The sequence below is a fragment of the Phaethon aethereus genome, assembly GCF_964289735.1.
Source record: "Phaethon aethereus genome assembly, chromosome: 3".
NCBI classification, from domain to species: Eukaryota; Metazoa; Chordata; class Aves; order Phaethontiformes; family Phaethontidae; genus Phaethon; species Phaethon aethereus.
In genome coordinates, this window is record NC_138576.1 from 57,435,668 (window position 1) to 57,724,025 (window position 288,358).

A 288,358-nucleotide genomic window follows, 5' to 3' on the forward strand; every position below is an offset into this window, starting at 1 on the left:
AATGTACTTGTTTCATAGACATAGTGCAAAATTAGAGAGGTACCAAAAATCCCACAGATCAATGCTGAATTTGCACTTTATTATAAGAAATACAGCACATCCTCTCCAGAATTAGTGCTCGAGTACAAAATGATTTTTCTCAGAATTTGCACACCGTATCGGAGAACAGATCCAACAGAAAACTCACCTTCGAAAAGATGGCTTTTTTAACCTGGATCAGTTCTCTGAGAAGACCCACTGAAGGGCAGCGCAACTGGCTGATCCAACACCAGGGCAGGAGTTGTGTAGTGGGCAGAGTTGCTTCTTTTAGTAGCAATGCTGATTTCCGCCAGCCTAAGGTGTTCATTTAACCACAGCTTGGGTATGCAACTCCATAGTGACTTAAGTCAGGTTAGGTTGGTGCTGTTATGGTCCCGTGACATTTTCTTCTTTCCCTTAGGTGCAGCATCTTTCTTTTCTTTGGCATAGGATTTTTATTTACCCCATTGTGAGCTAGTTTGGGCAGTGAAAGGAGCAGAGAACTGTACATTTTCCTTTCTGATTTGATTTTCTGTTAAGTGAGTGTCGTGGTTTAACCCCAGCCAGCAACTAAGTCCCACACAGCTGCTCACTGACTCCCCTCACAGTGGGATAGGGAAGAGAATCGGAAGGGTGAAAGTGAAAAAAACTCGTGGGTTGAGAAAAAAACAGTTTAACAGGTAAAGCAAAAGCTGCGCACACAAGCAAAGCAAAACAAGGAATTCATTCACCACTTCCCATCGACAGGCAGGTGTTCAGCCATCTCCAGGAAAGCAGGGCTCCGTCATGCGTAATGGTTACTTGGGAAGACAAACACCATCACTCCTAATGTCCTCCCCTTCCTTCTTCCCCCAGCTTTATATGCTGACCATGACATCATATGGTATGGAATATCCCTTTGGTCAGTTGGGGTCAGCTGTCCTGGCTGTGTTCCCTCCCAGCTTCCCGTGCACCCCCAGCCTCCTCATTGGTGGGGTGGGGTGAGAAGCAGAGAAAGCCTTGACTCTGTGTAAGCACTGCTCAGCAGTAATGAAAACATCCCTGTGTTATCAACAGTGTTTTCAGCACAAATTCAAAACACAGCCCCATGCTAGCTACTGTGAAAAAAATTAACTCTGTCCCAGCCAAAATCAGCACCATGAGCCTTCCAGACTGACTCATCAAAAGGCCAATATAAACACAGTGGGCAACAGTATGAGCACAATGCAAAGCTGTGGGCAGGATTGCAGCATCTGACTTGTATTGTCTTAGATTACTTTGGAAGTAAAACTGTTTTTTGGTAGGCTTACCTAGGGTAAGTTGCTGCAGTCCTGTCTTCTCTTTCCTGGCTGCATGTTCCTTCACCTTCTTCCTATAGGCATTCATGTCCATTGGAATTGCATTGGTGCAGGGATCAGCCAAAAAATAACTATTGTTTTTTGTTAAGTATGATTATTTTTCAAATGGTCCAGCTCCCAAACCAGCTCCCTTTCTGGTCACATAAGCACCCAATTTAGGTTGGTCTAATCCGCCAAGGAACTGCATTTCAGAGTGATGTGGTTTATTTACCTAAAGATCTTCTCCATTGGATGAAAGGATATGGAAGTGAAAGCCAGAGATGAGAGCTCTGCGATGTGTAAATTGCTCTATTCCTCCTGCTGGGTGCTTTCTCTTCCCAGAGGCAGCGCTTGTGGGATTCTGACACATGTCCACTGAGCTAGAAAGATAACCCAGAAGAAGCATGTTCCTCAGTTGCCTACTGAAATGTATGTAAGAGGAGGACTAAAGTCTGTGCACAAGTTAACATTCACACCAAAACCTCCCAATGTTTTCCTGCCTTTCTGAGCTCTATCACCTCAGTCTGTCAGACATTAATGCTGTCAGCCACTGAGCAACGTGCCAGGAAAGGGAGAGCTTTTGTTGTCCTGGAAGGGAAGGTCCCCTGTGACAGCCAGGACCTTCTTACAGACTGCAGGCCTGGCTGTATTTCTGACTCTCTGTCTATAGGCAAAAACTAGATGCAGCCTTGAGCATACAAATGCTGACAGCTTTAAATAAGTCAGAGTTTTCTGAAAATCTATCTTGTGAGCAATGTGGCTTCTTGGTACTGGAAGGCCTTCTTTTAAAAAGTGCCAGCGGATATGCATAAACATGCTTATGCAAAATATCCATAAATAAATTGTATATACAGTAATTTAACTGTACATAAGCACAAAACAGAAAGAAAAGGAAAGGGGAAATTATGCCTCGTTATCTGTATTTCTGGTATAAAATAATGCTTCAAAGTGAATCTGATTATGTGTTTCTAAGAGAGTTGTGCATTTTGCTTGACAAGCACATAAGATATACTGGATTTTAAGAGAAAAAATTTTGTTTGTATTTACTCTCTCACACATACTGAAAACCAGCTTTCCCTAAGGCTGTTTTATATATAAATCCATTTTTATAAATAATTTCCATAGTTACTGTGGAAAAATTGCAAGATGTGGTAAGAATAATAAAAAAACCCCTGACATTTTCACAGGAAATACTGTAAAATAAAACTGCAGTTGCCTTTTAAGCTACCCAGTCTCACAGACTGTATTTAGAATGTAAAATAATACTGAAATTACAAACATGGGGGTTCCAGAATACATTTTTTTTTCAAAACAGCTTGCCTGGTGCAGGCCTGTGCTGTCCTTCTGTGGCTCTTCACAGCCAGTGATACCTGTGGTTAAACCCATTAATTTGTGTTGCAATGATGCTTTGATGAAGACCCTGGAGGCTTCAGACAGAACCAGCTCTTATTTTTTTCAAGGATCTTTAAGGAACTTTTCTCAGAAATCTCTGGCAATTCAGAAGAAAAGACATTGCATTTTGAATCTGCAGATCTGCAAGTGAGAACCTATTTTGTATATCCAGAATCTGCTATATGTGACAAATGTGGCATAAATCTGACATCTGTATATGTCTGTTCTGGTTTTGTCTGGGATAGAGTTAATTTTCTTCCTGACAGCTGGTATAATGCTGTGGTTTGGATTTGGGATGGAAATAATGTTGATAGCACACTAACGTTTTCAGGTGTTGCTGAGCAGTCAAGGACTGTCCAGCTTCCCAAGCTCTGGCCTGCCAGCGGGAAGGTGGGGGTGCATGGGGAGCTGGGAGGGGGCACAGCCAGGACAGCTGACCCCAACTGTCCAAAGGGATATTCCATACCATACGACATCGTGCTCAGTATATAAACTGGGGGAGTTGGCTTGGGAGGGGCCGCAGCTCAGGGACTAACTGGACATCAGCCAGTGGGTGATGAGCAATTGTGCTGTGCATTACTTGTTTTGTACATTCTTTTATCATCATTATTATATTTTTTTTTTTTCATGTCCTATTAAACTGTCTTTATCTCAAGCCATGATTTCTCTATTTTTCCCCCCCCAATTCTCTCCCCCATCCCTCTGCGGTAGGGGTAGGGTGAGCGAACTGCAGTGTAGTTGTTTCAGCTACCTGCCAGGTTAAACCACAGCAGTGTCCTATGTGTGTCAGGAAACCTTTTCTTTCATCAGTTCTAAAGTTGGTACTGCTCAACTGTTGTGTCAGAGATGTATGTGGTAAACGAGGTGACTGAGGGCCAATGAGTAAAGGGACATTGGCTAAGGACTGACACAGTAAGAGCAAGACTGTAGTTTTTAACACTGTTTCAGGTGTATTGTTATTTTTGAGGCATAAGTTTTTCCATTGCTGTTAATTCCAGTTAGTTAGGGTGCCCACTGCTTGAGTTCACGTTAATAGCTTAAGCTATTGGTCAGGGCAGTAGAAACATAGACACACATTCCCTTGTCCCACTGCTGCTGCTGGAGCAATATTCCCTAGCACAGGGACAGTGCAGATATCTGAAGATTCAGATCTCCCTACCAGATTTGCCAGAGGACATCTGTCAGAGCCCAAAGAGGTAACAGCTGCACGGGGCAGGGTGGAAAATTTTGAAAGAGAGTGAGTACTGATGAGGAGAAAGGACAACAGTTTTTATCTGCCTAGGGCAGCAAAAAACCTTGCATCAGCTCTGCTCAGTTTTAATACAGATTTTATTCTGGTTTTGTTTAGTTTTCACAGGCAATATTGTGATGTGTGTGGGTTGCATTATTCTTTGTGTTATTATTGCTCACCTAATTCAGTTTAGGGAAAGGCATTCTAAGCAGAATACATTTTAGAGTTATTTTTCAAAATGTGAAGCACATCAACCTAATGAATACCCTCTGGAAGAGTCCTGCACCCAGAAAGCCACATTGTGTCATGCACTGGCCCCTAGCAGTTTGAAGGCAGTATCTAGAGACATGGAAAAGGTCATTGCTGCTATAACACATACTGGAGGAGAGAATGAAAGACATAAAAAAACATGCCGCCATGAGAGACTGAGGGAAAGCTACATGCCTGAAGACTGCCAGGATTCAGTGTGAAGGTCTGATGAAAGTTATAATATGTGCTTTTCCTTCCCAAAAGAGCCTTGGGTATTTACTGAATAAGCTCAAGTCTGTAACCTGCAAAATGATAAAGGCTGTAAAACAAGACAGTGCAAGTTCAGCGTAGAGTCAGTAGTGTTAATGATTCTCAAGAAGCTGTACCATCCGGAGAGTACAAACAGTAATTTGTCGCTTCTCTAGAATTCCACCAATTTGTTCAACTGTACACATGCAGATGGAAATAAAATAGTTTTTTCTGTATGAGCCTTACAGATGTTATTCAAGACACAGATTGGGTTGTGCCTGGAATGAATATGCTATACCAAACAGTGATGACCTAAGACTAGATCATCTGCAAAGATGCCAGTGACACTTCAGAGCTGCTTGTTTCTCACTACCCACTCACTACAAGGCCTTTCTACAACAGCCTTGAGACTCTGATGCTGAGTAAGCTCTCCTTGCCTTTCCTCAGAGAGCTCATAAGGAAGCCACATTGCTAGTACTTCATGATCAAATATAAATCGTTTTCCTACTTTTTGTCTTGTCAGGGGTCAATGAGAGCTTGTTGCTCCCCATGGGAGGATGAGCTGGGACCCAAGGGTGACCCCAGTGCAGGTCATGCCCTCACTGGTGTGTGCGTCTGACCACGGTGGGCAGAGCCGCGGTTTGTAACAGGGTTCATGGACAGTCCCTATGGAAAGCGATGAACCAGGTCCAGGTACCATCCAGGGGCTTCCATCAGGAGCTAAAGCAGAGGAGTCTGGAGACAGGACCAGAGATAAGTCTGCGACATGGGTCCAAAGCTCATGCAAGGGGCAGTGCCAGCGGCAGGACTAGAAACAAGCTGTAACGTATGACCACAGGGTCCATCCAGGGGAGAGGCTGCCCACAGCATAGGTCCATGTGCATCCAGGAGGCAGGGCTAGAGACAGAGGTGGGAGATTGGCCCTGCTCCAGCACAGCACTGACAGCCCCCGGCTGAGCTGAAGTGGGGCTCCTGGGCCCATGGACAGGGGTGGGAGGAGGCCCCAGATGAGGCTGGTCAGTGCCATTGATGCCAATGGGTGCCTTCAGGGCCCTGACATTTCCAAGAGAAATTTTTTTGAATTGTTCTTCCCATCACTCCTAGAGAAAACAATGCTAAACCCCAATAAGGATTTCCAAAAAGCATGGCTACTCACTCACCCTCCTCCTGTTACAGAAGCAGTGCTCAAATGTTGGGTTGGCTGGGGAAGAGCCCTGGGTCAGGCATGGTCAGACAGAGCTCTTTTATGTCTCAGTTCCTGCTGGGCTCAATCCTCATGAGTGAAACTCAGGCAAGATACCAACAAGAAGTGTATTAAAAGCGGAAAGCTTATTTGGGAAGCAGCAACTCCAAAGTCCTGCTAGGTTTCTACCAGCATGCTTTCCTTTCATTTGGGGAACTAAAAAAAAAGTAAGCTGTTACACCAGTTGTCACATGGTCGCTGGGTTGCAGATTTAGTATGAAATCCTTACTCCACTAACTTCAGTAGTAACTTTGGGATTCAATGTTTTTTTCCATCTGTTATCTTATATGTAACATGATGTATTTGGTGCTGAGGAACCTACAAAGAAAACATGCGTAAGTGCTAAGAATAAGCCCACAGGTCTGTTTTTCTGCTGATGGATTTAAAGCCCTCAGTTATATGATTTCTGGAATCAAACTGGATTTTCAATGCACAACTTGCCTTTTGATAAAGCTTTGCACCATGGGTAAGGTGCATTACAATACAGCTCTTGTGATTTCCCAACCATTAAGAAAGAAAAGGAAATAAAAACTAAGGTAAGTTTAAGGAAAGGGATAAGTGTATACATAAGAGGCAAAGGTAGGAGCTGAGGTAGAAGGGAATGGAAGAGACAATAAACATGTTATCAAATAATCTACAGCAATTAACTTTGCTAATAATTTCCTATAATTAGTACCTAATGGTTTAGAAGAGAGTGGATACACCTCTTTAATCTGTATAGGCCTGTCTGAATATGAAAAAAAAGTTATTCAACAACACGGATGAGTAAAAGTTGTTGGCCTGCCTTTCAGTGATGCATGGGCCCAGGGTTCCCCTGGGTGAGAGGATAATAAAAATGATCCCCAAATTCCCCTCATGTGGGTTAAAATATGAGACCTGATCTGATCACTGTCTAGAACTACATTGTCTTGCTGCTCCTTGTTTCAGTGGTGGATTGAATGCTGTATCTCTACTACTGTAAGTTGTCTCAGAAAAGTATGGAAAGAAAGAGCCAGATGTTTAACTGATGAGACAAGCTTGTCCTCGTAGCCCAAGGCCATTAAACTATTTCAAGCTTCCTGGAAATACAGTCTAGAAAAGCACCGTTTAGGCTGTATCCTGGGGTGAATCTTTTCCTTGCTCTTCAAGATCACCTTTTCACTAATGTACCCACTAAGCTGCTGGGTTCAGATGCATTCAGATCATCCTTTGTTTTCTGGGCCCTGCCAGTGCTACTTGCAGCACACTCCCAACTTGGCGATTCCATTACAAGCCCATTTCTTGCTAGGGTGCATGCACTCTGTCACACCATCTGTTTCCTCTGTGAAGGCAGATGTGGATTACCTCCCCTTGGTCTACTCCCAGTGTGTAGGTGTTGAAGGCCAGTCTCCTGACTGGAAATTTTGCTGGCTTCATTTTGATGTTATCTGTCTCAATAACAGTGTCCTCAGTAGATGACCCCTGCTTATTTTGAATTAAATTAAGAGGCAAGGACATGTAAGTGTCCTGTTTTACCAGACTTCCGTCCTCCTGCTGCTAACTGCAGAGCTGAAGGGACTGCTAGAGGGCCTGACAGAAGGCAGGGAGAATCTACAGCCCATGCTCACTGTCATTTTTTGTGGGACTCTTTATGCAAGTGATTGGCACCTTCACTGGGGGATCTGTCGCCTCTCATCATCCACTGGTATTTGGATGTTTCTAAAAAATCCTGCATGTTTCTGTGAGCTATGTCACCCTCTAATTTAGTGAATGTGTACTCTTTTTTAAATATGGTTTTGTTTATTTCTAATATGTCAGTGCATGTTTTTTCATGTCTGTATATGGATCAAAGATTACCTGGGTGAGACTGCAGATATATTTGGGAGTTTGGTGCCATCTGCAGTTGAAATCTAATATTAATCACAGTTTACATGAGTTATTCTTCGTTCCCAGTGTCTTCAAAGACCTTCAAGTCTCATACAAGTGACAAGACATGCATTAATGACTATCATTCCGTCTGCCTACCAAGTTCCTGCTCTAGCAGAAGGGAGGGGAAGCATTTACATAAAATTCCTTAACTTCTTCTGGCCATACAGTTCATCAACAGTCCCCTCGCAGTCATCTCATGGGCTCTCCTTTTGGTCAATTTGTTCAGCTTCCAGTCCATAAACGCTCACAACATAATCCCGCTGTTTTAACTTTGAGCAGGAACTTTTCAGAAACTTTCCAGCCTTAACACAGAACTTTAGTGGTTTGGGAGTGAGCGCTGAACATTTTCTGAACTGGTCTATCTCCTTGTTTCATCTCTAAAAGAAAGTAGGATTCTCCTGGAGAAACTGGCGGCTCGTGGCTTAGACAGGTTTACTCTTCGCTGGGTGAGGAACTGGCTGGATGGCCGAGCCCAGAGAGTTGTGGTGAACGGCGTTAAATCTGGCTGGCGGCCGGTCACAAGCGGTGTTCCCCAGGGCTCGGTTCTGGGGCCGGTCTTGTTCAATATCTTTATAGATGATCTGGATGAGGGGATCGAGTGCTCCCTCAGTAAGTTTGCAGATGACACCAAGTTGGGTGGGAGTGTTGATCTGCTGGAGGGCAGGAGGGCTCTGCAGAGGGATCTGGACAGGCTGGATCGATGGGCTGAGGTCAACTGTATGAGGTTTAATAAGGCCAAGTGCCGGGTCCTGCACTTCGGCCACAACAACCCCATGCAACGCTACAGGCTTGGAGAGGAGTGGCTAGAGAGCAGCCCGGCGGAAAGGGACCTCGGGGTGCTAGTTGACAGCTGGCTGAACATGAGCCGGCAGTGTGCCCAGGTGGCCAAGAAGGCCAACAGCGTCCTGGCCTGTATCAGAACTAGTGTGGCCAGCAGGAGTAGGGAAATGATTGTGCCCCTGTACTTGGCACTGGTGAGGCCGCACCTTGAATCCTGTGTTCAGTTTTGGGCCCCTCACTACAAGAAGGATGTTGAGGTGCTGGAGCGTGTCCAGAGAAGGGCAATGAAGCTGGTGAGGGGTCTGGAGAACAAGTGTTATGAGGAGCGGCTGAGGGAACTGGGGTTGTTTAGTCTGGAGGGGGTCTCCCCTTAGGCTGAGGGGAGACCTTATCGCTCTCTACAACCACCTGAAAGGGGGTTGTGGCGACAAGGGTGTTGGTCTCTTCTCCCAAGTAACTAGCGATAGGACAAGAGGAAATCGCTTCAAGTTGCACCAGGGGAGGTTTAGATTGGTATTAGGAAAAATTTCTTCACTGAGAGAGTGGTCAGGCATTGGACCAGGCTGCCCAGGGAGGTGGTGGAGTTGCCATCTCTGGAAGTGTTCAAAAAACGTGTGGATGTGGCACTTCAGGACATGGTTTAGGGGACATGGTGGTGCTGGATTATGGTTGGACGTGATGATCTTGAAGGTCCTTTCCAACCTGGTGATTCTGTGATTCTGTGATTCTGTGACAGCTGGTAATGTAAGACAGCTCCCTCCATACTACTTTAGTGGGTTTTCTTATTGAGATATATGGTGGATCCTAGTACAGAACAGAAAGACATTAAAGCCTGCATGTATCAGGCTGGTGTAGAACAGAATAACAAAAGTAATTTTAGTAAGATTTACCTCTACAGTACTGTAATAATTCTAGGCGCCAAAATATACAGAAAAATCTAGATGCATCAAAAGATGTTTGGATAATTTACAAAAAAACCCAACAACCAAACCATTTAATATTTCTATATATTTTATGATTGTGTGGATAATGCATATAAAATAGTAGGAGAGAAATTAATGTAGTTCTTCACACATCCTGCAAATAAATACATAAATAAATAAATAATTACAAGGCACAAGGGAATTGAGTAGAGATGATTAAATTGTTGTGGCATGAACATTTTCTAAGTATGGCTGGATAGTTTTGTAATTTTTTTTTCAAATTATTCAAGCAACTTTACTGAGGTGTTATGGTGAGTAACTATTTTTGACTGTCTTCATAAGAAAGCAAAGTATTAGTTTTCATAACATTTAAAAGTCCTTCCTGCACAGTAAAGGAACTGCATCCCATTTCACAGATATTGGTTCTAATTCCTCCAATGCAGCACATTTACAAGCTAAAAATCCCTGTACTTATAAGGATCTAAGAAGACAATCTCTTTTGATTTTCCCGTCTCTGCAAGCCATAGCAAAATGAACGAGTATTGTAAGTCTGATCCTGAAGGACTGTAAATCACTGTTTCTTCACTGAAGCCAACGGAGAAGCACTGATTTGTAGAAACAGAAGATCTAGCCCTAGACTTTAAGTGTTTCATAAATACTCCACTCAAACTGAGAAACATGCATGATGATTCAAATAATAGTTTGCTTTCTGCATATTATAGTTTATGCTCTTTTGCCCAATTTGGAGTACTTAAAGTATCAACAAATATAATAAAAGTACAATATAACAGTGATCAGCATGAAGTGCATCAAATTACTATAGTTTAATCACCGAGTGAACTGCCAGCTTGTATTTGCAGTCATACAAAAGCAATGCCTTAATTTCTTCTGACAAATGGAGACTGTTACTTATGCAGATGGTGCATAGATGAAACATGAGTGGTTAAATTTTGCCAGCTTGTCTTTTTCCAAAGAGTGTTTAACACAGCAATCCTAAAGTTCACAGAATAAAACCTGTTTCTATGCTGAGATCAAGGTCAGAAATTGTAGGCACTGTCAATCCCATTTCAATGAATTGTCTATATGGTTGAGAATTTGTCATAAGGCATTTCAGGCAATCTGGGAGTGTTCCTGTTTGCTAAGGAAATGGACATCATCTTGTTTGCGTTTATTTTCTCCCCTTCCTGTTTATGGGAAGACTTCGCAGTCCTCAGATGTGCAGAAGTGTACAGGCTTCTTGTCAGCATCCAGGAATCATGGAGCTCAGGTTTTGGCCATTATCTACTCTGGGACCTTGAGCAAGTCACTTAACTTCTTTTTAGTGTTTAAATTTAGGTGTTAATTTTCACACTAGAAAGTCAGTAATACCTGGGTGGTAAGTGAATTACAAGGTTTAGTTGATGAAATTTTTCTGAGACTTTTGACTTAGTGTTCTTTAAAAGCTTTTATTATGTATTATGTGATTTGGCTACTGATGAGTATATTCAGAATTCATAAAAAACTGTAGCTATAAAAATTATCTTCTGTAAAACTATGCTAGTAAATTGAAGTTTTTATTGTAACACATTCAAATTGCACCTTGAAAAAAGGAGACTGCAAACCATTTTCCCCAGATTGCATTAGTAAAGAGTATAACCAAAACAAATACTGAAATAAACTTTAGTTTGCTTGTTTCTTAAATTATTGGTGTATTTCAGAATGCCCTGCATCAAACTGTCAAGAAAAATGTGAGGAAATACCTTACATTCTGTATTACAATTCTTAGTGACTAAAGCGGATGTCCTGTAGGACAAAATTTGAGTTACAAACTTTCTGAGAGATCATAAAGATTTAATTTGTAACTTGGTTCAAGGTGTTGCATCTGCCATAAGCCTAGCCTATATGTTTTACAAATTCAGCGTCATTTGGATCCAAGGTTCAGGTTTTGTCCATGTTCTCTGATTTTTGATTGATTGAGGGAAAATTCTTCCCTTAAGGAGAGCTCAGTGGCTTGTCTTTCATATAGGAAAAAGTACTTACAGGAAAACAGTCTTTCTGTTCAACACAGCAACATAAATTAGAAAGTCATCAGCTAAGATAGCGTTAGAGTGTGTTGTAGACCTGAGTGTTACAGGCAGAAAGTTTAACAGCAGCTTAAAACTAAAGCCTATCAGAATTTGTCTGGCACTATTTGCAACTTAAGATACTCCGTCTAGAAAATGGAAGGCTTTGCAGACTTTTGCCATGCCAGTTGAAGTGGTTTTTTTTGGCAAGCAATAGGTCACAGGACCTTCCCAAAGCTGATACTGGTCTTATGCTGGTGCTGGAAACTCTTTCTCCTGAGAATCCCTGGGCTGACCCCACTTGCCATTCTTCTGAAAAGCTGTCAATAAAGACTGCCACAGAAATCATGCAAAACTCTCCCTTTCTTTATGATCAGGTACAGTTGATAATGTTTGTACACATGCAAAGAGAGAGAAACAGGGAATAAAAGATCATCAGCTTATTTGAGAGAAAGGTAACTTTGCTCCCACTCCTTTAACACTATAGTACTTGACCAGGGAAAAGGAGGGAGGAGAGGAGGAAACTAAAAAAAACCTGCAGTGCCATCTAACTTGCAAGATTAGGAGGGAAAAGTAGTTTAAAGGAGCTGTTAAAACTGTCCCCATGGTCTCGGGAGAAAACATGTAAGTTCGAGTAAAGAGATGGAAGTTAAGAGCTGGGAAGAGCATTGGAGAAGTGATGGGTTTACTTCCATAGAGATATGCCAACAAGAATTACCATAATAATGTGAAGCTGTGGGTACTGATGATGCCATCAGGCCCGGATTGGGCACTGATGCGGTGATACCAGGATGTTCAGTCCATCTGTCCATCTGCTCCCTGGACAGGCAGTGGAAGCATCCACCCAAGCATTCCTGATGATGGGAGCAGGCCCAACCCTTACAGTATGATCAGCACAGGGTGTTTGGTTTATTATTCTGCTCCAGCTGGGGTAATCAAGTGCAGGGCTGCCTTTCAGGTACCCCCTGACAGCAGCAGGCACAATGATCAGCATGCCACATTATGCCTCTCCCTTTTCCCCGGCTTTGCTACCCTCCTATTCTTCCTTCTCCACCACAGTCTTCCTGAAAAAGCAACCTGCCCCTAATTACTTTTCCCACGGTTATCCTTGTTTTGCTGTATCTGTACCCAAACTTGGTATTCCTGATACCGTTACCTAGGTGTAAGGATCCGGAAGAGCCCAGACCTTTAGAGCTCGATACGATCACCCTGGTCGAGATTAAGACACAAGTGAGGTTATATATCGGTTGGGAAGGCTCTAAGCTTTATTGGTGAAGGGCGGGGGGGGCGGGTTGGAGGGGGTTGGGGAGAGAGAGAGATCGCACACGACGATCGCAAGGTGCCGTGGGTAGCACGTGCCTCTGTCCCCTCATACCACACGCGACTGGCGCCGGGTGCGGTGGCGGCGGGAAGCGATGTCTGAAACAGGAGATGGGTGAAAATGTGTGTTCCACGGGTGGTGTCTGAGACAGCGAGTCCGCAGAAGTCTGCCTTAGTCCACCACACTAGGTGATTTTGGCCTTTTATGGAAACATTGATAACAATAATAACCTATGTGGTGTTGGCTTTGCAAGATCATACTCCTCAAAATGCCCTCATTACGACCCTCCAGTTCTCTGTGAATTCCACCTGTAGCTCACATGTCTCCCCCATAGTCCCCTGCAGTGTCCTGCCATCCACAGCTGCACTCTCCACCATGTCTTGCACTGCTATAGCCACCTCCAGCCCTGTCTCACCGCTATCCCCTCAGTTTTCCGAGGCCTCGGCAGTGGCCCAGCCTCCTCCCAGCAGCCCTGCCAGCTCCATGGGCCTCGGACTCATTCTGGCTTGCCTGGCTGGTCATTGCTTCCTGCTTTCCGGGGTGGGTGGTGCAGCGAACAAGCCCTGGTGAGCTCAGGAGCCTGCCCAAGGCTTGTCCTGCGTGAGGAAGGAACCGACCTGGTCTGTCTCTCTGGGTGAAGAGACTTTGCTCATTTGTTCTACGGTGGTGGGTTTGATTGCAATTTAGTTCCATTTTGAGAGCTATGTGTTATGAATAAACTAATAACCTTGCAGCTGACATTATGAGACTCCCTACTTTTGATAATAGCTCAGGGCTGGCTGCTGAGGGTAAATGGGGCAGAGCCAGCTGAGGTAAAAGCTTTAGAAAGCTGAACAGCTGGCGATTACTGAGGTGACTGAGGAATAGAAAGCAGTAAATAAGGATGTTCAGATGAAACCTGTTCTTGCTGAAGAGGCAATTATGTTTTCTAGAGGGTATGCTAATTTGTCTATTGGGTTTTGCTTGGTTTGGTGGTAATTCACACACTATTTGAGAGCTGTGCATTAATGTGAAGATGGAGGCTTTGCAACTGAGGGTATCAGGAGGGGTTTTATTTTTGGCAATAGTTGTGGGGTCCACTAGGTAAAAAGAAGGGGCAGAGCTGAACTAGGTAAAAGGGATTAAACCTAAACTGTGAAATAATGCAGCCTGTTATGTGGACTGGCAGTTGTCCTAAAAGTTGCTGTAGCTGACTTGCTTTGAAGGAACAGTAAATAAAGAGAATGAGGGATGATAGAGTGGCACTGCGCAGTAGAAACAGGATAGCAATTAGAGGTGGTGTTAGTATGTGTGCTGGTTTTGGCTGTGATAGAGTTAATTTTTTTCACAGTAGCTAGCATGGGGCTGTGTTTTGGATTTGTGCTGAAAACACTGTTGATAACACAGGGATGTTTTCATTACTGCTGAGCAGTGCTTACACAGAGTCAAGGCTTTCTCTGCTTCTCACCCCACCCCACCAATGAGGAGGCTGGGGGTGCATGGGAAGCTGGGAGGGGACACAGCGGGACAGCTGACCCCAACTGACCAAAGGGATATGCCATACCATATGATGTCATGGTCAGCATATAAAGCTGGGGGAAGAAGGAAGGGGAGGACATTAGGAGTGATGGTGTTTGTCTTCCCAGGTAACTGTTACACATAACAGAGCCCTGCTTTCCTGGAGATGGCTGAACACCTGCCTGTCGATGGGAAGTGGTGAATGAATTCCTTGTTTTACTTTGCTTGTGTGCGCGGCTTTTGCTTTACCTGTTAAACTGGTTTTTTCTCAACCCATGAGTTTTCTCACTTTTACCCTTCCGATTCTCTTCCCTATCCCACTGTGAGGGGAGTCAGTGAGCAGCTGTGTGGGGCTTAGTTGCTGGCTGGGGTTAAACCACGACAGTATGGCACCAGAACAAAGGGAGCAGTTTGCCTCCGTTTTCAGTAAAGTAATGCAGTTATGTACAGTAATGCAGTTAGAATGCAGTTAAATGAAGCTAAAATAAAAATTTTCTATTAGAATATTTGGCAACTGAAGCTTATCTGATTTAAAAAGCTTAAATGAGATCCTATAATAATGGGAAAATAGCACATATGCTACTAAACAAAGAAAATATGATCTAGATTGCTACAGACCTGTTTAACTGTCAAAATATAGAAGCCTTTATACCCAACTTTGAAATAAGAATGTGTGGAGACTTGCAGATAACTGGAAAACAAGGTTAAATGTGATGTATTTTACTAACAGTAGATTGTGTCAGCGTGACATGGGGTTTTTCGTTGGTCCTTCATAGTTCAGCAAAGCACTTGATAGGATGCTATGGAGTAAATCATTACATGAGAAGACACAGATTAGTAGAAAAATATGGCACTGGTGGAAGGTAAAGTTAAGGTGGAACCAGACCCTTCACAGAGGTGCACGGCCATAGGATGAGAGGCATAGGACACACATTGCAACAAGAGAAATCCTAATTAAATGTTATCTGTGTATTTTTGCAATCATGGATTTTTGGTACTCTTAAAATATTTTCACGGATTCCAACTGGAGAGTGCTTCTCAAATTTGGGAAATACTGCTTATGTGTAGTAAGATTAGTTTATAGGCCAGAAACAAATAAGACGGGAGTTATAGCAGTGAAACAATTTTGTGTGTTGCTATGTAAAAAAAACTGGGGACAATAAATGTTTTGAAGGGGCTAAAATAATTGAATGAGGATGTATTAGCTGATTGCCACATGACTAGGCCACCAGTGCCATGGGAAAGGTAGATACAGTTGTAAGATGACTGATAGGCACTTCCTGTAGCCATTATTAGGAAAGATGAGTTCAAATGGGAATAACTTCCTCAGGAACTCACAAAGAGCTCATTTTCTTGAAAGGACTTGACTTATTTAGTTTAGGAAGATCAAACTGAAAACCAAAATATTTAACAATTTTAAGTACATCAGGGTGGTAAACATCATGATAGAAGAAAGCCTGTTTAAGATACAGGGTATGATGTTTGGACCAGAACAGATGGGTATAAAGTTAGTAAATGCTGAAGAAAGTTACAAACCATCACAGCATGAAAGCTCTGAAATAGCTTTACAGTAGGAGTAATAAGGCTTAAAAATTATCTAGGCCTTGGCTCATGCTTGATTTGCTGTTAAAATAAATTATTGGGTATGGCTGTGGGGACAGCAGAAGACAAGAGTTGATGACTTTGGAACATAAAACTGGAAAGGACATTGTCTTTCTAGAAATATAAGCAGAGCATTTTGATGAAAAGCTACAGTAAATCACTCTGATCCTTAAATGCCATTAATATTAAAGGGTTGTTATTTCTCCAAAGGATCTAGGACATCTTGAGCCACTTAAAAAAAGTAAGAGGTGTTTATTATCAAAGAGGCTTAGAGTCAAGAACTGTCTGCACCAGCATCCATACAGCTGTCATGACCTTCTACTGTGAGGAGTTGCATGGTAAATGGTTATGTTCTACTTGGCCTAAGGGGACGATACCTTCAGCTGAAAAATTGCTCTGGTTGCTGGTTTTGACAGATGGCAGACTGTATACAGAATCTCTTTATCTGAAGGACAGACTGCATCTGAACTAGACCTGTTTTAAGAGTTGACTCAGCCTTGTCCATTTAAAGCCGTTACAAAAGTCCCATCCTCCTAAGGAGATAGTGAGCCCTGTTATGTGTTTCGGCAACTAAGGAAAGCAGAAGCACTTTTGAACATGATGAAAAAATTGTCTGCATTTGGCTTGTTCTCATTTAGTCTAAGCTCTGGGCATCTATCAGAAATTATTCTGAATATCTAGTGCATTGAAAGTTTGTGTAAATTTAACTGCTCTGCAACTCTCATGTTCTCCTACACGTCTCTTGTTTGGAAGGATGACCTTCACATTTCCTGAAGGAAAATCTCAGTTCTGTATCTGAACACACAAAGAATTATTGTTTTGATATAAAATAAACTAAACCTATACCATGGCTGACTGAAACATGTAACTGTACTGGTTTTGAAGCAGCAATCTCATGGGTAGAAATGGAAAACCTTTTTTTTAATGGAAAATACTACAGTAATAGTCCTAAAATAATAGTTTACAATAGGTCTGCTCAAGAGTTTGTAGCCAGTGATGTGAAATACTGCATTTTCTTTTTTTATATATAAATACATATGTTATTTGTATGTGGTAGAACTGGAGCCATCTTTGAAAGAATCAAGTGTAAAATACAAATATGCACGAAGTGTTAATCTGACACTTTTGAAATGTCATCTGAATAAGAGTGTAATACAAGATTTTGGTACGGGATGTGGTGATGTCTTCAACAGGATTAAATTTTATTTATTTTCCTTTCAGAATAAATTATAAATGTCACAGTTCTGCACAGCTGAAAAGACTGAATTAATTAGCCTGTCACCTGAGAGCTTTCGCCCTTTCTGGAAGGGAATGAAGTGCTTTGAAAGAGCACTGGAAAGCACCCTCATCCTACTTGACCTTTCCAGAGATGCGGCAGACAGATCAATAGCAAAGTGACTGCAATGAGCTGGCACCTCGCAGAGAAGGTGTACTTCAGGAGTGTCAAAACAGGTTATAAAAACATGGAGGTCAACTGCTTTGTTTTATGAAGAGGCTCTCCTGTCTTATTGGTTAAGGCTGAGGTAACTTCCAACCATTTTTGTCTGTCCCTTGACCTTATTTTTTTTAAATTGTTTGTTGCTATCAAAATCAAACCCTTCTTCAGTCTAAAGCAATTGTGGTTTGAATTTATGATAGCTAATCTCAGGGGGTGAACAACCTGAGGCAGTTGAAAATGGCTCTCTGTGGTAGAAATTTTAAAGATAAACTGGGCTTTCTATAGCTGTTTTCCTCATCTTTTTTTGGCTCAATATCAAAGCTAAATAGCATCACAGTAGAAACCCCAAATGTGCCCTCACTCATGTTGCTAAGAATTGGTGATGACTATGAGCACATACAGAGTAGTTCATACACTGCTGCAAGGTTCGTGCTCTCTATGAGATATTGATGCAGTAGTTTGTTCCTGTGATCCTCGGCAGGTGTTTCCTTGTGGATAGAGGAGCGTGGAAGAGTACAGAGAGGGGAACTCATTGTGATTCAAAGTGTCTGCCCTAGATTCTTGGTTTGAGGGTGAATTCCACCAAATAAATCTCCTTTCTGAAGAGTGAAAATTATTTTGTGAATTCCACCAAATAATTTTTCTCTCACCTGTTACGCAACGTTTGTCTTTTAATGCTAAAGCTCAGTTGTGAGGAATGATGCAAAATAGCAAATGATATGTGGGTGGAGAGAGTGTTGCCTGAGACAGTGCTCCTGAATCCCTTCTGACAAGCTTTCATGTAGTATGGGTTTTTCAGTATTTGGTTATGGGGGAGAGGGAATCCTAATTTCAGAGCCTGCCCTGCCGCCTTCACTTGTTTTCTAACAAGCACATTTATATATAACTTTTTACTTTAATCTTTCGCTTATATCAGTAGGCTCTGAACTAACCAAGAAAAAAAGCATCAAGAGCTGTCTGGCAAAGTTAAGTAATTACATTGATGATAGCAGCCAAACCAGGTGTATTTCTCTTAATCACTCCCAAAAGAGGCATGAATACTAAAAATGAGTTAATAAGGGACCTTTGCAACGTTTATTGGGTTGTTGCTCAACGGCAGAAATACCTAACTTGTGGTCACCACCTTTCTAAAATTAAGTCTTCCAGCAGCTTAGAAGCATGTGTCTGCTGAACTGCTCTGTGTTCCTATGTATCTGAATGGCAGAAAAATGCGTGAACAGGATTCAGGAAACTGAGCCTATATGAGCAAATTGAATGGTGTCTGGATGTTAATTTATTAGAATGGTGTCTGGCTTCTTGGGTGGGTCAAAAAGTGCGCTCTCAGCACAGGCCAAGTACTGTTCCTAATGTGTAGTTTGAATGGGGTACAACTATTCTGGAGGGAAAGAGGTTTAATGCTATGGATGTGGCTGGTCTGTAACAGCTGCTGTCAGGGCCAGAGAATAGTCTCTGGCACTGTTTAGCTTTCTGTGTAGAGGTAGCCATCATCTCTGGTCAGAGCACCCTTCTAGAAAACAGGAGACAAGCTGAAGCTGATTGCGATAACAAACTTTCAGCTGTTTCCTAATATGTACAGTGATGAGGTCACTCGCAAGATGATGCTTTTCTGTGTTGAAATTAAATAATTAATGGAGAAGACGAAGAGAATGAATTCTTCCCCCCAACAGACTCTAACTGTAGCTTACAGTCAATGTAGAGTCACAGTCTTTTGTGCTCTTTCTGGCTCAATTAATCTTGATTTCTCTTTATTATACATTGAGTAGCTCAAGCAGGAATAATGGACTGGGTTTTTACAGCCATCCCCCTACATTGGTGATTAGGGCACTTGTGTGGAAGGTGAGAAACAAAGATTTATGTTTTATTCATATTTGTGCATCTAACTCCAACATATCGCCTTGAGGGGTAAAATGAAGGATGAAGTTGAGATTACTGGATGTTTAGGCCAAGATTATATTGATCAGTTTAAAAGTTCAATATTCTGTGATTTGATTTAGGACAGAAAGCTGATGTAGGAGGCCTACAGATAGACCCATGAGTTATTTGTGTAAGCAAGTACACTGTGAATGCTATTTGTTATGGCAAATCCCTCTTCAGGTGTGATGCTGCTAGGAGTTTTCAGTCTTGTCTGTTCAGAAATGGTGGTTGATGGCTACTGCCTTTCCAGATGTCAAATACTCAGAATAATATGGGTACCAAGGGAAAAAGTTTCCCTGCTTTGCTCCTTTTGTACACCCTCCTTGAGCATTTCATGTACAAAGCTGTGGTGGTGTGTTGCTGTGATTTTTCATCTATCTTATCTTCTGCTTTACCTTCTAAATAATCACTGTAACTTTGAAACCAGTTGAAGGAGGTTTTGTGGGTGCTGCTGTCTAGAAACTTGTCCAACTAATTCATTGTTGTGTTTTGTGTTGTGCTCTTGCCCTCTTTGTAGGATTGTTCTCGGGGTGAGGAGGACAGCGCTGAATGACTTTAATCTTCAATTTCTATCTCTCTTTAAAAAAAAAAAAAAAGATGAAAAGAGTTCCTAGAACTTGTGCCTGTCTTATCAGCCATTCTTTCTATTTAGAGACCTCTTTGGCTAGGACCTGTCTTTTTCTGAGACACTATTTGTTATTATCTCTTTTGCATTAAAATGGAATCTTTACAAAGGAGTTAAACTTGTTCCTGCTGTTCTTTCAGTGAAGATGATAGTCTTCTCTTCAATGATTTGTGGAAATGGTTCTGTGGAAACCAGAAAGGCTATTAGAGCCCCTAAAGTCCAAGTTATTGCCTGAAAGGGATCTTGGCAAAGAAAAGCACTTGGTCTTCAGTGTGGAGACCATTAACCTACTGCACAAAAGTTAAATACCCAAAAATTCTTGTTATAGAGGTTCTTACCTTGATCACACAAAACGGGAAATAGCCCAAACTGCTGTTTTAAGTGCAGAAACACTTGCAGTCCTCATTAAAATACAGAGTGAATAAGCAGTGATACTTCCTGACCTGCTAGAGAGGAAAACATTTTATTTTGATTTTTCTGTTGGAACTTGACACAGTGAAACATATGGTCCAACAAAATGTTAATAACTCCTCCAGGGTAAAATCTAACCAACCTAAGTCTACAAGTACTGCATGGGTACTGCACAGGTCAGTCACCTGTACTTTGCATGGATGCATTTTTAACAGCACCTTTTGTATGTGATGTTCCAGCTTAATTTTTGAACTAACCTGATTTTAATTAGTCTCGGGGACTGAGAACAAAGTCTTGGTAAACTGTCAGATTGTTGTTGGTATGCTAATGAGACTGGTGGGATTTGGCTCAAATAATCCAGCGTGTTCAGGAGCTGTTGTTGCACTGGTGACCTTTTGACCAAAAAAAGGAATATTCAACCTCGAGCTAGGTTCCTGGTAATGTGTGGTGGTTAAATGCTTAAGAGGGGATTGCTGGGCACCAATGGAGTCAGAGAAGCAAGGCATCAGGAAATGCCAAAGATAAATGGGTATCTAATTCCACATGTAACTCACAGTTGCAAACTCTTGCTTGGAAAGAAGATTGGCTTGTCTCTCTCAGAGCATGGCAAAAACAAACTGGGATTCATTGCAGTAAAATTGGCAATAATCAAAGCTTTCTCCAGTGGTATAGGAAACCTGCCAGAGGAATTGCCTAGATACTGTGAACTCTCACACCAGATGACTGCTCTGTCTTCTGGATTTATGAATTTGTATAAATAAAGTGACTCTGCCCCCCTTTTTTTTTTTTTTTTGTTGTATGGGGCTTTTTTTTGTTATGTCACATGTCAGGAATGTTCGACAACAGAATCAAACGATATGGCTCAGTCATATTGCTCAGTCCATATAAATGAAGAAAATGAGAGAATTGTACCGGAGAAACAGGGAGATGTCCATGCGATGTGAGAGACTAAAGTTTGTACCCCTGCTGTAGGGAGAAGCTCTGACCTCAGGTTCTTAGTATTGTATGTGAGTAAGCACAGGTTAGGCTGCATTGGAGGGAAAATACTGGAATACTAGAAAATCAAAACTGACACATGATGTCTCATGCACCAGCCTGAATTGCTGTCCCACATAGTCTTGCTGTTTGTTTTTTTTTCTGGTTGTGGGTGTTTTAGGTGCTACTTGTTATTCCCAGCTTGAGTCTGCCATGCCTATTTTCTCACACAAGTCCCTGCAGTGGCACTTCTCATGGAGCAGATAACGACTGTGAGAAAATGGAGGTCTTGGGAGATGCATGGAACAAGCTTTGTGGGCCTAGAAATGCCTTTCTTAATTTGCAAGCACCTTTTGCCATAAATAACTTGCCACAGACATATATTTAGGCACGGGACTTACACAAATGGATGGATAACTGTCCCACATGCTTGTTTACAAATGGTTAACAAAGCCAACAAAATGTTTAAATTGTATATACACCTTTTTTTTTCCCCAAGCTTATATACCTGAAGTGAATATCCAATACTAAGATAGCTCCAGCAATCCAATAGGTGGTTTTAGATTGACTCTTCTTAATCTGTCTTTTAGAATAGAGATCTGATTTTAAAAGCTGTTCTACAAATCAGTGTACTAAAAAAACCAGAAGAGTCTCCAAAGTATCTTTCTTGATCTTGTGTGTTCATGAACTGGACTTTAACAGCCTGCAGTGCCAGTTCTATTAAGCATTCAGTAACAAAGTAGGCAGCGCTTTCTATGCAAAAGCTGTTTTCCCAGACAGATAAATTACCAGGCTAAAGTCCAAGGACATTTATTACGACAATGAATTTAAAGTATTTCCTCTAAAAATGGTACATCTGTCCAAAGCAGTGAAACAGCTGGTTTCTTTTTTTGCAAATGTTCAGGGGCAAAATAAGTTGTGTATAACTGTAATATTATCTACATCTATTCTGGTTTGCTAATTTTTACACTGTTCCACAAGAAATTGCGGACAGTTCTTCAGCTTCATTTCAGCAGCATAAAAGAAAAATATTTAAGTACACTTTAGATATTTAACCTTTTTTGACGTCTAAAATGAAGCATCAGCTTGTGGGTAAAGCATTAGTCAGAGAATTGTTCATGTCTGTAGCATTCCTGTATTACTATGACAAATTAAACAGGTTAAACACTTTTTTCCGTTGGCTTTTCAGTAATATTGCTTCCTTTCTGTCTTCCCCGAGTAGGCTATAACTTGTTTGAGACAGAGACCATCTCTTACAGGGTCCATATAAGATACACTGATGCCAACTTTAGGCAGGAAACAACCTAGCCTGTTTCTGCTGCTGTTCCTGTTCTTGTATTTTTATAACTGCTCAGCGTTTAAGATTCCTTTAGGTAAAACCTTTTGAACATATGGGCATGGTGTAGACTGTTGGAATTCTGTTCCCTGTTAAGTGAGGAGTTGCTTTGTCCAAGCCTGGAGAGCATACCTGTGTAAACAGTGAAAAATTGTGCACTTTGCCCAAAAAATATTTGTTACCTTTTAAGGTCATAGTATCGGGTACCTAGCCTTTATTTCTTTTCCTGTTCTATTTCTCCTAGTTTTCCTCCTTAGTCAAGCAAACTTATATTAAAAATCAGATAAAAAATCCAACCAGACACTTGTTCCGAACTATTTGCATGACACTTACTGACGTGACAATGACATAGCTGCCTTTAGGATGCTATGTTTCATTTAAAGATCTTTTAAGTGAAGTGCAACAGTGATGTCTGTGAACCGGAGGTATTGTCCAATTTACAACAGTCCTAAGGTTTTTTTTTTCAGTCTTTCTATAAGAAGGGTATGATGTCAACTATGCCTTTCCACAGCACACTGCTTTTACTGAAGCCTGCCTACATTGATTTCCCTGCTAGTTTTGTCAGAAGAAAGAATCTTTAAGAGTATCAGCAGTTCTGATTTGCTTCTACCCATTTAAATTCAGAGGTCCTTCTGGGGTTTCCATAGGCTTAATGGGAAATACTATTACTCTGCTCTGATTCAGATTTGGAGTGTGAAACTCCACTTACACACTCCACACATTGCATTTTACAGCCATTGTCTTGATTACTGAGCTGCAATTGATTCACTAGACAGCAAATTGAAAAATTATCTCTAGGCTTCTCTGTAAAATTACCTCTGATAGCAGGTGCATTAGACAGTGCTTTAGTACTAACAGAAGGCTGTTGCCTTCTCTGCCAGCTAACTCTGACTGCTAGGAGAAAATTAAAGTCCAAATTTAGAAGTTGCAGCCACTGACATGTTCCCTCCAAACAATGGCAAAGTATGAGATGGAGGATTGCGGGGGGAGAGAAACACTCAGCTTACTACATTCAAGCAACTTGGGTGCTTAACTGGCCTTATAAATAATGGTGATAAAGAGCCCTAATGCCAAAGTTGGTTAGAAAGAGCAATATCCTTTTTGTTTTGGCAACTGTGGGTCGCACGTGTATCTCCTGTAGTGAACTGTTACTCACTCCTGTGCCTTTGTCATCTTCATGAGAAGTAAGAGGCATGCCATAAACTCAGGCAGCAGCTTTAGAGCAGAGGAAATAGGAAGTCTTTCACACAGTGTATGGTGAAGTTGGAGGCCTCATTGCTACAGATGTAGAAGCTGAAAGTACAAACAATTTTGCATGGATTTGCAGGGTTTTTTGTTTTTAATATTTTCATGGAAGACAGACGGTTGTGAACAGATATTTGGATCACAGAGAGAAATGTACTCAACTGTCATGATCAGGTCTGTGCAGATTTGTGAATAAAGATGTAATTGAATGAAAAATTGAAACAAGGCAAAATAAGCTAAAGTATAACAATACAAACTTTGCTAAGGAAGATGCCATCTGGAATTTCAGGAGGACTTTTGATGCTGAAAAGGACCAAAGCTGAGCTGGAGAAAATTAGATAGTGTGATAGAAAAATGATGTTGAGGTAGTAGTTGCAGGGTAGAATTTCTTTCAGTTCAGTCTCCACTAAGACCTTTTTGAGAACAGTGGAGCCTCAGGCATGCTTATGTTGAGAGCCAGAGGGGCATCAGTATAAAGCCAAGAGGCTCTCTTCATGCTGGTGGTGTACTTTGTGGTTTGATTTGGAAAACTGGTATATTTGCAAGGAGTAAAAGTAAAAGAGCAGTTCTGGGTCAGAGGGTTAGGAACATTCTTGTCTTCCAAGAGCTATGTTGAGGCTGCTGTTGAGCAACAAGAGGAGAAAAGCAATGTCTGCCTTCTTTCTTAGGGTCAATGAATAGAGGCTATTTTTATACAAGGGTGGATTTTTTCCTCGAGGAAAAAGGCTGTCATTGATGTAAGTTAAATTGTTGATTTTATTCTTCAGTAAATTTTATGTATCAGTGGGAATGCATGTGAATAGATGCATTACTCGCATCTCATGGGGTTTTCTAAGGACTGTGATTTCAAGGTCTCCAAGTGGAGTCACACCTATTACAGTTTCTACAGTGACCCTTTAGCCTCAGAAGTCCATGCATAGCTAGAATGTCTTCATTTAGATCTCACCTTTCCCTGTGTATGTGGGTGCATGCATGTGTGCACAAAACTGTCTACTGCTTGCTGAGCGTCTTACAGCTTGTGATAAAGCCATGAGCACCAGCAAATGTGACCTTCCTAAATGTAAGATGACGTTGTTTTAATCCCTCTGCTTGGCATGTCTGGGAGCTGTAACTGTGAAAGAGAGGAATGTCTGCTTTTCTGTCCTTCCCTTCCACAGAGCTTAGCAGCCCACTAATGGGAGGTTGGCATTAGCAATTGTGTAGTGACCCTTGGCCAATTTATGAACTCTTCCTTGCCCTGGCAAGGAGGGGCTGACCCATGCTCTTGTGTTCTCCTTGTACTCCTTCCATGCTTTCGGCTTTCTTTTCTTGCCAGACACTTTGACACCCTGGCTTGTTTTACACTTACAGCAACTTTCTGCTGAGAGCTTAATGAGTGCAAAAGGGCACTTATGACTTCCAAATATTGTAAGGCTTAATAGTGCCGTGGGGGAGACAATCTAAAAATGAACAGCAGAACATTGAAGGGTGATCAGGATGGTACAAAGCCATCTGGAAATAACTACGTGCCCTGGAATGACTTTGCCTCACCCTGAAGATCTAGCTTTCCCCCTCGCTTCCCCACTGTAGTTTGTAAAGCTCTGCCTTGGTGTTTCAAGTGTGCCTAAAGCTAGGCTTCACAAAGTGTTGGTGTATTGCTAGCACCGTGCAAAATCCTTCCCATGTAAGCTTGCTGCTGTAAGGTAGAATATTATTAATGCTTGGAGAAATAGTTGGCTTTCCCTGGACTCCAGCTCCTTTTAGCAGATTAAGGTCCATATTTTTCCCTTCCCATGGAAAAAGCACACAGAAGAGAAGGTCTTATTAGCATTTATCTTTGTTTTCAGCTTCATGTTCTGCTTTATGCTTTCCTTTCAGAGCAGACAGTAGCCCTCAAAAGCAACATTGGCAGTTCTTATGGACAGCTGAGATATTAACAGACTGAGGATGCTTTTGGGCTGTATGTTCTCTTCAGGTCTCCCATGTCACCAGCCACAGGGCTCTTTTCCTTGCTGTTACATAGCTAGGCTAGGAATGTGTGTGTTTGACTGAATTACTGCTCAGAGTTTATTAATCTAGTCTCTCTTGGCATAATCCTTGATTTCTTGGTGGAACCTGCCTAAACATGGGAGTGGAAGAGTTACTTGGCATTGAGTTGAAGGACTAAAGCCAGACACTCTAGTCAGAAAGGGGGAAGTTGTTTTGCCATTCTGCTCGATTATCAAGATATCATTCCTCTGCCTTTATGGTTGAGGGGCTGTGTTGGTTTTCAGTCCTCCAGCTACGTTAAGTGCTCCTCCCTCACTCACAAAGTGACAAATGTTCAGTTGAAGTGCTTCAAGAAGTCTAGTCTGGGAGAGGATTCTGTGGACAAAATAATCCTAGTTCTTCACTTCATAGAAAATACGCTGGGTCAGTCAGTGCCTGTCAGTGAGAAGATCCTGAGTCTCTCTTCACGCTGACAAGCCTTGCAAAACAGCGGTGCTTTGGGACATTTTGGGATGTGCAAAGGAAACCACATTTCTCCAGTTGTTTCAAACATGAGCAATACTGAATAAACATACCCTGAAATACAGAAAATGCATGTATGTAACAATGCTTACTTTTAGAAACAAATAAAGATTATCACTGCGCAAATGTGGGCTAGTAAGACAGACCTGGTGACCTTAAAAACCTAAACAAAATCATCAGAGCAGAAGTGGTCAGGTCCTTATGAATGCGGGGTCAGCTTTGGGTTTTGGTCCTTTCTTGACATGCTGAGTGCAGCTGCAGGTACACACAAGCCTGCACCACCGAGACTCTTCCTCCAAACCAAGACCTTTTACCATGGGCTTCCCAAATGGTCCCGTAACTACAGCGTCACAGATAGCACAGTGTGCTCAGCAAGGTTTAGTATGCTTGGGAAGCAAACCAAGCTGTCTCTTACGCTCTGATAACTCATCATCTGCTCGTATGATGTAGGTTTTAACCTTCATGGATTCTGAGACTGAAGAGAAGTTAATATTGCCCAGTATTAATTGCTGCTGTTTAGGAGGACTGAGGACAGAGGGTGGCAGCACAGCGCTGCCGGAGCTCACCCGCACAAATTGTAGAGCACCGAGTGGGTGTAAAACATTTCACACACAATTGCTTCTAATTAAATGTACTCTTTTTTTTTTTGTTTTATTGTGCTTCACAACAGGGCAAAAGTAAATTCTGTTTGCCTGGTGTGTTTCGGTATCTTTTAAACTGTATTTTGTTGTTTGACTTAAGCTTAGACAGTGAAGTTTAAAATCATGAGTCGTGTGCATAATGTATGTATGCAGAGACAAAACTTGCCTCCAAGACATCAGTCATTGATCTTTTACTTATTAAATACTATAAAATTGCTACTTATTCTGGCAACAACAACAGGCCATTTCTTAGCGTAAGGAAGAGTAAACAAGCGACTGTGGTGCTGAGGCTATAACCAGCTCTAGCTTGGGGAGAGGGTGAAGAATCTTTGGTACGAATCATAGCAGGGAGGAATGGACCATGACTGTAGAAGGAGACATGCTTTCAGGAGTACTAAAATACTTCATTTTGCATTTTCCCCCTGTGGAGAAACTGAGGTAACAACCTCCTTATTGTGCTGCTGGAACAGGTTGGAATTTTACAGTGCTGAATTCAGGACTAAAACTTGCAAAACCAACCCCAAAACCAAAACCCATCAGCCCCCAAGCCCTCTAAACCAAAACTGTATCTACATCCCCCATTGGAAAACTGGTACAATCTTCATCCTTCTCTCACATTCCCAAGAAAGTGAAATTGCTAGGCTGTTGGTAACATGCTATAAGGATGTGCCTATATTCAAAACATTATTCATGAACCCTCTTTGTTCTTTGAGGAAAACAGTAAGTAGGATTACTGAAGAATCATCCTGAGTTCTTAGTATTAATAAAAGGTTTCCTGAATGACTGTCAAAAATTACCTTTTTGAAAAGAAGCTAGCTGAGCATTGAAAGGAAGCCTTGCCCATTTCCTCCATTAGCAGGAAAAATCTTTGTCTCCCATGTTTTGAATGAGAGGTCAGCTTTTAGATGGCAGGACAAAGTTTCTGGGGCATATTACTTAAAGCTCCAAGTTTTGTATTATTGAAAATGGGTGATGTGAATATATTATATATATTGTTTATATTGTGATTATTTGTATTGTTGTAAATTTGTGACATGATTTGCACCTGTGTTGTGCATTAATGATGTAACTTGGAAATCCCTGTAAAGCTGACATAACAAACATAACTACCAAATGGTGTTTACTGGAACTCTCTAGAAGTAAAATATGATTTATTTATGACTTGTGTTTATAATAGGAGCTTCTTTGAAAGAGAAAAAAACATACACACAAACACTGGGCCACTTTTACAAATGCCTGTTTCCTCGCTCATTTTGTTTAGCACTTTAACAGCTGAATTAGATGAGATGTAATATTTTGCTTTTACATCAGCTGGTTTACTTAATTTTGTCTTGTGGTGCTTTTTTGGCTAATCAGAAAATGTATCCTAGTCTGTTTATTTGTGCAGATGAAATTATTTTACGTCTGATAATCCCAGGGGAGACTATTTCAGTTCTGAATTGTCTCTAGAAGGCTAAGTAGTTTAACTGGGAAACAGGATCAATGTTTATACCTGTTTCATACTGGTCATGCTTTTAGGTCAGAATAATGCAAAAGAATATTCCCGAGTGGAAGATGTAATATTCCGGAAACTTTTAAAGTGTTCTAGTTGTGGAATACTTATTCCCATGCTTAAACAGTAGATGAGCTTGGTAGACTAATTCCACTGAAGTCCAATATGACTCAGAAGAATGGAGAGAAAAGATTGCCTCTTCCAGTTGACTCTCTTCTATTTCTGATTTCAGTTACTCTTTAGAAGTTTTTTCTAGCTTCATCACTACTTTTTTCTTTCTCTTTTTTAGTGCCCTTTTTTCAGCAGTCTGAGTATAAAAAAACAGAGGAGAGCATCTTCCACCTAAACTCCTTTTAGATGGCAGCGCTCTACAACTTTTCATAAAGGCATTAAAAATCCTTGAAAGGACAAATGTCAGCTCTGAACAGGCTAGTTTACACTATTAAAAAAGAAAGTCGTATTAGACATGTCATGGTTTATGGGGACATGGTTTAGTGGGCATGGTGGTGTTGGATTAATGGTTGGACTTGATGATCTTGAAGGTCCTTTCCAACCTTAATGATTCTGTGATTCTGTGAAGTCAAGACCTGACTGATAGAAGTCACAGCACACGTACTCATTGGAGCTGTATTTTATATTTGCGAAAAGAATCTGAAATATTACTGAGACAGTCTTTCTAGTTACTCCTTTAAACAGCAATTTGATAATCTCCTGCAGCTGTGCTAACATCATTGCCAGAACTTTATGCAGTTTATTTCGCTGACATCACATTTCCTATTAAGTACACTCCAATCTTCACAAATCAGATGAGATGTTGAAAGAAATATTTGCAATGACCCGTTTTCTGCAAATGAAGTATTGTACCCCCTATGAATCATTGTTTTACAAAAGCTTTGCCTGCCAGAGGTTGGATGTGGGATGCGTGAAGTGTTTCTCCAAAATATGAATTGCAAACTGCATTTAATGACACACGCTTCCACTTCTGCAGGAGAGGGTTACATAAGCTAGGAAAGCACCTGATTTTTGGCAGATCTGCTTTGTAACAATTTGGTAGCAGTCACATCACCCTGACTTGAAAGGTGGGATTCTCCCACCTGGGGAAATGAATCTTGGTGATGGAAAGGGATGTAAAGGACACAGCCACAGTCTGCAGTGTGATGGCATTGGCTGGGGTTGGGCAGATAGGTGAATGCAAAAATTGTGCCCTTAGTTTCTGAAGAGCAAGAAATATGTTGAAGTAATTATTCCCAGTGGAGGCTGTAAAGAGGTTAGGTTAGACACAATGACTAATTCTAATTCCTTATTGTCTAATGACACCATTTAAAATAGCATTTCAGACTCGGGCCTCCCAGGTAACTGGGTTAGATCAGTAATCCTCTGCTCTGATAGAAACTCCTCTGTTTACTCCTCGGAGCCATGTCTTTTTGTGACGGACCAAACATAGACTTTCTGGATTTCCGTATAGCAATCTGACTATACGACTTTCCATTGTTGCTATAGGTATAGGCAAGATGTTTATTTGCGGGCAAGGTAGAATAGAGTTTTCAATATAAATATTTTGGTTGGGGGAGAAAAACAAAATCTTTGGAAATGTTTCAGGAAAGGAAGATCTTTTTGAGCAGCTGTATCAAAAGCTAGACAGAATAATTGCAGCATCCTAGCATATTGTCAGTAATGGCCTGATGGCTGCATCATTTTTTTTCTTACCAACCCTTTGAAATCTTCTTCCTTCAATTAGTGTCTGAAGGAAGATCAATAAAATAGTTTTCTCTTCCAAGAGTAAAGATGTGTCTAGACTTTACAATGCAGAAAGTAACAGTTTGGCCACAGCGGTGATGAAGTCTCCACTCTTAACTACTGTAATGTATATATAGGGCTCCCAACATGACTGAGTCTTCCTTATACAAGGTGCTTTTATCTACACAAAAAAGCAAGCTTTTCTCTTAAGTCACTTGCAAACAAACTAAAGAAGATTGGGAAAAGTGGTAATGTTGGGGAGAAATATTTTACTATCTCGAATCCCACGGTAAATGTTTATATTTGGAAGAGGGAAGTGCTTAAGACAAGCAAATGTATTTTTTTGCAGTTGTATTCTTGTACACTCACTCAGCCCTAAAATTCTGTGGAGTTAGTCAGTGAGGTTCTTAAAAACTTGAGCTCTCTCAAGCATTGTTCTGCTAATGTTTGCTATGGACAGTGAGCCCATGCCCATGACAGACATTATGTTCCAGCTTCCTCCCTCAGGTGTACTTGCTTGGCCATCAGTTAGATCTTGTTCTTCACTGCTCTGCAGGGAATGGCTGGCACACAGGATCAGGAAGACTAAAACTATGAAGAAGAGCTCAGGTGTTAGTGGTTCATCCCTCTCCAAAGGAAAACAAATAAATAGTGAAAGTACCTGGAGCACAGATGCAGGTGTCTTATTAGTAAATTACACAGGCGTGATGGCCTGGCCTGTGTTTGTTAAGTACTTACAAGATGAGTGGTGTCCCTCAAAACTGAATCCAGCTTTAAGGTGAGCATGCTTCATAGTAATCCTTGTTGGAAGAAATTGTGGATCTGCCTCCTCTAAACTTGAATGTAGTGTGAGGCTTGTAAAGTAACAAAGCTCTTTGCATGGGCAAAGTGACTTCTGTATTGCCTGTTGGCCTAAATATTCAGGTAAGCATCTGTTGATGAACTTCTTCCTCTCCTTCCTGCTCTTAATTAATTTCTTTTTGTCAAGTTTCTTTGTACAGGCAAAATTCAGCCAGGTCCTGCACACCATAGCTCGCTAGTAACAGACAGAAGCTAGCAGATGATGTTAGCAATGTGACCTCTATTCTTCTACCTTGGAGGTAAAACCAATGTCTTTAAGATCTGTAGTTTGCTGCCCAAGGTCACACATCAGTTATATGGCAGTGTGAAGGGTGGTATGTCTTCTGCTTGGAAAGGCAGCATGTTCCTTGGCAGGCTCCCCGGAGAGCTCATCCAGATTTGTATCTGTCATTGCTGTACTAATCACCTCGTGGTTAAAGCAGGTGTCTGACTTAGCCTAACTAGTGGGAAGTATTTCAGATCTCCTTATTCTTCTTTGTTTACCTTGTTTTTTTCAGCTTCATGGTGTAGATAACAGCAATACTGAGCACGCCAAATATTTGCTTGCATGAGTACATATCTTAATTAGCAAAGTTCTTTGGAAAAACTTTCTGTGGCAAATGCTCCAACAGCAAGAGGAATCCTTCATGCTATAAAAAGCCAGGAATTGCTTCCTTCAGTGTTTAGTCACCTCTCAGGATGGAGCCACTAATTTGTCCTCCTCCCCTTTTAATACACATATTATGTAAATAATCCTAACAACAAACTGTCTGGAGTATTTTATTGCTTAATTAATATGGTTTCAATATTATGAATAAATAAGATCGCATTCAGATTGTGAGTATAGTAAAGTTAAGGGGATATGATCCAAGAAGGAGTTTCAAATCCCTTTGCATCTGTTCCTCTATTTTGTTGAATTAATTTTATGCTCTAAATTAAATTATTCTTATGAATCTGTTTCCTCTGGTGTTCTGCCCTCCTCCCCCCATCTTTCCATCATCTGTCTGCTGAACACCTTTGCTGCTTTCTCGCATGGGGAAATAAAAGCCACTTGACAGCCCAGCTGGCTGAGCAGGTCTGTGCTGTTCCTCTCTGTCCCTTCTGGGACTGCTGAATCTGATGGGTTTGGAAAGCTTTGGACTGGCTGGTCTCTGTTTTCAGATGAGTGCAGGCTTTCCAACTGGCATTTGTTGTTACTTTGATCCATGTTTTAATTAAAAACTTGGGAATTCAAAGTCTACTGAACTGTAGTAGACTTACCAAAAGACCCTTCTCTTCCTCTTCTCGCTGCCCTAAAATAAAGCTCAAGCCCTAATACCTCCCAGGGCCTTGCTTAATTCTGTTTAGTGAAGGAGAAACAGTTGTTGAATATTTATCTCCTTTACACAGTTCTTACAAGGATTTTTCTAACTTTTGGCTACAGAAATGTTAATGTGACTAGAGTTTCCAAGTTACCAGAAAAGGAAAAAAAAAAAAAAAATCATAAAAAGGTCACAAGACAGGAAAACAGAATTCTTCTAGGCATATAAGATGCTTATTTAGTAATTGAGATTTCATTTTCATTTTGCTATATTGTAAACTCTCGGTGTAAGGAATTGTCCCCCTCGGGCTAGGAGAAGGACCTGGCACATTTTGGGCACTCCCACAAGGTGAAAATGACTGGGTTGCAGGTACAGATGCTAAAGAGATCTCTGTCCTCTCTTTGCTTTTAAGAAAAGAGTCTTTGCTCAAAGATTCTTCCTTCCAGACCCAAGCTCACACAGCACAACCAGGGCCCTGACCCCTGCTAAGTGCCTTCCTTGCTGCCTCCGAAATGCTGCACCTCCAACTGGGGTGCAGCTGCCTCCCCCCTCCTCCCTGGTGTCCCTCTTGCTGAGAGTAGTCAGCAGTGTTGGGATCTGAGTTACTCATGTCTGACTGCTTTTTTCCTAAAAGTTCCATATTCCTAACTGATTTACTACCACCACCATCTTTGATAGGATCAAAAGGGACCAGAGTGCTTCATCTCTGGAGAAAAACTTGGTTGAAATCAGCCTGGCAGGTTAGAAAGCCCTTAGAGAAGGACAAACGAACATTGGCAGATTAAAATGACCATTTAGAAACAGATTATAGCTGGAAATTTACTGTTTTTCCAGGAGCGTTGTCAGGCCATGGTCGTTTACATGCTACCATGTTTCATAGTGCATAGTGAAAGATGAAGACAAGTATCTCCTGGTATCCCTTTGGGTATATTTTTGCACCTTTTAATCTATTTAATGTTACTCTTACAATCTTGTGTTGCAGACTCCTGATTGCACCCGACCGCTTGTGGAGCAATCTGTATGGTGTGTGGCTTTTCCCCCTTCCCTCACAGGAATGCAGAGAGGATGCAGGAGGCATCCTGAGTCAGGTCCCTCATGTTGAGATGTGTGCTGTGGTTGTTACTTTATGGTGATTTGTCTTTGAGCCTGCCTTCTGAAACTGGGAATAATTTTCCCCATTTAAGGCATATTAGCCATAATCTCTGCACTTCTAATTTTTTTTTTTTTCTTTTACTACTTACACTATCTCTTCCCCCGCAGTAAAAGAAACAGCAACTTAATGCAAAGGAAATCATACCTGATTTATTCATGCTTGTATAAAAAGCATGTATTTCTTCACATACAGGTAAATAGAATTATGAAGACATGACTTTGTGAATAAAATTTTGAGAAATGAGAGAGTTCGCTAGTAACTCGTTTACTGTGACAGGAGATGAATAGAGGTAATTTAGTCTCATAAAAGTAAAATTGGCTCATGTCTTACATGGGGGTGGGAGGAAGAATATTGTTTAGCGGCTGGAAAGTGGAGTTGAGAATTGGCAGCTGTGCTGAGGGAGTTTGATGCCTGGCTCTGTAACCTTGGGTGAGTCATTTTGTGCGCCTGGTTTACATGCTCCCTTCTGTAAATACACTTCTAATTCTTGGCTAGTTTGTAGAGGGTTTTGTTCTCCCCATGTGAAGCACCAGGAAATAGGATTCTGGTGTACTGCTGTTCTATTGCCACGTTTGTATAAGAGTTTTTTGCCCTCTCTTTTCTTCTCCTGTGGCTGATATATTTGCTCCATAAGTGTATTTCAGTCTTCACATCTTTCCTGGGGACAGAGAGTGGAATGTAATCCTGAAAGAAAAGCAAATATCCTTTGGTTTTAAAGATGTATAATAGTAAGATAAAAAGATTAGGGCCTGTGGGACTAGGCATTATGAGACTCAGATGAAGTATATGCTCTTCTAAGGTACCTCCTTGGACAAATAAGCTGGACTGAAGGTACAAATGAAGTGTGCCTGAGAAGTTCTCTCCCAGGACTTGCCTATTAAAAACACAATGCAAAAAGGAGACTGAGTAAAACTATGCAAGAAGAAATTCCCCTTGTTACTAGTGAAAATGTTCTGAAAGTCCCCAAATTTAAAAGATGGTCAGGGCTACTCTGTGGTGTGGGCTGAAGAGTGGCTCCCTCTCAAGGTCTGAAGATGGCCTGAAATGAGAGAGACACACCTGGCAAGGACAAGATGGATGCTAAAAAATGCATGAAAAATGCTAAAGATTTTGCATAAATTAGCTTTGGAGCAATTTGTTCCCCCCACAGGGAAGGAGATGGACAACAGGTTTTGTTGTGGTATGTGTTTTATTTTTGAAGGTAGGGCAGAGAGAGAAGAGGAGGTTTGAGGTTAAGCTGGATTAGCTCTGACATGGCTTCTAGTTTTCAAAGGTTCCAGAGTGTGCTTTATAAAAATCTGTGGGACTATCAAAAATACATTGGTTCTACAGTGTGGGTAATGATTTTTATACTGGTGTGAATGGATTAAAAACACAAAAATGTCTATTTTCTACCTAACTAGGGTTTTATGAAAGCTAAACAATGAGACTGGCTTATTTCTACTGGCATTTTTTTTCATAAGTCTTTGCTATCAGTCTTTTTTGGAGCTGGGATATTATAGTATAAAATGGAGTTGCTAAACCTTACATTATCAGTAATTAATATAATTATTATGTTTCTGTTTTCATTTTTGTGGGCTTTCTGGCTCCTCTGAGTGGTGATGATGTGTAAGCTGCCCTTTCTTAATGAATTATTTACACATTATTGCTGGTAACTGGAGACAGTAAGATGACTTGTGCCTCTTTAAAATGTTCCCCTAAATTACTCTGAAGATGCTGTTGTGGCCATACTACCATGCACACCACTTCTGTGCTTTTAATCAGCTCATCATACTGCAAATCTGAATAATGTTGTTTACAACAGTTTGGGGCTCTTCACTAAACACTACAAACAGCTTTGGCCTGGGACTTGCTGAAGTCTACAGTGATCGCTCTAGCCTGAGTACTAATCCTTGCACTTTGCAGCCTGAGCTGTGATTTACCACCAGGATTTAAAAAGCCTATTCAAATTTAGGAAGCTGTACAAATGCTTGAGGTCTGGGTAGGCAGGAGTGAGCTGTACAACCTCAGGGAAATCTCCATCTCCCCTAACCTTTAAAAGGTCTGTGTGCACCTCTAGGAGATTTACTTGAAGAAAGTGTATAGATACCTACCTCCTGGCAAAAGGGGCAAACCCAGTGAGGGGTTCAAGTGGGCTGTGAATTGTATAAGGCTGAGCATAGAGCTGGGGTGATCAGTAAAAGGTGATGCTTATGTTGATGAGCAACCAACAACCCGTGACTGCCATCTCTACAACGGGGGGAAAAATTATCAACTTGTAGGTTCTATTTCTTTTGTTGTTTTAACACAGACTAAGATAAAAAGTGGATGTAACAAGTACTGCCCCTTAATATTTTCAACCTTTCCTGGCAGCTGGGTCCTTTCATGCTACGAGCGTCTGCTTGTACCGTGGCAAAGCACAGAGCCTGTGGACACACCAGGATGAGGGAGGGGAATTTTGGAGTCGTGAGAGGACAGGAGGCCAGTCTGCAATGCAGAGTCATATCAGGGTAATTATTTTATTTTTTTTTTCCTGGTTGTAGTTAGCAGGTCATATTTTCAATGATTGACTCTTATGTTAGGTTTCCAAAGTCGGTGCCCCCACGGCTGCAGAGTGGGTGTCCTCTAGCTGCCCTGCTTAGCATATCTGCTCTGCACACCTCAGCCCTGAAGAGGAGGAGATGTCTCTGAGACAGCAGTGCCATTTCACCATAATTCAATTCTTGGCCTGTCTGAAGATGACATTTTTGAAGTGCCCAGTTTGGGTGCATATGGGAGACACCCATTATCTCTGACTCTTTCTCCTCCTACATTCTGAAGCATCTCACCATTATCACAGTTTGCCTTGCCTGGTTTAGTGGCTTCTGCTTGTAAAAGTTACATCGTTGTCTCTTCAGCACCTTCCTTTCAACCCAATGCTTTCAGCAACTCATTTTGCCTTATTCTTTTTGCCATTGATCTCCCTATGCCCTTTTCTGGTCTGAATAATTGCCTGATGACTTACATTTATCTAATCTTCTATTGTAAAAATTTTCAGGAAGAGAATGTGTCTCTATAACTTGCTCTAACTTTATGGCATTATAGAGTATAAATGCTTGTTATTAATAATGCATCTCAAAATGGTCTCTTATCTGACAAGTGTACTTTTATTTTAATATATAATATTTATGGCATGCTTGTAAGTGTTCTGCAGCATATTTTATAAAGTTAATGGAGTCCCACAAAATGGGAACTCACTACCGTGTCTGGCTGTTAAATTTTTGCTGAGAAATGGAAAGAGGCTGCAGGATTTTGTATGCAACTTATGAAAGGTGGAGATTTGCCTTTATGTATTTTGGCAGCCAGTGTTGGGAGAGGGAGAGAAAAAGAGCCTGAGATGTGATATATTAAAACATCTGAGAATGATTGATAGAGAAAAGAAAGCTTCAAATTTTGTTGAAGCTATTCATGTTAAGACATGCATGCTTTAATTAAAGAAGTCAAACATCAGCTGAATTGAAGGCACTGATTTGTTTTCACTAGGTACAACATAGCTCTGAATGATAAGAAAATGGATAGATTGCTCCGAGAGAATAAATACAGACACAGTGTTTATTGTATAAAATAACCATATTTGAAAAATAGATCATCCATAAGATATTAAAAAAGAAGAGACATAGCACCTATACTGTCTTTTACTCAAGTGTTCCTTAGGCTGTATCTGCTTCATAAATCTCCATGTAAAATTCTATGAAATTGTTTTCTCTGAGTGAAAAATTGACTTGCACTAAAGTAAACAGGAGTTTTTCCATCAACTTAAATGAAGCTGGTTTTCTTGCTGTGTCAGTTATTTTTAGGAAGGAAAAATGCTCATCGATGCAAGAAATTTCCCCTAGTTAGTCCATGTTGGTGATAGTGTGGCTATGAAGACAGAAGATTTAGTGCCCCAAACAAGTTGTGAGTGTGAGCAGCCAATTATCTCTCTAGTCAGAAAATGTTCATACACTTCAGTGTGAGGCTGTTTCCTTCTCCTTTTTGCCTTGGAACAGAAAGAAATGAGAATTAGATACTGGGATCTCTGTTATAGTCTAGCAAATCCTACGACAGAAGTGGATAGTTACAAGGATTGCTTATATCTGTAAATATACCTTGGTATAAAACACTAGCAGAGTCTACATGTACTCTCACTTTTTCTTTTTTTTAATTGAGAAATGTTCAGGTTTTGGATTAAAGACAGACATGGACAATAGCATTTTACTGGAAAACTGTATTTAATTTCAGATCTAAGAAAACAAAAAATCAAAGAATACTTCATTGGTTATTTGGTCAGAGATAAGCATGAGACAAAACCAGCAAATTGAAAACCAGGACTATCTTTCTCTATACCTTCAATTGCCTGAAACTTAATTTGGTATTTCAGGGCTCTATATGTGGGTGCAACCCCAACTGACTTAAACTTACTTTCTCTAGAGCTCTCAGGGTGGAAATGGCTATGGTAGCAGCTGAGGGCCCTTGCAGAAACTGCGAGAGGCACTCTTCAATTGCTCTGCTCCGGTCTTGCTGCGAGGGCCTGGGGAGACCTCCCAGGTAATTGCTCATTATGTAGGTCCTGGCTTATCTATCCCCCTTGTTTGCATCTGTGGGTGTCAGGAGAAAGGTGATCAATAAGATGATAAAATCCCCTTTTCTGTCTCCATTCCACTGGACTGCAAAGGTGTGTTTTAATTAGTTTTCTATCTATCTGTATTCTTGCAAAGACACTCACAGTAGAAAGATGCTTCATGAGAAAAGGAGAAAATAACAAGTTTCTTTTTCTTTAGAGACTCTCAGGCTTTCCCATCATCTTTCTTTTAAGTTTCTGCTCTCTCAGGCTGCTAAGTCTCTTCCTCCTCTGCTTTTCGTTCTTTTGCTGGCGTGGGTTGCACTGGAGCTAAGTCACCAAAAGTAGTTTCCTGGGCCATCCGAGCAGTGGCTGTGCTGTGCTGTCAGAAACTGCCGCTCCTGCTTTTAGGGATTTTGCTTTTGTGCTTTTCTACGCTCCGAGACATGAGGAAGGGAGTTTGGCACTATAGAGAGGGGAGCACTCTGTTCCCAGCTTCCATGAGTGGTGGGTTAGTGCTCAGTCGGTGTTTTATCAGGAGTCCTTGGTGCAGTTAACTGCTAGTGAGGCAGGTTTTGTTTGCTCTTAGGCAAATCTTAGGATTTGTTCGTGCTCGCTTGTAGTCTGCGTGGTTACAAACACAGGGATCACGATGGTGAGAGTTGGGTTTACACTGTAACTAGGAGTGAAAAAAGCATGTTTGAAGCTACTTTTTGGCAATTTGCTGCTCAATGTTAAAATACTGAAACAAAATAAAGCAGCAAACTTTCTTGGGCTGCAGAGTTTCCAGAGGAATGACTGGAGTCCAGGCGGAGTCAAGCCGTTACGGTAACCTTGTTTCCCATGTGGTGCTGGCCCCGCTCAGCTCTGTAGCGTTTCTTGGTTGAGTTGCTGTGGGTGATACCTGGCTTTGTTGCAGCACTTCCAAAGTAAGTGCTGCAGTTGCTGGGTCCGTTCTGGTACATCAGTGGGAACCTCAGTGGGACTGAGAAGGTGTCTGTGAGGGGGGAGGAGAGCTCAGTGACGCTGTAGGATGGGTTTGGGGCTCTTTGCAACTTGGACCAGACACCTGACTGGAATCTTTTGCTGCCTGAGTGAGTACCTGAGCCTCTAGCTGTCTGGATGGCATTTGTGGTCAGCAGATGACAGTGGTGCTTAGAAGAAATTGTGTAACCAGAAGGTATGTTGAAATTGGTGCCTTTGCAAAGAACTGTGGCTTTTTTTGAAGGACTGGTGAGAGATGTGGTGGTCGGAGGCCATCTTGGGCTTAGCAACCACGACATGATAGAATTCTCAGTTGTGAGTGAAGTAAGGAGGGGGGTCAGCAAAACTGCTATCATGGACTTCCGGAGGACAGACTTTGGCCTGTTCAGGTCACTGGTTGAGAGGGTCCCTTGGGAGACAGTCCTGAAGGACAAAGGCATCCAGGAAGGCTGGGCAGCCTTCAAGAAGGAAATCTTAAAGGCACAGGAGCAGGTGGTCCCCATGTGCCGTAAGAAGAGCTGTCGGGGAAGGCGACCGGCCTGGCTGAACAGGGAGATTTTGCTGGGACTCAGGGAAAAGAGGAGAGTTTATCACCACTGGAAGAAGGGGCAGGCAACTCACGAAGAGTACAAGGATCTCGTTAGGTCAAGCAGGGATAAAATTAGAAGGCAAAAGCCCAGCTAGAGCTCAGTCTGGCTACAGTTGTAAAGGATAATAAAAAATGTTTTTACAAATACATTAACAACAAAAAGAGAGGCAAGGAGAATCTCCATCCCCTACTGGATATGGCGGGGAACATTGTCTCCAAGGATGAGGACAAGGCTGAGGTACTTAATGCCTTCTTTGCCTCAGTCTTTAATAGCCAGTCCAGGTATCCACAGGGTATTTAGCCCTCTGAGCTGGAAGATGGGGATGGAGAGCACAAGGTACTCCTCATAATCCAGGAGGAAGCAGTCAAGGACATGCTAAACCACCTGGACATCCACAAGTCTATGGGGCCTGATGAGATCCACCCGAGAGTACTGAGAGAGCTGGCAGAGGAGCTTGCCAAGCCGCTCTCCATCATTTATCAGCAGTCCTGGTTAACAGGGGAGGTCCCAGAAGACTGGAGGCTTGCCAATGTGACGCTCGTCTACAAGAAAGGCCAGAAGGAGGATCCGGGGAACTACAGGCCTGTCAGCCTGACCTCTGTGCCGGGGAAGATTATGGAGTGGTTGGTCTTGAGAGTGCTTGCAGGGCATCTGCAGGACAACCAAGGGATCAGGACCAGCCAGCATGGGTTCATGAAAGGCAGGTCCTGCTTGACCAACCTGATCTCCTTCTATGACCAGGTGACCCACCTAGTGGATGAGGGAAAGGCTGTGGACATTGTCTACCTGGACTTTAGTAAAGCCTTTGACAGCATCTCCCACAGCATTCTCCTGGAGATACTGGCAGCTCATGGCTTAGACAGGTTTACTCTTCGCTGGGTGAGGAACTGGCTGGATGGCCGAGCCCAGAGAGTTGTGGTGAACGGCGTTAAATCTGGCTGGCAGCCGGTCACAAGCGGTGTTCCCCAGGGCTCGGTTCTGGGGCCAGTCTTGTTCAATATCTTTATAGATGATCTGGATGAGGGGATCGAGTGCTCCCTCAGTGAGTTTGCAGACGACACCAAGTTGGGTGGGAGTGTTGATGTGCTGGAGGGTAGGAGGGCTCTGCAGAGGGATCTGGACAGGCTGGATCGATGGGCTGAGGTCAACTGTATGAGGTTTAATAAGGCCAAGTGCAGGGTCCTGCACTTGGGTCACAACAACCCCATGCAACGCTACAGGCTTGGGGAGGAGCGGCTGGAGAGCAGCCCGGCGGAAAGGGACCTGGGGGTGCTGGTTGACAGCTGGCTGAACATGAGCCGGCAGTGTGCCCAGGTGGCCAAGAAGGCCAACAGCATCCTTGCCTGTACCAGAACTAGTGTGGCCAGCAGGAGTAGGGAAGTGATTGTGCCCCTGTACTCGGCACTGGTGAGGCCGCACCTTGAATCCTGTGTTCGGTTTTGGGCCCCTCACTACAAGAAGGATGTTGAGGTGCTGGAGCGTGTCCAGAGAAGGGCAATGAAGCTGGCGAGGGGTCTGGAGCACAAGTCTTATGAGGAGCGGCTGAGGGAACTGGGATTGTTTAGTCTGGAGAAGAGGAGGCTGAGGGGAGACCTTATCGCTCTCTATGACTACCTGAAAGGGGGTTGTGGTGACAAGGGTGTTGGTCTCTTCTCCCAAGTAACTAGCGATAGGACAAGAGGAAATGGCCTCAAGTTGCGCCAGGGGAGGTTTAGATTGGATATTAGGAAAAATTTCTTCACTGAGAGGGTGGTCAAGCATTGGAACAGGCTGCCCAGGGAGGTGGTGGAGTCGCCATCTCTGGAAGTGTTCAAAAAACATGTGGATGTGGCACTTCAGGACATGGTTTAGGGGACATGGTGGCGCTGGATTAATGGTTGGACTTGATGATCTTGAAGGTCCTTTCCAACCTAGTGATTCTGTGATTTTCACAACTAGCAAATCTATGCCCCTAATTAGCTCTGCCCTCAGTTTTTCATGTAGCAGCAGGGAACGGAGGACTTTTCCTTGTGACTTGTGCTACATGTCTCAGTAGGTTTCAGTTCACTCTGGATAGAGTAGAAGCCGTTCATTGACTAGAAGGTGCCATAGCCTTAAATTCATCAGGGAAGGCTTGGAAGTGGTCAAAATCTCTCTTTGTTTTGTGATTCTGGGTTAAAACTCTGAGTTGTCAGAGTCAGCATTCATCTGGATTACAGGTAAGGAGCTGGGAGCAGATGCTTTTGGGGCACCACTGCTGATCAGCAGCTCTATTGCAGCATGCCCGAAGGTGGTGGTCTGCAGCAGCCAGCCACCGCTGTGCCATGCAGTTAGTGGCACGTAGGTGGGCAGCAGGACCATGGGGGTACCCACACTGAGGGACACTAGTTACGCATGGACAGGCAGCAAGGACACCGGTGGCAAACTCCTCCTTACACAGCGAAAGCATCAGGGACGATGCTGTTTCCTGAACGACAAAGAAGGAGCTCTGTGATGCTTGAGCTGGTGGTTTGAGTTTCTTCTCCCTCTGCCTTTCCAGGGAATAGCATAGTAAACATGTCCAGACATTAGACTCTTTTGGTGGTATTTTGAGCTGTTATGTTTTGCTTTCGCTGGGTTTCTCCTGTGATCTGGTGTTTGTCAGCTCCTGCCCAGAACAGCTCTGGGGTTTTGTGGTATTAATTCATTGCTGCTGCTCTTGTTAACTCTGGGTGGTGTCTTGGAGGACAGCTGAGAGAAATCCTGAAATTCTTGTGTAACTGTAGATTAGAAGGTGTTATATAAACTGTAATGATTGGAACTGCACATGAAAAATATGTGTTTTAGAGTAAGTCCTCTTTCTGCACACTTACGTACCATGGAAATGTAGTTCAAGATTTAAAGCAACATAAAGTCTTATAATGGTTTTTGTTTTAAACATGGAGCACACAGCTAGTTGTTACCGCTGGAAAGCTGAATGCAAATTTCCTAGGAAAAGCATTTGAAGTGCATACAAGAGGAGCTAGGGATTACATCAAACCCAGAAGCAAATGGAATACAAAGCAACAGTGGCTGAACAGCTGAAAGATAATAAAATTATAATAAATCCCCTTGTAAATACAGCATTTGGTATAGTTTTGCTCAGCCCTTACGTTGTCCCTCTCGCTATATAATTCCTTGTACTCTACTTTTGAAATAGAGCATTGTAATGTTTTTAAATTGCAAACTGTGAGACTGGTATGAAGCATATGGATACAGCTCTTCACAGTACATAGCAATGATTTTTCCCATGGGGCTGAATATACAACTGGACATAACGAATGTGAAAGCAGCAAGGTTATAAGCCTCCTCTTATTCTGAGTTTTTTGAAGCTAAGGGATTTAACATGCTAGGAGAAAGCCGGTTACTTGTAAGATTCAAGCAGCAGCAGAGGAGTGAGCTGTGAGAATGCACCTCTGTGAGAATGGCCTCCATCTTTGAGAGGAGTCGGGGGACCTGAGGTACTCAGATCTGAGGGAAGCAGAGGGCCCCCAGCAGGAAAAGTGCTGGATTGAGAAAACTAGAACTAAAGCGCAGAAATGTTTCATACCGACTGAGGTACCTTGAGAAGCAAGATAGAAAGTTGTTTGGGTAGGAAAGTGCTGGTTGTTAAAGTGTTTAACAGGTAGAAGTTAGCAGTAGGCTCCAGCTAGAGATAAAAGATCAATTATAACATCTGAACTGCTGAGTAAGAGCAGCAGGACCACGACTGTGAAATCTTACAGCAGTGCAAGGCGGCTGAAAAACTTTGATGTATTTTAATAAACAAACTAGCTGCAGTCAACCAGTGACAGAGCTGCCCACTGTGCAGGCACTCCCAAAGCCTTGTCCTTATCCTTAGCTTCTGGGCCATGTTGTGTTGGGGCAGCTGGATCTGGCAGCTTGGCGGCGGTGAGGCTGCCACAGCTCTGTGCCCTGGGTCCAGCCAGTAGCGGGGCTGAACATGTTTTCCCAGTAGGCACATGCACACACAGGCATATACAGAAGATACGGATGTATATGGTTAGTAACACAGATCAAGACAGATGTACTCAGCACTCATGCAAGTGCCTTATTCCTCTGTTTTACCATCCTTGGGAAATCACTTATATTCCTTGCTTTGCCCATCTTTGCCTCCTCTAAACATCGCATAAGTCTTGTGCAATGCCAAAATGCTCTTCCCCTGCGTACTCCTTGGCAATGTCCACCACCTGAAGAGGTGCTCTAGAGATTTGCTCCTGTTGACTCATCCTGATGGATGGACACCTGGGCACCAGGGTTGAGGATCTCCTGGGACAGGCTCTGTGTCCCTCACGTGGGTTCCCATCTGCCTGTGTGCCCCTGTGCTCCTCTGGAAGTGTGGAGATGGGCCTTTGACGGGCTGACTCCCATGGGTCTGGGTGTAGCTGGGACAGGGTATTACATGGTGCCTCAGTATGCCATTGCGCTCCTTTGAATACATGCTGATGAACTTTTCAAAATCATGTAACCTGCTATTACTGTAGCATTACTGTTTGCAGCATCAGAATCCTTTAACTATCCCCCCTGGCTGAAATAAATAACTTCGGGCTCTTCTGACATGTGGATTGCCAACCATAACATCTCTCTGAGCTTCTGGAGTACCAGCAAGTCCCTTTGTCATAGGGTGATGCTCCTTGGCAGATGAATCAATGGCCAGAATGAGACAGTATGATATAGTCACACTGACAATTTTATTTTTTTTCTAACTTAAGGTGCTCAAGGCTAATAGTAGCTCTGTGCTGCTCCGATGGTGTGAAAGCAATGCACAATTGAAGGGATGAAATATTAATAATGAGAGGCGTCAAATATCAGTATGGGAATGGTGAAAGGCAAACAACCTTCCACAAATCAGCCACAAAACATGCACAGCAAATTTGGAGAGCATGTGAAAGTTTTAGAGAGGGGCTTCCAAAAGGATGGGTGATTATGGTGATTTTAATTACAGACTGAGTGAGAGCTGGTGCAGATATAGAGGAGCAGATACCTGAGAAATGAGGGTCAAACTGCTTGCTGGCTTTTGAGGTACTGTTGAATGCTAACAGCCTGCTGGGCTCCAAGTGGATTCTGCAGCTGTGTGACTTGACTTGCTCCATCCACCACGTCGTGCATGTATGAATGCATAAAACCAGGAGAGAGCAAAACCCTGTGTTTTACCTTTTCTTGCAGTGTTCAGACAGGAACTCTCAGTGACTGGTTCCTGGGTTTGGCAGACTGCTTTTTAATGAATCTTCTTTTCTCCTGCATTTGAGATCAACCAGGACAGACTAATGCCAAGATTAAGGCAGATGAGATGAAGGGCTGTTTCCATAGCAGATGCTGTCATATGAGTGCTGCGTTAATCTTGTGATAGAGCAAGGTCATAGGGTAATACAGACGGCAGGGCAAATCCTGTTAAGTCTTGACTAATTGTCAACTCGGTCCTAGTTCCTTTTTCCAGTGCAGAAAACAAACCACACCAAGCATCCAATTGTGAGACCAAATTGGTTGAAATTCTAGCCCAGGCTTGTATTTGCATCTGTTGTGAGTAACGTGCTGCAATAAGGTTTGCATTAGTTCATGTTTAACTTGTTGAGTAGCAGTTTATGTGGTCCTGGAGCCAGCTACAGGAGGGGACTGCCTTCTTACAGCCCCAAGGATTGCAGTGTAGCTGCACACCCACATCTGTGCTGGAAAATGAGACACCACATCTGAGACATACCCCCAAAAATGATTTAAGCAGGTCTAATGAGTAATTAAGTGCTTTGACAGAAATTGGTATTACTAAGGCTGTTCTGTAAAATCACGGCAGTTTGTTTCACTATGATCTCTGGATGAGGCTTTCTACTAAACAGAGAAAACAAGGTTATCTGTGAGGTGTAGCTGTTATTTCAATATTTAGATGGGAGATCTTACCGACATGTCCTTCCGACAAAAAATGTAGTTACGGTTCCTATGACAACTGTTCCTCTCTCCTCTGGAGCATGGACTAAGGATAGCATTTCATTACATGATCATATAAGGCTGGGCACCATGACAGCCTTGTCATTTCCGCTCTGGTGTTTGCTCCTAAATGGCATTTAGCTGAAGTCTGCTTGTATTGTGCAGAACACGAATCGGAGTGACTGACCTTCACTGTGCTTACTGCCTGCCACCTCTGACTTCCCAGCTTCCTGCTTCTCATTAGTAAACTCACTTTCTAACAAAATATATTTGGTAGGATGAATTTTATTGACAAAAATTTCTAGGAATTTATTTCTGTGGTAGCAATTCTATACACTGACTAACATTAATTAACAGCAGTATCCTGACAAGTACACAGAGTACTAATCCATATCAGACCAATCTGCTGACAAAAATTCATGAGTATAGCACCCAAATCAGACTATGAAGCAGATTCCCATAGTTACTTCTGCAACACACTTAGGAAAAATTATAACAAGTTGAACAGATATATTAAAAGACTTTATTCACAATAGAGAAATTTTTACAAATATAAGTTCTTAAAAATTAAGCATCTTGATCTATTACATATTCCATAATTTCAGTTTATATAAAGATGAAAAGACTAAGTGGACTATGTACAAATCAAAAACAATTTAAATGCATGATAGAAATGGGTATGTATGATGAAGTCACCATAGAAACAGTGAGCCATTGGGCATTACAAAAATCTGTGTACAACCAACACGTATGTAATATTTATCTCACAAACAATCAAAACTTTTTTTTTTCCCCATGAAACAATGTGGGTGCTGTTTAAAGTGATTGACCTGTTAGGATTTAACATATGTAGATTTAAATGCATTATTATGCCACAAAGAAATAGGCAGTGTGTTTATGCAAAGATAATGCTCCCCCTCTCAACCCCCAAAGCAATTTCTTTTGCTCTTACAAATGACTGGGAACACAAAGTGACCATCACTAGCCACTTCCACGCAGCTAGTCAGTGAACGGGAAATAAAACGCATGTTATCTCAGCAATCTAACAAGCAGGGGTAAGTACTGGTTCACCTTTGGTGTTTTGGGGTTATTTAAAAAAAAAAAAAGGAAGAAAAATCAATATATTCTGTTTATGAAAAGGTTTTTTTTCTTACAGTTGGCAGATCTACACGTTGTACAATCTTCTCGTCTACTTACATTAGTTTACAAAAAGTACAGTATAGTGCAGTTTGTACATACAACCTGAATACCAATACCAGTCACATCAAACTTGTGCTCTTTCAAATAATCATAACTCCCAAACTAAAAAAAAAAAAAAAAAAAAAAAAAATTCATACTTAATGTCCGTATTACAAGGAAACAGTCACGATGCTTCTATTGAAGTACATAGGACCCAATGCATACAAGAGTTCTGCGTTTGTAGCCTGCTTTTTGAAACATGGAGAAGAGCTGCCTGGTTCTCCACTGTTTCTTTTCAGCTTGTTAAGTAAAGACAGGATCACTAGCCACACCTGGGGGAAGCATACTGTGGTTAAGAAAACCATGTGAAAAGAGGCTTACAAAAAACATTTCTCAAAGACTTTTTTTTTTTTTTCTGAGCTACTGTAGTTATTTAACTGAGGCCTCTAGCAGCACATGCACAACTGTGTGGTAGTCAGCAGCAGATGACCCAATAAAGATAACTGACAGAAGTAATTATTATTATTACTTTTTGATTAAGGAGGAAAGATAATTTGTTTTTAGTCCACATCTATAATTTCTCTGTGCTACTTGGGGTGGGAGGAAAGCTCCCTTATAAATACTGTTTCTGAAGAAATACAATGAAATATATAGTCCTCCAATGATACAAATTCTGGAGTATCAAAATCAGCAGGAGCTCTGCTTTTCAACAGAGGAGAGACAAGACTTCATCCTTGCTCGTTCGGTTTCAGAAAACAGTTACTCTGACATGAGGGAATCCGTATTTTTGAAAAGAAAATAATAATTTTTTAAGAAGGCAGTAAAGCAGAAAGTCTTGACTCCATGTGACAGTTCCATGCCAGCAGCCTTTATCTGAGGCAGATGCACATACACTTGTATCCATTCTCCCAGCTCTGGGTTGCCCAAGCTGAGCAGGGTACCCCTATTAACTTCCATGTACTGAATGCACAGCTCTGCCAGTCGTGTGATGGAAGGCTCGGCACCACTGATGATCCTCTTGCCTTGCCCCCGACATAAGTGTCTTTGGCATCTCATGTGGCACATGCCATCTTCTCTGTCCGCAGGGGAAGCAGCACGGCAGTGTTGTCTTTACACACTCCAGAGGGGCAAGTTTATTGGTCAGCCTCCAGCTGCTATATATAAAAATGTAATCCGTTATCCTTGCTCTTGGCTTCTACCTAAGGAAAAACTACATTGCACACCTCTATCAGTATAGAAAAAAATGTACTCTGTAATGCCTAAACAAATATGCTTCCTCAGCTGTGATTACCTATGCTGCACATGTGAGCTATCTAGCTATCTTACTAAATACCTTGAAAGAAGATTACTGTTCAGAACCACATTTGTTTTGCTGCAGTCAAAACAGTGAATGATGTGCTTTTTCAGAATGGGAAGCCAGATGTTATACCCCACTCAAAATATAGTAAAGTCATCCTGTCATTAAATGAAAACATAGGTAGCCTTAATAATCATGTAAACCACTCCAAACTACACTTAAGTCGAAACAGGAGTTAATCGTGCCCAATTTTTACCTTTTGGTGATACTACAAAGTAAAATGTTTTTGGCAAAGCTGTTACCTTTCTTAGTAAGCCAGGCCTCTAGTCTAGGGAAAAATTTTAAATGCACTGCATTTCTGTTGCTTAGAGAAGAAGGACTTTCAGAAAGTTTTACTTGTACACTGGATAATTTCCTCTGTGAATGATTATTTCTTTTAAGGAGACAAGTTTTCTTCAAGGCACCTGGACATACAATTTTATTCATGCAGATACATTAAATTGATTTGTGACAATGAACTATCAAGCCTGGTGTCAAGTCTGAACCTATCTGACTATTTGAGAAAATCCCAGAAAAACAAAGAAATTGTCTCTGGTATAATTCTCAGCTTCCAGGAAAACATCTTTGAGTATTTTTTTTTGTCTTTTTACCATCCAACCAAATGAAAGCTACTGGACTAAATATATAAAGAAGGTAAGACTCCCTTTCTTGATATGAAATGACTATCTTATTTTACTCTGTATTAGCCTGACTAGAGACATGAGAATAACACCACTTAGAAAAGGGAGGAAACAATTTATTCTATTACAATATTCTAATCAAAACCTGAAAAATTAAGGTCTGCTAACTAATGTGCTAAATTCATAAAAACTAGGTTTAGACTAACTTCAATGTATACTGCAGTTTCAGAGTTGTGTCTGCACGAGATGAAAATATTCCTATGTAGACTTCATTGACAATTAAATACATCAGATACTTTACCAAGTAATGATAGACCCGCATAAGAAGAGGCTGTCACAGTCACAAGATTTGTCTTGGATGACACACAAAACAAATTAACATAGAACACCCCCCCCAAAAAAAAAAACCAAAACAAAAAAAGCTCTTTATACTTAATTCAATATGGCTTTTTGCAACATGGCAAAATATTACAGCTTAAAGCAGACATCTCCTCACAGAGGAGAAAAGAATTTTGCAGTCAAATTAAAAGCATTACAGGAAACAAGTAACATGCAGACCCTCTCTGCTCTTTTTGGCCATGATGACACTGCAGCCTAACAAAATCTGGAGAGATGTCTTATTTCTCTTCTAAGTGGTTCAGCTGGACAAGTGGAATGAAGTTCTGTCATAATCAGTTGGGGTCCATTCATAAATATTTACCGTTAAAGAAAACAGACTGCAAAACACTTGATTTAAAAATTTAACTCAGGAATTTAAAATCAAAATCATGTGCCCAAGTCCTGGAAGGAAACATAAGGAATGAAACAAAGTATAACTTAATCTTCATCTATTTCTGGTTTTCTTCTTTATTCCCATCGTCTTTGTGAAGAACAGGGAGAGGATGAGCCTCTGTGTTGAAGACCCAGTGTTCGAATGGAAGAAGATCATCTTCAGAAAACAGCAAATACAAGTACCTGGCAAGGAAAAAAAGCAGGAAATGTGCCCACATCAGGGAATTGAAACTCCAATAGTTTTCAGGAAAACATAAATACCTGATTTCCTTAGATGAATGCATAAATGGAAACAGCTGACTAAACACAAAACACCAGTAAGTGCCAGCATCACAATGATTAGCACAAATGTTTGGGGCGACTCAACTCAGACTGGACTCAAGGGCAATAGCAACTGGAGACAAACAAATGAATGCCTTCATATTGATAGAGGACAAAGAAGTTTAGGCTATCAAGGTTCACTTCACTATCAGTTCACTTCACTTCCATTTCATCCTTGGTAATTTTAGTACATATTGTTTTGATAATATACAACCATTGTAATTTTTTTGCTCCTGAATGTCCATATATATCAAGGTGTAGGAATGAAAACACTGTAGTCCAATCCTGTCTTACTTCTGAGAACAACCTCTGGCTTAGGATTTTTAAAAAAGAAAACTAGCACTAAAGAAGGAGCTTGGACAGCTACTTACTAAGATAGGGTCCATTAAAACCATCAGTAAACAATAAACAAATCCAACATTTTATTTATTGTCCTGATACAAGGTAGTAGCTACTGTAGCATGATACATGATAAGCAGTTTGCTTAGAGATGAAAATCTGCTTAGCAAGTGAAATTTTATTTTTTCTCAATCATCATACTTCCCTGAAGGCTTTTCTTGGTCTAATTCTGATAGGCCAATTATAGTAGAGCCAGTGTGCTATCTCAAAAAAAAATGCCAGGATGTATATAAATGTATTTATGATATTTCATTTACTTGAGTATTACACTTTCTGTTGAAATGGCATGATTGCTTCTTTCTGGTCTTTGCAACTTTCTCTTGCATGGCAAAAAAAAAAAAAAAAGTGAAGAGACCAAGATAAAACTTCCTTTATTTCATTAAAAACTTAGGAGATGTTGATAGATAATGAAAGCTTTTGTTTTCTTTCTTAACAAGCCATGCAAGCTTACCATGCAAGTTGACAACTTTTTTCTCTTTCTGCAGTTTTAAAATTAAAAGTATGCAGTACAAACCTGGTAAGTCCTCTGTCTACTCAATTTGTTTCCGTAGTGTTGGCATATATCATTAGATCCTATCAAAGCTAGGGGATATAATTTCTCAACAAAGACTATCAAGTACCTTTAACAGAAGTAAAGATAATTTACAGACATCATAGAATTTATTTTATTGATATAGAAGGAAAAAAAAAAGAGAATTTGGCTTCTCATCACCTACGAAAAGCTCTACTATTTCAGTCAGATTTTGTTATGTGAATGTCAAGGGTACTAACAATAAATACGTCCCTGTAAAGATGATATATAGAACTACTTCATATTAATGAAAATCAACTTTCTTAACTTACTTGAGTGTCTCTGAAAGGAAGAAACTTTGCTGCACATCATCGTGGCTCTCATGATTGTTATAAACATCCCTAATGCCAGAATAGCCACCATCTATTCTGCAATGTTTTTCCAGTGCCTGAAGAGTGAGAGGAAAAAAAAAGACAGTGGGATTGACAAAATTAATCATCTGACAGTTTTTCTTTGTTTGACATTAAAACTAGCTGCAAAAAAATTATGACAATTTTTTTTATAAAGAGTTGAAAACTAGATAAAGCTCTGGATAGAAATCTCCTTTCTAATTTTACATTTAGGAAGAGAAGCAAAATGATAAATTAATAAAAGAAGTGAACGCAAACAGTTTTCAGAAGGAAAGATATTATATGGATTTTCACGTATTTTCTTTTTCCTCTTTTTAATAGGAATAACAATAGCCTCTCTATCACAGGCTTGTCTATACAGACTTCAGAGATCCTGTCAGATATACCTTTCTTGGTCATATTTTAGTGCTTAAAAATTATTGTGACAGAATTGAATGCCATGGTAAAGACCAGTCTTTTCCTTACCTCTTGTAAGTCGCTTCAAAAAAGCAAAGGCAACTCTCCCATTTTCTATGCAAGTTGTTTGGTTTCTCTTTGCAATTATTTCAAATTTCAATGATATTGGGCTGTGACTGAATTTCTTTTCTGCAGTAAGTATTATTTTTCTTTGATACCTTTCTGAAAAAGCTTTGTCTGTTACACAGGAGTAGATGGAAAGCTAGTATGTGGCTGGATTTAACACAACATATTTTAGATGTAAGAATAAGTTTTTCTTTAGCTGGTTTCCAAACTGTGTATTCAGTTAAAAGGTGTAAAACAGATGACTGATTCGTATTTTACAATAAAAAGGAGCACATGGACCACCTAAAAATATACAGGAATGTTCTATTGTACACCAGGCAATATTGAAGGAGAAAAATTATCAGATGAAGGGTGTATACAGAAGGACAAAAAACATGTACCTGGTGCTGGAAGTGTAGAATGTATATACAGTTATACTATTTAATAAACTTTGCTGCTTTTCTTTATTTTAGACAGGTGTTTGCATTAGAAATGTGATACCTATATGCCTATATATGAGAGATAATTTTAAAAAATATACTGCCATCAAATATCTTATTTGAATACTAGTTTTCTTATTGCTGCTCTTTGTTTAAAAATATTCATTCATCATTTTTCTTTATAATTGACCTATTTAACAAGGTCAAAAGTATTCTTAGCCTCTTCATTTTTCTTATTCTGTTTTATCATAACTCTCTGGTATGATGCAGTATAATAAAGGAGTGAAGAGAATCAAAGATGATTATATTTAAAACACAACTCATTATTCAAAGACAAATCCGGAAAATGATCTTTAGCTCTAAATAACTTCTCAGAATGAAAATGACAGTAAGCATGATGGATTAGTACATTTACTCAGGACCACACTACTATGAAACATGGTGCTTGCTGTGGAGACAGGTATTGGAGCAGCAACTTTGAGGTAGAAATGCCTGGAGCTTTATCAAAACCCTGATGGAAAGATGAAAGGTTCCAACCTCATCAGACAATAAGTTCCTCTGTTTCTGAAGTTATGACAAATATCACTGAAGTGATTACAGATGCTGCACTTCAATCCACATACAGCAAAAAGCTATGAAAAGGCAGCAGATCGGTCTAAAACAAGCAAACAAGCAGAATAAGCATTTTCCTGATGACAGATGGGACTAAAAGTCACTAATAATTACCAGGGTATCCATCACCTCCACCTGCTCTAAAGGCTGTTCAAGTTCTGTGTTTTGCTGTGAGTAGATATCCTAAACGTCCTTGTTTTTGTTGGAGTCCCTGTAGCTATTTGCATATATTTAGCTTGCATGTCAGGCTCTCCACAGTTTTCACTAGAGAGTAAGCTGCCTATTGTATATTTAAAAGGGATTTTTCTCCAGGAGAGATCCTTTAAAATATAACAGGCCTATTTGTCTTTTCTTATGTGTCTTTAGGTTCTTTAATTTTCCTGGACACTTTTACTAAGTGACAAATACACTTAAGTTTAAACAAGTAATTTCCCCTGACTGGTACTCCTTCCCTCTCGTCTACTTCAACCTGCAATGAATTCAAAATGCTGAATCTGTGTCTGGATTCTCAATGTCAAACACAAGATTATGTTTTCCAAGGTACAGCAGAAGGAGAACTTAAACTTGAAGGATAAGGCTATCTATCATTCAAGGAAACATCTGCATCCTAAACAGGGCGTGGTAAAATAAAAGCAAATTGCATTGGGGGTTTATGTGCTCTAACATGTAGTTAGAGTCTTCTTTATGAGTTCATTGTTGGGAGATGCCATATAGGTACCTGAACACACTGCTATGATGTAGACTAAGAAGTTAACTTGCACCATGTTAGCCATCTGGTGGTATCTACTTGATGCAAACGTGAAGCATCTTACCTCTCAAAGCTGCTTTCCACCTAACTAAAGGAACAGGACATTCATGTGTGGTATTAGTATGATAAAAAGGCTCTTGGCTGTCACCCTCCTTTAAGAGGGAATAATGGCCTTTTGTGCCCATGCTTGCAGTTTCAGAGTACAGTAATGTTCACATTGACAGTGGGGTAGTGGTGGATGGGAAGAAACAATCAAACAAACCACTTCCAGCCTAAATTCTTCTATGATTCTATATTGGATATGAGGAAAACTTTCTTCACCGGAAAGGTTGTCAAGCATTGGAACAGGCTGCCTGGGGAAGTGGTGGAGTCACCCCCCTGGAAGTATTTAAAAGATGTGTAGATGTGGTGCTTAGTGACATGGTTTAGTGGTGGATTTGGCAGTGCTGGGTTAATGGTTGGACTTGATGATCTTAAAGGTCTTTTCCAACCTAAATGATCCTATGATTCTAAATACATTTTAAATTAGCAGTTCTCAGAAAATGAGAGTGGCTAAGATCAGTTATGCTAGAGTGATAGAAAACATCAAGCAGAGTGAAAACTGGCTGACAGCCTCAAAGTATCATAAAGGGAAGAAACAAAGGAAGTGTTGTGAATTCAAAATATGTGCCGCATTTATATTGCAGAAGGGGAGACTTTCAAGGGCTAAGCTGATAAAACCTTTCTGACTTAGTAAGAGCAGATATTGCTGTTGGTCATAACTGCATTTTCTCCAACCGCTGAAGTACATACAGCATGATCTTGTACTCAAATTAAAGCAGCAAAGTAGGTTTCCAAAGAAAAAAATGGAGAGGCTAGAGCATGGTTTTTAGTCTATAAAAGTTAGAGAAAGACTCAATAGACTCGTTGGAGAGTTTAAAAGTCGTGACCTAGGACCAGCCTCCTTGTAGTAGAAAAGGGCACTAGGAAATAACCTAATGAGTTCTTATTGCTAGCGTCATGAGTTGAAAATGGACACGAAACACATGAAGGACAACTTTTTTGGGCAACAACAAATGGTCTGATTGTTCCCCCTTTTTTCTTCTTTCAATCTCAGTTTCCTCTTTGTGCAACAGGTGTTGGTAATTCAACCAACCACAGCCAGTGGTCAGGGACTTCCCCAAGAACAAAAAGGTGGAGTGACATGCTCTCTGGTGCAAGAGGGAGCAGAATTTATGAAATAGTTGTGTAAGCTATCATGACACATACTGGAACAAAAAAAAGTACAGTTTCAGGTGAAGCTGTATGGGCTACAAACATCAAGGAAGAAGCAGGAAAAAAACCTTGAAACCTACAACTGACTCTATAACTTCTGTGAAGTTGTAAGATTTGCTTTTGTGAAACACTCAGATGCACATTAGGGCAGTGGAGGATGGGTCTGTACAGAATGGGACCAGCTGCATCTCCTACACATGGGCTGTAATCCACTATGTTAGAGCCAGACAAGAGTAATCACAAGAATATTGAACAAGGAACACATGGGGAGTGCTAAGAAGGTAAATGAGTCTACAAACGTGAAATAAACACAAACAAACTGAAGAACAGGGTAAAGAATAATAATAAGGAAAACATTTCAATTGTTTATAACCATGTTATCAGTGTGGGCAGCAACAATGAGTCAGAAAAAAACATCTCCTGGAGAAGGAACACTTGGCCTTGCTGAAGCCTGGTGGGATGATTTCCATAAACAGCCATTGTAAATATTCCAGTTCTAATCTGCCTGGGAAGATTCCAGTACTAAAATGTGTGCCTATGGGTGGTGTTAACAAAGAAGAAAGTAAGGGAACAGCACTCGAAATTAGAGTTTTTTGGGTTTTTTTTTAAATTGCTTTAGAATCATTAACTTGGAAGCATATTGTTTCAGGGCCGATAGAGCCAACACCTGAGGGAGCCAAATAAAATGTCCTAAATAACTATAGTCTACCTAGCTGAATACAGTGTTGACTGCAGATATGGAATTTCTGTGAATATTCAAACAAGGAGTTAGAGAGTGGAAGTATAGTTAAAGCTAGCAGCTATTCTTTTATGGAAAGCAGCTTTTATCATAAATTTAATTCTACAAGACTATCTAATTGACAATCTTGAAATGCTCTTTTTTCACAACACTCAACAATATCTGCACAACATTTGAGAGATGTTCAGTATCTCACACAGGGAATACCGAATACAATTACAGATCTTAGTTGCTGTTGAGGGAGCCAGGTAACTGGCAGACGTCATGTTGCAGCCAGGTATATGGAGTCATAACCCAGTAACAACTCTCTGGTAGGGTCCCTCGGGGATGAGAAATTGCACGACACAAGTCTACACGTTCTTTCCTTAGTGTAGAGCAACATTCTACAACTAGCGGTGTAGGCCCATCCGAGAAAGTTATAATCGTACACTCCTAGAAACAAGAGGTGTTGGGCAAACTGACAAACACGATGTTTTTGAAATCCTGGAAAGCAATAACTCTGCAAAGGAGAGGTCACTGTGAACAAAATACTGCACAGAGTTTTGCTTTCTTTTTTTTTTAACTCTATTTTTCTTAAGTATACAGAGCAGCAAAAATAATGTTCTTCAGCTTCCTGTATCTCCTATAAGACCTCAGTCTGCTTAGAAATTCCAAGGTAAGAGTGAAAGAGATAATTCAGCAAGGGCAACATCAATGTGAGGAGAAAATAAGTGAACTCTGGAAGTATAATAAGGACCCACACCTGGAGGATGAAACATGGTAAATTCAAAGGCTCTCATCTCTAACAGTAAGCGTGATTAACCACTGAAATAGGGAAATTACAGATTTGGCAAGCCAATTTTAGCAGTATAGACTAGCTGCCCTCTTGGGAGGCTTGTGCTACAGAAACACAAATAGCTAGGTTCAGCATAACTGGTTGAAGCTCAAAGGCTAGTGGGACACAGAAATTTAAATCCAGAAGATTTAAATAACTTGCTGTTACCATTAATGGAGTTCAGTCCAGATGACTTAATGCTTTTTGAAAGTGACCCATTTTTCAAATGTCCAGTACTGTCTAGTACTTCATCTTGGCCTTCATCACCTTAATTAAAATCACGTTCATACAATTACTGTTGAAAATACACTTCATAAAACTTATTTCCACGTCCAAATTTGACACATTTGCACTTTCTATTCATATGCAGCAATACTCAACATCTTGAGCAGTACATCCACATATGACCCGGATCTGAGAAATATTTAAGGAGAAATCACAAGGTATTTTTCTAATATACAATACCAGCAGCGTTTGGTTTTGTCAGAATGATCTTAGTTCATCTATTTAGTAAATGAATCTCTGGAAATTTGAGTTGATATTACAGATTTTAAAAAAATATTTACTCTCTAACTGCTAAACAATATCCAGATCTCATTCAATAGCTCACTTAATGAGATGTTAGGATTTAATAAGAAAAAAGTCCAATAGAACATTACCTCTACAGCTTCCCATCCCCACTGCCTGTACTTTGGGTCATGAGTGAGTCGCCACATGTACATGTAGGTTTCTATGACTTCTGGTCGTAGGATGTAGTATTTTTCATTTTGTCTTGTAGCAATGGCTTCAACACCACCATCAAATCTGAAGGCTTCTGGTCCCAGTTTCATGCCTAACCAATATAAAAACACATGGTAAAATAAAGGCATTAAAAAAGGTTTCAGATTATGTAACCTACCAAATCAGCTATCCTTTCAACGTGGCACAAAGCCAGGTTACCCAAAAGGTAATTTCTGAAAGATACTGCAGCACCTCCTGGTTTTAATATTTTGTAAATAATTCAGAGTAGGAGAGAGCTGTTCTTCATCAATGCCTTAAACAGCAGCTCCAGTTTGAACAGTGACGTTAACGTTTGCATCCTGGAAGAATTCATATAACTAGCAACATGTGAAATTTTGCCTAAAAGACGAGGATATTTACTTTTCTATATCAAAGTGGAAAATACACTCTGGGACCTACAGTGCTGCCAGTGTTACTTGTATAAGAAGTTGAAAGATTCCAAAGAAATTTCCTGCATAGAAATCCACTTTCTTTATGCAATTCTATTGTTTGCAGCGTTGTACCAACAGAACCGAGAATAAAATAACTTTTTTGTGCATAAAACATGATTAACAGCTATATTGATGCATAAATGAACAGGCTCCCTCTCTTATTTGTATTTGGCTATACAGAAATTGCCGAAGTGGAAAAAAAAGCTGTCTTGTTATTTACTAGAGTGAGTAGGTACGATTCAGGTGCACAGAAATTATTTATGAAACAGAGCAGCCATTCTTAAAGTAACTCTCAGAGCAAAGCAGCGTTTGCTCAGAAAGGACAAAGGGTTCTCATCATCATCCAACTTTCATTCAGCATTACAGAAACATACCGATGGCTGTCTTCACGAAGTCAAACTGTGAAGCTAAACCCTACAATACAGTACTTACTTGTACGGTCATAGGATTCATGGCAAGTCCTAGCAATTTCAGCACCAAGCTCGATGTGGTGGCCCGTCTTGTCATTAGGTGCTCCATCTGCTCCAAGAGCAAACATGCCTCCAGCAAAACAAGTGAGATGTCCCATCTTGTGTTCAAGCAGTCCACCCTTCCACTCAGCAATGTATGTCAGCCCCCCGCTTGATTTGCGAATGAGGTGGGTCTCTATGGCCTGCAAAAGTACATGATTTCAAACCCTTTGGTACCATTTGGTAAAGTATCGAGGACAAAGACAAAGTTGTCGTGTATGCTGGTTGGTTTTTCTCACTATTGACTTTGCTTATAAAGTGAAATGGATAATAAGAGCTAGCATAACCTCGAAGTGCAGCCACACCAACACAGATTAGCATACATCAGTAATGGTGATTAATTTTGCTACAACTTTGAGCAATTTGCACAGTACATTTTATAAAAATATTGGAAAAACCTAAAAAATACAATTCCGTGTTATAATTCCTTATTCCTTTCTACTTTGAGCAATTTCAGGTAATTTCACTTTTAATGGTGATTAGCCATCACTTCAGCTTCCACACTTCCCATTGTAATTCTGACTTAAAGGATGTGGTTATTGATACAATTTCACGTCAATTATATGCAGACATAACTCATATTCAAAACACTTGACTCAGTGAGTGCACTGAATGATGTTAGGCCTAACATCTGAGTCTATATGGTGTTTGCAAAGTCCAATGAGTTTTTCTCCCCAGACTGAATTACTCTGTAGTTATCAATCAAGAATAGGGCCTGGAAAAAAAACTAAGCAAAATAAAAGCATTGCCATTAGCAATGTACAGTCACTGATTACAAAATCCAGGAAAACAACCTTATGAAAAGAACAGAATTAAAATAATAGAGGAGATGCAGAAGAGCACATTAATTAGAAGCCCACCCAGAAAGCAAGCTATTACTCTTTAAAGTGTAATGGAGAGGAGATGAACAACGCTATCATACATTCAGTTATCCAGCAGTATTCTGGTTTATTCTGTTGAAATCATAAGATCCAGAAACACTACTTGACATGCATTATACAAGAGAAAAAACATGAATAAAATATCAGTACAGAGAACTATTAACAAAAAAGCCAGGATTAAAAAAAAAGCCTTGTAACGAGAAGGTATTGATTGCAGTTATTTCTTCCCATTTAAACAGCTGTAAAGTTTGTTTTTATAAGCATGAAAAATCTTCTCTAAACTAGAAGCATCAGCAGAATAATTGTACAAGTTTTACTTACTAAGTAGTTGTTTTGTGCCAGGAATATCACATTGAAAACTACTCTTTGTTTCCCACCAATATTAGTGCAAAGCACTTAGTAAGGATGTTTTCTGCCCACCTTCAGACCCATCATTGGCTCAGAAAACTCCTTCCATTCTGTTCTTACCTCCTTGATTGTACGTTTTTAGCACTAGTACCTACTGAAAAGCATACCTAAATGTGAAAGCAGCAGTAAATAATGAAAAGTCCTGTACTTTAAACAAATCCTGCATAATTTAATCTATTAAAAGAGGAATTAAATATAAAAGGGGAAAGGTGGGAAAACAGTTTCCTTAAGCATCCAATCCACAGACCCCACTGTGGAAGATGAATTACAGAGGCTGAGTTGGTGTAGAGCTAATTGGTGGTCGTGTATTCCAAGTGCATACAAAAAAGCTTTTCTGTCAGGTTGGGAAACTGGTTGTGGAACACCTAGGTACTTTTTTAAAAAATAATGTCCTTTAAAACATGTCTTTTCCACTCACTTGGGTATAAATTATTTGAATTTATAATTGAACAATTCACAGAACAGAGTTCAAAGAACCTGCTACAAAATGTATTAACGCATAAACAGGCAAAGTTTATGAGACGACAGAAATAATTGGAAAACTTCCATAATCTTTCAGAGTGCTATTTACATTTTTATTAAACGTTTTATATTTGTAATAGAATGACTTATTGTTAAAAACACACCGCAATTTTGTGGGAAATAGCTTTCAGACTACTTACGCATTCTAAAAAATAAGCTACCTAAAACCAAGTTCAGAAGTGAAAAACTTTTAATTTAATTACATTTTATTAAATCTTTCAGCATGCTATGCCTATGTCACCAAATCAACAATTCTGGCAATAGTTGATGACTCTACTGGTCACTTAGCTGTTGAGTCAGAATTTATTTTAAAATATAAACAAATTTAAAGATAGATTGATGACTAAATTTACCTGTATTGCAATTTTATTGGGAAAGAATTAATAAAAGCCAAAATGTACCTGACAGAAATAAGAGTAATCATGCACCTTCAGAACTATAGTAACTAGACCAGAGTAGATTCTTGTAGTATGAAAATGGATTTTGCAATACGAGTAAGTCTTTCAGAGTATTTTTCCCCTCTTTTGGCTCAGGATTAAAGTTCAAGCTGAAAAAAGATGACTTCCACTTGGGAAATTTTAAAATTATTCTAAGAAACTGCTGTTAAGAAACTAACAAACTGATGTTAATTGATGCTAAGAATGTCACAAAATAAAAATATATTTCCAAATTAATTATTCATATTTAGTAAAGCAAATCATCTTGTTCTTATAAATGGGCCCTATTAAGAACTAGTACATATGCCTATTTAAAGTTTTTTTATTATGTAAGCGTCTTATGTAAAGTTATTTTTATTAGGTAATTATTTGATATATTAACGGCTCCCAGATTGCCTTGTCATACTTTGTACAACCATGGGGCCCTGGGTGCTAGATAATACCTATACCTATGTATAGACCCTTATTAACAGCATGCTAGGTAACTAATCATTTATACCTAGAAATGAAATCCAAATAACCTTCCACATGTACAAACAACCTTCAGAGGCCCTAAGCCCAAGGGTGCTGAACTTGCAAGTCCATCAGCACTCAACAAAGTCTTATTCTGGAAGACAGGAAAACAAATACTGTAACGTGGTGAAGGCTAAACTTTGTCTGAGTTTATATAAAGTTACGAAGTAATAACAGTTTGGAGAATTTACATGATCTAAGCAAACTGACCTCAACCGAACAGCTTTCGTAAAGCATGAAAAGGCAGTGGAGCGTCCCCTCCCAGAGGGCCAGTAGCTCTTTTTGTGCTACGGGGTCGTGCACCAGCAGAGCTCACAAAACCACTGCCAGGGAGCTTGCAGTGTGACTGTCAAAAGCTTCTACTAAGTCTAATAATTCTACTAAATCTAATTTCTTCATGGGCCATTTTCGGTCTGAGCTAGACAAACTGTTTTCGTCAGAAACAGGATTCCCTTCTCTCATGACTATTCATCTACACTCCTACTGACAACAGAGAGATTAGCTGCTTGCCCTGAAACAATGTTCACCAAAGGCTTGCTAATGAATTTGCAGTATCAAAGGTGCATGAAGTTTGGAATAATTCCAGCACAGCATAGAAGTTTCAGATTATAATGAACTTTTTAGGTATGTTCCTGTTGTTTCAGCAACTCAACATTTAAAAAAACAAGTTACCTTCGTAACAAATCAGCATATTTAGAAAATATAAAAAATTTAAATGCTTTTGATCGTAACCATGCATAAGTACAAGATATAAAAGAAAATCCCCAACTTTAATGATCGATGAATGCATTCACTGAAATTATGAATTCCTGTATCAGTAACAAGATTTGCAGCATTAAGACATGTGGTAAAACCTCTCTTTCCCCCACAAATCCCACCTCGCTATAGTTTAATGTCAGAATTTACTTTCAAATATTGTTAAAGCACTACTTCTATAATAGGAAAGTGTTTGTATAATGCATTAGTATAATAAAGTATTTTCAGAGTAAAGAATAAACAAAAATCAGTACTCTTTCAATTATCGATTCTGAATCTATACCCAAAGTACCAAAGCCTTCTATCATCCATCTATAGGAAAAAACCTGCTATTCAAATTTTTGTGGGTTTTTTTTTTTCCTTGTTATACTAAAATGGTATGCACTTCTGTGAGCAGCACATCAAAATATTTTTCAGTGAGAGTTTCACAAAGGTTGTAAGTGCCATCAGGCTGGACTGAACTTCCTGAAAGACACTTTTTAACGCATTTTTTAAATAAGCTTGAGGTCCAGAGCAGGATTAAATCACTAGCTGGAATACATGGGCAATTGTTTTAAGTATAAAAAAACTTGAATGTGAAGTTGGGAAAGTACTAGGATAAGGAAGAAATACTATCAGTTTAAATGAAAATATAATAAGGGTCTCTGAACTTGAGCAGTAGGATGAAAAAAGGCAGGGCTACAATCCCATAATGAAATGCTACTTGCTATCTGCAGTGCTGTGGGCACAGTTCTGGCAGGGAAATTGAGTTCCTAAAACAAGTTTTTATAAAAATAGGTAGTAAGGTAATGAAGATCCACCCAAGTGAAAAGCTCTGTTTGGTAGAATTAATTCTGAAATTCATACTTAGAATAAATTTACTTTTATTTTGATATAATGATCTACACACTTAAAAAAGGGACACGTTTGTTTGAATTGCAGCTCTATTACAGCCCGGTCCCCACCTACGAATAATTCCTTCCTGCACTACTTGCAGATCAAGTGGTTTCATATTTATCACTATAGAGATTATTATTTCATTTTACCTAAATGAACATTCTCAATATAAACTAAAATAAAATATCTGAAAATAATCAAAAAAGCTTTAAAAATGTGGTCTTTGATTACCTGAAAATACATTATTGATGGATAATTGTTTGAAGCTGGTACAGTTTTTCTTTTAAGTAAATGGAAATTTCATGTTGCTGTTTTCCAGAATGTATTTCTGCAATTCAAATAGCAATTTCTTTCCTTCTGTCAAGGTAAAGCAGAGAGACTGTGCAACATAAAAGGTTGCAAAGAAGAAGTGGCTGCAAATGTGTGTTCCCAAAGGGAGCAATAGCAGATGTTACCTGGGAGTGACCAAAAAAACCAAAAAACAAAAAGAAGGAAAACCAAAAAACAACAACAAAAAAACCCCAAAACAAACAAACAAAAAATTGAGACAACCTGACTTTAGCCTCTACTAGACAAAAAGGGGGAGGAAGGAAGGGAAACTAAAGGAAAATAAACATTTGCCAGATATTTAAAGAAATAAATTTACTACATATAAAGCTGATACGGCGTATGGTTTGTCACATACCTACAAGCTCTTACAGCCAGACTAACTTTTATGGCTGATACAGTTCCTGGCAAGTTGGGGGTTTTTTTGGTGCTTTTATGTGAGGTTCTGCTTACAGTCCTCACTGCAATAAAGCCTTTAGCTAAATTACTTTTTTTTTTCATCTTGTGGGAAATTATTGCTTCTACACAACAACTGTAAAAATGCTTGAGCACTCAATTAGAAACACTAACAGTCCCTTTTATGGTTTGAATTGTGACTGAAGAAGTGCACCTTGTATTACTCCTGGCATCTTTCTCATGAGTTTGCACGTTACAATTATGCCCTTACCTATCTGTCACATTGGAAGAACTGCAGTTAATGAGACATTAGGAATTGTTTAGGTTACAGGATTGCAAATTGCACACATGTGAAATCTCTGTTATTGACAGCCCAAAAGAGAAACTCTTCAGTTTTTCCCAACCTGATTTCCTCCCCCCCAGCCCCCGTCCTCTTTCTTAAGGCGATATATTTTGTGTTGTGTGCTTATCAGCCTGCTCCTTAGCCTTTACCTTATACTGCCACTCCTTACCCCTGAAAAATGAAGCAGAACCGGACCCTCCTAATAAATCACTCATTTCCCTCCTTTAAGCTTTTTGCACAGCTTTAATGCTGTCTTCACCACCCCCTTCTTCCATCCCTGACTTGGCTTTGTGATTGGGAAGTCCTTCGTTTACTCTTGGAGTTGTTGAGGATGTTGAACTGGATTGCTTACAGAGGAACATAAAGGATACCGAACTGAAGTCATCTCACTGTTCAAATGAGTTAAAAAAAAAAATCAACAAGCTTATTTTTAATAGAGGGTACTCTCTTGGTGGATTATGCTGACAAGTAAAAAAACTATTAACAGAGATGCCTACAGAGCACAGATGGAGGCTTCTCGGGAAAAATGTTCTGTACCTCAAAGGTGCTTAATTCAAAATGAGCCAGAAAAAAGTTAACTCTGCTAAAGGAGCAGGGATAACAAATTACAAACCTCGAACTGCAATGTAAAACTGTACTTCTACTTCCTCTAGCACTTAGGCATTTTACCTCTCCTTTTATAACAACTCTTTAATTATGATTAATGAATTTCAATGACTTTCAACGACTACTGCTATTTTAACAACAAAACCCAGGTGTTTCATTTCCCACCTCAAGATGTCACTGTGGCTGGAGATAAACTGTCTTGCAAGTCATAGTTACACATTTCTATACCTTAATAAATTTGAAACTTCAAAAATATGATCCTAGTTCTAAATTTCCAGGGTTTATAATGTTTGTTTTGGGGATAATTACAACTCTGCAGGCTTCTTTACAACAAAGCACTATAAATTTTCTCAGTCCAAACTTTTAATATATTTTTCTTCCCCTAGGAATCTTCTTCGTAAACAGCGTTTTGATGATTTCAAGCAACAGTGAGCATGAAAGAGAATTCTACCATGTGATATTTCCAATAATTCAAAGATGTATAATGTCAATTGCTTACTTATTTATTTCAGTATTTATAGAATGCACCAATATATTTTATTGCTTTGAAACAGCACACAGCAGGCAGGTCAGGATTATTGTGGTTTTGCATATTGTTTTTAAGCCAATCGCCTGTTTTCTTGACTTTAAGTTACTTCCCTCGTGTTTTCTCTGTGAGCTGATCTAACGCAACAGCTACTTTTCTTCAGCAATCTCCATAATTCATCAAATTTATCCTTTATCCAAAATTCCAATGAGTTTATTAAGAAAAGTTTAAGATCTGCGTTGTTCCATTATTACAGCTGTTTTGGAGACGGCAGAAGAACACTGCACTTCTATTTTTTAAATTTATATTTATTCCCTGATTGTGTTTTCTTAAATGTCATTCATACATGTTTTAAATATGTATTACAAGATGCATGAATCATGTGAAAGCATACTGTCAGAAAAACTAGGATGGAATACGAAATTCAAGCCCTTGTTGCAATTTATTTAAATACTTCTGCCAAAGAAAAGTGGCATCTTCTTACCCTGAGGTCCTCACTGCTTACTAAATTGTGCTTTGAAAATCAAAACCTAAATCTGAACACTGAAGAACTTTCATTTGTTTAAACACAATATATAAGAAACATTTGGAAAGTAGTAAGGCATTTACTGCTTTTGGACTTAAGATGTGTTATGCAGACAAGCTTACATGTGAGATGAAATCTGAATGCTTACAATGGAGATGCCTACATTTTTAAAATGGAAACACTGACAAACATTTAACTACTATGATACCTATCCATCTAATCACTAGGAAGACGATTAAGTTCTAGGGGAAAACTGATAATTTACTTTTGTCTGAAAATCTAATTATGTTTTTTTCCCCTCTTTATAGATTTATTAGTGTCTCTAAGAGCACCAATGCTCTTTCACTAAATGTACTTAATGCTGTCACCTACCTGAAGGCTAGATTTATTCATATTCTTAAAACAGTATTAATGGAATGGCATGAATCAAAGCAAGTCACTCTCAAAATGTTACATTATGTATTTTCTGAATGTTCTAGAATATCTATCCCTCCTGACAAGCTTTTTTGCTGTCAAAAAAAGGAAGCTAAAATAGCATGAGTAGTAAGGACATGGCTGTTCTGAGTGGACAATTTCTCTCACAGAATTTTTCTAGTTAAACTCCTTAAAGAGTTCTAACAACATTATAGCTTGCTGTTTCTCCTGACAGCCCATAAACAAGCAAACGTTTTAATAAGTACTTCGTATAATACAAAACATATGACATTGTGCAGTTATAAGTAAATTAACAATTTAAAAATCTGCAGAAGACTGTCTTTAGTCTTGGCTTTCTGCAAGCAGTTGTAGAGAGCCTCAAAACTCCTGTCAAGAGGGGAAATACAGTGAAGAGAATAAAAACATCTAGAGTCCTCTGGATGTTCTCACTGTTAAGCCCAATGAATCTTGTGTTCCTACATAATACAGCTATACTATCGCTACGTGCAGAACACCAGTGCAGCTGGGTGATATTTTAATGACAGCTGACAAAAAACATAGATAAACTGCCTGTTTATTAATTTTTACACATTTAAGTTACAGACACTACCCTTCTCCAAAATGTATACACTGGGAAGGCTAGGTCTGCTGCACCAACTGTTTCATCCCAAAGACCCGCTTGTCCAGGCAGACTTTTCCTATTATGTATTCTCTTGAATGCCAAGAAATGCTCAAGTATTGAATGTTCAATTCACTAATATACTTTTGGCTTTACCCAGTATGACAAACTATTCTAATTGAGTTGTTGCAGTTCTGTCATTGTCCACATCAGTTATGTTGTTTTTCAGATCATTGCAATCGCTAAGCAAACCACTTCAAGCAACTTAATGGAAACTGCAATCAGCACAGAGCAGCCACCAGACTGTCACCACAGTTAAACAGACCCTCATGAAAGTCTGGAGATGAAAAGGGCCTATCTGCCAATATCATGTTTTCAGTTTGCTAACACTTTGTTCTGTCCCTCATTTCAAGGAGAAAGGAGTCTACATGGCTTTATTTTATTTATCTGAAAGGCTGAAATCTCAACAGCTCGGAAAAATATTCACTACTTAATGCTGACCATCAAATACGTTAAAAAAAATCCCAAGCAAAATCAAAAACATAAAGGTTCCTTTGGCAGAGTACAAACTGAGTATATCAAGGCTAGTCTCAAAAGTTAGCAATATGCCAAAAACATATTATAAAAGATTAAAGAGTGACCCTATATATTTTCTTGTTTGAATACTCAGAATCCTGAGACCAAAAATTACTTTTTCCCCTTTCGATATCCACAAAAGGTTACTGCATTCCTTAATTGCACAACCCAGCCTAGCAGCAGGCTTTCAGGAATGCTGTTGAAATGACAGAATTGTTAAGGTTGGAAAAGATCTTTAAGATCATCAAACCCAACCATCAACCCAACACCACCATGCCCACTAAACCATGTCCTGAAGTGCCACGCCCACACGTTTTTTGAACACTTCCAGTGATGGCGACTCCACCACCTCCTTGGGCAGCTTGTTCCAATGTTTGACCACTCTTCCCGTGAAGAAATTTTTCCTAATATCCAATCTAAACCTCCCCTGGTGCAACTTGAGGCCATTTCCTCTCATCCTATTGCTGGTTACTTGGGAGAAGAGACCAACACCCTTGTCGCCACAACCCCCTTTCAGGTGGTTGTAGAGAGCGATAAGGTCTCCCCTCAGCCTCCTCTTCTCCAGACTGAACAACCCCAGTTCCCTCAGCCACTCCTCATAAGACTTGTGCTCCAGACCCCCCACCAGCTTTGTTGTCCTTCTCTGGACACGCTCCAGCACCTCAACATCCTTCTTGTAGTGAGGGGCCCAAAACTGAACACAGGATTCAAGATGCAGCCTCACCAGTGCTGACTACAGGGGCACAATCACCTCCCTACTCCTGCTGGCCACACTAGTTCTGATATAAGCTAGGATGCTGTTGGCCTTCTTGGCCACCTGGGCACACTGACGGCTCATGTTCAGCCAGCTGTCAACCAGCACCCCCAGGTCCTTTTCCTCCAGGCAGCTCTCCAGCCACTCCTCCCCAAGCCTGTAGCGGTGCATGGGGTTGTTGTGACACAAGTGCAGGACCTGGCACTTGGCCTTATTAAACCTCATACAGCTGACCTCAGCCCATCCATTCAGCCTGTCCAGATCCCTCTGCAGACCCTTCCTACCCTCCAGCAGATCAACACTCCCACCCAACTGGGTGTCATCTGCAAACTTACTGAGGGAGCACTCGATCCCCTCATCCAGATCATCGAGAAAGATATTGAACAAGACCAGGGCCAAAACCGAGCCCTGGGGAACACCGCTTGTGACCGGCCGCCAGCCGGATTTAACGCCATTCACCACAACTCTCTGGGCTCGGCCATCCAGCCAGTTCTTCACCCAGTGAAGAGTACGCCTGTCTAAGCCATGAGCCACCAGTTGCTCCAGGAGAATGCTGTGGGAGACGGTGTCAAAGGCTTTACTGAAGTCCAGATAGATGACATCCACAGCCTCTCTCATCCACTAAGCGCATCACCTTGTCATAGAAGGAGATCAGATTGGTCAAGTAAGACCTGCCTTTCATAAACCCTGTGACAGGACCTGATCACGCGGTTGTCCTGTACATGCCACGTGATGGCAATTCAAGATAATCTGCTCCATAAGCTTCCCCAGCACCAGGGTCAGGCTGACAGGCCTGTAGTTCCCCATATCCTCCTTCTGTCTCTTCTTGTAGATGAGCATCACATTTGCTAACCTCCAGTCAACTGGGACCTCCCTGGTTAGCCAGGACTGCTGATAAATGATGGAAAGTGGCTTGGCAAGTTCCTCCACCAGCTCTCACAGTACTCATAACTGGGTTAACTGAAAAGAGTGGGATGGTTCCTGACCTGGGTATTTGCAAAGACTGACAGATTATTCTATGGTCAGTTACATCCTCAGCATATGACTAAAATCTGAATACATGTTTGTTCTGTAACTAAATGTTTCATGCTGTCCACTGAAATGAGTTTACTCTTACTTCCTATATTATCCGAAACAGGACATTATATGCATTGCTTTTAAAAAGAGAAAAATAACTTACATTAAAAATACATTCACTTGTCTTTGTGAGCAAATTCTAGAGTTTATGAATCCCTCTGACAGCCTTATAAATACATTCATATTATGCCCTGGTATTCAGAACAAGACTATTGCTGTCCTTTTTCCCATTAGAAATAAACTTTGAATGGCATCAGCCAAATACACATCTTATTCATGGCAAGCAGGAAAAGTTTTTAAATCCAGTTTGACATCTTAGTTATTGCTTTTAACTTAAGCCATAAAACAATCTATAGATGCTACAAAAATTCTAATAGAAAGAACTCTTTGTTACAGAACAACGTAAGAAATAACCCCAAAGCTTTATCTAAATAAATTTCAGCTTTTCACAGTGAACTATAACTCACCATATATTTTCATTTGTGGTTTCTGGATAGCAGAAGATACTGAATGAGGCATCAGACCTTCACATCACTCTTTCAGAATTTTTTGGGTATGTGCTGGACCGAATGGCCAGGAATAATCACGCCATTCCCTTTGGCGTAGTCTTAAAAAGATTCTGAAAGCGCCAGGGGAAATTTATCTAAGAAAATACGAAGCAGACTCAGAATGCCCAAACCATGTAGGCTTAGTCATAAAGAGAGACTGCAGCTTGTGCAGACACTTAAATTAGCTTTAATTTAGATAAGTAAGGGATCGATAGCAATAAAGACAATATCAGGATGGATTTCAAAACAGGCTAGTTACTCTGGTGAAGAACGTAGCATCTCAATGGGGCCCAACCAGTCTGCAGTTTCTGTGAGACTGAAACTTCCCTGCTGGTTTCTGAACAAGCTACATTACAACATCAAGCTGTACCTCCACATGCTGCATGTACACTTCCAGCTTTGGCACAGATATACCTCAGTACAGAAAGCAGAGAACACGGAGACCGTTGCTCAGAAAATAGTAGAAATAGCTTTCAACCAACAGCACAGTGAAATCTAGCACGTATTTAGTGATTATTTGGCCCTCCCAAACACTGATATTCTGGACAGACATGATTCTTGGACTGCTTAAGAGCTATTATTACCAAAACTGTTAATAGGTACTTTAAATCTAGTTACATACAGCAGAGCTGTCACTGATATTGCTGCATTCAGTGATGCTGCTGACCAGGCAATTCAGCTCCCCCAGCTCAATCCCGAGCAGGGAGAGCCAGCCGTGTAGTGTGCTGGCCATCACCACTCCTGCTCCCCGCCAGGACCTCGGGACGCCTGCGACAACTTTCGTACCCGAGGAGGTTGTTACCCCAGTATGGCTAAGGTGTGAGTTTAAACAAAGCCGTGCTGCTGCACCCTGCACAGACACACCTCGGAGCACTCCTGGCCCTCTCCCCCAGTGACCAGCCACCAGCAGGTACCTCTCCACCCCGGCCACGCTGCCAGGCAGTTCAGTCTGGCTTAGCGGTGACCCAGGCATGCTGCCACGGTGCAGCTGACATGGGACAGCATGCATGCTTTTGTGGCGTAAGGCAAGAGAGACTTCCTGATGTACCTTGCTTCAGCTCTGCTTAAGTCGGGGCAAGGTGAACCTTCAGCTTTAGTAGGAGCAGCCCAGCACCGGCCTCTCTTGGACTCTGTTATGAGCCGGGATCAATGTGTTTCTGCTGTTCTCCAGCAGGACCAAAGGTAATGTGTTCATGGTCCCATCGACAATGGTGATTGCTGCACCACTTTTAAAATATTCTACCTGCAGCGGTTTCCAGAATAGCTGTACTAGCAAAAGCACATTTCTTATCGCATGCGACTATGCGTTAGCGCTTACCCTGTGTGAGTATTTAAAAGAAAAACCTGACGCTATAAAACCAGTGGAAGTAGAAGACTAGAAGCAGCTTTGACGTGCTTCAAAATGCCTTCCATGGTAAGATGAATTGATATAGTATTATCAGGCACTTTCTTCTCTCTTTTTGGCTGCCAGTCTAATGACTGAGCTATTATAATATTACTGTTCTTATATTATAGCCTTAAATGCACTCAAACCTTTTGCTCTGAAGCTGAAACCATGTTAGTGGTGAAAATGAAGCTGACGGCATCCAAATCTGCACTTACAAAATTAAAGGCAGGTCATGGCCAACAGTCGAGGGAGGTGATTCTGCCCCTCTGCTCCGCTCTGGTGAGACCCCACCTGCAGCCCTCAGCACAGGAAAGACATGGACCTGATGGAGCAGGTCCAGAGGAGGGCGACAACAATGATCAGAGGGATGGAACACCTCTGCTATGACGGAAGGCTGAGAGTAGGGGTTCTTCAGCCTGGAGAAGAGGAGGCTCTGGGGAGACCTTATTACAGCCTTCCAGTCCTTCAAGGGGGCTTGTGAGAAAGATGGGGACAGACTTTTTAGCAGGGCCTGTTGCGATAGGACAAGGGGTGATGGTTTTAAACTAAACGAGGGCAGATTTTGGCTAGATATAAGGAAGAAGTTTTTCACAATGAGGGTGGTGAAACGCTGGCACAGGTTGCCCAGAGAGGTGGTAGATGCCCTGTCCCTGGAAACGGACAAGGAAAAAGGACAAAAGGAATATGTTTTGGGAAGACCGAGGAAAAAAAATTGATTTTCTATCTGAGAGCTACTTGTAGATGCATTTTTTCTTGCATATTTTATACTTTTCTCCTCCTGTATCAAAGAACTGACTGTATTGCAGTTGGAAAAAAAAAACCAGCTATACTTCAAGACTCTCCCTTTTCCCACAGTATCTGTATTCCTTCAGCATTTATATTTGATGAAGTCCTTTTAAAAGAGAAACTAATTATTTTTAAAAAACACACAGTGGTGGCAAAGACATAAATCCTTCACATTGTCCCCAGAGCCTGTCTCTTTAGGAGTATTATAGATTAGATTATCATGGAAAGGAAGATTTAAATATCTTATTTACCTGAACAGCATCATAATACATTTTCTTGCCTTCTTCATCTGTCTTGTCTGACATCAGCCATGCCTTGAGCAAATATTCATAAAAGCTATCGCCAAGCCCTCCAATGGAGACGTGATCTAGAAGGGAAGAAAGGGATTGAACAGCAATTTCATCTTCAGCCTGGGCAATAAAATACAATTATAGTTTGAAACAGGGCATTTAATGATCTCTTCCTACAACAATCTTTAGTAAATGTAAGCCTAGAACCTCAGGAAAAACTTAACTGATATATACAGATAATTACTACTTTAATTGCTAACTTTTTGATCAAGGTAAAGCACCATAGTTATTTAACATCCACAACATGCCACAGGAGTTCATGGGAAAGAAACAACAATTTGTATGTTTAACGCCTAATTCATGTAGTCTATCCCATACAAAAATGCGTATCTAAATTGTTTTTAATTCTAGAAACAGGAAAGAAAGGAGAAACTGCTCTTTGATTTGATAAAGGCTTTCCCCTCTTAATGCACAGACATTGCTTTTATTTGCTCTTTTATTTACTAATGGCCCATTTAACTCACTGCATAAAAAAGGCCAAAATGTTTTAGCTCCTTACTGCAGAGTTGAATTTCAGGTTATTTTACAGTATTTCAAAATGCTGACCCATATGTTTAAAAATAATACTACATTATACTACAGAACATCTGGCTGCTCTCAGAACTCAGCAGTAGTTCTAGAAAGGAAAAAAAAAAGACTTTGCCACATCTACAGAGGATTATTGCTATCACACTGCTTTTTTTCCTGCCCTGCGCTGGCTGTGTGAAATGATCTGGTACTACTGATGCTGTGATTATTCAACTGCACATGTTTAGGACGTGACCCTGAGAACACTGACACCACCGGAGTCAGACCGGTCGACCTCAGTTGCACCAGTGATGCGAAGGTTGCTGGTGCTCTTAGCAGCTTGCACACGGTTGCACTCACTCGCTCTCCAAGAACCTAAAAGATTCTTGGCAAAATTTTAATGGGCTATCATATGATTTCAGCATAGATCTCCTAAAAGCAGAAAAAGTTTTTCTCTAAACTTCATTAAACTAAGAACACTAGCTAGAGGTCTTCTTAAGTTGGTGCTGCCTGGTAACATTAAGGGATTTGGCATTCGTTGAGCCTTCAGTGAAAGGATTTCAAAGTGCTTTACCAGGACTACTCTTTTATAACCATCAATTTTACGGTGTAGAAGGGGTCTGCTAATTCCACCCGAGACATCCAGGATGGAGATGTGGGTACATATATCATGCAGCAAGTCTGTGAGTCATACCATAAAATTCTGGGCAAGAGAAAAGCAGAAGACACATGGGGTAATTCAGGCTCGTAAAGCGAGATGCAGAAGGGTTAGCAATACAGAGCTCATGCTTCCCAACACCTAGCTCTGATCTTAGCTTCAAAGTTATGCCTTCTGTTGGTGGAATTCAAAAGAACACAGAGAATTTATTTTTAAACTCCTTCATATCTTCTCTTCATGGAATGCCTCCTTTCACATACTGAACAGGTTGCAAAGCCATGCAAATGTAGAAGATATACTTTTTTCCTATTCAAACTTTATTAACAGTCTCTTTTTCCTCCACTAGCCTGTGACATACAAAAAAATAATTTAGTTTTCCAAACGTATAGTGTCCCTTTCGCCTAACAAATACATTGTACCATCAAACCTGGGTTATAAATGGCTTTCTCCCCCCTCCTCTTTTGAATGAGACATATTAAATTTCTGGAAAGAATACACCATTTATTTAATTAAATGTTCATGATCTGAAAGGAAAAGATGCTTCTTAAAAAAAATGAGAACATTTTCTATGATCGAAAGCTGATCTTTGAACAGCAGCATTTAAATGACCTTTACGGTTTCCTAAATAAATTACCATAGAAACCTCTGACATTTGCAAACTAAATAGCACAAGCACAGTTTCATCAATAATAAGCCCCGTTATTATATACATTATTGCAGTAGACAAATCCAATTGATGCATGCTGCAGCAAATCACTGTCAGTTTACTGTCAAAATAACAAGGACTAAATGAATTTACAGGAACAATGGCAGTGATCCAGCAGTGTCCTTCACAGTTACAGCATTGCTAGAGAAGAAATGTTCAGAAACTATTCCCCCTGCTCCCCACGTGACGTTTGATAGATAATATAATTCTGTCTTGTATCAATTAGGGGTCTAGTATTTTTTTTTCCCCCTTGTTGTAATCAACTGAAACAGCCTAGAAAAGCAATCTCAAATAAAACATCTCTAAAGTCTTACATTCTGATCTTCTACTATGGGGAAAAAAAAAAAAAATCAGTGTCTGCGGATGGAGGCAACTGAATTGGAAGAGATACAAGAAGATCAAATTTGCCTCTGCTGCTTCAGCATGCAAGGGGCTGACCTGCATCAACACCTGTGTCCATCACTTGCACGTGCAGGAAGCTATTTCTTTGTCAATACTACATGCTGTTGGAAAGCAAAGCTGGTATAAACTGTAAGTTTCCCTGGGCACACCAACAAAAACTGGCATTTAATGTGAACGAGGAGTACATAAGACACAACTATATTAAAAACAGGGAAATGGCAAAGGCCATGAGGCAGAGTATTTGACTGATTTAAAATAAATAAGGGAGAACCACTAACAACGTCAGCACTAGAAAGACCTGCTCTCATGCAGCTCACCAAAAAACTCATTTTCTGTGGCTGACTGAACCTGAGGAAGGAGGTAACTGGACCTGGCTCACAGTTGCTGAAGTGGCCTTCTAACCAAACCCAGTGCCTACTGCTGTAAGATCAACACTTCCAGTGGGAGGTTTTCATGTTTTACAAAGCTGTGCTAAACCGACGTGGGTAACAAGCGGGCACACATCTCTCAGGCCTGGAAACGGGTGTCAGAGTTTATACCAGCATGCCAGCCGGAGTCAATGGTTATGCACGCTGAGCAGCCACAGGCCTTGTGGCACGGTGACCTGAAGGAAACCTCACAGCGTAGCGGACTAGAAGGCTTTCTAAAATGACAGGCATACTTTTACTTCATAAAGGGAAATGGCCTTTGCCTTGATGGGACGATACAACTGAGTAGCACAACCTTCTTGGACGTCTTTTTAATTCGGACTGAGACACAAAAGCATTCAAGTATCTATTTAATAAAACACTTGTTTTTTGTCTTTGTCAAAATTATCTATCCAGACTGTGGCCAGTCCCATAAAGACTCCAGAACCTCACGCCCACCTTAGCTGCATACTAGACAAACTACTGCATTCAAGAACTTCTCCGGTCCTATCCCTCTCTGGCATTGTATAACCAGCTCCAACATCAATAACCTACAGGACCATCTCGTCTGCCCGTGTCGTTTCTGACCAAGACAGCATATCTTGCTTGTTTCCTTTCAATAATTTAGGGAGGAAAAAATAAAGGAACAGAGTCACCTGAATGGGATGGCGGCAGACTGAACCTACGCAGGAAAAGTGGAAAGAGAAGAAACATGGTCTCTAGAATCATGTTCCTGCACATTGTGTTGGCTTTAACACGTTATGAAGACTGGAGAAAGCAATGTACAACAAGAAAAGGCTCAGTAATCAGGAAGGAGCTAAGCAGTTCAAGTATTTCAAGCATTTTATTATACTCTTTCCCGTCTAATTTTGGTGTCTCCAGTAATGGTTCCAAGGGGATTAATGCCGTGACACAGTTCTGTCTAGTTTGCTTCCTCAGTTGTTGGCATTAAACTTCAACAGAAGTCACAGCTGGTATTAACTGGAAAGATTTTTTATTTTTTTTTAAGTCTTCGTTGGAGCCACACCATTCTAAAAATATGGAATTTTATTTGAATGGTCCGATAATGTTTCCTTAAACAGCTACTTTGGAGAGTACTTTAGACTTTTGAATAAAAGACTTTTTAGTCTACAAATTTATTTCCAAAATCATACATATTCAGACATTTCCCCACTTGCAGAAGACATACTGAAAGATCAAAGAACATTAAAATACATCAAGTAGGATTATTATTTTTATATTTGTAGTACTTTTTACATTGTATAGAACCTCAGATATAATGTGAGTTTTTATACTTTATAAAAGTTCCTTATATATATACAAAAAACATGTTACAGTGATTGAAAGAAGTTAACAGCTGCAAACCGCACACCAATAGACAGGTCATAGTACCAAAGAAGTGATCTACTTACGCTGGCCCCATTGACCGCTGCTGGGATTCAGATAGTTGGGGTAAAGGCCTTCTGGTTTATCCAGTCGATTTAGAACTTTTCGAATATTCATTACCTATTGGAAGGGTACAAAACACTGAGTACTGATCCATTTCCCCCCCAAAATAAAAAACTGTCGGTACAAAAGTACTTTTTCATGACAAGTGCAAATGTATCTAAAACTAAAAAAAAAAAAAAAAAAAAAAAAAGTCTTATACAACACATATGCCTTAATACCTCCCTGCAATCATATTACTGTTAAAAAAGATCCTCTAAGCTGATACCATGACTTAAATGAGCTCCTCAAAACCTCTGGAGTTTCTTTGTGAAACCGCACAACTGAAGCTCCAAAGTTCAGGAGAGTTTCTCGCCCCTCCGCAGGACACTGACATTCACGGAGGCTCGTTGCCTTAACTAAGCTCAGCTACTTCAGCATTATATTCCTCCCATGCCCAAATCAGAAATGGTGTTGAGTACTAAGCTTGTCACCTAGTTCGGGTGCAGAAGGGAACGGCAAGGCAGTTTTGCCTGGGAAGGAGAGGACTGCTGGAACTGAGCTCCGTACAACCAGCTCGCCCGGCGGGAGCCCATGCAGCCCCGAGCGCTCTGCCGGTGCCGCTGAGGAGCTCGCTACGAATGAGAGGCCCGGGGAGACAATTACGGTCCAGATGCTCTGCAGCTGGAGTCATCCAGCAGCACAAGCCATTGCAGAGCACATGAAATAATTTACACTGAATTTTAGCACGCACAGAAAAAGCAAACGGTGCAACTCGGGAGAACGAAGATCCTGAGCACAGCAGACCAGAAATTGTAACAAAAAGGTACTAATAGCTTCACTGTACCACTCTGAATGCCTAGAGATCAAGTGAAGGAGCTGCTGAGAGAGAAGATAAATTAGCTTGCACCAAACCACAGAAGGGATTTCTTTTGCGGTACACAAACCGCCTTCTGCCTCTTGACGCTACATTGCCAGCAGCCGTGGCCCAAATGCAGACTGCAACGAGACCTAGACCTCACTTAATGAATTCTTCTATCAACACTTCCATGCAAAGCTTATTCCAGGGTTTCTTCTTGTTCTTTATCAGGCGTACCAGCCCTGGAACGGCTTGCCTCGGAGGGCTGTGGAATTGCAATCTCTGAAGGGTTTTAAGAGCAGCTTACATAAACAGATTTCCAGCATCTTGCAGCTCGGTGCCACTTTGGAAGAGAACCACAGGCTAGGATTTTTAACGTACGCACTTTCAGCACACTTAATTGTCTCCTAATAGAACAGATGTTACACATTACCATAAAAGTCAAAAGATAATTAAGTTACCTAGTAAGTTTGTTTCTGGCTGTTCCTGGGTGGTGCCACACAACCCGTCCCGCCAGTTCAGTTTTGTTTAAGAGAAACTCCGTCTTTAAATTCATCCCTAAATACATTCAAATTGCTTGTTTCACAAAATTTATTCCAGTGCTGACAACGGTATGGCAGCAAAGTCATTCAGTCCTTTAAGTTTGGTACAATGAGTACTCATTTGAGATTTGACCATTGCTTTTAAACTTACTGCTAAACGTTTGGAGTCTCATTATTAATTAGATTATTAGATTAGATAACACCAGTTTTAGCTAACATGGGGCAGTTGGAGTAAGAATGCAAAACCAAAACAAGAGGAAGTTTTAATTAGAAAAAAAAAAAAAGAAGATAAATGATAAAGTGTATTATAAAGAACAGGACTTAGTGACTACTTATGCACCAAAAAGCAAAGCAAAATTGCTTAGCTGGGAATTGGGAGAAGAAGAAGAGTTGCTTTCCATGGCTCACATAAGTAAAAAGTATCCAGAAGACAATGTTATCAAATTTTGGAAGACTTAGTAAGCACAACAAGTGTTCTGTCAATGGGTATTTTTTATGTTTGTTTTCTTCCCGCAAAGAAAGTTCAAAGCACATTTCTTAAAGGTCAGTGCAATGGAAGGGCTTTCTGACCTTACTGACAGTAGTCATATTATACAGCATTTTGAAGACTAAACTTGCTGAAATCACACAAGGTAGCCATGGAGCTTTACTTTCTACAGGTATCACATTTTATTTCCAAGACACCGTCAATTTTTGTTTTCACCACATTTAGGTGAAGTACTGAAGAAAGCTCTATGGTCTGATTGTTTAATGTGATACTAATTTAGAACATAAGCAGAAATGATATATTTTATGGGGCCAGGGAAGTTGGTACAAGAAGATGCGTTACAATGGTTTTGGAACAGATTTTTTACTTTATAATACAAAAACATGCCAAGGCCATTAGGGAAACATCTAGAAAATATCTACCTCCTGTAATAAATGCTTACAACAGGAAAATCCAAATTTCTCCACACATTGTCTCCCAACACATGATTTATCTTTTACAACACGATTTTGACTGAACAGTCTAACCTTTTCTGCAAAGACAGGGTTTCCAGAGAGATGGCTCAAGTGTACAAACTCCAGATGCAAAGTCCCAAATTCTGCCAAAATGCTGCTGCCACCAGAGGCCCATGGCCAATTTCGGCCGATTCCGCTAAGATGAGGGGAAGAGAAATACAGAAAATAAACATGAGCATCTATAAGGCAATGCTAATAAAATATAACAGGTAGTAGATATACTATTATCAAGAGAAGATAATTAATTTGAAATGCACTTAATATCTGTGTAAGAAACCATGCTTCGGCAGCCTTCCAGGACTTCAACACAGGACCTTGAATTACTTTGGTCCAGTCCCTGCTTGGGCTTGTGAAATCGCTTCTTGCAACAAGCCATGAGTCTTTTAGCTCATGAATAGCTCCATTACACATATCACCGTACCAGCGTTTTGCTGTATGATAACACATTTAAAGACATTACAAAAAACTATGAAAAAACTTTCTCATACTTCACCTGTTTCCCCTGTATTTAACACAACACTCTCCAATTCTAACTCTTCCTTCTACAGCGCAACTGCTTATTAACTTAAAATACTGCATATATACACCATAGGCTTTTAGCTAAAAGTACTACATGCAGTATATCCTTCTTAATACCTGAGAAATTAATAGAGTAGGATTTTTAGGCATTGTCTGTCTGGGTACTCTTACCAGGATGAGTAACTTCAGTTTTAATTAAGACCTAAAGATATTTCACAGCAAAATTAATCCCAGGTTTTGTGCTGAGAGTAGAGAAAAGCACATTTATTGCTAAATCCCCACTAGAAACTAATGCTGGTTGAGATTCAGGCCCAAAAGTCTGCTAAAGTTTCAATACAAAAAGGTGGTTTTATTCCCCTTGAAATTTCCAGCAACAATATTCAGAAAAACCCTTGAAATTAAAGAAGAACTAGCCAACTTTCCGCAGCATCTAGGTGAATAATGACTTCTTAGACCAGCATATTATTAGCGTGAATGTTAGATATAAATACACTTACTAGGTACTGGAATGTCTTCCTTATTTTCAAGTTGTAAATGGCAGTAAACAAACACACATATATAAATGAAAAATTAATTTTACTTTTACACATAGGCAGCTGCTACAGTCTTCAGTTAGCACTTGCACAACCATGAAAATTGGGTATTCCTCTTGAGTTAAAATGTGACTTATATTACCAAAAAACAAAACAAAGCAAAAAACCAAGAAGTCCCATCTTTAGTTCACCATGATGGAAGTCCTCAGTTACATTAAAATTTCTTCTTCAAAAGGTCAGGTATCTATAACTGAAGTTTAACTAATGTAACGAAATGACTCCATTAAACTAATTTCCCCACTAGCTATATTAATATATTATTTTGAGATTTCTGCCACATACACACAAAATAAAAGCAAATCGTCAAACTTTAAAAGCAGAGTAAAGGCTACAAACAAAGAGCACATTTGTGTTCTACTTAAATGTCATGTTTTTAAACCCTGCAACACCTTTGGCTGCCTGGCCTTGAGCTGAAGGCACCGCTGGAACTCACTCAAGTGCCGCCAAAAATAAACGCAGAATATTACCTACTGGCAGGTGGACTTATATTGTCCCATTTTTGAAGTACCACAGCATCTGTCAAATACTCCCCACAGGTATGCTAGAGATTTTCTTTTTCTCAGACCTTAAAACATTGAAGTGACTAAGCCTATCTGAGTGCTGAGTGGAGGGACAACTTGGTGGAGCAAAAGGAAAGAGATGAGATGAGGGTCCCCCGGCTGACCATAAAGGTGCAAGAGGCTGAGACACATGGAAATCCTCTGATGCAAATGATTGCCCAAAACTCCAAAGGAGAAAAAATGTTTCTAATCTTCACAGCTGCAGACAAAATCAATGACACAATGAAATCAGAGTACTGCAAAGATGCACACAATCCAACTTTTGATATTTGTACGACAGAAACAGAACACAAGTTTTATGGGATCTGAATATCTCATTTTAAGAGCAATCTTACACAGATTAGACTGCTTTTTACATTTGATGAAAACAAAATGAAGAGGAAAACCCACCTGGCTTACAAGCTGTCTGCACTTCAGTCTACCATGGGTCAGAATTTTTCCAAACGGTGACATAAAAGCGTCAAATATTACAGAAAATAAGGTCAAGGTCAGTACTGAGGACAACATGCCTCTCATCTACGTACTGAAAAGCTTACAACTACCGACTGGTTATTCACCCAAGAAACAGGCACCATCTCTGGGACACACTGGCCCAAGTCCTGCCTAACTGCTGACTTCCAGATGAAAATATTTTAGCTTGTTTCCAAATCACCCAGATTAAAAGAGATGACATAGGACACTACTGGTAAATAAAGCTTGCCAGAAAAAAAAAAAAAAACAAAACAACAACAAGTGAAGTATTTCAAGGTTTTGAAAAGTTACCGCGTTGTGGTGCAGCTGGCAAAAGCCCACTTTTTCTCTATTAAATTTCTCAATAAATCTCAAAGTGGAAACATTGAGCTGTTCCTTCAGCAAAGCATCAACCAAACATGCAGAAAACATAACAAAGTCCCTACTTGCACTCCACCACAACACCTGCTGATATCAACACAACCTGTCAGAACATTTTGATGTACTGCATTTTGTTAACCAGAAAAATTTCCAAGCATGACTATCGAGAGGTTTTCTGCATGCAGCAATGTATTTTATCATGAGTGGAAGATTCTTCTTGCTTAAGATGAGAACTGTAAACTTGCGTTTTTTACTCTTAATGCAAAAAAAGTAGAAAGAAACGTCTATGTTGCATCTAGGTACTATTTAACATAGCTTTCATTGCTTTCAGTTGGGACAGCTGGTTAGGAAAAAAAAAAGGCATCAGCATGTTTCTGGCAAATCTGCAAAATAACAAGGAGATCTGTTGGTTTAGTCTCAGATGGGTCCTCTAAGTCAAAACTGACAAGCTTGTTTCAACAAGTGGTAGAACCCAAGAATTGCAGTTCAGTGCCTTAACTATTTTTCATGCAACCTTCAGCTGTGGATGTCCGATATTCTCTCACACATGTCATCTCTGGAAACAACAAAACAGTTAAGTTTTCTGTATCCGCTTATACTATCTGGAGCAGTCACAGTATTACTTCTGGTTCCATTTAGCTCTATCCTTACTTAAGGCGATAGTCCAGTGTGCGTGGCTATGCAGACAGTCAGCCCCTGAAGGGAGCTCATTACTAGAGCCTGGGAGATCCTCAACAAAGCTCTCGGCATACAGCATGAGACAGATTTCATACTCTCTGATCCTTTTTGGTCAGGGAAAGTAGACTTTGGCTTTGGTTTAACAGTTTCTTGGCTTAAAGAAATGCAAACTGAAGAGGGTGCTCTTCTTCCACCCCACTCCCCAAAAAATATTCTGAAATATTGTACATTTTTTAACAGAACAGACCTTAATCAAGACAGAACCTGAACAGATGAAGGGATATAGTGAAACGGAAAAAGACTTATGTGTCAATGAGTATAAACAATAAGTACATTTATAAATGTGTGCTGATTTTGGCTGGTGTAGAGTTAATTTTCTTCACAGTACCTAGCATGGGAAACAGAAAACAGTGTTGATAAGATGGGGATGTTTCAGTTACTGCTGAGCAGTGCTTACACAGAGTCAAGGCCTTCTCTGCTCCTCGCACCGCCCTGCCAGTGAGCACGCTGGGGGTGCACAACAAGCTGGGAGGGGACAGAGCCGGGACAGCGGACCCCAGCTGATCAAAGGGATATTCCATACCGTATGACGTCATGCTCAGCAATAAAAGTAGGGGGAAGGCTGGCCGCGCAGGCTGCTGCTCAGGGACTGGTTGGGCATCAGTCAGTTGGTGGTGAGCAACCGTTTTCGTTTGCATCACTTGTCTCTCTTGGGTTTTATTGCTCTCTCTTCGTTATTTCCCCTTTCATGACAGTTTCTTCTTCTTCCTCTTCTTCATATTACCATTATTATTATATTTCAATTATTAAACTGTTCTTATCTCAACCCATGAGTTTTCTCGCTTTTACTCTTCCCCCATCCTGCTGGCGGGAGAGGGTGAGCGCGTGGCTATGTGGTGCTTAGTTGATGTCTGGGGTTAAACCAAGAAAAAATAACATGAATTGCCCTAGAAAATAACATGCAATAAATAAGCTCAGTAAATCTTAATAACCAGGCATAGTAAAACACTGATTACTGCTCATGCACGAGACAACACATCCAGGGCTCCCAAATCAGACATTTTTCAAGCTCTTCACCAATATTATTCTCAGTGTGGCCAAAAAATTCTCCAAAGTTAAAAAAGTCAATGCTAGGTACCTATTTACTCTTCAGCCATAGAGGCCATGCTGGGTACCTATTTACTCTTCAGTCACGAAGTTATGGGCTGTCTTTCTGAAGTCTCCAGATGCAAGCCTGGGGCTCTGCTGAGAGGTTTTATTTCTACTCCAAGCTTTAGCAAAACTATGTATAACGTTGCAAGCTCCTACAGTTTTTATTCCAAAGGCACCCATTACTTAGGTCAAGCAACTACAGCAGCAATCTGAACGTGAATGATCAGGGCATTTGGGGGATTTTCAAAAGGTGGCTTACGGCTCTGTTTGTGAGCTGCACAAACTTGTGCAACACAGATCACTCATCTCAACGAAAGCAAAGCACTGAAAACTTTTTCCAGCTTATTTTTACTCAGTTATTCTTCCAAAATGGTTTAATATCCCAAATGCCTTGTAAGCTGACAAATGCACTCTTCAGAAAGAGATGGATACATACCATCACTGGTAGGGAACAGCAAAGGGGGCCCAGGTATGACACTCACTCTTCCTATTAGCTGTGTTCCTTTATCTGGCTTTCTTTTTGTAATTTACTTGGACATTGTATTTTTCAATTTTCCTATGTTGATACTCACAGCAACCTGTACCAAATGTCAGTCAGTTACTGACATCAGAGACAGAAAAAAACCTCCTTCTACACTTCAGGAAGGAAGGAAGCAGCTACACTACTTAAACTTGTCTGAAGTCCCAGACTAATGCTAAAATAATTTCAGTTTACAGGGCACTATTTTAATGTATCTCAAAAAATTGTTTCTAAAGTCATATTGCTTATACTACTTAAAACCCATTTAAAATTCTGTAAAATATTAATAGAACTTCAGAAATTATTTCTATATTCTAACTAGTGTTATAACTAGTATTATGTAATTAAGTGAAATTTGAAGGGAAGCTCTGGATCAGAACAGTGTATTAAAGTAGGACCATCACTGGTTTATGAAATTTCCCATTTATTTTATAAACTTTGTTACTTAACACCAAGAGCCACAGTATATGAAATACAGTGTTTGTGATGCTGTTGTCATTCATTCTCAGGAAATATGAGCCTGATTGACCTGGGCTGCTGGTAACTCAACCCAGTATTTTTCCAGTAGAACACTGTTGGTCCTTCTGTACATAGGAACAGAAAGATCAATATCTCTTCTATAACGTATATAACGTACCAGGACAGGGAACCACAGAGGAAATACAAATATTTAAAGGTGTTTTTTTTAAATTACTGAAATTCAGAGCCACAACAATATTCACAAGATTTTTAAAAAATTACAGTACGTCACCAATATATATAAGGCAGCAGCTAATTTTCAACTGAAAGGAACAGCAAATCCTCTGAGAAACTACACAAATACTTCAAGGGGTCAAACACTTATCAAATCAAAATTCTTGCCATCAGTGAGCAGAACTGTTTCAGTCTCTGCAGACAAGTTTGTTTATTATCCCCCAACCTTTCCCCGAGGGTGCCAGGACAACTCCACAAGCGGGACACAGAGCAAGACTTCCGAATTTCAATATTTAATGCAAAATGCAAAGCCACAACCTAACAGTCAGTGTCCTTCTGCAGACTTAGTAAAATGGTGACAGGCCAGAATAAAAGAGACCCCGCAGCAACAATCTGAAGTGTCCAAGAGCTGCTGTCGTCAAAGGTTTTAGGATTAAATATGAAAATAATTCCCTGATTTTCCTAATGCTGATTTTTTTGCAAAAAAGCTACTCAAACGATGATGGTGGGTGAAAATGCAAAACGTTATGAGACGGAAGTGAGAACACGGCACTAGCAAGGGTCCATTTAAATTCACCAGAGCCATGAGACGTGAGCTGGGAGCATACAGATTGTGCCCGGCACTCCCAGAAGTGCTGAGGGGACAACGGAATCTGCCTGGGGAATACAGCGTGTGACTGGAGTTGGTTGGGCTGAATCCTGTTTTAACAGGAACCCGCACAAGCAGAGGGTCGCCCAGCTGGACCCTCAGCCCCCACCCTGCTCGCCTCGCTCTGCACCAACAGCCGCCTCTCCAAGAGGGAGAGGGACCTTCCCAAATGGAGGTCAAGAGAGAAGGCGGCGGGCAATGCAAAGGCCACATTCCAGCTTTTTTCTTCTTCTTCCCTCTCCCGGTTCCCCCAGGACACATTTCATGCTTCTTCAGGCTCAACCCCAAAGCGTATGTGCCTTATAAATAGAAATAAAGTAAAATTATTAGCTTTTTTTTTTTTTTTTTGGTGAAAGAAAACATCATGCATTGCTGGACAGGCCACATTTGCAATGACATTTTTATAAAATATTGCAAACTTTAAACTAAAAAAAACCCCAAACAAACAACAAAAAAACCCAAAACAAAACCAAACCTGAAAACCTTTCTGCAGTCTGTGACATGAAAAGGATACTTCAAAGTCCATGAATCTTCTATACCTCGCCAGGCAAAGCCATACAGATGGTGCCACTTATTGTGAATTAGTAAAATAAACAAGTTGACGCAATGGATTATGTCTAACATTTCTATCATAGATGAAATACACATTAATTATTATTTTCTCTGCCATATTTTAGTCCCGTGAGAAAAATCTCCAATGGCACGTATCATTTTGGCAAAATTGGTCATTATTTCTATGTATAACTTCTTTTTTATAATTTAAAAAAATCCCCAAAACCAAACAAATGTCTTCCCTTCATAAAAAAAACAGTATAACTACATAATGGCCAGTCACTGCATTTCAAATAAAGTATTTATATATTGCAAAAGCCTTCAGTCTATTTCTTATCTGCCATTACCAGTCTTTCATAACGATATTTTAAATTAATTAAGCCAACTAAGTCTCCTTAGAACAAATGAAAAGAGATCAGTAAAGGGTCAGGTTTTTATTTACATACCCAGTACCTATATTTCATTTTAAACAAAAAATATTTAAAAGGTTAAATTTCTGTAGAGCCATAGATGGCACAAAATACATCAAAATGCTAAATAAAACTTAATTACTTTCAGCATTTCCTAGACAAATGAATGAACTCAAACCCAAACAATGAACATGTTCTAAATATATTTTGTGACACATATCCCAACATAAAAATAAATGAATAATGGGAAAAAATATTTCATGGATGTTGGAGTTGCATATTGTTATCTCCTAGCTAAGGGAGTCACTATTGCAGCCACAAGGATGATCCTCAGAGGTCATATCTAGTTTCATGCATTATTTAGGATTGCCACCTCTGAAAATGCTTTCATAAGGATGATTTTTTTTATTTTGCCCTGAATGGATCCATTTGTCAATGTGTCACAAAAATAAATGAAGAGCGGCTGCTTCTCTTCCCAGAATCCAGCGCTGATCATTAGACACACATCCCTTGCTAACAACTTGCTAAGAGAGAAGCTAAATCCAATACCATACACCAAACCGGGGAAGTTAAAGGGTGATGTCCTGTTGATACTTTTCACAAGAGGTTCCCTTCAAACTCCTCTGCTGCATCTTTTTCCTTTTAGTATTGCAGCTAACTAACCATGCTAATAAAGTAGGGTTTATGATTTAATTCCTAAAGAAGCTGTGATGAAGAATGAAGTTATTTTTTTAGAGGTTCCTACTTTTGAAAGCAAATTAAAAAAAACAACCATGGAGCACAGAAGCAGTGCTTGCTAAAGTTTCAACTGCTGTATTTGATAAATTACATGCTCAAAAGATTTTAGGTTTTTTTGAAATTTCCTTCACGCCCTGCCATCAAGAGATCTTGGTGTTCACAGGCACTGAAATCGATGATTTATTTGTTAACACGTCAAAGATATTTAATGTGGGTTTGTTTTTCCCATACTTGGCAAATCATCTGTACCCCTATTTGACAGAAGAAAGACGGGAACACAGAAATCCCAGGTTTGCCTACACCACTGGTACTCAACTCTTCCACCCAAGTCTAGCGGCAGGAGCTGCCGGGACAGCACTCTGTGGGCAGAGCCAGATGGGGAAGCGGTGACAGGGCCACCACAGTCGCTGTGTATTTCTAGCCCCAGCAGCAAGCGTGAAACACCTTCCCGTCCAACTCCCAATAAACAGCAATTAACTTTTTGCAGGCCTGTGTGGTCCCCATCTCCCCCACAGAAGCCTCAGCCAAGGCAGACAGACTCTGGCTGGAGCTCTGACTTCTCCACAGTATCCCTTTTCCGAGAAAGGGAAATGATTATAATCCGGTTAAGCACCTCTCACACAATGTCTTGACAGCTGGGGACAGAGAAGAAGAAACTTAAATCAGCTAGCTAGCATGTGTGGTAGTTTTTGATGTCTGTTTTATTCCCCTTTGTTAGGAGACTCTTTCAGGCAAATGCTAACAGCTGGTTAGTTTTTCAGCTGTGGCAATGGATGTGTAACTATTGCCCTTGGCTAATCATTGCCCAGCTGGCAGCTTCCCGCTCAGCTGAGCTGCCCGCTCTGAAGACTGACTGACACCAGCAATTACCTGGTGAGGTGATTTCTAGGGATGCTGACTTAGCACGAGGAGGCAGACAGTGAATTAGTACCATCAGCGACTGCAGCACGAAGACTAACAAAAAAAGTGGTTACTCTATTTTAAGGTACAACGGGGAATAAAAAAAAATTCTGTTCTGTAACGTCAGGCAGAACATGAATGTTTTTTTACTGTAATGAAGAGGTATAGCCTCAAGAGCTATTAGTTTGAGAACATTAATTTTGTCTATTTGCCTAGTCATATGCAGCATCAGCATTAATATGTGCTGATCTCCTGGGCCTTTCAGTTCTGGCAGTACAGGAGATGTATCCATTTGTATTGGAGGCACATGCACGTCATCATCTGGCTGGAAATGACAGTAGGAAAAGTCAGATTACTGTGACTGACTGTTCACCACGTGAGAAACTACCAGCACAGCTCCAAAAAGATGCTAATAGGAAGCAGGTCTTAAAGCAAGATCTCTGAGTTTCTCTCTGAGGTTCATCAGGTCCCTCAAAGGCAATGCATGCGGCACACTTTCCAGTCCAAACATTACAGAGATGTCGCTTGTAAAGGGGCAGGAGAAAAGGAAACAGTCTCCTTGCTCCCCTTTTCAATTTTAGGAAGACAGGACCAGTCAGAATAGTTTTGTGGCTCCTGAAGATTAACAGCCAATTTAGAGACCCTACGGTATCTAGGCACATCAGTTGTACTGCCTGTGGTTAAATTTTTCAGGAACAAAAGTTGTACTACTCCCAACATCTTTGCATTTCACCTTTGTAAGGAAACCTATCCAGTGACCTTTAAAGCTGTCCTGGAATGGTCATTTCCTTACTCTACCGACAGGCAAAAGGTTAGAATGGAATGCCACCAAGTGGGCTGCTCCCCCCTCAAGGTGACCATCCAACAGGGAATTTCTCTTGCGACTGCACCGAACAGCAAGGGAGACTGAAGAGCTCTGCTGATGTAAAAGCGGGAAGGAAGCAGCAGGTGCATGAGGTATGAAATTTTCAGTATCAACCTGTGCTGTGGCCTTTGCCAGGACAGGTCCCCACCTCCCCGAAGGGTAAAGTCAGCACTGGAGGAGGCACTGGAGAAGTGTGCATATAAAAACATAGAGGAGGCTAAAGAGTTATTTCTGATCCATGTCCAAGTGCTAGTCCACGAAACCTCACTAAGCACTCTTCGCTCAGTAAAAAAAAAAAGAGGCCATTCAACATCACCATCAAACTCACTGTCATTGCAACATGATCAGCCCCTCTGTGTTGAAAACTACTTCCTCATGATTAGGTCAGAGTAATGATGGGTCCTGGGGAAATGCTGAAGTGAGCGGACACCAAAGTGAATGGAAACAGCAGCAGAGGGAGCAGAAGGAGCCAAGATGCAGGTGGAGACCAAAACGCCAGAAAGAACCAAGACAAAGAGATGGCACTCTCATCTGCATCTGGAGAGCAGCAGAGAATAAGGAAAGGCCGGTGAAAGTGCCTGTGGGAAGATCATGCTTTACTGTACACACTGAAGTCTGTCAGCTGCTGAGAATAAAAAATAAAACATCTCCTCCACAGGCTCCGAACACCACCAGACACCCTGGGATACTTCTTTCATGATCTGATACATGGGTTTTGAACATCTGGATCTAACAATAGTGTGGCTATTGGTGCTTAAAACAGTCAGAGTATCTTCTTCTCACCAGTCCATGCAGACTGTTGGGCTGCTTCATTTATGTCAAATTCCTGCAGCATTTCTCTGTGGAAAAATACTGCATTTCTTTAGGACTTTACTGGCAGGGTTTGTATGATCCTTTCCTTATGGCTGTCTGCCCTGTGACACTTTTCACGTTACTGGTGCTCTAAAGGGGCATCAAAGCTTGTGGAACTGGCACCCTGTGGGAAACCAACAGAGCAGTAAGCTCACACACACACCCCCACGTGGAGGAGTGTGAGACAGGGAGAGACAATTAGTAGCCAAGCAGTAGATGATTTGAAATGTCACCATGAGACATGTCAAGTGTTTAAAGGTAATTTTCAGTGTCACCATCTAAAACTGTACTTGCTACTGTAATAATTTCTGAGAAAAGTTATATGAGCACCGCACAGACCTACATGTCTCCCACAGCACACTAATGAATAAACTAAACAATTCATGTTTCTTATTACTTTATGCACTAAAGGTTTAATTAATCAATTTCCAAGGGCTAAAAAAGCAAGAGGGAATACAACACAACAGAGCAAGGCTAGAGGTAATAAGTATCAGCATAGACTACTTTTAATCAGGTCCCTGAAGAAAAGTGAAAATAACAGGAAATGAAAAGTCATGAATAGAAGGCTACAGTTCTGCCATCCATGTGATAAGTTAAACAGTGTAAAAGAAGAAAGTATTACAATGAAATTCCCTACAGTAGCAACTAGTATAACTCAGTGTTAGTGACAGTCTAAAAAAATTCCCAAAACCAAATCCAACCAAACAACCAAGTGAAAAGCCCCCCCACCTCCAAAAAAAAAAAAAAAAAATCCACAAACAAAGCAAGAAAAACTCCAAAACCTCCTGGTTCTGAGAAACTGATGGAAAACACCATAACAGATTCACTGAGAAGAAAAATAATTAAGAATTTTGGACGAGTCTATGAGAAACACCATTTATACATGTTCTCTTCTGCTCTGCCATGCCTTTTAATACTAAAAGATGAACTAACTTTAAGTCTAAAGCTGATTTCAGAGCTTGACGTTTCACATTCAGTAAGAGTGCTTGCTGCCTTAAACCACCATAGCCATGGCAATTGACATTCTTGATCTACTTTGCTTGGTACATCCCTCTATAAAACTCTTCTCCCAGTTTTAGATCACTTTTCCAGTATTCAACTTTTAGGTTATTTTTTTCTGCTAAGGATTTGCTATAAATCCACCCTCCACCCCGATTCATTCATTAACTTCCGTCTTCAGTGAGTTTCTATCCCACATCAAAATTCCTTTACTAATAACTGATATTCGAGCTCTGCTAAATTATTCTTGTGTCATATCAATTGCTTTGTCCAAGTGCAAGTAAACACCATTAACTTCTTTTGTCTGTAAAATAATTTGTTATAAGGATGAGTGTTGAGAAGTTTGCATTTGGAGGTGACTAGGTAACACAGAAACAGTGTGAAGAATTGGTGCTAGAACCCAGAACTTCCCCGTTTCTTTTCTTTTCCTGATGTGTTTGTTGGGTTTTTTGCTGCTGCTCTTTCTTCCTGGCCCCACAAGTCTCCTCTTGCTCTCCCAATTGACTTCCATGTTACTAGATATTCCTCCCTCTACTGTAAGTCACTTGAGATCAGCCTCAAGCGGAAAGCAGAAAGATGCATTTCTATGATGGAGATGCTGCAACAGCGGTCACCTCCAGTTCAGGTTAAGGACACTCACAGCCCAATCAAGAATACTAGCATACTGAAACACTGTGAAAACGGTGGCTTCTCTATCAGAAGAACAGGAGTCACATTTTCAAAGAAAACCACTACTGATCTGGACAGGACAAAATCCAAGTATTTGGTCTTTTCAGTCTGATGAGGACTTTTCAGAGTAGGTAAAGGTTTAAAGCATCAACGCAATGGATGGCAAGTGACAGCCTACCTGAAACTTCCCCGCCAATAATTCCCACATTCTCATTTCTCAACGCTAATTTTATAATACTCTAGATCATCCTAACCTCAATCTTAGTAATTTTAAATATTTCTGTAGCAGTTGTTTATCCAGATCTTATTTATTCCTTTTTTAAGGAATAAAATGGTTTTTTAATCTTTTATTTTTCTGAACTCAATTAGCTTTTATTAGCTTCTCATGTCAAGAAAATTTTTTAAGTGGATCCACAGTCGTTTAAGTTAAAAAAGTCTTTCAAAGCATTTAGTCACATTTATTGTGCTTGATATTGCACGTGGTACCATTAAATGTTTGAAGCGAGGATCAAAATCATTACACTACTGCACAGCTCCATTATTAAAAATAATTGTCTGACAAGTTGCAAGGGTCTGTTTTTGTAGCCACCATTCATTGCAAGGAGCCTACGCCAAAGGCTTTCTGATGGACAGTCAATTATTTCTCCTTTTAATACAGCTGTTGGATCAACAGTGGTTTCAGATACTGGACAGCCTGTCACGAGACTTGCAGCTGTGAGACTTGTCTGATACAACATTAACTTACAAATGCCACAAATCACACTTGCATATGCATTTACAGATCCATATATCAATCTAAGCATGTACAATACAGAGACACCACTGTTGTCGAGGGAAATCTCTCTCTTCAGTATCTGCTTTCACAGATGCTGTGACAGCTGTACGAGACACTACTGAAATGGCACTCTGGTTCACTGAAAGGGACGGCTTTTCCAGATAAAAAACCCCTGAAGTGGTCTTTTTCAGACTAGGGTTGCTAAAGACATAATCTGTTTTGACAAATGCTTTAAGAAAAGTATAAATGTCCCTTTTTCCCAGTCTGCCTCAATATTCTCATTCTTCTTTACCCACAGATTGCTGTGTCATATAAATCCCTTTGTTCTGGGATCAGATAAACATTTGTTTTTCTCAGTGCCAGTCAGTAAGGGCTTGATCCTTACTCCCAGCCAACAGAAGAACTCCTGGTGGCTTCAACAGACACTGATCAAGCATAAAAACCCTGTAACTACCATTAAATTATTGCAGAGACAATAAGTAATATGAATACAGGGAATCCCTGCAGCCTGACAGAAACACCAGTATCATTGTATAAATCCTTTCCATTAACACCATCTGGATTTGGGAACTGGTTCTCTTTCTGGAAATCAGTAATACAGTGTAAAACCAGACTGTTCTGGTTTCTTTTGCCAGCACATGACACATTTGTTTATGCACAGCTTTATCCTTCAATACCCATAACTATTCAAAAATAAAGATTAAAGTAAATTACTTTAAAGAAAAGAAGCACTCACATGCCATTTACAGACTCCTTTTTCCTCGCTTTATACACTTATAGAAGATACATATTATTCAGTGTAATCCAATCAATTTAATGGTAAAGAGCTATTCCTATTTTTCTCAAATGACACTGGTTTCAGGTACATCACCAGGTGTGTGGAAGATATCTATATTACTTATCAGTTTCTGATTCTGAATGTTATACTTGGGCTCCAAACATAATGCAATATGGTTTAATAAACATGAAATGTGATTTCACTGGATCAAATATTTATAAATTAATCAATCAAGTCCCTCATTGTGTGATCAAGGAAAATCAACCAATGGCTAAAATATTATCAAATTCATTAACTAAGATATGATTAAATAGGAGTATCTCCTACTGTCTAGCAGGCAGACAGAAAAAGAATCCCTACATAATCTAATATGCACCAGATTTTCACCTGAGGAAAATATCCCCATTACACTTTTCCTGGGGTAGAGTCTCTATTATCAGTTATTCAACTGCCTTCTGTAACATTCAGAAGTTCACCTTTAATCTACTTACTTCAAGCAACAAAACCTGAGCTGTTGCTCATCTTATAGATGAACTATTTGCAAGAAACCAATGATGCTGACTATCTCAGATAGCAAGCAAGGCACAGCACAATAAGCTTAATTCTTAGATATGCACTAAAAATTATGATCCAGGACAATCTGATTATACCATAAAGAGAAGGGAAAAAAAAAACCAACCCGAAAAACAAATACTAAAGTAAAATTAGGCAAAAGTTGTATTTTTAAAGAAAAAGTAATTTTGTTCCATAATCTTTTTGCAGCAATCCATGTTTTAAATTACAATACAATGATACTTTAAAGTAGTGAATATCCTGAAGAAGGAAAGGAGTTTTCCATTCAATTACCAAATAATTCAATAGAGTTGGAAAAGGCTGAAAGACCTATGCTACCTCGGCAGAGCAGAAAAATGAGAAGTACCAAACACTTCTTCTAAAAGTACTTCTTAAAAAAATAATCACAATCCATGCCCTAATACTCATGACCGCACTTAAGATATTCCTTGGAGGATTTAGTAAACCAGATTATCAGATAATAAAGGGGCTTGCATCAAGTAGTCAAATAAGCTTTTGTTAACAGTAATAGGATTTTAATCAATACAATGAAAATAAGATAATAAAGGATGAAGTGAAATCCGCATGAAAGGATTACTGTTTAAAATGACAGAACCATCAAAGGCTCAGAAAGAAAACACACTTCTGGACTCCTGGATGGTGACTCCACCACTTCCCTGGGCAGCCCGTTCCAATGCTTGACCACTCTCTCAATGAAGAAATTTTTACTAGTACCCAGTCTAAACCTCCCCTGGTGCAACCTGAGGCCATTTCCTCTCATCCTATCACTACTAAGTTGGGAGAAGAGACCAACACCCACCTCACCACAACCCCCTTTCAGGTAGTTGTAGAGAGCGATAAGGTCTCCCCTCAGCCTCCTCTTCTCCAGACTAAACAACCCCAGTTCCCTCAGCCGCTCCTCATAAGACTTGCGCTCCAGACCCCTCGCCAGCTTCATTGCCCTTCTCTGGACACGCTCCAGCACCTCAACATCCTTCTTGTAGTGAGGGACCCAAAACTGAACACAGGATTCAAGGTGCGGCCTCACCAGTGCCGAGTACAGGGGCACAATCACTTCCCTGCTCCTGCTGGCCACACTAGTTCTGATACAGGCCAGGACGTTGTTTTTGACCATTTTGAAAGATACTGTCAGTCAAAATAAGTATTTTTGCTGAAGTGCACAATTGTCTTTTGAGTACCGGAGAGACTTTGAACTCAAAAGCCAAAGTAAACTATTTTTATGTCTCTTAGGAGTAACTTAAAATAGAGTCTGTCTACTCTATCAAAATGATTTATTTGCTGACTCTTACTATATTACAAAATTGGGAGTATGAGAGCAACACTCTGGAATAAGTCAAAATGATCAGAGTAAAGACGGAAGCGGAGATGGCTCCCCTTTCCCACTCCCATCTCTTTCAGGCAGGCAGATTTCCAAAGGGTGTCCTCAAGGGCCAGCAACCAGAGTCCAAATTGTCTTTGATGTGTGAGTGAATGCAGGGAGGGAATATAAAAGGCCAGGCGCCCTTCTCCTCCCTAACGGGTGAGCATGAATAATGAACAACCTCTGCTATAGCTGCTATCTCTGTGGACAGCAACAGGTCTTTTTCTAATTCTCTGAAATACCTAAGACATGTTTATTTAATACATGACTGATTAATGACAAACCAATCTGGCTCACACACAAAAAGCTATACAATTACAAAGGATCATAAAACAAGAAGAGGAAAAAATAAACCGGTTATTTACTTCAAAGATGCTAAAGAGATATCAAAACACAGAGACTCCCATATCAAAGGATCAAGTACTGACAAGTTATAGAATAACACAAAAAAATACATAAAAGTGATGGTGATGCCATGGCTTTGTCCAATGTTTTCTCTTTTCTGTTGTACTTGAGTGAGGGAAGTAAGTGTAAGTGATGCTGAGTGTATACCAGAGCTGCTCTGAAAAGACAAGTATTTTGCTGACACAAAAAATGTGTACACAGAAGCATCCCAAAAAGCTTGGAGAAGCAGGCATGGGGAAGAAGGTTTTAGAAATGAGCAAGCTGTTAAGTGGAAATGCAAACAAAGCATGTCTCGGGTTATATGACGTGGCTTAAATGTGAACTGAGGAATGAAAGTGCTGAAGGGCGTATATTATTCACGCATGGAAAGGCCTTCCTTGACCAGCATCCAATACCAAACACCAACCACATTTCAAGAAAGACAGGCATACCTTTTAGAAGGCTTAGAGACGAGTAACATGAATTATCAGGAACGCATTGCCCCAGGGCTGAGGAGTGAGAGTGATCTTGTTAGTGGATAATAGATTAGACATGGCAATAGTCTTCTTCCAACATGTAAAAGGGGATAAATCTTCCACCAAAATAGTGAAGTGTTTAAGTTCCAGCATAGACATCAGAGAAAATAACACCTGCCCAAAAAACTCCCAATAGTGATGACAGAGAAGCACTCGAATCAGCTTCCTTGGAAAAGCATGGAATCGCTGTGTTGCAGGTCTTCAAGAAATGGTGAGACAAACATCCATCTGGGATAACTTAGGCACAGCTGAGGGGTTCAGTATTGGAACATATGGATTGATGAAATGACTTCTGTCTTAATTTCTGTGAAACCTCCCGAAACATCTGATAAAGCAATAGAAAGCTAAATCATATATTCTTGATGAATTAAGCTTGTTTAGAAGTAGTAATAAAAATTTTACAGCATCCCATTCCTGTGCATTATAGGAGGAGGGGGGAAGCCAGTAAAGGTCATAAAGTGTCCTTTTCTAATTTTTAAGGTATGCCTTATCAAAGCATCTGTGGTATGTCATTCAAAAGAACCAGTCTATCATGCAAAAATTGAACAGTTTAGACTTCATTAAGTGGAGAAAAAGAAGCAAGTTTGAACCACTGTCCAAAGTTTAGTTACTCAATAGCAAGCCTGTGAACTTGTACTGCTCATGAAAACCTTGGATGCTAGTAAACTTCAACCATACAACAGGCTGAATACTAAAATGATAGATTTAAGCCTTCAAAGACAGGTCCAAAAGGTATTAGCTGTTAAAACAATGCTGACTAAAACATAAGTTTTGTTAAGCAAAACTCAATTAATTTACAAAATTAATTCTGGGTACAAGATAGAGAAAATAGTTTATTTACTGCCTCAGTAGAATATCATGGCACGATGTGAAACAACATTGCTGAAAGACTGCACATTCTAAAGTCCATTAGAAAACTTTAATTTCAAAGGAATTAAAACCAAAATGAAACACTTCTAAAATCTTCTTTGCTCCAGTAGATTTCATTATCTAGAACGTATGTTGTATGACATGAAATGGACAACCTGAAAGGTCAGCCAGAAAGATTGTCAGATTTGCTGCACCAACCATAATTTGCTAGGCTATATTTAAAACACATGAGCCTCACCAAGGCTAAGTATTGAATCAAGACATTTACATTAATAGGCCTTTGACAGACTAATACTCAATTTTTTTATACTACACAGAAACCACACAACATGAGCACCATTACAAGATATATAGCATATGGATACCATTAAAGCTCAATTATAATGAATACTTGCTCATTTATTTCTCTAAGCACTACTGCAAGGAATGTAGCAGCAGTTTCACAAATGTCAGCTGGAAATAGTAGCCTTTCATTTAATTTGCTGAAAGATTGTTCCCTCCTATTAACTTCCTCGTAAAGATGTGTCAGTGTTGTAACAATAAAAATGTAATTTTAACATGAAGTTTAAACCAATGAAGGCAAATTTCTGGAACAAACTGCTTAGCTGGCTCACTAGCCTCTTTTTATTTCCTTCTCAATAGCTCTCAAACTACTCTACCATTGTACAAGTCTCATTTTGTCTCTACCCTCTGCCATCTGGATTCCTACAGTGACATCCATGTGTCTATGGCATTTACTGCTGGGATTTTATTCTGCTTGTTGGTGGGCAGCAGATTGTTTAATATAGAGCAAACCGACTATTCTGTTAAGTCTCTAAAAATTACATACAGTTATACTGTATTCTCTAAGCCAGGTCCACTCAGCTAGGTTATGGTGTACTACAGTGAGCAAGGTCTCCTCATCAAAAAGCCATAAACATGAGGTTGCTCATTTTTTAATGTGAGATTACAGTAAGAACATAGGAGAACACCACGTATTTTGGACGTTGGCTAGGTGCATCCTAGCCAACACAAAGACGACAGTCCACATCAGCTGCTGGATTAAGGAGTAAAAAGTCAGATTGCTTGTTTTCTGCAACACAAAGATATGCTTGTAAATTCCTACTCTTCTCTACCCTTCTACAAGTCAGCCTGTAATGAGATAAAGGTCAGTCAGAGCCGAACACAATCGCAGAAGTATTGCTCATTGGGTCATTCATTCTTAAGGTTGACTGGCCAGGCATTAGCTGTCTGCTATAGCCATTCCAAATTATATGGCAATATTAGAAAAGAAAAAAAAAGAAAAAGCAGAGATTCAGCCTACACAGAACCCAGTGATCACCCCAACACTGGCAGGCGCCGGTACCAAGAGGCACACTCACTTGAAATGCTCACCCAGCCGTAACATTGATACAATAATGCCATACAGTTAGTATGAATGCATACAGGATTTTTAGTAACAACTCACTGCAAAAAAGCATAGAGAAAATCCAGAACAATCTCAGCAGATACAGATTCTTTGGTAATCCTTATTTCTCATGATGGAAGAATTCAGCCTCTTCTTTTACAGTTCCTTTCTCAATATGAGTAACATGCTGGCCATCACAGCAGAAACCCAACGATACGACAGTGGATCAGCTTTCAAAGTTACATGCACATGCAACTGATCAGCAATCAGGAGATTAAAAAGAAAAAACTTAAAAGTTTTTCTTTAAAAAAAGAAGGGGAAAAAGGGCCATTAAAAGCCAGCCTATCTATCAAAACTGGACAGAAAGATTGAAGTGTTGCAGTTAACATTCCATATCTTTTAACAAGGAGAAACCACTGATAGCTACAAAAAGCCTTGAGGCATGCATATATATGACTAAATCTGCTTTTGGAGGATTTCTTGGACTGCACTACCCATGTCAGTTCTGCAACCATCCATTTTGTCAGCACAACTGAATGAATTAAACCCTGGATATCACTTAGGGTTATATTTTGTCTGACATACCTACAAACTAATTCTGTAATGTGTGCTCTTTGTCAGCTGTAGTATCTGGTAGTACACGAAAGCGTGTAATGCAAGTATAGCTGATCTAACTAAAAGTTACAGCATGACCAAACTGATTTACAGTACTGCAGTATCTAATCCACCACAGAATGACTTCAAAGAATACATAAGACACTTCAGAACATCTCTTTCTCCAAATAGCTGCATTTCATCACAGAATCACTAGGTTGGAAAGGACCTTCAAGATCATCAAGTCTAACCATTAACCCAACGCCACCGTGTCCCCTAAACCATGTCCTGAAGCACCACATCCACACATTTTTTGAATACCTCCAGAGATGGTGACTCCACCACCTCGCTGGGCAGCCTGTTCCAGTGCTTGACCACCCTCTTGGTGAAGAAATTTTTCCTAATATCCAATCTAAACTTCCCCTGGCGCAACTGGAGGCCGTTTCCTCTCGTCCTGATGTAACTATTCTTATTTTGCTGTGTGCAAACTGAGCTGTATTACTGTGAATGCTCATGAAAGTTGTTACATCAGTGAGTGCAAAGAAAACACTTTGCAAATTAGAAAATAAAACAATACAAAAACTTAAGATACTGAAGAAATAGTTTAAAGCAAACAAAAATAATGAAAATATTAATAGTTCACAACCATGTGCCTAAACAGAAACCAAAAAAAGCCGAATTTGCTATAGTGTTTCTTCATTTGATTTGTTGCAAAATTAATTGTTCAGTATGACTAACGCAATAAACTGCATTGTTGCCCATTTTTTATTTTGAAATACAAACTAATTTATTCAACGAAAATTTTTTAATGTAGAGAACGATATGGAATATTTCAGGATCCTAAAATCACTGATATGACACTAGCTGCAAAACACAATTAGAAGAAGGCATAAGATGGCGAACACCACCATGCATGTTGCTGTTTGTGTCTCCGAGAGTTTTTCATAAAGCAAACAGAACATGAGATCTGCCTGAATCTTATTCTCTACCACTAAAACAACAGAATTTCCTAGTAGGTCCTGTATAAAATTCCAAGGCCTTTATTTGATTAGAGCCTCAGTAACTCCCTTCCCTCACAATCCCTTACATACTTTATCATCATTATTGAATAACCAAATCTTTTCATTTTGGCTTAAAATCTTTCATTTGGGTGGTGCTCTGCTCATCTTGAGCTGGATCAAACAAAAGATGTAGAAGGCTTTGCTTTACTTTAGGTATCTAAGACCAGGTTTGTGATTGCCACATGTCGTGAGAACAAGTAGGTCAAAGGTGCTGAGAAAATACTCACTTTTGGGCATTTCTGTTTTTATCCATAAACTACAGCACAGCAGGTGGGGAAGACAGAGAAACACTTCAGAAGCTCACTCCTGAGCTGAACTGACCTGCTAATGAAGTCATACACATTGATTCCTTGATCTTAATTATTCACAAGCCCTTAAGCCATAACATACTCACCATACACCCATCAGTAAGATCAGACTGATTTAAACTCTATAGCTAATGCTTTTTTTCAAAGGAAGCAATAACCTAGGGAGCTAAAGCACATGTCCAAGAAGTGAAAGACCTTGGTTCAGTTCTCCTCCAGATGAGGAGATTCAAACCCATGCCTACTAAATTCCTGGGGAACGTCTTAAGTACTAGGTGAGAAGCTGTGCTGGCAAAGGCTGTCCATCTTTTCTCCTCTTGAAATTGTGTCATAAACCAACCAAAAGGACAGATTCACTGGGCTGAAAACTCCTGGCTTTTGGTCTCCCAGAAAACATTATCTAATGCTTTCCTAATGAACACTCAAACACCAACAAAAGCCCTAAAACAAGACAAGGAAACCCCCCAAAAGCAGGTTTTATTAACTGTTCACTGACAATGTAAGGATACGGAATAGTTTTGGACAGTTTTCAGAGTCCGATCTACATAGATGCTTTGTGCTTTTTCCGCTTCAATTGTTAAAAATAATACTACATATAAACTTATTGACAAGATTACAACACTTTGTTCACTAGTGTATTTTAGGAGATCAAATTTCATAGTAGCAAAACCATTCAGACTGCTTAAGAGCATTTTGTCTTAGCAATACCACTGCCAGGATCCTACTTCTAATTTTTGTTCAGTAGCATTTGATTTCCAATAGATGAGAGGCACTGAGCATGGGGTGATCCACAATAACCTTCATACCTCATAAAGAAGGCAAGAAGGGCACAAACACTCCCCCACTCAAGTCACTTTGCCTTGCTAATTCAATACATCTAGGTAATTTCTATTTTGCCTTTGTGCTTCTGAAAAACATTTATGGATGAGTTATGAAAAACACAAACTAATATGATCATTACAGTAATTGCATTGGTTAGGTTTATTAATTTGTCACAGTTATGTCAATAAGAGTCTTGGTAACACTGTTATATTACTTGATTAGTTTTGAAAGTGATTATCCTAAGAACTCTATTTAGAGAAGCCCTGAGAAGGACCCGGGGGTGTTGGCTGATGAAAAGCTGGACATGAGCTGGCAATGCGTGCTGGCAGCCTACAAGGCCAACCGTATCCTAGGCTGCACCCAAAGCAGTGTGGCCAGCAGGTCAAGGGAGGTGATCCTGCCCCTCCACTCCACTCTGGTGAGACCCCACCTGGAGTCCTGCGTCCAGCTCTGGAGCCCTCAGCACAGGAAAGACATGGACCCGTTGGAGCGGGTCCAGAGGAGGGCCACAAAAATGGTAAGAGGGATGGAACACCTCTCCTGTGAAGACAGGCTGAGAGAGTTGGGATTGCTCAGTCTGTAGAAGCGAAGGCTCTGGAGAGGCCTTCTTGCAGCCTTCCAGTACCTGAAGAGGGCCTACAAGAAAGCTGGAAAGGGGCTTCTTACAAGGGCATGTAGCGATAGAACAAGGGGTAATGGTTTTAAACTGAAAGAGGGTAGATTTAGATTAGATATGAGGAAGAAATTTTTCACAGTGAGGGTGGTGAGACACTGGAACAGGTTGTGCAGAGAAGCTGTGGATGTCCCAACCCTGGAAGTGTTCAAGGCCAGACTGGATGGGGCTTTGAGCAACCTGGTCTAGTGGAAGATGTCCCTGCTTCACTGCAGTGGGGTTGGAACTAGGTGATGTTTAAGGTGCCTTCCAACCCAAACCATTCTATGATTCTGTAACTGGAAGGTACATTAAATTTGTTTGTACACTACATGCACAGGGTACATTAAATTCTCAGTAGCATTTTAAGATTATTCAACATATGCAGGTCAATTACCACTAATCACTGTTTCACACAACTGCTTCATAAGAAACTTCAGTACAACACTGAAAAAGAATAAAAGAAGGTTCTAAAAAGCACAACTGAACTTCAGTTCACATTTTTATAGTAAAAGGCCGTATCTAACATCTAAATTGTTAAAAGCATTCTGAAATAGAAAATATTCTAAAACTTTGAGCGAAGATTAAAGAACAGTTGTCTACCTTAAAACAGATGATGATAATTTGTCAGGACTGCCAAATTACTGAATTGCACTAACTGCACTCCTGCCCAGCTGCACATTAATTACCAGATTAGAAAGTTATAATTAATTTTCTTAATATCACTACACTGCTTTTCTTCCTTGAGTTAATAAAAACAGATTGCAATCAATCTTTGTTAATTCATGCTGCAGAACAGAACTGCTGTAGCTATTTCCATATGCGAAAAGCACCACATGCGTAGTTCTTGGTGTAATACCCTGCCTAGAAGCTGTACCTTCTGACATTTTAATGAAGTGTTGTAATAAGGCAAATAAATTATAAATTATAATTTGACTTAATATAGTGAATAGAAAAACTACATAGGCTTAAAAATGAATTTTTAAAGAATCTTTTTAATGACAAAATTCAGAAGTGGATAGTATTTCAACATATTTTCAACTAGAAAAGAGGTTTTACTTGGAGTTGCCTTGTTGAAAGACTTCACTGCCGAGGCTTTTTAAATTTCTTCATCAGATGACTTTGTCATTAGAAACCATTAAAAATGCTCCATACCTGTCTGGCCTTCACAGAGCACAAATTGCACGAAATTTCAAGAACTAGCAAAGGAAAACAACTTTATAGAGGTACAGACTAAACTTTATCAGAGTTCTGATCAAGAGCATTCAGTTATAAACACTACAAGGATAATTAATGCAGCATTGAAGCAGCATACATTTTCCTGTGTTCATACCTGTATTAGTATCAAAAGGTGTTTTTATAAGATGGAAAGGATTATTCAACGGTTTTCATGAGAGAAAAGGAGAACTGGGTAAAATCAACGTGCCTTTCTTAATCTTCTATTTATGCCTGAAAGATGTTCTTTTTCTGCAGCTTCACTATTTCTTTCTTAAAAATTATTTCTTTTCTCTCCTTGGTTTCCCCCCTTTGCAAAAGATAGGAACATGTGTGGAAACATGACAATTATGACATCATGGCTTCCAAAGAGTGGTAATCTATTTTATTCTGACCTAATAGAAATCTTCATGTGGTCAGATTATATGTCAGAAAGGGAAGACTTAATATTCAATAGCAAAGAAGGCTGAAAATGTTTGGAGTTTGGGTTTGGTTTTTTTTAATGTTTCTAAGGTCTTTCAGGGGATGTTAAAAAACAAGTAATTCTATATGTGACAGAAACTGGAGATAAGAAAAGGGTTTTTTAAAGAATATATAGTCTTCAGCAGCAAAGCCAAGCACAACCTTTTTTTTAATTTATCCTTTCTCCCAAATTTCCCTAAAGCAGCCCAATTTGCCTTACACTATTAAATGTTATAAATATGTTATACATATACACACACATATATATGTAAAACATCTGTAAGTGTAAAGATACACATGCACACATAGACACCCCTGAATGTATACCAAAACATGCCTAAGAATAGCTTGATTACCACACCTTCCAGAATACTCAAGTACTTAAATACGTTCAAGACCTTAAGGAACAATGTATTACATGACAGTACAATAGGAGAAGGAGGATTTATGGATCAACCCTTCCATAAAGCATCTTATCTTAAGGTAGAACTCTAGCGTATTGGGTTCTCTCTAGCATATCCACATTTTGGGTACTGCAGAGAAGCAAATCAACTAGGCAATCTCAAAAAGAAGTCGGAGGGAGGGAGGGATGAGAGGGAAGGGAGGAGAGGGAGGGAAGGGCTGAAAAACAGTCAGCCATAAGTCTCAGAAGACATACGTGGGACAATACCCTGCACAGTTCCCAAACATTAATTTTCACAAGTTATGAAACTGAAACATCTGAAAAAAGACTCAGAGAAGCAGCCCATAGATCTGGAAAACATGATTCATCCAGGATTCAGATTCCTCTTATGGAAGATGTGGGGGCAAGGGCAGAATCAGTAGAAAAAACTTCCATCAGAGCTGAAATCACCACTGGTGTGCTTCTCCTCCAAAATAAAAATGGATTAGAAGAGGGCAGCAAGCATGGAAAAGGAGTAGGAGGGTTAGAAAATACAGAAATTGGAACAGGATCAAAGATGGATTGCAATAGTTCTCGATTTACAGAAAACATACAACTAAAAGGCACTGGATGATCCCAGAAGCTTGTAATAAAAACTTGCAATTTAGATTAAGGATTCAGATAAGGCCTGGATGCTGAAGACACTACGAGAAACGATGTAGCTGTTTTCCAACCAAAACCAGTGCCATGACATTGACTAACACTAAGATAACCAAAGTAACAAGCACAGAACTACCGGTACCTGTATTTAATGCTGAAATTATTATATAAAAACAAGGATGTGTTCTGTATTCAGCTGGGTGTATGAAGCTGGTTATAAACCTGAGAAAATCCAACTAATCATCAGCAGTTACGCAAGCAAGGAAGACAATAATCCTTCCATCATTTTAAGATTCCTGAAAAGAAAGGAAACTCCACAAGTCTCAACAAATGCTAAGAATAACTGAATAATTAACAAATAATAAACTTCAATTTCTTTAAAATCTAAAGATAAAAATCAATCTGCATGAATGTTCTCATTATTCTGATATAGCAGACTGATTTCTAGAGAAAAAGATAACCTATTTTATGCCATTATGCTAACACGTTAGACAGTCAAAGTATAGCGCTTGGTAGTTCTCAATCCTTATTATCCACCACATCATAAAGATGCTTAAACCAGACTAGGGGAAAAAAAACCCCAAACAAACAAACCAAACATGCCCCCCCCACACCAAAACAGACCACATACCTTTCCATTTTGAAATTTATTTTTAAGAATGACCTGCTCAATCGGAGAATTTAGCCAAGTAGAAGTATTAAAGTAATTCTGCTAAAATACACAAGCAAAACAGTTTGTAAGTGCCTCCTCTCCCCTTCTCATGGTCATTTAAAGAGTTCCCTAATTAGAAAGGAGAAAATGTGCACACATTGTATCAAATAGACAAAATTAATAACTCGTACGTGCCTTTACAATTTGTCAGTTAAAAAATTCTTAGTTGAAACAATTCTAACACAACTATCATTTTTAGATGACCTATTTCCCCAAGGTGACTTGAATTGTGGTGGAAGTGACTGAGAAGTGCCTGTGCTCATTTTATTTATTTAATGAAACCTGAAGTCTGTATCAGTTGATTTCCTTCCCTCTGAAGGAAGCCTCTTCCAACAGTCACGTTTTGTCTATTATAAATTATCATTTACTGGATACAGATTAAAATTAGGACATACACGATACAAGCAATTGAAAGGGAAATGATCTTTATCCAGTGCAAAGATTAATGTGCCTACACTCAGGTCTCAGAGTTCCCAGCACAGTCAATACCGTCAAGGAAGGGCCACTCAGCAGGCCAGAGACTGGGCATTTATTTCGGGGCAGGACAACCGCTCCTCCGGCTCCTTCGCAGTGCCTGGCTCCCTCATGACTAACGGGAGCTGGTTCCTGCTGCGCTGGTAAAACGTACGAACGTGTCTCGTGAACCGAGCCCCATCCTGCGCATCTGTACGTACAGCTCCAACTCTCAAATATGTTTGGCAATGCAGTTCTAAGGGTTCCCTTGCATGACCTCGGCAGTGGGAAAGTACGCCATACAAGTAACTCCTGATTATCTGGCAATATTGAGGTGAGAGCAGCCGTTATCCAGCTAAAGCAGGAACACAAGCAACACCAACATCTATATACTGATTTATAAAATCCTACTTTCAATAAATGCAATTTCAAAATCTGGCAGGCGATTACTTTGGGGAGCACGAGCAGTTTTAACTATCAGGAAGCAAACTGAGGATCTGATGCAACTTTCGCACACTCATCACCATCCACCCTATGTCACTGTGTTTCAACGAGGGCCTGGTTAATTTACAACCAGACTAGTAGAAAATTTCAAGTACCTGGTTGGTACTTGCCACCTGTTGGTACAGAACATGGGTGACCGGGATGAACTTCCTACTCCTGGATGCTTCTAGGGCAAAACACAGAACACTGCAACCTGCTTATCCCGACTCAAGTTCCCCCCAGCTTCCCAGCGCAGAAAACTTTCCTATCTTCTTTATAATCAACATGCAAAAAAAAGCCATTTCCCATTCTTTCTAAGCCATCGAGACAAAAATTTGTGATAGCTGGGGAAGGTTTTGATACTGTGAAGAAAGCGTCTGCTGTGGAGGGGGGCAAAACCCATGAAGTGAAGACTGAGGCCCTCCTGTAACCAGCTGGCTTCTGCGAGATTGTCTGGCGGAAGGTTTGTTTTGTTTTATAAAAGGACGCTACCTATTGTTATCACCACAGAGATCTATGAAGTGTTTGCAGTCATACGGTTTATGCCGAGGAATCGCATTACTAATACTGACACAGGGTTTTACAGACAAGCAGTATGATAATTACAAACTTGTAAGAACTTATACTCACATTACAGTGCACTAAGAAACTGGGGGGAAAGAGTGTTTGAACTTAGAATTTGGGACCAGAATCGCTTTTCTTTGGCTATAAAGAAAGCACTTGAACAGAGAGAGATATTCTGCAGTAGCAACAATAGGTCCCAAACCCTTCCTGTGTTATTGCCAGAGGGCAGCCTCCCACACAAATTCAGCATTACAACATCGAATTAAAGCGGCTGTTTGAATAATACAGCTTAACATTATGGGCTATCACCAAAATAATATTTTTCTTGGTTCTTCCCCCCCCAACAGATATGTTCCTTGAACTATCTCATGGAATTTTTCTAATATTTTTATGAAGAGATTTTTTGCATTTCTCAATGGCAAATCAGACACCACCACAAGTCAAAAATATCTATCCTGAAAACTGCACTCATGTGTACTGATACCTACAATCAGAAAATCCTAATTTTAATAACACTCTCAGACCATTTTTTTTTTATTTTATGTGTGACCCTGGAAGAATTATTTGTAGAAACTCAAAGGAAAAAAGGAAAGCTCTTTGTTCTTTTTAAATGAAATATAGTTCATTTGATTGTTGAATATAAAACACTAGTCATGCAATGCAGAACAGGTTACTCATTTCAAAAAAGGCAAAGACATGGCAAGTAATTTGCTTACTGTGATGTTCTAAAAGACTGAAATTGCTAATCAGATGGCATATAACATTGTGATATCAAAATGCCCCAAACACAAAACTATTTTTTCAAGTTTATTTTGCATCCAGTACTGACTCAAGAAATGTAAAGTTGTTTATGAATCATGCAATGAATCAGCCAATTAACCAGCACCCAAAATGGCAGTGCTGAAAAGATGCACCCTTTGCTGAAATCATCCTTGTCACTAGTTACTTATAAATTAGGATGGAATTCATTTCCTCAATTCAAAAAGTCGGTTCTTTCAATTATTTGCCTATGGTCTTCTTTAGTCAGTGGAAAGAGGCCTGTATCTCTAGAAGGCAAATCATTCTATCCCAAAACATACATTTAACACCAGACAAATAATTTTTAGATCGGTAAAGTTCAGCTAGAATTTGTCTCTTTGCATCCAGTGCTAATGCAAATACACACTGTGATCCAAGTGCCTGAAGGACAAAGTCTGGTTTCAGTTGGCCTCAATATCAAAATCCTTTATGTTACTATCACCACTTTAATTTATGACATCAGTGGAACATTTGCCAAAACCATACACACACAAAAGCTTTATTAAGCATGCAAACTAGACTACTGTCGTGGTTTAGCCCCAGCCGGCAACTACGCACCACGCAGCCGCTCGCTCACTCCCCCACGGTGGGATGGGGGAGAGAATCGGAAGAGTAAAAGTGAGGAAACTCATGGTTTGAGATAAAGACAGTTTAATAAGTAAAGCAAAAGCCGTGCACGCAAGCGAAGCAAAACAAGGAATTTGTTCACCACTCCCCATGGGCAGGCAGGTGTTCAGCCATCTCCAGGGAAGCAGGGCTCCGTCACGCGTAATGGTTTCTTGGGAAGACAGACGCCATAACTCCGAACGTCCCTCCACCCCTTCCTTCTTCTTTGTCCCAGCTTTATATACTGAGCATGACGTTATATGGTATGGAATATCTCTTTGGCCAGCCTGGGTCAGCTGTCCCAGCTGTGTCCCCTCCCAGCTTCCCGTGCACCCCCAGCCTGCTCGCTGCAGGCCAGTATGAGAAGCTGGACTGTCCTTGAGTACTTAGCAACAACTCAAAACATCAGCACCTTATCAACAGTTTCTCATCCCAAATCCAAAACATAGCCTCACGCTAGCTTCTATGAAGAAAATTAACTCTACCCTGGCTGAAACCAGGACAACTACTTTTAGCTTTTTCTTCTAAGGTAGTTTTGTTTCCTTCCTCTAAAATTATGCCCAAATTAGATAGAAGGGTTAATATTAAAGATTCCATCTAAGCACATCTTCTGCATGGTCCTACAATGACAATGAGTGCTTGCTGAGTCACTAGAACAAGTAAAATCATGAATCACTAATTCTTGTAAAGAAAGTGATATCATACAGTTGATGCTTAGGAAAATTTGCAAAATAATGCAACATTCATGTTTCACGCATTTCTGATAGCGTAAGTGAAGGAACTAAGCTGTCCAAAAACATTTACAGAATTTCTGTGTTTGGACACTTTCTTTACATTTTCAAACTTTCCCAGTGCTTTAAGATTCCTGTACAAATGATAAAGGAATATCCTCTTAAGTGCATTGATTATGCTGTTTTAGAAGTCGTCCCAGAACTCAAAGAGAACCATTCTGTTATACCCGAAGATTTACATCTTTTCTTAAGAATATTAGAGTTCTTCTAATGAGGTAGGACACCAAAGACATTTTGAAGGCCATCTATTCCTCAAGTGATTTAGGTACATGAGACCTTAAACATGTTTTGAAACGGAGTATTACTTTGAATCTTCAAAATATTTTCAAGAAGACCAACATTTGATACCTCAGTGGTTGGTTTATCAGCCACATTTCCTCCTAGGCAGAAGTTCCTGACAGGTAAGTTCCTTTAAATGCCCACAACCTAAAATATTGCCAGTACTCTGAAATATCAGAGTGTGTGCCCCAGAAGGGAACAAAACCTGTGCCTGTGTCACTGTGGCATTTTAACATAAAATCCCTTGCAAAAGCCACCAGGCTCTGTTGGGCAAACCAGGCTGGTGGGCGGGAGCCAACCTACTCTGTGTGACCGTCATGGAACAGGAATCCTAGCTGGTGATAAAACCTAAAGCATTCAAAATAAAAAATGATGGGCATATTTTTCCTTGTTTATTTCTTTTTTTCCAAGTAAAGCGAGCGAAAAAAGGTTGTTTTTGAAGCTGCACTGTGGGTGTATCTTCTTGTTCTGAATTCATGCAGTGGTTCCAAGGGCTCAGTAGCTCCAAGAAACTTTTGTCCAAACCTTAAACGCTTTGAGGCCTGGAAAGGCCTGTGGCATAATTTAAATATTCTGTACAAAATGTCATAATTTTAAAAAAACATAATTAAAAAAAAAAAAAGACGACCTTGCTTTCAAATCATGCTGACAACATCCCAATAGCATAAATATTGCAGTTTTGTCACTTCCATACTCAGTTAACTACAAATCAGTTAACTACTTTGTTCGAATAATTTAGCAAGCCCTCTGCTAACTCATTTCATAGAATATGTAATATTGAATTCTACTCAGGTCCACCGTTTATGTATAATCAATGCTGAAGCATAAAAGGCAAAAAATCGTATGCTGACATCCGACACAGTAAACATTTTATGTTTATGTCAAGTATATCTTATCACTCCCTGTGGTTTGATTTTAATACAAATTAATCAAATTTATTTCAAACGCATCCTTTTTGACTTCTGTTAACCTTCCCTGCTCTGACCCACTCCACCCACTCGTAGCTTTTCCACCTATACAGAACTTCCTGTGGTCCCTACATCCGTAAATGCTTACATTATTTACTTCTGTCACTGTGCCAGTGGAACAAGCACAGTATCCTCCTTAGCCACAACAACATTTGCAAACAGGCTGGACATCCAAAAAAACCATTTCCAGTTTGTTCTGTTTTCAGAAATAAAAATATTATTTAGGCCAGTCAAAAACTTTTTCATTAAGGTAAGGCGTAACTATTTTTCAAAGTTTCAGATGCACTTAAAGTTTATATGATACATTGATTCTTCATAAAAAGCCAGGCACCTTAATGTCTAACAGTATTGCTATGTAGTAGGACACAAGGAATAATAAATAACCTTAAAAACTATTCAACTGGTCAATGTATAGAGCACAAACATTTTATGGAAAATAGATTCTTTCATATAAAGAAAACCCAGAAGCTTCTGGGTTGCTTATTAGAAAGTAGTAATGTGGTCTTATTGGAAAGAATAGTGACTAAAAAAGATACAAGTCTGCTTTCAAAGGAGGAAAAAGTGACATAAGGAGACAATTTCCAACCAAAAGGGAAAAAATATTGTACAGGATCTTATACTCAGAAGTTTATTCCTGATTGATCCAACAGACTAACAACAATCCTGCTTCTTCTCTGTATTTCACAGCTGGGTGTCATCCCATAAACACAAGCCTCATACAGCTTCCTTTTTAATAGTTACAAGGCGTAAAAAATAAATAGACACATTAAAAATGTGACTTGATCCTGTGAACATGATGCAAGCTGGATATTTTTTAAGATTACTTAACTCAGTAAAAAAGTTATATCAGGTTTTTTTATTTCTCTAAATCTGAGAGGCATTTTACAGAAATACACAAGAAATCTGATTGCTCAGTTATAACTTGAAGTTTTTAGAGAGAAAGCAAAATGAAAATTTTAGCTTGTAGAAGCCAGATTGCCAAGGCTTACTGAGACGAAAAATAAAGGATCATGAACTAGTGGTATTTTAAGCTGTTCTAGTTGCTGTTTTAGAAGTACTGAAGATGAAATATCTAAACAAAGTATTTGGGTGAGGGAGGAAAATAAATAGGCAAGAAAGTACATAAATACAAAGTGGCTTTGCCAGCTTGTGCTCCTTATTCCCAAAAGAAGATTCAAACTTGTCTGTCAAGCCACCACTGCTTTATACACATTTCCCCCCCTGCAGCCTGTCTTTGTACCAACGTTTGTACCCCAGAATAGTCAACAAGTGCTACACAACACTGGTTACTCAAATAAGCAAGTGAGCTGTAAAAGGAATGTCAAATTTGGCAGTATAAGCAGAAGTGAAAAACAGATGCTGAAGATGAACTGAAGATACATAGCAGTATCAAGAACATCAGAAATACAGAAATGAAACTGAAACATTTAGAAAGAAAGAAAAGGAAATCCCAGTACAAACTATCAATCTAAGTACTTAAACTGTACTTGAGACAAAATTTCACAAGCAAACACACTCAAGAATTGACTAATAATTTTAGCTGAAGAATAGTACAGTGAATGTTTTAATATATTTGATAATTAGGGTTCCAGAAATAAGACAATAAGTGTCCCGTGGTCATTAAGTCATGAGGAAAGCAGCAGTATGAAGAAAAACGATGGAGAAGACAAAGTGTACAAGACTTCAGGTGTATGCCTTTGGTATGTAAGGACATGCTCAGACAAAAGCACATCTAGATGTTTACACACAGAGGCACCCAAGGAGAGAGGAAGTCTGGCTATGATGATACAGGACGAGCAGAGAAAACAAACTATTTTGTGAAGAACATTTGCAAAGTGAAACAAATATCCAGCTCATCTGTTTATCCAAAAATAGTAATTTAAAAATAACCACTGACACCCACAATCTATTGTGAGTGTCCTCCAATTTGAAGCACAAATCAAAATAAAATCAAATAAAATACTAATCAGAAATGAGGCATATTAGATCTGTAATATATGCAGGCTTCAGTGGCTTAGCATTTCCTAAGCCTGGATGACAGCATATTTGTTTACGCACAGTATTATGGAAGAGTCATCTATTGAAGGTCAAATCTAGACAGATGCACAAGGATTCAGAATGAAAAAAACAAGAACCTTGTATTTAATGTAACTTTTTCTGCCACAGCAAAGGAAGTTACCTTGGCAGAAATCCTCTTCCACTTTGGTGCAAGATAGGAAATTAATCCCTTTTGCATCACCATCTTGTAGTGTTTGTGGCTGACATTAGTAGTGCACCATGGCAGTTGTTGTGAGAAGTTAGGAACAAAACCATAAAGACCTACCACAGAATTTGAACTATTTGCAAAAAAACATTGATATATTTAGTAGATAAGCAGAGATTTAGATAAGGACTACATATAAGACAAATTTTTAGCCTAAATCCCTTGAATATATTTACGTATACTATGTAGAATAAGGTACTGTTGTACTGCAATTATGAACAGATGCTAGGGTTTCATACTCACGAGTTTTTCTAACAGCTTAAAAACAAACAGGAAACAAACCTCAAGCCATTGTGCTATTGAACTTGTGCAGAACTCACTAAAGTCTGCTGAGAAGAAAGCGTTAGCATGCATGCAAGTAACCAGTCAAAGCCCAAGGACCATCACCAGGCAGCAATTAATCAGCCGCTTCAACAAGGAGAAAGCTCAGGAGGCACTAAGTCCCTCCTGCTCCTGCACACAGATGTGCTTTTTGCCTCCTGCCTCACTTCTCTGTGAAAGGAAGGTGGAAGATAAGCCTGTCTGAACCGACATACTGGGGGTTTCTGTAGGACTGGCTCTGGGCAGTTTGCTGGGAAGCCTGAAGCAAACACAGCCAAGCAAGCAAGCAAGCGCGCCAGTGTACGTCCCACTCGGGAAAAGGCATACCCATAAACACAGCTCAAGCAGAAAGCAGGGGAAGATGCTGGCAAAAAAACCCACAACACAACACCAACGTATGCACATGTGAAATGCTCCTTGATTCACTTTCTTGTGACAGGTGGTGCTGGGGTTTATCTGCAGTATGAAGAAAGCTGATGTGTCCTTATGAATATACAAATATACCCCACAGGTGTAACTTCCAATATTCTTCCCCAGGCAGTGCAAAACAACATTTTCATTACCAGCAACAGTGCTAGCAGGTCTGAGGGGCAGACCAAGGAATTGCTGACAATTCAGCAACTGCTGACTCTAAGGTCTGGAGTCAGATACTGAAGGCCAGAGTGACATCAGGAGAGCGTGCATCTCCTACAGCAAACACGCAACTGCCTTCAAAGCACAACTGGCCAAAGCAAAACCACTCCTTGGGAGAGGGTGCAAAACAGCGAGTCAGTTGTGGCAGGTATTACTCTTCTTTCTTGATATGCTACTGAAGGACATGCTGATACTACTTTTGAGATCAGGTGAAAATAAGAGTACATAGTGGCTAGAAACCTTACCTTTTCAGAGTAGCACATGTCCTTTTGCTCCTACCCTACTTATAACAACACTAAAAACAATAGAGGACTTCAGGAAAAGCGATGAGCAACATACTAAGTGACAAAAAAGCTGCCTTGTTCACCTTACTTTGAGGTGAATACATATATTTCTATATGCATTCTTGTACGCACAATGTATACTTAAATTTCCTAACGTAAACTGTAGAACCAAGGATCTTACTTCAACTTTTACCTAGCTGAAAAGACAGAAACTGTGCAGCAGTTGTAATAGTTCTGTGGTGAAGATGTTTCTACATAACTTTTTTATACGTTCCAGTTGTTTTACCTCTTAATATTAAGCAACGCCCAAGGTATCCCAGTAGGAGTGTTGAAAGCAGGTAGCAATTTCTCTCCAAGCTCTACCGCCTTCTTTCGGAAAACCTGGAAGTTAAGAAGAAACAAAAAGTTGGAAAATGCATTGCTGCTCCCACTAAATTAATTTAGATAATACCGTTATTGAGCATATGGTACAAGTCATCGCAGCACAATGAGGCATCCCTGCTTTTTTAGAGTGACGTCAAAGGAATGAAGCAGCACAACTCGTTTTCCATGACACACTGTAACAGAAGAACTCACACAGCAAGGTCACCCGGTAACGATGCCCAGACGATCTGCGTCTGGCATGACCAGCATCAAGCCAGAGTCATCAGTGCAGCCAGACCCGCTCTGGTCCGCGCAAAGCTCCTCGCGTGCTCCCCGCCGTGCCTGCCCAGGCGTGCTGGGCTTGGGGAAGGGGGCCGCTAGCCAGGCATGCTGCTGGATCCAGGCTGGCTCGCAGGCAGCTCCCTGCCTCGAGCAGCACCTCCTCCCGGAGCAGCGGGGATGCAGCCGCAGAAACGCCGCCTTTGCTCTGCGCCAGGTTGGTGAACGGGGCTCAGCGTGCCCTGGGAACCCGGGCTGGATCGCCGTGTACCTGCCGTACTGTGAATGTGCTGCACAGGCAGTCTGCGGCAAAAACACACCCAACGACCCCAAAAAAAGAAAAACTGTGTTTTTGCAGCACCACAGTCTTCATGGACTCAGCTGGTTTTTACCCAGATGGTATCAATGCCACGATAAATAAAAAAAATTGGACTATTTCCCTACAGATAACCAAGACTTAAATGATCTTTAGCATCTAAAGAGTTTCAGCTTTCATCTTAAAAACAGGAAGTAGAAAACCCCAAATGCTTAACATATACCCACAAGAATGACAAACAATTTAACATCAGGAACTTTTATATCCAGAGTAAACCAGTGCCTAGTTAGAAAGCTACAACAAAGAGCAATTTTTCTCTCCTTCAACTGCCAGCTCAGCTCAGGTTATGTTAACCTGACTCTTTGAGCACCGGGTGCTCTAGTAAGAGAGTTTTTAATTAGAAGCAATATTGTTCCAACGTAAATATAGAAACCTCTTTAGTGATTTCAATATGTGGATGTTCAAGGCCTATTTGCTTGGAATTACACTGGGATCCTTGTGCAACACTGAAAGGGATTATCCCAAGTGTAGTAGCCAAAATAGCAAAGTCACCTTCATTGTTCTCTCTTTCTAATAATGACTCCCTTCAATTCATTTTTCCCCCTCAGACATATTTATGATGAATTTTTATTTATTTATGTATTAAAATTCAACTTGTACATCTGATGCATCTCACAGTGTAGCCAAGTACAGTACAGCAAATTTTCAGAGAAAGAAAAAAATGTATATATGATTATGTGAATACATAAATAAAGACATTTTCTGGTCAAAACCAGATAATGAAGAAATTTCTTTCCACAGAAATAAAAAAAAAAAAATTTACAAAATCCCACTTTCTAAAAGCCACTTTGAGCAAAGGTTTTTGTTACTGAAAAATACATGATCAGGAGAGAATATTAAGCTCTGGGATAATCACGTTTCCATAAAGAAACTCCAGACTACCCCACAGTCTCTTCATATGACACAGATCTCAAGATTTCTGTGGCAACTATCCAAAATTTAGAATTACAATACAAGATATTTTGAGAGAAGTTAAGTAATTTGAAGCCAAATTATCACTGGAGTCAGAAAACTCTTTTGAGTGGACTGCACATGAGCGCTGGGAGAAACTTGAAGCAAGGCAGCAGGGAAAGCAATTCGCTTGGAAATCCCTTCATAATCCATGTTACTTCTGACTTCCCAGTTTACTGATTGTGTGGAATCAGTTACGGATTTGTGATCTTGATCCAGCACATAATTTGGTCTCCCCAAGGGTTAAAACCTGAAGGGACACTCAGAAACAGTTGGTGCAGAACACGGTTACCTCTTAGTAGAGTTCCTTGAGAGGAGCATGGGACAGTGACCCCACCAGGAGCACACAAGCTTTCCCCTCGTTACTCGACGCAGCCACATTTTTTCACCTTGGTCTGTTGAACCCAAACCCATGCTTTGCTCTTTCAGCACAAGAGAGGCCTCCTCAGCCTTTCACAACATATGCTGCGATCGACTCCTCAGCTTAGCTTAGCATCTCTGCCCTGAAACACTGCAGTATTAACAGGAGGGCGGTTATGATGACCCTCCCAAGCAATGGGCACACAGGGACCCCGAATTCCTGTAGAAGCATCTGCTGCACAGCATAAAACCCTATCTTTTGCCATATGTAAAGGGGCTAGGTATTTTATTTTATGGAATCTGGTTAGAGGTGCCATACATACTCTTTTTAGAAGTATATTTAAGGACAAGAGTATATCTCCCTTTCAAAAAGCATATACGTGTTTAATCATAGCCGCGGCAGCAAGGCTCAGTAACTGCTGTACCTTGCAAGCCGTATTAATCCTTAATCGTTAAAAAGATTGCATGCAAGCTCAGAAAGAGGTCTGTTACAATAACTGCTTCTGGACAAAAATGTAACATTTTAGTACCCTAATTAAAGATTTGATGTACAGCGATAACACTTTGCTTTCAAATATTTCTACCAATACTCACATATTTTTTCAATTCTATCGTATTTCTGTTATAAATTAATAACCCGATTTCTTTCAAAATAAAATTGCCTACTTCATGGAAATGTCCAAAATAATGGTTATCAAAAAATAAGCACATCTGATACAAAGCAATAAGCAAATATCATTCCACATATGGATATGCAAGGAAAATATAATTCACTCCTGATAAGGACAGTGCTCTGAACACCAACATTAGAACACACAGTGAAGCCAGGAGGGTAGGAGGGCTCTGCAGAGGGATCTGGACAAGCTGGATCGATGGGCAGAGGCCAACTGTATGAGGTTTAATAAGGTCAAGTGCAGGGTCCTGCACTTCGGCCACAACAACCCCATGCAAAGCTACAGGCTTGGGGAGGAGCGGCTGGAGAGCAGCCCAGCGGAAAGGGACCTGGGGGTGCTGGTTGACAGCCGGCTGAACATGAGCCGGCAGTGTGCCCAGGTGGCCAAGAAGGCCAACAACATCTTGGCCTGTATCAGAACTAGAGTGGCCAGCAGGAGTAGGCAAGTGATTGTGCCCCTGTAGTCAGCACTGGTGAGGCCGCACCTTGAATCCTGTGTTCAGTTTTGGGCCCCTCACTACAAGAAGGATGTTGAGGTGCTGGAGCGTGTCCAGAGAAGGACAACGAAGCTGGTGAGGGGTCTGGAGCACAAGTCTTATGAGGAGCGGCTGAGGGAACTGGGGTTGTTCAGTCTGAAGAAGAGGAGGCTGAGGGGAGACCTTATCGCTCTCTACAACTACCTGAAAGGGGGTTGTGGCGACAAGGGTGTTGGTCTCTTCTCCCAAGTAACTAGTGATAGAATGAGAGGAAATGGCCTCAAGTTGCGCCAGGGGAGGTTTAGATCGGATATTAGGAAAAATTTCTTCACTGAGAGAGTGGTCAGGCATTGGAACAGGCTTCCCAGGAGGTGGTGGAGTTGCTATCTCTGGAAGTGTTCAAAAAACGTGTGGATGTGGCGCTTCGGGACATGGTTTAGGGGACATGGTGGCGCTGGATTAATGGTTGGACTTGATGATCTTGAAGGTCCTTTCCAACCTAGTGATTCTGTGATTCTGTGAATTCTAACTTCCTTCTTGTCCAGAATGCACCTCTTCCAATGTAGTAAACAATTTTCCTAGTAGGTAACTAGGAAAAGAGAATTGAAAAATTATTTTTACACCATCGTACAATTTTGTAACAAGTCTTGAGGTGAAGATGCTCTTCTTGTTTACAAGAGAATTTCAAGATGTTATTACTAATGCATGCTAGTGAGTTCCCTTCCCGTTCCCAAGTTGAAAAAGAAAGTCACCTCTGGACATCAACCATTTTTATCTCTAGGGTTAGTTTAACACAGCTGAACAACTGACTGCTAAATCACTATCTATTAGAGTAGAACAGTATGGGCAAGAATGACAAGAATACAGCAACATTCTGAATGACTGAACACAATAAATAGCAACCTCACATAAGCTCTTTCAGCAAGGCTAAAAGGTTGAAGATAAATACAGGAACCACTTTATTTTTCAATTTGCAGCTTTAACAGTTAAAAAGTAATAATAAGAAAAGTGAGTGTTGTAATTATTGCACATCATCCACAATGTTCACCATGTTTTTCTTTTGCAGAAACTTCCAACATTGGACAAGAAATACATATTGTATAGGGTTAGATTTTTTTTTTAATTATAAAAATAAATAAACAATAGAAACTTCTACTTAATATCTGTTGCTGATATGAACTTTGCCAAGCCCTAATTTCTCCCCACTATCACTCAGTGAAGTCATTTTTGGTAAGCAACAAGTGTGACAGCCGTTACGGAGATGCACACAGTAAAGGCAGAAATGACAGAGCACAAAAACTAGAGACATCGTATATTACAAAGAAAAAGATCTACAGTAAAATTTCCCATCCCAGTAGTTATCTTGAGAGGCTTGAGGACTTTTGCTGGACTCTCCTCGGGGACGCTCAGCCAGCAGTAACGAAGGCTTACCTACACGAAGAACTCCAACCGGATCAGACCTGGCAGAAGCTGTCACAGTCCCAGGCCTGCACCCACCCTTCACCCCACAATTAGTTCTCGTGGTTTAAATATTTACCTACAAGTCCAAAAGTCTACAAACCACTCCCCAAGACCTCCATGACTTGCTCCACTGCTCTACCATATCTAGACTGCATACTTTTTGAGCAAGAGGGACTGTGGAGTTATTTACCTGACATACCAGGTATCCCTTCATCAGGCGATGCAATGAGTAAGCCACACTATCATCAATCCCTTCTTTTAAATTGAGAATTCAGAGGAAGGGACTATGGTTACCTTTAAAAAGCAACCAAACCACTAAAAATTGCACTGGCATTTAACTCAGCTAGACACTATACTACCACAAAGAAAATTATTCCAAGTGAAGCACTGTGATTCAGGAAAGAAAACGATAATTGAAACCAGTCAGAAGTACATGATCAGTGCGTAATACTATAGCTATGTAGGATATTAAATGCTTTCTCGAGCATTTCTCTCCAACCTAATTTTTGCCAGAAGACAGATTTTGGATGTGAGATAATCCTTCTTTATTATTTTAATAATAATTCAAAGCATTATTAACTTTTTTTTAAAGGTTTATGTAAGATCTCTCAAACTGGTACGATACCGATTCTCACTGTGTGAAGGTCCTACGTGAGGACTCCTCCATAGAGTAAGTACACAGACTCCTTCACACTGCAGTCCTACTCATAATTAAAATTAGCAGTAAAGCAAATTAGATACTTACTGTAGTCATATAATACATTATACAGAAGATAGAGTTACTACATTTTCTACTGAGATATTTTATATATCTCTCTATATATATATAATATTCTGTTCATATTAGCAGGTTGTAAATTGTTAGTTAAAATAAGCTCAATGCTCAGTAAAGCAGCACCTTTGTTGCCCTTTGAGTTACCAATCTCAAGTGCCTTACAAACACAGAAGTCACTCCAAGCCATCACCATTACTCCAAGCCAGCAATTCTTTGAACAGCATTTGAGTAAGCGGTAATACGTAAACAAGAAATCCACCTCACTGCTGCACACACTCAGCTTTCCTATTAGCGTCTGGTCATTCCACTGGCAATGCACATACCAAACCAGGGAGCAAAACATTATTTTCTCACTCCATTAGATGTTCTTAATTATTTTTTAAATGCATATACACATATTTGGTCTTCATAATAGAGAACAAACTAACTTGGGAACCTCCCCTACCACACAACCACTGCACAAGCTGCTGGGAGGTATGCTTTTGCACAGCACCGTACCTATGCACATTGTGATTCCCAATTCCAAAAGTCATCCACTTTCTCAGGAACTGTAAGCTGCATCTTTCATCCTAGCAGGACTCCTAGCACTATTACTGAAAAACGTATGGAAAGTAACCACATTTACATATACAGTAAATCACTTCCATCAGCACTTTTCCTACAGTAATTGTTTTTCTAATAAAAATTTCCTTATTTCTCTCAAATGTGACCTTAATTCAGCGAGGCCCTCTTGCCTAGAAAAGCAGTTTGGGTGTGGGGGTTTTTTTGGTTCTGCTGATGCAAATGTAGAGGTTTTGGATGTGAATTAGGACACAAACTTTGGATGAAAAAGAATTTGTGAATGTAATGAACCAAGTTTTCCAAATACCCACTTAATTTAACCCAGATACATTCTCTACACAACCTTGTGGCATGCAACTATCAAAAGTGTGTTTTGTGATTATTTTTTTCCTGGCCTTAGAGAATAAGTTGGTTTCTTTATAAGAGATTATTAAGAAGTATTACATCCAGAACTGCATTGCTCATGTTAGAAGACCCAATCCCACAATCAATCAGATTTTGCAGACTCTTGTGTTCATTATCAAATCTTATTAGGGAAAATAGTGCTCCCGCAGAGAAATGAGGATCTGCCTGCAAAAATGCAACCGCTGGGCTAGAACCAGAGCTGTCATCTGGCGAGCACTGGCTTTCATTACAGTACGAGAAGGTTATCTCCTCTGGATAAACAAAGACGTTCCCTCTGGCTGGAATAACAAACCCCTTTGAAAATGTTAGATTAGCTCATCATAAATTTAATTGCTGTTGCTAATCAGGAAGAAAAGAAAACACAGGAAACAAAGAAATATCTTAGAATTGCATATGAAGCACAGCTAATTAAAAAAGAGCATAAGTTGGTACAATAATCGTAAATTAAAGAACAGCCAGAATTCTGCCTTAAAAAGTCCTACATACAAGATAAACCAGAATTTAAATTTTAACACTGAAGGAAACACTGCGATTTTTAAATTTTTTTTTCAATTGACAAAGACATTTTCTCCACATTTTAAATTCTGTCAAATTAAGCATTTTTCATTTTTGTTTTATATTTACAGACAGAAACTGACAAGCCACTAAGTAAGATTTATTGCTTTCTTTCCTGTGCCTGACTGCCTTTCCCAGTAGGGTATGGAACGAATATTTCAGTGCAAAAGCAGGAAACAAGAGCAGAAAAATGAACAGGGACAGGCCACTTTGTTGGTCTTCAGAACACTGAATAGAAATCCTTTCAGCGTTAACAAATGTTGATTTAGGTTTAAAGCGATCTGCTAACGAAAGAGAACTCAGAAGAACTTGTTCCAATTCCTTCTTCCCTGAAAGACAATCCAGGACTTTTTGCTATGTTTGCATTTTTTTCATTTTTACAAGGAAAGATCAGAAATGCTACAAAAATCATGGTGCGCCACCCGAAAAAACAGAACACTTGAAATAGCATAAGCTGAATTCTACTATCTCCAATACCAAGTGACACAACACTTTAGTTTCATATTATTTGAAACCATTTCCTACAACCTATTTTCAGTGTTCATGACACCTGGGTAAGCTACCCAGCTGCCGGCATTAATTCAGCAGCAATTATTGGGTTTACAATTACTGTCATCTTGAGACTAGCAGGTGGTTTTTTGAGTTTAATTTCAGTCAGTCCTCGCTTACTCCTGACTGAGCCAAGTCAGTTATGAATTATCTGTGCTACAAGGTGGGGAGACAGCTAGTAACGTTTCTGGAAACAAGCGTTGCAATGAGTCATGCCAGTGGGGTAACCAGTACCAGCAGAAGGAGCCCAATGGACTTCTTTTCGGACTTCACAGCTGTATCTGTATTTATTGTACGTCCGGATCCAGAAGTGCCAAGAGCACATTTTGAGCATTTTCCCCAGGAAGCAGTCTGTGTCCAAGAGCAACCTGCGAGCTCTGGGCCAGCCCTGGCGCTGCTGGGGCTGAGCAGAGCACAATGTGAAACGCCACACCAAAGTACGAGCCCACCTCCCTCCCAGGGCTGCACCCACCCCTCCTAACGGGGTACAGAAGGGGACAGCGTGTCAAAAACGAGCGGCTCCGCTTGAGGCTACACCTCCCGCGGTCAAAGACAAGCCAGAGCTAATCAGCACGACTGGCCGCGCTCACGCCCGAGCCAGCGTCATGCTCTTCAGCACCCTGAGTTTCAGGAAGGCTTTCTGGTTCCTAAGCACAGCGTCAGACCCCAAGCACCTCTGCCCGTCTGTGCTACTTTGCTCAGGGCTAATAAGCCTCTCTGCAGTCCCCAGACTGGCTCTCCGGCGCTGCACCAACCCGGAGCCGAGAAGCTTGGCTGGACGCGGGAAGTCTCCCTGCAGAGGCAAAGGGGTGCTTCTGCACTGAACACCCCGTACAGCATCGCGTGCTGCCTGTACTGCCCAGGCCAAGCCCACCAACACGGGCGTCCCAGGCGTAGTCAGCCTGGACACCGAAGAGCTGACTATGTGCTGGAAGTTTAAATTGGCACCAATTCTGTAAAAGTACCGTGAAGGACACAAAGCGTGCTTTAGCTCCTTTACAAAGCATAGTTTGTCACACCTACACATGAGAATATTGACTGGACAGAGCAGCATTTTATTTTATTGAGAATTTAAACAAGTCACCCCTTAGCAGAACGTTAATCTCGGGTTTCTCTCCCATGGGGATGTTGGCAGAGGGAGCACAAGTTAAGCTGTCACACAGCACAGCGCAGGGGCAACTCGGAGTTAAGGGAGATCAGAAACCTCAGGAAAAGGACTAAATTTAAAAAAAAACACACAAAAAAACTTAGTTTGGTAAATAATCTCAGCTGCTCCTGTCATTAAAATTCTCAAAGCAGCACTAATTTTCATACAAATCTCTCCCTCCCATATATAAACAATATGACAGCTGTATAAAGCAGGAGGAATGTTTAATTTAAAAATAATGACAATCTGCAGCCATTCCCACAATCCTGCTCAGTGTCTACCATCATGCAGTGCTAGGCTGGAACATGCTAAAAGGCAAATGATTTTCAGTGGAAAGAGCCTGGAAAATATAGATCTTGTAGTAAAAAAGGACTTTCTATCCCAGTCTCAGGCTGAAACAGACATAGGGTAGTAATCTCTCCAGACTGGAGAGATTCAGGCAGCTTGCGGTATCTGTAAGCAAGAACTCTTATCTCACCTGCAAACTGCTAGAGCAGTATGTGCCTTTTTCACAACTTGAGGAAATAACAAACACGGGTAAGCTTTTAGATTTGTACTGCCCTTTACAGAATACTCCAAGATGCTGGGCACCAGCTCATAGAAGCAAATCCACTTTAAAAAGATGCTTATTACGAAAATCAGATTACATTTTGGAAAAAAAAAATCCCTTCTTTTATTCAATTAGACTTTTTTGTTATGGTTTCACTGATGGCAAGAAAATTTGTTTTCTTTTCTAGCTGATTATTGTACCAAAGAAGTCATACAGTATCATGAAGAGTTCCCCCCTGTAGAAAAGACTGTAGAGAACTTAATCAAATGGAAGTAACTGGATTAGTGAGAGATTTCCAGATTTAATCCAAATGTTCATAGCAACAAGCACAAAACCCCTCAAGTTATCAGCCGTAGCTAACACATGTAATTACTTCAGTTGTTTTTTACTAAAGAATTTCTAAGTAGATATATTGTGTTTGAAAATCTTATTTTAGGAAGGCCAGTAATAAATGGTACAAACTGTCAGAAAGAAGGCAAGCCATAAAACAACAAAATATGTACAGTTATACATGTGACTTGCACTTTAAAATTGGAATGAAGGAAGGAATTGCTAAATAACTGCAGAATTAAAAGATCATAAAGGAAGAGTTTGTTCCCCTTATTTTTAGTTATTTCCTTTTGTGCTATTCATGTGTATTTAAGATTGCTTACAAAGACATAAACTCCAAGAACTATTTAACAGGAAGAACTTTTAGATCACAAGAGAAAAAGATACTACTAATTTACCAACTACTGTCAAGAAAGCATTAGTTTTTTCAAAGCTTATGTATACTTGCACAATTAAAAGCTTAGCTACAACCCTTTAGTACCTGGAAAGCTCATGACCTGACCATTTAATAACATCTCTGTTGTGATAATTCAAGAAAAAGTGGTGATGAATGTAATAAACAAACTTTAATGATTGCCTGTAATAAAAGGAATTATTAGGTATAAAAGCCTTTGGGAATTCCTCACCCCAAACTCAGGGCAGCCTTAATTTTTCAAAAGGTGCACTACCCAGCATGCACAATGAGTAATGAGTTGGGCTTGCTCCATATGTGCATATCAACTGCGCAATGGCAGCTGGCTCCCGAGGGCCAAAGCATGGGTTACTCACGCCTACAAAAGCTGCGCTCAAAGCTTAAGATTCTGAAATCCCACATCACCCCGGATAAATAAATTTTGAAACAGCTTAGTGTCAGTAAATCAGTGTCAAAGATTTGGGATGCCAGTCTTGCATCCTGCCAGCAATAGAAAGCCTGGAATCCCAGGTCTTCAGTCAAATAAAACGTGTCCTCCTAGCAAGGGCAGCTGGCAAGCTAGCAGGCATTACAGCTGTCAGCAGCCTATGACGGAGGACTGAGCCCACACCTAAGAGCTCGCAGAAGTTTTAAATCTCTGTTTTCACCCGATATGCACACAACTGGAACACTATATTAACCCACTATATATGTATTAACACTATGCTATGTCCTGCTCTGAACAACAAGCAGCACTGTAAGAGGCACCATACAACTGCACAACCGAAGGATGAACAGACATTAGAAAACATCATTAAAATGGATCATTGTTAAAAAGCTCCTTCCCAAGACACGCCCCCCCCCCCCCCAAGCCTGCAGAAGTCCAACATTCAAATGCTTGAATGCTGGTGAGAGATGCTGTCAGTCCTAGAAGCAACTCATATTCTAACACCAGGCAAGGATGTCAAGAGCACAAAATCTGTCACGTATTTTGTGCTCAGGTCGTCTACAGTTAAGGAAGATGATACATGTATTTAAAATATATTGGATGTAAGTAAATAGAAATTATTAAAAATATGGCATATACAATGGAAACTCATTATATTGTGAAGCAATACAGAAAACATCTGGATGTCAGCTTAGAGGTTTGTATTCTTCCTGATTAAGGAAACAGCTGCCGTAGTAAAATTACTCATATCCACCAGTAACGAAGAGTATCTTTTAGCACAATTCCTCCGTTAAGCCACAAGCATCTGCTTCCTAATTTTCTTTTTATTTAATCTTGTGTACCCAGCCCAAGTGCTGCCTCATTTTACATCTTGCAAGCTATCACAGCTAAACAAAGAATAGCACTTTGCATATGAAAGTCTCTTTTCAAGCAGGTGACCGTTGAGAGGTGATTTGCAACACCATCTGTGTGAAAGCAGGGGGTGGGGTGGAGGAGCCTAATAAACTTTTCATGGTGAATCAATAATTACATCCTTAATGTAGCATAAATTGCTAACAGAAGATGCATTCTTGGCCTTGTAAATTTGACTGTATCTTTTAATTCCGATATCATTAAGTGATTTAGAGTGATGCCTTCACTCTAAAGTACGCTCCTAGGCCATGGTGGCAGGCACAGAAAAGGCTAAAATCACTCTGCGTATATAAAGGATATTCTATTTGCTTTCTAATGTTAACAGCAAAAGGAGAGCTGTTTGTTTCAGCCAGTGTTACATGATACTTCTAAATATGCTCCAGCTGTTAATGGAAAGAGTTTTCATAGAATCATAGAATAGTTTGGGTTGGAAGGGACCTTTAAAGGCCATCTAGTCCAACCCCCCTGCAATGAGCAGGGACATCTTCAACTAGTTTTAAATGATGCTTATCAAATATACAAGTATAACAATGTGAACAGGATACCAAGTATGCCTACTTTAATTGTTCTTCTGCTTATTTTTTTCTAATGTCATTTACTCACTTTAATATTTTACTCCAACATCAGAATAATAGCTTAATAAAATGTCTCTCAACAGTTGGAATCAAAAGTGTTCTTGGACAAAATGGTCCGAGGCTCAGGATCTCCCATATTCTGCCATCTTCCTTGAATTGGCCACTAGCAAACAGATACCTGCAGTGCAAACCTGGTCAGCTTGCCGAGCCAATGGAAAAAAATAACTACTCTGTCTTTTTGCTCTGGTCTCCCTCAACAAGGCAGCCTTCCTGAATCACCACATAGTCTCAGTCTGACACCATCACAGGTATTTTAAGTCAGGTATTTATATCACTCAGAGGCCAGTCCTCAAATGGTTAAAATTTATACTGATAATGTCCTCAGACCAGGTAGCACAGAGCAGCTCTTCTCCAGCCAGTTCAGGGTTTGTTTCTTCTGGAGAGAATTGCTTCTGTTGCTGTAGAGCAATTGTTGTGGGTCTGCAGTGGTAGTGCCGTGGCCCTAAGAAAGGAAAGTTTTCCTTTTCCCTGTTGTTTTCATGCGAAGAGCTCCAGATGGCCAAGGACCCGTGTTTTCAAGAAGCTGTGAATGGAAGTTTGTAGAATAAACAGAATGGTTGAGATTGAAAAGGACCTCTGGAGGTCATTTGGTCCACCCCCCCCCCCCCGCTCAAGCAGGGCCACTGAGAGCCAGCTGCCTAGGAATGTATCCAGATGGCTTTTGAGTATCTTCAAGGAAGGAGACTCCACAACCTCTATGGGCAGCCTGTGCTGTGCTTGGTCACCCCCACAGTAAAAACGCGTTTCCTGATATTCAGAGAGAACCTCACATGTTTCAGTTTCTGCTGAAAGTTATATAGAAACGTGATACATATACTGTGGCATAGCATTAGGTTATATACAGGGCAGTGTATAGTTCTAAGAGACTTTTGCCCAAGCTATAGTTTCAGTAGACACTGGAACAAGCTATTTATCAAGAAGAGTCTCCTCTTGTAAGGTATTAGTGACTTGCTTTAGAAAGGAGCAAGCTGTAAACCAATAATAATAACAACAACAGTAAGAAGGACTAATAACTAGTGAACTACATGCAACACAGGTGACAAAAGGATTGGGGCAAGGCACAAAACAGGAATGAGAATCCAAACTGACAAGTTTGAATACCAAAGTTTTAAAAACAAGTTATGACATTGGGCACAGAATTAGACAGTTGCAGGCTTTACACAGTCTTCATTAAACACAAAAAGCTTAAGGAGACTCATTTGCATTAAAGTTTACTCTAGTGTCCTTCACCAGAGATCCTCTGTTCCTCTTCGTGCACGGGCAATTCCACTGACAATTGATTTGATGTGTTCATGGCTACAAGAAGAATAAAATTAAAACTACTCTTTTACAGTGTTTCTTCTACTCTTTAAACATATATCAAATAGAATGAGTACTTGCTGAAAATTAAATGTTGTGTATTAAGGCTTTCCCATGTTTAAACAGTAAAGCGCTTCTTTTAATCCTTATACTAGGATTGAAGCTGACACAAGCATTTCCAGATTTTGTGATCTCAGATACTGGAAACATCATAAATACCTTAAAAAGTAAAATGATCACAGGAACAAAGACAGTGCCAACTGTCACTCTGTTAGATTTACAGCATGGTTCACTTAGGAACAAGACATTTGATCATAAAACTCTCTCATTGATCTTTCCCTGCCACCAGCAGCTACAGACTACTTCTGTTTCACTTTTACATACATGGAAAAGGAACCAAGAGTTTTATCTGTTCCAGCCCTAATGTTCCATGGTTTCTCAGATTACAAGTAAATGTCGATAACTGGCACAACTGCTAACACTGTAGAAACTAATTCTTTCATTTGCTTTGGTAAACTCCATTGAAAACAACGGGATGGAGAAGGTGCCGTTTGGGTAAATTCAGCTTGGATTTGCAACTGTGTAAACAGCTTAGCTTGACTCCATGACAGGTGAGTATTGTGGCACTAGCAGGTCACTGGTGATGTATTCCTAACAAGTTATTTTTCAGGGGAGAGGAACATGTTAAAATTTAGCATACTCTGCAGGTTCCTTCCTCCACAAGACCTCTGACACACCATCTAGCCTAGCTGGCTTTCTGTATAAGTAAAGTAAGAAGAAAAAACTTCTTTTGTGTAGCAGGAAAAGAAGATGATGGTTTCTTAACTCATTGTTTGCTTTCTTATGTTTGAGATTTCTCTGAAAGACAATAGTCACTGAATTGTCTGATGAATAATGGGCACATCCAAAATGAGCCTAAATAAAGTGCTTGTGTATTTTCCTTAAATTAAATATAAGAAATGTGAAGTCTATTGTAGTTCTTTTTATGTAAGCCAAACAGGAGGCTTCAGGAGAAAAGAACTATGATTTAAGAAGCTGCTTTTATGTTGTAAGTTAAATCATCAGGCAGACTAATTCAATTCCTTTCTGCTTACTGTAAGGCTATTTCTCTTACTGGACAAGCCATAAAACTAAAGTGACTAAAATATAAGGAGGCAAGCAGACATTTCCAATTCTTCAGTCAGAAACAAGTGCTCTGACTGAAGAGCAGTGCTGCCAGCAAGTCATAAATTTATGAGCAATTCAACTGCTTCCCTGAATTCCCTGCAGTTAAAACTTTTTTTACAGTTAAACATCAAAATCATTCCTCTAATTAAACAGCCATAAATGTTCTCCCCAAAGATTAACATTATTTTTGAATGCAGTATATGTTTGGAGGAACTAATAGTTAGAACTATTCATAAAGATTTCAGGTATGCACATTAGCATATACAGGTATCATTACATTGCTTTCCATCCCCCCACCTGAAACAAGGACAAAGAAAAAAAAAGACATTACAGTCATGTAAGCTGCCTTATTTTTTACCAAAACTCACGACATGGCTTTAGCATTTTATGTTACTGTTTGACTGAACACTTCACATAGCCATTCCTAGAGAGAATACTTTGCAGGTTTCACATTATTTTTATATTTGATGGTATGTAAATCAAAACATTACAGTACCTTAACTGTAATTTCAAGCCAGAACTAGATATAAAAAAGTCTGAAAAGCATGATTTAGAAAAGAATAATCTTAAGCACCAGCTACACTCATTATGTCTATCACCAACTGCCATACTCTGTCACGGAAAAAAACGGTTGAGCAAGGAGTTCTTTGCGCTCTCTCAGTAAGTCTTTACTTTTGGCCTTGGGTCAGTTAATAACCATATTAACCTAACAGACAACCTTCAAGCAGATCAGAAAGGCTGATGGCATTTAACATCAGAATAAGTCTGCACAGACGTGCCGAGTACCATGCCCATAGTCTCCTGCAGCAGTGTGGCAACGTTTGCCCAGAGCATCTCAGCAGTTATTGATCTTGCTTGGAATCAGGAAGATTATTTGTTCTTCCCTCTAGAATATAAATGGAAATAAAAGCAACTCTGGACTGAGCACAGACTGACCGATGTTTGTAAGAGATACCCTGCAAGCAGCAAATGCTGATGAGAAGGTTTGAGTTATTCACTGGTTTTGCATGATAAAAGGAAAAAGACTGAAATTGGCTGTATGCTATGAATAGCGTTTTTAAGAACAAGTTGGGCAAAACAGCATCCTTCAAGAAATGACATTGTGAGCTGCTGACTTTGTTCTGCAGCTGTTGGTTTGAAGAAAAGAAAAAAGAGTTTTCAAAGAAAAATGGAAGAGAATGAAGTTCACGGCATACCCTTTTGACATGATTATCCCGAGGATCTACTGGACTGTAAAATTATCTAGTCATGCTTGCAAAAATTAAGGACAACTTGGCCCCCAAGGGACAACATGACTTTAAAGCACTAACTGGGATGATTCAACTTCCAAAAACAACTAGTGTGGTTACTTTGCTTAGCCTGCAAAAGCGAATGACTGCCTAAAGGGTGAAGAAACAAACCAGTTCTAGTTCTTTAGAATAACTAGTTACAGAGCCTTTTTGGTAGTTCGATGCATGTGAATCATAAGAAACAGCAGAACTGTCTCTTGATGCCAGAAGAAAGACTGCTTTCTGTTAATTGAAGGTTGAACTCTACTCCAGTAACACTGCTGCTGGAATGATCTTCCTTCTTTGCTTTCGAATTTTGTCAGTTTACATAAGGGTGGGTTTTTTGGATGTTAAAATAAGCTTTTGAGCCTTCAGGTAGCTGAATGACAGTAGTCCCCTAATACTGTACTGTCTTAATTAGCTACTATTTGAAGGAGTTATCAAGGTCAGGTGGGTTAATGTAAGCAATAAAAGGTGGTGTGAACAATATCAGAGCTGAACACATCAAACAAAGTCCAAGTTCTTCAGAAATTCTTACCAGCTCCTGACCTCTCATATCTTAGCTTTACTAGGAAATTAAACAGTAAGATAGCTGACCAGCTAACACTTGTGGGAATACAAAAGTATAATACTTGTTGACGAAAGACTAGCAATGTAAACAGTGAGCTAAGAAACTGCATCTGCTGTTTAAATACATCCTAAAGTATTTTTCCCTGAGGAAAGCAAGTAAGATTTATACGAAACACTGGCACTACATACTACTCCTATTTTTCACCTTTCAAACCTTCATGGAAGTGAGTTTGTTCATCCTCTTAGACTTTGGCTTAAGAAAAGTTTGCAGTTTGCCCATTTCTGTGCACTTAGCCCTATGCAAAATGAGCCCTTATATTCATTGATTTGAGGAAAATGAAGATTTGTCTTTCAAATGCTTCATGACAGCTCTGTTCAGGGGCAGTCACCTGCCAAAAAAACCAAATTCCCTTTGGCATCCGTTGTGCTGGAAGTGGCACAGGATTTTTCATGTGAATATCTTTTCCACTCTCCTTCTCAATCATTTGCACGTAGGGTGCAAATAAAGTCTGCATATGGCAGAGGCAAGTTTTTGGCACAGGAGAGATGGGAACTGTACTCATTTATCAACCACAACATTTATCAACATTACTCAACTGTTGCATTTTTACAAACAAATGGCACGCAAATAGCATGTGGATTCCTACAATTTCCAAAGGATCTGCTGAAAAGCTCCCTCTTTATCCTTCCTTTCAAATCTTGCAGATTTCTGTTGTTTAAAAAGCACAAGCAATAGATCCTGCCAAAAAAACAATACAGGCCAATTAGCACTCTCCATAAGCTGATCCCAAGAGTTCATGCTAACTTGAAGCCACGGAACCTTGTTTGTTTCAGATTTGATCTGCTGAGCAAGATGTAGTGCTAAATTCAAAGGAGATGAAAAGGATATCTGTTTCTTCTGCAGCAAAGATGCCATTATCTGTACCTATTGCTGGAGGCACAAAGGGAATGCAAGAACAGCAATGATGTCTGCTTCTGATTTCAGGTATTCAATTTTCTCAATGATTTTCAGTTAGCTTGAAGCAGCAGGACTTGTACAAGGCACAAAGTGGTGTTTTGTAACGAATCTCTAATCTGATCCTTCAAACAGCAAACTGGATGAGGAATTTTCCCAATTTCATCATAAACTTCCATTCACTTGATTTGTATTTAAAATACTTAGAATTAATTAATGCTTAATATTCTTTAATAGAAGTAATTTCAGTTTTTGCAAAAAGATACAAAAGTAGAAGGATCCTCTGCAAAAGTCAGATTTGGGAACCTTAGTAGTTGCCAACAGAACGAAAAATGCAGGAATCTTATACTGGATGGTTTATGCTTTTATCTTCTCTAAGCTAATAAGGAGAGGACACTATTGTCTACTTAACTCCCAACTTAATGAAAAATAACCTCTGGATCAGATTCAATCTATGGAAACAAAGCACAAAATAGAATCTTACATAAACTAACTAAGCATTGTGAAAGATTTAGATGAAGCAATGAAGAGTTACTCAACGCCCAGAGTAAAATGCAGGTACACACTATTTTCACCTGTACTTTCTTGGGGAAAAAAATACAGTACAGTGGTTCAGTAACATTTATTACTTACCACCTAACTGAACTTTTAAAATACATCCACAGAGAGAATATACTTTCTGAAATAATTTATACAGCACAGAATTAAAGGAGAGTAAATTAATACTGATCTATTCCCACTGTCAACACCGAAAGAGATATTTTTATGTTGCTTTCATTTGCAGAAATAAGTCAAATTCTCAGCTATAAAATTACACTTAAGGATTATTCTTTAGATATGAGTAGTATATTTGCAATAATCTCAACACTGCTTGCAAATGGCTCCACAGAACCCTGTATTTAACCATATGTTGTACATTTTCTATTAAATCTGCAGAACAAGATGATCCCACTAACATAATGCTGTATTATTGCATTTGGTGCTGCAAAATGACAGAACTGAGTACTAAGATAAATGAAAGAGACAAATGTCTTGGAGACTGAATTTCTTTGCAGATGCATGGTGACTCTGGACAGACTGTTGTTAGCGTATAATTTCTTCTGTACGATGTATTAACCCACATGCAAATAATTTTTCTTTTGGGTCGATCTAGAGCTGCTGCTCAAAAGGAAAGCACCCACACTAGTGTTTCTGGTAGACATGCCCTCTCCAACTGTTCTGTAGAACCACAATCAAGTGAAACTGCAGGAGCTGGTTGAGAGCCAAATCCTCAGAACAAACAAACCATCTCCCTCTCAGCTGCTTGAATTCTACTTAATAATATAGCTCATGAGCTCATGTCAAACACACCAGCTGTTACAATCTCAATCAGCTATTACTTAGCTCTCATTATCATCCATTCTCCTTTCTTCTAACAGTTTAGCAGCTTTAGCATCAGACTAAAGCTGTTGGTGACTAAAGCTAAAGTAGTCTGGAGGTGAGCAGGGATTTTTGTTAAAATTAAAGTAGTGAGCAATAAAGCTTTTTGGTTATTTCTAAAGTGAACGCATGAATGCAAAACATGTCAAATAAGTTTGCCATGGTACAAACCAAATTTTTTGTTGTTTTGAAAAAACTCTCAAACAAATGAACTCCTTTCAGTTATGCAAAAGGGAAACTACTAAAAGTGAAGAGTGTGGTTATGTCAGGTTGGATTCTAAACTCATGTTTCTCAGACCAAAATAAGGGCTCTGGCTCCTTGTTTCATAGTAGGTTTAGTAATGGCAGCTGCAGCAGGCTATCACCGTAGCTGCTCTGTCCCCCTGTTGTGGATATTCATGCTGATGGCAGGCATCTGAAAGAGAAACATACCCACTGCTGAACTCCAGCAGACAGCAATTCACTGAATTAATGTAAATTGCCACTATTTTCACTTTAAGTTAGTAACGTAGCCTGAAAGTCTTTATTATGAGGCACAAAAATTGTTGGTGATGGCAGCTGACTTGCATGCCCGCTGCGCAGGTGGCAGAGGCTCCGCAAGGCTTCAGGTACTTAGGGCTGAGTAAGAGTTCCCAGTCATGGTATCACTAACTCCAAAGCAAGAGTGGGAAGAGAAGGAAAACCAAGAAGTAAAATTGGAATTAAGTGCAAGACTGAAAATCAGCATCTTGGTTACCATTCTCTGAAGCTTCCTCAGCATTATGTGTGGGGCCAGCTTGAGAGGCAGAGTTGCACAGAGCAGCTGAGCAAGTAGCATTGGGAGAAAGGGGACAGAAGTATTGGGAACAAGGAAGCTTTTGGAGCATAGGGAACCTATCTAACAGAGATGGGTTTCATCAACAGTGACAGTGTAATCGCACTGCAGGACCTTAAGAGACAGAAATAGAAGACTGAAGGGCAGTCTGCTTGGAACAGCAGAACACTCTACATCAAAGAATATCTTAAGAGTCAAGGTTATCTCCAAAATGTGAATCCACAGAGACTCTGTAGTACATTTTGATGCAGCTAGCACAGAAAGAGGACAGTGTTAGATCTATTAAAGGTGGTGAAGAGACTGAAATACTAATGGAGATTACAGACTGTGATTGTGGGAAACAAAGGAGATTTTAAATCTTTCTCTGTCCCTGAGTAGGCTGTTAAGCGCTGCATCAGAGCGGATATAAACCATGCTTTTATACACTGCAATGACAGCTTCTTGCAGAAATTCTGAGTCTAGAAGAGAAAAAGTAGCTCTTGACTTAGTTTGACATATTACTGTCTAACAGGGACCACATGCTCCAATTCAACATGCTGTTACAAACAAGAAGTTCACTTTGGTAATGTTTAATTTTGGAAAGAGAATCACATAGAGCAGCTGAAATAAACTTAGAAAGGAACAGCCAAATGGGTAAAATGCTTGGAGATGATTTGGAGGATAAAAGATGAGGTTCAGATTCACAAGATTCTTAAATCAAAAGGCTCAAGATGACTTCTTTCTTCTTTTGATGCGACTGTAAAGAAGGTAATTAAAAGCAAAAGGTATATCAAGTCTGATTAAGGAATACAGAAACTGACGAAGTCTGACAAGTTAAACGAAAAACATTAAGTCAGGCTAAAAGTACTTTTTGAAGAACAAGTTTTTACAGTTAAAAAAGAAAAACAAAAAAAGAGAAACATGAGGCCTGCTTGAGAGCCAGGAGGAACAATTAAGAGATGTCTGTGTAAAAGAGCACACTACATGAAAAAAAAGTCATTGCAGAAAAGCTAAATTGTATTCTGTCTTGAAAAGCCTAGGCAGGTTCCCATGCAAGGAGATTCTTAAAAAGACAAGCCTAACGCACTGTCCCAGTATTGAAGCTGGAATAGGTGACCTCCTGAGGTCTCTCCCATGCTGAATGACTCCATGATTCTATGAAATATGGAAGTTAAAAAAAATCATAAATTGATAAAAATGAAACAAATCATCAAGATCACTTCAGAGCTCTACAGCAACTAAAACCTGACACCACTGAAGTACTTATGTATCACTTAAAGTGGCACCAGATGGATCGTAGGTGGCAAACAGGACCCAAATCTGAAAACTGGGCTGCAGAAAACTACAGGCAATTTCAGTCTTCGAGTTTCTACCAAAAGGAATTCTACTGCCAGTCTGTGAAGATGCTTAAGGAGGAGTTAAGTGGCATTCACACAGAAGTGATCAAGCTGATACAGTATGCCTGGAGTTTCAAAGAGCATTAGAAATCAAGCTTCCAAGATATAAAAGTCCTCTTGTTAATTAGTGTCAGGTTAAGTGAAAGGAAGCAGGAGATAAAACATGAGGCCAATTCTCACACTGGTGAGATAAGATCCTCAAGGCATCTCTACTGGAACTTACATTCCTGATTTGCAGAAATATGCCAATACCTTCGTATAGGTGACAAACTTCAATCTCCTACTATTCCAGGTTGCTAAATTATGAACTGTATTTTTTTCAATTTATGGAATTTAAATATTCTCTATGAAGGGTGACCTCTACAAGAGAGGGAGAGGCAGATAAGAATAGCTACAGCTAAATTCTGGAGAATGTCTTAGCAATGTTTTGTGGTCAGCCTGGCAAAGGCAGGTCTAGATCAATAGCATCTGCGTCATTATTTCATGTCTGCTCCTCATTAATAAGACAGCACTACCATCACTGATGGATGGTTGTTTTAAGTGGGCAATGATTAGGTCTGAAGTCTGACAGGAGGCCAAGATCATCAAGTGAGATTGAATAGTGGCACTGTAACTCCCATTCTAAATGAAGATATAAACTAATTAGGTGATATGTCATCACTTCCCCCCCCCTTCTTTTTTTCTTTTTCACTTCTAATTAACAGTTGGTAGAGAGTAATAGATGAAACTCAGAAAGTCAACATTTATCATAATGAAGAACGGCTTGTTGTGGGTTTTTTATTCCTTCATCCTGATCAGGATAAATTTGTGTTCCTTCAAACAGGACATACTGACAGAGTAAAAAAATAAAAATCTGTCACATTTCTGCTTCATGCCATGGAGAGAAATGGCAATATGAACATCATTATCAAATTTATTTTGTCTTTCTCCAGTGAAGGGAACTATCTTTAGGCCTAGAAAAAAGAAGGTTATATTATGCAGGAAGAACAGCTGCTGAATCCAAGATATTTTAACTCTGGGTGAAAAAAATAAATTACTCATCCCATTCAGAAAAATGGAAAAGCTTCAAAGGAATCTGGGAACTTACCAGCTGAATCTGAAACTCACATGCTCCTTACTCACTTCAGTCCATTTTGGATTTACTTTTTTGCTACTCATACAAACAGCAATTATTAAAAGTGTTTTTCTGCCTATTTCTGCCTATGCAACGTATTTCCTGACTGTGGAACCAACCTTTAAGTAAAACAGTCCCCTTATTACACAGCTTTAGCAATGCCTGTAAGAACCAGCTAGAGCTAGTCAGATCAGTATTTAGGCTTGTATATTCTCTACAAGCAGTGCTATACACTTACCATGACTTTCAGCACCAGTATCACAGTTATTCCCAACAGTGTAGATTACAGTGCTCGGAAATAATCTCCATGAATTCCAAGAAACATCTTAGCTGCTGTTAGAGGATACTGTGTTGTCCTCCTCCAAGAGTTAACAAACTATCTCCTTAGATAGTCATCTAAGTGGAAGTGTGCTTTAAGCAAGAGAAAAAAAAATATCTGAGTGTGAAGAACAGGGCATCTTGTTGCATGCAATACTCCCAACCTTTGGTGTACCAGAATTTTACATCAAACTAGTAAGTACAGCAAAGTAGTTGTAAAACAAATCTCTTCCCTACTAGACATCTTATTTTCCAGTACAAAACCAAAAAAGGCTGCATACCAAGTTGCTTTGAAGAGGCAATTCTTCTACTAATTCATACTAACGAATTCAGGTCTAATTTAAACAAAACAATGAGGGTCAAGAAAGTTTGCAAAAAAATCTGTCCTGTTCCTGTGGGTTAAACTTACCATATTACAGGCTCCTCCAGATGTTTTCATGCAAACAAACAAAATCAATAGTAGCAATGCTTTAAAGGAGCCACGTTTATTTTTAATAATCCCTTATAACCACTGACTCATGGAAAAATACCAGTGAAGCATTCACACACAGTATTAATATGAGGGACTTAAAAAAAAAAAACGCAGCAGTGCTTAAAAAGTCACTCATCCTGAAATCAAGGTTTCTGGTATTTGTAGCTCTTTTACAAATGAAGTTTGATATTTGACTGTAATTCTTTCTAGCTTGGGTTTAAATAACAATCAGAAAATACAAAAAAATGTGACTTAAAGTGTATGACACTCTCCTAGTACTTTTAGGTATTTCATATTAATTCTAGTAAGGCAGAAATTGTAGAAAGTTTAATAGAATGCATCTCTCAGCTCTAGTTGCAAGTCAGCACCACACAGTTATCAAGAGGCAAAGTATTAAATTTTTTCATTTTTACAATTATTCACAATGGTGCCTGATATCTAAATGAGCTGTTACGTGAGCAGGATGTTTTGGGAACTACTCAGTATGGCAGAATATTCTTTAATCATGATTAGTTAGACTTAAAAATGATTATGGAACATACAATGTGTTGCAGCTTTGGATCATTACCCATGGAAATGTAATTCAGAAGTGCAAACAATAATTATTTCTGTCATTCCTTTTACTGAAACATAGCTTACTTTAATTAGGATATTGATAAGTGAGCACAGCAAATATAAGATTTTTAAATAGTTAATCTGATAAAGAATTAAATGAGCTTTTAACTGTGAAGGCTTAATCCTCCAAACATCCAGCACGTAGGTTATTCCACCTCCTTAAGAATGCCCACTAAAATAACGGACTAATGGATGATTAAGGATGTATTTTCTGTGGTGGCAGCCAGCCTCTGGGGCCCTCAGTCCTTTCCACACCCGCCAGCAGCACCAGCGGACAGACCCACGCAACGTGGGAAACCTCACACCGCTGCACAGCTGCTCCGTCCTCGGAACAGCTGCATCCCGCTCTTCCCATAGGCAGCAGTCGGCTTCAGTGTCTTGGATTTAGGAGACAAATCGGGAAGTTTCCCCAAACCTGATAAAGGCAAAGCATGCTGAGCTGCACTCTCTAAGTCACCAGGACAACTGTTAGTTTAGGAACATCATTCTATCTCCGGCAGCAGATGCCCATCGAAGAGTATGAAAACCAGTGGCAAGCACGGACAGTGTTTTTCCCAGCCTGCAAGAGCTCAGGACCCTCCTAATAATACACACCACCTCTGCGTTTAGGAGCCCATTTTACTTTCATTAATGAGTCCATCCATTTCTTTGGTTTTAAATGTTTCCTCATTTCACTCGTAGAAGAGTTTTATTGAAACATGAGTGTTGGTATCAATCTGGTCCAAGAGATGGTGGTAAAACTGCCGCTCTAAAGATGAAGGAATGGTTGAGAAACAATGACTAGGTGTTATTTAGGAGAAACTATACGCACTGATTGAAAGTGAGACTGCACATTAACAGACACAAGATATAAATCATCAACATATATACAAAATCAACAGCACCGATGACAAATGGTTCAGGCATTTCTTGGCAGAGAACTGCTGCTTGATATAAAGGCTCATGTGCAGTCCTCTACCAGCTCGATGTCTGCCAAGAAGCCTCCTCTGCTCTTGTCAGAACTGGTTAATTAAAATGTAGCAATAGGTTATACTGGAAAAGTTCACTCCTGTTTGCAAGTAGATCTGCAGTGAAAGATACAACTATTTAATTGCAGAAGGAAAGGGGTCTCAATTCTGGACACCCTTAGACATGCTTATTTCTCGTCGCCAAGTTACTGTAGCGGGACAAGTGATTTCTTTCAAGAGTCGGAGATGAAACATTATTAAACAACATTTAGTAAAGATCAAGAAGCCAGTTACCAAGCACCTCTCAGATTTTTTGCATTGCTTCTAAATGTGAATTTGAAATGGGTCTAAATGCAATTTTTTCCCTAGAAAATTGTAAGACAGCTGAAATGCAAAAAAACTCTGTATATTTAAAAACATTAATGTCTTTTCAATACTACCTACCCTCAGGAGAGGATCATGGGAAGTAAAGAGGTAAGGCTACTTAAGACGTAAAAATGTCAGAGGAACACTGCCTCCTTATAACTGCTTTGTCAGGTACATGACCCAGTAGTACCTGCTAAGACAGCTTTAACATAATGCTAAAAGTTAACAAAAACCAACATGCACAACACAGAATTTAAGTTAAAGTGACAGGTTCAACACAGAGCTTTACCCAGTATTTGGGAAATTTACATATGAAAGAAAATTATACATCTTTAGGGTTTTGTGGAATTTCCCCCAGTAATTGCTTTGGATTTAATGAAATCCAGTGATAAATTCAATTTATGGTTAAAGAATATTAACTTGTGTTAATCCTACAATAAAATACTACTATAATCCAGAGTCAGGAACAAGAATTTAAACTAGTAAGATTAAAGACTTTGCAAGTGCCAAGCTAAAAATTTAAAATATCACAGTACTTGTGACTTACTATAGCCTTCTCCAAATATATTACAGAAATAATTGCATTAGTCAAAGCTCTTAGATGAAATTGCTTCTTCATCCTCTCCAGAAACCATGACAGGCAATAGAGATTAATGGGATACTAATGCTTTAAAGACATTTACATGTATAGGTTTACCAGTTATCTTTTCATTCTTAACATGTCTTTTCCATGTGAGTTGAAGCTTCAGGTGCAGAAAGGCCAATAGAAGTATAGTTTATAGGAGCTAAAGGATATGCTCAAAACCAATTTGTGAAGCAGGAATCTGATGCACCAAATTTACCACTACCACGGCATAGGAACTCCATAATTACCCACTCCAGCAGGAAAGCTAGTAAGAATGTACTAGTTATGGTTTCAACTCAGGAAAAAAAACCCCACAACCAGCATTTAACGCTTACGTGAACTAATAGCTTTAAGACTTACACAAAGCAACAATAACGGAAGCAAGAAAACCCATTGGACAGGACTCTGCTGTAAAAGCCATTTTCAAAGTTCTAAACAAATTTAATTTGCATAAATAAAATTATTAAAATAAAACTTAACTACTTATGTAGAGGATGATATTTCAGATAAACCATGTGGAAATATCTTACCTCTTCTCCTGAAAGATAGTAAGCTGAAAGTAGTCCGCCAACAAAACGAATGTTCACTTCAAATACTGAAATTTCAGCATTCTGTTAAAATAAACAAATGTAGTTTTATTCCCTGATACTTTTCTGGATGGTTTCGTCTTTTTTATATGCATGCAGGTATTAAGCTACAACAGCTGTAAATGGCAAAACACAGAAGATGTAGGGAAAGCTAACATAAGTGAACTTAAGAGCATTTTAAAGTATTTCCTCCTTTTCCTCACGTTAACAAAATATCCTCTCTATTATCCTCATCCAGTTTAACTTTTCATCTCTTCCACTTGGACATAAGGCATTCTGTAACGCACATATCTAAGTACTTCCTTGCAGATGATTCAGTGCTCACACACAAAAAGTGCTCCCAGATCACATGTTCCACGCTACCTCACCTCACACCACCTCTTCTCAGACACTGTATGAGAAGTTCTTGATCAGAATGTTGTACCAAGAGTCTTCCTACTTCAGTCTAAACGCAGGTTATTGTAAAATGGGAGGTAACATTAGAATGAGTCAACTACATGTTCATGACAAAAATGTTAGGAAGAAGATGATCTTTCACTATTACAATGACAGCCCTTCCCAAGGTGGCCTGGTCTTTACCAATGATAGAGACCAGGTTTGTTGTACTAAGCAGTATAGATCCAGCCATTATCTATCTCAAAACTCAAAGCATATTCTTCTCTGCCTTCTTCAAACCTAAATGAAGAATCCGAGTCTTATGATCTTGTTCTTCACCAAGTCAATTCCAATTTTAACCCAACACACAACATTCAATCCATTCAAGAGGTATTCAGCTGAAAAGTTGATCTACTGAAGTTTCTTAATTTTCACTTCTTTATGTAATACCAATTTTTTTATTTCTGTATTTCTGTAGAAAAACGGTACCCAGCAGTCAACCTTCTAAACTTTTGGGCACATAAATAAGGTGTTTGACTTTCGTGTGTTCTGGGCTGCTATTGCTCCTCTTGGAGCCATGGAATTTTCTTCCAAAGGGCTTGCAGGCTTTTCTCATTCAGCCAGTTTTTGTACTTTTCCAGTTTAAACAGTCGGATGTCAGTTTATGTAGGAGGGAAGAAGCTGATCCCTGTTTTCCATGGATTTTAAATTCTTTTTTTTATCCTCCAAAAATTGAGGATATAATTTCATTCACAGATTTGCTCTGATTAATATATAATTCATATAGTATATGTGTGTGTGCCTGTAAAATTTCTTTATACACATGAGCACAACTCAAAGGGGCAGACAAAGTAAAGCCATCACACACATCTGCCTATTGAAAACTCAGACCTGGCAATACGTGTTAACACTGCAAACTGAAAAAGTTATCTTGCTCTCTTGCTTGACCTGTTGTTTACAAACAGAGAAGGACTGGTGGGAGATGTGGTGGCTGGAGGCCGTCTTGGGCTTAGCAACCATGACATGATAGAATTCCCAATTGTGAGCGAAGTAAGGAGAGGGGTCAGTAAAACTGCTACCATGGACTTTCGGAGGACAGACTTTGGCCTGTTCAGGTCATTGGCTGAGAGAGTCCCTTGGGAGACAGTCCTGAAGGACAAAGGGGTCCAGGAAGGCTGGACAGTCTTCAAGAAGGAAATCTTAAAGGTGCAGGAGCAGGCAGTCCCCACGTGCTGTAAGAAGAGCTGGCGGGGAAGATGACCGGCCTGGCTGAACAGGGAGATTTTGCTGGGACTCAGGGAAAAGAGGAGAGTTTATCACCTCTGGAAGAAGGGGCAGGCAACTCACGAAGAGTACAAGGATCTCGTTAGGTCAAGCAGAGACAAAATTAGAAAGGCAAAAGCCCAGCTAGAGCTCAGTCTGGCCACAGTCGTTAAGGATAACAAAAAATACTTTTACAAACACATTAACAACAAAAAGAGAGGCAAGGAAAATCTCCATCCCTGCCTGGATATGGCGGGGAACATTGCCTCCAAGGATGAGGACAAGGCTAAGGTACTTAATGCCTTCTTTGCCTCAGTCTTTAATAGCCAGACCAGGTATCCACAGGGTATTCAGCCCCCTGAGCTGGAAAATGGGGATGGAGAGCACAGTAAACTCCCCATAATCCAGCATGAAACAGTTAAGGACCTGCTAAGCCACCTGGACACTCACAAGTCTATGGGGCCTGATGGGATCCACCCGAGAGTACTGAGAGAGCTGGCGGAGGAGCTTGTCAAGCCACTCTCCATCATTTATCAGCAGTCCTGGTTAACAGGGGAGGTCCCAGATCACTGGAGGCTTGCCAATGTGATGCCCATCTACAGGAAAGGCCAGAAGGAGGATCCGGGGAACTACAGGCCTGTCAGCCTGACCTCAGTACTGGGGAAGATCATGGAGTGGTTTGTCTTGAGAGTGCTTGCAGGGCATCTGCAGGACAACCAAGGGATCAGGCCCAGCCAGCATGGGTTCATGAAAGGCAGGTTGCTTGACCAACCTGATCTCCTTCTATGACCAGGTGACCCACCTAGTGGATGAGGGAAAGACTGTGGATGTTGTCTACCTGGACTTTAGTAAAGCCTTTGACAGCGTCTCCCACAGCATTCTCCTGGAGAAACTGGCAGCTCGTGGCTTAGACAGGTTTACTCTTTGCTGGGTAAAGAACTGGCTGGATGGTCAAGCCCAGAGAGTTGTGGTGAATGGTGTTAAATCCAGCTGATGGCCGGTCACAAGCGGTGTTCCCCAGGGCTCGGTTCTGGGGCCGGTCTTGTTCAATATCTTTATTGATGATCTGGATGAGGGAATCGAGTGCTCCCTCAGTAAGTTTGCAGATGACACCAAGCTGGGTGGGAGTGTTGATCTGCTGGAGGGTAGGAGGGCTCTGCAGAGGGATCTGGACAGGCTGAATCGATGGGCAGAGGTCAATTGTATGAGGTTTAATAAGGCCAAGTGCAGGGTCCTGCACTTGGGTCACAACAACCCCATGCAACGCTACAGGCTTGGGGAGGAGTGGCTGGAGAGCAGCCTGGCGGAAAGGGACCTGGGGGTGCTGGTTGACAGCCAGCTGAACATGAGCCGGCAGTGTGCCCAGGTGGCCAAGAAGGCCAACAGCATCCTGGCCTGTATCAGAACTAGTGTGGCCAGCAGGAGTAGGGAAGTGATTGTACCCCTGTACTCGGCACTGGTGAGGCCGCACCTCGAATAGTGTGTTCAGTTTTGGGCCCCTCACTACAAGGAGGACGTTGAGGAGCTTGAGCATGTCCAGAGAAGGGCAACGAAGCTGGTGAGGAGAACAAGTCTTACGAGGAGTGGCTGAGGGAACTGGGGTTGTTCAGTCTGGAGAAGAGGAGGCTGAGGGAAGACCTCATTGCTTTCTACAACTACCTGAAAGGGGGTTGTGGCGACATGGGTGTTGGTCTCTTCTCCCATGTAACTAGGGAGGAGAGATAGGATGAGAGGAAATGGCCTCAAGTTGCACCAAGGGAAGTTTAGGCTAGATATTAGGAAAAAATTTCTTTACTGAGAGAGTGGTCAGGCAGTGGAAGAGGCTGCCTAGGGAGATGGTGGAATCACCATGACTGGAAGTATTCAAAAAATATGTGGACATGGCACTTCAGGACACGGTTTAGTGGGCATGGTGGTTTTGGGTTGATGGTTGGGCTTGATGATCTTGAAGGTCTTTTCCAACCTTAGTGATTCTGTGATAAAATAAATTTGGAAAAATGGTAAGTGTACTAAACATCTGCAGTTTCTCCTCACTCCCTGCTTTCCCAATACTGGTCTATTCTTATGGTTTCTGAAAGAAACTACAAAGGAAAAAAAAAAGTATTCAGTCATTGTCTCACTGAATCCAGAAAGGATAATGAAGTAACTGGAAACAGGTATTCACTTCAGCTAGTGCCATTTCCATGCATTTCTTTTTATTATACCATGACATATGGTAAACCTGGGAAGAGGGATGTAAAAACATTTAAATCCTCTAGAAGTCTGAACTGACTAGACAATAAAGCTCTTTACCTGCTAAGCAAGCTACCTGTGTAAGAACTCTACATTAAAAAGTCTGCCTTAACTATATCCAATGCATAAAACAGCTTGTGGAGAACTGATCTTGACTTAAGAAAGGCTGACCTGATCTGACTGAAGAAAGGATGATTAAATGAGTGATAGGGGCAGCTTCTCTTCCCTGGAGCTAGCTGAAACTCCTATAAATAGTATTATACTTGAAAATCTGCTTCAGAATCTCAGGTTCTTTGCATTTCAATCCTGAGCCTCAGCACACGCCAAGAACTTTTCTTTGATGTGGGAAAGTTGAAGCTGTAAAGAGGGAGGTATTAGACAAGGAAATGAGTTAAACAGATAGCCTAGACACTTGTGTTTCCTGTAAGGAATGAATTAAATTACTTTTTGATTCTGAATTGCTTGAAGTAAATTTAGTGATATAGGAGCTGAATATTTGTCTCCAGAACCTTACATTTTGTCTTTCTGAATTTAATATGGTCACTTAACTCAGAAGCCATTGCTATCTTTCAAGGACTGCAAAGGCCCTTTAAGAAAAGCTTAGTGTGTATGCACTGACATCTGCTCCTGGAAATCAGTTATAGACAAAAAGACGACTTTAAAGTCATGTGAATAAAGATTTTACTGTCGAACCACAAAGATTAATTGCACCGTAATTCCGAACGTTTGCTGAAGTGCTGATCTTTCAGGACATTTCTTGAAGCTAACCATTGTTTTCATGTTATCAGATTTCCAATACTTCACTTGCACACATCTCAACCTTTGTTCAAAATCCTCATCTCATACAAGCCACTGAAGCAGACAATTAATGAAAGGGACAGACATTTCATTAATGGTAGATTTGAAAGCCGTATGCTTAATACATACTTATTCTTAGACTCATTATACCAGGCTAGTAGTATTCTTAGAAAGCACAGGAATTATAGCAATTTGCAAAACAGTTAAAGAAGTTTTATAATTTCATGTCAAAGAAACATTCATCTCTACATGGAAAGCTCGCGTGAAGAAGTAGTCTGTTAAGAAAAGTGAACCTGTACTAAAAGTAGCAGATTTCTGCTACACCATCTTTACCCTTCTTTCTGGTTTGATTTTTAAATTTTTTTCTATTACACATTTAAGATGCCACATCCTCATCATTACCCTCTTTTCATATTTTTAATCATCATCCACATACAGTTTGCACAAATAAGTCTGTATATTTCTACTCAGCAGTCAAATCCTAAGTAAGCAATGTTATTTTTTATTTTGCTCTCAGATCCAGATGTACACAAACACCTTACGATCCATTTAACAGTGCCAAAATATATAGGAAAAACCTTCATCTGCACTTCCCAAACTTTCTACGTCACCAGCTGAAGAGGCCAGGATTATTTTATTTTATTTTTTATTTCAAGTTTAGCGTTCTCTTTCAAACTATCACTGTATCATTACATAGCAGGTCTGAGAAGTAGCTGAATTAATTCCATTATGTCTAATAGAACCCCTGTAAAGAGAAGTGACCGGACATGCTTATTTTAAAATTACTAGGATGTTCCTTTTGTAAGGTCCCAAGTATCTAATAAGATGGCTCTGACGAACTGGATAGATATAATTTCTAATTTTACAGTCTTTTCGTTAGTACCCCAATTAGACTGCATGGCCATGTGCTGTGTATGATGACATCTGAAACACCTTTGTTAGCACATGTGTGCTAAGCTCTTATTGTTCCTGTGCAATATCATCTTGCTCTGGCTGCTATTTTGGAGGTCTCCCTTTTGTAAAGGATTATGAAAGTATGTAGATGCTTGGGAGAGTGATATGTATATTGGGAACAATGCATTTTTGTTTTACTTCCAGGACTTTTATGTTAATTGAAGTATGTGAGTAATTTGGTCTTTCATCTTACTTTTGATCAATAATTTTTCATTCACTATTTGATCTTCTGATAAGCGAATCATAAATGGGATTGTCCAAGTACTATACAAGATCCAGAGAAATTGTGACTGCTGCTCACTGTACTTAAAGAAACAGAAAACCAAGAGCAATATATGTATCCATTACGTGGTGCAAGAGTAAAACTGATAACTTTATGGAAATTCATCTGGTTTCCTTGATTAGCTTCAAAAGACAAAATTATTTCGACAAAGAGATGTAACACCCTTTACATTGCTGGCCAGACACATAACACCAAAGAGAACCTATTTACATATGGTGGAGACAGCTCTTTTTCAAACTCAGGCTGTGCAAATAAGCAAGTCTCCACAGTCAAAGGATGAAACAGCTGAGTGTTACCACATTTTGTCTTAACATGGAGAAATGCTAAAATAAGGGGGTTTTTAAGCAAGAGAAGAACCATATCTCAGAAACATTCAAGGAGCTACAGAACTTGAAAGGTTTAACTAGTAAACCTATTAAACTAACTCCTTTTAAAGAGGGGGAGGCTGACTATACTTTAGGAAGTACCATCTTCAAAAAGCAACAGATATTACCAAACGTGGCAGGGGGAGGGGAATAAAGTGCCAAGAGTTACATTAGCTAGTTTGTGTTACTCTGCATTTGTATTTTATTTGCAAACCTATGACAGGGCCAATCTGATCTCAGCTGCACCTCAGCACTTCACTTCCCTCACCCTTCCGTAAACCGAGGATTAATTCTACAACTGGCAAACTACTGAAATTTCAACCACCTGTGGTTGTGTTTAATGTTGAAAGCACTGTTCAGACAACACAACTACTGTCAGCTGGGCTCTCCTGAAGCCCTTCTGTTGGACTTCTCCAGCTTCCCAAAAATCAGCATTCACATCCTTCTGGATCATTTCCTTAATGCATCACTTTCCTGAAAGTCTTCCTCTCCACAAATTTGTAGACCAAGGCCAAAACAATTTTGTCTGCGTTTTCTCATCGGAAGTCACCCTTACTTATAAACACAACATATGAAATACAACACAGTTTTATTTATCTAGTACCAGCTTCCATCTGGCACTCATCAGCACTGGTACTTGCTCTGCCATTCATAATTCAGTTGGAGAAAATACTGTGTGCTCATTATATGGATGAATGTATTCACAATAATCAAGACACCTTAATTTATATTTGATACAGAGCTTACTCTCTTAGCTTTTATAAAGATCCAAATAAGGCTACAAATCCTACAAATAATTTGGTTCAGTCATCTTTATTGCACAGATTTTTTCCAAAACTTTCTCTCCTTCAGTTCTCTTGTATTTTCTCATCGAGAGGGCAATAAAACTTTAGTCACCTCATCTGCATTTCGACCTACTACTCCTATGTAAAAGGAACACAGTGATTCCTCCCACGCCCACATACTATACCAGTCCATCACAAACAGCCCATACCCTGCAGGTCAACAAGCTGTGCAAAAGAACACCAGGGATCCTACACGGAACAATGCTGAATAATATATATAATTGCACACTAAAAAATGGACACAAAGAGCCCACATTTCAAGTGAAATGAGAGGGACTTGTAATTATTCTCATTATTAAATAATAATATGCCCCTGTTGAAGCACAAAAGTTGGGAATGACAACACATCTTAGCATTTTCAAGCAGTGCAGGAAGTATGCTAAAGACACATAAAGTACTACAACAGCTCACCTTAAGCTACTGTAATTAAACAACATTTTAATTACCTGCAATTGTGGGGGAAAAGAAGTTTCATTCATATTCCACAAATGAAATTTAGTGGCAGCTTGCTAAAATCCTCAGCTCCCATAGACAAGGGAAACAATTTTTGCAACCTTTTATTGCCAAGTGTCAAAGCCTGGCTATTGCATAACGTGCTATTTAAACTTACTGAAGTCCCCATATGGCAAGATCTTAAAGAGGCATAAAAATAAAATGTTACTGAAGGCATCAACGAACTCTATCAACAAAAGAACTGCATTTAATAATAAATTTGCAGGATCTCCTTTTAACCCATCAAAATAATTTCTTATTCATAATCAAAACAAAATCAAGTCACTTTGAAGTCTGGCATTTAAAGTATACTAACAAGTTATGTGGCAAACTAGTAAACAAATAGTCCCACAAACTAAAGAACCATTTTTCAACTGTTAGCTTTCTTAAGCTTCCTCACAGACCCATTACACATTTACATGAAGTCCATTTACTCACACCTCCCACATGCCTCTTTTTTTTTTTATTATTTTTTTAACTTGAAAGCTATTCTGTTGTATATGACTATATTAGGAAACTTTCTGATTTTCTCACATAAAGATTAAAAAAACACCAAGAATAAAGCACCAAAAAACCATCTGCCTCCAAGGCAGAACATTAGGTTTTGGACTGTTAAATATAATTACAAGTCAATCGTAATACCTACAGTTTAAGAGTAGTAGGATTTAAATTTGTAAATGCTGAAATTTGAAATAAATAATCTGAATTCTAAAAGTCTGTTCTGTTACTGACTGCCATACCATAGATATATTTAGGCTAAAGATAAATGCTGGAAGCATTAATAATTAGATCCAACTAATATTTGCTATTCCGAGATCTTGGAAAAGGCCTATGTTAATCAATACATGGCAGTAGAGATAAACATAATTTCAAGTTTCTATACTTTTTGCACTCTTTTCTTGTTCCCAAAATAGTAGATATATTTCATCCAAAACTTCTACGTTGCATGATGCTGCACACAAAGCTTCTTTAAAAGATACTCAAATTTACAAAACTAAGTACAAAGAAGAAAATCAGAAGTGGTAAGTAAGCCTTCAAGCTTCGGAGTGGCTTACAAAATCACATACAGTGACTGACTGACCTCTGTAAAGAGTTTTGCTTGAGTGCTGGCAGGACACAAGACTGAAAGTATCCTTGCCGTCTTACTCATTCTCATCTCTTCATGCAGTTCCTCAACCCATTTAGCACCTATCTTCGAGAGCGAATAATGAAACGCTCTTCATACTTTCCCCACAGCACAACAGCAACTCTTTCCTAGGCTGATCCATCCTGTGCAGTTAACAAGGGAAGATATCTGTGATGAGACAGATAATGCACGATGAGTAAGTGCTCACACAAAATGTCAACTAAAGTCAACTAAATTATATCCACATAGACCTATTGCACAAGCAGCTGCCACTTTCATCTGACCGAGCAATCATAACTTCCTGCCATCCTTCTTTTTGATCAAAAATAGAGAGGGGTGAGGCAAAGCAGAATCTACTAATAACCAACAGGAAGGTTATTTTAGTTTGAATCCAAACTCACCTTTGAGATACCTTCTGGTAGAAGAAACCATTTTCCTTTTCTCCCAACAACCACATGGCTTCTTGCGCCATACCTTATTCCCATTCTGGTCCTACCTCACTACACCCATATCAGATGGCTGATCAGTGGGCCAGGACATGAATTCAAGTGCTGTCGCACATACCATTTAATTGTTGGCACCCTCCAGTATGGTTTGGGGCCCTGTTGCTCCAGACAACATCCAGGCATGCTTTAGGACACCATGTAGGCCAAGGACTGTTCCCAGTATGCAGTATGGGCAAGACTGTCCTTTTGCTGGGAAGGAGTTTAGCAGGGCTGAAGAAGAGGGGGATGGATAATCTCTCAACCTAAAGAAGTTGGGGTGCATCTGGGTGTAGAAGTGAAGCACAATCAATTCCAATACTTAACAACCCCCAACCCTTAACTGCCATGCCAAGTGGCTCAGCTCCTGCACCCCTACTCCCCGTCTCCTGACCCCTTCATCTGCCTCATTAAGATCCCTCTTCTAGTCTCTCTGCCCAAGTATGGATTCACTGTGGGTCACCCTTTGCACTGCAGCTTTCTCCTCCCCGGCGTGAAGCAGAATTGGGTGGTGGTACAGAAACTCTTTCAGAAAGCTATGAATGCTCTGTGTGTGTGCAGGTTCTAAAGCAAATAAAGAAAACAAAAAACCAGAGAAGCACGCAGCAGTGTGTAGTTGTAGCTTGGAAACAGCCAAGCTCCCTAGTGATCCCGTGAAAGAGGCCCCTTTTTATTCCACTGCAACGTGTTGATATACAACTCAGCCCAGCGCAACCTTGGGCAGGGCCATGCACGAGCACTGTGGAAAGGGTGTGCAGGCAGCAGCACGCGTGGGGCGGTCAGACCAAACCCTCAGCTATATTAACTGAAGAGCAAAGATACACCCCCACGGAGATGAAATGATTTAATGGAAAAGAGAGCACACATCCATGATGCAAAGACCATGGATTTAGCCACTGCAAATGTCAACTCTTTCCAAATGTATGAGTATGTCTAAATCTCTTAAAATATTGACGGAATCAGGAAATGCAACTTAATTCCTGAAGAACTATTCAGTTTGGCTGAAACTTCAGCAAGGTATCAAATACAAGGAATTTCAGCAGTTAAGAGAGAAAAAAACTCCAAGCATTGCAATATGGATATCTCTGTTATAAAATCACAGGGCTACCAGCTCCAGCTATAATAAAAATAGCCTAAGTGTGTTACACTCTAAAAGAGGAAGCTTCCAAACACGACCATTCACAAGCTTACCAAAATTCACAAGTTTGCTGAGAAAGGTGGCATTTACTTATCCAGAATTTTCCTTCAATATCAAAAGTTTGCTTTCTTCAGAAAGGTAAACAAGTAACCCTAACAACAAATTCATTGAATTAAGGGACTGAAGTCTAACATGTGAAGAAATTATGCCATTTCCCATTAAGTCATCTTTATTCCATAAATCCTTCTGTGTGGATAAACTAGTGCCTACTTTGCAAAATGACCTTTGGAAACTTTTGTGATCAGGTGATGAAAATGATTTAGTACTGGCCAAATTGTTTAACACGTACAACAAGTATCTAATGTATCACAAACTTACAAACGAGGAAAACTTGCTTTATCCAGCTGCACTGACATAGAATGTAAAGATAAAAGATTCTGCTACAGAATATAGTCACAGTTATTTTTGTAGAGAACACCTGAAAGAAAATTTAGGCTTTAAAAAGCACAGTTCTAGGATCAAATGGAATGAAAAGCTAATCCTATTTATACAAAAAAAGGCCAAACATGCTTCCCCAAAAGCTGATTAAGCAGTCACTGCCGAGGAAATGACCAGAAACAAACACAAACATGTTTTCTGCTACTCACAAGAAATAACACTTAAGGATATGTCAGGGTGTCAGTTATTAAAAACTAAATCACTTTCATAGGAGAAAGGTTTCTAGAAGAGGAGCAAGTTAAGAGTGTACAAAATATTAACAAAGAAAACGTTAAGTAATGCCTGAAACATGATAAATGCTTAAGCACAGAAGAGAGGGCCCTGCTGTTCTTTGTGTTACGTAACTTCCAATTTTAAACTATAAGATACAAATGCAAAGCAGCATTTGAAACTAGAACTTGTATTTAAAGTGGGAAGCTAAACAAGAGTACAAGTTGAGTAGCTTCAAACAATTCAGCCATTAAACAAACTGACATCAATTATTAAATTTGAAGTTGCAGTTATTTATTTTCGTTTCCTCGTTCCACTTTGGGAAAATTCATCTACTCACTACCGATGCCAATGTAAAATTCAATTCTATATGACTATGAAGTATTATGAAAATAATTTTGTGAGGTGCTGAACTCAAAGCAGTTATTTACAGCAATATCAGGAACTAGGTAATACTGATATGCATCAGGAATAACACGTGTAAAGTAGTTTCGGTAAAACTGCTGGATTGCTGCATTGACTAACTAACGCAATACAAAATTTTAGCCATTTTGAAAGACTGCATAGCTTTTAAGCATTACTGAGAAACAATAAGTGCTACATAATTTTTAAAAGTACATAAATTAACAAGAGGAGCTGAAACTGTAGGCAATACCATCTAGAAGTAGAAGTTTCCAGTACAAAATACAGCAAGATTTATGTAAAACCGACGATTACAGTGTTATTAATATAAATCACTCTACAGCACTTTATGATATTCCTCTAAGTGGAGCTCAGCTCTTCCTTTAAAGTGAGTTTGCTAATTTCTATGATGTTTTGTTAAGATAAAGATGTAGTTAGAATGTCACTCAGACATCCGACACTACTCAGAAGCACAGTTTAAAATCCTGTATTTACATTATTAATGTAAACATAAATGCACACTAAATTGCTGCTTATATAAACTATATAGTAGCCACTCTTATTAACTCCTCCTTCTTAAAATGATAATTCTCAAGCATGTAAAAAAAGCCAATTAATCCTGACTTTTGCATATGATATTAGAAAGAGTACTTTGTTTTCAGAAAGTGTTTCTACTATTACACGTGTCAACTACAAGTGCTTTTAAGTGCTCAGTGTACCATGCCTACAATGCCTTCCTACTTTACTACACCAATCAGCAGAAGTACTCCATTAGCTCTCTGTACCCAGCAATTACAATAAATACTCTGGCCCACCAAAAAAAAAAAAAAAAAAAAAAAAAAGACCAAAACCAGGGCTTCTTGATTTAAAGTTTTACAGAGGGGTTCTTGCCTATCAGGGCCTTTCTAGAATAAAAACTTTAATAATGAACTTTGCTCTCAGCTGCTTATTTACCAGTTAATAGGATGATTTGTACATGCAGTTATGATGACCTGGTGCCTCATAAGACTAAAACAGCTCAGTTTGTGCCAACAGTTCAGACGAAATCATGGGATTCAACTTTACTAGAATACATAAAGGAACTTAAATGGTACGTGTGGTGCATAGCTTTATGTGCAAGTCTAATTTGTGGAAGATTCACAAATCAAAAAGGTAAAGTGTTTACATAACTAAAAAAGTAATGCTTGAGGTGTCCCAATTCTTCTACCTTAAAGAGCTGAAAAGTTTGTTGTTTCCTTTACAATGCTAAATACTCTATTCCTTTTTCTTTTCTTCAGTCCAGCTCATGGCCTCCTATCTACCTAAATCTCCCAAACTGAAAAACTGCGTATAAGCAGAGCAACAAGTTTATTATTTTTCTGCTTACTGCCTTGTTTTATCTATCAGTGATCTAAATTCTGTAGCCTTGTGTCATGCTTGCAGTATTAGAACCCAGTCCTCAACTGGCCCTTGGAGACTAAACAGAGCATTGAATGTTAATCAGCAACGCTACTTACCACATTGAAATCTAAGTTTTTTTCAACCCACTCCTTGGCTTCCTTGAATTCCTCTTTCATTTCCATGATGTATAGCGTATCAAGGGCATCCACTATTGTTGCTCCTTGAATGTTACCTGAAATACATGAAGAGCCAGTGATTTACTTTCCAACAGAAGGTTTTTCAGTTAGATTTAATTAATTTAAATTAATTCTAATTTCAAAATACAATTTCAATTAATCCAATTAAAAATTGGGCATACAAGTATTCAAGTGGGCAACTAGTAATCCACAGCCTTAACTTTGATTCCCACGCCACAACACAACATCGTAATATTTAAGTATTTCTTCCACTAATGAAGTTTTGAAGAGTAGTTCTGATGCACTACATTTTCAGTCATGATTTTGCATTTTTAAACACTGATGGAACAGTTCACTGTAAAATGTAATTCATAAAAGACAATCTCAATAAATTGAGAAATTAGTGTTTCTTCCAGTTTGGAGTGACAAAAATCAGTTGCTTTTTTTTTGTTTTACACTTAATAATATACATAAAGCTTTAAGAAGCTGGTAAATACTGATCATATTTCAGTTAAGAAAGCCCTTTAAGAAGTACCCTCTCTGAAAAAACAGTTTTTATGATACTGTGCATCACCATGTAACCTGCATTGGGTTTGCATTGGGGGAGCACAGGCAAACTTGCATACGTGAATTTCTCAGCCCAGGAGAGACTGCCAGGCATTGGTTTTCAGATCAAGTTCTGGTTGTTTGCAAAAGTGGCATCCTTCTATCTCTGTTATGGAGACGGATAAGAGTCAGCCTTCCCTTCATGTTACAAGATGAAATATCATCAGTATGTTCACTTTGGCATGGATTAAATGTTCACGATCCTATGCTAGAATGTTAATGTGCAGGGTAGGGGAGAAAATAAGGCAACGCAAATGGCTTTCCCATGCTTCCTTCAAATTTACAATGATCTTTTCAAAACACCATTTTTGTCTAGGGGGAGTTTTGATTTTTATTTACTAAATAGTGTCAAAAATGCAATTTTGGCCACTTTGCTCAATTTTACATTTATGAACTTGGCTCCAGCAATCTTCATTATGAATGGAAACTACTGTTAAGATATACTTTAGAGAAGACCCTAGATACAGAAGTAAACGCTTAGAATTGCAAAATATTTTAGGTTGCAAGCAACAGAGGAAGTCATTAGGTCCAATCTCTCTCTCCCCCAGCAGGGCTAATGACTCAGGTGGACAGTTGACTATTTATTCAGGAATTGATTACACTGGGCTAATAACAAGACAGTAGCTACAACTAACTTTACAGAACTTGATTATCATCTTGCCTCTGAAACACCTGATGGAAAAGTAAACTTAGTTTTATAGACTTATCAAGGATCAGAATTGAATTGTTCATATTTAAGTAGAAAATCAACTATTTCAGTCAACTCTTGTGTTTGCTACCATCAAGGTTTTCTGCTTCCTCATGAGATGGAGAAGTGATTGGAGACCTCCACACAGCAGGATTGAAATCACTTTCTTAACTTAAGCTTCCAGGTAGAAAATAATTTTCCATTTGTATCATCTTAAACAAAATAAAACTTGATATTATTATAACAGTTATTTGGTGCATTTAACAGAACCAGATGTTCTCTCTGTTTTAGCAGCTAATTGTTTATACCATGTTGGAACATCCCTTTCCTACTCTGAAGGAAGTAATCTATATGTTTTCCGACAGATATTCCACTAACAAGACTGCAGCATACCTTGGTAAAAAGGACATCACATCTTCCCCAAGTTTACTTGGAGCTTGGTTCCCTCCTCTCATATTAAAGGAAAAGCGTTCCTTTAAACTTTGCTAACTAACTTTCCTAAGCTCATGAGAAAGTGAGAAGCGATTGTGGAAAACTGATGGAGGACATGTGCTCAAGAACGCTACTGCAAAGGCTCTGGAGATGTTTAGTAACTCTGTTCAACAAAAGCAGCTCCTGGTGAACTTTTACGTATGAGCTCCTCTTACGGAAAAATCATCTATAACCTGATTAGCTTGAGTGGATTGTGATAGGCTCACCGTGCAATGACATTCTTTGTGATAAACCTCTTGTAATACAACTAACGCCACGACTAAACAGTTGAGCTTTCAATTTTAAGGATTAGTGCTTGAGCTGCAACTCACTACTGAGAAGAAAAAGAAGAGAATTCAACTTTATTGAGAGATTGCCCTTGGAGTCACACACTTCCTGTGATTTATTTTTTTTATTCCTGTATCTGGCCTATATGGCCTGCTTAGAGCATAGACCTCTTCCTGCAGGCAGACAGAAGAAAATGCAAGAATCTCAAGTACATCTTTACGTTATTTGAAAAAAACTTTTTTCACTATCTGAAGGCTCCAGAAAACAGAATAAAGCAACTAATGTGACAATTAAATAGTCATGTTTGTCTTGAACAATTATACTTCAAAAGTCTTGATAAAAGATAAAGGAACACAGAATGCATTTTTAAAGTGTCAGCTTAGAGGCCAGAATTACGACTTGTGAACAATTGCAGTTTACACTAAGTTAGCCAACAGGATAATCCAAATTTAAGGGTGCTAATGAAATTGTGTAGCTGAACAGATCATTTATAATCGGTCAGACAAATAAGGGGAGGGGAAAAAAAAAAAAGCAATGCAAAGACATTAAATAAACATTTCTTGTTATGGAATAAGAGCAAATATTTCACAAGCCTATATATGCTATGCTTCTCAAAGCACACCACATAAATTATTAAATACAGTTATCATTGACATTAGTTTCTACACAACATTCCCAAGGAATTACACAGCAGTCATGGTCTATAAGAGGCAAAGATTACTGCTAGGCAATTACAATACACACTCCTATGACACAGAATATTTGGACAGGAGTACTTTTCATTATACAGCTAAGGTACCGCTATAAATTTGATTACAGTGAGCGCTGGCTTACAAAAAGTGCCAGCAAACTATGGTAGAAACACAGTAGAGTGTCATAGTTGCCCTGGGCAGAAGATATCACAAGCAATACTCAGAGCAAATTCATACACCTCAGGTAATAACAGATATATTTTGCAGATAGTTCAAAAAACAGTATACTCAAGATAGAGAAAATGGACTTGGAATTCATAAAACAGAAACTTGAAGTGAGTAATTTTGATGATAAAAGAGATAACCAGATGTACAAGCCTACCAAAGTGAAACACTACTAGCTTCTACCAAAACCTCCAGACCAAGCACTCATATATGCTCATTTTACCTCTGTTAAACCTGCTTCTGTTTTTTTCTCTCCTATTTATTAACAGTATCATTTATTCCATGTAAGCGTTTAATAGAGAACACAAAAAATAGTCTAATAGCCATCATTTTAGAATAGTGCGATAGAAAGCACAGAGCAGTCTAGATCACCCCTGGGTAGTACACAGTGGGTCCATTTAAGCAGCATGCTTTTTAATATCTAACAATGCAAAGGTATGTGCACACAAATAAGAAAAGGAGATTACATCAGAGAACAGAGTAGCACGGGGAGGGGGGGGAAGCGGGCAGAGCAGAATAAAAAAAATGATCAGAGAATGAATAATTTTTTATGAGTTCCTAGGGTGTCACTGCAGGCAGAACTGCCATGGATGACAAGCTTATTAGCACAGCTCTGTGGCTAAGCTTATGTGGCCATATGGTTTAAAAACCACAACTGGCTTACAGCCAAGCTGTTTGGAGAGTGGGCCAAAAGAAGCTTTTATTTGTCTAGCCCAGGCTTTTAGACCTGGTTTATATTTTTGCCAAGAGGCTGAAATAGAAGACAGCCAGAGTTCGCAGAATCAATGCACCTTGGCGTACTTAGTAGTTTGTTTACAACTTTCTTCCCATCCCTTGCGTAGCTTAGGGGTTTGGTTCTCCAGAACATCCACATTCCTAGCCATCAAATATATTTGGAGATATACACACACACATATGCATACCTAGATACGAAACAGACAAAGTTGCGATCTGCAAGCATATCATACAGAACATTACACCGAGAAACGTTTCAGACGTGTCATAATGCACCGTCTGTAACAGGATGGAAGCCAGGCCCCTTACTCTTCTCCAATTCAACTGCCTTTCTTTTTCTGATTCTGTGTCATATTCTGACTGGCAGGAAACTGTGGCAAAGCATATGACAAAAATGGAAGGTAAGGAAAGATGAACTATAAAGTGGCCTCAGGTCATGCTATATATATCAGCTCCTTCACCTATAACTCTTCACTATCCAACAAGTGTCATAAATTAGAATACCTTGTTCTTGCATGACTGCAGAAAACGAGTAGAATGCTGTTTTTTCTTCCAGAAAAAGTTACGGTTTTGTGTTTGATATGAAGTATAAAAATTAATATAGGCCGTTCATATTTGTAATTTTTTAATGTGATGGAAATTCAGCACTTACAAATAATAACAGATATCCCTTCCAAAAAAAGTGCAAATGTTCAAAAATAGGTTTCCTCTATTATTGTCAGAAAAACTGCTTTTTAGGGCTACTTTGTACTACTGTGGAAAAGAAAAAGAAAATTTTATACATAGTTGTGCTTGAATTGCACTCAGCCCCACCCTGATCTTAGACTCCTCATTGTTTTCAGCCAGTGAGGCAAACTTGTCTTGTCACCTTCCAGTTATTGTAAGTTGAAGAAGCTCAGTCAAAGCAGATTTATTCTATGAAATCTTCCTCTAGTTTGTAATTTGAGACTCAAAATTACAGCCAAAAATACAGAAATATAATCTGTCACAATTTTTTCCTCAATCTGGCCATTAAGAACAGTTCAGTTTTCTTAACATGGGGAATAAGACCAGATACTTTGTAACATTAAATATGTAAATTAAAAAAAAAAAAATCAAGCATCCAATTTTTTAGCTCTATATGCATTGCACAGTAATAACTCTGAACTACATTATTTCAACATATTCAAGAATACATATAGCTTTGACAAAATTCATGTTTTGATTAGAGCTGTAGGTTTCTCAGAGCATTGTTTCAAAAGCTGACTCAGATTTTAAAACACTGTTTTCCTTTATTTAAAGTTCACTGAAAAGGTTCCTATCCAATATCATTAGCAATTTAAGGTGTCAAGAGTGATTAATTATTAAAGCGTGCTATGCCAAAACATGAAACTCTTACTCAAGTACTGGCAAACCCCCAGCAACACTAACATTTTTAATTTTAGTCACTAATACCAGCTGGTAAGAGTGGGAAAAGAAACAATACTTTCAATTTTTTACAGATCTAACTTTTCATATGTGTAACCTGAAACAATGCTGTGATATTTCTAGAATAATCTTCCGATCTCTAGTATTCCGTATATCTGTGCGTTTTGGAGCCAGCCCTGGTGTCTTTGTATTTAATAGAGCTTGACAAATTTTTCCTTCGTTGCTTGTCTCTTTGCTTTCCATGGAAGCCTCTGGCATCCACCACACTTCTGGCACCCACGCAGCTCAGCTACATGTTTCATTACGAACCCTATTCTTTTGTTTGTTTGAACATGTTGCCTTCTGATTTGGTACTTCCAGCCCTTACAAAGGGTATTGTTCCCCACATGGAACAATAAATCCTTATTCACCCCAACTATGCCACTTTTTATGGGCCTCCATATATTATACTGAAAATTTTTCAACCTTTACTACTTCTTTTGAATTCAAGTCTGCCAGTTCTGAGCATTAACTTAGAATCGTTTCTCCCATGCCACTATGTGTCAGTTTAAATTTAGGTATGTTAGACCCCATTTGCTATTTTAAAGAGCAATTATCATCTGTTGGGGAATCCTTCTGGGTTCACGGAACTGCTTGCAGTTTGCCATTGCTGTAGCCACCTCGAGTAACTCATTAGCACTGCCAAACTGTCACTCTGGTCACTTGATTTTCCAGCGCTAAGTAATTGAGAGCATGGTCTCAGCAGTAATAGATCCATGCAAGAAGTCAGTAATAACCCCCAAAAATGATTTTTGGAAATCTAAAAGGACAATAAACTTCCTTGTCTTCGTACCAGCCAACTTTGAAAAAACAACAGTTGTGCAGCATGAACTCCTCTCACAAATGCTGTGCTGAGTCATTCATCCACATATCTGACAATGTTATTCTTCAGACAAGTTTCTATTAATTTAGTTGGCTTACTTCCAAAATTAAGACCACATACTGAAATCTGAAATTCCAAGGAATCCAGCAGCAACAGTGAAGAGAAACAAGGGGAGCAGGAGGGGAAATGTTGAAGCTTTTCATTTTAAATTAACATATTGTTTAAATACATGTACAGTTAATTTTCTAGAGCTATATTGACAAGCTTACAGTTTTAAAATATACATTGGTGTACACTACAAGACAGTTTGAATATGATTTTTGGCAGGCTTTAAAAATCTTCATACAACTCAATACTCCGTACAAGAAACCACAAAAATCAGTTCAAAGTGGGAGGAACGGGATCTTGCTAAATTATAGTGCTTTGGCTTTGCAGATTGTGAGTATTTATTAAATGCCTCCCTTTTCCCCTCCAGAAAACGTCCTTTTTCACTTGCAGAGCCTAATTACACTATGCCCACAAGTTACAATATTATTAAACTTGCAATACTGCACATGAAACACAGTTACCAATAATTAAAAAAGCCCTTTAGTAGCACTCACTTAAGTGCAAAAAACACTTCTAGAAAGAGCTCTCCACCAGCGCAGCAATGCCCATTAGTTTTAAAATCAGTACAGAAGGCTTGGAGAGGAACAGCTGCTGGGTTGGGGGGCGGGGGGTGGTGCTGGTGGTGAGGTGCTGTGAAAAAAATTGACAAAATTGTGCTTTTGCTACTTTCTTCCACACTATGAGGTTAGATGGATAAAGGTCTATTTTAGCAAACATTGTTAACAGTAATCAGAAACTTTAAAGCTCAAGTATTGCAAGTTAACAGCACTTACTCATGGCCTACTTTCTCCCAGGTATGGGCACAGAACAATTAGTACTCACAGCAAAAGTCATACCACCATAGGAAACATACTTTGTTTTGTTGATGCACAGGTATGGTGCAAACATTGTTTAGCTATTGCAATTTATTTGATTAGACTATAAATAGTTGTACATTTCATGAAATTAAACTAGTAAGAATAACTACAGAGACAACAACCGATGACTTTCCACTTCTGCTTTTTCAAATAGTTATTGTAACTGAATTCTTTGCAGTTGGAGTAAACTATTAAAAACCCACAATAATGTTTGCTACTTGCCAAGACAACACAGTAAAAGCTAAAGCAGCAAATAAAAAGAACTAAAAACATTACATGGATGTGCTGAAAAGACTTTGCAATGGTCAAAGGCAAGTATGCGGCTTTGGCTTGAATGAGAAATATTTCTGTTTACATATGTTTCAGTCTTTCTCTAAAAGATAATTATTTTTAGTGTGCACATGTGAGAGGAAGCATCTTCTGCTTATAACATGAATATGTATGCAGTCTACCAGTCTAAAGACTCCCTCAACCTACCATATAGACCCTCCACATACGCTGTTCACAGAACAACAGCAAGATCAAGGCAGGTCCTTGTCTTCAAAAGTTAGTTTCGTGCCCGGGTTTAGGACAAATAATATATAAGTTCAAAGCTCACCAAGAAGTCCTCCGCTACAGAAGAGCTCCACTACTCTTAATTTGTACAAGGTGCCAAAGCAGGATGCTTTTACTTCCCTGAGGTCAGAACCACCAGTCCTCACCATCCTTTCTCCCACTGTCATCCCACTGGCCGTATTCCTCTTCCCCTAGCCTAATAATAGAGTCAGTATAGTTGCCAAATTCATGATGGCATTGCCTAATAGTCACACCTATGTGTAATTACACTTCTTAAAAGTCCATGTTATTTTTGTGTTTCAGAGAAACACGATGGTTGTGTCTTGCCTTCAAGACGTAACTGTCATAATAATCTATCTACAAAAAGCCTTATCGTGCTAGCAAGGACTGAAGCATTTATACTTCAAAAATTAAGCTTAGAAGCAGTATCATTTTGTGCTGGTTTCAGCACAAAATTTTCTTCCAATAGCTGGTATACTGCTGTGTTTTGGATTTAGTATGAGAACAATGTTAATAACACACTGATGTTTTTAGCTGTTGCTAGAGTAGTAGCAGTGCTTATACTAAGTCAAGGACATTTCAGCTCCCCACACTCTGCCACTGGGGAGGTGCACAGGAAGCTGGGAGGGGGCACGGCCAGGACAGCTGGCCCAGACTCGCCAAAGAGATATTCCATACCACGTAACGTCATGCCCAGTATATAAACTAGAGTTGGCTGGTGGCAGGAATCGCTGCTTTGATCGACAGGCTATCAATGACCAGGTGGTGAGCAACGGTTGCATTGCACATCACTTATTTTTGTCTATTCCATTATTATTATTCCCTCTTTCTTTGCTGCCCTATTAAACTGTTTTTATCTCAACCTGTGAGGTTTTTTTTTTCTCCAGTCCTCTCCCCCATCCCACCTGGGGAGGGAGGGGTGAGCAGGCAACTGCGTGATGCTTAGTTGCCAGCTAGGGCTAAACCACAACACATTTAAAAACAACTCTCCCCTTCTGTGTCAGGAGAGCTATACTGTCTGCAACCTATACAATGTTAAGCACCAGTGAGCCATAGCACTGGAACCTGCTGTTCCCCACAGTGAGGTACTTAAAGTCTCTATCCCATAACAGACACTTGCAATATATGCAAAGTACCATAATGGCACCAATTAATTCATAGAAGGGGAAGTGTTCAAAATCAAACAGCTGGCTAATGAAATATGCTATAACTTACTGCTATTAAGACAATCAGAAACTTGTATTTTTGACAAATCGAGACCTGGAAGCAAGAAGAAAAGATTATCATGGGAAACCGTAGATAGTTATGATGGATGACAGTGAACTGAAGGTCTGTCTGGATTTCTGAAGGTTGTGAGGAGATTCATGGGACACAGAGCTAGAGGTTACCTATTCTCCACTAATTTCATTCACAATTACCTGAAAAGTAGTCAACCATTTGCAATCAATGTTTGTTTTTTGTTTGTTTTTTGTTTGTTTTTTTTTTAAATAAGAACCAGAAATAAAGAAGATAAGGAAACTTCTTTGTCCTTTCATGAGGAAAATAGGATCAACTATTTGACTTCTCCTCCCAAAAGGCAAAACCAGATCACCCTTTTATTCCTCTATGAAAAAGAAGGCATTTGTTGAATTCAAACATCAGATCTAGTGATTTGAGGACACTATTACAGAAACAAGGATTTGTTTCTAAAAAACAAAAGGAGATTATGGATTCAGGAAAGGGTAGCTTATGAGACAGAACTGCTTGCAGATATGCTGCTCTTTAGTATTCTGTAAAGCAACTCATCAGAAAGAGACCCAATACTTATTTTGATTTGCCACCAAGATCAATAATAGTGAAGACATTTCTAAGGAAATCACCGCAGCAATAAGATCTTATACTTGATGACCATGATGAGAAAGTGATCTGCATTTAGACTGACTCTGGCAGTTTTATTTTCAAATTCAACAGTTGTCCTGTATCACACTGAATAGTGCCTGCAGTTACTTATGCAACATCCACAGAACTCCTGCTTCAGGATTTCACAAGTCAGTACATCTACTGCTTTTTCTGTGAATCCATGCAATATCATTAAGAGCTCAAGCCTCGTAATTTTTTATACCACTTCTGATTCCAATGAAACTAGATTAAGCATTTTAATTTTCAAAATGTCATGTGCCATTTTGTTGTCCTCCAAGAAAACAACAAAAATGGGATTGCATTAAACAGTTCTTCAAATCTGATATTAAATTGCACAATTATCAGTCATCTGAATTAATAAAAAAAATTTGGTTTTCGAGAAAAGAGATGAAAACAGAAACCCAAATTAATCCTGAAGTTCACCCAAACTACCTTGGTTTCAAGCACCCAATTCATGTTTAAAGTCCAATAACTAACTATATAATAATTATCTAGTAACATTTTTAATGTTACCTTGGGTAGACAAGAAATGCAGCAAGATCAACGTAGATGTTTTATTTTCAAAATCATTTTTGTATTCACAACTGCTGTCTCTTAGCAACTTCCAAATATAGTTGAGGATTTGATAAGTGCTCTATTTAGGCTGTTTTGGGAACTGTTTCCACTTCAAACTATCTTTTCCAAACATTGAACAAAATAAGTTCCTGTTAAAATCAAAATAATGTATTGATTTTGTCTCAGCTATAGAAATCAGTTAAATTTTCAGCTTTCTGTTTGGAAAACAGAAGCTATTTGAATACAAAGATTGCTGTCAAACAGTTTAATTCTTCATTTTTCGGCAAAACTGAAGGTGACGACAGTTCACAGGACTGCTCTTCAGTCAGTATTCATCCAGCCCTATGTCCCGCTTGGACGTTGAAAAAGTCTTGCCTCACTACACTAGATTTCTGCAGTGTGCCTCTCCTACTAGAACTTTTTGCCCCGTATTTGTTCTATACTGATAACAACCTGGGCATTATTTAAGCATCTCCTGTGCAACATTTAGAGGTGCAAACAATGGTTACATCCATGAAGGAGAAAGCCTGAAAAGGGAGCATGACTGGTACAGATTAACAAGTTTTTTTAAGGAATGGAAATAAATTCCTGAGCACTGTAGACAGCTTCAGCTACCTTCATGACTGCAGAGAGTATCTTTTGTTCCTTGTACAGGATTTTTCCCCCCCCTTACGGTTTTTGTTTCCTGCTTATCGAATGAGGCATCAATGAGTTCAAAAAGTTTAAGGCAGGGCAGTATTTAATGCAACAAAACTACATCTTTATTATGAAGCAATGACATGCTTAATTTATTCTCATTCAGCAAGGAATCTACAAAAGCCATAGAAACCATCACCTTAATTTACTGTTATTTTCTATACATAAAATAAGCAAGAAATACCACACTACATGACAGAGGGTTATCACCTATAAGCCTTTCAGCTGATTTACTGTTTTATGCTAACGTCACTAAGCACAAAAATACACTCTACTTACCAAATAAATTGCTTGAATGTCCTTGTTTAGATATGGGTTTCAGTTCATTTAATCCCCATGCGTAACGCTTATAATTATCCCAGGCATGTTTCATCATCTGTAGGGAAACGAAAGCAGGATTATAATGTTGATTTAGCAAGAAGCCACAGCAAATACCAACTTGAGAACATTCTCAATATTAAACATATTTAATTCGATGCTTAATTAAATTCATGCTGTATGCATTAGAACTATGAAACACTCAATACAGAAATAAGAGTGGCCATAACTGTGTTCCAGGTGGTAGTGGTATGGTTACTCTAAGAAACATGTTACATTTCTAATGAATATATTGCATTTTTTATACAACAATATTTCATGTCATGTCAATTCCATGTCTGTCCATTCCGTCTCTACTGCTACCCACACACCTATGATCAAGACATACTAAAAAATAATTAATTTTTAGGAAGGGAATTTATTATATATTAATTCAAAGAATATTTTCTTTCCCCTAAGCATACATCTCTGAAACTGAGTGGAGTAAACTTTTTTTTACAAGTTTTTTTCGCCCTAGAATGGGAATTTTTAAGGTGAAAATTAAGCTTACAGTAGTTTTCAGATTCTGGCAGAGACTGCTTTGCATAAAACTAGCTGGTTCAAGCTCACTATGGATAACAGAAGAAAGCTAAAGTGGGCAGGCAGAACACCTAGGAGAGGTTTTGAGGTTATGATGATATAATCTTCTGTGACTGTAAATGCTACTGTATGCATCTGTAGCTACTTTCACATGTCATTTTGCATAAATAGCTGAGAACTTTTACAACTAAACGTATCACTACAAAAATGTATTTTGCATAAAGAGGTGCACCATGACTAAATTCTGCTTTGGGAAACTACCTGAGGAAACCCAGCACAGCAGCTCTGTGGTAAGAGCAGAGGACATCCACATAAGAAGCCGGGGCAGCGGATTGACTCAAGGACACCTCACACTCTTCTACCACCGCGATCAGCCAGACCTAGCCCAAACTGCGCTTTTTGGAGGTGGCCCAGGTACACAGCCAGGAGCCCACTTGTCTCTCCCCAAGCACGCAGTGAGGACAACGCACACAGCTCTCAGGCCTGGAGAAAGACCACTGCCACTCCAGCAGGTCCAACACCTCCCTTTACCAACCACCACCTTCAAAGCCTGCTCAGGAAGAGTACTTCCTTAAGGGCCACCACAAGCAGCCTGACTTTACATGTCAGAAGGAAAGATTTTGCCTCCACGTTGTCCCTCCTCCCCTCTTCCACAAGGCAGAGCAGCGCTGGGAATGCCAGAGGTCATCTTCTATACAAAAAGTGACATTTTCAGACCTTTTCAAAGATATTGCTTCAGGCTGCCAGCTGACAACACCGCTCTGCCCTTGCTTTCAAACCTCTTCTTGAGGCCATGTGTGTCAAGCATAATTCTGTTAAATAACAGTTATAATCCTAAATTTAAAAGCAACAGCCTTGGGACACACTGATAATAGTAATCCTGCATTTCCTTCCTTCCTCTTTCCTTTGCTCAAATCACATAGAAAAACTATGTCAATTAAAAATCTGCATTAAGCCAGACTATAGCAAATGACAACAGATTTTCCAGAGTATTGCTACACTTGTGAGAATAAATGTTTCTTTGCTATTTATGAAAGGATAAATAGGCATCTACCCTGCAGGAAAATTCAGGTATGTCAGTTTACTCTAGAGTTCTTACAGGTCCAGCTTTACAAATGCAAAAATTGGCATCTGCATTTAATACATGAACATTTTCAACCAGAAGGTTAGCCTGGTGTCAGATCTCAGCTGAAAGGCAGCGACTAAGAGACTCTGTGGAAATGGTCTCAGGATGGCACGGATATGCCGGATGGCAGGAGCAGTGTCCCTTGCTCGCTTCATTGCAAAATGGTTTAGGAGCTCCCCAAGGACAGGGCATTTTGTCCCAACGCAGAACTTGCAATAGGCAGCCAAGTGGTAGACTTTATGTCTACGGGGCGTTCCCAATCACTGGCTACAGGGATCAAGATCATATGAAAGTGATCATTTGGCCACAGCATATTTTCTAATTTACCAATTGAAGTCTTCCGGTAATTTTGCATATTATACAAGAAAGATTTATTCTGCCCTGTCATCATGTGCCAGACCTGCAAGCTCAGCTTTAGATATTAACATACAAATTCTCAAAGATTTCAGCAGGCTGCACTGAACCTGACATTTTCTATGCTTCGTTAAAGCTTATTTTCTCATAAAATCACAGCATAATCTCTTGATTTGTTTAATATTAATCTAGGAACACAACACAGAAGAGGTCTTTTTTTTTTTTTAAACTAAACTTGTAATTAAGTGGTCTGAATCAAAGTGCCTAAAGATGCTGTATTATAACAAAATTACAGTTGCTTAAGCCAGCACTGCTTTAGTCCTTCCCTTTTCACCTCCCTTTTCTCCTAGCACATCCCTGCTCCTTCTCTTGCAAGAGAGATGAAGTGCTCATCTATCCCCACACAAAGTTAGTTCAGGAAACAGGAACTTTTACAAGTGGAATTTTTTTTTTGCAGATCATTTTTAGCCTGTCTCATTCTCCAAGTCAGATTGCCATGAGTATCAGAGTTACCATGCGGGAAAGGCAGGAACAGCTCCAGACCCAGTTCAGTTTAGCCCAAATAGTCACAAAGCGCATGATGCTACAAGATGTCCCACGGGTACTCAGTTGCCTTTAATTTTTCCAACTGATTGACTTTTTGATCATATTGCATTTTAAATGCATGCGTGAGTTCCTAACAAAAACCACTCCGATTACCCTGTTGTTAGTCAACCCTGAGATAGTAAGACAGGAAGCTAACCCACACAGTAGACACTACTTTCTAAGAATATTTATTATTGCATGCTAATGAACAACTGGTTGGTTTTGTTCCAAAATGTCCTCACATTATGCTGAGTCTAACTACTCAGGTACATTTGTCTAATTGCTTCTTAGGAAATAATGCGTAAATACAAAAAGCCAAGCAGACAAAAACAGTAATTTGAAAAAAACTCCAAAACTTTAAGAAATATTTCCATGGGAAAAAACCCCACCAGAGTCTACTGAGCAAGAGATCCAATCCATCTCTTTTGTCTAATCAAAGTGTTAATTTAGAACTCTTCCGGAAAGTCTAGATTTAGATAAAAACGTCAAGCTTAGTAAGTTTCCTCCTAAGAAAATGCGCCTTTAGAACATCCTTGCTTTAGACATTTGAAAGTTTATGGACATAACACTGAAAGCAAAATGCAATTCCAAAAGCAGCTGATGAGCCCTCTAGTGTTTCAAAAGGACAGGAGTTATTCCAACTAAACATAAACCTGAATTTATCAAAAAGTTACTAGGACTCAGTGTTACTGTACTTACTGGGCAAATAGCACATAGATATAGTAGCCTAAAAAAACTACCTTAATCAACACTGCCTGCTGGACAAGTGAGTTTGGGTTTCTAACCTAGCAAGAAGTCACAATTTCTGTAATTCAATACATCAGAAATACTCTAAATGCTTTTCACCCTGTGGAAATTTTAAAACTGTATTATGTTTCCCACTAAACAAATTTCCTATTTATTAATAGCTTTATTTTCTACATAAGAATGAAAAAGTTCTAAAATATTGACTTGGAATTTTAATAGAACCAACCCACTGATAATTATTCTTTGCTTAGGCAAAACTAGCACTGGTAGTTCAGGAATGCATTTTAACAGTTCTTTTGAGAAATCCATCTGTCTTTGCAGTCTTCACCTTTCTGTTTGGATGAGAAATTCCCAAATCTGTATCTCTGGATTTTTGTAATCCACACAGGCCCTTTTGATCACATCTCTGACTACTTGTACAAGTATTATTGATCACTTAAAGTCTAAATAAAGATCACAGTTACCGAGAACTTCTGTATTTCAACAGAATATTATAGATCTTGTTAAAAAGAGAAATTCCTAATGATGAAGAGTCTAACAGTTTTTGACCAGAGGATTCCAGATACTCCTCTACAGTGTAACTAATAAAATTATTTCACCCGAGTGCGTTCAAATAATTCCTTATTAGTCCTCCAGGATGTCATAGGCAGAGTTACATTTGCACAGACGTATTCCTCAGTCCTTCTAGTTTTACTAAGATATGTTCATTGAGCCTCAAACTCTAGAAGAGCCTGACAGCTCACTGGGAAGCACCGTGTCTACATTAGCAAAGTCCATTTCTGATGGAGCTCTACCTCAGGTCACTCACAATCAGAAGAGGCAGCCGAAGGCTTGACTAGCTAGCACTGTTTCACTAGTAAGCTGGCTGCTTTTACATCTTCAGAAAAAATTGGGGCACTGTTTTTGACTTATGATGTCAGAAAATGCCAAAATACTAAGCTACCCTTGTTGAAGAATAACTAAGTGTGCTATTGTAATTGATATCAGCAAAGTCATTTAGAAGAAAAAGGTGAAGGTCCGGCATAGTCCACAAAAGGACCTGTGCATTTCTTTCTTTAACTCTAAAGGAATAATTTTGAAATACATAATTTTAAAAACTTTGTCAACCCACTGAACACTAAAAAAAGTAAAGTAAAATTAAAAAAAAAAAAAATCAGATTTGTTCTCCAGAAGCAGAAACAAAGACCTTTTCTACAGCTATAATGCTGGCCAATCAAAAGATGATGATAACACACTCCCATTTGTTGGTATTTTAGTTACTGCCATCTTCCAAAGCATTCTAACACACTGTCTACAGAAGACACATAAGCCACTCAAAGTGTGCAAAATATAGTTCTATTCAAACAGGAGTTACCCAAGAGTTCAGGCACAAAATGTTGCCAGAAAACAAGAGTGACGCTGAATCAGCACAGTAATAGTGGTATTTAGATGCAAACTACTGCAGTATCACGTGGAGTGAAAATAATAAGAACTTAATAAGGTTTATTTTTAGCAGTTACATACAAGCTGGGGAAATGTCAAAGAGGACATCAGGAAAAGAATTCAAGCACCTTCTATAACCAGGGTATTAAGGGAAAAAAAATTCATTGTATGAAATAGTACCATTGTGACCTTCAACAGAGCCATTTAAACCATGCCAAGACAAGGGAAGAAGGCAGAAGACTAACGACTGGAAGCCCAAGAAATTAAGATACAAGTTAAAAAACAAAAATCAAAACCAAAACTCTGAAGAAAACATAACAGTTTGCATGTCTAATCTCTACTAAACTCTTACCGCTAGAATAATCTTCTCTTTCTCAGTTTACACTGAACTTTTTACACATTTAAGTTATTTTCACTTTTTAAACTTCTCCTTACCAGAACTACATGTTCACCCAGTCTAGTCTCCCCAAATCTTCTCTTCTCTCTGCTGCTGTAACTAACATTCTTCCACAGTATCAGCACGGGAAATGAAGAAACTCCCTAGAATCAGTAAGAAACCTCTATACACATTCCACTTAAATGTTCCTCCTGTACAAACCAGCTTGCATGGTTGATGACTGTACTGGGTCTGGGCAGGATGGAGTTCACACCCTTCACAGCAGCCCATACGGTGTTTTGAATTTGTCGCTGAAATAACGTTGATAACACAGCGATGTTTGGCTATTGCTGAAAGTGCTTGTACAACATCAAGGCTTGCTCTTTTTCCAACTCCTGCCCCTTTCCCACTCCCCCCAACAAGTAAGATGGGGAGGTGGCCAAGAGGTTGGGAGGGGACACAGCTGGGACAGCAGAATATTCCCTACCATGTAACATCATGTTCAGCAATAAAAAGTGGGGCAGAGGAGGAAGGAGAGGTTTTCCAAGGTGGCTGTTGTGCAGAGACTGAGCATCAGTCTGTTGGTGGGAAGCGGTGAGTGATTGTCTTCATATCACTTGTCCCTGCCCCCTCCCTCCTTCACCTAATAAATGGTCTTTATCTACCTAAACCCAACAGTTTTCTCGCTTTCATTCTTCCTGTTCTCTCCTGCAGACCACTCAACAGCTGTGTGGGTGCTTGGCTGCTGGCCCAGGTGAACTCACCACAATGTCTCATAGTATCTCCAGTGAGGGAAGTTTGTGACCACAACACAACCACTAGCTGGTTTCTTTGCTCTGATGACAATATTACATTAACCATTAGCAAAAACTCAAGTTTTAGAAAGCCTTACTTTCTTACTTTCCATTCCCATTGTTAACCAACAACTGAATCTAAACGAGACTCGGTGAATCAGAATCACAGAAGGGTTGAGGTTAGAAGCGACTCTGGAGATCATCTTGCTCAATCCCCATTGAAAGACCTATTCTCAACTGTTTTCACAGTCCTCAAGTACCAGCCAAATTGCAGTACAGCTGAAAAACTTCTCAATCATTCCCGAAATCTGTTATTAGGAAATGTAACAGTACTTTTGAAGGTACTGTCACCAATCAGGACTTGTCTGTGAAAAACTGTATGATCTCCTTCAGCTGCTTCACTATCAGTTTTCATAAAATCATGCTGCATATGTAAGAGCTCTGTTTAACATGCTCTTATGGAATCTACCGATTATCACAGTGAGTAATTTTTGGAAATACACAGCCAGTCTTTTTTATTTTGGTTATTAAAAACATTACATTTGTGTTTCATCATCTTCATAATGGTATTTAGTGTAATACTGCACTTCTAAAGAAATGCAAGTTATTAACTGAGTTTATGTATTTTGTCTTGAATAATTTGCATCTTGGAAACATGACACAATAGGTGAATTTTTCTCTAGATCTCAAGCCATAACACTTTTTTCCTAGGATTAGGAAGCACAACTACATTGTTAAATCATTTGACCATATCCTTTGTTTCAGAGCATGGCCTTTGTTACTTTTGTCATTATTCACTATTATTGCTTTGCTTGTACTTCAAACGCTTTACTTCAATCTCTTCTTGCAGCTCTGCATGTAATCGTAACACATTTTGATATCTTTTCCATATGGAAGTATTTTGATCACTAACAACTGCCTTGAATTGCCTTAAAAAATTAAATTGGATTTTTAAATAAATTTTTATTGGTATTCTCAGCTTTTTACGCTGTTCATACTTGTTCTATAGTGGAAATAATAGGTAAAGATGTAGGGTATTCTAGTGCAGTTACTTCTTCGCTAATTAGTTCATAACTTTATCTAAGCAGACACACAGATATAATTAAGAGTGACATGTCTGGTTTTGTTTTTTTTCCAGTTACACTGTGTACTGTTAATGATGACAACATTAGCTTTAAGCAACTTTTCATAAAACAAAACTTGAAGTTAACTTCTTGACTGACGATCAAGGTTGACTCACTAGGAAACTAGATAAAACTGGTTTATATTCAGATCAGGTTTTCTATAGGTAGAACTGTGTCTGGAGTTTGGTTTCAAATTTAAAATTAGCAATTATAGCCAACACAATTTTACCCCAAGCTCTTCATTCTTCATTACTATTTCTTATTCCAGAAACAAAGCTGAACTGCTCCCCCCTCAAATATCCAAAGAAGGTTCACCTCATTGGATACCGTTTACTTTTTTCCTTCAGTCTGACATAAAAAGATACAAATGACAACCTACTCCCTTTCTCTACTGGCAACAGAAATTTGTTTTTCTCCTTCAAGACATGTAAAATAAATCCTGTCAGTATGAACCTTCAGACATGTATATAACCACTTCTTATCTGTCAGCAGGAATATTATTGCAAATCGGGAGCTTGACAGATTTCTGGTGTTTATAACCTCATTTCCTAATGGCATCATCCCGAGTTAAAAGCAAGCTACACACTGTCAATATTTGTTTAACAGTCACTGCCAAAGTGCCACGATCTCTAATTTAGCAGGTGAATGACAGCCATGCTCCGAAGCCCACGCAGGCTGGAGGAGTTCCGGCCAGTGCTTCCTGATGGGACTTCCACTTAGCCAAGTAAACCCCCGAGGGAGACTTTTGTATTAGTTAACGGTCCAGTAACAAGGATTCCCAGTTGCTGTTTTCCACTAAGCAGCTGCTAGAGATTTTGGGAACATTTAGGCACTCGCCATTTAGCTCACGGCTTTCTTTTGCACTGTGATAGGAAGGAAGAACCCTTGTTCGTCCCAAAGCGCTACCCGCAGCATGGGGCATGCCGCACACCAAGTGGGGGACATGCCTACAACTCTTAAAATGACAATAGAGCTAAGGTAGCAAAACTGATTTACAGGATTCTCCATTAAAATTAAACATGCACATCACATCATGAAATATTTTATATGGTTCTGTATCTAATGCTCTGTATTAAAGGGGTATGCGAGCAAACTCCTGTTACTCCTCAGCATTTCAGGATGCTACAAATAATTCATTTCTTACCCACAGCAACAAATTAAAAGCAAAAATCTGATATCTGCATATAAAAAAGGAGGAAAATAAAAACATTACGGACTATTCTGAGGATTAATTCATCATTTGTATTGCAAAGCACTTCAAAATCCTCAAACGGAAAGCCTGACAGAAATGCTAAGTATTATTCCCACATGTGCTACATTAAGTTACAGATCAGCTTCTATTCTTATATTTTCTACTCCTCACAGTAGCTTGTAAGGCTCTTTAGTAGTGTATTAAACTATCCAACTAATATTCATCATATGCTGTTCTGGGCATCATTTGTTAACCAGGGACAGATGCTGCACGATGCTTCATTCTGTTACACATTTTAAAAGGCATAGATTATCCTATTAATTCTGTAATAAGAATTCTAATTAAAAGGTAACTAAAGAGAAGAAAAAATTTGCAGGTCAGGTATTTCCTACACTTATTCTATTACGGCCTTTTTTTTTAAATGCACAAGCACACAGGAAAAATAAGACTATTTTGTGTAAAAAATAATTAATAGGAACAGGAGCCCTGTTGCTTTGATATGTCTGCATCAAAAAAAAAAAAGGGAGCTCATTTGAAAATGATTGTACAACATACCAAATTACTCAATGATAACAAGCTACGTTTTACTCATTTGTCAGGCATATCCCTTTGCTGAACAGTATAGCACTTCTGAAAGTACAAATTCACTTAAAAACTAGAGATATCAGAATACTTTACAGTTAGTTGCTAATGAAAGCTGGGCCATAGTGCTTTAACTATTGCACAGTTCATTTTAGTCAAAGTCACAGGGTGATAAGGCAGAGAAACTTGAAGGAAGACCAGAGTTCACCTCCATACTCCAGATACTGCCTTGTACTGAATGTATCTACAGTTTGCTTCTTACCTGGTCAATCCAACGCCACAGATATGAGAAAAACATACTATTTGGTGCAGCACAGAAGCATTCTAGATAAGAGAGATCCTTCCCTTGGTTAAACAAAAACGAGGAAGGCAAGAGCAATGCATGACCCTCCCCACAAAGAACACTGTCTTTGCACTTTACGAAGCCAAAGGTCTGGCTGATTGCAGCCAAATGAAATTATCAATTTCAGGGAAAGAGAAATAGCACGGTTCAAAAATCTTGCCCACTCAGTATTGTCTTTTCTTTTCCTGCTCTACTTAGGACTTGCTACAGTTTCCAAGAACTCACGAGCTGAACAGTGTGAACAGCTAGGCTCCTGCAACTGCACGGCTCAATCGTGCTTTTGTTCTCTATTTTTCCTACTGCTCTTTAAACAGTTATTTGATAAGGTTTGCTTCTAATTAGATTATAAATTATTCATGGCACGGACTGTATCTCCTACCTGTTTGTTGGCTACCCGGCACTACTTTGCCATGCTGCTACTGAAGTTCCCCATCTCAGCAGGGGTAATGCAAATAAAAAATAAGCACAGTGCTATGCATTACAACACATTCAGATGAAGTGATTAACATCCAGGCAATTCACATTGTTGTTTCAGAGCACAATTAAAAACCAGAAAAAGGAAGTAAGGTGCATTTAAAGAACCTGTTCATTTTTCTTTCCCACATTTTGTACTCGCAATCTCCCCTCCCATGCTTGTAAGTTTTACTCTTCCACTAACTTTTCACTCTTCCGCTAACTTTTGTCCACCCCATTATATGGAAAGTGCCAGTATATCCAGGCCTAATCCAGGATGCCTTTCAAAACAAAACCCCCCAAAACCACAACAACCCACCAAAAGTTTCTCCCTTTTGCAGAATAAGTCTACATTCATCCCACAATCTTTCTTCCCTACCAGGGCACCCGTCAGAAACTGGGAGGGACAAGAAAATATCCTTGCTAGTAAGAAGTTTTAGTTGTGACAGGCATGCCAGACTGGCACTGAAAGGCAAAATTTCAGATGTATTTTCTATAATTTCTTTAATTGTATTTTCTTTTATATAATTGCATTGTTTTGAGGCAATTATTTTAAAACATTTTCCTCATAGTATTTTTTTTTTCTTAAGGAAAAAAATTAGTGAGCCATACATTATATAGTAGATTAGGGACTATCACCAACTTAGTTACATAGCTAATAACAGCAAGTAAAAACACAGACCACTTACAAAAACTATTAGGTATTAATGAATGAGAAACTTACTTAGCTTGACATTGTCACTGAATTCACAAAGCGCAGGACACTGAGCTTTCCAAAATACTAGGTGCTGGCAATAAATACTTTCCTGATCCTCAGCCCATCCGCTTTTGACAAGAGGCCAGGCCAGACCCAACCAGGCCATATCAAATCCTTACCCATGTGCCACTAGTTGTCAGCTGTTAGTATTTTTCTCCTCTTCCCCTGCACCAAATGAGTTCTTCCTTTCCCCTGCCCTCTCCAGCATCCAGTTGAAAAAGCTGCAGTACTCCACTGCTAAAGCTCATTGTTGTGGCCATGGTGAAACTGCATTTTCAGAAGTCAGAAACCCTGTTCACTGAAAAGTATTTATGCAGTTGCTGCGTGGATCGAGGGCTAAGTCTGCATCATTACCGCTCCCCTCAGAGAAGTATCTTCAGCCTATATAGCCTAGAATTAGAGCAAAAGGACAGGACTGTTTCCCAGCAGCTGAAAACCAGGTACACAGAGGTCAAAAGCAGATGATACTAATTTATGACTTTTTTTTTTTTTCCTTCACCTTTTAACACCTTTATCAGTGGCCCGGAGAATGTGATGCAGTGCACTCTTACCAAGGTGCAGGTGACACCAAGTTGGGATGGGGAAGGGAAATCCCATCTGAGAGTCAGGGCTGCCATTCACAGAGGCCAGGACAGGCTGGAGGAACAGGCCAACGGGAACTTCATGAAATTCAGTGGGGACAAACGCAAAGTCCCCAACCCTCGGTGACAGTACAGGCTGGGGAGCAGCTCTGCGGGGAAGGCGCTGGGGCTCTGGTGCAGAGCTGTGCACCTGCCAGCAGCGCCCGGCCGGCGGGACCACGGCCTGTCCATCGAGGGATGGGGTTATCCCCCTGTTCTCAGCGCTCAGGAGACCACATCTAGATAGTGTGTCCAGTTCTGGGCCCCCCAGTACAGGAAAGCTATCAATGAACTGGTGTGAGTCCAGCAGGGGCGGCCCAAGCTGGCCATGGCTGGAGCAGTTGCCCTGTCAGGAGAGGCTGAGGGATGGGGCTGGCTCAGCCTGGGGAGAGATGGCTCCGGGGGGCCGGCAGCAGCCCCCAGTACCTGCAGGGAGGTGGTGGAGGAGAGGGGGCCAGAGAGACAAGGGGCACGGGCTGGGCCAGGCAAGAGGGGCTGAGACAGGACCTGTGGAAAAGGCTTTTTCCCTGGGGCAGCGAGGCAGAGGCACCGGCTGCCCAGGGAGGCTGCGCCAGCTCCATCCGGGGGTTTCCAGCCCCGAGGGGACTCAGCCCTGAGCCGCCCGGGCTGACCTCGGCGCTGAGCCTGCTGCCGCATGGCCGGGCCGGGGACCCCCTTGGACCTCCAGACCCGAGTTACCCTGCAATCCCCTTAAATTCAGTATGGATTGCACATATTTACCTAAATTTTAGAGAGCAAGTAAATTGACCTGCTTCTCCCCATAGACAACAAGAACACAACGCAAATTCCAGCCCAAGATTGTGGCTATTTAAAATATTCTAGTTGAGAATTATGAGTTGCTGAAAGGTTTTTCCTAGCCTTTAGAAATGTTTTGAGGTATTTCCTATATTGAATAAACTACTTCAGCTATACAAAACACTGCCAGCTCATTTCTGAACAGGACACTAAGAGCTATCTTCTTACAGCCTTAGTATAGAAAGATTCAAGAATGACAGTTAAGATAATCAGACCCTGACGAAACATGGTGAAGATCCAGTGTCATGTACAAATTCGTGATTTCTGCCCATTTCACATTTACATTAACTTATCTTGGCCAGGACTGATCAAACAGCTTACCCAGGGCCACATTTGATTTCAGAAGAAAATTATTTTAAGAAAGATTTATTTCTGCAGCCCTCAAACTACCTGCAGGAAACATGGGCTGTATTGGAGCAACTTTTCTGAGGTGAAAATTTGTTGTTGTAAATTAGGCGTCACATCTCTGTACAAACAGTGAAAGAACCACCACAACAGAAAACACGCATCAGTTATTTTCCTTCAGCAGTTTCATCACAGCATTCAAAATTGACATCATAAACCTAAACATTACTATTCTTTGTGCAGCATTTGTTTTCCTCTTGAAACATTTATGTGATTACCTGGCCTGTGGATCCTGACACACCCAGTGCTAGTAAAGTTCCCAAAACACATGACACGGACCTTACAACAACCTGCAAAAAAGTAGTAAGACCCTTACCCTCATACACAACAGATGAAACGTACCTACTGATATCTATAATTTCCTTCATTCAAGCTGGAGTTAAGGATGACAGCTTGGAAATGACACCTTTATACTGAGAAGTATATATATGCCGTGAATCCTTTTGTGGAGGGAGGCAATTTAAAAACAACCTTAAAGACCTATACAAATCTGCTTTTATGTACTAGAAGTAATTTAACCCTTAGGTAGCATCTCTTCCAGTGCTATAAATAACATATTAATGCTTTACACAATATTTTTCGTATACATTCAAATGCTCCTCAGCAAGAAGCCTTTATAAATGAGATAGCAAATTGTAGTACTGTTAATATTTCAGCAGCTGTACATGGATTTGAGAAGAGCTGTCACAGGCTTATGGAGAATGTCTGTGCTCATGCTGTCATGACAGGCAGAAGAAATCAGATGCTCAGTTATACAAGGAAATTAATTGAAAACCATAAAACTGATATGCAATTAAAACAGCCAAGATGAATACTACTGGTCTGTTCCAATCACCTCCTGGCAGTAGAGAACACAGAAGAAATAGAAAGATTTCAATTAAGAGGCATGGAGATATTTTCCTCAATGGAAAGGCCGAAAAATTAGCTCTACTTATTTGGAAATGGACAAAAAGAGGACAAGATAAAAGTAAAGATATACAGAAAGTAAGGGCTCCTCCTGAACATCTTTGTACAATGAGAAAAGGAGAAAATTAAACACAAATGCTTGTTTTGTTACTGAAAAGGCAAACACTCAGGAATCATTGCCAGAAGATACAGACAGTGACAACTTAATGGGATACAGAAGGATTTGAGAAAGCGGATGGTCATATTGGCCCAAATTTCATACTGCACTTCCTAAACTGTTAATAAAAAGTGCTTCAAATGCCTTATAGCTTTCACAGCACAAATGGAGCATAATTCCAGTTTGTACTATCTGTAACACAGCTAATGGCATGATGACTTTCATGCAGTGTAGTATTATCAGGAGGTGACACCTTCCACCCCACCCACCCAGCAGAGACTTCCCACAACAGGCAAAGATTTTAGCTTTGCACTGCCATCTAAACTTACCAGTTTCTCAGCATATATGGTGCCTCACACAAATACATAAAGCATCATAAAAAAATATAGAAGATTGGCTGCTTGTTCATAACACAATGCAGTCAAACAACTAACCAAAATTTCTAAGCAGGAATGGGGAAACCAGCTATAGAGTTAACAGACCTGCAAGCCTGGAGAAAGGAAAGACTGAGGATGGGACTTGTTTTCTAGCGTACACTACTCCTTTCTTTTTATTCTCTTGCTTTTTTTCAGGTGGGTATGTAAAAGCACGCACGTTTCCCAGGTCAGCTCTGTTGATTCCTCACTTTACTTGAAGTTCCTCAAAGAAGATCAATCAAAGTATTTATTGTACTTAAAATGACAATACAGAAGAGACAAAGTCTTTGCTCTCCCTCAAACTGTTTTGGATAGTTCAGCCTGAACTATCCAAATAATGTAGGAAGTTTGCTGCAGCTGTTTCTAAGAAATACTTCAACGATAAGCACAACTGTGTGGCAAAAGTGAAAACAAAACATCCAAATCATCATAATAATTTCAAAAAAATAATACCTACGTCAAGTCACTGAGTTACAAAGTATCTGGTTGAATAGAGCTGGTGGAGAAGTTCCCTGTTGAAAATCCAACTGTCCATGTTTAAAATCCAGCTCTCCCTCACCCCACTAAAACCAACCAACCAAACAAAAACCCAAAACCCCATCAACTTCACTTGCTGTGGATAGAGAGCCAAATTTGACAAGTCCCTTCCAGGCAGGCTGATGGGTGGGAAGCAGAGCAGACAGGGACTGAGCTTTCCCAGCGGCCTGCTTGACAAGACCTGTCAATTTTCATTTCTGGTTTACTGGCTGCCCATGAGCAAATTTTGTAAATTCTGAAGATTCTATTTTTGGATGAAACATTTTTGGAAAATAAATAAGTTGTTCTTTCATCTCACATTTCTTCCCTAAATCTCAAATTTTTCCACAAGAAATGTTCTCTACCCAGCTCTGGGCTTGATCCCTTTTCCAAGTCTACCCTTTTCTAGCTACCAAGTCCCCTAATCTCCAATGCAAACAGATGTGGTTATCCCAATGTAAAGACCTTAGGAAATCCCCAGACACATAAACACTGAGGTATATGTAAACTATATTATTCTGCAATCTTTCCTGGGGCACAGACACAAAGTATGACAGACTACAAGACTTTCCATAGATCAGGGTAGCATGTGAACGGCACGCCCAGGCTTGTGGTGCCTCTAACAAGATAACACCACTGCCAAGCGCGAGATGCTACAGATAACAGAGGAGGAGTAGCGTACGTGCAGATGGCTCACCCTGTGCTGTGGCACTGCTAAGAAGACAGCAACACCAGAAAGGGCAGGCAGGCACTAGTGATAACAGAAGGGGAGTGCTAGCTTAACAGAACCTACCAGTCAACAGAACGGAGGTCAGTGGGGAAAGGGAAACAGGGTTGAGATGTTTAATTGGGAAGCGATGAGGATGGTAAATGGAAAGAACTTGGAAAAGAAAAAACGGAGAAGGGAATACAAGGGGAAACAAATCAGGTTTGAGGGCATATTGTCAACCCATCTCGGAACAGGACAGTAAATCTGTTGATGTTCTAGCCATACCTGCATCCAACTTACGCAGCAAGGGGGAACCTAGGTGCTCTCCCTCCTGCCAGTGAGGGAACAGCTAGAGGGGACCTCCTGACGTCCTAATAACATACAGTATGGAACAGACCTTTCACCATGCTTATAGCTCATTAACTGAGCATTTGGGTAATACTAATGTAATTCTATTTAAGACAGGTAGGAATTTTGTTTGTGCCATTCTGAAATAATTCCAGCTTCTACTCTCAGGGCTTTTTTTTGGTGGTTGTTCTTCTCTCAAAAATAGATTCCGCTCAGTACAAGCCAGGCAACAACCATTCCAGTTCTCAGAAGATCCCCAACACAAAAAATGACTGCTAGAGGAGAGTCTAAAAGGTGTATCTACCACAGCTTCCTATCCCTCACAGAAGTTTAGGAACAGGACAAGCAAGCAGAAATGCTTCTTAGGAGTAATACAAGTGTTCAGAGCTTGAGAGTTGGGAACTTTCAGAGCCAGATGTGATGCCTGTATGATTAATAATCCCAGCAGAGTTTTCTTTCATTAAATTACTCAACTGTTTTCTGTTTAATTATTTAAATTCACAACATCCTGCAGAAAGGGCTCTGCCATTCTACAACATAATGTGGAAAGAACAGGTTTGTTCTGATTTTGTCACCTAGTGGTTTAATTTGATGTGCCGTATATTCAACAAACAGGAATATTTCTCAGAATAGACTTAAATAACACCACTAAATACACCATGAAAGATTATGTATTATTACCTCTTTCTCCCAATTATATTACTTTCTTGAAAACATTGAATCCATTTAATCTTAAAATTTTTAAACAAAGTATGCTTTTATTATGTATTTTGGTAATGATCATTGTAGTGGAGAATAGACCGACTGTCAGAGATACGTAACTTAGCTTCCTTCTAATTATCTATTATTCTTCCTTCTAATTATCTATTATTTGTGTATTATAAGGAGCTAAAGTACTTTAAATATGCCTGCATTCTAAAATGGGGAAGCAGTTCTGATCTTCTCTGAAATGCTTCATAAGATCCATCCATAAAAACCATACATAAAATAGGCACGTGTTATCATAGCATCCAGCTTCTACACCATGTTCATCAGGAGCACCCTTTTACCCATACTGACATGCAGGTTTTAGCTGCCTATGAGCCCACTGTCTCCATACACTTACTGATTTCGGAATCAAATTACAGAAATTACAGAAATCCAGAGCTTTTAGCTTTTCAGAATTCAGATATAACATTTAGCATGTTAAACTAACACGCCTTAGAGATGACAGTTTAGGACAACCGAGGTTACAGTCCTTCCCAGGATATTACATTTCTCCAGAACTACACAAAGCTCCCTTTTTGAGCACAAAAGTCGAGCATACAAGCTATTTAAACAGCTTCTTACAGTCTTCTAAAAACTGCAATATATTTCATTCCTAGAACTTGTGCTTTCGTAATATCTCCCTTCCAAAATGAAAGGGGAAGAAATAGTTGTTATTACAAAATTACATTTTCACAAAAATGTGAAATGTTTCATCAAAGAATTTGAGAGAGACATTTCATTCCTTCTGAATGCTCCACTGCTGCTGTGCTTGAGATTAACACAGAAAAACTACGTCGGTTTCTCATTGCAAGTTTTCCATCCTGTAACGACCACTTGAAAAGAAAACCAACACAAAACCCCCTCCTGACACATTTTGAAGTCTGTCTTGTCTGCCCACTTTCACAAAATGCTGAATTACATTTTCCACATGCACAGGAGATGATTGACCACACACAGAGAGCTCACCTGCATGTCATGACTTGGATCCCTAATAGTAATTTTTTTTGTTTCTTTCTTTGTTTTAAAACCAGGACACTTTGGAGCGTCCTGGCACCACTTGTTTACAGTAGAACACGATGTATCCTAGTCATTTCCTGTTAAGCATCAAAAGCAAGACCCATCACCCTCTGCAAGCAGTGACTTAGGTCTGCCAAGCTCGTGGCATATTTCAAGACTCTCTTTCTTTGACTGTCAAGGCTTACAAAGGCAACCTGGAGACCTCTGTTCTGGCATATCAACAATTTTAACAATTTTTTAACAATTTAACAATTCTTTCTTGACTTGGAGCATGTTCTTAGGAGCTACTTTAGAATACATTAAAATACCTTATTGCTCTTAATTTTTAGCAATGCAGCATTGCCTGGACATATCTACAGATACACCATTTTGGAGAAGTAAAAGAAAGTATTTTTCTTTAAAAGGCATGGTATTAATTCAGAACCCAAGCAACCTACAGTCCACTATAGACAGACAGTAGGAGACTTAATTCAAGAATCCACTGACTTTCACTTCTACCTTTTTCATACACTGACCTGATGAATGTTTCATGAAATAGCAAATCTGTATGTATCTGAAATATGAGCTGAGGAGTAGTACAAAGAAATGTATGTAAAAATGAAAATTTGACTCTATACTATTAAGGTGCTATTCTCTAAGAGGGAAGTGGAACTTGTTCTAACAAGTAAATTATCTTCTAAAATAGCAGTCAAAACACAGGATGCTTTGTGGCCAGGAGATTTAGACTTGACAGAATTAGCTTGTCACTTAAATAAAAAGCTACTGGTCTGAAGCAACATTAAAAAAAAAAAAAAATCAGTTCTGAGAGATCTGTTAAGTAAAAGTTAAGCCTATCGCTAGGTGGAAATTTTTCATTAAGTTATGGGCGAGCAGCACACCTAAGGATGAGAAGATACACTTTATAGCTACAACAACAGAACTCTATACCTGGAAACTAAACAGTGTGCCCCACACTAGTATACTACCAGTGGTTTTATTGCCATGGTAACAGCTCTTAAGAGTAATGGCGAGTCCCGAAAAAGATTTACATGTAGTTACAACCGCGCCAGGTTAAGCCTATTCACAAACTTTTAGCTGGCATGGTTAATTGAGAGTTAAAAATTTACCCGCACTAGATAAGGAAGACAATGAAGTGCTGATGTGGATATTGAAGGGGAAATCCTATTGTGCCATCTGTCAGTCATAAAAACAAACAAGCCAACTCTACCGCTGCCCTACCCAGCTGAACACAAGAGACTCATTTCCTCACATTCTACTTGTACCCATTAATAGCCTACATTCTTTGAAGGCTGTCATTTCTTTGAGGAGGAATCAGCCTTGAGTCTAGTCCTTTTACATGTACTAGCGTAGTAGCTTTGACAAAAGCTACTAGGCAGCGTGTTCATCTGCTACTGACTCTGAAATAGGTCACTAACCACGGCTCCAGCTCAGTCAAAGTGGACCCCTCCAGAAGTCTCACACCGCTCAGAGCCCACAGCTTTTCATGCCCCATCCAAGAGCAGCGAGATGTGGCAGGAAAGCCTTTGGGCTGTGCGACGCAGGAGAGAAGGCTTTGCTCTGGTGCGTGGTGCTACTGGAGCTGGTCTCATACCAGGGCCTGTGGCCAACGACTGAAAGCCAAACAGTAGGTCTGTTGTGGGTCCCACAAACACATCAGTGTCATTAAAATACGCAGCAGCCCAGATTTTCAGTTTCTCTAGTTGACTCCAAGCCTACCTGACATATGATGCTATTGCTTACTTGCTAATAGGTAATTACTAGAAGCCACAGCAAGAAACTATCAATTTAAAATACCGCACAAGTATTTTACATTTTTTAAGGAAGTTTTAAAGTCAGCATCAAACATACACACCTAGTTCTAAAAGTCAATAATGCCTGCTGGTACAAGCTAGTGCTGTAATCAGACTGCAAACTAAACCCAAGGGAGTGTCAGGCAGAATGGAAAAAGAAGGGTCTGCAAGAGAGGCAACACATCAGAAATACACCTGCATTTGAAGTTTCCTGACAGTATTAAATAAACTCAAATTCAAAATTTACAGTCATCCAAAACACATGCCCTGAAAAACTTGTTTAATATTTGCAGTCTGGTGTTTTTTTCATTGATTTTAAGAGAAGTTGCTTACTGCTTTCTTTCTCTAGAAGAAAATGGCAGTCCCTGTGGGGTAGCATTTGCCTTGTTTGAAGCTGACAGATACAGCCATAAAGAACAGAAGAACTTATCGACTGCAATGCCCAAATTTTTATCTGTTTCCATGCTCAGTATTGAAGAAGGTATATTAGAATGCTTTAAGAAAGCATTGGGAGAAGCCAGTTTCATGCCATCATGTCACAAGTATCCTTAAAAGGCAGACTATGGGAGATCTGGAGGGATCTGCTGGTGATCCTGTATGTGTACACTAATATTCTTCTTGGGAGCTAACTACCGTAATCAATTTGTTCACACACGGTATGGTTTTTACAGATTCACTCCAAGTGAATTATAGTTAGGTTAGTCTTGCTTTTGTCCAAGTTATAAAGCAAATAAAGGAATATATATTCATCATATGGCCAAAGCTTCAAGAAAAAGTACAAATATTCCACAATCCACATTCTTTTCCAGATACATCTGGCCCCTGAAGTCCAAAAGGCTTGGCACCAAGTCCCTTCTATGATCAACACCAGCACATGCACTGTGCCTTCAGGGAAGAGGACTTTTACAGTGGCAAGGTCTGTGCCAAAAAAACACTGGGGTTTTGGTGAATTTGCCCCGAGCTCTGATCTGGCAGGGTCAAGGATGGTTAGGTTTTTAAGCATACTGCCAAAGCCCAAGGGAGAAAAAAGGAACACAGGTTTGTGCTGATCTGGGGAAAGTGCTTGATGGTATAGATCTTAAAAGGTTATGAAAACATAAAAATTATTTGGTTTTCCTTACAATACATATTTTCAGTATCATATCTAGCAAAATGAAAATTTTGCTACAAAAAACCCAAAATATTTTTAAATTCACCCAGAGGTATTACTGAGGTCATAACTACTTCAGTAACATTAACCATATCACAAAAGCTGGAGAGCAAGAATGAAACTGAGTAATGTCCCAAAGTGAGAGGGATTAACTATGTGGATTAACAGTACAAATTAATTGTTATCAAATTCCTTGTATAAAAAGCTGATCAAGAGCTGCTGATTAGGATTTTCAGTAAGCTATAAAATAGTGAATAAAATTTATTTTTAAACATGTTGTGACTTGCATGCAAATACTGTTCTTACCCAGAGGTCTGTATGTAATTAGTAATAGCCAAAATGAGGGCCTTTCCCACGTTTCAGTCTCATATACAAACCCTATATGAAACTGTGAAACATTCATGCTAATTACAGTAACAGCAAATACAAATAAAAAGCGTGCTACAACCCTATCTTTACCATGTTTAAAAAGATGGTAAAAATTACAGTTTGGCTCTACTACTTTGGCAATAATTCCATATATTAAGGTATGAGCTTTTCCTTTAGTCTTGTTTCATTAACACACATATGTATTTATATATACATACACATACACAAAGCTTCCTCCACTTCGCTCCAGACACTTTTTAATACACTAATTTCTTGGATAAAATGTGGCACATCCATGTTCCCAGTTATTAATTTTCAAATGACAGACGAGAAAGTTTTCCTTCACATACTTTCATTGTTCCTTATTCTGTTATAAAACCCACAAAGTTTCTCTCCTCCTTCTATACAACATCTTTGGGAAATTTAGTCAAGTCCTTCACTATTTTAAGTATATAACAGAAGTTGAAATTTGAGTGAGGTTTTCTTGGGGGGAGGGCATGGTGATGGTAGAAAAGATAACACGTAACAAATTCCCAGTTGTTTTGATTACAGCATGCACAATGCCACTCAGGATGTTTCCTATAAACGGTATATTTGAAACTGGATATGAAAGCACAGCAGGAACATCCAAGAGAAATTATGAGTAAGTTATTTTCCTTCTGATTATAGCACATTCACAGCCTGCAGAAGTTCCCCACATAACGCAGGACTAACAGCAACACGAAGTTACAGAGTACAAGAGAATCATTATTGGCGAAGCTGCAGTAAAACCAGCCACAAAGTTCTTAGGGAAATGTTTCTCCACATGGACGTAAGGTAGGGCTGGTGTGTTTCCACTAGGTGTGTTTGACATTGAGGTAGTAGATCACGTCCTCATTTATTTGCACTGCAGTGTTCACATGAACAAAAAGGACTTTTAAAGCTGGTTTTGAGAATTTGGCATCAGCCACTGGTCTTGCTCCTTCCTCAGAAAATAAAACACACACATTTTTCAAACAGTGGCCTGAGTCTGAAGTAGAAAAGACTCCTTATGACAAATAAAGAATAAAATAGGCATCACAAAAATACTGTGTTCAAACAAAAGGGAAGAAAAACCTCCACAAAATCCCCCCACCACAGAACATAGTAATGGGTACTTAGCACACCAGGAAGCTATTACAAAGTCACCCTGAAATGAACACATTTAACACCTTGTAGTGCACTGTGTTTAAAATAACTTTGTAATAGTTGTGTCCTTCTAGGTTGTTATGATCAAGACTACGGCTAACAAAAAAAAAAAAATTTTTTTTTCAGTTCCAAGCACACATAAATCAGAAGACTGTTCATCTAAAGTTTCTTTTCACGTGCAAGAGACCCAAGTGGTATGACTTCAATAGCTTAGACTATGGATCTGCTTTGCATCGGAAATGCTGAACTTTTACTGTAAGTCACAGATCAAAAATGTAAAATCAGATGCGCTGGTCACACTTTGGATTGCTAAACAGGATTCAAAATAACTTACTTTCTTGATGAAATAAAACCTCCATACACAGACACAGTAAAAAATTTTGAGGAAAAAAAAGTCTAATGAAAATTAAAACAAGCTTGACTCCTTTCCAAAACTTGGAGGACCTTTCCTCAAACTTATTCAGCTCCTACCGAAAGTACTCACGCAGGTTTTACAGCTACCTTTTCACACTTCCGCTTTAAGGGCCAAATAAAACCTATGGGTGACCACTGTTCCCATAACAAAGGATCATAAATTTTGGGCAAAAAGAAGGTTATATAGTCCCTGCTATAGCTGGAAGGATCTTTGCTTCTCACATGACAAAATCAGGCGTGTCAAATTGAAGGGATGCTGGAAACCTACCCTTTTAGAAGTGACTAGCAAGTTTAGACACTGAGCGTGAGTCAGTATAAAGAAAGACTTCATTTTCAAAACCAAGCTTCTGTAAAGCTAGACCTCTTTGTGATGTCAAAAGTGACAGAAAATCAAATGCTGAAGAGTTGGGCTCTCATGAATTGGTAGTGCAGTGCAATAGTACAACCCCACTGTAAAAATATTTACAGTGCCTGCTGTAAACCACATAAGTCACACAAAACAGATGGAAACTTAATTAAAAAACACAAGTTTGTAAACTAGTGATTAGACCCTTAAGATAAAAATCAAACAGAACTGTGCTTTAAATCTAGTTCAACAGTATCCATTTCAATCACAATACAAACTCTGAACTTACCAACTTTGAAATGAAACTATATTAACTTTCACGTCCTTAGTTTCATGTTTGCAATATATAAACATCAGATGATTGATATTTTGATCAGAGGTATGCAGAGGAAAGTTGCTTCAAAACAGCACATGATTCTTTGATGGCATGTCTCCCGCCCCGCAGCAGTATGCTAGTAGCCCATTTACACCCACAAAAGTGGCAATAGCTGGAACCAAGAGCTTTGTTTCCCATCAATAGCTTGTATTTCAAAAATACAAATAGGAGTTCCCTATATTAACCATATCCATCTGTCCAGTAAACATTTCCTCATTTTTAAAAATTTCGAAGTATCTGCTGAGCTAACATGCAGTTGCCTGCTGAACTTCCCTAATGAAAGCAAGAGAGGCAGGACAAATGCAAATTAGCCAGAAAAGGCTACATGCCATTTTCCTCCACCACTCCACCTCCCATAATAAAATCTCACTTCAAAACAATTAATGCATGAACAAGAAATGGCTAAACCCCAAGCCTATTTAAATGCTAGACAGGAGAGTTTAAGATCCTGACGGAATTGAGAAAGACAAGTAATAAAGACCCCAGACTTCAGGGGAACAAGCTCAGTTTGTTCAGGGACCTGATTCTCAGGATCCCATGGGAGAGTTCCCCATAGGGCAAAGGTGCTCAGGAGACCCTGTTGGTCTTCAAGCATGAGAACAGACCATGGCAGGAGACCAGGGTGGCTGCATGTTGAGCACCCAGCTGAGCCCAAGCCCCTGGGGAAGCTCATGGAGCAGGGGCCAGGCAGGGGCTACCCCACGGCAGTACAGAAGCACTTCCCAGGCACAAGGGGAGAGAAGGCCAAAGCTCAGCTGGAAGCTGCCATGGGACAGGAGGGGCAAAAGAAGGACCAAACAGAACAGGGACCTGCTGCTCAACAGCTTGAAAAAAACAGTGGCAAAGGACAGGAAAAGGCTTAAGCACTCTGGTCTTTTTTGCTTTAGTCTTTACGAGCCAGGCATACTCATGGGGCTTAGTGGCAAGGTCCTGAGGAAAGGTGTCACGTAAATGAAGACAAAGTTAGGTTTGGAGTATTTAAGCAAAATGCACATACACATGCCCATGGGACCAGATGAGATGCTTCTGACGGTGCTGAGGGAGTTGGCTGATGTCATTGCAAGGCCTCTCTAGATCACCTTTGAAAGGCCATAGTAACTAAGGGAGGTCGCTGGTAACTGAGGAAAACCACAAGAAGGAAGATCCAGAGAACTACAGGCCAGTCAACCTTATTGCAAATCCTGGGAAGAAAATGGAGCAAATCCTCCTTGAATCTATTTCCAGAAACATGAAGGACAGAAACGCCTTTGCGAACAGCAAGCATAATTTCCCAAAGGCAAAATGTGCTCAACCAACCCAGTTACTTATTACAACAAAGCCACTGGCTCTGTGGATGAGGACAGGGCAGACATCATTTACCTTGACTTTAGCATGCTTTGTGATGCAGTTCCCCTTAGCATTATGGCAGCCAAACAGACAGGGACTAGATGGCTGGTCAACAAGGTTGATGAAAAAAGAGGCTGCACTGGCAAGCTCAAGTCAGCAGTAAACAGGCCAAAGTCTAACAAGCAGCTAGCTATGAGTGACATTTCTCTGCAGTTAATCTGAGCAACAGAGCAGAACACACCCTCACCAACTTCATAGGTAACACCAAACTCCAGCAATCAAGAAACTGGAAAGTAGGGGTCCCACCTGAAGGACCTCAAGAAGCTGGAGCAGTGAGCTGACAAGCCTCCTGAAGCCCAATAAAAGCAAATGCAAAACTCTTATACCTATTGTAGAATAATCCCATGCCACAGTACATGTCAGGAACTCAGAGGCTAGAAAACCACTTTGCAACAAATGTCCTGGCCGTGCTGGTGAACAACCTGTTGAACACAAGTAAGCAAGGCATCCTTGCAGTGATGAAGGCTAACTGTATAGAGGGCTGCATTAGCAGGAAGCAATTAACACTTTCTATGTGACATTCCTGTTGCCTCAAATGGGAGCCCTGTTCTTGGTACAAATAGAGACTTTTAAAAAAAAAAAAAAAAAGAGAGAGAGAGAACACGACATACGAGAAGAGATAGATGGAGTTGTGTGTATTCAGACTAGGGAAGAGAACGCTTCTCTTAATGACTTAGTGGATGCCCACAGAGAAAAGGTAGCCAGGCTCTTCTCAGAGGTGCACAATGAAAGGAAAAAAGGCAGCGGTCAGAAGCTGCAGCAAGAGAAATTCTAACTAGATACAATAATAATTTCAAAACCCCTACAATAAGTATCTTCAGACACTGGAATACGTTTGTCCAGAGGGGCTGCATGATCTCCATCCGCAAAGACCTTACACACTTGAGTGGATGAGACTGAGCAACCTGATTTAATTTTGAAGTCAACCCTGCTCTAACCAGGAGACCAGGCCTCCAGAGGTCCAGTGGTGAGTCTGAATCTCTCTCCTTCTCAACAACAAAATCATATGGTAAGCCAAAGGTTGGGAGAAAGAACAAATAGGACTACAGTGTGCATAAATGCAGACCAACCATGTCTCCATAACACTTTCAGATGATCAGGCTGCATAGGAAAAATGTTTCCATGAAGCCTGAAAACTTTCTCAGAGAGCATCTACTTTCTGCAAAGTTTATATTTATATAACAACAAAATAACTTGGAAAAAAATTATTATTGAAATACAGGGATTCCATCGCTCCATCCTGATGTTCTGGATTTTGCTTGCAACATATGCATAATTATCTTTTCAATTTAGATGGCTACTTGTAAAAAAAAACAAAAATCAAACAACTATGCCTTTTACTTTTTTCCAAGGTGTTTATTCTGATCAGAGCTTGCCCCCAAACTACATCTTCAGTTACAGACAACAAAACGTATAATTTACCAACTGGACAATATATATTCGACTCATGTAAAACTTGTATATGGAGAGAGATACAAATACATCTGTCTCAATATATGAATGCAGTGAAATTTTTTTTTTTTTTTTAAGAAATCGCATGAAGAGACTTATAGGCTTTTCTTCAGAAAGGTCATTTTTTGAAATGCCCTTCTTAATCTGTGATGTCACTTCAGCCCTTGACAAGATCACACACATTTCTAAGAAAAGTCAGTTCAGGTTCAGTGCCATTCTTACTCTGGAGCTTTACAGAGTAAGACAAAAATATCAGTCAACTTGCAGTTTGTCTTTACATAGCATAGTTTTTCCCATGGTGATTCTTCAGACAATCTCACCAGAACAAAGAAGTATGCAGCTTTGAAGTATTATGACTTTTTAAATATGTAATGTGTATAACTCTTCTACTCTCTAAATGGTAATTAGGTTCTCGGGGGTAGGGGGGGGAGCAGAAATCTATCGCTGAAGATGATTAGCCTCTGTTTCTCTTCTTTAAGCTTTAGCTGAAAGATTCTAATATTACTATCTACGTCCAACACAAAATTTAAAGTGCAATTCTCAAAATCACAGGTGGGTGGAGAACTATAACCACAGTAACAAGCAGCAGATTTCCCTACAGACAGCACGTTATGGGCAAAGCTTTATCATCAGTATCACCATTCAGTGCACCAACAGATGTCAGTGCTCAAAGGCAGCGAGAAAACTGACAGTGGAGTCAGAGACTGGGTCTGCATCTGCATGTGTGTATCAGTGAATACTAAAATTAATATCTCCTTAAGCACTACACTTTGAAAGCAAAATGGTTTTTAGCTTGGTATTCTTTTACACGAGCTACTTGCTATTTCCTTGGAAGAAAGCAGTCCCTCAACAAAAGAAATTTCAAAAGGCACAGAGATGTTTATTATGCAGTGGACTAAGCGAAAGAAAAATATGCAGATACTTTAGAAAAATAGCCTCACAGTGGTCTGAATACTAATTAAAGAAGCAAGCCACACTGATCTAATGCAATTTTATTGCAATGTTTTGAAAGCACATACCGACTTTGAATAAATAAGTGGAACAGAGGGTTTATGTTGCCAAGCAATAAGATCACCCCTACACAAGTCAGACGATGTAAAATTCTGGAAAAAAGTATCAGACATTCTTTCCCTTCTACTTTATTCACATAAACAATACACAGTACTGCATCTAACCTAAACGCCAGCAATATATATCTTCACAAGAAGTGCAAAGCTGCATGTTTTTAGATTAAAATTGCAACTTCTGTTTCTGCCCAGCATCAGAGAAAAAAGTTGATTCTTTTGAAATAATTTGAGACGTGCACAGGAAGTCTTGTAACAGCCAGATGTTCCACAGTCATCAGCTCATCCATTGCACAGCATCATTTTGGTCCTCTGCTCAATATTGCCTACTGTCTCTTCTGATCTTCATGTCTTTCCTTACCTTATTAGAGATTCGCATTTTAAGAAAAAGAAAGAGCCAAGTTTCTTAGTCGCCAGACTTCCATTCAGTTGCTTTATTCCTAAGACAATTTAAAAGCCAAGGTACATATAGTTTCCAAGAGGGAGTGGGAGGACAAATGAAAAGCAGATTTTACACTTGTAGTTACCTTTGCATAAGACTCTGCATATCTCAGTGTTCCCACAAGGGCTGTGGATGTTTAACTTTAACAGTTATAAGAATGTAACAGCAGGTTATGTGCTCATCCAATCTGTTTGAAAAGCTTTTAAAATTAGAGGCATCAGAATGAGCAATACCTGTATCTTCATAAACACCAGCTATAAAATCCAATCAGCTTACTGCAGAGAGTTACAGCAAATCGTCATATTATTTCATACAAGCATTTCTTGGTTACAACAGAGTTTAAACTGAAGATTTCGAGATGCCAGAAAGGCAAACCACGAGTTTTATTACCCTACTTGCCTTCCTTCAAGACAGCACTGGACCACAGCATTTGATTTCAAGTATTGCTCAAAAAGCTTACAGCTAGTGACCTAAACATAGAACCAGGGAGTCTCAGGTTTAACCTTGCCCTGTAACAAACAGCGTGATTAGCATCAGTTCGGCAGCAAACCACAGCTGCCCATGTGCAGCCATCAACCAGGCCCCAAAACCCAGGCTTAAACGGACCCTAGTGAGCTGACATGCCCGGGCTAGAGACCTGCAGCGTGGGTAGGAGTGAAGAACCGCCTTCACCCAGCACACAGCAACAGCCCCGGCTTTACTGGGGGATAAAACAAATGGGAGCCAAGTAGTCAAGCTCTGCTCTTTGCCGTCGCACTGCGCGATCTTGCGCGCGTCACTAGACCCCTCTCGCCCCCGGAAAACCAAACTGCTTTCTCGCAACGGTAAAGTCTTCTGGACTCGGCAAGGCTGCCAAGCACTGCGATACAACAGCGACTTAACCACAATCCTGTAAAAGGTTTTATTTAATCTGGTTCGGGCAAGCATGTGCTTTATTACTCACCAATTACGTTTTCATGACAGGCTAGCGGAGCCGATTATAAAAAGTAATGGAAAACAGAAAAACAGAGATGCTTCTTAGAAGTGTGCACACATTCTTTATATTGCATGCTTTAAAAACAAGCAAAAAAAAAAACCACTAAACAAATTTTGTGGATAAAGGAGATTTACATACAAAAGAAGGAACCAGTATACCGTGTATCTGGTACATTGCCCATATTGCTTAATTCATAGGCCCACCTAAACAATTATTTTCTTCATTTGTAAAGTGACAGTTCTAGAAATAACTTAGAAATAGACCACAAAATTCTTCAAAACTGAATGTCTAAAGCATCCTTTATACAGGGATACATCTGAAGAGTTGAGTTTATTACCAGAAAAGCAGACAACCAGGGCGTTTCATCATCTCTGTATCATCTCAGGCAGCAGTTTATTGCCAGAGAAGCGCTGCACCGTTAGACAGCAGCAAACACTGAATCAAAGCCCCTTTCCTGAAGTACTAGGCTCTTATTCCACCAAATATGTTAGGAAGACAAATTTATTAATTGTAAATAAAGGAACAACTTGTTAAGATACCCTATTTGAGATGAGAACTGCAGAAATTTACACTTACGCTGGCTCCCCAAGCTAGAAAAATAACCCACCCAAACCAACATAAAGTTAACACACTGAACAATTCTTACGGCAGCATTTTTTTAGATAGTGTTCAGAAAAAGTATGTCCAGCCAACAGTCACACAAGCGCTTCTGTAATGATGTTAATTACCTTCCACAAGAAGTGCTGTCTCCTGTCTGTCCATGATTTGCTTTTCATAGTCCTGTGCTTTCATTAACATTCAAAGAAGCTATCAAAGCCTGGCTGTCTACCACTCTTATTTTCCCCCTGAATGAGATAAGACATTTTTTGGCCTTAACAGTAGATTTCAATAAACAGGTGGAATTTTTCTGCTTCAGTTTGCCCACAGAACTATAGCCTTAAGCAACAGTACTCACCAACACTATAATTTACTCTATTTCTTTATATTAAATGGCTGCCATAGGCTGCTATACTAAGATTAAATACAAAATCATCACCACGAGAACATAACTTTTACCAAAAACAGAAGACATTCCATTTTCAGCTATACCTCAGGCATTTACATCACCTTATTTAGCTTTTTTCATGAAAAGAGTCCTGTGTGTCTGGAATTTGGGTTTTGCCTTTACATAAAATGCGCACATGGATTTTCAGTTGAGGAATTAATCATGTGCTTGATTTTTTTGTGAAAGCCAGATGGTTTCCACTGAACGCCTTTCCATTTTCCCCACAATTCTGAGGATTAGTTACATAGGACATTCAATTAGTTTTGGTAAATTTACCTGTTGAGAACGTAGACCAAGTCGGAATGTAAGAAAATTAAATATTCTTCTTAGCTCACAGAAAACAGGTGTAAGGCTGAAAAAAACATGAACTAGCAGTGGGAACACATCCTATTTCAGTCAAATATGCCCACAGCCACACACTGAGACATCCCTCCATCTCACGACCAATGTTCAAATCAGACAAGCATTTGCCTGCATGGCAGAAAGTCATTTGACTGAGAAGAGGCTGCCAGGTTCTCAAAAAGAGGCAGCTGAAGCAACTCGCCTGAAACAATGTCCTCCCCCTAAAGATCTTAAGGGCTTGCAGCAGAAGGAACATTCATTTGCCAAAGGCATACCCTATTTCATGTCTTGCAGACAAAATATGCCTCGGTCCCATTCTTTTCCACTTTGGTCTCCTTTCAAATGCACTGGCTTAGCAGGAGTCCACTGCTTCCACTGTGCTCAGACCTCTACTAAGCCATTTTAGCTCCCTACCCCACCAGGCCACAAACCCAGCAAAAGCAGGGGTAGGTTTCTGTCTGGTTGGCATGTTGAACTGCCTCTGCATAGGGTCTGGCAAGAATCATACTCTTAGTATCTCAGAGGAAGCTTCTCTGGTGGTTGGACTAGATGACTTTTAAAAGAAGTGCCTTCCAACCCAAGCTATTCTATGTTTCTCTGCACCTTGTAGTGCCATTATCCCTAAACAAGCAATTTAATGTACTCTTTTGTGACATTTTAGATGCCATAAGACAACCCCTGCCACCTCCAGCTGCCACTTCACAAGAGCACAAGTCCCCCAACAAAGTCAGGGGGAATGGCTGTAAGTTCTGTAAGGATATCTTTAACTTAGGGGTGTAAGGTACCTACCTATCCACTGTATTCAATTCCCCTGTATCTAAGTACTTAATTCACCTCCTTAGCATCTTTTATAAAACCATTATCAAAAAAAAGCCCCACCCCATCCCCCCAAAAAACCAAACCACCACTATTTATCAGGAAGGAAAGCACTGCAACACACTCAAAAAGAACTACAGGTACAAAAATACTGAAGATTATAGGTAGGTAAATAAGGCTTTGGGTCAAAGAAAAAGCCAAGATTCATTTTAAACTCCTTTGACAGACTGAATGACAGCTACTAGATGTCAGCATTAAGGTCACAAAGTACTTTAAGAAAACTTCTTTCAAAATGCATTGCATCATCAGCATGTTGCCAGGAATCACCACATCGCTTACGCATTACATGTCAGTTCCTTTCCTTTCACTGTATCTTGTTCTTAAAGAAATGTACCGTCAGGGAAGGTAGTTTTTTCTGTTTGAAAACCAGACCATTCAATAGTTCCACAGCTGCATTTTAACTCTTTCCCTCCCCCTCCTATGAAGGCCCTCACAACCTTTCTCCCAGTAAAAGCACTCTGAATTTTGGTCTACAGGAACTGGGGCTTCAGTAATTCCTGCCACTGTGTTTCTTTTCCCCTTTTCTGTTCTGAGAAAAAGAGGTTGGCAGGTAACGGTCTCCTGAAGCGTGGCACTTCAGCCTGCTACAGAGGCTTATTATAGTAGATTGAACCTTTGCTCTGCAAATGTCACATTGCAGAGATTCAATTTTAATGGAGAAGCTAAGCCAGAAGATCAGATAATGGCTCCTAAAACAAGACTACTGAAAGAGGTTTTGTACCTCTCTCATCCACATAGTACTCTTCCCTCACTGCAGCCAGCGCTAGCACCAAGTCAACCCTTCCATTAAGGCCTTTAACTCACAAACTTGGCAGAAAACTACCCAGGTTTTTTTCTCTGGCAGTTTTCTGCTGGTTTAGTGAGCTGAAGCAGCTTATGGAGGCCTACAGTGGAATTAACGCAAAGTAGACAGTAAGAGAAGGCAGTCAAAAGCAGTAAGATGAGACTTCCCCTCTTCTTTTGACAGCAAAAAGTATTAGTGAGCTTACCTTGTCTCATAAAAAAGTCACCAAAAGCAAACAAATCTCCCCCCAACCTGGCACTGGACACCCCAGAGCAGCAGCACCAGGACACTAGGCAGTAGGAAAGCAAGCAGGAAGGCACAGGGCGCCGACTACCCTTCAGTGGGTCCTATACTTATACACCACCTACACTTTTGCCATCACTCCTCCTTGTTACTGGACTGTTCTGATTATGCCCAAGTGCTATGTCAAGCACACAGATCTCCAATCAGCGCTTTATTTCCGTGCTCACAAGCTGTCTTTCCTCCCAGTACTTCTGAACTTCCCTGCAACATTACTGAGAGTTCGTGCTTAACCTAATGACTTCCAACTCAACTGTATGAAAGTCACCATAGAAAACAATTAAACAAACAAAATGAATGCTGAGGACTCAGGAAGCTCCAGAATTCACACTGCCAATGCAACCTCAATTCAGTTCTTTATAGACAGCCAGCATGAAGTCATCTTCAGCTGCAGAGTCTGTTTTGCTGACTTGTGACCATTGCCCTGTTGAGCTCAAAGGACTAGTGCTCATCAATGACTGTAGAATCAGTGAATAAAATTCTCCTCTCCCGGACTTCTGCTAGATGACTGCAGCAGTTGAGAGCTGTGCAAGTATTTTTGAGCACTGCATGATCATGCTCTTCAGACATCAATTCCAGTTTACCAAAGAGGCTTTTATCCTGAAAACATGTCCAAACAGCTCCAAACAATAATGTGTACAGTTTCCAAGCTAGCTACCTTGTACAAGAGCAGCACAGCTGCATTTGTATGGTGCTCCACCAACACCAATAGCTTGCTGTTCAGTAGGATTAATTAGCCTGGGCAGAGCACTGCACTAATGTGATTATATTGCTTCTAGTACCTGAGCTAGCTCATTCATCGTTTTCTATTCCTTTCCTCTGAAATAAAAAGGGTTCAGTTTTTGCTGTTTTCTTAACACCTAAATAATTCAATCACTCCCCACCCCCCACCCCAAGAGAAGAGGAATGAGTCTTGGATAAGATTCAAAGTCAGATTTCCCTAATTGAAACAGTACATCTCCTGCCTCTGTAGCCTGTCCCCACTATTACCATCCTCTTCTAATCACTTTTGTTCATATCAAGCTGCCACCTTTTCCAAACTGCCTACATACCTGCAAGTCTTCCTTGGACATCAGAAATAATGATGTCCAGCCACAACCAACAGCAACAAGAGCAGATTTTTTTTTTTCTTTACAGATGGAGAACAGATATCACAGGAGGTACTTGCTCAGAAGAGAGGCCATCTCTCAAATCAATGAGTGGAAGAGCAGGAATACAAAACAGAGCCTCCTCATTCACAGTGGGGCTCCTATCAGGACACTGAAACAGAGACCAGTGCGAGGTGCACCAGGTACTCAGACTCTGCCCCAAGCCATGGAGATGCCAGAGCATCAATAGACCTGCCCAAAGAACTCAAGTACTGACAAAATACAAGCGCACTGGTACGCTCAAAAGCCGCTGTGCCTCTCTGCTCAAGCCTTCCTGAAGCATCCAGAATGAGGAAGAGGCTCAGAGCAGGCAACATTAAGTCAGCCAGTAAAAAACTTCATCAGCCACAAGCAACTGACAGCGGTTTGACAACAGGAAGTACCGGGCAAGCCCCACGGCCGGCAGCACTGCCAGAGCCTCGTTCTTTTGAGTTTGCCTGTAACATCATCAGAAGAGAAAGAGAGGAATATCACAGCACCCGTTAGTATCTCTAGCCTTTGATCCACGCGCCTTACCCGTACGGGCACACCCGCGCACAGGCAGACCCTGCGGGTGTAACACAGTGACAGCAACACGATCTCCACTTCTCCATGTTTCCACAAGTCTTTTACTTGTTTGATAAGCTTCTAGCGACTTATTTGTCTAGTTACTTATCATAACTATGTTGCTTTTGATACTAAATAAAGTTCAAGAATCTTTATATTCCCACCTTTTTTATAAAAGTTTCACTTTTCTTTTTTTAAAAAAAAACAAAAAAGTATGCCATAGAAAAAAATTGTTAAAATTTCCCTGTGTGGCAGGTTGACCCTCGACTGGTGCCTACCAAAGCCACTCTGTCACTCCCCTCCTAAGCTGGACAGGGGAGAGAAAATGTACTGAAAGGCTTGTGGGTTGAGATAAGGACAGGGAGAGATCACTCACCAGTTACCATCTACCATCACGGGCAAAACAGGCTCAACCTGGGGAATATTAATTTATTGCCAGTCAAATCAGAGTAGGATAATGAGAAATAAAACCAAATCTTAAACACACCTTCCCCGCACCCCTCCCTTCTTCCCGGGCTCAACTTTACTCCTGATTTCTCTACCTCCTCTCCCCAAACAGCACAGGTAGTCGGGGAATGGGGGTTCGTGGTCAGTTCACCACACACTGTCTCTGCCGCTCCTTCCTCCTCAGGGGGAGGACTCCTCACACTCTTCCCTCAGACTCCAGCATGGGGTCCCTCCCATGGCAGACAGTCCTCCATGAACTTCTCCAACGTGAGTCCTTCCCACAGGTTGCAGCTCTTTACGAACTGCCCCAGCCTGGGTCCCCCCACAGGTGCCGTCCTTCAGGAACAGACTGCTCCAGTCTGGGTCCCCCGTGGGGTCACAAGTCCTGCCAGAAACCCTGCTCCAGCCTGGGCTCCTCTCCCCACGGGGCCACAGGTCCTGCCAGAAGCCTGCTCCAGCGTGGGTTTCCCACGGGGTCACAGCCTCCTTTGGGCATCCCCCTGCTCCGGCATGGGGTCCTGCCCGGGCTGCAGGTGGAGATCTGCTCCAGCGTGGAGCTCCATGGCTGCAGGGACACAGCCGGCCTCACCGTGGTCTTCCCCAGGGGCTGCCGGGGAACCTCTGCTCCGGCGCCTGGAGCCCCTCCTGCTTCGCTGACCTGGGGTCTGCAGAGCTGGTCCTCTCACATGTTCTCACTCCTCTCTCTGCTGCTGTTTCCCCAGCAGGTTTCTCCCCTTCTTAACTCTGCTCCCCAGAGGCGCTGCCACCGTTGCTGATGGGCTCGGCCTTGGCCAGCGGTGGGTCCGACTTGTAGCCGGCGTTGGACACAGGGAAAGCTTCTAGCAGCTTCTCACAGAAGCCACCCCTGCAGCCCCTCAATACTAAAACCTTGTCATGCAAGCTACACTATAACAAAACTGTGTTAAGAAATGCTGTAAAAATCATGGCATTTTATTGTTTTGTGATCACAAACCATATTAATACTGGCTAGACTGCTAAACACTTACTTCAAACTTGAAATTTAAAACAGTAAATGAACAAAACATCTCTAAGCTCTCTCCTCCCTCAGCTTTATATCAGCATGTTGATGATACAGAGCTCTTCCAGGACAGAAATGCAGAGAACAACCTTATTTCTTGGCATTCTTTTAAGTAGCCCACTTCCTTCTGACAGAAATATCCACGGCAACAGCTTCAAATTTTGAGTTCTAGGTATACTACATACATCATACAATGTAGACTCAAACTCCAGGCTCAAAAGGGTATGAAAGCAGACTCTACGTTTGCAGCTCCAGCATGCAATGACCAGGCACAACGAGAAGAGCTTTAAGCGATAATCCCAGTTTCTGCACATGTACACTGTAGTATAAAAGTTCACACTCTTAAAAGTTACAGTTTAAAAGTATTTCTAAAAAGACTGCAGAGTGGAATTCCAGCTTGGCAGTAAAGTATCAACGTAAAAAATGTGGGTAAGAGCTTGCAAAGACAGAGAGAGAAAAAAGCAACATAAAGGCCAACACGTGAAACAATACGAAGCAAGTTAACACAGAATAGGAAACACTGTTTTACAGTTAGGGGGAAAAAAAAAGGAAGCATTCTTTAAAAAAGAAAAATAAAACCAGTCAGGGTACTGCAAAACTGCAAGAACAATTGAGTAAACATCATGTTACAGTCACCTACAGAATCAGGAGGAAAGGAAACTCCCAGAAACGACGATAGTGTTGAGGAATTATACTGAGATACGAAGGAAAAATAAAGATCTGGAAACTAAGTACAGTCTTTCTATCATCTCCTATTCTTACATGACCAAAAGTCTTTTGGGGAGTTATTGCGTTGTCGGTGGCTCCTGTGTAGAAGTGGAGGAGAAAGAAGAGTGATGGAATGGAAACGGAAGAAGAAAAATTGAAGAGATACTGGGGTACATATGTATGTACATATATACACAGGCATACAAATATATGCACACATACACACATGTACCTACATATAATAAAAGAATGTAGACTAGCTGGCACAGAGCAGGCCCAGCAAAAAGCAGTATACTTAAGTTTTATCTTCTTCCTCACGCTTATTTACTTGTTGCAGTCTTCTATACTACAGAATCATGTACATCTGGTCTGGAACCTCATTACTTCTAAATACTTCTACACAGCAATTCAAGATAATTGGGAGAAGAGTTTGCTGGTATTTGTAATTGTTCTGTATGCCTCAGGGAGGCTGTGTGACTAAACCAGAAGAGAACACAGTCTCTGCGCACCCAAGATGCAGTCTGTATCATGCACTCTTGAGAGTTTCTCCCCTCAAAATACCTTTGCATTGGTATTTACTGCTTATGACTGCTGAACAATTTGTAAAAATAGTTAAACTGATGCAAGGACTGCAGAGCACAGAACACAACTTGAGATCTGTGAGAGCTTATTATCTGGTATTCCGTGTGATGTCAGGGCTCACTTCTCAGACCGCTCTGTACAAACACACAATAAAAATATATCAAGTCCAAATAAGGCTTACGGTGTTTCGCAAACAGAGAAATGCTCAGTAGTTACAGTCTCACTCCCATCTCATTTCCATCACCACAGAACTGGAAGCAAACACTACTATTTAATTCATAAACCCTCATCTCTAAAAGCAGCTGAAATTGTCAGTTCGATAAATAAACCGGGCAGTAATGAGGGGAAGTTGAACTGTATTATCAAGGAAATTCTTCTTTTGTCAGAGGACCCTGTCAAGTGCTGCTCATGACAGTCTTACCTACACACCGTTTGGAGAATTTCTGTACGGAAGGACTTTAAAACGGTACCTGACCCGACCACGCCTCACGATCGAACAAGGCAGTCCAGGGAATTTGTCAAAACACATTACAACTGGGATGCCTTACGGCTACAACTCACAGTGACTGCATTTTGCCAAATACCCTCAACTCTTCAGAGAGCCGACAGCACGGAACAGCGAACCGCGCGAACCCGACACAGATCGCGACATCCCCGAAGCGCCGCAGAACACGCGCACCTCACACCTGGGGACGCGGCTGCTCCGCCCGCGCGGGGTAACTCCCCCGCTGCCACCGCGGCGGTGGCCACCGCACCCCGGGGAGACGCTCGCCGCTCGCCCGGCCGAGGCCCGGATGCCCAGAGCCTGCCGCCACTCACCTCCCCGCCTTTTGGGTGTAACAGCTGCGGGAGACCAGTAACTTCGAGGGGGTGCGACACAGCCGGCGCGGAGCTGCTGACCCGGCGCTGCCAGCGCCGGGTCCGCGGCCAGCGCTCGCTCCGCGGCCGCGCAGGGAGGCGGAACGCACCGCGGGCAGCGAGGGCGACACCGCGGGCGACGACGCCGACCTGTACGGCGGCTGCGTCCGGGCGAGGGCCGGCCAGAAAGACCCCCTGCCGCAGAGAGGAGCGGGCAGGAGGGCTCGGGGCTCTCCCCCACCCCGCCGCCAGCCCCGGCAGCGACCTGTTGCCCGGCGCGGGGGTGCCGAGGCGCGTCCCCGGGAGCGGGAACGGGATCGGGCGCCTCCACTCACCTCTTTGATTTTCTCCCTCCTCTGCCGGACGGCGGGGTCGGCGGGCTCCTGCCCCACGGCGCCGACGGGCTGGCGGAAGAGGCGGTGGGGCAGCCCGGGGGCGCCGGCCTCCTTCCTGCCGCGGGCGTCCTGCAGAAGTTTCTCCTTGTCCTGGCGGATGTCCCTGCGGATCTCCTCGGGCAGCTTCTGCAGCGTCTCCTTGGCCTCCCGCAGAGCCCGCTCGTGGTCCTCGCGGATCCGGTCCAGGCTGCCCGCCCCGCCCGCCGCCGCCACCGCCCCCGCACCGCCCCCGGGCTGCGGCGGGGCGCGGGGCTGCCCGCCGGGCGGCGGCGGCGGCGGCTGCAGGGCGGCCGAGTGGAAGAAGACGCCGCTGAGGAGCTTGGAAGAGTCGGGGAGGAAGAAGATGGCCCCGAAGCAGAGGGTGATGAAGGCGCTGAACACCAGCAGCAGCACGAACTTCTCCGTCAGCCGGAACGCGCCGGGGCCCGCCGCCTTCCTGCCCCCGCCGCCTGCGCCGCCGCCCGCGGGGCCGCCCAGCGCCCCCGGCCCCGCCGCGCTACCGAAGAGCGGCAGCAGGCTGGCGGCGGGCATGGCCCCCTCGCCGCCTCCGCAGCAGCGCAGCGCGCCGCGCCGCCGCCGCGCAGGGACCGCACGGCACCGGACGGCTCGGCTCGGCTCCGCCGCCCCCTACGCCGCCGCGGCGGCAGAAAGTTTCCTCGGGCGGACGCGGCAACTTTTCCCTTCCCCGCGGCCGCGCTCCCGCCGCTCCCCCGCCGGCAGCGCTCGGCGTCTGGCGGGGCGGGCGCTGTCAGCTCCAGCCCATGCTGCCGGGCCGCCGCCGCGGGTGCCGCTCCCCGCTCCGCCCGCGCGGAACTGCCGGGCGGCCGGGGGCGGGGCGGGGCCGCCGCCGGTCCAATGGCGGGGGGGCGGGGCGCAGGCGGGGCGGGGCGGGGCGCGAGCGCCGCTCCCCTGCCGCGCAGCCGGAGCCGACGGGTCCCGGGGGTCAGCCCTGGGGAGGGCGGCCCAGGCGCCGCCGGCCGCGGCGGTGCCCTCCGGGGCGGGGCGGGGGGGAGGGGAGGGAAGGGGAGAGGAGGGGAGAGGGGAGGGGAAAAGAAGAGGGACGCGGCGGCGGCGGTGCCTGCCCGGCCGGGACAGCGGGTGCGGCCCCTTCGTCCTCCCCGGCGGCGGCGTCCCGAGGCGGGCGCGCGGCACCGGCACGGGCCGGCAGGCAGGCACGCGCGCACGCACCCACCCAGGTGCACGCTTGTGCGCGCATACACACACACACACGCACGCACGCACGCACGCACGCATGCCCCCCCCCTCGATGCGCGTGCACGCATAGGCACACACGCACGCACAGCGACAGGAGTGCAGGCAGCGGCGCGCGCGGGTGCTTGCACGCTCAGGGGCACGCGTGCACACGCGTGTGCCCACGCTCCCGCGCGTGCACAGCTTAGGGGCAAGGCGGGGGGAGGCAGCAGCACCACAGCTACCCAGGTGGGCGGGGCCGGGGGTAAATCCCTGCCCCCTGTGCCCGGAGGAGCCCCATCCTTTGGAAGAAAAACAGGGGTTTAATTTTATTTTCTTTTCCTGCGGGTAAAAGGTACATCTTTTGCGAGGGAGGAGGGGGAATATACCCATGTGAGGGTAAAAAATTCGACTTTTCGTCTACGCTAGTGCAAATGAAAAACCAACGTGTCGGCGCAAAGAAACTTGGTCGTGTGCGATGGCTGATCAAACCGCTGCATCGAGCTCCCCGAGCTTTCCGTGAGAGGAAAAGTTTTAAAAAAAAAAAGCAAACCGAAAACGCAGCGACCTATTATTTTGCTGGTGTTACAGAGCAATGCTGTAAACGGTGGGGATGTGAGGAGCAGGGAAACAGAATGAAATGCTGGGTCACTTTAACTGGAAAAGAGAATCCAGCCAACACTCAGAGGTTTATCTCCAACTTTTTTGGAGCATAGGTAGAACCCACCTAGACTTTCGCAGCGGGTTCAGCACCGTGAACTCAAACCTTTCCTCCAGAATCTCACCCACGGAGTCAGAAAGAAAGCGGTGGGATATGTTTTTCCCAGAACTTATAATGCTGAGGTTGGTTTCTTTGTGTATTTGCATGACTTTATTTTGCAAGGGAAAAAGAAAAAAAAAAACCAAAAAGACAAAACGATAGAGGGAAGTCTGTGCTTCCAAGAAGGGCAGGGACAAGGCATTGCATAAGTTGTAAAGCCGCGATTTTGAAAATGGGCTTGGCATGGGGCTAATCCTGCTCCCAGTGGAATTAAGGGGAGTTTTGCCATTGACTTAATAGGAATAAAGTAAGGCTGCTGCCCGGTGCTTTTCTAAATCCCATTCTTTAGAAGTTAGAATATGTAACAGATTAATTAAAAACAGGTTTAGAGAAGACAGTTACATAGAAATGTTGGACTGAGTCCTGCAAAACTCCCATAAGTATATAAGCAAATGCTTCTGTAGAATTTCAGGATTATATGTGAAACTGAAGGATCAGGGGCCCAATTTTGCATCCAGTGAAATCAGTAATTTCCTTTAGTTTTTATTCTGATTTTCCTCAAAATCCTATTTTTTCCTGAGTTGCATTTCCCCACATTTAGATGTGAAACTATTCCTTAAACTAAACAATAAGCACTCTGATTCTGACACACATTTCCCAGAAATGTGTAACGTAGCCTGATAGCTGTGCCAAGATAAAACTGTTCAGGATTGAAGAATTCAGACTGCTTGGAAAAGGAGATATGAATCTATGCTGCTTTTTTCTTTTTTTTTTTTTTCTTCCCCCAAAGCAACATTTAAGGTAGCAAATACGGAGTTTAGCTATTGGAAGACAGCTTACTAATGAAAAGGCTTCCTAAATGGTGAAATACCACGCTCAGCTTCAGCAAGCCTATTCTGCTTCAACCGCTGTGTATGTGGGCGTATAATATTTTTCACAGATTACCCTCAAAACTCATCATTACTTATGTGATAATATTTGGAGGCAGAATTTATTGCTGGAAGAAGTGCCTTTTTTCAATATTCTGAAGTAATTCCTTAGGTTGCCATGTTTCTACAGCACTTCACGAAAGGTTGCAAGAGTTGAAAATACCATCACACGGGGTTCTGCTCCTGTGTCTCCTAAACTGAAGCCCTCTGAGCTCGCCAGCCTCGTGCCTTCTTTTGGTGTCCATCCTAAATGCTTGGGGTTAAATGTCAGTCCAGGCCAGGGGTTTCACTGCCACCCTCACCGCTGTCTTTGGGACAACCTGCTCATTTCCTGAGCATGTGGGAAGCGACAACCAGCGTTTTCTGTGAGAAAACAGAAGTTGTTAAACTCTCTAGCCTCTGTGATGAGACGATCGTTCCAAGGACAATGATAATCTAGGCCCTAAAATGGGACTCCTCCTCTGAACGGGACCCTAAATTTTGTGTGCAGAGCTTCCCTGCTGTTAACATCTACTGCCACAAACAGTTACCAGCAAAGTCATGTGGGAACTATTTAGTGGGACTATTGATGCATGTAAAGTTGCTGGCGTACAGAGCTGTTCACAACATGAGGGCAATGGAGACCGAAAGACAAAAAAAATCTGCCTCAACCCAAAATCACTATACAGGTCCCTTTTTCTTTCGTCAATAATTTACTTTAGGCACAATACAGAACTGTACAAGGTATTCCAAAGAACATGAAAATACAGGGAATACCTCAGAAAAAAAATACCTCAATCCAAATAGTAGAACCAAGGGCTGTACATTCTGAGTTTCAGCTGGCCGTGTCCAACAGGCAACGCAACTGTAAAGTTAGAACACACTGACAGGTACTGAAGTAGTGTCAAAAAATCCAAATAAAGCATGAACAAACGAAGCCTGGCGATTGCAGTAAGCTAGTGACAGCAGTGGAAAGCCCACCCGCCTGCACCAGGGCTCGCACTGGAAGAGCCTCTTTCGATAGAGCTTTGTCAGCATATCCATCCAGTGGAAACATTGAGCGGGCTGACGCTTTGGGGTTTGTTTTGTTTTGTTTTGTTTTGTTTGGGGTTTTTTTTTTGCTAATTGAGCCGCATTACTTCCTGGATGACATCAGCTGAATGGGAAAAAAACAAGTCTTCAGGCAGTTGTTTTGCTACTCTGGGTAAGGCTGGGCCAAATCCAGTTTGGTTGTACTGACAAAACACTGGACTGCATCCCTCCCGTGGAGGGAAATGCCTCTTCTGTGGGTTCAGCTGCAGGATCAGGAATCATTTTCCAGCCATCATGTGCAGGTCAGGCATTTACAGAAAGGTGGAACTGATACGTGAGAGGGAGATTTGCGTAACCAAGGGACAAGGCACTTTTCTATAATAAGTGTTCTGAAGGGGCAAATTTGCTGCATATAGACTGGAAGGCCTGGAAAAAAAGTAACTCTACTGTTTCTTTTTTTTTTTTAATCATCTACACCTAATTTGTGATGGTTCTAGCCTTAGATCTTGCTTAGTGACAGGGAATTAGGCTGCATGGTCTAAAAGATACATGTAACAGATAAGGAGAGTATTAACAAGTTGGCCTATTTTTAGGCACATTCAGCTGAAGCAGAGATACTGATGCATCTTTTTTGGATAGTGAGTTTGTAACAGTACCACTCCCTTACGAGGGGTTCCCAGTGTTACGTTCTGCTTAAGACTACTGTAAAAAATTACTTGATGGCTTCCTTTTGAAATGCAATACTTTTGCCCAGCTCTTCAGAGATACTTTTAACAGGCTTGCCTTTGGCAATGTGATTCACAAACCCAAGTCAGGCATGCAGCTCTTCGTAGCGTAAGTAGCGTGATATAGAATTAGGGTTCCCAGAGCTCACCAGCTGGATTCGTAACACCCGGTGTGCTGTTTGGAAGGAGGCTTCAGCCATTTGAGGAGCAGATGTGTATGAAATGCTCTCTGTCTCTCTGATTTTGGCACTTGGCTGCAGTTCTGAGTTCAGCGTGTGAGGAAAGTGTGATTCACAGCCACAAAAACTTTGCTCGATCTTCAGTGCTTTGAGAATAAGGGATTGCCTCATGCTTTTCTTTAAGAGCTCAGAAGAGAGGTGTTGAACACTTATTTAGGAGTCCTGTGGTTAGAGCAGTTGCTCAGGAAGTTGGAGATCTGTGTTCAACACATTTTGTAGTCTCAGGGGGTTAAAATTATCCTCTTTTGCCTTACAGTAATATCCTGGAGAACATGTACACTCCCCACCACCTTTCATTCTGAACTAGTGCTATGACTCAGAGATGAGTGCAGGGCTCTGAGGGCAAAGAGGAGAAAAGTTTTCTGTAAGGAGTGTTGCTCAACAACCCTGAAGTGAGAACACTCGTCTCCCAGAGAAGCCTACAGCCTAAGAGCTAGGGCACTGATCTGAGAGATGGGAAACACCAGTTTATTCCCTTCCCAGTGAGAGAGGTGTTGAAGATTGGTCTCCTATCTGAGGATGAAGAGCAGAAGAAAGAAAATTAAATTCTATGACAGACTTTCTCAAACATTTCCTCTAGTTAAACACTCGAGAGGAATGTGGCTAATATCCAAACTTTGTAAGTACTGTAGCAATATAGCAGGCATATGGAGCTATACACTCACAGAACTTCTTACTCCACTCCTTCAACTCTTTTCTGGCATGGCCCCTCAATGCTACAAAAGGTCTCTTTTCTACCAGTATCTTTAGAATTATCCTTCATAACGCCTTCTATCCCCACCTGAGGGAGGGGATCACTCATTTCTCAAAATAAAGGCTCTGTAGTGCATGCAGCTTTCAGTGGTTTTTGGGAGGGTTCACTGAATGTATCCAGCTAAACATCCAGCTAAGAGCAGAAAAGCTCTGCCCTTCCTTTCTCCTCCAAGATTTCAGAAGGTGCAGAAGATGAACTGCAAGAAATGCTGCCTGAAGAAAATATTTGACTCTCATTCTATAAAAACATGAAAGATTAAAAGCATTTTCTTCAACATCACAAGAAGTCTGAGTCTAGAATTTGAACTCTGACCACTTGCAGGACTGTGTTCAGTATTAGCATGAAGCTATCACACTCAACTCCAGATGGCATCTTTGAGAATATCTCACTTAAGTTACTCCTTGCTTTTCATCTTTTTTTTATTACTTCTGTTATAGACCTTTTGCAGTCCCTCAGAGCAAGCAAACAAGACCATGGTGTTATGTGTACAAGGGAGAGACAGGAAAATAAAGGAAAGAAAAAGAGCTACAAACTTTTGTCCTTCTTTCCAGAAAAGTTTATCAATGCTCACATCCTTGAAGACAATTTTAGCTACTGAGCTAAAAAATGGAAGTTAACGTTTATGGTATTTCACCATTTAAGATTCAGATAGACTCAATAATTATTTCATATAATTATTATCATAGCAATTAAGGATGAAGTTGTTTTGAGAGGTCACATGAGATTCCATGTAGACTTTAGATCTTTAAGAGATTATTAGAAGTCATAACAGGTTTCTTTATTCTCTTCCCTTGTCCCTCAGAATTAGAGACCTTCTTTACGTAGAGGTTGATACGTTCTTTCGCTTCCAGTCTCCCGTTTCTGTATGCGCAAACCCCAGCAAAGGTAGAAGGCCACAAGATATGGCATATATTTAAGCGACAAAGCTCGGTGGATTGTGAGTGACTGAAAACAAATTTACTACTGTGCTTTCCTTTAGTCTTAATTATCTCCAATGGCACTAAAATATCTTGCGGCAGCACTATGACTGTAGCAACTGCTTTCTCCCAGCAGCGCTTTCTTGGCTGTCATTAAGTTTATATACCACATTTACAGGTATGAACTTAGAGTTCGTTCTGATTAAATCAAGACAAGGAGGCAAAGTTTTGTGAGAGGATCCTTGGAAAACAGACTTCAAGGTGTCATCATTTCCCTGAACCAATAGGGAGAAGTGTTGGCAGAAAACAAGTAAGGGCCATTGGCATTGGGTTTTGCAGTCATTTAACAGCTGCTGGGGGATGGGAATAGACGATGGGAATAACTGGACATCTTGGTTACAAACCAGAGCTGGCTCTTGTAGTACACAGGTCCAAGAAAAAGAGGTTAGAGTGGAGATTACTAACCTGATAACCCTGCTAGGGAAGAAAAGTGTATCATAATAGATGATTGAATGTATCAAGAGATCTTAAAAACAAAGGACACCGTGAATTATTAATTCATTTCTTTATACTAGGACTGCTTGATTTGCACAAGATTTTAATTTCATATTTAATGGCTCCTTGGCTATTTCATAAAAAACAAAGCTGAAAATGTTCCCGACCTTTTATCACCCCAGCCACATGTGATGCCACGTGGATTGTGTAAATTGCCTTCATGTAGCAGTTGAAGTGGTGTCCTCATGCCTCTCTCTTCCCAATGGTTATTTCCCTAACTAGATGAGTTAATTCTGCTTGACAACACATTTTAATAGAACAAGTACAGACATGGCTTACAGACTGTACCCTGATTGACTGAGACGTTACTCCAACTTTATTTTTGAGTCTATTTTAAAGCCGCTTTTTCTTTCTGTAGGTCTTCCACAGCGTTGGGTTTATAAGCAGCAGATGTTATGTATTTAGTTATTTTCTTAGTTAATCTTTCCTATTGAAAACATTCCACTATTTACTGGCTCTGTCATCTGGAAAAAAGGGGTGCACCTTTTTCCAGTGGTTCTAATTAGGACCGCTACAGGTTTTCTCTTCACAGACTTTTGTTCAAAATTGTTGTGGCTGGTTTCATCAGTCCTTGACGGCCACTCTTACCCCAAGCCACAGAAGCCTTTTGGTGATGGAGAGTTAATCTTTTTAATTTTCCTGTCTGCCATGTGTGTTCTGACTCATCTTGGTTCTGATGCACCTTGACATGTAGTGATAATGTGTCAGATATGTCCAGCTACCACCTGACAGGCCATGTGAAATTTTTTTTTTTGTAAAATCACTCCCAGAGTAGTGGCTCTCAGCTGTGTAACGCTAGCTGATGTGTGTGTGCGCGCAGCGCACATGTGTCTGCTCAGATCTTACGCAGCTGTGAATTGTTTGTCTTCTCTAAATCAAATCTAGGAGTTTCAGCCTCAGTTCAAATTTGATCTTTTATCCTATTGAAACTCCCTTGTTTGATTTACTGCTTGGGCTAAATGATGCAGAAAAAATTGGAGCTGATCTGACCTTTGCTCTTGCTGTTTGGCTAAACCAGAATCTTATTGAAAACCTAGACAAGAAAAATGGCTTTGCCATTTTTTGTCTGTATAACGGTGAGCCTTAGTTTCCTTAGCTGTAAAATAAGAGCTAACCCATTTCACAGTGAGACCTAATGTATGGAGTTTGCTTTGATATCTACACCACTGGCAATCTATCCCAGGCCAGTTGTGGTTCGTTTCACTTTTTTGGCTGTCTTCCTGAAACACAGGACTCCTTTCCCCTCCACATATGTCCAATTGTCCCTGAGTCTTCTGCTTTATTGACAGCTGTATTGCTTCAATGTCATCTGATGCTCTGGTCCATTGCTGCAACCCTGGGCTTGCAGTGTGTGACACTTTCCTGAATTCAAGGCATCTCTGAGTGCTTTATGTCCCCCGAAAGCACCAGCCAGCATGGGATCCCAGACTCAAGAATGACAAGAGTGAATCAGCAGCAAGCAGCTTTTGGACAGGCAGATTTCTGTTTAAGATGAGACTCAGAAAAACATCCAAGGCTGAAAAGGGAATTGAGTCAGAAGGAAATGTTTCTTAGGGAAACCCTCCGGACTCAAAGAAGATGCTGAAGACTGAAGAATGTATTTTTCACTTTTGGACTGATATTTGTGACAGGGACGTTTTCATGCATGGAGAGTATTGTCTTGAGAAAAGGGTAAATATCTGTATGTAAATCAAATCTACAAAGCAGGGTACAAGTGGGAGAAGGTCCTTTAAACTTTTTATAGCTTCATGCCTCTTTGTATGTTTCTCTAGTTCTCTTTTATACAGTCTGTTCTTTTAATGTCCTTGTCAGCAGGGACAAAGATTCCTTTGTCTTGAATAAACCTACAAGGCAGTTGGAAATGTGGAAAGTGAAGAGTTAGTTTTTGTAACAGTGGCTGAACATCAATATATTTAGATAATATATCTACTGTAACAGGTAATATCTGGTATTTTCTCAAGTTAACCAGTAACTGACTACATTTGAAAAATATTCATGGTCTGTTCCTTATTTTGGCTCATGGTTGGCATCAGCTATTTTGCTCAAACAAAAAAAAATTGGCATGTCTTTCCCCTCATGTATTTGAATCAACAGATGAGAAATGGCAAAATAAGTTAATTGTTAACATATGTACATGAACACAGAGGACAAATTCCAAACAGAGCAGAATGAGGCATCTGGGTAAGGTTGTCATGCTCCTAGAATCACCCATTGAATATAGGTTTACCTTGTTGCTCCACCTTTTTCCCCCAAAGGTTAGAGCAGAGGCAGTTTCCTTTCATGGGCAGACACCTTATTGTTTGATCTATATTAGGAAGACATTGATTTGCAAACTGCTCTGAAACAGATTTTTTAAATTAGGATTTTATTTTCTTTATCAGTAAGGGGTGTTTCCTCATAGACAACTAAGTTTACCACATAACATTTAAGCAGCTGCAAGTAATTCATTCTTCTCTCTAGTAGGAGTGGAAGAAAGAATAAATCCATCCTACCTAACAGACAGGGAAAAGTCATGTTTCTCTAACTGTTTGGGCTGGCATGACCTATCCCATGCCTTCTGCAAGAGCTAGAAGGTACTGCTTTTGAAAAAAACAGATGGGGCTGTCTTTAAAGATCTTTATCAGAAATGGTTTGGTGTCATGTTGTCTTTTAACTACAACCTCGCCATCCCTCTTCAAAGAATGATTTTCTGTCTTGTGTTGCCTCATGTTTACTCCTCTGTTTCATTTCATAGTGCAATTTGATAGTGCAGAACTCAGGTGGCCTGAAAAATTAATAGTCAAGTGTTTGCCTCGGAATGTTAGTGGAAAACCGCTTATGTAACACTACCAAAAGGTAACATCTTATTTGCCAAAGTTATATCAGAATGTTTGAAAAAATTGCAAAGAGTTCTGAATATAGTGGAAAGAATCTTGAGAAATGACTTTCTGACCAACACTGTGCTGCTTCATTCTATTTCTCAAAGGGTTGTTGCACTGAAGAAGCCTTGTGCTGACTTGTCCTCTCACTAGTCCTGTCCTATTAACAGTACTACTGGGGCTATGGAGAGGCCTCCACAAGGCATTTCAGGGATCACACCTTTACCACCAAAGTCTTTTTGCACCTCTGGCTGTTAACTCCATCACTGACGTGTTTGTGCCACATGTAGCCATACTGTGGTCTTGTAGAAAGTCGATAGCTTCATTTAAGCCGTTGCCCATCAGCATCTCCTAGCAAAAGTGGGAGATTAGGAATATGGACTGGTGCCAGACTTTCAGGCTACAGACTTACCTACAGTGTGTGCCTATATCCAGTTGTCCTGAAGAACCAACCAACGAACCAACCAACTGGCACTGTTCCATCCTTTTGTAGCCTGCACAGAAGACGACTTCCCCCGCCCAGCCTGCAGCTGTCTCTGTTGGCATATCCTGCAAGAGTCATTGGTCCAGTAGTTCTCTTCCATGATGAGAAACCAGAGGCCTGACCCAGAATAATTCAAGACTGACAACACAAATATGGATGTTTTGTCTGTGGAATATGGACCATCTGGTACATGGACTGCTGGAAGGATGATGGTAGAGAGCAGCTCTTAGGGCTATATGTGTGTGGAAGAAAAAGTAGGGAATAGAAGGCAAGCATTTGGGAACAAAAATCTGTCCCTGAGGTACTGTGTCAGGAAACCAGATATTGTCACGAGACATTATTTATTGCCAGATAGAGTCACAACCCATAGTTATTGTCCAGGACAAAGTATCTTCATAGCTGTCTCTTGCACTAGCCAGAGGCAAGAAGGAGACCTTAAAACAGCTATCCCTCACCTCCTCTACGCACCAGCATTTCTTATCTTTACTGACATGTGATAATCCAGACATTGACCAGGGTGGTGCACAGTGACCAGGGGAAATACAGACATGGCACAAGCCTTTCAAAATTATGGGTAAGGTCTTTCTTAGAGACAGTTTTTTTACTGTTGCTGCTGTCAGATACTGCCTAATTCCCTTCTATTTTAGTCAATTGGATTACTTAGTGTGATGTGGAAATAAACTATGTAATGGAGTATTATCTGTGTGCTCTGAAGCATCGACCAACAAACTCTGCACAGGAGCAGTGCTGATCTCTGCAGCTGAATCTGTTTATAAGCGTGGCTTGGAGGTTAAGCCACCAGGGCAGCAGCGTCGCTACCATGCTCGTCTGTGAAGCGGCTCGTGAATGGTTAATGCAATGAAGTAAATACTAAGATGAATGCCTAAATACCTAAGTAAAGCAGACATAATATTAAGAACTAGGAAATGTGAATGGGTTGCTTTAGGTTAATGCATCATCCTAAAATGAGTTACTCAACTGTCCTTCCCAAAACAGGATGGGTGGATATGGAAAGTGGATCCATAAATAGAAGTTGCTGAGTTGCGTCCTGTGTCAGGCCTGTTTAGTGCTCCTTGTCTTTTGCTTTCCTTCAATTTTTAGCTGTGGAGATTTGATCTGAGCTGCCCGTCATTGAGATGGAGAACTAGACGGGGTACCAAAGAGAGTCTAGGCATTTGGGATTACGGGAAGTAACTAGCTTTAGAATTAAAAAATACCAGCCAGATATTTTTATAATAGTAGTAAAATAATAGAGGAATAAACTTTAAAAAATTACAAAGATAAATTTCACTTCAAGGGCCATTACTAACCCAGTCAAATTAAATTTCCAATGTTTAGCATGCCATTGCCTGGGTTTTTTCCTTTACTCTAGGTTAGATTGATACTAGTGAAAGGCTCATGAGGTGGCAACTGGCCAGTACTAAAATTTTTCTCTCATACTATCTGTACAAACCTGACAGAGACAATATGTCCTGCCTAAATGTTTCCCACAGGAACAAAACAGAGGTAGTAGGAAAGAACATAGTTCCCTGACTGAACTGTTTGCTCAGTAAGGTATCACTAAAGAGACTTGAATGAGTTTTGGTTCAATTTAAGCTTTTTCTTAAAACAGCTTTGTAGGATTAAATAAACAAGCCTTGTACAACCATAGGTAAAGTAGGCCAGATTGCCTTGTTGCCAAGTAGGGTACTGGCCCTTCATAAGGTGTCCTTTTCACTCACTTTTTTTCCTTTCTTCTCCCACATATCCAACAATAAAGCAATAAACTGCAAAAATTGATTTTCATTTGGGGTTTTTTTTGCTTTTAATGAAAAAATGAATAAAGGATTCAAGTAATTTATCTTGCAGTATACATAAATCTATTAGTTATAGAGTTATAACTTATCACTAAAAACTCCACTGTGGACTTCATTCAAAGGCATAAAACTGAAACGAATGGAAATCAAATATGCTTGCATTTTTTTTTTTAAGTGCAGAACTCGGATGTTTACAAACATAAATCTAATCCTGTAATCATTTATAGTCAGGTTGATTGTAGTCATCAAAAGGGATCTTGAGGTCAGGCTGTAGTGCTCTGTAGACTGATAAGATGTGTCTCAGTTTCACTCGGTCTCAGGTACTGAGTCAGAGGGGTCTGGCTTTGTTTGGACCTTGATGAAGATGAATTTCCAGGATGTAGCGCAATACAGGACTGCAATAATGTTGTTAAGTGAAGAAACACACCAAGACAAGGAAAATTTATGCTTGACTCTTTCTTGAGTAGTTCTTAACCAAGTCCTGATCTGTGATCCCACTAAATCTCCAGCTTCTTCCTTGTGCCCAGGTATGGGTAGTCAAGGACACTGCTCCCTTCTTTCTTTTACCTCACCCTAATTGTTCTCCTTGTTAGACTAAAATACACTAAAAGGCTACTGAGAAACTTCAGCCAATGTGGGATGCAGTCAAATCTAGGTATTAGAAAGTATTCTACAGTACTCCGTGATCTAAAATAGATTCTAGTTATTTTTAAATGAAATATAAAGTGGTGGTATAGACCCATTGATTCTTTAAATGGTCTGAATCTTGGTGTCTTAGAAAAATATGTCTCCTAAGGTGATATTACTAATTTTTAATATGGACATTAAAATCAGTTGATGCTTCTTTCCTTCTGTTGCAGTTTCTTCTTGTTCTTGCCTATAACTTAGGAGGTCAAGACACTAAAGAGTCCTATACATGTATGTTAAAAAACATTTTGTCAACATAAATTGTTACTAATAAACATTACAAAAAAAGCCTACAAAGCAAGATAAATTGTAGGTAGTCAAGCTTTCTCTTTCCTGTTCTGGCTGCTTGTAAACAAAGACAAAGAAATGGGAAAGGATACACTCTGGAGGAAGGTTACCCTTAGTCTAGCAAGGGCCATTTCTGTGGACTCCTCTGTAGCCAGTGGAGAAAGATAAACCCTTTCGGATGTGATAAAGTACAGCTGCTTTGGGCTTTTGTTCTGAATCTCTTCTGGAAGAGATGATCTCTTTCCATCAGCAACAGAGAAAACTGGAGCTTGTAGAGTAATGCCTGTGATAATCACCCAGGAGCAGCAGACAGACACCAGAGGTTTCTTCCAGAGGTCTAGGAAAGCTCTGGAGATTTTAGGTTTTGAATCAGATGGGGAAGCAGTCAAGTGAGTGAGCTGGTATATAATATCAAGAGAAAGACCACTCTTGCCTGACAACAGTATGTGCCAGTAGCTCTGTATCCTTGCTCATAAAGCATGAACTATTAGCGAAAACAGGCTTTTCTCTCTTATCCTCTCACAAGCACTGAGTAAAACATTGTCTTGTATGCAGTTTCCAGTTGCTGCATTAATGAAAAGTAACTGAATTGCACTCTGACAGGTTCCTGTCACAGAGCTGGTTCAGAAGCTGTGGTGAGATGCACTGAGCTGCCATTCATTATCTGTTCTTGACTGAAGTGCTGATAGTTGATCTTTTTCTTCCCGCAAGGATATACATCTATCCCTTATTGGGGATGAATCCTATAGTCCTGACCATCCTTTGCCTTTCACCTTTGCAAGGATTTTTTACCCTGTGCAGAGGTAATAGAGTATCCATAATTGAGTATGGCAGTGCCCACGCACTCTGGGATGTTCACACTAGGTGCTGGAAGCCTGGGCAGTTACGCTTTTTTAAAACTGATGTAAGAAAGAGTAGAGTCAGTCGCCTGATACTTTGGATGTTTTCCTTTCCCCTCGAGCCACTGCTTGCTATATTACCCTGACAAAATAATTTCTCTCTTATAAAAGCCTTCTCCATGTAAAGCCTCTCCTGTGCCATGACTCAGGCAAACAGAAGCATTGCACGTGGGGAAGTTCCTTCCTTATGGATCACAGTGAGAACCGTGGTAATTCAATGCAGTCAAAGAGAAAAACTTCCCAGCTTACTCACATACAATATTGTTGTAGTTTTCGCATTAGTGTGGGGAAAAATAGTGATGTGTTGTGGCTGGTGTCAACGCGAGCGTTTTTGCTTTCAAACCAGCGGATTCGCAATCAAAGGACTCCGTCCGTCCTTGGGCTTCCTTTAAAGCTACCTTTAAACACACTCTTCTTGCTGCTTCAGGAAGCTGTCATTAAACAGCAGTAACCTTTTATTACTGAATTTAGCTGGATTTGAATGGGTGACCTAGAGATTAAAATTTCAGACTCTGTTACTAATTAACAGAGTCATTTGAATCCCTGATGGATGTATTGTTTAGTACCCAGACTTAGGTCTTTTCTTCTTTTATTTCACAAAGGTGATTTTCACATGTCTTTTGTGATTTGAAAGCTACCATTTATTGCAGAGCAAATTTAGTCTGCTTATTCATCACTTTGCCATGATAAGCACTGGTCGTCTTGGCTCTGATTCCTGAAAACCTTCAGTCACGTTCTTCTTTTTAAACACAGAGCATGTTCCTAAAGGCTGCGCCGAGGCAGGAACTTACCAGGCTAAGCTCTGCCTCCCAAGTTTTCCCTTGGGGAAGTGCTGTATGCTGGTTTTGCATTGGGTGGCAAAAGATAGAATAGATACTAGTAAAATGTGTCTTTGCTTATTTGTAATTATAACATTATATTATATTATAATAATTCATGTAATTATAATTATATGAAACACAAAGCATAATTTTCAGTTGAAGAAATTCTTTTTCTAGCACGATATACTCAAACCAGGAAACTGCTAGTTGTGAGAATATCTGATGCTATTTTATTGAAAATCAGTGAAGAACTAAAGAGGTTTGGGCTGAAAATTGAATTTAAAAGTAAACAAGCCCACCTATAATAGTATAATAAATAAGCTCAGGCATCTCAATGCCAGTGGCCTAAGAATTAGAAAACACTGTTTGGAAGTTAAAAGTAGATTATTAGAACTATGCAGTTTCTTTTTATTTATATCAACAGTGACTGAATGAACCAGACAGCTGAATCTCTGAGGACTGAATTGTAATCCCATGCAAACATTTCATTGACAAACTTCAGCACAATTGCACTCTTTAACAAAATCTTTATTTTACAGTGTAATATTTATTTTCTTATATGATAATGCATGCAATGTTTGTCAAGCAATGTTTTTTAAAAGATGATTTAAAAATAAGACTTTTAAAACTCAGAAATTCTTTAGGAATAAATGTCAGGCCTTGTGTGAAGTTTCTAGGTACCATATTAATGAAAAGTAACTGAATTTCATCCTGGCAGGTTTTAACTGGAAGACAGCTTTGCAGAGCTGATTCTACGGCTGAGGTGATGCACCGGGAACAAAACCTAAGGGCAATTTCAGTGTCAGTTTTTAAACTTGTCAGTAATCGGTCAACCCGTTTTTCACTTTGCATGATAGGTTTGTGGGAGGAAAACAGAGTTTTTTAGAAAGGCTTTCGATGGGTGTTTTACTTTAAGACTCCAACAGCTCAGCCTTCCATTTGTTTTAATTTACCGTTCGTTACATTACCGTGCTGAATGTATAAGGACGCTTCTTTTTATCAAAGTATTCTAGTAGGACTTAGGTCACAGCTTTCAGCTAAGGAAAGCCATTTAAGTTAGATCTTTTACAGTTTACATATCTGCAGTTACAGGCAACAGATTTTTCACTGTCAGGCTTAATGTAGCCTGAACAATATCACAGTCTCACAGAGGTTAAAAAAAGCTTTACCTCACAATTCATTGTTTATTTTTCCTTGCTATCCTAAATAACTGTGAAACATGTGGAAAGAGCAAGCCCATGTACCACCCGGGCTCTCCTCCCAGCTCACTGATCCAAGTGTGAGCTGCCGGGACACGATACTTGTGCGCACACTTCACCCCTCTTTGCTGTGGTTTAGTTTCCAGGGAAATCACTGCTCTAACATATCTGCATTATTAGGGAAATAAAGCTATGGAGCACAGAGCAAAGACCTCTGCCATGCTATACAGGTAGATCCAGGACGGATCATTGCATCATTAAGGTGTCATTTACATATCCAAGTAAAGATCCGGGAGAAAATAAACTGACACAAACAGAAACAGAAGATTTGAGCATCTTTCACAGCAGTGGGGCTTACATGGCCCAAGTGAATAGGATTTGGGGTTGAAATGCATGGGAAGGAGCAAGGTCTAAGTTTGGGGATTTTCTGTTCAACTGTATCAAACTCTTGTATTTCTGCTTTCCAGGAAGGAGCGCACAGAGGCAGCTGCGTCTTTGATGCAATGCCAGCCCAGAAGCAGCACCACTACCAGAGCTATTATCTGTATCTTTAACGACATATATATCTGTATATAGAGATGCGTAGTTTAAGTACAACCTTGCAGTAAACAAGTCCTGTCTGAGCCAAGTAATTTTTTTTTAAGAATTTCGGAGTGGACTCGTGAGAGTTGTTCAGCTGTTCTGTGACAATGTAATTAAAAGCAGAGCATTGTTTAGGGCAAATGAGACCGACTTCATGAATAACTTATACTCTACAAGAGCTGACTTTGTGTCAGCATATATAGAATAGCCAGAAAATAGTGGGATGGATGTCTCATTTGCACAGTTTAAAACCAGTAGGCATTCATTTTTTTTTCACATGGGTTCCTTATCTGGAAAAAAGTTGTTTGGCCAGATGGCTAAAAAAGAGATACTTCAAAGAAGAAACAAGATGGCACCAGAAGGGAAATGAGAAGGCTTGTGCTGATCTAGAAGCAGTAAAGTGGAATTGTTTTCTGCCTTTCACACAGGTGAAATAGAGGTCTGCATTCATATATTTCTAGAAAAGGAATAAGCAAAAGTGTTTCTCTGAATGTCTCATGAGAGTTCCTCTTTTTATTAGTCAAAACCTTTTATCTGAGACCACAATTCCAGGCCTGTCTAAAGATTTTTTTGCCTATATTTCATAGATTTTGTTTACTGTGTTGCTACTATACAAAACCCCTCAGTAGTAGCACAACTCCCCTCGAGTCAGAAAACACGGATTTATGAAAAAAACCCCACATTTCTTATTTTCCTAACTTGTTTTGAATGCATTTTTTATTTTCTATGAAAGCAAAATCTGTTGCTGGGTTAATTTTTCAACCTTTCAGATCTGCCATAAATATAAAGGTAAAAGTCTGAGAGAACAATGGGAGATGGCAGAATGACTTTATATCCTTTTTTGGAATGAGACAGAAGTTGAATATATAGCATTTATTAACAAACTTGAGTGAGATTATATAATGTCCTCTGGATTTTCAATCTACATGTTAACCCAAACTTCAGAATAACTTAAGAGAGATTTTAATTCAGAGCAGCTTTCTTTCATGTTAGGAATGGGGCATGAAGGGACACAATCTGGAGAACCTTGTAGGTGCTACGCCTGTATACAGTGTTGGCACGTTCTCTACAATGCAGTCATGTCCCTTGCTCCTGAGCTTTAAGGTTTTGATATAAGACTGTCTTAATAATTTAGACTACAAAGCAACTATGTTTTACTTTTGCAGGTTGAAGGGGCACTATGCCTTTTTGCTGTAAAAAACCCATATGCTTGTAGCTTTTAGCATGATGTGACTCTACTTTCCAATAAATGCTTTCTTTCCAGCAGCACCAGCGGGAAGAACAGAATCCCCTTTCCTAAACTGTTAGAATAATTTTTTTATTATAGCTACAGATCAGAAAATGAGGCAGAAGGCCACATCTTAACTCCTATCTGCCCACAGGTCAGCAACAGCGTTAGTAAATGCATTTGTCAGCACACTATAGCACAGCTACCCCATCATGTCGGGAGGCTGCTTCCTCTCTCTATGCCCGCCTTATCACGCACCTGATGGCGGGATAGACAGTATGGAGCACCTCGTGGTTCACCCTACGGCACCTCAGTGCCTGCAGGCAGCGGGGTGGCTTAGTCTGTGTGCTGGCAGGCTGCAGGAGGAAACAGAAGGGTGTGACAGGAGCAAGTCCCTACCGCCCAAGTGACCAGAGGCAGGCAAAGCCCTATGTCTTTTGCTCCTGCAGCCACCTCCTCATCGAAAGGCTGATGCAGAAGTTGGCTACAGACCACCTGATTTCCACCGCCAGGATGGCATTCCCCTTCTTCTCTCATCCTGACAGCAAAGCAGGACCAGGGCTGTGACGAGAAGGTCTTTTCTCTCTGTGTAACGGGAATTTTTCTGCATCTTTAGCAGATAGCTGGGTTAGTGACAGGGTAAAAATGACAAATTACAAGGATAACACAGGGACACTAGTCTTAATAAGAAATTGCAGAGATCACCTATAATTTTTACTGAGCAAAACACATGCTATTTTATCACTTTCCAGTAATGGATCAAACTAATCTCAGTTTCTTTTTGGGAGAGAGAGACTTAGATGAAATGGTATTTGGGTGGAGGTGCGTTTAATAACATTTTATGGCATATTATTTTTTACAATAAGCATAAAACTTGTTATTTTTGCTTCTCTACCATAAGAAAAATGATGTTCTGTTTGAACACTGTAAGGCCACAGTTGTGGCATGGCATTTTTACCTCTGTTGGTCTGCATTTTCAAAGCAGGGGTGAGATGAGGGAAGCAGACAAGTAGAGGTGAGCGGACAATGTACCGTTTGAGCACTTGGGAAGTCACAGCTGAAGTTAGAGGGTAAAACCTCACCCAAATCTTTCATAATAATATTGTGCCCTGCTGACAGGATTAGCTCTCTCTTCATTCCCCCATGCAGATCACCTTCACCCTGCTGCACTCTGAGTCCATCAGTCCAAGGAGAAGAGGTGGTGATTCAGGGCTATGTGTCTCTCTGAGATGAGTGTTGCCCCTTTCTGGGATAGGGGGGATAAAGGGATGGAGCACATCTGCTCACCCCTGGGGTCCGCACATATGCTCCTGACCCTGCTGATCAGTTTGTGCCCGCGTGCCCGCAGCATTGCTCAGAAGCCGAGTCAGTTTATGTATGTCAGGTCAGCTTTGGGTCTCTGTTTTTTGCTGTTGTCTTCCCATGCCCTCAAGGTGCACGCTTGGAGTTTTCTGGTCTGTCTGGTCGTGTGATCAGGCAGTAGATAGCAAGGTGCAGTGCTGTACTCCGAGGATGTAACTGGTGTTTTTTGCAAACCTCTTCCCAAAGCTGTAGCGAGAACCGGGTCTGAGCCCTGGGCAAGGTGGCCACAGGTTGGGCTGCTGGGAGCTGCGGCGTGGCATTGAACACAATGTAGGGGTGAAGTCAGGAACCCTCCAAGCAAAGTGCGGTGGGATGGAGGAGCCTGAGCAGGGATGTGTGGAGGCAGATGATTTGCAGCTGGAGGCGAGAGCAGTTGTGGAAATGTGATGACACAGAGGCAGGAGTGCGGAGGTGACTAGTGCGAGGGCCAGGAGTGATCACAAGCATTCCCTTGTTGTAACAGGTCTTGCACCATGGTCACCTTGGCTGTGCAGCACTCTGTGTAAGCTAGCTCAGGTCTGCCCTATACGGCTCCACGATATGGCTGGATCACTGTCTGATGAGGACATAGATGTATGAAAGCAGGGTGTAGTGCAGGGAAAACCTGCAGCTGAAAGGAGGCGAGTGTGCAGCTAGGAGAAAGCCAAAATATGTCTCTGTTCCCATTGATCTCTGAAGTTGTCCTCAGACACTTTTAGATTAAAGAACTGAAAATTACTTGGCATATAACCCATGGAGGCACCAAACTTGACAGAATTAGGAATTGCATGTTCCAAGGATGACGTGTCCTTGAACAGGTTTTGGGAAGCATTACATACACAAGTGCCATCCCTAAGCATCATTCATGCATGCCTGCTTGTTCGACTGTCAGAGCACTAAGACAAATATGTTGTTGTGGTCAGTGCAAGCGAACACTGACACTCAATTTCCAACTGAGTTCTTCCATACCACTTTTAAAGCAGAACATACTGTTGATTGAGTGTAGCGGCACGTTGCACAGATACACATTTTTTTCCACAGATTTCACCTTGAGAATCCAGTAAGAGAAACAACAAGTAATTTACCAAACCCTCACCAGTCTCTCCAGCTTTTAAACACTGAAAAATTTTTACAGACAACATTAACTTTGTTTAAATAAAGCTGGTATTCTATGATTTCATGAAACCATTTCCCCTATCTCTGTCACACTTAGAAACATAGAATCATAGAATAATTTGGGTTGGAAGGGGCCTTCTAAGGCTGTCTAGTCCAACCCCCCTGCAGTGAGCAGGGACATCTTCAACTAGATCAGGTTGCTCAGAGTCCCGTCCAACCTGACGTGGAACGTTTCCAGGGATGGGGCATCTACCACCTCTCTGGGCAACCTCTGCCGGTGTTTCACCACCCTCATAATGAAGAATGTCTTCCTTATATCTAGTCTAATGTTTTCAGTTTGATGGTCCAATAAACTTAGTTTATTCTTGTTAGGAAAGAGTTTATGTTAACACTGGTGGCTTATTAACCAGTTGTCAAAAGTGTAATGTTTGAGTTATTTAGGGAGACATCTGTTTAGGGAGGCTGTGTAAACTTTCTTGAATTAAAAGATTGCCCACACAAGGAAATACATAGAGAACAATTTAGGCTGCACCTTTAAAAATTTAATAGCTATTTTGCCTGGATACCCTTTGTGGACATTCAACCCTATTTGTAGGAAAGGCCAATAGAAAATTGGAGCAGGCCATCAGCTTTCTGCTGCAGGATATCTTACTTCACTAGATTTATGGAAAATTCTTAGCAATATGTGGCAAGGTTGTAAAGCTGACATCACAGGATGTTGGATTTTTTGTATATATATCAGCTGTTGCTTTATTCTGGTCAGTCTGGAAAATTCTGTGGGCTCGGTTCACAAAGTGCCTACGCTGGTGTCCATCACCAGGAGAGCGCCTGGCAGCAGCTGCTTCATCTTTGGGTGCATTGTAGCACAGGGCAAGTACTCTGCACACTGTGTTAAAGCCACAAGATGGGCCAGCAGAGCCTTACAACTGGGAGGTGTTGAGTCAAGCCTTCCAGACACAATGATTTACTATATCTATCATCAGCAAGCACAAGTTTCGACACACCTGCTGTAAAAAAATCACTGACAAGGGCATTAATGCCAACTTGTTTATGCTTCTTGCTCTTCCTTGAGCGTATCAGCCTTTAGTAGGAATTAAATTTTTTCAGTTTCCATCCCTCATGCCAGTGGATGTGAGTTACAGCACTGTAATTTAAAATAGCAAACACATAGTATGCAGTCTAAAATAATGAGAAATCTAGAACAACTGTATGGGCAGATGGTTTTATAGCCCAGCATTCAAAAGAAGATATAATGCCAATCAGTCTTGAATTAAAAGAGGCTGGGATCCTTTGAACTCATCCAACTATTGGGCAGTCCTCATTACAAACAACGAGCTCTGTAGCTTTGCCAAAGTATTAATATCTTTCTTCAGAACGGGTGAAATTAAATGAACACAGAGATCTTATGAGTTTTGAAGAGAACTATTTCCACAAAACCATACAGCAAGAACTGATGCTAAGAGGATGACTAGATCTGTTGTGACAACTGAAAATACATGTGACTGCATCATTTAGAGGTGTTAGACTAATTTTGCTTTAGACGGACCTTTGTTCAATAGAATAATTGTAGAATGAAGTGTAGCATCTGATTAGTTCCAAGAGAATTAACTTTTTCATTATCATTTCAAAAGAGTGACCAGCCAGCAGTGTTTCTCCTGTCCTTAACAGGATACCAGGAGCTGGGAAGCAACAAGCAGTTAGAAATCAGAAATCGTCCCCTGAGTTTCTAATGAGCCTTAGCTTTTCAGTTATGCAGAGGACAGTTATTGCATTTTTTTACCCTCAGTGGAGTGTAGGTAAGTCATAACATTAAAGAACTTGTATCTTTTTCTGCATTATTCTGCCAGATCTGAGCTCTTGATTTGCAATACCATAGCCATCAGGCCTTTGGCTGAAGACTGAGGGAAACTGGTGCTTAAAACATACCTTCCCCAGGACAGATTGACTTGCTTATGTAATTGATTATTTGTCAGAATTTAATTCTTGTTCTGTTTTTGTGATAACACTGAGGTAGTGACAAAAGTGTGGTCTAGGTGTTAAAGTGCCGGATCCTGCTTGGGCAGCGTGGGTTTCTTTCTCAGTTCTGCTCCAGATTTCCCATATTGAATTGTGCAAGTCAATTAATCAGTCTGTGCTTTACTTCTTTGTCTAAGAAACCTGGATGGTAAGCAGCCCCTGGCTTGTAGTTCTTGCCCAGGAGAATACCTGGGAATTTTGGATCGTCTAAAAGGTGTGGCCAAACAGAAAAAATGGAGGTGAAGTGACCCACTAAGCTCCTTTAATTCTACTAAACTGGAAAACAGGAAAAGGCAAATGGTGAAAGGCGGTAATCAGAGGTATTTTTTTAAATGACAGGCAGAAATATTTTTACACTCCTAGTACATTTCATTTCCTTTTCTATTGTTGCATATAACCTAACTTTTCTCAAATGACTCCGTATTGCTTTTTAATTAGCCTTTTCAAATTGTTCAGCTTTTTTAGGCATTGTTCTAATGAAATCTTTGAGAAGAAATGAGCAAGGAGAAGAAAAGTTCTGTCCTCTGCCTATTTACAGTACTATCTGTTCACTCCTCCTAGTGTATTTCTCATGCTAAACATGTTTTATTTGACCTTGAAAAACTAAATTAAAAAGTCTTCATTGACAGAAAATATCGGTTTATTGTCAATATGGGCAACAATCAATGAATACAGCTTCTCTCCCCAGTAACAATTTGCAATCTTGCACAAATGTCACACATCACTACTAGCCTTGGCAACGCCTGGGCTCTTGGTAAGGTAGGTCAGCGCATGATCACGAGGGGCAATATAGTCTCAAATGGTTGAATTCCTTCCAGAGCTCTTAAATTGCATTAGAAATGTAGCAACATTTTTTCCTAAACATGTTTTCCTCTCAGGATTTCTGTTCCACTGGATGTATTCCTACTGCCTTACGGCCTGATCTGTAGTCCACTGGGAGCTAGACTTGGTGGGAGTTTTCCATTGATTTCATTATTTACTTTGTTTCACTTCGCATTATTGACTCATATTCACTTCAATTCAGACCCTTAGGCTAAACACTTCTAAAATGTGAAACTCCTTTTGTTAGGAACTCCTCATTTTCAATGGAGAGAAGATTTCTGAGACCAGAAATATTAATGTGGACCTGAATCAAGGGAAAACAACAATCTATACATTCCTGCTTATTGGGCACATTTTATACCTCCCAGAAAAGACATATGAACCCAGATTTACATTTTTATTTAGCCATTGTTTAATTTAATCTCTCCATCCTTCACTAAGTTAAGCACAGAAGCTTTCCTCATGTTTTACTCCTATTTGAGCCTTCCCTCCCCTGTTTCTCCTCAATCTCTGTAGCAAGTTAAACATTGGCATCTGCTGCTCTAGGAAATATTTTGTGGTTTTCCTAGTATCTGCAGGTGGTTGCTCTTGGCTGCGTCTCACAGCCCTACTGCTTCCATGTTTCTCTGGTAGAAAGATATACAAGTAATAGCATACAGAAGTAGCATGGCTTGGAGAAAGAAATACCTGTTTGGGAGTTCAAGCTTCCCAGATATAGCTCCCCAGATATTTTACCTCCCATGAAAGTTTTTGAGATTTCTTCTTCTTTCCTGGTTTATACTGAGAGGAAAATGAGACTTTTTTGTGTTCATTTTGTTTATTTATTTATTTGGAGTGAAGGCACTAGCAGTGAGTAGTAACTGAGTATTTGGGGCATTCACACCGGATACTGAAAACCCTAATAATCTACTTTAGCCCAGGGACAAGACCCTTTCCCACCCACATCTGATACAAGTACAGAACTGCTTGGCCATTCTGGAGCAGAGCTCTCTTGTATTTCTGAATTTGGCAACTCCCCCCTGACCCATGGGAGACACTGGGAGGTCTTTCCCGATGTGTTTCTACAACAATTATGCAGTTTTGATTATTCAAGATTTTATCCTTTGTTTTCCCCCACTCAGGTCTCTGAATTTGGTTTCTGCCTCTAATACTGCTTTATTCTGTGTCTATGGACTGTTGCTTGATTCGTTTCTGTCTCTGCTGCCCAACTGCCTATAAAACAGGGGTAAGACATCCTCCCTGGGATGCTTTACAATGGTTGTAATAGACGCATTTTGATGTAAACATGTAATTAGATGGAAGAATGCTAAATATTACTCAAATGCAGTGTACAGCTATAGGTATGTTAACAGGTTCTGGGCTGAATTTAATTCCATTTTTAAAAAGCGTGTATTTATTGCTTTTCATGAGTTTGCTTTCTATAGTGGAGTAAAGATGGTAAAACTACATTGTATATGATACAGAGCGGGGGAGAGAGAGAGACTGATCCACGTATGTGTTTGTGTGTATGTTAAACTTTTGATGGTTTCTTGCAGGGTTGTTTGAGCAGTTGGGTTTTACGCAATCATTTGCATTTATTTCCCGGATGGCATACTATGAAGCTGTTATCACATAAGGTCTGAATATTCCTGCAGTTTATAACTCCAGGTATTAAATTTTGGTTGATTTTTCTCACTGTGCTTGCAATGCAGCTTACCGATGTTCGTGTCATTTACTCATAGTTACAAAATTACACGTGACTTTAAGGTGTGATTTTTAAGGCAGGGTTGTGTAAAGAGTAAACCATAACAAAGCCTGTGTGAATTACAATGCATCTCTGCATGAGGCATTTCTCTGTTCACAGGGTTTTGTTGCATTTGGAGGCTTTGTGTTGTACTTCGCACTAAGAGCAGAGAGGAAGTTAAGGCTGTTTCTGACTGCTGTGTGATCGAACATCAGTGAAGCTTTTACCAGATGAACCATTAATACTTTGTTTTTACAGTTCCATTTCCTGAGAGAGAAAACGTTTTTGTTTCAGGAGTCTGTGCATCATCTGTGATATCACACCTAACGAGGTTGGCCAGATGCCCAGATGATACTGTGGAGCACCTTCCCTCTGATGCTGGACCACTGGAGTCAGCAGGAGCTTTGCCTTTGGAGAAAGGTAGGCATGGAGGTGGCAGCAAGCGCAGACTGAGCTCCACTGCTCCTCGGACTGTGCCTTCTGGGCAAAGCACTCCGGGGTGTAGCTTTGCAACAGGTGAAGGGAACCGAGATGACGGGATATTACCAGGTTTCCCCTGGCCTTACTCACTGCATCGGGGATGTCAGCCGAGCTGCTTGTGGAGGTCTTGGGACAACTCGCACGTTATGTATCACCCCATGCGTGCATGTATGTTCATGTTGGTGGTTTAAGCTGGCCGGCGGCCAAAGGCACCCAAAGATCTGGTGCACAGTAGCATACCACAGAGCACACTGCCTTTAGGCTGTGGTTTTCCCAAGGATGACAGTGAGCTCAGAATGAGATGCTAATGACACCGTGGCTGTAGCTACTCATCGTGCAGTCTGATGGCTCATCTCCTTCCCACAATGCTTCTGAGCTTCTCATGAGCCGTGTATTGATGAAAAAAGGTTTAATCCATGTTCCCACCTAGAGGCATTGTGCAAAGACAGTTCTGGTAATGCAATGAATTTCTTCCTCTGGTAGACCCAGGTGGGTATTGGCGGACAGGTTTGACCATACAGCTGGCCGGTTTGGACACACTGTTATGTGCTATGTTTTCAGTAAGATACTGCAGTTTGGTTGGTCCCAGAGGTACCGTGAATTACAGAGTTCAGTTCTGCTCGGCAAACTAAAGGTGGCCAATGGTATGGATTACAAATTCCATAGAAATTCCATAATGAAATATGTTGAACTTTTTGTCTCTTTTTGATAACCTTACAGTCCGCACGCCCTTTTCACACTGTGTTTTTTTGCTGACCCATCTCCTTTCAGCATCCCCTTTTGGCCTCTCAGATGCTTAGGCCAGGGGAAAGTGAGTAATAAATACAGCAAAGCTCTTTAGTATTGTAAAGATGTGAAACTCTTTCCATGTTCTCATGGGGACATCATACTTCATAAGTCATAAAAAATTCCTGCGGTTAGTTCAGGTACTTAGGAGTTTACCTTGTTCCCATTAAAAGTCAAAGGCATGTCTTTAACACCTCCAGTGATTTTAACAGAGGCAGCTTCAAAACTAAGTAAAATACTGTATCATTTCAAAATTTGAGAGTATCTGGTTCTGATTATGAAAGGTTAATAACATTTTAAATTGGAACTACAAAATATTAATCGTGCTTCCTTCTTAAGTCAAATGTACTTTATGTCTGTTTCTATGGCGATGATAATTCATACACAGGGAACGGTAACAGGCTCAAACAGACTGGATCCTGCAGTGGGCTGAGCAACTCCTGGAAGGACTGAGGGTCCTCAGCTCCTGGCAGCAATAGAGAGGAACATCTCAAAGGAAAACTGCTGCATTCTGCAGGGTCAGGTCTTGCAACTTTTGCCAGTTAGGAGTAGAGTCTGTACAGTACTGATTAATCCCATTAAAAGCAACCAGATGTGACTCCGCGGCAAGTGGCAGCACCAAATGTAAAACATCAATCCTGTGAGGTACAACAGAGTCTCAGTTCCTACTGGAGTTTGCACGGTTAGTGCTTGTCAGCTTAGATGCTTACCCATATGACACCCAAATTCCTACTCAAAGCACCGCTAAATGATCCCCACAAAAGCACTCCAGTGCTGGTGGCAGAGAAGTGAAAATGAGCAGGATAGGAAATACAGCTAAAGTGCCATTCAGAAGCCAGAGAGGAGAAGTGGGTTTTACTTCTGTTTTCAAACAATGGGTAAGTGAAGTGAAGATACTTCATTAATTCATTCTCTTCCCCATTCCCTCCCTTCTCTTGCCCCTTCTTCTAGCCATGGCTAGGATTTGTTTGCAATCAAGTATGAACTCATCTTTTAATTAAAAAAAAAATTAAAAATCAAATTTGAAATATTATTTCTATTATTATTCCTATTTCAAATAGGAAATGCTATTTCCTATTTGAGTGGATCCAGGAAGTTTGGGAGGACATATATACAAACTCACCCCAAATATTTTTATAAGCACTTTATATACATACCTGCTAGGAGCTCATTTCTTCTTCCTCAGAAAAAGGAGGTTGGATAGCAGGTGTCCAGAGGACCTCATCTTAGGACTATTTTTACTTCAATTGTCTGTTAAATGAAACTGTGAGGTTTTTAATATGTCAATGATAACTGTGTATATGCTATTGAAATTTAATTTATATATGTCATATTTTTGACAAATCACATTGTTATACATGTCTTTCAGACATAAATGGACCAAGGGTCCAATTTAATCAAAAGCGAAATTTGATTTATTTAAGAAATTACTGCACAGAAAATCATTCATCTGAGATTTTAATCCTTCTGTGGCTGGAGGGTCCTCCCCATTCCCTGCAAAGAGAAGCCTTGCACCCCAGGCCTACCCTCCAAACTGGTGTGAACACGACTTAGCTTTTTTAGGCCAAAGATGAGACTCTTTATACGGGTCTGTTGATGTGACAGTGTAGAATATGTAGCCAGAGGTGCAATTTTATAAAATTGTATTTTTCTCCTGTGCTTCTGCTATAGAGTAGAAGTAGTAGGAAGTGGCTCTATTATTCACGACGGCATTTTAAACTTCATTCACCAAAAGAACGTAATAGAGTAAATGGAAATATTAAGAAAGCATCTATTATGTATTAAAATGAAAAAGACTCATGCTGTTCTAAATTTTGGTATAAAAATGCATGTGTAAAGAAGTGTGAAGGTTGGGAAGGATGTTTTTTTCTTAAACAGACATTTGCCATCTTAGTGAAAAGCAGAACAGGCATTTCAAAGCATTTAAGCAGAGTGTTTATCATGGACACTGAAACAAAAGCCTGCTGAATTCGAAATTATAAACCCAGTCAGGAACTGACTGTCGGACTGTGCCTTTTTAACTCTCCTTCAAGAGATACAATATGCCTTTGTGACGATCAGTGTCTCGGAGAAAAACACGACATAAGCAGTTCTGTAAGGTTCTTGCAGAGGAAAAAAACCCACACTGTTAAAACCACTTAAATGTGATTGATAACATTTTTGTTATCTGGGACCCTGCACCACCTCTACTACCCAGTTGTACAGAACTACTCAGCGGTGGTTTTGCAGTTGCCTTGAGCCTATGGTTTCCTGATGGAAAGATCCAGAAGAGAAGCCCGTGCCTCCACGCGTGGTGGGAAGCCAGGGCTGAGGGTCGGTGGGGCTGGCAATAGTTGAGCGACGGCATTATTCTGCCCAGCGGCAGGCAGAGGAGACAGCGGCACACCGATTTGCTGGGTCCTTCCAAGCCTCTAAACTCCATATGTAATTAAGGAGACCTTTCATATTTAATAGTATTTATTTTGTGTGTCAGATAACACTTGTTAAAAGTCATCAGCTTTTCATTACCAAGATCATTAATACTATTGGTGATACTGTGACTTGAATAGCTCTTCACTTGTTTGTCACAGCTGCAAATTGACTTTCTAATGACTGATTCAGTTGTAAATTTGCCTTTTCAAGAACAAACCCAGAAGTATCAGACTTGTTGTGTACCTCGGATTCCTTTATTGACACTTACTTTTGATGTAAAGCAACGTTAAGCTAGTGATTTTAGCGGGAAACTCTCTTCTGGAAGGTCATATTTTTGAACAGGTAGCATGCTGCCTGGTGGAGCAGCTTTTATTGTGCATCCAGATTTTGCTGATTTTCCCATCTGTTCCCCCTGCTGTGATAGGACACCTGGCAAAAGGACCAGATCCTGTTTTTTCCTGTGTGTGCACACTTTGGCCTGCTAACCTTTGCATTGCTACTGCTGTGTGTGATGGAAAGGACAAAATTGTGCTGGTCTGGCAGGCACAAAACCCGTCTGCTCTGTGCTTTCACTTTTTCTTGCAGATTGAGCCAACAAGGTACTGGGAGGCATCAGGCTGGACTCTGCTGCTCTCTCAGAGCACAAGGGCAGGTTAAGGAGTTTGCTTATTTCTTTACATCTTCACATACAACAAGCCCTCAATATGAATTTGATCTTGCACAAACCTTTAGATGGAGAGGTAATCTTAGATTTAAGGCCAAAAGAAGGCCAGTAGGTCATTCATTTTCACCTCTTATGAAAGTCAAGGTACGAGTTTCTTCCAGTTCTTTAGTCAGGCTCAGATCTTTGATTAATGCATAACTTCCAGAGGACATCAAGGAATTGAGAGCATAATGTTTTCCTTTTATTTTTTTGCCATTAGTCATGACCTTAATGACGTTTATTTTTTCTGCTGCAAATATTGCTCTACAGTTTCTGGACTTGAGAGACCACCTCTGCACTGAGAGACTGATTCAGTCACTATTCTTATGTGTGCCAAGTAAGTAAGTGCAATGTTCCCATTACCTGCCAGTGTAGACAGATATGGCTCAAAGAAATACTTTGATTTGCATGTCTAGTCCGTCAGACTTCTTATATTGCTTACACTTAGATTGTGAATTACTTGTGATAGGCCTGTTTAGGCTTTGTTTAACAACAACAAAAAAAATTAACAGGAAATTCAGAACCTCTGTTCTGACACAAGCAGTTAAAGGTGTGTTTGCAATGAGTGCCCAGGCTGGAAGGAGGGGGCAGGGGAATTGCCACCTGACGCATGACCATGAAGAATAAAGTGTTATGAGGAGTCTCTGGTTGGTGCAGATAAGCCAGTGTATTGTAGATGCAAAGAGTGTATCTTCAATTTGGCTATACTAGATGACAGTTAATGACAGTACTGAACCTGCTTTAATTGTTGGTGTGTTGTCAGCAGGCACAAGGTTATATACTGGCAGAAGACTACATTTGAGGGGGAGGGTCAAATCAGAAAAAAGCAGAACATCACCAAAGCAGCACTGTAATCAGAAGGTGATTGTTAGAGGTAAAATAAGTTTGGATCTTCAGCCCATTTCCTTGGCATCAGTGAACTGGAGCTGAAACTTCCCAGCGGCATCCTTGCTCAAGGTGAGACCCAAGCCAAAAAGATCAGCCAGGCTTGCAGCTAAATCTGGTACTTAGCGCTGTAGTCCTGACCCAATAAAACTGTCAGGACCAGACTTAAATTTATGGACCTCTGCCTGGGCATGGGTGGAGGTGGGAGGGGGCTGTGAGCTTTGACTACCTCAGTGTTTGCTGTGGTTGTGTTGGTGCTCCCATCATTTTCACCTTGCAGAGGGTATCTAGGAAGGGAGGGGCTTGAGGGAGCCTTTCCCCTAGCACATCAAGAGCAAGTCAGTTTGGTGGAAAGCCCTGGGGAATAAGGTCTGTTAGTTTGCTCACCAAGAGGGCTGGGTGTTTGGTTTATGCAGCTGTAATCTTGGTAGTACAGAAGAAATTTCTTGCTCCCTTTGTTGCCAAGACATAGCCTAACTTATTCACAAAAACCCTCTCCATTCAAAGGACTTTGCATTCAAAGCCAGACAAACATCATTTGGACATTAATTGCACCGGATGATCAGGTAAACTGTGAATTTACAGAGTTGCTGGATTATTTCATTTGGTTTTGTGTTTAAACCAATCTCTGTGGGGAACTCTGGTATACTTCATACATCCCTTCTTCATATATTTGATGATGAAGTTAGATATTAACAGAGTTCCACGAAGATCTGTGTACAGGTTCTATATAGGGAGGTGGAACTATAAGAATCCCCTGAGGATATAATACTTGAGAGTAAGCTGTCAGTGCAATCCAGAGTGATTTGACAGACATGGCCTGCATGAGAACTGAGTGTTCAGCATTGGGAAATGGAGGTGCATTAGTGGGTTTTCAGTCAAGGGTCACCTTGAGTGGGAAGGTTACCTGCTTTGTTGGGTCACATTAAAAGAATCACAGGAGTTACTAATCACTGAGGTAACTGGCCCACAGAAAATGATAAATCAATATGAAAACCATGGCCTTTGCAGTGGGAGCAGAAAATGTTCCCTTTTACAGGCAGCAATTACTCCGTATGGAGAAAGAGAGTGCTGTGTTTCCATGTGAAAATACAAATAAAATGTGGAAAAGTTACATGACCCTGGTAATTTTCTCTTGCAAAACAACAAATGATTTCCTTAGCATCAAATAGTGAACATGTAAATAGTTCATAATCAGAAAATTGCTTTAATAATACCAGTCATTTTAGACAGAATGAAATAAAATACCTCTGAGAGTGACAAATCAACCTGTTACAACCTTCCTTCTAGTGATGCCAGTGGCTTTTTGCAAGAGAGACGGCAACAGACATCCATGGCAATGATAAAACAGCACAAACAGAATGGCAACTGAAAAGAAAAAGATGCAATGCCATAGCAAATGTTTTCTACTACTATCGTTTGCCTTCATGGGTGGAAATAAGAAAAACACTTGTACAAACTCAGTTAGTTTTATCATTACAGGGAAAAGGACTGTTACCCTCTAGGGTACATATGTACTTGTGCACAGTCAACACATGGATCGTCATATGCACTTGTGTAAAATTGACTTCTGGAAAAAAAAAAAAAAGAATTGCTGGAAGTACCACACATATTATTGAAATATTAACAGAGTCCCATGTAATCCCACTACTGAGGGTGTAGAGTGGGATTCATCTCCAGAGTAAGATACCTAACTAAAGATGTCAACATATGAACTTGGTGGATAAAAAAACGTACATGTAGGTGTCTTAACCTGGAGACAAGTCATAGAATCACAGAGTCATAGAATCATAGAATCATTTAGGTTGGAAAGGACCTTTAAGATCATCCAGTCCAACCGTTAACCTAGCGCTGCCAAGTCCACCACTAAGCCATGTCCCTAAGCACCTCATCCACATGTCTTTTAAATACCTCCAGGGATGGTGACTCTACCACCTCCATGGGCAGCCTGTTCCAATGCTTGACAACCCCTGCGGTGAAGAAATTTTTCTTGTTCGCATCACATTATCCCAGATACCAAAGCCTCCTCTTAGAAATCTGCTATGTCTGCCTCGTTCCCTCTGCCTTCCACCCTGCATACTAATTTAACTTTGTGTGACCAGAGTAAGAAAAACAGCAGGGAAAAAAGGGAAGATATGCAAGGGCATTTCTGTTGGGATAGCTCATACACCTAATGCTGGAGGGAAAGCAAAACACACTATCTCTTGCTGAAGTAGGAAAAATCAATAAATCCTTTGGTTTCTGTAGGATGGCCTCACTTCCCCATTTGGAAGAAAGGAAACTCACCTTCGACTGCCTCGAACAGCTCTCTGAGGGTAATATATCCTCTGTGCTCTTCTCTTTTTGAGGGATGAAGTCTCAGGGCTGGTGGCAGGAGGCCTCGAGAGATCCCACTGCTTGACCAGGCCTCTGCGTGGGCAGGGTCCCTGGCCTCAGCCATGCTCTGGGGCTTGCCCCTCCTCAAAGCAAGGCATCACCTGGGCAAGTGGCAGGGTCTTGCTGCTCCTGCTGAGTTTTTGAGTTAGGGTTTTTCATTTTCACTTGTAACCCAGCTTTTGCTCAACTGGTGCCTTTCCTCTTTCCTGCTGGGAGCATACTGGTTTTAGTGACTGTGCAAAGAGCAACGCACTAGTTCATGTCTTCTACAAATTGCTAGAGGACATTACAGTTTCTTCTTTTCCACAATTTTCCATATTGCAGCATACATGGAATGGTACATCCCTTTGCACATATGCACAGATGATCATAATCTCTCTTGCATGATCAGATGATTTTGCTCACCATTTTTAATGTCAAATTTACTCTTCCTGCTTCAAAACCTCCCTGTTTTACAGATCCATGCCTCTCTTCCCCTTGTGCTCTTTTCCTCTTTCTCTCTACCCATTTTTTTTCCTGTTCGTAAGAGTCTGTCCACATGTACAAACTGACCAACATGAGCGTATAGTAAACCAAGCTATTCTGGAATAACTTCCTGCATGAAAAGCCTTCCAGAGAGTATTACAGAATAATTGTTCGTTTCCCAAAGCTACACACTACGTCCTCAAATCCTAAAGAATATTCTTGGGCCAGATTCTCATCGATTCGTCTCCAATTTGATGACAGGAAACCCAGAAATGTCTCTGTTGGATGACATGCATTGCTTAACCTGATGTAAATCTTGCGCAACACTGTAAAAAATGAGTTCCCTGTTTCTTTCTGTCAAAAGGATCATCCCAATTATTTCAGATTTTTTCTACTCCTGGTCTGAAGGTATTGATTTCTATCTCTTCTCACTATCATTTAATTTTGTCATTAAAAATGTAACAGCCTTCATAAATTTGGAAATGTTTATTCTCTCATAAAAATAACTGTATTATAAAGGCTACAACTCAGTGAAAACAATAACATTTTGTTATACTATCACAACTACATCCTTAAACGATGATAAATTGACTTGGAATTAGCATAATAATTCTAGAAAAGAAAAAAGAATTTATAAAATTAATGCGAAAAATGTTTACGTTTAGCGTAAAGCGCGAAATAGATCGAGGGCAAAACTGGAAAATGTTTGTCATGTGTTAAACAGTAGGAGATAAAGTAATGACTGGAAAATCCAGGGTATGTTAATACAATGAATGACTGTTGGCTGAAATCTTAACACTATGTGAAGGATTAATGGAAACCATCCTAGCATGCCAAGAACATATTAAACACACCACTTTTCCATTAGGATGATTTGGATCCATGCGATACAGGCATTTGATTAAGGAGTATTTTCTTGTACGCAGCAAAAGGCAGGCAGACCGAGGCACGCAGCGTCCCTTCAGAAGCCGTCGCACTTCTCCTCCTCGGTGCTCTTTCCCGTGTGATCCGTGCTGCCCTGCTGGGATCGCTCTGTGAAGTTCCTTCGGTACCGTCCCTCAGGGGATGCACCTGGAGCCACCACAAAGGAGGACACGTCTCTCTAGTGACTGAGACTGTGCACCGGTTTCAGGGCCCGTCCCTGCATCTCCACCAGCTTTCATTGCAGCGACACAAATCAGGGTTTCGCTCTAACATCTGCAAATCTGAGAACCTGGGGCTCCTCGGGGCCGCTTCCCACCCCTCCAGTGAAGCCGCCTGCACGCTGGCCGACTGCCAGCACGGTCCCCAGGCAGCCCACCGCGCCCCAGCAAGCCAGGCATCTGCTGCCGGCGCCCGCGGGGGAGTGGCTGGGGGACCCCTTCTGCTGGAGCAGGACACTCCTGTGCTGGGAGTCGGTCCCTCGGGAGCTGTGGAGGAAGGTCTGAGGGAGCAACAGGGCAGCTCAGGTAGGGAAATTGCATCCATCCTCAGCTTGGAGAGCAAGACAGGCCTTTCCACTGTGAGGAACCTCAGGTGTCCCAGACACGGGAAGTGGGAAGGGAAAAAGGAACCAGGAAGATAGGAGAGTGGGGGTGAAGTGTGAAATATCAGGGCAGAGTGTGAGAGGAAGGAAAGGGAGAGGACTGGTGAGACAGAAATGGGAAAGAAGCGGGGAGGATAAGCATAAAGCAAAGGAGAATGGGAATAGACGGTCTTCACTGATCCCCGTGTTCCTGCCAAAGGGATGGGGATGGTCCCCCTTGTGAAGGGATCCCTCATCTTCCATCAGCTCCCTGCCACGTGGCTTTTCCTCTTCTTTTCTTCCAGCCCGTTTCCTAAATGTAGCCTACTTTTTCTCTTATAAAATCCATCATTCTCCTCATCACTATTAGCATTATCAGCAATACCTCTTTTGACTAAGGTGACGCTTAGCAGCCATACACAGGTTGAGGTCTCCTGTGGTAAAAGTTGTCCTCTGACACCTGCCCGAGGCAGAAAGGCAGCTGAGGAGGAGGGGAGGAGGGGGAGCGAGCAGAAGAGGGTGAGGAAAGCAGAAAGACGACTAATGCGGTGTGAGGAGATGGAAACACCAGGTGTCTTATTTTTTTGCCAAGCTAACTCAACTTTTCAGGTGCGACTCTTTCGGAGCGTTATCCTGTGAGTGACATGGGTGCTTGACCAACCGCTCAGAAACTGCCACCATGTGGAGGCCAACATGAGGCTGGTCCTGCAGGTGCCCCCGCCTGCCCTGCTCCTGCATCCGCCCCGCGAGGCAAAGTGCACCCCTCCTGGGGTGGGGGGCACGTCTCCTTCCAGGCCTCTTTCCTCATTGAGTTGCCTACAGAGCTTGCTAGCAAAGACATCCGTTGCAAGGAAAAGATTTGGGTTCTTCATCTTAGTAAAAATGATAAAAAAATAAACGAAGAACCCCTGTTTTCAGACCGGTTGCTGATGTTCACCTGCATTGCACCGCTCTGAAACAAAGAGCAGGTGTGCTGCTTACTGCATGCCCATCTGGAAACAGGGGCTGTGTGCTTTGCCCAGGCAATCCTGTAGAGGAAACTCAAAGATTAAAGGTTTTTTAATGTTTATTTTCTTTTTGTATTACTTTGCTGCTCTTTTAAGTCAAATGACTTTGCAGCTTAGATTTGGGTGCACACTGTGGGCTAGTTGGTTGCCACTGCTTTAATCTAAGCACTAGCTGGAATTTTCTGAAACAGCCAACTTTATGATACAGTTAAATATGGTTTTTTTCTAGGCATCGTGAATGTTGCCAAATAAGGGAATATTTTACAAATGAGTTTGGGTAGAATAGGAGATATATTTATTGCAATGTTCTTTCTGTAATAAAATGTAAATAGAAATTATAGCTAGGCTGCATTTGAAATCATTTTGGGACTCCACTGTTATCTTGACAAGCAAAGATTTGTATATATCTTTTTTCTTCATGGTGGTGAAACTTACATATATCAATCACAGCCCACTGAGAGCAAGACAAAGGCCTTATTTGGGATCAGAAAATTAAATTTGTTAGTTGGCTGTAGTTTGTTTTATATGGGATATTATTGGAAAATTGGAAAATCTTCATTTTTCAAAATTGTGTCTGAGTTTCAGCAATTCCCATCTGAAAATTTGGGGGGAAAAACCCCCAGATCCAGCAGAGGTGATTCAACGTTCCTGACGCTTGACTTGCTGCCTCGGAAATTATGCAGATTTACAACAGGGGGAAGCCACAGTCGTTCCTGGCTCCGTCTCCTCAGCCCACTCTTCTAGAGCTTCTCTCCCCTCCTGTTGGGTGGCTCAGCTGTTTGCTTGGCTTCCACAGCTTGTAGCCTGTTGTGCTGAGGCAATGTGAAACGAGTACCAGCTGACCTTGGTACGTGGTACGTAACCTCCACACGAACACGAGTGTCTCTGTCACCTGTACAGTGGAGGAAGTGGGGGGGAGCAGGGAGCTGGAGGTGGGAACCACGATCGCCATCCCAGGGTAGACAGTCCTCGTTTGTCGATTGGAGCCCTGAATCCCAGGTAGCTGGCACAGCTACGGATCTGCCTCAGGCAGCTCTAACCCAGATGAAAAATGGTATTTAGAGGTTTTTGTCCTTGAAATTTAGTCAGCACTAGATGATAAGGGTTTATTGATTGCTATTATAATAAGGACAGAACAGCTACATGAAATGTAAGAAATGAAAACGTGACAGTGCCTGGGGAGGAGGAATCTCCGTGGCAGAAGGCAGGGTATGCTTGCCCTGGTGAGTGCCTCTTAGTAGCATCCATAAGCCATTTCAGTAGAGAGCAGGCTGGAAGCGGACGCTTGCTGCAGCCGAAGGGGGTGAGTGCTCCTCATACCTGCCCCGGGACTGCTCCTCCCAGAGTCTCCCGGCAGTGGGAGCTCTGCCCCCCGCTCCCCGTGTGGGTTTGCACTTACTAGGCATGATTTAGTGGGGTACAGAACTGAGTCAGATTTAATTTGAGCGTTTACTGCCAAACCTGAACCAATTTTTAAGCCAACTGTACAGCACTGATTTAACAAGAAATGGAAACCGTTCAAAGCTCTGTGAATTTGGCAGAAATTAACAATTTTGGCTGAGTGTTACTGTGGGGTTTGGACTAATTCAAACCTAAAGCTCACAGTGAAATTCAGGAGGCTTGAATCCATGCCAAGGGAAAGGTTTGCATAGATCTCTGCAAATTGGAAGTGTCAAGGTTTCAGCAGCTCTGCTTGATAAGTGAGTAAGAGAGATTTCCCTCCCCGCATCTCTCCTGGAATCCAGAATGAATGTGCCATGGCAACATACTATACCTGAAAATGTATCTTCATTAAGCAGCTTTATTTGAATGGGTTGTTAATGACACAAACAATAGCAATTATAAGTATTGATATTATATTGACAGGCTGTGAAATGGTTTGGTGATTCATTCTCCTAAATTAGCTATTTTCTGCTATACACTCTGAATACTGCTATTGCTGATAGCAAAACAAAAATAACTTAAGAAAAAAAAAAGAACTATTTGGGTAAACTATATTTGGGGCAAACATTTGTGTAAGGATTGGAGCTGGGTATTTTACTCCTTGCAAATATGTTATAGCTAAAGCTGGTCTTCTTTCCTGTTTATGATTTGTGCATTAATTTCTGTGCAAGTATTTATTTGTTGTAATTAGTTGCCAAATTAGTTGAATATGTTAGGTACAACGGTCGTTTGCAATTTCTCACAATGAATATTTATGATGTGCAAAAGTTTCTATCATATGGTATTGGGTCTGGCCTTTAATAAGGTAACTGAGACAAACTAAGTAGAGGGAAAAAACAACACAACAAAAAACAAAATTTAGAAGTGCAAAACGAATACTGTTCACACACTGATAGTCATGCGTACAGAGAGCTGTAGGTATTTGTGTGTAAAGCACTAACCTTCCAAACATTCAAGTCTACCAAGAATTATTTCCAGGATTTTTTTTTTTTTGTGAAAATGGTACCATAGGTAGCATGAGTCACTTATAAAAATTGTTTAAATTATGAATACATGAACACAAATATAAAATCTGAGTTATCCAGGCTTGCATTGAAGAATTAGAGCTTTGGGTTTTCACACCAATACTGAAAGGTCAACATTTAAAAAAAATGAGATTTCGGAACCTAACAGTAGACTCCCATTTTTTTAAATTAAGATTTCCACTTCATCTGCAAAGAACTTTATTCTGTAGCTATTAATGTGTACCTCTGGAAAAATACTAGCTCATGTAAGAGAGGATATGGGAAAGAGAATTTATCTTCAGTGAGATTAATGGAGTACAACTCAGTACCATTTTATTGGTCTGTAACCCAGATTTTAACACCTGATCCATGCAATAGTCACAAATAGCTGGCTGCCTTACGTTACATCAGAGTAATTTGTGGTACTGTTTTAATATTTATTGCATGCATGTAATGTTTATTACCACAGTCCTATCTCTCCCTTTCTTATTATGTTCGGTGTGCTTACCTGCAATGTTTCAGCATAGCTGGTGAGCACCCCGTAAGCCGTGGGGCACTGTGGCAGGACACCAGGTAGAGCCACGTCCTCTGATTCTGACCCGAGCCTCACACCTGCACATTAGTCTCAGTTACACTTCACAGGCATTAATAACCACAATTTAAATAGCTTAAAACTGAGTAATGAGCTCACCTGAGCGCCTTTGTAAGAATCTTTATCAATCATTAGAGAAATAGTCAAAAAAATGAAAAATGAGCATGCCAGAAGCTATGTAATAAACCCTGTAAGACTAGATATTAGAAAGATTAAGCTGCTCTCTCACTACAGCAATATATATCTATAATGAGATGCAGTTGCTTCTTACAAATGTGCCACGGATTAATTAGTTTCAGAATACTGCAGCTTGGTCACAGTACCTTAAAGGCTCTTGAAAAACATTATCCACAACAGGGAAGCAAAGTGCATATACAGGAGAGACGCTGAGAAAAACAAATAAACTTGACTCTTCGCATCATTGTGTTCTGGGGACACAACTTCTCTTTAAGAACTTTTCATTCAAAAATCCTGATAGGTCACTGCAGACATGGCCTTCACCTGTAACTTTTGAATTTGAATAAGTTAAGGACAATCAAGTCGGCAGAATACATATTTCTCAAAAAATATGTGCAGTCTCTGAAGAACCTGGAGTAAATATTGTTTTCATTTCTCCCTCTCCTGTTTTATGTATAACATTTTAAGTGGTTCCAATGTTTTAAACCAGATGTGCTGGGCCAGAATTATTCAACTGTTGCACAACTTAAGTTAACGAGAACATGTGCTGTGTGTGCCTGCATAAGTAAGTGCTATGCTGTGCCAACACTTTCTCTTTTCTGTTTGTGTATTTTCTTCAATCCATCTCCCTCAGGAAAACAGAATTTCATGGGACTGTGTATAAAACACACAACAAAAAACCCCACAAAAACCAACAAACCATGCATGATACATTATTGTGTGAAGTGAAGACATGGTGGTGTAATATAAAGAATTTATCAACATGAGATGCCTGCATTACTCAAGAGAAGTAAAAGCCAAAGCTGAATTACATAGGTCATCCCAATCAGTACCAAACGAAACTTATGCAGAGACGGTCCTTTGTTGCATAATACACAAAACTTGTATATTCATTATACTTTATATTCATTATTGAGACTTTTGGTTTTACTTGTACATAAAGGTAAATATTTTATTTATAATAAAGTTTATCTCTAGATGCAACCTGAAATTATTTTTAGATTGGCATAAACAATGGTATAGATACAAACAAATCACATGTCATGATATGGGAGAACCAGAACATTGGAATTCAAAGCCAAAAGAGCCAGAATAATTCACTGGGAGTGAGGTGGAAGGATGATGCCTAGTAGAACCACTAGTTTTTTTGATCATTAGATATCTGTATATCTCAGAAATTTGTAACCAATCCAGAATTGAATGATTCTGTCCTGTGAGACATGTGTTCTTCGTGTTGAAGAAGGAAGTATTTCATTGTCAGATAATTTTTTAATTAACTTTTAATGTAGCTGTTTTAACATACTCAGTGCTTTTGTTCTGAAATGATTAACAAAGAGTTCAGGCACAAAGTGAAATTATCTACTGGCTGTCACTGCTATGCATGCTTACATTATTGTTCAAAGTCTAATTTTTGTAGACAATCCAGAGTAGCTACAAGCTCATTTTCCTTTTCCTTCAACTGTGGTATTTATTGACCTATAAATTACCCCTATAATTTTGTTTCTTTGGTTGTTCTATTGTGACAGCACCTTTTGGTTACAATAATCTCACTAATAGCTGACAGTAATGTGTACTGTGCACATGTGAACCCAAGGCAAAAGTATGACTTGCATCAGAAGTGATGACATATCAAATCCTGGTAAAATCAGTGGAGATAATTACATATACTTTTCCTCATAAAGCTTTCTCAATACTTCTCTGGGATGGATTAAGACGTGGATTACTTGCTTCACCCTTGCCAAAGAGTTGCAATAAGAGAGATGCCAATGGCTGTGGGGGTCCGGTGACTGCTCCAGAATCTAGGTAGTGGGATACCACCTTAACTGTATTCATGCAAATGCACATAGCCAGGGAAACAAGCAGGAGGATCTTGAGCACCATGTGCTGTCACAAACCTACAATGTTGTTGGAATAGCTGAGATGTAGTGGGACAATTTGCACAACTGGAGGGCACTTGTTAATGGATTGTACTTTGCCTGGAGGCTGGTAACAAATGGGGTGCTGCAGGGGTCTGTCCTGGGACCTGTCCCATGTAGTATCTTTATCGGTGATCTGGAGATGATGGACTGCACTCTCATCAAGTCTGCAGGTGACAGCAAATGGGAGGATCAGCTGATGAGCTCGAGGACAGGGCTGCCATTCACAGGGACTAAGACAGGCTGGAGGAAGAGGCCAACAGAAGCTTTATGAAATTCAGTGGGAACAAATGCATAGTCGATAACACCTGGAAATAGGTTGCCCTGCAAGCAGAGGCTGAGGGACCAGGCCTGGTTTGGCCTCAGGGAGAGACAGCTCGGGGGGAATAACAGCAGCCCCACAGTACCTGTGGGGAGGTGGTTGAGAAGAGGGAGTGTTGTGGTTTAACCCCAGCTGGCAACTAAACACCACAAAGCTGCTCGCTCACTCCCCCCACCCTGGTGGGATGGGGGAGAGAATCAGAAGGGTAAAAATAAGAAATCTCGTTGGTTGAGGTAAAGACAGTTTAATAAGTAAAGCAAAAGCCGTGCCTGCAAGCAAAACCAAACAAGGAATTCAATCACCACTTCCTATCGGCAGGCGGGTGCTCAGCCATCTCCAGGGAAGCAGGGCTCCATCACACCTAAGAGGTTACTTGTGAAGAAAAACGCCATCATTCTGAATGTTCCACCTTCCTTCTTCTTCACCCAGCTTTATATACTGAGCATGATGTCATATGGTATCGAAAAATCCTTTGGTCAGCTGTCCTGGCTGTGTCCCCTCAGAACTTCTTGTGGACTCCCACCTTCTCACTGGCAGGACAGCATGAGAAGCTGAACAGTCCTTTACTTCTCAGCAACAACTGAAAACGTCAGTGTGCTATCAATATTATTTTCATCCCAAATCCAAATCACAGCACTATACCAGCTATCAGGAAAAAAATTAACTCTATTCCAGCTGAAAACAGGACAGGGAGCTAGACAGATAAGTGGCATTATTCTGCAACAAGCAAGAGGGGTTCAGATGGGATATGAGGAAAAGGCTTTTCCCCATTCAGTCAGCGGGGCAACCCGCCCAACCAGTCCAAGTTATCCCATGTTAATTGACTGAGCACTGGCATAGGTGGCCCAGAGAAGTTGTGGAGCCTCCATTCTTGGAGATACACAAAAGCTGTCTGGACATGGATCTGGGCAGCCTGCTCTAGGTAAACCTGCTTTAGCAAGGGTTTGGACCAGATGACCTCCAGAAGTCCCTTCCAATCTCAACTATTCAGTGATTCTCTGATCCTATGATCTTATCTAGGGATGTAATTGTAGGAAAAAATGTCATATTAGAGAGGCTTTTATTCTGTGTGTTCTAGATTCTCTAACATAGCCAGTCCTTGAGAGTGTAAATTTATCTTCTTCCAAAAAATTTCAAAATTTGTTCCCAAGTAATTATATTGCTAGACTAGAATTGGCGTTTTCCACCTCTTATTATGTGCATGATGAAACCACAATCCTGTCAGCTCTTGCTTTGTAATCACAAATAATATGTTGCTGACTGCACTCCTCTTGGATGACCTAAATATTTCAGCTCTGTTCTGCCAGTTACTGTATGTACTTTCAGGTCTAGACTCAGTAAGTTCTCTGAACATTAGAGCCAGGGCCATGGCACACTCATATCTTAGTTGTCTTGGAGCTTGCAACACAGCATTGCTGAAGGACCCACTCCTCAGTTCCCACTAGTTGGACAGTCACTCAGTTAACCACGAAACCTAGTGTAGGATACGTAACACTCCACATGCATACTTATATGCATACATATGCACCACTTATAATTAGTCAGTGGTAATGTTATTTTACACTTTATAAGCACTTTAGCAATCTACTTATGTCTGATGTTAAAATACACTTGATCCTAGCAGCAGATCTTCCAATTGATTTCAGCTGTCAAATCTGAAATCATCGTTAAATCTCTGGGTTTGAAACTTGTCAGCTGTTTGTTGTTCGGTGTTCTTCCCTATTGATATTTCTGTGTTTCAGTGAATGCTCTTGTCACAGATTGAGAGCTCAATAAAATATAATGCCCCATAAGAATACAGATTATATGAAAACAAAATTTATTCCATGAGCCCAAAGGGACAATTTGCTTTTCATCTCTTCCGTCTCTCTCAAAATATAGAGCTAGAAATAAATGGTATGTAAAGGAGACCAGAGCAAAACGAAGAGTTAAAAGTTTGCAATTTATTAACTGAAGCATGAAAGTACAGAAAATAGGCAGGGACTCAAGTTAGTTGGGAAAGAAGTCTCAACCTATTGCATTAGAACATGGTTTGCATTAGTCTAATGAGTTTTCTACCAAATGAGGCGTGAAACATACTGCCAGAATATAAAGTCAGTAAAATACCCAAATTACTGTATAATGTCATTATATGTTTTATCTTATTGGGGACTGGTACAGAATACATTATCTTTAAATTTACACAATCTTCAAAACAAAAAAAAAATGCTTTTTTATTAATGTGCCATTCAGATAAGTTGCTAATTAAAAGAGATCAAAACCTACTGAAATCCATGAGAAAAATATACATCTACAACATTTGTAAGAACACATGAAAAGAATTGTTCAGTAAAGATGTCAGTTCTGTGTTCTATTTACAGACCTTGTTTAGTCAGACCTATAGAAAAAAACACAAAAAAGTAGGAAATACAACATCTCACCAAAAAATTTTCTCTAAAATTGTTCCAAATAATTAAGGATTGCAATATCATTGATTTATTGTTAGCACATATCAAATAATATGCAGAGAATTGCTTCAAAAGTGAATCTTGATTTTTTAGAATGCTGTTTTGTAAATATTTAAAGAGGGAGGACTGCTTTCCTTAGTAAGGAATTGTGCTAAGTTGCAAGTGGTATTTTTGCGTGACTAAAGGAGTTGGTTGATTAAAATTAAAAAAAAAAAAGGAAAAATCATCTTGACTTGTTTGTTCAGGGTTTTATTTCTGTTTCTGTCCCTGACCTCTTTGCAACTGTAAGACAATTGGATGCTTTTGAAATTAATGTAATTTCTATTACATCTCATGAAGCTGGAATTTGTTTGCTCCAATCTCCTCAGACACACGAGTAGATTGTCTGCTCAAGTATTCTCCCTTTGACTACTTCTGAATTCCGTTTTTCAGTGGTTTCATTACAAACTAGACCCAGAAGCTTCCTAGAATTGACTACAGGTCACTGTATTGCCTCAATTACTGCAATGTGATGGATTAAATCTTCATTTATCCTAAATGCCAATAGGCAGTTCTGAATCTTTCCTATGGTCAAACATCGCTTTAAGCACAGGCAGAGCTCTGCCTGTGCTGTCTGGGCGGGTTCACTCTTTTGTGTCCTTTTGGTGTTATCTGTTGTTAAAACAGTTGTGTTTCCTCTCAATGTACTCTTTAATGGACGACTGTCCATCAACCTCCTCAACATCCCTTTATCTGCCCGATGGAACACTGACATTTACAGACTCGGCATTCGTTTTTAACATGTCCCAGGTGTTTTCCTTCTAGATACCTTTGGAAACAGAGTGTTGTTGAACTATGTGGCCAGCAATAACATTCATTAAAAATTAATTTCATACTTGCCTGGTATTTTCCTGATTTATGTGCTTCTGAAGGCATTTCAATGCCTTCTTGTGCACGGGTAGATTTCCAGGCTTCACACCAGTATGTTAAATTTGAAGTAGGATTGAAGGCCTGTAGTTTGGCCTTAACAATTAATAAAGTTTTTCCCTTCTGGTTAAAAAAACATCCTGTCACTTTCAAAGCATGTAATCTGATTTCTTCTGTTATATGGGTTTGTCTTAATGGAGCACTTTATCTTATTATGTTGGAGTGGAAGAGCTGGGCAAGGCCTAGGGTCTCTCTTCCATGTGAGGGGACTTCAGAGAGCAAGGGAGCTGCCCTCTTCTGGGTCGCAAGGATAGAGGAGGCTTCTTTGGGTTAAACTCTTAGGGGGCCTGGCAAAGAGCCCACTCAGGGAAAGAGGAGAGGGGAAAATGTCTCCTCATGAATCTTTGTGAACCTTTTAAATTAAATGTTGTCCTAACTTTAACCCTATCTTTTTTTTTTTGGCCACAGCTTGCAAATCAGCTCCTCTGTTACTGGGAAAAGCAATGTCTTTCTTTAAAAAGTAATTCTTTTAATGTGCAGTCAAGGTAGGCAGTGCCAGTGTTGTGTCTGCACCCTGCGTACAAGCTTGTTCTAACGATGCTAAACAGAAATGCACCCTTCTATGATACCATTTTAAAAAATGATCGAGTCTGCATTTTCTTTAACTACACAAATTGCACCTTAACATAAAATCCTGACGACGGTAATTGTTGTTATTGTCACGCTAATTTACTTTAAGATGGTCCAGAGTCAATCGCAGCATAGGCTGCCAAATATTTTTTAAAATCATTGACATTTGTGGCATGTGGTTTTTGCTATTGGACATTCTCTCTTGTATTTTTAGAGCAAAAATGAGATTGACACATCATCTTTTGGGTCTAAATCCAGCCTGCTCTTCTCTTAGGTTTGCCTCAATTACTTCCTTTGTTCTATTCATGAACTCACTGCAGAAAGCTTTGTTTGTCGCTGAAAAGAGAGTTATACTTCACCAGACACAGGCATCTCTTCACACATGTTTCCTCGGTCGTCTTTTTCTGTCTTCCCTCACATAAATTGTGGTCTCCTCTAAAGTCAGAGTTTCTCTCTTCTCTGACCTTCTGGAGATGATACAGATGTCCATGCAATACACAAAGGATCAATCTGGCTCTGGGGAAAACCACACTGGAAAATGTAAGCAACTTCTCAGATACTTTGGTGCAGGAAGGAGCATCTGTAGGGGTGAGCCAGCGCTTCCCGAGCACAAAGACACCCATGCCCCATCGGTTTTGATCTCAGACTTTCCATAAAAGCCCCTTACAACTAAGCATATTTTGAAGAATATTGTCAGCGCTACAGTTCACTGAACTTTCAGTTCTGATGATGCCATCATAGCTGACTTGATATGTAACACTGGAGATTCATAATTTTCTGGTTTAGTTTGGTTTGGGTTTTTTTTGAGACATAGCTAAAAGCAACTGATTGTTTCCCAGTGTGAATAGCATCTCTGCTTTGGAAATCCTCAAGAAGCATCATGTCACAGCATCTCAGCTCCTTGGGTATGTGCTATTTTTATTTGTGAATTCCTGTTGTTCACTGAACCTAAAGAGTTCTGAAATTTGATCTGTCTGGTTCTTCCATCACCTGTACTGCAGCCATTTTTTCCAAGACACAGAAAGATGTTTTCATGATTTATTTTATATTTTTGCAAAACTCCTTGACTCAGAGCCTCCCCAGAGCCTTCTCCAGCTTTTGTCATTCTTATTGGGACAAAGTGAATTGATTTTACATGCAATATACAAGGGCGGTGACTTGCCCTGTTCCTTTTACTGAAGTCTTATGATGCTCATGTCTCAACCCTGGACTCTGCCTGTGCAAACACAGAGTCTTTCAGACAGAAGTCTTCTCTGTGCTGGAGAAGAGGCCAGGCAACAAATTCTGGGCTCATTGGACCTTGTGCACATGGGGAAAATGGCTCAAAAAGTTGTCCATGTTGGGTAATGGGGATTAAATCTCTTGTCCTACAACTTCTTCCTTCTGTACTCCCCCCAGGGAGATACAAAAAGAGACAGCCTGCTGTTTACCAGAAGCCACGTTCCTCAGGTAAAAGGGTTTGGACTGGTGAAAGGAGGTATCCCCTCACTCAGCCAAGTGGTGGGGAATCGTCTCCATGCGTTTAAGAACACTGTCCTGTGTGAAGCCTCCTTAGCTCTCTGTGTTGCAGTACGACTTTCTCTTCCACTAGCCAAAATTCTAAAGGGACTGCTCCAGATAGGCCCTTCTACAGCTTTTTCTTCCCTCAGAAGTAGCTCAAAAACAATTTAGGAGGGAGTTAGTCCATTTGTCTTTTGAATTCTGACAGCTATTAAAATGTGGGATGCAAAATGAAAACTCTATTAGTGTCCTTTGTCCATCCAATAAAAAATATTTCCAGTTGCGTGAAGATTATTTTTTGGAAATTAGCTCCTCCAGCAGAAGTCCTTTCATTTTTGTATGCAGGTGCCTTAGATGGTAGATAAGGCTGGCACACTTTTCTTGCAAAAATGTTCAAGATTAGTTAAGCTCGTCCTGGTGCAGGTTAATGGATTTCAAATATAAAGCAACAAATTTAAAAAGCCTTCAGGCTTTTTCTGCACTATGGTTTAGAATCAAACTTATTTTTCACAAAAGCTTAATTTTAAAAGATAACTTTCTTTTTTTCTATTCAGCAAAACGTAAACTGCACTAGGTAATAACAATAATTGCATGTGAAAAAATACTTCTTCATTTGGCACTGTTTAGCACATTCTAATGAATTGTGGTAATAAAGGCATCTTTCTTGTGCTTTATAGTATATGAAAATATGCCTTGAAGGGACAATACAAAGGGATACAAAGCTGGTTGCAAGCAGTATCTTCTGTAAACATTTTTAAGGTAATTACATAGTAAACCATAATGAACACCAATCAAAAAGACAGATACTATGTTTTTCCTCTTAGGTAACATTAAGACATGTTTAGCTTCTAAGTAACTATAAGCATTTTAAAGGTAATATTTTTTATTGGTGGAAGGTTGAAGTTGATCAGCTAATGGTACGGAGCTCTCCTCCTCTAAAGGATTAAAATTAATCATAAGTCAAATTTTGTAGCTAACAGTTAATGGGAACACAGAAGGTTGTAATATTTTTTGCTCCCCTGATGTATATTGTAGTGGGAACTGGTAATTGGTGGGGAGCAGTACACATGACCTAGAGGACAACATTTGTCTCTGCAGGATGAAAGGGCATTAAAAGGGACGGGATGCCATCCAGAGGGATCTGGACAAGCTCAAGGAATGGGCCCATGTGAACCTCATGAGGTTCAACGAGGCCAAATGCAGGGTCCTGCACACGGCTTGGGGCAGCCCCCAGTATCAATACAGGCTGGGGGATGAAGGGATCAAGAGCAGCCCTGCCGAGAAGGACTTGGGGTACTGGGGAATGAAAAGCTGGATATGAGCCGACAGTGTGTGCTTGCAAAATGAAAGTTAAGTGTATCCTGGGCTGTGTCCAAAGCAGCGTGACCAGCAGGTCAAGGGAGGTGATTCTGCCTCTCTACCCTGCTCTGGTGAGACCCCACCTGGAATCCTGCATCCAGGTCTGGAGCCCTCAGCACAGCAAAGACATGGACCTGTTGGAGCAGGTCCAGAGGAGGGCCACAAAAATGATCAGCGGGATGGAACACCTCTCCTATGAGGACAAGCTGAGACAGTTGGGGTGGTTCAGCCTGGAGTAGATAAGGCTCCAGGGAGACCTTATTGCAGCCTTCCAGTACTTCAAGGGGACTTGTGAGAAACATGGGGACAGACTCTGCCCCTCTACTCCACTCTGGTGAGACCTCACCTGGAGTCCTGCATTCAGCTCTGGGCCCCCCAACATAAAAAAGACATGGACCTGTTGGAGGGGGACCAGAGGAGGGCCACGAAGATGATCAGAAGGCTGGAGCACCTCTCCTGTGAGGACAAGGTGAGAGAGTAGGGGTTGTTCAGCCTGGAGGAGTGAAGGCTCCAAGGAGACCTTATAGCAGCCTTCCAATACTTAAAGGAGGCTTGTAAGAAAGCTGGAAAGGGACTTTTAACAAGGGCTTATAGTGATAGGACAAGGGGTAATGGCTTCAAACTGAAGGAGGGTAAATTTAGATTAGATATAACAAAAAAATTCTTCACAATGAGGATGGTGAGGCACTGGAACAGGTTGGCCAGAGAATTTGTGGATGCCCCATCCCTGGAAACATTCAAGGTCAGGTTGGACAGGGCTTTGAGCAACCTGGTCAAGTGGAAGGTGTCCCAGGGATCTTTAAGGTCCCTTCCAATCCAAACAGTTCTATGATTCTATGATTCTATGATTCTAAAAGCATAATTGGAGAGGAGAAGCAAATGGAAGGGGGCAGAATCTCACTCTATATCTATGCTGTTATTTTACCAGCAGATACTATTCCATGGAGTACTGAAATACATCTGGAGTAAAAAATGTGGGAATATACAGTTGTTTGCATATAAAGTTCTGTGCATTGCACAGTTTAAAAATTACTGCAAGTATTCTGAGTGTCTTGATGTTACTTCCAGTGTTTTTAACAGTGTAAGGACTTTTTAAAGGCACTTACAATCCCAGAGTATGCTCAGCGGATATGTATGTTCATAATACATCTTTGGTAGGATATTGCTCAGTGAACTAAATAGAATAATGTTTTCCTCTTCCAAATGAGAAAACAGAAATATGGAAATTGCCTTAGGGGATCAGACCATCAGTCCAGTATTTTGTCGAGGAGCTGTCAGTGTTCGCTGATTAAATACCTAATCCTCTCTCCACCACCAACGATGAAACAAAACCTCAAAGAAAAACTTGACTATGCATACATATTTGTATAGTACCATTACATATACATTGACTTGAAATACGTGTAATATTGGCATTATATTCATGGCACTGTCAGGAAATCCCACACAGGAGTTAACAGAGCATCTTTTGGGGGATGATTAGATTCAGTGGTGACACAGAAGGAAGGAACTGAGCAGTGGTGGATGTTGAAGGTGCTCCCCCAGCTGTGGAGTGGGATGTGTGCCCTGTAGGAGAGGTAGGAGCAAGGAGTGTGAGATATGCAGCCTGCATTACTCTCAAATTACTCCTCTATTATGATTGATTTGTTTTGAAGAAATGTATTGGGAAGCTGTTCTGAGGAATAATGCATGCATAGTGACCATTGGCTCATTATCCCTCATTTAACAGTGGGCTTCAAACCAATGAAGACTTATGAAAATGCAAGCTATTTTGAATTAGGATGTGAAATCTGCACTACAGGGACATTACTCATCTTTACAGAAGTTCCTGGCAACTCTGAGGTATATTCCTATATATTAATAAACTATCAAAGAAGTAGAACTGAATGAACAACACACTTTCCTGGCTTTGAACATTTAATCTTTTTCTTTTCTCAAGGTCATTTCCATTACTGACATTTTAGTTTAATGCAAAATTGACTGTGTCCCACCAAAAATTCTATACTTTGTAATTAAATCACCAGCAGGCACAGTGGTGGTTGGGTATATTTGGCAAGGAATATTGATGCGGATTTCTTGCTGCAACAACATACATGTGTATAAAGTTCAGCAACATGAGTTCTTTGTCTCTGAACATTGTACAATCAATATTCTATTACTGCAGCACAAGCTCTGCTGCATTGTAGCTAAATTAGTAAGACTCAAGAATGCAACGATAGAAATAATTCTAATTTCTATATATAAAATGCACGTAAGCTGTTTTTTTTAGCTGGAACAGCTCTGTTCCAGTACCTGTTGCTTCAGGTACTATTTATGCAATTTCATTAGGCAGGAATTTGGGAAGTTTTAATTTATTTTCCTTGAGATTTTCTTCAGGAGTAATTTCAAAGAAGCATCATATTCTTCTTGTTGATTTTGTTCAAATCTTTTCTGTTTGTTTTGCTTTGTGTGATGAAGATGTCTACAGCATCAGGAGGTCCATTTTACAGGTTTTGCTACAGACCAAAACTCTTTTATGGTAAAAAACCAAACAAACCCAAACCAAGAGGTTTGGGGGTGAGAAGGATGAGCTGCTCCTCAAGAGCAAAGGGAAGGGTACAAAACTGTTACAACGCTGATTATTTAGGCAACAGGCACTGATGTATGTCACCCCCACAGATAAGCCAGGACAAGCTTTCTATAAATTCAACATAGGAGCAGAGTGATGAAGGTAGCAACTTCTTTCCTCATTTCTTTCCTTGCCTGAAACGACCTCCACTGCTGCCATTGCTGCTGCTGCTGGGATGGTGCAAGGTGGGCAGCACAGGTTCCCCTGGTGCCCTGCTCCCTTCCCTGCCTCCTGCTTCCAAGAGGGGCCATGCCAGCCCCTGCCCAGCACCCCCAGAGAGGTGCAACAGGGACCCATCCAAAAAGCTGGGGGTGAAGATTGAGGGGCTGCACAGTGGGAGCAGGAGGGAAGCTCCTGAGGGGGGAAGAAGATGAAGAGTCGTTTGGGCATGACTGGATTTTGGAGGCTGGGTGAAACGTAGGTGATGCTGGGGCTCAGTCCCTCCTGGGGAAGGAAGAGGGGGATTTTCTGGGGTAGGGTGGGAAGTGGGGGAAGCAGAGTAAGAAAGAGAAAGCTGCAGCCATCTGGGACTTCCCAGAACTTTCACGACCTCTTTTGTCCAGAGTCTCTAAAATCTCTTATCCACCCAACTCATTCTGCCACTATTGTTGAATTGAATTTTGAATTTATTTCATCATTTTCTATAGAGGATGGGAGTCAAAGCTGTCCACACAGCCTACAAATCCTGATTTTACTCTGCTTGCTTTAACCACCTCATCTGTGCAGGTATTTCATTGGTGTCTTTGAACAGATGCGGGGCTGCTCTGCTTTGCTCCCTCCTCCCTCCCAAATCCATAGACAAAATACAAGAAAAGTGGGGGTTTTTTTAAGGAAATCAGGATATATATGCCCATCTCTTTGTTTCAAAGTGTCAAAGCACTACACCATAGGTTCAGTATTCGAGTGTGTTTCCCTTCTAAAACCAGAACTCACAGAGAGAGGAGAAGAAGGATCGTTTCACTGTGTGCGCGCCATTTAGAGGACCGCACTCAGCGCTCATCACTGCCCTCCTAACGCCAGGAAAATATTGGTGAAGGCAGTGCTGCTGCTGCAAGTTAAAGCTGTTCTGGAGAGTTTCACTGATGACAGAACTCATAAGTGGTAAGGCTGAGAGGAGCTTGAAAGGCCACGGAGTCCCATTGCCTGCCCAAAGGTGGGATCAGCCATAGCTGTACAGTCCCCAACTTATGCTTAAAGCCTCCGATGGGAAGATATGATAAGGTCCTTCCTCATGCTGTACTTGTGCTTTACTGTACTTACCATGGCTTAACAGAAGCATTCGTCTATGCTGATAATTGATACATGCACTTATAGATCTTATTTGCCTTTAGTTTATACATGCTATTTGCCTTTTTTTGTGACTTTGTGACACTGTTGACCCAAGTTCAGATGGTAATTCATAATGCCAAATCCTTTTCTCCATGGTGACTGCTGAAGCGTTTATTGTACACTCTGTATTTATGTAGTGGATTATTCCTACTTAAGCACAGACCTTTATTTATTTGTCCTGACTGCTGTGCATCTTTTTTCTTCCTGACCATTTTTCGTAACTGGTGAGAGGCTTTAGATTAGAATTCTAATCCTGTCCTCTGGTGTGTTTGCAACCCTTCCTGCAGCACACCTAGTATGTATTCCTTCATCCAAACCATAGGTGCAAGCATTAAGTTGTGCAACCAAAGACCCAGGGCAGACCCCTAAGGAATCCAGTAGATGCACCTCTTCGGTATGGCAGTTCACCTTCTAATCCACGCTTGCTTATGAGTGTCATGTGAGGCAGTGTCAAAAGCAGTACTAAAATCAAAATATTTCAAAGGTAGTGCTTCTCCCCTGTCTGTGAGAACCACTATTCTGTCACAGGAATAGAGGAGATTATTTGATTTGTCCTTGACTGCTATTTATCTCATTGTTGTTTTCTAGGGGCTTACACACTGATTATTTCCTTCATTTTTTTTTCTAAGAAAGAAGAATGTCAGCATTGCATTTGCCTTATTTCCTGGAATATCTCTCCATTCTCTGCGAGCTCTCAGTGACAACTGCTAATGGTTCTGAGGTTGTTCATGTTCTTTTCACACATGAGAGTGAAATTCATTAGGCCCAACTGATGCGAAAACAGCTAATTTATCAAAGTATTTTCTAGTCTGTTCTTCTCCTGCTGTATCTAAGTTCTTACTCCTTTCTCACTGGTGCTAGTTATACTAACTGCTTGACATGAGAGTGGCATTTTTTTCTTTCTTGGCAACACTGGACCATAAGTGCCTACTTACCACAGAGCAGGAAAACTTTCCCTGGACTTCCATTTCAATATGCTTGTTTTCTCTTGCTTGTGATTGATACCTCATTTTGGACCTTGGTCTTTGCACTTTTTTCCTTTTGTCTGCATATGCTCTTTCAAACTCCTCTGTATCAGTTCTGACTAATTTACAGTTTAGATGTGATTTGATTTTAAGGTCATTAAAGGACTGATCATTTACCCACCTGCCCTTGTTGGGTTTATTTTGTTTTCTGCAGCGAAATTATTTCCTTTTCTTTAAGGAACTTTAGATTTATTGGATCTTAGCTATCTGTTCTCAGACTTTCTTAAAATTTGCCTTTTTCAAGTCTGTTGTCCTTAATTAGCTGGACAGTTCTGCATATCTATTATTTTGTACATGCTATCACCCAACTTGCATTTGAAATGCAAGGTGATATCTATTGCTCTTTCTCCCTGTATGCTTCTCCTGTAGAAGCTACACTTAGAGTCACAGAATCATAGCATAATAGCATCACAGAATCATAGAATCATAGGATCATAGGATAGTTTGGGTTGGAAGGGACATTTTAAGGTCATCTAGTCCAACCCCCCTGCAGTGAGCAGGGACATCTTCAACTAGATCAGGTTGCTCAGAGCCCCGTCCAACCTGACCTTGTATGTTTCCAGGGATGGGGCATCTACCACCTCTCTGGGCAACCTGTGCCAGTGTTTCACCACCCTCACTGTGAAAAATTTCTTCCTTATATCTAGTCGAAATCTGCCCTCTTTCAGTTTAAAACCATTACCCCTTCTCCTATGGCAACAGGCCCTGCTAAAAGGTCTGTCCCCATCTTTCTTAGAAGCCCCCTTGAAATACTGGAAGGCTGCAATAAGGTGTCCCTGGAGCCTTCTCTTCTCCAGGCTGAACCACCCCAACTCTCTTGTCCTCAGAGGAGAGGTGTTCCATCCCTCTGATCATTTTTGTGGCCCTTGTCTGACCTGCCCCAACAGGTCCATGTCTTTCCTGTTGTGATTTAACCCCAGCCAGCAACTAAGCACCACAGTTGGTTGCTCAGGCCCCCTTCCATGGGATGGGGGAAAGAATCAGGAGGGTAAAAGTAAGAAAACTCATGGGTTGAGATAAAGACAGTTTAATAACTAAAGCAAAAGACGTGCACACAAGCAAAGCAAAACAAGGAATTCATTCACCACTTCCCACGGGCAGGCAGGTGTTCAGCCATCTCCAGGGAAGCAGGGCTCCGTCATGCGTAATGGTTACTTGGGAAGACAAACACTGTAACTCTGGATGTCCCACCTTCTTCCCCCAGCTTTTTTTACTACTGAGCATGGCATCATATGGTATGGAATAACCCTTTGGTCAGCTGGGGTCAGCTGTCCTGGCTGTGTCCCCTACCAACTTCCCGTGCACCCCCAGCTGACTTCCTTGCAGGCCAGCACAAGAGGCTGGACAGTCCTTGACTGCTCAGCAACAACTGAAAACATCAGTGTGCTATCAACATTATTTTCATCCCAAATCCAAACCACAGCACTATACCAGCTGTCAGGAAGAAAATTAACTCAATCCCAACTGCAACCAGGACACCTGCGCTGAGGGCTCCAGAGCTGGATGCAGGACTCCAGGTGGGGTCTCACCAGAGTGGAGTAGAGAGGCAGAATCGCCTCCCACAACCTTTTGGCCACGCTTCTTTGAGTGCAGTCCATGATACACTTGGCCTCCTGGGCCGCGAGCGCACACTGTTGGCTCATGTCCAGGTTTTCATTCACCAGTACCCCCAAATGCTTCTCTGCAGGGCTGTTTTCAATCACTTGTCCATGCTTATGTTCTAGCCAAGTGAACTAGTTCACTAGGTCTTTTATAGCAATTAAATCAGAAGTGTAATCACTTTAAGACTTCCTTCTCCTGCATTTTCACTACATTTCTTGTATTACTGTACGGACATCAAAACTCATTCTTTGTAGCTTCTTTATGAACAAGCCTATTCCCTAAATCATAAGTCCTTCCCCTGATTGTTTTATGAAGTACTTGTTCATAGGTGGTGTTGCAGGTGTGAAGTCCTTTATTTTTGCCTCCTTTTCTTTGGAAAGGAGCATGGCACAGTGTTTCTATACTCCTCACAAATGTGAATCCTAGAGCCTTTTTCCTAATGAAAGGTGAGATTTCCATGAAATGACATGACCAAAGCCCTAAGAAACCTGCTACCCTGGTGAGAACTGCATTGAACTCATGGTTGTCAGTGGCTCTCTGAGGCTGTAATGAGAGTACCTTTGTACTTACCCACAAATATCAAAAACCAAAACATAGATTGCTAAAGGATCCTAAAAATAGTGAACATGATTTTAAAATCCTGAGATTCTGCTGTCTAGCAGCACATAATTACTAATAGTTAAAGAGGTAGGAGAGGTATTAAAAGTTTTGTTAGCCCTCGTTTGATGTCATCTATTTAAGTAAGTTAATTTCATCCCTCCTGTGCTCATGCTGCAGATAATGCCTTTCTACCATACCATAATTTATTTATTTTTATTGATTCACTCACTTCACAGAAATACTGGGTGAGAGAAAAACACCTATTTGCAATCTAATCAAGCAAACAAATGTAATTACAGCTGTCTGGTGTTTTCTTACTTGCAGTTGTCTTTTCTGTCTTTGCCTTCATTGTTTTCTTGTTAATCATAAATTGCTAATCATAAATTCAGGAAAGTGAACTTTAGCTGGAACCTCCTCTCCCCAACACATGCTAGACTAAATGCTTAAAACAAATAAATTATAACAACAGGAAGATCAAGACCAAAAACCCCCATAATTTTTAGCTGGAGATGGTCTTTATGTTATATGTCTGCACTATCTGCCACAGGGCACAGGCACTGGTTGATCTGGAAGGGCCACTACAGTGAAGTTTTTTGTTTTACATAGGTTTCAAACAGCTATCACTGAGCAGGCTGGTAGTTTTTCAAAATACTTTCCAGGGACACTATGGTCACTTCTAACACATTTAATGAAACAGGACAAGGACTGTTCTCTGCCCCTTACAGTGTGGTTCTTCTCGCCACATCTAACCTCCCTTCTGCCCCAAGATGAATTTATTGTGTTCAAAGTATCTATGTAGACTAGTCCCAAGCATGTACCATCCTCCAAATCATGCCTGTGTATTACCTAGGAGATTACTGACTGGCATGAGACAAAGCTGTGCCAGAGGCACTCAAATAGTTAAACAAAACAGACATATGGGCTAGGAAACTATTTCTATACCCACTGCTTTTTTGCATATACAAATCCAGGAAAATGTATCTCATCAAGATGCTGTTATTCAGTGACATCCTTGATGAATGGGAAAGCTACTTTCATTGTTACAAATGAAAACTTAATTTTATATAACTTCTAAAGCTCCGGTTTTCCAAAAGTTTTACGTAACACATAATTGAAAGACAATAATTTTCCTAGAGGGGTGAAAAATTTAATGACAAGTTGCTATTTTTTTAATAAAATTCAACAGTAACAACTGTGTATTTCATCACAGTGGACAAATAAGTGTTCAAAGAACAACCTAGGTTTAGAACAACGGCTGATATCAAAAAAGAAATGGAGAGAGATGTCAGCTTTTTCCCAGGCCATGTTTTAAACAAGAACAGACAAAACGCTAAAAAATATGTTCTTCTGTTTATGCAGGACAGTGAAACAAAAATGACCTATTAGATTTTGCATTTCCATCTCCTTAACCTGAGTGATTTAACTTTCAGATTAGGGGTAAAATAAGTTTATGTGTAGAATTAAACGAACAGAAATGGTATTTTTCTGGATTTTTAAAAAAATTATTTAAAACTTCATATTTTTAGCTTGAAAAAAATTATGGTTTTGCCATGATACCCCTGAGAAGGAAAATTTTTTGTTGCAAGAGGTCCTGGGAGATACAGATCAAAGCTATGTATTACCTGGTGCAGCATTCTGTTCTCAGTAGTTGTTTTCATTATGTGGGACTTTGTCTAAAGTTTAACAATATTGGTGGAAATGAGTGCAAGCCTGAAATGAAGCACCAGCTATTAGAACAACTTCTTCCCCTGCTTTCACTCTTTCTCTTGTGGTATATCAAGCCAACCCATTTGTGTAGGTCAAAAACGTTCTCTCCTGTTTTGTCCTGCTCAACCTTTTTCTCCTGTCAAAATGACATGGGCCCTGCCTTGTTTTGTTAGCGGTTCGCCTTGATCGTCGGCGCTCCTGCGTCCGCCTGGATGTGAATACCTGTGTACACTGTGCTGCACTGTCTGTGTACTTAAAGAAGAAAACTCACACTGTGGTGTCATTTTTCCAATGGCATATTCTCCTTCGACTGTGACTGGGAATCTCATTTTTGTCACCTGTGTATGCCTGGGGGCGTTATGAATTACGATTGCTGGTTGCTAAGAGTAAAGCTATGTGATGGGGCTTGAGCCAGCCTGAAGGTTCAGTGATGCCTCCAGGGCAGTTTGACTTCTTCACTCTCTGTCCCATTTTCCTACCTTTTACCTACAGTTCTTTGCTTTGCGATCCTGACCTCTCTGTTGAGCTGGCTCTGAGCTTCCTCTGATCTTTCTCCCAAGCCAATGCAAACTTGCTCCACTAGTAGAAAATCAATCTAGTGAAAATAAACATTTTTTCTTCTGTGTTAGTGAGTTGGTTCCTGCTTGTTCAGATGTGCTCTAGAGGTAGGATGGTGAGGGCAGGAAAGATGATGGGGGCAGGAATGTGTGTTTGTATGGGGACTTGGACTTCCTTTCTGATCACAACAAATGTTAAATGGGCTCATCTGCATCATGTAACCCCAAACTCAGAACTGACTCAGACACATGCACAATTTACTTAAGGGTAAGGCATTACAGTGCATCAGCTGAATGGCAGTAAGGTGCAATAAACTCAGCCATGGATGAGACCTTTGTACTAGCTCCAGTTATTTGAATAATAAACCTCTGATAAATTCAACACTTGAACTTTGGTCAAATTCTCTTGTTCAGTAGGTTATTTGGAGTTGTAGCCTTTGGTCAGCAGAAAAATCAATGGATGAATTCCAGTCTAGGTAATTTGGCTAACAACTTTGTGCTTTAACTTAGATGCCCCTCATGCTTGGACAGATAAAATTCGCCACTGGAGACATTAGCCTCTTTACATTGATTAGAGAAAGAACTATGACCTTTACATCTAGAGCACTGAAGGAAGTGCAAACTAGGTGCCTAAGGCTGGGTGATTGGAGCTTACTCACTGAGCACTCAAATAAAGATAGTTCACAGAAACAGAGAAAGGCTGAGGTTGGAAGGCACCTCTGGAGATTGCTTAGTCCAAAATTGCTGCTCAGGGCAGGGTCACCTAGAGCAGGTCAGGATTGTGTCCAGTCAGGGTTTGAATATCGCCAAGGATGTTGACTCTACAGCCTCTCTGGGTAATCTGTTCCAATGATGAATGACTCTTACAATTAGGAAGATTTTTCTTATTTTTAAATGGGCTTTCTTGTATTTCAGTGTGTGCCCATTGACTCATGTACTTTTACTGGGCATCACTGAGAAAAGAAAACAGGCTTTGTTTTCTTTACTCCTCCTGATCAGGTATTTATACATCTCATTCATAAGATCCCCCCGAGCTTTCTCTTCTCGAGGCTAAACAGTCCAAGCTCTTTCAGCCTCTCCTTGTATGACAAATGATCCAGTTGTCTAGTGACCTTTGTTGTCCTTCAGTGGACTTGCTCCAGCATGTCCATGTCTCTCTTATACTGGGGAGCCCAGAACTGGACCCAGCACTCCGGATGTGTCTCACAAGTGCTGAGTAGAGGGAAGGATCACCTCCCTCAACCAGCTGGTGATGTTCTTCCTCTTGCAGCCCGCGAGAATGTTGGCTGCCTTTGCTGTAAGGGCACTTTGCTAGCTCATGTTCAGCCTATTGTGTACCAGGACCCCAAGGTCCTTTTCTGCAAAGCTGCTTTCCAGCCAATTGGTCCCCAGCATGTACTGGTTCACAGGGTCCAGCAAAGCCCCTTTTCTGTGTCAGGAAGTTATCATCAATGCACTCCAGAAATCTCCTGGATTGCTTGCTTTCTGCTGTACTGTCCCTCCAGCAGATGTTGGTGTGGTTCAAGTCCCTCACAAGGACAAGGGCCTGTGAATGTGAGACTTCTTCCAACAGCGTGAAGGCCTCATCTACTACTTCTTTATGATCAGGTTGTCTGTACCACAACATCAATAACTTAGTTTAGATAATAATTTAAAAACAGGTAATTTCATTGTAGTATGGAATCATTCCCTTGCTAATCATAAAAAAAATTGTAAAAGAAAAACTGAAGAATGAAATATGAGTGGCACAACTGGGTAAGAGGCTCCTAAGAAACCACCTGATTTAAGTGCAATTTTTTTGCTATATATCATTATAATATATCCTTAGTATATCTTAACTACATTGTTGATTAATAACTTAAAAGAAAACTTTCCAGGGCAAGGAACAAATCTTCTTTTGTGTTTTGCATGGAAATTGTATTGCTGCTGTAAACAATTAACAACTGTTAAGTTAGCGCAGCAAAAATGACTGAATCTGTAGAGTAATTCTGTGTAAACTCTACTCATCCTTGAATTTTTTCTCATTTAAATATTCTGTGTATGTAAGATAGTCTAGAGAGGACAATGCGAATACATACGTCATGCATAAACAGTGTGATGTAATAGAAATGAAAGGCAGGGAACTAGGATAAAAACCATCACATCTGATAAAATATGGTAAGCAATATAACACAGGACAATAGAATTAGGATGATGAAATACTGTACTAGGAAGGTAAAACGATTTGATAGGTGGGATGTGGTTAATGAGGCAAGGCTTTATAATTGCAAAACTGAAATATTAGGATAGGACAATGGGTAGAAGGAAGTAGGACAGCAGTGACTGAGAAATCCTAGCAGTAAAGTTTTCAATTCTTCACTGTGGCACTAATAATCCTTGATAGAATTTGCTTTGAGATTCACACAGATTGGAAAACTTTAGCTCTAATTGCTTGATTTCTGTGGCTTTCTTTTCTTTTACTCTCCAGAACAGTGACATTCTGTCAAACAGGGAGCTCGGTGCCGTGACGGATTGGCTGGGGCAGAACTAACTGCAGTGGTTTAAGACATCACTGTGGCCAAGACCTCCACTCCGCCGTGAGCTGTGCCTTGCCCATCTGAGGTGTGGGAGCACCAGATGTAGGTAAAAGCAGTCGGTCTATGGCTGGCTAGAGGTCTGGCTGTCTCCACACCCTGCTCTTGGCAGTGGCCAAGCGCCGGGATGGATATGTGATGGCACCTGGCCGTCGCTGTGCACAAGCCAGCAGGGACAAGTTTGCACTGGCATGTCAGGCTCAGCTGCAGCCAGGAGGGAAGGTCTTGGGCTCCTTCGTGGGAAGGGATGTGCTGAGGAGGGGAAGGAAGCACAATGGAAGATGTTATTTTGTTTAAAACACATGAGCTTTAGTTTAAAACTAATGAGAGATTCAAAACAAGCCTCCCTGAGGAAAGCAGAACATGAAAGGAGATATTACTGCAAATGAAATAGCACGAGTGACATCCTGTCACTGCAAAGTCAGTGACAAATGGCCATCTCCTTACTTATAAAATCTATAAAGAGCACATATTAGTGTGTGGCTAACAACTTGGTTCTGAGAACATGCAGGGGAAAGCTTTTAAGTACCTCATTTCTTCCATATAATTCAAGGACACTGGTTTTCTTAGGTGTGTAAATGTTTGTGGGATTGAAGCCTGGCAGTTTATTGTATGGGATATGTGTTAAATTGGTAGAACTGGACTTACATTAATCTCTGTTATGGAAGTGTAGGGGGACTGCGTCTCTCTAAAGGCAAAAGTGGTGTCCACAATACTGTGTAATGATGAAAAAAGCTGCATATGAGTTGATTAGGGTTCTTGTTAAACATGCAGGTACCTATTTTGGTAAAGCTTACCAAAGCTTTTGTAAGCTCAATGTCAAAAGCATTGAAAGTTCAGTTTGGAAAAACACCTGAAGAATATGAATATGTTTTCCAACCGTCTAAGTTGAATGCAAACTCAAATTCTTGGGACTTCCTGTTTCCAGAAGTGCTGAGCATGCCATTAGGACCAGCTCTTGCTTTATTTTGGCTCTGATCTTGTGTATTTTTCCAAAACCAGAAAATACTGGAAATCAGATGTAAATTAAAAGCTGAAAAATGGGTGGGAGCTTTTTGAAAAATACCACCTAAACCCAAAGCTCTTTTTTTAGTTTTGGACAAAGACTTAAGCTTGGCATTTTGCATGTTCTCAGTTTCTAGCTCCCTTTCCTATGCTGTCATACTGTATTGCTCTCATCATGAAATTAGGGAAGATTTACAAGGAAGTAGTTTGTGGGTTTTGGGGCTGGGAGACATTTTCTCACATGGTGAGAAAAATGGAGAACTGAGGAGATGGATGGTGGAAGCAATATTTCCAGTAGCAATTGGAAAGAGATATTAGTGGATATAGGGAAATTCTCTAGGAAAGAAATTATAAAAAACAATGTATGGGAATGATTTGCACAATCATTACATGCTTATTTGGAAATAACTGGGTAGTGATTATGTGAGTCCTTTATATTTGTTTTGATAATACTTCTCAGTGAGAGTATAGGGAATGACATAATTTAGAAAAATAAGTACCCAGTTGTGATTTAGACATGGTATCAAGTCCCTCCATGCTGCCTGGTTCAGGCAATGTCAGTCATTAGAGGACTTGGTGAACATGAAGCACAAGGACATTCCTGTCTGTAATTTTGTGACATTGGCAGTGTTTCACAGCAGTCCCTTGTACCTACAGCATCATGGCCAGAGTAGGTGGACATCAGCATGGCCAGCTCAGTTGCCTTGACATTGCCCGATGGGTTAATAAGTTTTAGCCTTGCTTTTGGCTATTGCAAATTAGGGACACCTATAAAATTACTGTATTCTTCTCCACTGTAAGCCTATAGCATAACACATAAAACTCTGAGCTGCACAACTTGGGCCTTTGTGTCTGCCTGATTAGAGGACTATCCTTGAATTTAGAGAATATGGCTACAGCAAAAAAGACAGGGGTTGTGTGTTAACATATGTAAATAACGATTGCAGATATAACTCAGGTACACAGGTAAGAGCTGAACATTTCTTAAAAGCAGGGATCAATGTAAGTATTTTCTCCGCCCTTTTTTTGGCAAATAAATAAGTATTTCTCTGTCTTCTAATTTCCAGACTAGGTCTTACCCAACACTGGGAAAGGTTTGCTATTAAAACTGTACTGACAAAATGTTCTAATGTACATACAGATTTATCAGCAAAGGGAGATTGCTTATACTGCTTATACCAATTCCCTGAAGAAAATAACACTAGCAACCTATCCTGTATCCATGTTTTTATTACTATAATTAAGCTTGTGCTTGGATTTTTTGGCATAGGAATGAGCATAAAATAACACAGCTTTAATTGATAATCTATACTGACATTTAAGTTTTGCCTTGGAGGAAACTACCTCGTTGCCCTCCCACCTTGACTTTTTAATCTGAGTTTCTTACAAATGTAGAGAGAGCTTCCACTGTTTTCTTGACACTTGATTTTTGGTGATGGGTGTTGACTTTTCTCATTTTAACTTTCAGTAAATGGGGAGAGAACAGAAGTTAGATCTATGGGAACAGGAACAGGAAGGAGGCATAATGTTGCTTTGTTCCCAGTCCTAAAATTTTCTCTCTTTCCACTGCTTATATCAGCTGTGATCAGGAACAGAAACAAGATTATTTCAATTTTTGTGAAGCAGAAGCAGAGAAGGCATATTGAGAGACAGTAATATTTCAGAATAGAGAAAAAAGTTTAAAGATACTTACTTAAAGATACTAAATCTTCCTGTAACTTTTATTTGAGTAAATAACTTTTCAACCTTTTGTTACCAAATTTATACTTTTCCCAGGATACAGCTATGCCTTGAAATGAACCATTCACTTATGTTTCAAATAATGTTTATTATATCACTTCCAGGATTTTGCAATAAGGAGACTGTTAGAGAAAGTAGAATGACTCCATCTAACAAAATCAGGACAGCATGTTCTCTTGTCCTTTAAGATCAAACATAGATTAGTCTCTCGCATTTGCTTCACCCCTCTATGTAAATATGTAAAAACACAGACTGGATTATTAAGTTTACCTTGTTCAGTCACTCTGGTGACACTCATCCATATGTCAGCCTCCTAGAATTCTGTAAAAGATAAGATTAGAAAGGAAATAAAGTTCAAGGGTCAGAACTTTGGTAAACAACCAAAGCCGAAGGAAGTCCATTGAGGTGAAATTGCTTAAAACAGACATGTCAAGTAGCCATTTAAATTTCAGACCTTGGATTTACAGTGCAAATAGGCAGAGAGGAAAAACAAGCCAGGCAATGTGCCCCTAATTCGGATATCCCAGTGAATGAGAAGGACTTTTACGAGACTTCTCCTAAGCTTTCCAACTGCTGTGCTTTTGAGACATTGGTCTGTCCTTCAACCAGCATTCTGCCTCTGGGCTTTTTATCACTTGGATGATACATTGCCTTGCATAGGACTGGTTTGGGCAGGGTGCTTACTCCTATCCTTATTGCTAGTCCTCTCAAAAAGATTATGCTAATGCTGTTGCATGAAGGAGGAGTGAGACTGCTGTCTTCCCAAGGGAGAAACAGATGGCCCTGCAGCCTTTTGCTCATGCATAACCTTTTGCAGAAGTAGAAGGTGTTGCAGGGATGATGCCCATGACTGCAACAGCTGTGGGAGCAATATGAGCTGTAGGTGTGTCCCTGGAATTAAAGGGAGCCCACAGGGCTTGTGAGAGACAAAAATAATTTGGCACCCTGACTGGGACTATGCTTAGCAGCTGCCATGCTCCACCTTTCAGTTAGGTCCTGGTTACTTTCCCTGTGTGAGTTGCTTTTCTCTTGAGCAGCCAAATAAAGTGCTTTGCCCATTGAGTAGGTTAGACTTTTAAGAACACAGTGAATATACAGATTTCTAAGGACTGTGTAGATTTTGAACTTTGAAAGTAGCTTCTTTTTGAAGCTCAGGAGCACAGTCCGACCAGGCTCTTTTTGCTGACAAGAGTCTTCTGGAATTCCTACTGGTTTAAAAGGAATTGGGGATCACAGGAAGCAAAAAGGAAAGATATCCAGTCTTCCTTTCAGAGCTATACAACTCTAATTCCCTTTGATCTTTTGCTCCGCATTTGATTAAGTGTTTGGATGTAGACTGGACTACCTAATCAGAGGCAGTTTGCAATAACTCTGTGCTCGTGCTATGTGCTTCAGTCTGCCTCTGTAATCTTGCAGACCAGGGTACTGTACAGGATACAATGGTGGTATCATTCATAAGCGAGAAGCTATTTAAGGTCAGCTTCATGCTTCTTTTAAGATTTTCAGAGGCAGTTCTCCAGGTACAATAAATTCTGTATCGGTTCATTGTACCGAAGCAACACTGTAAAAATAGTCTCTTAGCATTAATATTTACAGTTGTGGTTACAGGGGGAAAGTACCTTATACTCATTACTCAAGAATGATGTCAGCAGAGTGTTTCAGTTAGAGACATATTTTAACCATAATCTCAGACCCAGATAACCTAGATCTGAACATCTCTCAAACGTCAGGATGTCTAATCCTACTGTGACTTTCACAGTGAGTCTCCTTTTCATAATGAGTCAGGCACTCAGGTTAAAGATACTCTCGTATATAAAAGTCCCAGATCTAACTCCCTGCCTTGCTGCTACTTCTACAGATTTAAATCTAGCTCTGATAATTGAGACTAAGGCTGCACCTATGCCGCAGAGTTGAACAATGTCATGATGTTCCCAGGCACTTGCTGGGGTAGTCCCTGGCACTCTTTTTTGCCCAGGATAACTAGCATTTTCTCGAACAGTTTCCAGGCGTGGTGTGGGGCTTAGCACACGCCGGGGACCATACTTGCTATGGCAGTTTGGGTGACCCTGATTTGGAGGCTAAAACATCTAAGTAGATGAGACATGGCCGCGTTCTGCCAGCTGATCGCAGAGCCTGGAAATGCCCTGGCATGTTTCCTTTGCTAGTCTAGGTATAGATATAGCCTCAGGGTTTTTGTCTTTGGCTCTGTGATTCGTTAGGAAATGTTTTCCTTCAGATAAGACAGCAAGATTAATCACTTTATCTGTTTGTTTATGACATGCAACTGAGTAGAAACTAAAGATCTCATGATACTTTTCAACAGAAAAACATGAGGAGCCCACGTGTCACAGGTTATGTTTTCTACCTCGGTTGGTAGTATTTGAAATGCAAACTATTTTTCTTTAATCATAGTGCTGTTACTGTTTGGTTCTCTACATTTCAGGGTGATTTGCCATATTAGAAGGATTGCAGGCCAATGAAAAATTCTATTTGATTCTCTTTTGTTTAATTCTTGCCCACTCTCTGGTGTTTTCGTAAGATACTTAATTCCAAAATGAATACAACCATTTTTATGAATGATCTTGTGAAAGATCTGTTCTTAATGCCCAATACCCACTGATGTCAAGCAAGAGATAAAGACAAGTGCTCTCTCATAAGGAGATAATGTTGAAACATTGGAAGGGATATCTGTATCTGTACCTCTGAGTGATCACAGGGCTAAACAGAAAGTTTTACTAATTACGGCAATGAAGTGGGGCAGGTAAATTGAAATACACCTTTGGTATTCCACTGCAAATTTGAGTTGTTTTATGTAATATCATGTGGATATTTGGAGAGCCATGTCAGTCCCAGCAGCCGGGGGGGAGCTGAGGACCATCTGCCTGGAGGCAGTGGATGGGGTTTGTCCCTATTACTGGAAGCTGATGAGGGATGTGCTGGGGGTAAGGGGGGGTGTGATGCTTTGGTCTAGTTCATTCCACAGTGGAGGGAGAGCTGTGGCAAGCTGATGTGAGCTCAAGGTACAACTCCTCTCCAGGAAAATCTCAGATGATCAGATTACAGGGCCCCTTCTCGTCAGTTAGAACCGTGTCAATCTGAAATTTCAGGACATTTATACTAGTGAGTGGAGGGAAAAAACTGGCCCATAGCAAACAGAAAAGCTCTGGGTCATGCAGCCCATTGCTCAGTCAATACAAGATTATAGCTCTTGAACATCAGTCTTGAGCAGATTAAGTGGCTCAAATAAAAGGGCTTCTACCCCTTCCCTTTGAGAGATTTTCCATTGTTAAAAGTAGCTTTCATTTAATAAAAATATTAGCTTGATTTTCTTATTTGCCCTTGTGTTATCTGCTATAACTCTTTCTGCACCATGCTCTCCAAAAAGGAGACAATGGATCCCAAACCAGCCACATCTCAAATCTGGACTCCGTACAAGATCTGGATTTCACAGGCTAATTTGAAGTGCTGGGATGCAATTGTGTCCTAACTCTGTCATCACTCAGCTTGGAAACATGTAGTTAACTCTTTCTCATCTTCCTAGTCTTTTTCAATTCCATATCATGTACAGCTAGAAGATGGAACACACAGGATGTTAGACCCGCTCAAGCAAGTTTAGAGGTATTTTAATTTGACTTTGTTTACAGGGGAAGAAAACACATTAGTTTAAATAATGAGATTAATGGGAATATTTACTGAAGTTTTCGAATTTGGATTTCACACATTCTCCCTTTTGTTCTGACAGTCTTCTTTCTTCTTCTTAAATGGCAAGATAATAATAGACAAATCTCTCCTCAGTTGGCAAGGTAAGCAGGATGTTGTCAGAGAAATGATCAGTTTAAACTAACGTGCAAGGCAGAGGTTTGCACTGTGGGTTAGCAAGTCATCCACCTTGAACATCAAGGAAGCCTTGCACTGAGCACTGCCAATCCCATTGCAGAGCTCAGAGCTTTAGTTTTCACCAGCAGGCTGATGATAGAAGATAGGGCTTGAACAATCAAAACACTTAACATTTCTTTTTTTGAGAAATAGTCAGTCTCTTTAAGTGTTGTGCTCAATTTGCTCAGTCAATTTTACAGTATTTGCAGACTCCCAGTGGCAAGCTGGGGGTGCTCCATATGAGCCACGTATTGATAAAAACATTGTAATGAGCTGTGGGTATCTATTTTGTGTTTGTTTTGGGGTTTTTTTTTATATACCCGACAGAACTTGAAAAGCAGTGTTGTATTAAATGTTAAATGCCCATTTTAAAAATAAGTGTCAGTGGGCACCAAGTCTCTGGGCATTGGCATACATAATGCTCTCACCTCCTGTCATTGTAAGCTTGGGCACCCAGGGGTGACTGATTTACTACCACGCTCATCGCTGTGGAAGGAGCTCTTAGACATGGTTGTGATTTTAGTGTTGTATCCCTCTTGCCTTTCTGTAGGCTTGTCTGCACAGCTGAAAAGGCGTTTGTTTTTTTTAACTTGCACTCAAGTTGTGCTGAGGTAAAAATCCAATTCAAGCCAGGCCCTTTGCTTTCATCTCCAGGACAAGTGTGTAAGGTTACTGCTGTACTTCTGTGAGTTCCTCACATCCTATATTTCCAACCAGGTTGCAGGCACCTGCAATTCCTTGCTTCTGAAACGCTGTGGTATTTGACCAGCATCCTTCCTCATACAGAACCATTGTCATTTAGCAACAGAGAAAAGCAAAAGAGAAAACTTTTTGAAACAGCCATGTGAATATTTTGCCTAATCTAATCTCATGCTTCACTGCAAGCAAAGCTAGATAAGCTTCCCTCAAAGCGGCAGAGCAGAACCCGCTGCTAGCCTCTAAGAAAGGGTGTCTGTAGGGGTGCGAGAGCCTGACTGACTCTACTGGGCCTCTTTGAAAGACTCTGTGTCCTTCCGTTCTTTGCCCTCCAACTATGTTTCTAAATATTGCCTTACTCCATTTACGCATGTGCTGGCTCCCCTTGTTGAACTGGCTTTCTTTCTCCTGGGGCCATAAAAAATGGAATGAAAGAGATTCTCCCTTTTTACACTAGGCTCTGCTAAATAAGACCCATGCACAACCCATATACAGGTCTGAAAGCCATATGGCTAGTGATTAATGGACATCTTCCCCCAACATCATTTCTTCATCTCTGATTGAGTTTTCACCCACTGCTGAAGCTTTCAGGTTGTTTCAGAGGGAGCTTAAACATTCAGGAAAGTGTCCAAGATGAGACACGAAGCACTGGTTTCAGTGTTGCACAAGAGACACGTACAGTTTTCAGGAATGCCTCCCAAAGCATTTGATGAGCCATATGTTGCCAGTGCGGGTGGCTCTGGACTCCACTAACCTTATTTTGCGAAGTCAGATGCTGAGGGTCTCAATTAGATCATGCCACTGGGTGAAAAGAGGGAGTGGATTGGTCCGTCTTTTCATCTGTCATCTTTTGTTTGCTTTTCCTCCTCTTCAGTGACATAAATTGATGGTCTCTGGCAGAAAGGTAATAGCATCAGGTAGTAGTAGTATTATCTGATGCTCCCAAATCCTTTGATGATCTGGCAGTAGTTTAAAGTGCACTTCTATGTTGAAAAATGATTCTAAAAATGGCACTGCGGGGTTCCATGCCTATCATCTCTAAATTATTTCCATATCAAATGTTTTCTGTGAACAATGAAAAAGACACTTAATTTTGTTCCTGTCTGTCAGCCCCTGTGAACATAACCTGTAACTTGGAGCTCACACTGCATTCTTTTCTTCTCCCGTGTAATTGCCAGTAATGGAGTGCTTGATGGGCCTAATTAAACCTTCAGTTCTACCATAGCAAGTCTACTGTCTTTGAACTGGACCTCATTGCCACCTGTAAAGCCCAGTGTTTTCTGCAGTTTTGCTCAGGTGACTGGAACCTATTAAACAGCTCTATTGGTACATGACAACAGGAAATACGAATAGGCTCTTTCTGCTTTTGGTGTGTGAAAGGAGGTGGAAACATAAATGTTTATTTTTTCCTCTCTAAAGCAGAATGCACAGGGTGCAAGCCTGTGGGCAAAAAAGTCATAATTTTTTGTGTAATATTTTTCAGATCAAAATTGTACTCTGCAGAAGAAGAATGCTTCCCATATGACACAGTCTTAACTAATTTGCTTTTTTTTCCATATTTTGCATGTCATTCTTGCTCAGTATAAACTACTCAGTCTTGTTTTTCCTGTTATTCTTGTTCTTTTGTACACTTTTGGTACTCTTTTATAGTATCCTCTAATCTTGTCAGAGAATATATACCCCATTTCATGAATACACCCTCCCATCTCTCTGTAGGTTGAAGAACATTTGCTGTTCACAGTGTTCTGCACTTTATTTCCTTACTTGAAGTACTAATATATGTTTTATACATATATACATACAGCAACGTATATATTATAGGTGTAACAGAAGTGTGCATGCTGCAACAACTTTTTCTAATAGTTGTTTTCACGAACCAAATCCCCAATATTCAGAAATAGTAAAATTGTTAGCAGATCCCAGCAGTAGTACTTCAGCAGTCAAAGGGAGTAATATGACAGGAAGCCCATGCAATTCAAAATAGTCTGTCTTTACTGATAGGTAGGTTGACTAGATTGTGGAGAAGAAAGAATACAAAGCTCTTAAAAATGAAGTAAACCCCATTTCTGAATAAAGGGCCTGGTAGACCTTGTCTGGCTGCTGACTTTCCCCATTCAGGATGGCCAGCTAGACTAATACGTGCTGACTAGTTCTTCGCTGAATTTCCTATACCTAAGGATGCATGGAAGAAACAGCAAAATTCTGAAACTGAATTCTGGCCCCCAGAGAAGGCCACCATTATTGCATACAAGCGAGACAAACACAACATACAACCAAGCATAAAAGAATAAATGAAATAATTTCAAAAAATCATGCTTGCTTTGCATTCTAGAGGTTTAGTTTTGTTTGCCTCAAATAATCAGCTGCAGACCCTTCATAGTGGCCTCCAGGCTGGCTAACTTCCCAAGCACTTCTTTGAAGGTGGGCCCAGGCTCCTTTTTAACACGAGATGAATTTCTGGGTATATGTAGCAGCATTTCTTTTCAAGTAGGTCTCTGAGGAAGTGGCTGTTGGATAACATTGCCCAGCCTAAGGTGGGGAAGGGGACAGAGATTAATTGCCTCCTATTAAGGTCACTGTGTAGCTATGGGGCCCAAATTTCTACAGGGGCGATTTTATCATAGGGACTGTGCTGTGCAGTGGCTGGATAACTTGATGTACAGAAAACCCACAAAGCAGAGAGCTTGTCAAAAGGAATGCAGAGGAATGGTTTAGGCGTCATTCTGCGCTGGGTTCACAGAGGTGCAGAGGCTATGGGAGAAGAGGGATGTTAAGTCTGCCAGGACATTGGCCACTGCTGTCTTCCTTACTCCTCAGGAGCACATGCCCATCACATCTCTGGTGATGGCAATAGCACAGGACAGGCATCTGGAAGTCACATTTCGACTGTACAAACTGATTGACAGAACTTCATTATATAAATGGCTGCTGAAGGGAGCTGGTAGTGGAAATAAGTTCTGCCACTCCTCATATAACATTGTTTCTAATCACTGCTCTAGCCAGCGGGGACAAAAAAAAAAGTGAAAGGGAAACTGAAAGGGTCCGTCCCCAAGTAACTGCATGAGATGGTGTGGAGTGCGATAAAAATGTCTATGCTCTACGCCACTCCTCTGGCAAAGACTTGCATAACTCACTGGTGTCTCCATCACTCATGAGCAAAGCACTCATCCCAAATGTGTGTCCATAAAATCTTTATAGTGCCTCGCAAAGTGTGGTGTGCTATAAAGTTTTCATAAGCATGCATTTGGGATGACCACATTACATCATCACATATTTTCCCCATAAAGATTTTGGCTTACGGCTGGTCTAAGCCAACTAACCTTTACAGATGGTTCCTAGAATAGCTAAAAGATCCCTGCTTGGGTTTTTTGTTGTCAGCACGAATTTAATGTACTCCTTTTGTTTCATTAAGTCCCAGAGTTAGGCTGCAGGGGAAGTGGAATAGTGCAGTCAATACACGACTGGATTTGCTTTCTAGTTATATCAATCACATTGTCTCACTCCATTATCAAACATTTATGCAGTGGTAATGTTTGCATAGTACAGCTGATATACAAGCCCAGGCGCAGCAGCAGTGTGCATGGGGTGTGTATCACGGGATCTGGTTTGTACACTGCCAGCCCTTGGGGAATCTATCTCTCTTAGAGATTGCATTGTGTAAAGCACTAATACATACCAAAAAGATACTTCCTGTCTCAATTTTTGTTTACTCTCCGTTCTTTTCTTGGCTATTTTTCAGCCAGGCGAGTTAGCCATTCTGCCCCTCCGTGACCCCTTGAGCCCAGGAACACGCAACCTGGAGCGAAACAAGAAATGAAGGAGCTCTCCATTCATAGGTGTCACAAATTTACTTTGGCTTAACCAGTTATGACACTGCACCCTCTGACCCTGTTTCACTACCTATAAGATATGCAACCTTGAAATATAACCACTGTTAAAGATTATCTCTGTGTTTAAAATCAAAATTACTTTAAAAGCAAATTAGGGTTAGTATTTTTTTAACAGATAACACAGTTCCAGGATAAGAATAACTACAATGATGAAATAAAGAGAGGAAGGCACCGCAAATTGAGAACAAAACTGATGAAAAAAGAGTTTTCAGGTTCAAGGCCAAAACAATCTCTGTATAAAAAATATTTGAACCAGTCTTCTAGTCCAAATAATGAGCATTCCTCAGCTTTCACCCATACTTTAATGAATTATATTAGTTTAAATATTAGTGTTGACTGAGGAGATGGGGCTATAAATCAGTGCCAAAATGCATTAACTAAACAGGATAAAATAAAGTTCAAATCCAGAGTTCTACTATTTTCTTAGATTTACAAAAAAAAAAAAAATTAAACATTTTTTTCTTGCTTCTCTATCCCCAGTGTTGGTCCCCTGTTATTAGGCAATTAGGGTCCACAAACAGTTGTTTGTGTTATTAGGGTCCACAAACAGTTGGTTACTCCTTGTCTCTTGACCACTCATTTAAAGCAGGTTTCAGCAGACTTTTAGAGGTCCTAGATTAACCAAAATTTGTGATTTTGTGCTTGATGATCATCAGTATGCAAGAAAAGGAAAATAATGTCATCTACTGTCACCCATTCATTCGTTGTCATCTGTTTCCGACAGCCGGCAGAACCCGACTGAGTTGCTGCCGTAAGTTTTCAGCTGCTGAACAAATGGGAAAACTTTGACACGCTGCAGTGCCAACTTCCACATGCAAATGGTGTCAGCACAGCCCGCTGGGCGAAATGCAGAGCAATGCATTTGCACGTGATATGTTAAATGATCATCACCTACTCATGAGGAATAGGTCCAGTCGTCAAGTAGGAAACAGTTGGTTGTAATGGAATGAAGCATAGAAGCAAAAATCTGAGACAACTGATTTTAGGCAGGAGGCTTGCAAACCTTCACAGAATTAATAAAATGGAAGAGAAAGTCATCCTCTGCTGTATGTCTGGTGCTGAGGACTGTCTGTAATAGGCACTTGCATCTTAATGAGTAGCCCCTCTGTATGCTTATTTATATTTCCAAGCTACTGTTTATATGTGTCTGGTAATGGTGAAAAATGTCTTCCAGGTGCAGCAAAATGTAAACGTGAAAGACAAAGCCCTGAGGGACAGAACTGAGTTTTGCAGCTGACAGATGCACGTGATGTCCCCTGCTGGAGTAGTTTAATACAGTCTACAATCAATTAATTACATTTATAGTTTGTGGAGAGCACTGCAAAGACTGTCAGGTGCAATAAAAAAAGGAGTTTTGGAAAGGCATAGGTGGAAATGTGTATATTCCATTCTTAAAATAGCTGCTACCTGTATCGTTAGTATCTTAAATAATCAGAATGAAAAAATTTATGTGACCTCATGCATTCTTGCACATCTTCCTTCTTTTGACATTTATGTTGACCCAAACAGTGAAAATAATTTGAGTGCTGTTCTTCTCTGAACATCTGGATGAAAAGAGCATTTTAGAGTTCACTGCTTGTGTCAGTGAATCCCAGATCAAATCTGATCCAATTTACACAGAAAATGTAAAGACTACATAATCTGATGTAGGTTTATATTACTTATTTTTAGAGAGACATGACATTACACATCACTGTAAATCGAAGGACCTGAAATCTGAGCCTAGAAAAAAATAATTCATATGTGGAGTAATATTCTTCCTTTTCCTGCCATATTATTTTTTGCTCATCTGTCAACATCCTTTAATGGGAATTTTGAAGACAAAATGCCCTGATCATTCTGCTTTGACTTAGCTAACCATGCTGGCTGCGTTGAAAGGAAGAGGACACTCATACTCCCATAAAGAGCTATTTCTAATGTGACAGAAGAAGTTTAAATCAGTACAAACAGCACCCAATTTGCAGGCTTTACAAGCATCCAGCTGAGCAACTAAATCTCTAAACACATGTAGATTTAATTCTCCTTTTTAAACAATTTCCAGCTATGCAGCTTGATGTAACAATAGACGTTATCTCTCAAATCATTCCAATGTCAACTTATATATGAGATTATGTGTTTGAGATTCACTCTAGGACTCCCCAATACACTGAAAACCACCCCCCAGTGTGCTATATGTCCAGAATCAGTTGGTTTGTGTGCTGGGAGCACAGGGATGCAGCATGGGCAACCACTGCACCGCACAGGGACCTCGGATTTCTCTATTTGAGCCGGAGCAAGGCAGAGAGCAGGGTGTGCCAGAGACTGGCTCAAGCAGCTGGTTCACATATTGCCTGCTTTGTCAACAGCTGTTTTGGCCAAACTGTCTCCAGTAGAGAACTGGCCTTGAACAGCTATTGTGGAACCTCTTCTTTCAATTAGCTCTCCAAAGGGATGCTTCATCCCACACTGAGAGCCCATTTGTGTGTTTTTAGAGAAGTCTAATCTGTCACTCCCCCAACACTCTCAGTGTAGGAAAGGACCAGAAATAGCCTAGAGAAGTTGTTGTGCCTATAATTCAAAGCCCAACTTATTTCACTCTAGCTTCCAGTCTTGACAGTTTTCCAGCTTAATCAGACAAGAAATGAGACAAAGAAAATCCACTGTTCAAGTATTTATATGTTCTTATGGGTTTAGAAGGTTCCATATGAAACACAGTTTCAATCAACACAAAAACAATGAATAAATAAATCCCCAAACTTCCAAACCCATATGAATCTCTGTTTTGCACTAACCTGTGGACAGTATCCTGGCTTGTTGTGGGCTATAGGGTCTATGTTGTCTTGGTTTAAGTCAATCGAGCATTTTCCTCATTCCTATTTTACTTTTTCTCCATTCATGCTCCTTCCTGTGCCAAGGCTTCTACTTTTGTTTTTTCAGGTATTAGCCTTGCTACTCAGTTATAGCCAAGGAAATACCAACACTTTTCATCCACTCAGATCTATGACAAACAGGAATGAAAAATGCCCACTAGCAATGCAATTTCCCATTTACTGTGCACTGCAGTACCGCATTCCTGCCGCTGTGTAGCACTCTGCTAGACTCTAAATTAAACTAAGTAATGTGATTTAGGGTGAAGTCTGTTTATCAAGCAGCAGTCACAGTTTGCTTCTCTCATCTGTCTCCAGGAGTATTCCTTCCAGGTAAGAGCTCCTCTGTTGCACAGAGGGGTCTTCTCTGTGGTTTTTGTAGCTGGGGTTTGGCAAGAGGAAGGTAGTTTATTGCTGTTAGTGTGTCTGATGTAAACCTGCCTTAAGAATCTGTGATGCCGTGGGCACAAAAGCCGTATGTAAGACCCTCTCTTAGTGGCTGCTGGTTGCTAGGGCTCCATAAAAGCTAGTTTCTTGGGGTTAATAGTTAGACAGGCCAGTTCAGTCTCTTGAGAGCTATTGAACTGAGAGGCCTCCAGGCACATCTTTTATTTTCACCTGTTTAGCTGTGGGGTTTTTTTGGGTATTTTTGGAAGAACCAGGATCTAAAAGTTCCCTTCCAGTTTTCTCTCATGTCCCCAGATGAAAGCTGTGTTTCCATTAACAGTTATGTTTCCTTGACCGAGCCCTGTTGGTAACAATTCCTCCTTCTGATTCTTCCCTGGAGCTCTTTGTTAACTTTCTCGGAGTGTCTTGGATATTCTTTTTGCTTAACCTTTTAACAATCTCCCCATTTTGGTTATCCTCTCCTCTGTGGGAGTTCATTCAATCAATATCTGCAGTTTGGGATATACAACGAAAGTGTCCTGAGAAGTCACAAGGTGTTACCAAGCACTAGGTTATTCTGCTTCATGTGAACTGTCTTCCTTGTCTACATTCTGTTTTGAAGATCTGCAGGATGAGGAATTAGACTGTCTGCAAAGTACCATGCTGACTAATGCTTCCTGATAAACAGTAGCCACCTAATTCATCTGGTTTCTTGAGGTTCTTGCATTAAGTAGAAGCTTGTTACACATGAATTTTTGAGCATCCTGCATTGGAAACAACTCTGACATTACTATACAGGTGACAAACCAAGAAACTGCTTTCTATAACCCTTTAAAAATGGAAATGGATGCAAGAACTGCCTTAGCTTGAGCTGCAAGGTGCAGAGAAGTGTGTAAGAGAAGAGCAAGCACAATGTGATAGTTCCCTAGATTCTGCTCTAACATATTGCAGCTCACAGACTTCCTAAACCACATCATGCCTTTTGTATTTTCTTCTTTGTCCAATCCATCTCTAAACCCATGTGAAATTACTAGCTTTGTGCATTCTGCTGCAAGGAATTCCCCAACTCTCCTCCTCTTCCACAGGGAGTGTTTCTGCCATGCTTACTTTTTAACCTGCCACCGGTTCACCAGTTTGAGCTGGTGAGCTCTGGGCATTTGTTCCTTGCTCACTTCTTCACAGTTTCATAGATCTCTGTTGCAATGCACCCTCAGCTGGGCTCTGGATATAAGACTAGTAATTTCAGATGTTCCTTGTAATGAGAAGGCAACCTGGCTTCAGGCAACTTCTGTAATTGGCTTCATTGTTGTTTTTCTTCTCTGCTATCTTTTCTCAGTTCCTTTTGGATATGGGGAGGGGCACAGAACAGCACACAGTATTCATGAAGAGATATATGTGGTGAGGTACCAGGGTTAACCCTGGTGGGCAGTTCAGCCCCACACAGCCACTCACTCACTTCCCCCCAGTGGGATGGAGAAGACAATCAAAAGACTCAAAGTGAGAAAACTCGTGGGTTGAGATAAAGACAGTTTAACAGGTAAAGCAATAGCTGCGCACACAAGCAAAGCAAAACAAGGAATTCATTCACCACTTCCCATGGGCAGGCAGGTGTTCAGCCATCTCCAGGGAAGCAGGGCTCCATCATGTGTAATGGTTACTCAAGAAGACAAGCACTGTAACTCTGGATGTCCCACCTTCTTCCCCCAGCTTTTACTACTGAGCATGGCATCATATGGTATGGAATAACCCTTTGGTCAGCTGGGGTCAGCTGTCCTGGCTGTGTCCTCTACTAATTTCTCGTGCACCCTCAGCTGATTTCCTGGTGGGGCAGCATGAGAAGCAGAGAAGGCCTTGATGTTGTGTAAGCACTGCTCAGCAACAGCTGAAACAAGTGTTATCAACACTGTTTTCATCACAAATCCAAAACATAGCATGATACAAGCTACTATGAAGAAAACTAACTCTACGCTGGCCAAAACCAGTACTGTTACTTTTCTTATAATTCGAAACATTTGATCTGTTTATTTGGTTTCTGCTCAGTGTCATACTGATGTTTTCTTTAAATGATTTTTTATAAGTTGAAGATCTCAATCTGGTTGGGAGTCAGCTCTGAGCCCTCTCCTACAGATGTAAAACTTAGATTGTTTTTCCCTACTTGCATTGTTTTACATTTATCTACATTGAATTTTATTGTCAGTGTTTACTAGAAGTTGTGTTAAAAAAACATGAACAGCTGTTAACTATTAAACCTGCATGTGTGTGCACCTTTCCATATCAGAACCTATCTTTCATGGTGGAACCTGCTTATTATCAGATTGAACAGAGAGACCTGAAAACTGGAGATTACTTAGATTAATTGTTCTGAGTTATATAATAATAGTAGTGGCCTACATGAGGGATTAAGGCGGGAGAAACTGTGGAAATGAATAATATAGGTACGAAAACCATTACAGGAGCATTGTGATGCTAGGAATATGGACATGCCATAGGAGTATGGAGTACATGGCCACACAGTTTTTTGGAGATCTGGATACCTTTTACCTTATGAGAAGAAAACAGCACTGGTTTTGTGTTATGTTTTTTTTCTCTTATTAAATCCTGTCTTTTCATACACCTTCATTCTGTAACTCGATGTAGATGTGAGGGTGGCTCATTGCCTGTAGAGGAAGGGTATTGCCATGGGGTTTTGAGGTTCTATGACTAGCACACCTGAATGCATTGTAGGCAAATTTTCAGGCTCTGCTAGTTAAGCCACAGGAAGTCTCCAGAAGCATGCACACCTGGGGGATTAGTGGCCTCCCACTTCATTGGACAATAGCTTTTATAAACATTAAGATGTTAAAAACTGTGTCTATGTGGCTCGGCTTTCCTGTATGCCTGAGAATACCTCTGATCATAGCGGAGTGGCCTTAGAAATATACACAATAAAATGGAGTTTGTATTACTGACATGGTAACAGCTTGACACTGTACAGACTGACATGATTTGTTGCTAAGTCCTCAGAAGGAGCTGCTGCAGATATTCTGCTCAGACCTACATGCTAACCTATGTCTCTCATTGGCATGGTACACGGTAAGCAGTTACAGCACCTCATCCTGGTGCCTCTGATGCCGTGTGGTCTTTCATTCTTAGTCCACAGTGCTGTGATTTGGGAGTGCATGCAGATGAAATGAAATCTGCAGTGCTGTGGTGGATCTCCAAGCACAAGAATATGCAGTAGACTAGTGAGTCTGAGTAGGAGACGACTATGGTGTCGGAGCACATGTCTGACTTGTGTGTAGTGCTCCCGATGTGCCTGCTTATTGGATAAAAATGATAAATAATTTGGTTTCAAAATGTTAGATTGCCTTAAACTGACAAAGGAGCAACAGTCACAGATGCCAGGATAGTGTCTAATACTCTCATATCTAGTCACTACTGCACAAGAAAAATCATAAAAGTATGTAATAAAGAGAAAAAATACTGGCCACCTGTGGGTGCCATCTGGTGGTGAATACTCTGATCCCGATCCAGCAAAGCTTTTAAATGAGTGCCTGTTTCTAAAGCATGAACACCCGTCCTGTGTGTGGGTGCGTTACTAACTCGCACCCAATGGGGTGGGCACCTTGGAAAAATGAAACCTAATGTAGGTCCTCCAATGGAGATTCTCTGAATATTTGCCCTTCAAATGAACTAAGGCTTGTAACAACCCTGAGGAGGATAGAGCACTTCTTGCTCACAGGAAGACTGAAGAACAAGGCAAGGAGCTGTTGTAAAGTCCCAGCACACATAGGAAGGCATGGAAGCGCTGGGAATATCAGCACTCAGTATTTTCATTCTGGTACCTTTGCCACAAATATAAATTTCTGTTCTTGTGAAAACTCAAAGTATAATTTGAAAGCATTTGGGTTGTAATCACACACATGAGTGCAGAGGAGGCCATGCTCAGAGCTGCATTGACACAGCACTCTGCCTGGGCTTGTATGTCCTTCTGTGGCCCATGAGCTCCGGCATTTACTAGCAGGGACTCCTGGTTTTGGTCATAGGTAGCAGAACTCGGGGTTCTCCTCACCTGTCTAGGGAGACCTGAAAGTCTAAAGAAGTACCTAAATGCCTACAGCTAGCCCGCTCCCATCTGTGCTCAGGTCTAAGGAACGGAGCTGATGGGAGATGCTGATCACTCTTGTTTCTCCTCAGCATCCACTCGAGGAGGGTCCTCGCTTTCCTAAGGCTGCTCACAGAGCAGGTGAGACGCTATCTGCAGCTGTTTAAGATAACTCACTGACTTTGCCTGAAGCTACCATCCCCTCTGTAGGAAAACATCAGGGACAAATAACCTCTGGCAGAGGAACAGTAGCCCAGAGGCTGGGGAGGAGGGAAGGACCGGGCGAGGGGCTGTGTCCGCAGTCGGCACAGCAATCCGGGCAGTGGCTGCAGCGGTCTGCAGTCTGCTTCCCACTGCCCTTACCCACTGCCTGCAAGCTCAAAGCCTGCTGTAAAGTGCTGCCACTAATAGAGGCTTGCTCTAATAGAGGCAAGGCATGAGATTTCTTACCTCATATAAACCAAGCAGAAAACAGTGCAATAAGATTAAAGCTGAGGAAAAGATTCAGAATTTCCTTTCTTTCTCTACCAAGAAAGCAAAGTTTTAACTTAATTTCAACACGACATGCATGAATTTAGTATTCAGTTGAACAGTTCTGCTGAACTATATTATCTTGGTGCTGTTCAAAATCCTGTAAACCAGAAAATCCTAGATATCATTCCCCCACAGAAAGGACAGTAGGGAATAAGCAAATAAAGTTGAAACAGATAAAGATCTGAGTATTGATCTCAGCTTGTGTTGCCTAATAAAGTGTAACTCCAGAGGAATATCGTAGTCACTGATGGAGGAGAAATCGAAATAATCTGGCTATCACTTTACATGTCTCTGTATTAGAAGGGTCACATAGGCTAAGGATTTATCCAAAATAACAAGAGATTTCCATGAGGTGTATAGATTTACAGCAGCCTCCAGGAAAGCGCTATAAGGAGCACTTCAGCCCCCTCAGCAGTGACTACAAACGGGCTAGCACAGCTGTGGTTTTGTTGTGAACTCACAGCAGCTCCCTCATGCCTCTCTGCCTACCTGAAATGTGTGTTATCTCACAGCTGCCAGCGGTGGGGTGTCCCCCCAAATGATTGTGCTGAAGTTAATGCTGGGATTTTTCTGCTTATTTTTAGTGAGAAATTAGTACCAGAGGCCACATGTGAAAGGGAGTATTTTTCTAACGTGATCATTTCACTGTATTTTAAAAAGTTTATTTGAAATCGCTTGGGAAGACCTTCATTATGCAATTAATTCATGGTAGTCCCTGGAGTTGCAGCTGTATCTGAGAAATAAGAATAGAAATGACATTTTCTGACTCAGCAGTGATGGTTATCACTCTTGTGGATAAAAGGATTTTATTACAGCTTTACTTCTGCTCAAATCACAGAACCTGTAGTTATAGGAAGGCAAAATGGATTCCATCTGGCTCATACATTACCAACAATTGTTAATGGACCTTCAGTTACAAGGACAAATTGCCAAGGCAGGAATGAAGACCTTGAGGACAAATGCAGTTTCATACCTGTAATTTAGAGTGCAGTTTGGCTCACAAAATCTTTGCAATGTGCAATAAATGTGAGCCTTGCCTGACTTTCAGATCAACTTTCAGTTGAAGTTTTCAGAGTCAACAGCTAGGAAAAAAATAATTTTGTGCTTGTAAGCTGAAAAAATTCTTATCTGAAAGCCCTCTGGACAGTTTGAATACACGGTAGCATGATGCAGTTACTTTTCACTGTGCACAAACATCACCCTCATGGTTTACATTATTCATGCAAACAAGATGCTGTAAATGCTGTCTCCTCCAGAGCCTCTTAGAGAGGAGGTTTCAGTTGTGCCTTGGAAACCCTGCAGGCTCTCCTCGTGGATTTGATTTGCAAGGAAATACTAAGAGGCTGCCTCACCATTTTGATGAGGAAAGACATATTCCTACAGCCACTTGTAGGAGCCCTGTTGGGCACAGGGAAACTGTGTGGGCACGGAGTACTACCTACGTGTATTTCAGGACCTAAAAACATGCTCAACCTTACAGCCACAGAGGCTGTCTGCACAACAGTGATGAAGGTTTTCTCAGCTTGAGAGGCTTACCAGAAAAACCTGCATGTTTTATAAACTGAAACACGTAAAAAGGCAGGTTGAAGGTCAGTGTGCTACAAGCTGATCACACTGAACTCCTGTATGTTTACTAATCCGTAATGCACTTAGAGCACTGGAGTGCCATCCCCATTATGAAAACTGTACTTTCTAAGTTGATTGTGTGGTGGGAGGGCAGGTAGGGAAGGAGATGGAACAAACAGGTAAAAGTTAAGGATGATGGGATTGAGTGCAGCCTCAGCAAGTTTGCAGATGACACCAAGCTGAGTGATGCGGTTGACACACCTGAGGAATGGGATGCCATCCAGAGAGACCTGGACAAGCTCAAGGAATGAGCTCATCAGCCTCATGATGTTCAACAAGGCCAAATGCAGGGTCCTGCACACGGCTTGGGGCAATCCCCAGCATCAATAAAAACTGGGGGATGAAGGGATCAAGAGCAGCCCGGCTGAGAAGGACTTGGGGGTACTGAGGGATCAAAAGCTGGACATGAGACGACAGTGTGTACTTGCAAAACGAAGGCTAAGTGTATCCTGGGCTGTGTCCAAAGCAGCGTGACCAGCAGGTCAAGGGAGGTGATTCTGCCCCTCTATCCTGCTTTGGTGAGACCCCACCTGCAGTCCTGCGTCCAGGTCTGGAGCCCTCAGCACAGGAAAGACGTGGACCTGTTGGAGCAGGTCCAGAGGAGGGCCACAAAAGAGATCAGAGGGCTGGAACACCTCTCCTATGAGGACAAGCTGAGACAGTTGGGATTGTTCAGCCTGGAGAAGAGGAGGCTCTGGGGACACCTTATTGCAGCCTTCCAGTACTTCAGGGGGGCTTGTGAGAAAGACAGGGACAGACTTTTTAGCAGGGCCTGATGCGATAGGACAAGGGGTAATGGTTTTAAACTAAAAAAGGGCAGATTTAGACTAGACAGAAGGAAGAAATTTTTCACAATGAGGGTGGTGAGGCACTAGAACAATTTGCCCAGAGAATTGGTAGATGCCCCAACTCTGGAAACGTTGAAGGTCAGGTTGGATGAGGCTCTGAGCAACCTGATCTAGTTGCAGATGTCCCTGCTCATTGCAGGGGGGTTGGACTAGATGGCTGTCCTGGTTTCAGCTTGGATGGTGTTGTTTTTTCTTCCAGATAGCTGGTATAGTGCTGGACTTTGGAGTTGTTATGAGAATAAAAAAAAAAAGAACAAGGTGAATCAAGTCAGTTTGCAGAGGTGAAAGCCATCCAACTGGCTTTAGATGTTGCTGAATGAGAAAAATGGCCAATACTCTATCACTATACTGATTCTTCATGGATGACAAATGCTCTATGCGGGTGGTTACAGCAATGGAAGCAGACCAACTGGCAGCGCAGAGGCAAACCCATCTGGGCTGCTGAATTATGGCAAGATATTGCTGCCTGGGTAGAGGATCTGGTTATAAAAGTATGCCATGTAGATGCTCATGTACCCAAGAATCGGGCCACTGAAGAACATCATAATACCCAGCAGGTGGATCAGGCTGTTAAGATTGAAATGGCTCAGGTGGATCTGGACTGGCAACATAAGGGTGAATTATTTATAGCTTGGTGGGCCCACGACACCTCAGGCCATCAGGAAAAAGATACAACATACAGATGGGCTGGGGATTGAGGGGTGGACTTGACCATGGAAACCATTGGGCAAGTTATCCATGAATGCGAAACGTGTGCTACAATAAAACAAGCCAAGCAGTTAAAGCCTCTCTGGTATGAAGGACGATGGTTGAAATATAAATATGGGGAGGCCTGGCAGATTGACTATATCACACTTCCACAAACTCGCCAAGGTAAGCGCTGTGTGCTTACAATGTTGGGAGCAACCACTGGATGGTTGGAAACACACACTATCCTGGGCCTTGAAAAGCAAGTTTTACGGTGACATGGCACCCCAGAGTCAGACAATGGGACTCATTTCTGAAACAACCTCATAGACATGTACGCTAAAAAGCACGGCATTGAGTGGGTGTATCACATCCCCTATCATGCACCAGCTTCCGGGAAAATCGAACGATGCAACAGACTGTTAAAGACTACCCTGAGAGCAATGGGTGATGGGACATTCAAACATTGGGATACACATTCAGCAAAAGACACCTGGTTAGTCAACACTAGGGGATCTACCAATAGAGCCGGCCCTGCCCGAGCAAAACTTTTACGTACTGTAGAAAGGGATAAAGTCCCTGTGGTGTACACAAAAAATATGCTGGGGAAGACAGTCTGGGTTATTCCTGGCTCAGGCAAATGTAAACCCATTCGTGGGATTACCTTTGCCCAGGGACCTGGGTGCACTTGGTGGGTAATGCAGAAGGATGGGGAAGTCCGATGTGTACCTCAAGGAGATTTGATTTTGGGTCAAAATAGTCAATGATTTGAATTGTATTTTGTTAATTGCTATACAATACAGTATGTCATTACTACGATGGTTACTATATACTATATCAATGGTATTACAGTAAGAATCACCCAGATCGATGAGGAATGAGCTTTAATGAAACTGAGCAATGTGCAACCGTGATGGAACCACAACTGGTTTCAGACACTTGTGCTCAGCAACTTCCTTGAGATAGATTGACATCTTCGACCTGCAGGTCATGGACGTGGACCGTGCCAGATGACAATCCAACATCATGCACCATCTCCCCTGTCCTGAGAGTGCTATGATGGATGAAGTCCAAAGTCATGGACCAAATGAACTCCACAGACATTTTAGTGGGGTGGCCCATGGACTAAGAGAACACTATCTGTGTGTATATATTAAAAGACAGGAAGAGTAATGATGAATAATTGGAATGTACTGAAAAGCATAGGACCTGGGCATGATGTAAATGGTATGAAATAAGGGGTGGATACTGTCCTGGTTTTGACTGGGATGGAGTTGCTTTTTCTTCCTGATAGCTAGTATAGTGCTGTGCTTTGGAGTTGGTATGAGAATAATATTGATAACACACTCATGTTTTTAGCTGCTGCAAAGTAGTTGTAGTGCTTATACTAAGTCAAGGACATTTCAGCTCCCCATGCTCTGCCAGTGGGGAGGGGGCACGGCCAGGACAGCTGACCCAGGCTGGCCAAAGGAATATTGCCTACCATGCAACGTCATGGCCAGTGCATAAACTGGAGTTGGCTGGAGGGCAGGAATCACTGCTCGGGGACGGGCTGTCGATCACCGGGTGGTGAGCGATTGCTGTATTGGGCATCACTTGTTCTTGTACATTCCTTTGTTGGTATTATCATTGTTGTTATCATTGTTGTTTCTTTCTCTCTTGCTGTCCTATTAAACTGTGTTTATCTCAGCCCACGAGTTTTTCCTGATTCTCTCCCCCGTCCCACTGTGGTGGGGGCAGTGAGCAGCTGTGTGGTGCTTAATTGCTGTCCAGGGCTAAACCACAGCAATGACCTTAGAAGGTCCCTTCCAACCCAAAGATTCTATGATTCTATGATGATAAATTGAAATGCAGGCATAAATTCCAATACCCAATCTCAGGCAAAGTCCTTCATCAGGAAAAATCCTTCTTTCTTGTCTTCTCACTCTTTTTAAATTAATTTTTTTTTTTTTTCTGTGCCAGTAACAACACTATAGTCCTGTCACTTGCTGTAGACCTTAGCAGTCCTATAATCCCTGAAGCATCTTCATACCAAGAACTGTGGTCATGGTACCTCCCTCTTACTATCTTTCTGAAAGAGAGAAAGAAGCGGGCCTTAAAGATTAAGTAATTACTGAAAAAATATTAGTGCAACTGACTGACCAGGGACCTGAGGAAACACTTTACCAAAAACTTAACTGTAAATTTCTGCTTAAACCCCATTGTTTTAACATGCTTTAAACTAGGAGTGCACTGACTCTTTCCCTGTTTCCGGCCCTATAGAACAACCTGTTGCTCTCGTAGCCCTTTTCTGGCTCCTCACAGATGACAAGCACTGTGAGAAAGTGAAGTCTGTTTTTTTCCTAACCTGATACTGAAACACAGGTTATGGAATAACCGACTTTTAAATTGTATTTCATACACCATTGACTAGAAATTCTCATGGCTTCATTGCAATCCAGATCTCTTTTATTAAAAAGCATTCTTTCAGTCCCAGTGTGAGATCCTTCCATATTGTGAGTTATTATACACTAAATATGTGTGCTAATCCAAACGAAACTAACTTCCCTTGAGTATTTTTATAGCCTACAGTCAGTTGAATCTGAGCAGAAGCTACAGAACGTGGATTAATGTACCGCTCTATTTTGACTGACATAAATAATTTACTTGTTCTGCTTCAAAACAAAAATATTTATCCTTAAAGACGAGCTGGAAAGGACCAATTTTAATGAAGCTGCTAGTTTTTCTCTAGCTTCCATTTAACAAAATAATGACTGAATTTTTGCGAACATTCACTTACATTCTGTGAAGCGACGGTACACTTTTGTCCTCGACACAGTGTAGTGAGATTTCTGTACCTAATTGAAGCCACTAAAATGTTATGGACATTAAATTTGTGTTAATGAGGTGTTCATGAATGCAAGGAAGAACAATAGCCTGTCACTTCTTTGTGAACTGATCTGACAATGTTGCTGTGCTTGGGATATAAAAAAAAAAGCTGTAGAGGTGTTGTCATTAGTAAGATTTATAGCAGCACAGGCTATGGTGACATAGGCCTGTTAGGATTACAATTAGATGTAAAAGATCATCCAAAAGAGTACAATTGCAGGCAATTTATCTAATCAAATATGTGGAAGTGACACTTTTCAGAGACACACTGGGAAAAGAAATCCTGTTCTCCTGTGGTGGTGTTTACATACACTGCTAGTGATCTTGGTGCTGCTTCCATAGGTACAAATATACTTTGTTTCTCTGAAACTTTTGAAATCTTTTTGAAATGGTTTTTCTAATAAATAGTTCTATGGATTTATGTTCTTTTTAGGTGAAAATAGAAGGAAAAAAATGCAGGTGTTCTCTACCAAAATCCAAAGACTGTGTAGTAAGTGACTGGAAAGCATAACACTAATTCATGATCTAGTTCAGCTTTAATTGTAGCAAGTAAAAGTTTTTCACTGTCTCATTGCCATTACCTTCTGTGGTAAAGAAGCAATAGGCAGGTACTGAAGACATTTCCCAGTGAAGTACTGCAGCCTGCGTTAAATGGGACACCAGACTCCTTTCGCATTTTTAAACTATGAAAGTGTGAAAAATTAATTCACATTCTGCTTGAAACTGGGAAAATGAAGACATGCAGGTCTGTTTTCTCACGCAGCAATAAAATCTTGGGGATACCATCTATATCCTTTAGTCAAAGCGCTGTACAAAACTGTGCATAAAACTGCATCCCGTGAGGGTATAGATAATTCATAATGAAGAAGCCTCTTGAGGCATCTACTAGGAGTTTTAGTCTTTGAGAGTTTAAAGTTATCTTAAAAAATGAGTGCAAATGTGATAAACTGTCATTCATCTCCTTTGAGTTGCTCTATAATTCCTCCCATTTTTTCTTCAGACCTATTTTTTTGCAAAGAGTTATGCCAATATCTTTTGATTCCTTGTATGGATTCCCATGCTTTTCTATAAGAGTATCTTCTTTTTTGGTTTCATTTAAACACCTTTCTGAGTTGCATAAGTTGTGAATAAAATCAGTTGGTTTTATTTTTCAAAAAACTGCCTATAAAGTGTCATACTGCTATAACTGTTTAGCCTACATTCACCTCCTACCTCTTCTGGTTTACAGACTTGCCAAAATAAGAACAATAGTGGAATCTTTGGCTCCTGGGAAATCTTTTAATCACAGAGTATCATATTTCATAATTAAAGTCATACCTGTAACTCTGTGGACCCCACAGACAATGAGGGTAATTTTTTTTCTCATCTACCATTAGCCATGTAAATGTTTGGAGAAGAATGATTCTTTTTTAACATGCAGAGGTTGGATGTGTCTTCTTTAAGGTTAACTTGAAGGATTTTTTTTACTAAGCAGTGGAGAATGAGTGGTCACTTCCAGAGGGATATTTATCCCACTTATTTTCTGATGAAATGAATCACCCTTGGGAACAGACCAGCTTTCCCTTTTCTAAATTAGAAAGGGACCATTAGTGTCAACTGTATGCCTACATTTTAGATTACAAAAGCTGGATGAGAGAAATCTCACACAGAAAGTCTATGTACTTCCTAAGGCACTCAGTAGGCATACTGACTAGGTCTTATTTACCTTAGGGTTAACACTACTTCAAGATTGTAATTTAAACCAGGGGTTTGGATTGTCTAAAAGCAAAGTCAATACAGTTAAAATTGTTCTCTTAAGGTATAACCTGCCCTCAGTGAAAATGTATGTGAATCACAGGTAACATAACTAATACAGACAATAGTATTTAATCTCAAAATCTCACTTGGACATCTTGATTTTATGCCCTGTGAAGTAACACCCTTTTGAAAAATGACTTTCTATTATGTACAAGGACCTCTTCTGACAATGATGATAGTAACCACCAACCTCAATATCTTTCTTCTGTCTACATTATTTTATGCTTCACGTTGTTACATACAATATTTGAGTGCTACACTGAAATGATGAGAGAGGGATTCTTCCCCATTTTCCTGCACTCCCTCCCTTTGTTTTGTTCTTTAGTCTGTGTTTCCATTGCCTGTATCACGCCTGTTGTCATGGTCAGTTGTATCATAAATCTCTAGAGAACTCCCTGCAGTCCTAGGGTTTCCTCGGTGTAAAGGTCTATTTGCAAGACAGGAAGTTTAGGGCTCAAGCCGCTGGGTTCTGTTTGATTTAGAAGGCAAAGCCTGAACCTACTGTTAGTAAATGTGACAGGGCCTGACAGAGCCTTAATCAGCTTCCCCTCTTGTCTTTTTCCACAGTGATCAGTGAAAGAGAAAAAAATTAGTTGAAACCTGTGGTCATAAAACTCATGGAAAGTGGCAAGATGAAATATATGCTATGAGCAGTACATTAAATTTGTTTTAATTCCTGTTTTTATGTGTAGGAATGATTGAACTTTAGGTCAACAATGGTCCTTTGGCGTTATTTCCACTGCATGAGTAACAAATGTTATCAAACTGATAGCTTTTAAATATTCTGTATTATGAAATATAACCCATTTCATATAATGATAATTCAATAAATAATATATATGCATAAAAACATTGTGCATTGTAATACAGTTTTTCATCTATCCAATTTATTTACCTTATGAAACAAAGTGTTTAAATTTGGTAATAAATATTTTCTGTAAGAAAATTATCAATAGTTTCCAGCCTCACTACACTGATTAGGCACATGTGAGAATTACGACTGGTGGGTAGATTTTTTTCTTAACATAAACGTATATGTAAGGGACATAGGTTGTCTATCTGCAAAGTGCCCAGCAATGGGACCAAATGATGAAGTATCGTACCATGTAAATTTTGTATGAGAGTCAGTAGAGGCTAATTTTCTTATCTTTGACCACTGTGCAGGTCAGAGTTGCTTCCTGATAGACTGACTCATGAACTTATATGCTTTTCTTCTAGGGGGTCACTTGGTAATCCCTAGCTGTCCATCAGAAGAGGAAGCTTATAACTCTCAGGGAAGGTTTCGGGCTTTCTCTTAATTACTTTTTCTGCACAAGTATGTTCCACACTTGGGCACAGGTTGTCCTTTCTCTGTCTGGAGTATCCTAATTTTTGTTCTTGCACTCATTGATTACAGTTCCTTCTTAGAGTAGCCGAGCTGTAGAGGGAGAATGGTCTGAGTTGTAGACAGAGAATGGTCTGAGGAGATCACAGAATCACAGAATCATTAAGGTTGGAAAAGACCTTTAAGATCATTAAGTTCAACCATCAATCCAACACCACCATACCCACTAAACCATGTCCCGAAGTGCCATGTCCACACGTTTTTTGAACACTTCCAGTGATGGTGACTCTGCCAACCTCCCTGGGCAGCCTGTTCCAATGTCTGACCACTCTCTCAATGAAGAAATTTTTACTAATATCCAGTCTAAACCTCCCCTGGTGCAACTTGAGGCCATTTCCTCTCATCCTAACACTAGCTACTTGGGAGAAGAGACCAACATCCATGTAGCCACAACCCCCTTTCAGGTAGTTGTAGAGAGTGATGAGGTCTCCCCTCAGCCTCCTCTTCTCCAGACTAAACAACCCCAGTTCCCTCAGCCGCTCCTCATAAGACTTGTGCTCCAGCCCCCTCACCAGCTTCATTGCCCTTCTCTGGACACGCTCCAGCACCTCAACGTCCTTCTTGTAGTGAGGGGCCCAACACTGAACACAGGATTCAAGGTGTGGCCTCACCAGTGCCGAGTACAGGGGCACAATCACTTCCCTACTCCTGCTGGCCACACTAGTTCTGATACAGGCCAGGATGCTGTTGGCCTTCTTGGCCACCTGGGCACACCACCAGCTCGTCTTCAGCCGGCTGTCAACCAGCACCCCGAGGTCTTTTTCCACCGGGCAGCTCTCCAGCCACTCCTCCCCAAGTCTGTAGCGTTGCATGGGGTTGTTGTGGCCCAAGTGCAGGACCCTGCACTTGGCCTTGTTAAACCTCATACAGCTGGCCTCTGCCCATCGATCCAGCCTGTCCAGATCCCTCTGCAGAGCCCTCCTATCCTCCAGCAGATCAACACTCCCACCCAACTTGGTGTCATCTGCAAAC

General features: G+C 40.6%; 1 protein-coding gene across 1 annotated transcript; it reads right to left on the bottom strand.

Moving 5' to 3' along the window:
* Positions 1–49,379: 49,379 nt before the first annotated feature.
* On the bottom strand, positions 49,380–199,793 carry MAN1A1 (mannosidase alpha class 1A member 1; the record flags this gene model as incomplete). The annotated part of the gene is made up of 12 exons (XM_081998198.1): positions 49,380–49,506; positions 50,887–51,002; positions 56,732–56,904; positions 57,716–57,935; positions 71,322–71,437; positions 75,513–75,606; positions 77,941–78,064; positions 112,366–112,460; positions 138,132–138,212; positions 151,148–151,263; positions 162,131–162,227; positions 199,203–199,793. 12 exons carry the CDS (start codon positions 199,791–199,793, stop codon positions 49,380–49,382), a joined length of 1,950 nt encoding a protein of 649 aa, XP_081854324.1.
* Between the last annotated feature and the right edge of the window lie 88,565 nt (positions 199,794–288,358).